Source organism: Amblyraja radiata, chromosome 5 (assembly GCF_010909765.2).
Source record: "Amblyraja radiata isolate CabotCenter1 chromosome 5, sAmbRad1.1.pri, whole genome shotgun sequence".
In the NCBI taxonomy this organism is placed as follows: domain Eukaryota; kingdom Metazoa; phylum Chordata; class Chondrichthyes; order Rajiformes; family Rajidae; genus Amblyraja; species Amblyraja radiata.
Window position 1 is genome coordinate 56537148 of NC_045960.1, and position 288358 is coordinate 56825505.

The 288358-nt window shown below is 43.5% G+C and overlaps 2 protein-coding genes and 1 non-coding gene across 3 annotated transcripts; 2 read left to right on the plus strand and 1 right to left on the minus strand.

Moving 5' to 3' along the window:
- The first annotated feature begins 8775 nt into the window (after window positions 1-8775).
- On the plus strand, window positions 8776-139187 carry LOC116973325 (venom phosphodiesterase 2-like). The gene is made up of 24 exons (XM_033021283.1): window positions 8776-9118; window positions 27633-27702; window positions 56396-56518; window positions 57839-57899; window positions 67664-67761; window positions 76012-76091; window positions 80041-80160; window positions 85375-85484; window positions 90347-90412; window positions 94553-94625; window positions 95939-96047; window positions 100911-101042; window positions 101704-101735; window positions 102890-103017; window positions 104430-104493; window positions 104619-104706; window positions 115834-116012; window positions 116114-116165; window positions 118145-118299; window positions 121949-122081; window positions 126184-126258; window positions 127943-128075; window positions 136717-136873; window positions 137960-139187. Exons 1-24 carry the CDS (start codon window positions 8981-8983, stop codon window positions 138128-138130), a joined length of 2547 nt encoding a protein of 848 aa, XP_032877174.1. The 5' UTR covers window positions 8776-8980; the 3' UTR covers window positions 138131-139187.
- A 17486-nt stretch (window positions 139188-156673) lies between these two features.
- Window positions 156674-159721, minus strand: ccn2 (cellular communication network factor 2). Its single transcript, XM_033021284.1, has 5 exons — window positions 159521-159721; window positions 158952-159168; window positions 158138-158389; window positions 157571-157782; window positions 156674-157446 (listed from the first exon to the last, which is right to left on the minus strand). The coding sequence occupies exons 1-5, from the start codon at window positions 159581-159583 to the stop codon at window positions 157150-157152; spliced, it is 1041 nt and encodes a 346-aa protein (XP_032877175.1). The 5' UTR covers window positions 159584-159721; the 3' UTR covers window positions 156674-157149.
- An 80855-nt stretch (window positions 159722-240576) lies between these two features.
- LOC116973842 lies at window positions 240577-240768 on the plus strand. Its single transcript, XR_004412150.1, has one exon. It is a non-coding gene; the product is annotated as a U2 spliceosomal RNA (small nuclear RNA).
- Window positions 240769-288358: the final 47590 nt, after the last annotated feature.

Genomic DNA, 288358 nt, shown 5'->3' on the forward strand with positions numbered 1-288358 from the left:
TGCTTAGTAATTATAACTCCGCCTAATGCATGCTTTATAGTGTAAGAACTCATCTGCTGTCTTCAGTAGCTGCAGTAGAGTGAACGTATGATTTACTGCCTAGATGATGATGAACTGAACAATAAAGATGCTTGTGCTTCAACCTGTGTGAAACTAAGGTATTTACACTATCTTTAAAGGGCCTTGCAACAATTTGATCAGGCAAATCACTCAAACCTGCCGCTTCTTGCACATAACATATATGGGCAGCAGGACTACAAAGCCATCACCTCAAAGTCACACCCCTATGTTTGTGCATATGTTGTCTTTTGTTCACTGATATTCCATGAATTGCCCACTCAATGTTATTGTAGAAGTACATTTGCCCTACTATTCGCAACAGCCAAGAAAAGGCAACATAAACTATTTCTACAAAGGGATTAAAGACAGGCAATTTTACTTCGGAGTCACATGAGTGACTACGTGAAGAACCCGTCCAGCACGCATGCGCGCCATGAGCGTTCACGCAGTGCAACAGCAACTAACGGGAGTACGGGCGCTCCCGCTACAAGCTTGAAGGAATGGACCGTTAGGTAAGTACTTACCCACAGGTTCAAACTCACAACTTTGCTCCTCTTTGTGCACCAGGGGAAACTGGAGCAAAGCAGCACAGAGGGAAACGGCCCCTGTTCAACTCCAGGGAAGGAGCGTTTCCCCAAAATTGCATTTACTCAAAGTGCCTACCATTATTGGGGGTACATTGAGCAGGGCATTTAAAAACCCAAATATCTTAAATTGCATTTGATACCCCTGACGTCGGCTATCATTTTTGCATGCTCATTCCAGAGGGGCAGGGTAGTATGGCAAAACACCTGACCTTACTGTTCAACACAGTATGCGACCGCAACCTCTGGAAGGAAGTCATAAAACCTGCCCTCAACCTAAAAAATTCACAGGACTGTGAGAACGCCGACCTCACAACCACAGATCCTGCTATCTGGTAAATTTACCAAACAAGTCTAAAAATTGGACGAAGTATCCAAGATATTCGGCATCATGAGGGCAGGGCCTGGAATGAGCAAATCACACAAAACCAGACAGCAGTACCTCCACGCGTCCACCAGTAGGCGTCTACTTAATGGTACTGGTGAAAGCTCGGGGCCCGCATGCCAGTGCCCGTAAGCCTTTTCAGGCCAGGGCCCAGAGCGGGCCCCATGGAAAATGCGCCACCTCCCAACAACACCATCCCGACAGATAAAGAACCAGAAACCGAAGAAATGAACACACCACTAAACAACAGTGAAGGCAGATGAGTATGGTTCCTACCATCACATAAAAGGTGAAGGGTTTGTACTAAAGGGGGGAGGGGGGGGAGGGGGGGTGGAAATCACACCTGGGTTTGGAAGCATGAAGAACTATCACACTTGGTAGTTATATACCAAAAGTATTCAAGGATAAAAATTGAATTAAGAAACTTGCCACCAGTTCAGCATGCACCCCAAAGGGGTTTACCCTCCCACTAAAAAAAGAACATGAGAGACTAACTAACAGGAGAAGATATACAAAGGGGTCATAAAGAAGTCTAATATGAACCTTTGGTACCAAAAAACCCAAAGATGGTGAATGTCGCACCATCATTGACTTAACCACTTGAATATTTTCACCAGGTATACACACTTTAATGGAAACTTGTAACTGCTAACCGTGGATTTCCTAGGATACTTTGTGGTAGACATCGACTTAAAAGATGCATACTATTCAGTACCCATTCATAAAAGATCTTCGGAGATACCACAATTTACCTGGATGGAGGTAAATATGGCAGTATAAATTATTGACAATGGCTAAATACGAGCCAAAACTGTTTTCCAAGATATTCAAACCAGCCCTGACACTATTAAGGAACATATCATCATGGCATGTCTCTATGATATTAACGACAGACAAAACCATGGAAATAGCTACATCAGCAGCATTAGCTACTAAAACTTATTTAGCCTGGGCTCTGTCATACAATCCAGATAAATCTACGTTGACACCATCCACAACTATGGACTATCTGGTATTCAATTAACTCTATCCACTTGTCTATAACATTGCCAAAAGGAGAGTCAGCGTATGGCACAACCTGCAACAAATTAATGGTAACAATCAACCAACCATTCAACAAAGTGGCAAGAGTAATTGGGAATTAGTAGCAGCATTACCAGCTACTTAACTTGAACCTTTCCATTAGAGCTAAGGTGCTAGTGTTTAAACAAAATAACCCATACCCAGAACAGGTGGTAAATGGACTAATCTGGAGTCGTCATCACTACAGACACTGGGCATAAAATCTAGTTGGAAATATTGAGTGCGTTCTAGGGGTAAAAGCATTTTGTTCAATAGTGCACCATTTTGCATGTTTGTTTATAAATTAACAACATCACAGTGGTGGCATATACCAAACCACATGGGCGGAATAAAATCGATATCATGTGACAATTTATTTAACAATTGGTAACCGTATGTCGTCAAACATGTTTGACCATCAGCAACTTACCTACCAGGTGAGCTAAATACTGTAAACAGACATATTAAACCAAAGTATTTGCTGAAATTACAAAGCAATATGGAACACCAGATATCGATTTCCTTGTATTCCAATTGAATCACCACGTACCGATATATGTCGCATGAAACCAGACCTTGAGGCAGCGGCAATGGATACATTCCCGCTGAACTGGGGGGGGGGGGAATCTAATCTATGTTCTCCCCTTTTCTACCTCATCAGTCAGGTACTACGGCCTCATCAGTCGGGTACTACGCAAAATACAGATGGACTCTGCTTCAGGTATTTTGATAGTACCCGACTAACCTGGTTCCCAGTGGTCCTCGACATGGTCATTAAAACCCCAATGACTTTTCCCAGTAGCCCAGACTTATTAATTCACCCAGTATCAGGCATAAGCCACCCATGCCACGATAAATTAAACTACTGGGTTGCAGATTTGAAAAGACCACTGCTGGGCCTGGGTTGCAGAATTGGAAAGACCACTGCTGGGCCTGGATTTGTCAGACAGCACTATCGACATGATGACAGCATCCCATCGCATATCCACAAGGGAACTATACTTGGCGAACATCAAGAAGTGGGAAGATACTGTTCAAATACAGGAACTACATATTCAACTACAACAAAACCTGTACTGGAGTTCCTGGCAGGTCTTCACCACAATGAAGGACTCAGCTACAGCGCCATTAATACAGCCAGAAGTGCTCTGTCAGCCTACTTAACTCAGGCTCCAGGACAACAGGCCATAGGGTACCACCCACTAGTGATCAAACTCGGGAGAGGCATATTCAACTCTAATCCCCCAGACCTAGGTACACCCAAATCTGGGATGTCAGTGTGGTCCTGACGTACCTTAGGGGATGGTCACCAGCCAGGTCCCTCACCCTGGAACAGCCTACCCTGAAGACGGCCATGCTGATGGCCTTGTCTCAGCACAAAGAGTTCAGTTCCTCCATCTACTACGATTGGACAATATGGTTATAACACCAGACCGTGTCACATTTACCATTCAGGGGCTGGTCAAACCAGCAGACCAGGAACATCAGGTCCAGTCATGGAATTCCAGGCATAACCACCTGAACCATGGTTATGTGTCATGACCCACTTATTGAATTACATTGACACAATAAGAAATCCCCGAGGGAGAGAAAAAGCCTTATGGGTCAGCCACAAGAAACCTCATGGTCAGGTGATGAGCCAAACTATCTCAAGTGGCTCAAGCAGATACTGGGAGTTGATGGAGTAAATACTAACGTGTATAAATCTTACTCCAGCAGGGCAGCATCCACATCGGTGGCTAAGAGGATGGACGTGCCTATGGACCACATCCTGGCTACATCGGGGTGGTCTAGGGAGTATATGTTCCAAACTTTTTATAACAAGCCGCTGGCAGAACCTGTATCGTTTGCAGAAAAAGTATTAGAATCTGCAAATATATAATTTAAACACGGGGGAGCATTTTGGTCTTGTTATTGTTAATAACACCATTATTGTTTTACAAACAGATTAATGGTTGATTACGATAACATACTTCCTCCCTCGAATGACTTTGGCAGCGAGTGAAGTATGAACTGTTACACGGTTTGAAATCACAGAGCTTTAAAATCTTCACGTAGTCACTCACGTGACTCCGAAGTAAAATAGTAAGATTAAACGAGAACTTACCAGTTCAAAGTTTGATCTGTATTTTATGAGGAGTTACGATGAGGGATTACGTGCCCTCCGCTCCCACCCTCAATTGTAGAGATCATCTGGTATTTAAGTTCTCCTTTTCTTTACTATGTTTATTTCAATTATTGTGTCTTCTGTGATTCCACACCGCTGTTTTGAAGTATGTCGCGCATGCGTGCTGGACGGGTTCTTCACGTAATTCTTCATCGTAACTCCTCATAAAATACAGATCAAACTTCGAACTGCTAAGTTCTCGTTTAATCTTACTATTAATGCTGGCCTTGCAAGTGATACCCACATCCACGAATTTAACAAAAAAGATAGGATTACAGTGGATTGCTCATGAAATGCAAATTCAATTGTAAAAAGCAGCCTCTCATATAATCTTTCTTGGGTAGAAACACACCTCTCTTGCATGCCTTTCTAAGTACTCCAAGAATATTAATATAATGTCTCCTTAGGAATGAACATTAACATCAGAAAACAAGAGAAAGCTTACAGCCACATTACAATTGCAATGTGGAGCATTGCCAACATGTTGAATTCATCTCAAAATTCCACAATAGAACAAGACTTCATTCTATTTGAACTACACAATAAAGAAAGCAAATCAGATTTGTAATAAAGGGCTCTGTTTGTACTGAGAAATGGTGAGATATTCATGTCTTAATGCTTGGAAGAAGATGCATGTGGTTGATTCTAGCACATCAGGAGCGCAGGCAGTTCCCAGGTTATGTAAGGATACCCTTCCTGAGAACTTCCGAATTCTCCTCAAGTTAAAAACCACTCAGAGTTGGAAATTTATAGCCATTTCTTCTTCACAACTGGATAAAAAATCCCTACTATGACTGTATTGTGGAAGTACACTCATGGTATTTCATGATGGCATTGGTATCCAACTGGAAACCTTACTCGTCTTTCCTACTACAGATGCTGCTGACCTGCTGAGTGTTTCCAGGATTTAGCTTTTAGTTCAAATTTGCAACATCTGCAGTTTTTAAAAATATTTATAAACTATGGCCTTGTCAAGTGACCCATACACTGAGAATGAACTGAAAATAAAGACATACGCTGAGACAGAAGTATATCTCAATGGATAATTGGAGGAGACTTTAATTGTGTTCTGGATCAATATCTGGATAAATCCTCACAAGAAAGGAGATATAATACAAAATCAAAATCTAGCGAACTCCTAAACACGTATATAAAAAATACAAATATAACCGACGTATGGAGGATTGCGAATCCATCCGGAAGAGAATATTCCTTCTATTCAGCCGTGCACAAACGTATACACGTATTGATTACTTTCTGGTGGACACTAAACTGATACCTTTTACAACAAATCCCAAATATCATAATAATATTATTTCCGATCATTCTCCTCTAACTTTCTCCCTAAAACTAGAAGGAATGTACAATTAAAAAAACATTCTGGAGATTTAATCCTCAAATATTAACTGACCCAGCTTGCTGTAAATATCTGAAGCAACAGATGGAATTGTTTTATGAGACAAATGAAACACCAGGTATTTCGGCTTAGTTATTATGGGAATCTTTTAAGGCCTTTATTAGAGGTTCTATTATCTCATATCAAGCATATCAAAATAAAAAGAATAGGACGGAACCACTGGAATTAGAAGAACAGATCAGACAGCTGGATTCAGAAAATGCTATAGATCCTTCTATGGATAAACATAATAATATAGCAGTATTAAAATTCAAGTTAAATCAAATTCTCTCTGCAAGAGTTATCAGGCTATTTCAAATTACTAAACAGAAAAACTTTGAATTCGGCGACAAACCGCATAAACCTCCGGCACGCCAGTTGAGAAAAATGGAAAAAGATCATACTATTCAAAAAATTAGATCAGAAAAAGGTGAGTTGTTTACACTCCCTAAAGATATCAACGAAAGATTTTTGCAGTTCTATCAAAATTTATACACATATAAAACTTCATTAGAAACAATAGAAATTAAAAACTTCCTCGACAATTGCAATTTTCCGTCACTTAACGCGGCGGAACGTGAAGAAGTAGGAGCGCAGATCACAATAAAAGAAATTGAAGAGACTATTAAATCACTGAATAATGGTAAAACGCCAGGCCCAGACGGGTTTAGTAATGAATTTTATTTTAAAAATGATGATTTAATCTCCCCGCATTTACAAGCCCTTTATATACACGCATTTAAAGAACATAAGCTACCACAAACTTTAGCCGAATCAACAATTACACTGATACCGAAAAAAAATAAAGATCTCGAAGAGCCGGGATCATATAGAGCAATAGCTCTGCTAAATACAGATCAGAAACTATTAGCTAAAACCCTGGCAAGAAGACTAAGCAAATACGTTAGTAAATTAATACATTCTGATCAACACATTCAACAACTTGAGACGCCTATTTAATATAATGCACTCACATAGAACGATAAAAGAAGACATCAATTATTTCATTAGATTTTGTCTGTAAAGATGTGGATTACAAACATGTCCGAGACACTACATTTGGAAAATATTAGGCTTGTCTTGGCAGAAAACCCAGATCAATTTTTCAAGACATGGACACCCTTTACCGAATTCTAACACAAATTTGGATTTAAATCTGATTCTGGGTTGGGTGAGGTGGGGGGGGGGGGGGGGGGGTGGGGGGGGGGGGGGGACACGAGGGGCAGGTATATCTTTTTTTCTCTTTTTCTTTTGCCTCTCATATCTTTATTCACTCTTTAGCCACACTATTTTGGTAGTCTAGGGGTCCTATCTTTTCACTTTTCACTTTTTCCCTCTCTTGTTCTTTCTCTCTTCTTTTCCCTCATTTCCAGGTTAAAAGGTTAAAATTGAAGCTGTACAATAACTGTATAATTTTACATGCCGAATGTTTTATTCTTGTACAATTGCTTCTAATAAAAAAATAACTAATGGTAGATAAATAAATAAAATATCTCCATCTCCATGTATATCTCCATGGATATAAATCAGTTCAACAACAATCTAGTTTATGACAACTCAATCAAGTTAAGTTGTCCAGTTTATTGTTGTATTTATGTTATTGTCAAGCATCACAGGAACAGACTGGGACATCACAGAAAATATAAATGACACATAAATTGTACAAGAGTGAAAAGAAAAAATATTGTATATGAAACAAAACATTAGTCCTAACACGATTAGAACACAAGTCCATGGTGTTAGACGAAGTGGTCTGCAGTGTGTTGTTACTGAGATAGGATTAGGGCTGTGCAGGTTGGTTCAATAACCTGATGTTTGCAGGAAATGGGCTTCATTCACACACCACCATTCAGGAATAGCTTATTCCCCTCTGTTATTAGACTTCTAATCAGTTCTGGTCCTCGATTCCCCTACTCTGAGCAAAATATACCTCTGTAAAATCTCCCCTCATCCTCCTGCGCTCCATGGAATAGAGACCCAGCCTACTCAACCTCGCTCTATAGCTCACACCGTCTAGTCCTGGCAACATCCTCTGAATCATTTCTGAACCCTTTCAAGCTAGACAATATCTTTCCTATAACATGGTGCCCAGAACTGAACACAATATTCCAAATGCGGTCTCACCAACGTCTTATACAACTGCAACATGACCTCCTAACTTCTACAGTCAATACTCTGACTGATGAAGGCCAAAGTGCCAAAAGCATTTTTGACCATCCTATCTATCTGCGACTTGACCTTCACCAGGCCAATCGATCCAGATCCTGCTGGAATCTTTCACAACCATCTTCACTATCTGCAAAACCACTAACTTTTGTAACTTCAGCAAACTCGCTAATCTTGCCCTGTATGTTCTCATCCAAATCATTGTTCCCTGATGTAATTAATCTTCACTACTCACAATCTGCTCTCCAGATCAATTTCTCCACAGTCCTTATAACAGTAGGAGATTGCAACGCAACCTTGACTGAATACTCCTTCAGGCGGGGATACAAGTTGATTATCGGTAGCCCTCCTACAGCATAGCAATGTTTGCCAGAGGCCAAATATGGATTGGGCATAATTTAGCTCCCTCTCGCCCAAATTTCAGTATTCATCTATGAAGTTTACTATCTCCTGACAGAAGAGAAATCCTACCAGTTGAGCCACATGTGAGTTTCTTTTTGGCTATTTAAAAAAAAAATTGGTTGTTGGTGATGATAAAGGGAGCCATGTGAATGCATATTGTTATTGTACAGTATTAATTGGTTGTTTCCTGTGAACTTGAATTATCAGGAAGAGCAGGACAGAATTAACGGAAAGAAGGAAGGCATTAGGAACATTAAACCCATCTCTGGATATGAAAACATTACTGCAACTAGTTCATATTATATTTTCACTGTTGAAAATCTTAAATTTAAGGCTCCGTTTAGTGGAAAACACCATGCAATGATCAAATGTTAACAACCAAATGGAAAGGGTGACCCTCGTGCATATTTGCTCGCTTTCCCTATCATTTAAACTGTTTTTTTGTCGGGTTAAAAGTCCGTAAATCACATGGAATAAACATGCAGCGAACTGTCGCAAACAACAGTTTACTTGCAACAGTTGCAGTGAGACGTCCTTGATCCTTGTGTACATTGTGGGTGAGCTCACCTGCACTCAGAGCCGCGCTGCCCTGGGTCTGGGAGCGCCTCCTCCCCTCTCCTCTTCCCGCCCCGCATGGCTTGGGATTTGCTTGGCCACCCCAGGAGGGGTGGACCGTCGCAACGCCTTCCCCCCTTCACCCTCTCGTCTGCTGAGATTGTTTTGTTCGCTGTGCAACAGACGACTAAATTGGATACGGCATGGATCTGGGGCGAGATAAACAAGGCTGCGAAGCGCACTACTCCAACGAGGAGCAGCGGGCGTCCATGCTACCCGGCGCCGGGGAGCCGCCAGCGAGGAGCCGCTGGCAGAGCCGCCGATGCCGGCTGCTCACTGGGGTGAGTGCTGTGGAAAAACTCTACACAAACTCACTTCATACAACTCGCCGTTTCAGTTTCCCGCAGCTCAGTGTCAAGTTGTTACAATTAACCACCCTGTTACTGCAGATTACCGGTCAATTTCTGACCGATTTACTTTTTGCTTACTTTTTACTCAAAGTTTGGAGTGTTAATGCGAATATTGTGCAAGTTACACAAAATATTTGCTTTTGTATCTGGAGTCTTATATTCATTTAAAAGGTGGCACAATTATAGGTGTAAATTACGCGCTATATCACCGCACACAGCTGACAGTTCTATGCCCACTACAAATTTTCTGACACATTGTAGTCGAACTTCCACCACTGGGTTAGAATTTCTACCTCAGAAACTTGAGGAACTCGAAGAAGTGGGGAAAAATACTGGAATTGCTAGAAATCTGAAACCAAATAGAAAATAGTGGAAACACTCAGCAAGTTGGACAGCATCTGTGGAGAGAAAGAGAGATATGTCTTGTGTAGGAAGGAACCACAGGTGCTGGTTTAAAGATAGACACAAAATGCTGGAGTAACTCAGCAGCACAGGCAGCATCTCCAGAGAGAATGAGTGGGCGATGTTTCGGGTCGAGAACCTTCAGATTTCTGAAGACAGGTTATCGACCAGAAACGTATCCCGTTCCTTATCTCCAGAGATGCTGCCTGTCCTGCTGAGTTACTCCAGCATTGTGTGTCTATTTTCAGAGAGATATCTTAATGTATAAAGTCTAATTCCAGTCTAGTTAGTACATTCTGACCAAAGATCCTGGACATGAAACGTGAACATTGAATGTTTTCAGCATATTAAGGGGGTAAATTAAATGGATTAAAGGCCGATAAATCCCCAGGGCCAGATAGGCTGCATCCCAGAGTACTTAAGGAAGTAGCTCCAGAAATAGTGGATGCATTAGTAATAATCTTTCAAAACTCTTTAGATTCTGGAGTAGTTCCTGAGGATTGGCGGGTAGCAAACGTAACCCCACTTTTTAAGAAGGGAGGGAGAGAGAAAACGGGGAATTACAGACCAGTTAGTCTAACATCGGTAGTGGGGAAACTGCTAGAGTCAGTTATTAAAGATGGGATAGCAGCACATTTGGAAAGTGGTGAAATCATTGGACAAAGTCAGCATGGATTTACAAAAGGTAAATCATGTCTGACGAATCTTATAGAATTTTTCGAGGATGTAACTAGTAGCGTGGATAGGGGAGAACCAGTGGATGTGGTGTATCTGGACTTCCAGAAGGCTTTCGACAAGGTCCCACATAAGAGATTAGTTTACAAACTTAAAGCACACGGCATTGGGGGTTCAGTATTGATGTGGATAGAGAACTGGCTGGCAAACAGGAAGCAAAGAGTAGGAGTAAACGGGTCCTTTTCACAATGGCAGGCAGTGACTAGTGGGGTACCGCAAGGCTCAGTGCTGGGACCCCAGCTATTTACAATATATATTAATGATCTGGATGAGGGAATTGAAGGCAATATCTCCAAGTTTGCGGATGACACTAAGCTGGGGGGCAGTGTTAGCTGTGAGGAGGATGCTAGGAGACTGCAAGGTGACTTGGATAGGCTGGGTGAGTGGGCAAATGTTTGGCAGATGCAGTATAATGTGGATAAATGTGAGGTTATCCATTTTGGTGGCAAAAACATGAAAGCAGACTATTATCTAAATGGTGGCCGACTAGGAAAAGGGGAGATGCAGCGAGACCTGGGTGTCATGGTACACCAGTCATTGAAAGTGGGCATGCAGGTGCAGCAGGCAGTGAAGAAAGCGAATGGTATGTTAGCTTTCATAGCAAAAGGATTTGAGTATAGGAGCAGGGAGGTTCTACTGCAGTTGTACAGGGTCTTGGTGAGACCACACCTGGAGTATTGCGTACAGTTTTGGTCTCCAAATCTGAGGAAGGACATTATTGCCATAGAGGGAGTGCAGAGAAGGTTCACCAGACTGATTCCTGGGATGTCAGGACTGTCTTATGAAGAAAGACTGGATAGACTTGGTTTATACTCTCTAGAATTTAGGAGATTGAGAGGGGATCTTATAGAAACTTACAAAATTCTTAAGGGGTTGGACAGGCTAGATGCAGGAAGATTGCTCCCGATGTTGGGGAAGTCCAGGTCAAGGGGTCACAGCTTAAGGATAAGGGGGAAATCCTTTAAAACCGAGATGAGAAGAACTTTTTTCACACAGAGAGTGGTGAATCTCTGGAACTCCCTGCCACAGAGGGTAGTCGAGGCCAGTTCATTGGCTATATTTAAGAGGGAGTTAGATGTGGCCCTTGTGGCTAAGGGGATCAGAGGGTATGGAGAGAAGGCAGGTACGGGATACTGAGTTGGATGATCAGCCATGATCATATTGAATGGCGGTGCAGGCTCGAAGGGCCGAATGGCCTACTCCTGCACCTAATTTCTATGTTTCTATGTTTCTATGTTTCTGATCGCCGATGAGCAATTGTTGTAGGACAGAGATCGGGTGCCCTGCGCTTGCACGAACCACCATAGCCCCCGAGCTGTGCTCAGGATTGCAACCTTTTGCTGTTTTCAAGTTCACTTTCGCTTGTTGCATCCCGTCTTATTCTGTGCCAATATTCCACTGTGGATAGAATTAACAAAGTGTGGTGCCGTGAACGGTGAATTAATTCCCACACTAAATGCTCCCTAATAACTTAACAGAACTGTTTTTTAAGAACCTGAGAAAATAAATGCAATGTGTAGCAATGTTACAACATTTTGAGATTTTAAAAATCAAGTCTGTAATTTATCCCATCAGATAAAGCATAAAAAGAAGTTTAATTTGACACCTAATTCATTTTCATATCTTCAGTATTAAACAAGTTATGGCCATTTTCATACTCGGAAATTAGCATCTTGTTCCCTATTGCTTTTCCTTGACTGAACACAAAAGCTGTGATCGAGGACAGTCAAAAGCCTATAAATTTATTAAAAATTAAGAGAACTGAAATAAATTTTCAGTTATTATAGATTGAAGCATTCTGAAACAAATATGAAACAATCTTACTTAGATGACTTGAAATTAAAGCATATAATTAGTTAGTTACCTAATTGTAGCTAATTACAAATTTCAATTACTAGATCTAAACATCTATCAATTTCTTAAGAATAGATTAACATTTTTAAATAGCCTAAGTGTCCAAATAACATTCACACACAAATTCACAATAAAACATGTTTTTTAAATCTCATTGTCATGGATTTATAGGCCAAATGGAAGGAATTTAATGTTTGAGACCTGCAAATTAATGGCCATTTAAATCATCTTACGAGTGGGTTTTTCTGGAACGCGACCATTTGGAATGTTGCGGTTGCGGGTGATTTAGTCCCCATATCGGCATGAAAAATACTGCCCATTCGTATGAGGACTAAATCACCGTTTCGCAACAAAATGTGAACTAAAGGCATCTTAAGAAACACTTTTATACATAAAAATAAACAACTTTCTTTTACCTGTCACCTACATGAAATCCGTCCCCATTGTCGGCGTTGACGGCTTTAGAAGCTGATTTTAAAATGACTCCAGTGCTGAAATTGTCGGGCGATTAAAAAAAAAAAAAAGACACAGAACGGCCGTTGAAACAATTCATGCCACAACAAATCAATAGCAGATGTGATCTTTTTGGCTCCCCACTCTGCAATGGAGCTGTTGTATAACTGCAATATGTACATCAGGCTTCTTCTTGCAAATGAACCATAAACCAAAGGAATAGTTAGATCTCAAGCCGGGTGTTGAGCAGCCAGGTTGTTGTCTCTGCGTCAATGTCTGCCGGGCCCTGAGCTCCATTTGGTGGGTGGTAGAGCAGGCACCCAGAGAGGACATGGTTGGATGTCTGATGTTCTGACAGGCTGTTGATCATTGACTACAGCTCAGCATTCAACACCATCATCCCTTCCAAGCTCATCGTCAAACTCGGGGACGAACAGAGACCCAGTTCCCTATGTAACTGGATCTTTGACTTCCTCGTGAACTTAATTAGTATGGATTTGCAACAACACTTCCTTGCTGACTGTAGGTCCCACTACGATCGCTGGAGCCATATGGAGTTGTGCGGAGCTGGTCCCGACATTGCGCAGGGCTCGAAAAACTGACCATGTACAAAAATTCCGCGCGGCAATGGCCTGACGGCCCGCAGACGCCTTACGCACCTCCTCGACGGGCGTGCGCAGCATCTCGACGCCGTACGCAGTATCTTGACGCAGTATGTCACACGCGAACTTCCGCGGGGTTTGCTCGAACTTCACGTCACTCACACGACCTCCGCGTGGCCCCCGCTTCCGATTTGGTCGCGCTCGCCCCATGCAGGCGCATGCTGGTGGGACTGGCCCTTTACTGGCTGCACTATGGACTGGTTTGGCATGCAACCCCTCAAGAATGAAGGATGCTGCAGAAAGTGGTAGACATTGGCTGGTTGATCATGAAAACTGACTGCCTGCCATTAAAGGGATCCGCAGGAAATGCTGCTTCAAGAAGGCAGCTAATATTGTCAGCTCTACACCACTCTGACCATGCTATTTTCTAGCTGATGCTGTCAACCAGAGGTGCCTGTGAACCGTTACCTCCAGGTTCAAGAACAGCTTGAATGGAGGTGCAGCAGTAGAGTTGCTGCAGCGCCGGAGACCCAGGTTCGATCCCGACTACAGGTGCTGTCTGTACGGAGTTTGTATGTTTTCCCAGTGACCGCGTGGGTTTTCTCCCAGATCTTCGGTTTCCACCCACACCACAAAGACGTACAGGTTTGTAGGTTAATTAACTTGGTAGAAGAGTAAATTGTCCCTAGTGTGTGTAGGGTATCGTTAGTGTGTGGGCCGAAGGGCCTGTTTCCACGCAGTATCTCTAAACTAAACTAAACTAAACTAAACTGCTTCTTTCCATCAATCATCAGATTCTTGAACAACAACAATTTTACCTCTGCAGCAAACTATAATGGACTTCTCACTACTCTGGTTGCTCTGTCCATTTTTTTTTTAAACTAGCATGGTCTGGTTTGCTGAGAATAACCAATAATGTATTATTGCTGTGCCTAGAAAGCTACAGCAGGTAAGAATTTCATTGTTCCAGTTCATATTTGACACATATATAAATTAAACACTCTTCATCTACTTATCTGTGGTTGTGGATTATTGGCCATGAAAATCAAACCTGCATTTTGTTTATCTAACATTTAGTAAATAATTATATTTCTTTCACTATTTGTAAGAGAAACATTTGCTCCAAACTGTCACTGTCTGAATGCTGGGTGTTCTGTGCAGCTCTGGACTGAAGCTATAATGATCAAAAGAATGAAAGTTAGCTAAGCATGCCAGCCACATTTTGACTCAATGCCTTGTTTGTCTGGGAAATAAAGTGATTCACTCATTGGGGAGCAGCTGTTGGAAGTCACTAACTGCACAAGGATTATATGCAGTTGAGTGGTGATAAGACTGTAGTTTAACGCATTTGTAGTGAGAGCTGCTCTTTGGGGTCATACATCTCATGTAAATGTTTACGCTGCTTGGTTTCTGCTTCATACCCATTCTTTATGTGCACGTGCTATGGCCTACCTCAACCAATCTACACGGAAGCCTGCTCTCAGGTGGTTTGTGGGAGGCTAGTTATATTAATTGTATAGACATTGTTTTCTCCAGAGATGCTCCGTGCCCCACTGAGTTACTCCAGCACTTTGTGTTTATCATTGGTATAGACCAGAATCTACAGTTCCTTTTTATAACATATTGTTCAGGCAGTGTTGTGTGATAGGTGACTAGATCTGAGAGAGCCTAAGATAAGTGAATTTTACAGAGGGTGATGAGGGGGAAGTGTAACCAGGCAATGGCAGGGTGGTGATAATATCCTAGTTAATAATGGAATATTTTATGTATTTTATTAAGTAAAGATTAATTTGGGTTTTGGGTTCTGAGTAAATGAAAGCTTTGAAATTGGGTTCTGTAGAAGGGCTGGGAAATTGGAGGCCAGCATTCAAACTGCATCCAAGCTGCTTCCTGTTGTGCCCAAGCAAAAGATGTTGACAATGGTGAGAGGGGAGGTACTTGCTGAGAAGGTTCTGGATTCTGTAAACACAAGCCTTGGGAGAGCATGAGCTTCCTGAGAAATTGGTATTCTCTACTAGCAGAAACTTCTGTGGGCAACTGATAAGGATCCTTACATTGTTTAAGAAGGTACTGCAGATGATAGACCTTTGACTAACTTCTTGTTATTTGGGGTTTCGTAACTAAAGTTTGTGATCGATATAACCATAGCATGAGAAGTATTGTATTAATGACAAGCATGCTTTGAATGGGTAGAGCTGTGATTGATATGTTAGACGTCATTGCTGCCATTCTGTATGAACATGTGACTATGTTTCCAAAACAGTATAAAAAGATGCTGTATGTCTTCATTCATTAGAGCGATGGCCTGGGAGGAGTTAAGTATCTGCTGTATGCTTGACTTTGTATCTCCTAGCACTCTCTAGCTAATCAATCAATCAATCAATCAACCTTTATTGTCATCTTGCAAGCAACAGTTGTACAGTGCAAAATGAGAAGACGTTTCCCAGGGAATACCGGAGCATCGCACATGAAATTTAAAACATTTCACACATAATAACAATAAAAACAATCCAGTCCCTGATGAAACAGTATAAATAGTTAAAAGCAGGTAAAACAACAACGTTAAAATACAGTAAAACCAATCATAAAAAATGTCCGGGGCAGCTGATTTGAGTGGCCAGTGCCAGTTATTAAAGTGGCCAGTGCCAGTTATTAAAGTGTCCGTGCCAAGACGCAGAATCAGGTGACTGTGAGTACAGAGTGACTGTTTAGCAGCCTCACAGCCTGTGGCAGGAAGCTGTTTAGCAGTCTTGTAGTCCGGGCTTTGATGCTGCGATATCTCTTGCCTGATGGCAGGAGATCCAGGTGTATGTGGAGGGGGTGCAGTTTGTCCTTAGCAATTCTCTGAGCTTTTTTCAGACAGCGGCTCTGGAACAGTTCTTGTACCGAGGGTAGGGAGACGCCAATGATCCTCTCTGCTCCCCTCACTACCCTCTGCAGAGCCTTCCTGTCCGAGCAGTTGCAGGTGGAGTACCACGTATTTATGCAGTACGTGAGTACAGACTCCACCGCACCCCTGTAGAAAGTCCTGAGGATGTTGGTGGGGAGTGAGGCCTGTTTTAGTTTCCTCAGGAAGTGCAGTCGCTGATGGGCCCGTTTGACGGTCCCAGTGGTGTTCCTGGACCAGGTGAGGCTGTCTGTAATTTGCACACCGAGGAACTTTATGCTCTCCACTCTCTCCACCGTGGTGCCATTGACGTTGAGGGGTGTATGCTTTGGCTGTGCCCTCCTCAAGTCGACAACCATCTCCTTTGTTTTGTCGACATTTAATTCTAGATTATTTTTGCCGCAACAGTCCACTAGTTGTTTTACTTCCTCCCTGTACATTGATTCGTCATCTCCGCTGATGAGTCGCACCACTGTTGTGTCATCCGCAAATTTTATGATCTTATTGTCCCTGAATCTGGCAGCACAGTCACGTGTGAGCAATGTGAACAACAGCGGGCTGAGCACACAGCCTTGAGGGGAGCCGGTGCTCAGCGTGATCGAGCCTGAAGTGTTCTTGCCAACACGGACTGACTGAGGTCTCTCTGTCAGAAAGTCCAAGATCCAGTGACACAGGGTGGTGTTGAGGCCCAGCAGGGTTAGTTTCTCCACAAGTCTCTGTGGGATGATGGTGTTAAACGCTGAGCTGAATTCAATGTACAGGATTCTGGCGTATGTGTTTTTGTTTTCCAGATGCGTGAGTACTGTGTGCAGCGTGGTAGAGATGGCATCCTCTGTAGAACGGTTGGGACGATAGGCAAACTGGAGGGGGTCTAACGATGAGGGGAGGCTGGCAGTAATGTGGGGTTTCACCAGGCGTTCAAAACACTGCATTATTATTGGGGTCAGGGCGACAGGGCGGTAGTCATTTAGGCAGGCAACAACTGGTTTCTTCGCTATGGGGATTATTGTGGAAGTTTTGAGGCATGTGGGGACAATGGCTTGACCATTAAATGATCATTAAAGCTTGTAATGGTTTTACCCAACATATTGTAAGTTGTCTGTTTTAAGAAAATGAACCTTAACAGTAGAACACTTTGGGTAGAAATGAAAGCCAGCCCATGAAAGGAAATGGGAAGTTGTTTTAACTACCACTCGGATTGGGTGGGGTGGCATTCATTTTCAACACTGGCTTCAACTATTTTTGGGTCAAGAGTAAACAAAGCAATTTTCTGGCTTTTGTTTTTTATTTAGTTTATGTGAATTTTCTTTGCTGTGATTTGCGTTCTATTTGGTTTCATTTATGTTTTAAGGATCGGTTGCATCAAAAACATTCATTCTTTTGGGTTCGTAAATGTGCTATCACTGATCTTTTTGAATGATCAAGAGACTTCAAATTTGAACTTCTTAAAAGTAATGTATTTGAAGTTTCTGCAGTCTGCAACTGTTTCTGCAGAATGTTATGCCTTTTTGTACCAATGATGAACATCAATGGGAATGGAGGTCATTTGGGTTTAATTGGATATGAACAATAAAATACATATGGCATAATTTTTAGATTGAATTTAGTTGCTTTGTTACACCTAAGGTACTGGAAGAGAGAAGGTGGGAGACAGTGAGAAAGGGAGGGAAGCTTGGAATGCCAACGTCCCCGGGTGTTGTACCTCTTGTGAACAGGTTCACCCACTTAGAAGCTGTCGGGACAGAAGACGTTTTTGCACTGAGCGGTGGACTGGCTTGCGATGCGAATAGGGCTGTTGAGCCAAAACCAAAAAGGCCAAAGTCAGGCAACGCCATTGTAGTGGGAGACTCCATTGTGAGAGGTACGGACAGGGGATTCTGCGGCAACAGACGGGATTCGAGGAAGGTGTGCTGCCTTCCTGGTGCCAGGATCCAGGATGTCACGGACAGAGTGCAGAAAATCCTCATGGGCGAAGGTGAACAGCCGGAAGTGGTAGTGCATGTCGGCACAAACGATGTCGGAAAGAAGGGGATGATTATTCTGCAGCGTGACTTTAGAGAGCTCGGAAAAATGCTGAAAAGCAGGACCACCAGGGTTGTTATCTCCGGTTTGCTTCCAGTTCCTCGTGCTGGCGAGAGCAGGAACAGAGAGATACGGGACCTGAACGTGTGGCTGAGGAACTGGTGCACGGGGCAGGGATTTAGATTCTTAGATCACTGGGATCTGTTTTGGGGTAAGGGGGAACTGTACAAAAGGGACGGATTGCATCTTAACAGGTGGGGGACCAGCATTCTGGCAGGCAGGTTTGCCACTGCTACACGGGTGGTTTTAAACTGAATAAGGGGGGTGGGGTGTCGAGAGATATGGGAAAAAGCAGGGACGGGGTACTGATTTTAGATGATCAGCAATGATCATATTGAATGGTGGTGCTGGCTCGAAGGGCCGAATGGTCTACTCCTGCACCTATTTGTCTATATTTTTTTAAATACCCACTGATGGTCTCCACAGCCTTCTGTGGCAAAGAATTCCATAGTATCACCACCCTCTGACTAAAGACATTTCTTCTCATCTCCTTCCTAAAGGGAAATCCTTTAATTCTGAGTCTAATGGGCCTGTCCCACTTAGGCGATTTTTCAGGTGGCTGTCAAGTTGCTCACACACACACCCTTCACCAGCCTGTAATGCTGGCGAGGGACAGGGCAAGCGGGGGAAGCGCTGTCTGAGTGAAATTCACACAAGCCAATGTGACACAGACACAGACCGCGATGAACAGGAAGGTTGGCGCTGTAATGATGACAGTGAAAGCACAGTGTATGGTAAGGGGCACGCAAGTCCTTTAAAAGAGGGGTGGGGGGGGGGGTGGGGAGAGAGGGGGAGAAGGAGTGGAGACAACTTTTAAGAAGCCAGAGATACACGGCTGTGAAGCTCGGCGGACATTAACATTACCGGTCGGTTATCCTTGGTTCTGAAAACTATTGCTTACGTTTTTTTTTCCCCCAATGAGCCAATGAAATTCACCGGTCAGCACTGGCTACAATAACCTACAATAACCTACAACCTCCTGGCGACCCACCTACTACACACGAATTCTAGCTACTCTCCATGGCGGCTTCATTCTGGTAGACGCTAATTTTTCAACATGTTGAAAAATTCGGGACGACCATAATGAGGTCGCGACTAGTTCCCAGAATGCAGGAGCTCCTCACCACCATGAAGGCGACCACCCGCGAACATGTGGCGACCGCATAGTCTCCTGCAGTCGACTAAAAAGTCGCCTAAGTGGGACAGGCCCATTAGTCCTAGACTCGCCCATTAATGGAAACATCCTTTTCCACATCCACTCTATCCAAGCCTTTCACTATTCTGTATGTTTCAATGAATTCCCCTAATTCTTCTAAACTCTAGTGATTACACGCCCAGTGCAGACAAACGCTCATTATACCTACTCCTTCCTGGGATCATTCTTGTAAACCTCATCTGGACCCTCTCCAGAGCTAGCACATCCTTCCTCAGATATGGTGCCCAACATTGCTCAAAATATTCCTAATGTGGCCTTACCAGCGCCTTGTAGAGCCTCAACATTACATCTCTGTTTTGTATTCAAGCCTTCTTGAAATAAATGCTAGGATTGAGTTTGCTTTCTTTACTATGGATTTGACTTGCAGTTTAACTTTTTGGGAATCCTGCACCAGCACTCCCAAGTCCCTTTGCACCTTCAATACCTGGATTCTCACCCCATTTAGAAAATAGTCTACACCTTTATTCCTACTACCAAAATGCATGACTCCACATTTTGCAACACTATATTCCATCTGCCACTTCTCTGCCCACTCTCCCAACCTGTCCAAGTCCCTCTGCAGAGTCCCTGCTTTCTCTACTCTACCTGCCCCTCCACATATTTTCGTATCATCCACAAACTTTGCCACAAAGCCTTTCCCCTCGTCCAAATCATTAACATACAACGTGAAGAGTAGCGGCCCCAGCACCGACCCTTGCAGAACTCCACTTGTGTCTATTGTCACCTACAGCCAACAAGAAAACGCCCCCTTTATTGCCACTCTTTGTCTTCTGCCATCCAGCCAACCTGCTGTCCATGCTAGCATCTGCCCTTTGATACTGTGATCCTCCTAAGCAGCCTAACGTGTGGCATCTTATCAAAGGCTTTCTGAAAATCTAAGTAAACGATATCTACTGACTCACCTTTGTCTGTCCTGTCTTTGTCCTGTCCTTTGTCTGTGAGGAGACGTACCATTCTGTAATTCAAATCTGCTAGCTAAAAGCACTTTGCAGTCTTCAGGTTTGAGTTCCTTGATGTGTTCGGAATCTATGTCCCTCTTAACTTTCCTATCCATGTACCCATCCAAATTTTTTTTATATATTGAAATTATACCTGCCACTACCACTTTTTCTGGTAGCTTGTTCCATATTCCTACCACCCACTGTGTGGGGAAAACTTACATCTCATTTCCCTTTTAAATGTTTTTCTCTCATATCTTGAACCCGTGTCCTCTAGTATTAGACTCTACCCTGGGGAAAAGGTGTATGATCATCTGTCTTACCTGTGCCACCTATGATTTTATGAACATCATCAAGGCCACCCCAAGCAACCTTCGCTCTGGGGGAAATAGTCACAGCTTATCCAGCCTGAGTTCTGAGTTTAGTTTATTGTCACATGTACCGAGGTACAAACTCTTCTGACATCTCAAGCTCTCCATTCCTGGCAATATTCTTGTGAAACGTTTCTGCTCCCTCTCTAGCTTAATCAAATCTTTATAATATGACAATCGGAAATGTACACAATGTTTCAGGTGTGGTCCCACCAACATGTACAACTGTAACAAACCATGATGCAGCTTGTGAGACACAAGAGACTGCAGATACTGAAGCAACTCAGTGGGCCAGGCAGCATCTGTAGAAGCAGAGGGATAATCGACAAGAATGCTTTTGACATTAGGGAGGGATACAGTAGTCTATGTGTGCGTTAATGGTTGGGTGTATTGGTAACAAGTAGAGTGATGAAGATGAGCTCAAGTAGCTTATTGGACGATGCCCACTAGGTTGTCCTTCAACATGAGAGCTGTATATGTCATGCTGCCTCACAGCTCCAAGAACGTGAGCTTTATTGTGACCTCTGCTGTTGCCTGTGTGGAGTCTGCACAGTTTCCCTGTGCTCACACATTGATTTCTTTCGGCTGCTCTGGCTTTCCCCAATATCAGTGTAGAATTAGAGTCGAACAGCACTGAAATAGCCTATTTCCCACCACTCTGGTCTTGTTTGGCCCATATCACTCTGAATCTTTCCTATCCATGTATGTTCAAAAGTATTTTAAATGTTATTATACCTGTCTCAACTTCTTCCTCTTGTTCCATATACAGATTGCATATTCCGACTCGTACTTGAAAGCTTTAATTGAATTTGCCTCCACTGCTATCCCTATCATGTACAAACATTTTTTTGTATGGTGGGGGGGGGGTTAAAACAACTTTTCATATTGCCTTTAGTTACTTTGTCACTCGCTTTCATTTTGTGTCTCGAGATCCTAGACTCTTCTGCCAGAGGGAACAGTTTCTCAGTGTATATCCTTCATGGTTTTAAATATCTCTCTCGTATCACCTTACAATTTATTCTGTTCCAAGGACAACAACCCCAGTTTAGCCATATATACATCAGTTGTGGTAGAACCAACATTTATGAAGGTTCTTCATGTCATCCTTGCTCTTGAACTCTTTGCCCTAATTGATACATTCCGTACACCCAAATACCTTTAACTTGCTGAACTATGCTGACTATGTGAACTCCCCTTGACTCAACTGTTCAAGGAGCCATCTAATTCATTCTGCCTCTTCTCCTCCTAAATGTAACATTCTATGCTTCATATTCTATATTCTATATCTCCATTATATTCCAGCAACCTGCTTGTATCTCGTTGGTCCTTTGCTAACCTCATAGCTCCTTACACCTCCAAGTTTTAATTACATGTAAATTTTGAAAATTTGCCCTCCTCTAAGTTTTGGCCTTGTGATCACCTTCAAATTGCTCCTCTGCTGGTGACTCTGTCCTCAATTCCCAATTCTCTTGGGACGTTATGTTACAGTTGTACAATACATAGGTGAGGCTGCTCTTGGAGTATTTTGTTCAGTTTTGGTCACCCTGTTGTAGGAAAGATGCCATTAAGTGAAAAGACTGCAGCAAGTATTTACGAGGATGTTGTCAAGACTCAAGGGTCTCAGCTCCAGGGAGAGATTAGACAGGCTACGACTTTATTCCTTGGAGCGCAGGAGGCTGAGGGCGATCTTGGGGTTGGCTAAAATAGTGAGTGAATGTACAGAGTCTTTTTCCCAGGATAGGAGATGAGAGCTAGAGTACATAATTTTAAGGTGAGAGGGGGATGATATAATCAGAACTTGAGAGGGGGATGATATAATCAGAACCTGAGGGGCAACCTTTTCACACAGAGTGGGTATAAAGTATGAGCTGCCAGGAAGTGGTTCAGGCAAGAACAATAACACATTTAAAAGTAATTTGGGCATTATATGTGGATGGGAAGGGTTAGGGGAGATATGGCAAAGCATGGGCATTTGAGATAATCTTAAATGGGGCATCTTGGTTGGCATTGACAGGATGGGCTGAAAGGTCTGCTTGAAGCAGCTGCTTCTGTACTCTATGACTCGGACTCTATGACCCTCAACTATAATTTTCTTTCTCTAAATCATACTGCCCTTCATCGTTCCAAGATTTTCATTAAATTCTGCCTTTCTTGACATTTTATAATCCTTCATCCTAATCTCTCCTTTTCTCATTAGGCTATGAAATGCTCTTTATGTCCTGTGCATTTTGCCATTTTAAGAGCAATATACAAGTATGAGCATGTTGTCCTATTGCCATCAGTTGACCTTAAATCCCTGACATTAGCTTCTGAGTACACACAGTAACAGGGAGTAGATTAGTTCAAGCTTGTTTGAGAGAGGTAAATAATTTATTGTTCTATACTTATACAGTGTATATTATGCCAGCATTTTGTGTCTATCTTTGGTTTAAACCAGCATCTGCAGGTCCTTTCTACACATTACTCCTTTTTATTGCACACTAGACCAAGTGAGGACCCGTTGGGCCCCGTCCGCAATGTAATATTCCACCACTCACCCATAGCCTGCAACTGCGGGGGCGCGGCTGACGGGTTCCGTGTAAAATATAACATAAATCTGAACAAAACTTGTTTAATTTACATCGCAGGTCAATGGCGAGTAAGGTGGGCCAAAAATTGTAGCGCTGTCGTTTTGACGGAATTTTGGGAACACTCATACATGCAAACAAACAAACAAACAAACAAACAAACAAGCTGAGAGTTTTAATAAGATAGATAGATAGATAGATAGATAGATAGATATTTATTTATTTGTCTGTTTATATATATATATTTATTTATTTTTACTGATGGGGTAGTTCTCTCACAGAGTTTAGACACATTTATGATACATCTAGGATTTAGAAGCCATAAAACAGATATTTTGCAATTGTATTAAAATTCAACCAGTTGTTCAGAAGTTTAATACATTTTTTTCTTCAGAATAGGCAAATGATAAATTGAAGAGTGAAATCTTTTTCAGTACGATTCTGTATTCTGGGCAGCCACATTTGCAACGCGGGTTCTCTCTGAATTTGGAAAGTGGCTAATTTAAAACAGCCGGTCAGTTTTGTGATTTTATGCAGAAAAGTGCAAGAATTTTGTACTCTGAAATATGGTTGGAATTGCTGATAGATTAAAGCACAATCTGTTCCAGATGTAATCCTCCTCGAAACAGGTCATCAAAAACAAAAGCTCTAAGTGTGCTAAATCAGACTCTGGTGGTAACGATTAAACTTTATGCAGATTGAAGAAGGAAATCTATAGCTCAGTCAGAATAGTCATAAATATCACTTTATTCAACTGTCCAAGGTGACTTGTATAGGGTGGAAAATATTGAGAGTAATGACTCGATGGTGATTATGTCACATGAGGTGTATCATGCCATGAACAAGCTGTCCAACAACAAAGCAAGTGACTTGGATCATATCTCTGCTGAACATCTTAAGTATGCGAGTATGAGGATAGCTCCTCTCCTAGCTATTTGTTTTACTGGCTTTATGATTCATGGCTTGTTATCAGACTCAATGTTGTCTGTCCTGTTAGTGCCGGTCTTTAAGGACAAAGCTGGTAAAGTAGGCAGCCTAAATAATTACAGGCCCATAGCTTTAGCCAGCATATTGTCAAAAGTCTTAGAAAGAGTTTTGCTGGATAGAATAAATGAGTTTGTTAACTCCACAGATAACCAGTTTGGCTTTAAAGCTAAACATGGCACTGACTTATGCATATATGCCCTAAAGGAGATTGTAAACAAATATAGAGGCATAAACTCTTCAATCCTTATGTGCTTTATTGATGCTTCCAAAGCCTTTGATCGGGTTAATCACAGAAAGCTGTTTGGTAAAATGAGTCAAAGAGGGGTGCCTGAATACATTGTTAGAATTCTGGCCTACTGGTATGCCCACCAGACTATGCAAATAAAATGGGGCAATAGGGTCTCAGCCCCATTTGGGGTTAGCAATGGTGTTAGACAAGGGGAATTTTGTCCCCAGTCCTTTTTAATCTATATATTGATGATCTGTCTAAACAATTGAAAGCCTGTAACACTGGGTGCGTGATTGGTAATATTTTAGTGAACCATATTATGTATGCAGATGATCTTGTGGTCTTTAGTCCATCTAGCGCTGGTCTCCAGCAGCTCCTTACTATATGTTCCGTGTATGGTGTGGAACATGACATTAAATATAATGCTAGTAAGAGTGCTGTTATGGTCTGTAGAACCAAAGAGGATAAATGCCTAAAATATCCTGTTTTTAAATTGTCTGACAACAATCTTAGTGTCTGTAATGAGATAAAATATCTAGGGCATATTATTACAGAACAAATGACAGATGATGAGGATATTTATAGGCAACGACGCATGCTGTATGTACAGGCAAATATCCTCTTGCGTAAATTTGGTGCGTGTGCAGATGTGGTGAAGATGACGCTATTTAGAGCATACTGTACACCCCTCTACACTGCGCACCTGTGGTCGAACTATTTAAAGACAAGTATGCAGAGACTAAAGGTGGCATATAACGATGCCATGAGAACACTGCTAAGGCAACCTAGATGGTGTAGTGCCAGTAATATGTTTGTGGCTGCAGGAGTCAGTACTTTAGAAGCTATCCGAAGACACCACATGTATAAATTCATTTGCAGGATAAATGACTCTAAAAATGTGCTTATTGTGGCCTTGACAAACATAAGGGTTAGCACTACACGCTACGAATCCCAGTTGTGGAGACACTGGTATCGTTGTCTCATTGTAGGACATTGATCATCTTTTAATCTGGATTTTTAACTTAAGTATTGTAGGTTTTTGTTAAATATAAATTATGATATTTTTATGTGATATACTATGATTTTATATATATTTATGATATTTGATATGCAATGCATTTTTAATGTAATGTTGCCCCTTGTCTGGACCTTGAGTCCGTAATAAAGTTTATTATTATTATAAATGTAGTTGTTATTTTCACTACTCTTTCATTGTGAGCTTTGAGTTCATATTTTACATTTTTCTTCCGTCTTTTGAGTCCATGCAAATTCTGAAAGCATTCACATTTTTCTACATACTTCCCTGTGACCTATTGACTCGTAATAATCTTTCTACAAAACAATGATTCTACTACTGCCCATCTACAGTAGGGATTTTTGACTGTGGCCATTTCACCTAAGAACCATCACAATTGCTGGTAAATGGAAGGAAACCAACGCATCTGGGGAAATCCATTCAGTTGCAGGGAGAATGTGAAAACTTCAGACAGCACTGGAAGTCGGAACCTTGGCTCAAATGCTTCTGCTGAGTGGCAATTGGGAGTTCTTCCAGCACTGACGTGCCAGCCCCTTAATGCTCTGTTTTCTTTTGTGTCAACTCGAAACCTAGTAATGGACAGTGGTCAGTTTATCCATGTCTGGAAGGCTGATGAGCTGAGCCAATTAACTCTGATGGTTCTGCTCCCTGGTGTATGTTCTGGTGAAATGGTCTGAGCTGTTAATGTTAGAACTATTAATGCGGTTGCATTAAGACAAGGATTATGGACCAGAGGTCCTGATCATGGTTTAGCCAAGGCATTTAAATTCAAGTAAACATATCTCAAATCATATGCTAGATTATCATGGTCATTGGGAAACTAATGGATTGTTTAAAAACAATGCACATCTGGTTCACTGGTGTCCTTTAGGGACTAAATTATATTTAAAAAGTCGCACTGAAGCAGAATAGATGAGATTATCAAAGTACAAGCTCTTAATTAAAAGCATCTAACCCCCATTCACAGTGGGTTCTCTCAACATTGAGTCAATTACTGAGATTAGCTGTGCTGAGCCAGGGATCTAGACGAACTTCTTATCTGGCACCTTGGCGTTATAGCAGCCACTTCAAGTGTGGACCTATCCAATTAAAGACATCAAGAAATTGCAGAGAATTCTGGGCACAGCCCAGTCCATCACACAAAGCAACCTAGCCTCTCCCCATTTTCTCTATCTGCATTTCATGCTGCCTTGGGAAAGCAGCCAATATAATCAAGAACCACTCATATTTCAGCCATTCCTTCTTTTCCCCTATCCTGTCAAGCAGAAGATCCAAAAGCTTTAAAGTAGATGCCACTAGATTCAAGAATAGCTTCTTCCCCCTGCGATCAAACCCTAGTATGGACCTCTCAGTAGCTAAAGATTATTCTCAATCTCTCACTATACCTCAGCACAATCCTTGCACATTTTTTATCTGCACCTCCTCCATAGCTGTGACACTACATTCTGTGCTTTACATAGACAATAGGTGCAGGAGTAGGCCATTCGGCCCTTCGAGCCAGCACCGTCATTCAATGTGATCATGGCTGATCATCCACAATCAGTACCCTGTTCCTGCCTTCTCCCCATATCCCCTGACTCCACTATCTTTAAGAGCTCTATCTAACTCTCTTTTGAAAGCATCAAGAGAATCGGCCTCCACCACCTTCTGAGGCAGAGAATTCCACAGATTAACAACTATCTGGGGGAAAAGGATTTTCCTCTTTTCTGTTCTAAATGGCTTACCCCTTATTCTATCCCTTTGTTTCCTTTCTGTTTTTGTAGTACCTGGATGGTTTAATTGTTACTAATGTGTGGTATGATCTATCTGGATAGCATGTAAACCAATTGTTTTTCACTGTATTTCATGACACTCAACATTAATAAATCAATGCAAACAAAGAGTGGAGAAAACTTTACTGTGTGGTCAAGTTATCCAACCTAATGGGTTTACATCCCATTGAAAAGGTGAAAATTACCCCCAATTGTACAATTATCTTGTGATACGTCCAGCTAACAATTGATGTTTTATGCCAAAATACAAAGTGTTGGGACTGCATAAATGGATCTGTGTAAACCTATGGTATCTATTTCACCATTCTGCATAGGTGCTGCTGGCTTTGCTGTTCATATTACTCCTTGGACTGGTCCTTGGACTTGGCCTCCGATCAAATGCAGGTATTTAATGCAACCTTCTCCTCCATCAAATGTACAGATTGTTACTTAGCTTTATTGTGATATCCTTGAATATTTTTGATCATTTAACATCATAAGACATAAGAGCAGAATTAGGTCATTCGGCCCATCGAGTCTGCTCCGCCATTCGGGCATGGCCGAACAATTTTTCGCTCTCAATCCCATTCTCCTGCCTTTTCCCTGTAACTTTTGACATCCCTGCTAATCAAAAACCTATCAAACTGCTTTAAAAATACTCAATGACGGCCTCCACAGCTATATGTGACAATTATTCCACATTATTCAGTAGATTTCAACAAGATTCCTCCCTCATCCTTCTAAACTCAACTTGTATGGTTTTGATTATTGTTAATGAACATGGAGATCAATATATTGAGGTGTGGTCAATTGTATCCCACTGGTTTGGCTGCTTATTTTGGAAAGTTATAAACCGAAGATAGACACAAAATGCTGGAATAACTCAGCGGGACAGGTAGCATCTCTGGCGATAAGGAATGGGTGATGATTTGTGTCAAGACCCTTCTTCAGCCAGATGTCATAGGAGAGGGAGATGCATAGATAATAGGACAAAGGGAATGGAGATCAAGGTAAATGGAGAATAGATATTTGTTGGCTGGGAAATAGTTTTTTTTTAAATCTCCGTTCAAAGCGAACAGAGATAACATGTAGTTGGAGATAGTAAGACTGGTCGGAGAACTGGGAAGGGGGAGGGATGGAGAGAGATGGAAAGCAAGGGTTACTTGTAGTTAGAGAGGTCAATGTTCATTGACTTGGGGTGTAAGCTGCTCAAGCACAATATGAGGTTCTGTTGTGCTGGGCCTCACTCTGACAATGGAGGAGGCCCAGGACAGAAAGGTCTGTGTGGGAGGGGGAGTTAAAGTGTTTAGCAATTGCAAGATCGGGTAGGTTTAGGCGGACTGAGCGGTTCAGCGGTTTTAAAAGTTATAGAAGTGATTTCAGGACCGGAATCGTATGCCAGTTGTGTGTCTATTCTCATTTCTACTAGAAGGCTCAGCAGTCCTTTGGGATTTTCAAATCTCTTTGCCAAAGAACTACTGCCCCTTTTCTTTATCTTCTTGCCACACAGTTGTCCTGCTTTGCTGTCCAAAGTCTGATGATGGTTGGACTGCCAGGATGTGGCAACAAAATCTAGTAATTGGTAATTCAATAGTGCAAAGGGCATCTGTGCTGGAATCTTAGTTGTTTACAAATTACAAGAATAGCTTAAACAAATGGACCAAGCGCAATATGTCTGGTTTAGTGTTAAAACGGGGTCAAAAAGTAAACAGTGAGGGCACAAAATATCTGTAAAGTAAAGAGGGAAAGACGGATTAAATGAGCAGGCAAACGTATAGCAGTTGAAGTTTAAGATGAGGAAGTACGAGCCTATCCATTTTGGAGTGGAGTTTGAATAACAGAGTATAGTGTGAATGGTGAGAGACTGATTTATGTTGTTCTGGGAGTTCTATGTGCTCTTGTTCAAGAAACATGTTTGTCAGTGTGCGGGTGAGCAAACCAATAGGAAACCAAGTAGGATGTTGGCCTTGATAGCCTCTCTCTGCATCCTGAAGCTACTCATAGAGCCATACAGCTTGTAAACCGTCCCTCTGGCCCAACCTGCCTACACCGACCAACATGTCCCTTTGACACTAGTCCCACCTGCCTGCGCTTGGCCCATATCCCTCCAAATTTGCCCTATCCATGGACCTATCTAATTATTTCTTAAACTTTGCAACAGTCCCTGCCTCAACTACTTCCTCGGGCAGCTCGCTCCACACATCCACCACCCTTTGTGTGAAAAGGTTACCCTTCTGATTCCCATTAAATCTTTCCCCCTCACCTTAATCCAATGTCCTCTGATCCTCAATTTCCCCTACTCTGGGCAAGAGACTCTGTGCGTCTACCCGATCTATTCTTCTCATGATTTTATACACCTGTATAAGATCACTCCTTATCCTTCTGTGCTCCAAGGAATAGAGTTCCAGCCTGCTCAACCTCTCCCTATACTACTGTCGCCACAAATTAGTAGTGTCCTTGATGCCATCCATCTTGTCCACTGTTTTCCTTTTCATTGATTACTGCTGAATAAATACAAATATTAAAAGTACCTGCAAAATCCTGAAGAAAGCTGAACAACTGCGATGCCGATAACATTTTGACCCATGTAGCATAGAAACATAGAAAATAGGTGCAGGAGTAGGCCATTCGGCCCTTCGTGCCTGCACCGCCATTCAATATGATCATGGCTGATCATCCAACTCGGTATCCTGTACCTGCCTTCTCTCCATACCCCCAGATCCTTTTAGACACAAGGGCCACATCTAACTCCCTCTTAAATATAGTCAATGAACTGGCCTCAACTACCTTCTGTGGCAGAGAATTCCAGGGATTCACCATGTGAAAAATGTTTTCCTCATCTCGGTCCTAAAAGATTTCCCCCTTATCCTTAAACTGTTTTATTTGTTTTTCACCAACTTCTTCACATTTTACACATCTCAGCTTGCTTGGAAATCAAAAGTAACCATTGAGAAATGACCAAATATTTATCTTGTAACATTGTAAAGCTAACTTGTATCAGAAGTGTATCCTTTTGCCATAATCTATTGAGAAGTTGGCTTTGATCAGATACGTCACTGAATTTGTTTGTAAATACGTTTGTGCTACTTGTATATGTCTTTAAAAAAAAATTTTTTTTTTCAATCTTATTGTTTTTAAATTGTCTCTGGGCGGTAGGGAGCCATGGAAAGCTGTGCAATTACTAATTGATTCCTGTTACATAGGTGGTTGTGGTAACTCTCTTTAAACTATTAAAGTCTGAAAGTGAATTGTTTTGGGTGGGTAATTTCAGACTTCTAAATTATCCTTTTTTCGACAATGCTAAACTGTTAATGATCATTGTAGTTTATGGGAGCATGTGTGTACATTGTTTTAAATTTTGTCAAATGTTGTTAAACTCAAGTTGTCCTGAGGTTTTGAAAGGTAATATAAAAATGCTGTTTTTTTAAAATGGTTCCATTCCATGGTTTGCAGAAAAGAACACCAGTTGAGGCATATTATTGTGACTATTGCAAAACAAATATTTATCCTCACATGTGGGAGTCAGGTTTGGCACTCTGGTCTTCTTCCTGCTTCCGGAGTTTCACAACTCTGTATTCTGGATCTGTTCCATACATTTGAACATCCATTCTAGGCTGACGTCGCATTGATGATAATTCAGTGCAAGGCTGCTGTTGTTTGGATGAGATGCTAAAATGAAACTGCATGTAAATCTCCTTTGTTGGATCTTCCACACGTGCCGTTCAACCTTTTTTTCCAAAAGGTTTGATGGAAAGTACAGGGAATCTAAAAAAAAGATTTAAAATGCTGGAATTCCTTGGCAGTTCAGGCCACAACTGTAGGTAGAGAAACAGAGCTTTCAGATAGAAAACTCTTTGCCAAAACTGGGAAAGAGACAAAAGCTTGTTTTGAGTTGCAGGGAAGAATGAGCTGGCAATCTCTAATAGGATAGGCTATTAACCAGTTCATCCAGTCAATGAATCAATGGGTGCAGTTAGAATGGAAAGAGTCACAAGAGCATGGACCAAATAATGTAGGAGTGATCTTCATGTTTTGCATGTTGCATGCTCAGCAGATTGGGTTGGGCACAAGGAAAAAAGAGTGAAAAGAAAAAATAACAAATAAACTGAGCCAACATTGCAGATGGATGATATTAACAGATATATCAGGTTACCTGAAGTTGTAGACTCAATGTTGAAGTTGACAAGTCTGCCATGTTCCCAGACGGTACACCAGGTACTGTTCCTCAAGCTTGTGTTGAATCTCATTATAATGAGCCCTTTGAATATAGCTTGTTGCTGGTCTGCGCTGGGTATTTCAATGGGAAATTCAGTTCCACTCTCCTCTCAGCGTTGAGCCACTTGAGTCTTTCCACCACCATAATCAGCCATTAGGTTGAAAATCAATGCACTCTTTTTGGGGAAAGCAGAACTTTGGATTGATTGAAAGATACAGCATGGAAGCAGGCCCTTCAGCCCACCAAGTTCATGCTGACCATGAATCACATCTCACCACTGATACTTTCACCAACAACAAGCTGTGGTGTTGTTTCTCAAACTTTCATGATTCAATAAATCTGCTGCTTAACATTTTTTTTGCTAAAAGTATGGCTGCAACCTCTAGCCCATCCACATACCTTTTAATCCCTCATTCATGTAACTTTCCAATCAACATCTATTGTACCCTCTGTTTAGCTTTCATTTCCACTTCATGGAGTCTTCTCTACATCTCATCGCAATATTACATCTGGGGAAGAGCTTATCTTCTGCATGGTTAACAATGCTCCTGGCTTGGTCCCTGTTTAAAAAGTGTTCTATCCTGCCCTGCACGTCTCTTGCTTGGACTGACTTTTTGTGATCTTGCAGATCAAAATGTCCTCGTGCTTTGCTGCTGTGGTATTCAGGCCACGTGAAGTGGCTCATTGGTGGCTGGAACACCTGAGATGGCAGATCCTGAGACCCTATCCATGCAACCCCTTTTGAATAACATGATTGAATCACCCTCTGCTCCTCTCCGGCTTTTTGAGGGAACCTTTGACATGAGATCTGCCTAACTAAGAATGGCAACTTTACTAACAGTAAATTAGTTGTATTTTTAATAACTTTGTACTAACTTTTTGGTCGTCATTATTTTTAACCAGCTCTTTATTCAAGATTTTTTATTTCAACAACTACCTAAAATACAGTTGAAATTCATAAACTAAGATTTGAACTGACTGGTTGATGAATCCAACTGTGTAAACAACACATATTGCTTGACGTGGAGACCAAGAATTGGCCAGCCCTGAGAGAAGGTCTTTGTCTTTACGATGTATTTTACCTTTTTTTTACCTGAATGATAGGGAGTACTCGGATGTTTTGAAATAAAACTTCGGTTTCCTCATTAAAAAAATAGTGTATTTTGAATTTTTTTTAAATCCCATAGCTGAAGATCTTGACGATTGCATGTTTTGCTGTAGTGCCATGCCCATGGGTTTTACTTGTTCATTTCTTGCACAATAGTGCAGAACCATCCTACAGGGTCCCATGAAATGCTAAAAGTAAGCTTGTGGTTATAGGCATAATTAAAGAAAGCATCAGAACCATGGCCACAGCTTCCATATATGGGAAGTCGAGCTGAAAGAAGAATTAATTTTGGTTGATCTTGCTTTTTTTTTTGCCAGATCCTGATTTGTGGTAAATGTGAGCCACTGGGAAGAGTTTTGGAAGTAATTCATCTGTCTGTCCTTTAATGAAATCAAAAGGGAATGGAGGGAGAAAGTAAGTTTTATTTTTAGAAAAGTTTCCCTATAATTTAGGGCTGTGAACCTTTTAAACAAAATTCTCTCTTTAAATTATAGCTTTTTGTACAGTAAACTCAATTTAGTCTTCAACTTGGCTTGTTGATCACTGCACTTGTGATTGGGATGTTATGTGATACCGTGGAAGCAGGATAGTGTCTCTTATTGCTGCTGCTCAGAGTGGGAACCTTAAAATATAAACTGTTGAGCAGGCTGTGGCAATGCAATGCCATGTACCATCAGTAAGCAATGCGAAACCTGCATTGAATATTAATTTGGAATAAAATGATTTGGTCTTATGCTAGGCTTTGTGTTACTGTTAAATATAGTAGCCGTAATATATGATGTTGTCACGGCAGAATTTTTTGTGCTTGTGTATGTAATATACTGCACTATTGGAAATTGTTGGCTTTTTGTTTGTAGAGGGTCAGGTTATTTGTTCAGTGGCTCCAATTTCCTGGCCTATGGAATTTCCACTCCAGACTACATTGTTTTTTTTGCTTCCAATTTAGTTCAAATCCTTAACCAAACATATTAAATCACCTATTCTAACATCTGAGCCAGTGTCAAATGTTTCAACTGACTATATTCAAAATGCTACATAAATGCAAGTTATTGTTTAAAAACATTCATTGTGTTATAACATTGTAATACAATAAAAAATTATGGCCTGGAATCCAATTAAATTTAGAAGCATTATATGGACATTCTTCAATTGAGTAAAAGGCAGACATTCTGAAGCATTTAACCACATCCTTGAGGAATGCCACAGAGAATCTTCAACAAAATGGTTGGTTTCAATTTGTGCATAAAAATAAATCCGTGGTTTAATGATAAATTAGGGTTGGAACCATGCTCTCTCTTATTTGAGCATAAACACTGTTTCAAACCAGATTGTGTGGAAACGTAGCTTCCTGTTTTGTGGTATGATGAGCTTTTAGGAAACTTTTAAAAACACATCGATGTTGATGTTGAATGTTTTATTTATTTATAGTAGCTGCTAATTCATTTTCAGAGGGCAGAGTTTCTTGGCGTGGTGAGTGTTTACCTGAGGGGTGTCAGAAGTGAAAAATGTCCCTGGCCAAGGTTTCCGCAGGAGGCTTAAAGTAATAGCACACCAGTAATTTAAATGATCAAATGAATTCCATTCCACAATGATTCCATTCAGAGTCTGTACTTTAATACGTCAAATAATGATGGATTAATAAATACATAGTTACTACCCCATTATTACCATACTAACATCCCCATATATGGCTTTAAATGGGAAAACAAACTGACTCTGCATGGAATCATTATGGAATAGAATTCATCCGATCGTTCAAATTACTGGTGTGTTATTTAAGAGCAATCCAACTAATCCTTTTTCCTTGCACTTTCCCCGTATATTTCCAGATAATTTCATGTTTATAAGTGATAGGAGCAGATTTAGACCATTCAGCCCATCAAGTCTTCTCCACCATTCAATCATGGCTGATCTACCTCTCCCCCTCATCCCCATTTTCTTGCCCTCTCTCTGTAACCCCTGACTAATCAAGAATCTAACTTCCTTAAAAATATAATTGACTTGGCCTCCACACCCTTCTGTGGCAATGGATTCCACACTCGGATTAAATAAATTCCTCCTCATCTCCTTCCTAAAGGAAAGTCATTTATTCTGAGGCTATAATTGGTTCTACACTCTCCCACTCGTGGAAACATCCACTCTATCCAAGCCTTTCACAATTCGGTAAGTTTCAATGTCTCCCCTCGTCCTTTTGAACTCCAGCAAGTAGAGGCCCAGTGCTGTCAAACATTTATCATATGTTAACCCACTCATTCCTAGGATTATTCTTGTAAACCTCCTCTGGACCATAATGCTATTTATAACGTTTAAGAAGGAACTGCAAATGCTGGAAAGTCGCAGGTAGACAAAAATGCTGGCGAAACTCAGCGAGTGAGGCAGCATCTATCCATAAATGCTGCCTCACCCGCTGAGTTTCTCCAGCATTTTTGTCTACCTATGCTATTTATAATGCTATTTATAAAACCCAAGGCCCCATACTACAAATTGGGTTAATTTATTGTCATAAGCACCAGGGTGCAATGAAATTTCTTGTTTGTATGAAGCTCCTGGAGTAAACGGTGTACATGCTAATGATAGATACAATAATAAATACAATGGTATAATGCAAAACAGTGCAAATATTGTAGTGCAATATGAAGTGATGCATAAACAACAAAGTGCATGAAATGAATAACTGAGTGAAGTAGAGTTAAGATTTTACTTCGGAGTCACGTGAGTGACTACGTGAAGAAGCCCGCCAGGCGCATGCGTGTCATTGCGCTACACGCATTGCAACTCGTCATTGTCGGGAGGAAGGACGTTCCTCCTGAACGGCAGGTTTCGAACCTGCAACAGAAGGTAAGGGAACATCGTTCTATACTTACCTTTTTTCTACAGAAGGCTGTTGAAAGCTGGCGGGGGAGGAGTCTGCAAGCAGCAGGCAGCCAGCAACGGCCGGTGGCACGACAATCTCCCTTAGCGGGAGTCCGTGCGAATTCAGCTCCGGTAGAGAATGCCGACAAGGGAGCCTCCGGAGCCGTCAGTCCGACAAACTCGGACAACAGCCCCAAGGACCGACGCTACAGGGGTCTGTGGGCTGCGGAAATCACAGCGGGAGGAAGGACGTTCCTCCCGAACGGCAGGTTGAGAACCAGCAACAACAGGTAAGAGATTTCCTTACCTTTTTCTTGATTGCAGGAAGGCTCCCGAGCTGCCGCTGAACAGCAGCAGGCAGCCAGCAACGGACGTCGGCACCACTATCCCCCATAACGGGAGCGAGTGCCAAACTTCACCCCAAACGGGTGGAGGAAATCGGAGCCAACAACCCACAACAAGCTCCTGCCGTGGCTAAGCCAGGTGGAGTAAGCGCAACAGGGGACTACAGCTGCGGCTGGAGTCGGCTCCCGTAATGGGAATAGCTGTGCCCGACTTTCGCTCCCGACTCGCTCCCGCACCGGGCCGGGCGGGAGAGGGAGCAAACCTAATGTTTCCCCGCGCTAGGTCTGTACTGGAGGGGAAGCTGGACAAAGGAGTGTCCACAGTGCTGCTAGTGAAGCTGGCTGGGGAAGACAGCGGAGTCACAGGCAGCCGGCAGCAGCAGCCTAAGGCACGTTTATCTCCCGTTATAAGGAGAGCAGTGCCGACTTTTGGTCCCGCGCGGGCCAGAACACCACGGCCGGGCGGGAGACCATTCATTTGACAGTCATTAACGGCAGCAGACGGGTTAGAATGACGCTCACCCGTAGCAATGGACCTGCAGGTAAGAGCTGCGTTTTTTTTTTTTGCATTTCTATGCTGATTGCAGGTGCAGAAAAAACGGGCTGCGACAAAGCTGGTGGCTAGATGGAATCAGCTGTGCCAGATGTCCTCCACACCGGCCATATCCACTCCACGGAAGGACAGTAAGGACAAAGCTGGAGAAGGAGGACCGTGGAGCAGCGGGCAGCCAGCAGCAGCCAGCGGCACTTGGATCACCCGTAGTGGGATCAGCTGTGCCCGATGTCGCCTCCACACCGGCCAGATCCACGCGGCCGGGCGGAAAGGCTAGACACAAAACAAACAAGGTCGTGGACTCAGAGGAGTCCGACTTTGAATCACCGCCGGCGGCCAGCGCCCGAGAGCGCTGGAGCGGGAAGAAGCGGTGTATGGAGCTTTGCTCCAACGTGACAGACTCCGGGACATGGAGTCGGGTCACTGTGGGCCCTATGATAACCCACAGCAGTACCTCTTTAAGGGCTTCACAGTGCTTCTACCTCATCAGAGGGAAGCACTGCGGGTCAGTTCTGGGCTGACCTGGAAGAGGGGTCCGCAGAAGAAAGTGTGCAAGGGGTGCAGGAACAAGAGAACCTACTGGAACCTAGCACCCCCACGCACCCACCAGCAAAACTGGTGAAAGCTCGAAGGACCGGTACTCAAAAACATGAGTCTTTTAGGCCATGGCCCAGACCGGCCTTCTCGGAAGATGCGGGACCTCCAACGCAAACCAAACCGTAAATCCAGACCCCAACGCTACAACAGCGAAGAACCTACAAAAAGGTAAACCTGCCACTGGTAACTATGGAGGTAGGTGGGTCTGGTTCCCTACAAACAGTGGGCATGGAGATTGGGTGGAGATAACACGCTCTTCTGAAAGCATGGAGCATGATAACAATCGATATCGACATCTTAAGCAGTATCCAGGGATATACAACAGAGTTTATACACAAGTACAGCCCTCCAGTTCAACATATACTGAACCGAATGTTCGTGCTTTCTGATAAAAGAAATCAAAAGCGCAAGCTGACTGAAGCGGCTTTACATAAAAGGTGTAATTGAGAAAACTCAACACGAACCATTAAAATTTGTGTCCAATATATAAACAAAAAGATGATGGTCATCGCATCATCATAGATCTAACAAAATAGATACCTTTGTTACTGCTTAACAATTAATTCCCAAAGGTTACTTCAATGGCCAGCATCATTTTAAAAGATGCTTACTATTCAGTGCCTATACGAGGTGACCACAGATGTTACTTAAATTCAACTAGATGGGACAACTCTAGCAGTATAAAGCACTGCCAAATGGGTTATCATCAGCCCAGGCTGTTCACAAAAGATTTTGAAACCAGCCCAAGCGTTTCTACAGAAACGTATACACATGGTCATGGCATATTTAGATGACATACTCATTATGTGCAAAAACTTTGGAATTGGCCAAACAAACTGTAACAGCCACAAAAAAAGTTATTTGGGGAACTGGGATTCATTTCATCCAGTTAAATCTAAACTAACGTCTTCCACTACTATGGACTACCTGGGGTTTCACCATTGACTCAGTTCACATGTCCATGACTCTGCCTAAGGGAAAGGCTACAGATTTAATAGAGGCTTATAAAAAACCTCACTGACATCAGCAAACCATCCATCAGATTGGTAGCCAAAGTAATTGGCATAATGATGGCTGCCTTTCCAGCCACACAATTTGGACCTCTACATTACCAAAACATACAGAGAGCAAAAAACAAGCACTCTAAATTATGCAGGTCACTTTGACAGATCTGTGAAACTACCAATCAGGCTAAAATGGAACTAAAATGGTGGATAGATAACTCTAGCCTTGTTCCTATCCAAGCATTGTCAGTAACCTTTTCCATGGTACTACAAACTGATGCCAGTACAATTGGTGCGGAGCCACCAATACCAATACCACCGTGGTAGCATACATTAGCCACAGGGTGGAAACAAATCAACATCATGTGACAATCTGGCCATACAAATTGGCAATGGTGTCTCCAGAAAGATATTTGGATATCAACCACTTATCTACCAGGAAGACTAAATTCAGTGGCAGACACCAGGTCCCAGTTATCAAGTTATGTTACACAGGAACCAGACCCTGTGGCAGCGGTGACAGATGCATTTTCGCTGCATTGGAGGGGAGGGGAAATTGTTTATTTACGCATTCCCTCCTTTCCTGCCTCATCAGTCGGGTATTAAGGAAATACAACAGACTCTGCATCTGGAATTGGTAGTACCCGATTGGCCTACACAACCATGGTTCCCAGTGGTATCAAACATGGAATCAGAGACATGAACATCCCATCTGTTCTGGAATATCTGGCAGGCCTCCACTACGATGAGGGGCTCAGTTACAGTGCCATCAACTGCGCCAGAAGTGCCCTATCGAATTACCTATGGCAGGGGACAGACCATTACACTGTTGGGACTGACCCACTGGTACAAAGCCTATGAGGAGTACCAGATACTCCCATATATGGGATGTGAGTATAATCCTGAAGATGCTCAGGAGTGGTCTCCAGCAACAGTTCTTTCCTTACACAGACTGACATTAAAACGGTCATGCTAATGGTATTGGTCACGGCACAGAGGATACAGTCACTGCAAAACAAGACTGGACAACATGACTTTCTCAACGGAAAATATTACGTTTCATATTTATGAGATAGTAAGCAGAACAGAAAAATGGATCAGCAGGCCTCTATATACAATTAGGTCATACCCAACAGATGGCCGTCTGTGTATAATAAAACATCTGTCGTTACACATGGAGAAAACGAATATCCTAAGAGGCAATGAAAAGGCACATTTTTTATCAGCCACTAGCAACCACACCAAGAGTGACGGTCCAGGCCATCTCAAGATGGCTGAAACAGTTGCTAAACACAGGCTGGGGTGGATACTAAAATTTTAAAAATCTCTTTCCATCAGGGCTGCAGCTACATCGGCAGCGATACAGTTGGATGTACCAATGGACCAAATCCTCAAGGCAGCAGGATGGTCTGGAGGGGAAAAACATTCCAATTATTTGTAATAAACCAGTAATGAAACCTGGAACATTTGCAGAAACAATTTAAGTTCTATAAATTAATTTAAACCCATATAAAGGGGTTATAAACTTGTGTTAAAAATTTTATGATTTCAATGTCGAATTCATGTCCAAATTATGTTAACACAATCCTCCCAACAGTCAAGGCAGACGTGATGCATGGACTCGTTCCACGGCATGAAATCACAGAGCTTTAAAATCTTCACGTAGTCACTCACGTGACTCCGAAGTAAAATAGTAAGATTAAACGAGAACTTACCAGTTTGAAGTTTGATCTGTATTTTATGAGGAGTTACGATGAGGGATTACGTGCCCTCCGCTCCCACCCAGATCATATACTTAACTGGTACCTCTTCTCTAATCTTACTATATTTAGTCATTACAGTTATCTGTGATTCCACACCGCTGCTTTGAAGAATGACACGCATGCGCCTGGCGGGCTTCTTCACGTAATCCCTCATCGTAACTCCTCATAAAATACAGATCAAACTTCAAACTGGTAAGTTCTCGTTTAATCTTACTAGTAAAGTTCATGGCAGCATTTCCAGGAAGGGGGGTGTAAAAGAGCTGATTTGTTGAAGAATCTGATAGCAGTAGGGAAGAAGTTGTTCTTAAGTTTAAACATCTGGGCTATCAATCCCTGTATCTTCTCCCAGATGTTAGATGAGAGAATGGGCAGAGCAGCAGCATCCTTGGCAATACTTCCATTGATCCGACTGACAACAGAAGTATCATCAGTGAACTTAAAGATCAAGATGGCACTCCACTTTGTCACACGGTCATGACGGGACAGTGAGTGGAACAGGGGACTGAGCGCGCAACCTGGAGGATTTTTTTAAATCATTTTTCAAAACAGCCCTCATTTTTAACAAAGAGTACGCATATAGCCCCAGATATTTCTGTTAGAATTGTGCTCTCCAGTTATAATGCCTCTTCTCATTCTTCCTACAATGTAACATTTCATGTCTCTCAGCAGCAGGTTTTCTGTACTATCTATCCTTCTATTTCGTCAGCCTGTCACTATCTCCCACAAGTCTACTACTAACCCACTCATAGTTCATGTATACCCTCGGGTTTTGTGTTATTAACAAGCCTGCAAATTGCGCTCTGTAATCCAAGTTGCGAATATATATTAAGAAAAGCAATGGGACCTAGAGGCACCTATTGGGGGACATCACTGTACAATGCTCTCCGTAATGTTTGGGACAAAGACCCATCATTTATTTAATTGCCTCTGTACTCCACAATTTGAGATTTGTAATAGAAAAAAATCACATGTGGTTAAAGTGCACATTGTCAGATTTTATTAAAGGCCATTTTTATAGATTTTGGTTTCACCATGTTGAAATTACAGAAGTGTTTATATATAATCCCTCCATTTCAGGGCACCATAATGTTTGGACGCATGGCTTCACAGGTGTTTGTAATTGCTCAGGTGTGTTTAATTGCCTCCTTAATGCAGGTATACGAGAGCTCCAATCTTTCCATCACCTTTGTAAACTTTATTGCTGTTTATCAACATGAGGACCAAAGTTGTGCCAATGAAAGACAAAGAGGCCATTATGAGATTGAGAAACAAGAATAAAACTGTTAGAGACATCAGCCAAACCTTAGGCTTACCAAAATGAACTGTTTGGAACATCATTAAGAAGAAAGAGAGCACTGGTGAGCCTACTAATCACAAAGGGACTGGCAGGCCAAGGAAGACCTCCACAGCTGATGACAGAAGAATTATCTCTATAATAAAGAAAAATCCCCAAACACCTGTCCGACAGATCACTCTTCAGGAGTCGGGTGTAGATTTGTCAATGACCACTGTCTGCAGAAGACTTCATGAAGGCTGACTTATTTTCATTAATAATAAAACTGCTGATGGTAGTAGCATAATGAATCCTGAAGTGTATAGACACATCCGATGTGTTCAAGTTCAAACAAATGCCTCAAAACTCATTGGCCGGTGGTTCAGTCTACAGCAAGACAATGATCCCAAACACACTGAAGCAACATAGGAGTTTTTCAAAGCTTAAAAAAAGGTCAAATCTTGAGTGGCAATCACCCGATCTGAACCCAATTGAGCATGGCTTTTATATGCAGAAGAGAAAACTGAAGGGGACTAGTCACCAAAACAAGCATAAACGAAAGATGGCTGCAACACAGGCCTGGCAGATCATCACCAGAGAAGACACCCAGCAACTGGTGAAGTCCATGAATCGCAGACTTCAAGCAGCCATTGCATGCAAAGGATATGCAACAAAATACTAAACATGACCACTTTCATTTACATGACATTGATGTGTCCCAAAAAATTATGGTGCCCTGAAATGGGGGGGACTATGTATAAACACTGCTGTAATTTCTACATGGTGAAACCAAAATGTATAAAAATGGCCTTTAGTGAAATCTGACATTGTGCTCTTTACCACGTGTGATTTTTTTTCTATTAACAAATCTCAAATTGTGGAGTACAGAGGCAAATAAATAAATTATGAGTCTTTGTCCCTAACATTATGGAGGCACTGTTTATCTCACTCCTGTCCACCATCTACTCGGTCTCCATTTTTTCTTGTTATGTGGCCAATTTGTTTTTTGATGTTGCTATACATTGGCCACATGGTGGGTGTATGGAACAAGCTGCCGGAGAAGGTAGCTGAGGCAGGTACTATCGCAAAGAAACATTCAGACAGGTACATGGATAGCATAGGATTAGAGGGATATGGGCCAAATGCAGGCAGGTAAGACTCGTGTAGATAGGACATTGGTTGGTGTGGACAGGTTGGGCTGATGGGCCTGTTTTCACACTCACTCTGACTACAGCCCTGCATCAATGATCTTTTGCTTCAATCATTTATTCTGTTAAAAGCTGTGCAGAAATTGCTTTTAACAATCCACGATAGCTTTCTCTGATTAAGCAATGTTTATCCAGCCATTGCAAATTCTGTAGGTACACAAAATTGCTGGGGAAACTCAGCGGGTGCAGCAGCATCTATGGAGCGAAGGAAATAGGCGACGTTTCGGGCCGAAACCCTTCTTCAGACTGAGGCAAACCTCATTGGCCGGTGGTTCATTCTACAGCAAGACAATGATCCCAAACACACTGCTAAAGCAACAAAGGAGTTTTTCAAAGCTTAAAAAAAGGTAAAATCTTGAGTGGCAATCACCCGATCTGAACCCAATTGAGCATGGCTTTTATATGCAGAAGAGAAAACTGAAGGGGACTTAGTATGCCTCCATTGCAAATTCTGTTACTGATTTGTTTCTGGAATTTTTCACACCAAAGTTAAACTAACTACTTACTGGGTTTAATCACAACATCATCTTTTGAAGGAGGTTGCAGCATGTGTAATTATCCAGTTCTTCGGCCACCTCGAGTGCATTCCATATTGTTGGTGGTTTTATTTGAGGAAACATAGAAACATAGAAAATAGGTGCAAGAGTAGGCCATTCGGCCCTTCGACCCTGCACCGCCATTCAATATGATCATGGCTGATCATCCAACTCAGTATCGTGTACCTGCCTTCTCTCCATACCCCCTGATACTTTTAGCCACAAGGGCCACATCTAACTCCCTCTTAATATAGCCAATGAACTGGCCTCAACTACCTTCTGTGGCAGAGAGTTCCAGAGATTTATTCCAGGAAGGAATGTGATGTTTTATATCACGCGTCAGAGGTTGAGGGGAGATCTGATAGCAGATCCAGTTATGAGTGACAGAGGCCTACACCACATGGTCTGACTCTGCTGGGTCCTACTGCTCCCCCGTCCTACAGGAAACCTCAGTAGTGATGAGTCTTCCCCTTTCTCCTCTTTTAACCAGGTTACCTCGACCACAGCCCACCCATACAACAGGCCTCAAGCCCCCCCTCATCTCTGAACACCCAGCATCCCCCCCATCTGACCTCATCTTGGCCTCTGTCCACTCAACGGCCCTCCTCTGACCCCAACCCCGACCTTGTCATGTCTTCATCTCCCCGACCTCCCCCTTTCCTGTATGGAACGGTCTATTCTCGGCAGAGGCCTCACCTTCATTCCCCTCCACCCCCACCTCACCGAGTTCTGGGTTCGCCACGACGTAGAGCTTTCCTTCCGTCGCCTCTGCGTCTTTTTCTATGGGAAGGAGTCAGCACCATCCAATGATGACCCCTTCTCCTGTCTCCACCAGTCCCCCTCCTCTTGGACTTCCTAGAACGGCCTTCTACCCTCTAGACTTCTTTATTTTTAACTGCCAGGGTGACATCAGCCATCTCAACTTCTCCACTCCCCTTACCTGCTCTAACCACACCCCCTCTACTCACTCTGCAGCAACCCTGACATTATAATCAAACCCGCCGACAAGGGAGGTGCTGTGGTAGCCTTGTGCACTGAGGCCAGGCGGCAAGTTTGGCGCGCTACCAGGCTGAGGCCAGGCCACAACTGTCAGACACCTCCTCCTACTTATCCTTGGACCATGAACCAACAGGCGAGCACCGAGCCCTAATCTCACACACCATTTCTGATTTCATCACTTCTAGCTGTCTGCCTTCCACAGCCTCCAACCTTTTGTGTTTCGCAACCCCGGACAGCCCAGTTTTACCTTCTCCGCAAAATCCATAAACACTACCCTGGCAGACTCATTGCCTGCTCCTGTCATATGGAAATTATTTCTATGTACCTCGACTCCATCCTATCCCCTCAGGTCTAATCTCTCCTGACCTATGTCCAAGATATGCTCTTTATTTCTTTAATGACTTTCGCTTTCCGAGCCTCCACTCCCTCATCTTTACTATGGACGGTCAGTCACTCTACACCTCCATCAGGAAGGCCTTAAAGCTCTCCGTTTCTTTCTCGAGCGCGGAATTATCCAATTTCCCTCTACTAACACTACTCCACCTAGCGGAGCTGGTCCTCGCACTCAACAACTTCTCCTTTGACTTCTCCCACTTCTTCCAAGTCCAAGGCGTAGCTATGGGCATCCACATGGGCCCCAGCTATGCCTGCCTCTTTGTAGGGTACGAGGAACAATCCCTGTTCCAGGCGTACACTGGCCCTATTCCCGAAATCTATATTTGTTGCATTGATGACTGCATCGGTGCTACCTCCTGCATCCATGCAGAACGCATGGACTACATCAACTTCACCACCAATTTTCACTCTGCACTCAAATTTACTTGGACCATCTTTGACACCTCCCTCCCCTTTTTTGACCTCACAGTCTCCATCCCAGGAAATAGACTATTGATGTCTATTACAAACCCACGGACTCCCACAACTATCTCAACTACACTTCTTCCCATCCTGCTTCCTAACCCTTGCTCCCAATTCCTCCGTCTACGCCACATCTGCACCCAAGATGAGGTGTTCCATACTAGGACATCCGGGATGTCCTCATCCTTTGGGGAATGAGAGTTCCCTTCTCCCATCATTGATGAGGCACTCACTCGTGTTTCCTCGGTCTCCAACCTTGCTCCCCCTGCCCCTAGTCGCAAGGGAGACAGTTCCCCTAGTCCTTACCTTCCACCCCATCAGCCGTCACATACAACACATAATCCTCTGAAATTTCCGCCACCTCCCATGGGATCCCACCACGAGCCAAAATTTCCCATCTCCGCCCCTTTCCTCCTTCCCCAGAGGCTGTTCCTTCCGTGACTCCCTGGTTAACTCATCCTTTCCCACCCAAACCACCTCCTCCCCGGGAACCTTCCCTGGCAACCGCAGAAGATGCAACACCTGTCCTTATATCTCCTTCCTCGACTGTCCAGGGACCCCGATAGTCCATTTCAGGTTAAGCAGAGGTTCACTTGCACCTCCTCCAACCTTATCTACTGTATCCGTTGTTCAAGATGTGGACTCTGATACATCAGCGAGACCAAACGCAGACTGTGCGATCAGTTCGCAGAACATCTTTGCTCAGCCCGCCAGAACCAACCTGATCTCCCGGTTGCTGGACACTTTAATTCCTCTTCCCATTCCTACACAAACCCTTTCTGTCCTCGGTCTCCTCCATTGTCAGAGTCAGGCCCAACGCAAATTGGAGGAACAGCATCTCATATTTCGCTTGGGCTGCTTGTAGCCCAGTGGTATGAAAATTGATTTATCTCACATCAGGTAGCCCTGGCATTCCCTCTCTCTCTATCCCTCCCCCACCCAAGTCACACCAGCTTCTCTTTTTCACCCTACAAACAGCTAACAATGGGCCATTTCCTTTATCATAGTTACTTTTTTGCATATCTTTTATTCATTGTTCTTTATCTCTCCACATCATCGTCTATATCTCTAGTTTCCCTTATCCGTAACCAGTCTGAAGAAGGGTCTCGACCTGAAACTTCACCCATTCCTTCTCTCCAGAGATGCTGCCTGTTCCACCGAGTTACCCCAGCTTTTTGTGTCTATCTATGACTTAGATGTGGTAGACAGGCAGAACCGCTTTTCTAAGGTTGACATGTCAAAAGACTAGATGGCATGGGTGTAAGATCAGAGGGAATGTTTAAAGGAGATGTGTGGAGCTATTTTTTGTATTTACACAGAGAGTGGTAGGTACCAAGAATGGTCTGCCAGGGGTGGTGGTGGAAGCAGATACAATGGTAGAATTTAAGAGGCTTTTAGATGGGCACAAGGTTATACAGTGAATGGAAATATGTAGATCACATGCAGGTAGAGAGGATTAGATTAATGTAGAATGATGACTGGCACAGACACAGGACAATGGGCCCGTTCCTGTATGTTCAAATTAGTACATGGAATAGCAGGTTGCATTATGAAGAAGGTTGGAGATAATGGACGTGTGCTCAGTGGAGTTTAAAAGAGCGAGCCTGGATTTGATTGAAGCATGTAAAATCCTGAGTTTGGATGTGGAGATTATTTTGCTTCATGGGAGAATCCAGAACAAGGAATCATCTTTTGGAAGTAAGTTGTTGTCCATTTGCGGCAGAGATATGTGATTTTTTTTCATTTCTCTCGGATGGTTTTTGTATAAATTTGAAACTATCCTCCTTAAAGGACAGAGTAAACAGAGTATTTGAATATGTTTAAGGTAAAAGTACATCCATTCTGGATAAATGAGGGTGAAGGGTTTCCAAGGGTTTATAGGATTTTGGATTTGAAGGTAGAATCTGATCAGCCACTGCAGAACAGGTTTGATGAGCTGAGTGGCCTTTACCTATCCCAGAGAGGCATCTTCATGTGTAACTGTTGCTATCCTCCTCCCACCCCGTTCAATTGAGCCATCTATGATGCTAAAGCCATGGCTCTGCTACACTCCCCATGGTGAACCTTTTTCCCCAACAGTACTCAGAAATGCTGTTATCAGGCAACTGAACCATCCCATCAACAACTAGAGAGCAGTCATGAGCTACTTTGTACCTCATTGGAAACCTTCGGACTATCTTTGATTGGACTAAATAATCATTCACGTTATTCCCTTTATCATGTATCTGTACACTGGACGGCTCGATTGTAATCATGTATTGTCTTTCTGTTGACTGGTTAGCACGCAACAAAAGCTTTTCACTGTACCTCGGTGCACGTGACAATAAACTAAACTAAAATGAGTATGTTAAGAAACGCGTCATCTATTATTTTTGGTGTCTGGCATTCACCCGTTCCCTCAGTGTGTACACACTCTTGAGATGTATGATGTATTAACATCTCTAGTAAAGTGCTCTCCACAACACTCGTGATGAGCTTGATGAGTCTTCCAGATGGAGACGTTTCCTTCACCTTGGTTGTCCTGGAATGGGGAAATGTCCTGGCATTCCCATGTGGTAGAGAATGTGCATTTTACAAGTTACATTGCACTGCCCTAGCTTGATTTTAATGGATAAAAGGGGTTCTTAAAAGATCATAATTATTATATTGGAGATACAAGAGACAGCTGATGCTAGAATCTTGAGCAAAACACAAAGCATGGGAAGAACTCGGTGTGTCAGGCAGCATCTGACGGACAGGCAGCAAGGCGTGACGCACCATTCCTTCCAAAGATGCTGCCGGACCCACTGAGTCTCCAGCATTTTTTTTTTTTGCTCATCATTATTACATTACTGCTTTAAAACATTATGCAGGTGATTAACAATATTCTAATGGAACTTGCGAAGTGCTGTGGCTGATAAAGACAAGTACTGAGATGTTGGATGACTGTGATTTCTGCGGTTTGTTTGATAACATGGGAAGATCTTTGAGAATTGGTTGAATTTTCCTTTCTGAGATTAAATATTTGAATTGAAAGCATTGTGTCATCATGATAGAACAAATAAAATTGTGCTATTAAAAATCAGCGCATTCTAAATTGAATGGAAACTTTGAAATTGTGTGTCTGCTTATAAAATTAGAAATATTTTCTGCCCCAAACAAAGGGAAAAGCAGCTCTTTTCCAACCAATGGGCAAAGTTCTTCCAAAAGCAAAATATCTACCAGCAGTGAGGGAGGTTGATGCAGATTAGAACTCTATGAACAATATGTTCTTGTGTGTAATGCAAAGGATCCAAGATACTTCACTGTTGTGATTATCAAGCACAGCTAAAACAGACTTTCCTAAGAATGCACTGAGTCATGCTAGCAGACCAGATATCTGATAGAATGTGTAGATTTTAAGGAATATCTACAAAGAGGGGCAGCAGGAGGAATTGGAGTTGAAAGGAGACACTTGTGGAGGAGCAAAGAAAATCCAGATTTGAAGTGCAGTTATCATGGAGAATTGATGTGTGGAGATGGTAAAGATATTCTGTTCAAAACATGAATTCATACATCATGCTTTGATGTGCCCAGAATAAGTGTCTGGAACTAACATTGGGTTCTTTTAATGCGAAAATATGAGTTGTTTGATGTAAGGTTTCTTCTGCCAGACCTTGTTTAGTTCCATGATACATTCTTCCACTAACCCCTTATACTTTGATTCCTTAATACTAACATTCATGTCTGTTTTCAATGTATCAGTGACTAAGCCTCTGCATCAATCTCGGATAAATAATTCTAAAGAGTCACTACCCCCTTGATGAAGGCGATGCAAATTACAGAGGCAATCACTTCCCTCTTCCCTACCAGGCCTTTAAAACCTTGGCAAGACTCGCCGAACTAGTGGAAGATAATCTATTTCTCTGGCTGCATTCGACTGTGCGTCTTGGATACAAAGATAGTAATTGACAAACTGCTTTGGCAGAGTCGACCCCTCTCCCACGAATTGTGCTGTGCGAAAAGTGATCCAAATTGTGAAATAGGTGCATTTTAAACTATGTTCTACATTTATTTGACTTATTTTAGTTAAAACCTGGACGTGTGAGTCTCGCTGTGGTGAGAAGCGACTCAGAGAAAGCCACTGTTCATGCTCTGATGACTGCATCCAGAAGAAGGATTGTTGCACTGACTACAATTGGATTTGTAAAGGTAATAATAGATATAAAAGGCAAAATTCACCTGTGTGAAATGCTGATGCTTGAATTAAAACACAGAAACATAGAAAATAGGTGCAGGAGTAGGCCATTAGGCCCTTCGAGCCAGCACCGCCATTCAATATGATCATGGCTGATCATCCAATATCAGTTCATGAAGTCTCACCTGCCTGCATTTGGCCCATATCCCTCTAATCCTATGCTATCCATGAAGGCTGACTTATTTTCATTAATAATAAAACTGCTGATGGTAGTAGCATAATGAATCCTGAAGTGTATAGACACATCCGATGTGTTCAAGTTCAAACAAATGCCTCAAAACTCATTGGCCGGTGGTTCATTCTACAGCAAGACAATGATCCCAAACACACTGCTAAAGCAACAAAGGAGTTTTTCAAAGCTTAAAAAAAGGTCAAATCTTGAGTGGCAATCACCCGATCTGAACCCAATTGAGCATGGCTTTTATATGCAGAAGAGAAAACTGAAGGGGACTAGTCACCAAAACAAGCATAAACTAAAGATGGCTGCAACACAGGCCTGGCAGATCATCACCAGAGAAGACACCCAGCAACTGGTGAAGTCCATGAATCGCAGACTTCAAGCAGTCATTGCATGCAAAGGATATGCAACAAAATACTAAACATGACCACTTTCATTTACATGACATTGATGTGTCCCAAACATTATGGTGCCCTGAAATGGGGGGGACTATGTATAAACACTGCTGTAATTTCTACATGGTGAAACCAAAATGTATAAAAATGGCCTTTAGTGAAATCTGACATTGTGCTCTTTACCACGTGTGATTTTTTTTCTATTAACAAATCTCAAATTGTGGAGTACAGAGGCAAATAAATAAATTATGAGTCTTTGTCCCTAACATTATGGAGGCACTGTTTATCTCACTCCTGTCCACCATCTACTCGGTCTCCATTTTTTCTTGTTATGTGGCCAATTTGTTTTTTGATGTTGCTATACATTGGCCACATGGTGGGTGTATGGAACAAGCTGCCAGAGAAGGTAGCTGAGGCAGGTACTATCGCAAAGAAACATTCAGACAGGTACATGGATAGCATAGGATTAGAGGGATATGGGCCAAATGCAGGCAGGTGAGACTCGTGTAGATAGGACATTGGTTGGTGTGGACAGGTTGGGCTGATGGGCCTGTTTTCACACTATCACTCTGACTACAGCCCTGCATCAGTGATCTTTTGCTTCAATCATTTATTCTGTTAAAAGCTGTGCAGAAATTGCTTTTAACAATCCACGATAGCTTTCTCTGATCAAGCAATGTTTATCCAGCCATTGCAAATTCTGTAGGTACACAAAATTGCTGGGGAAACTCAGCGGGTGCAGCAGCATCTATGGAGCGAAGGAAATAGGCGACGTTTCGGGCCGAAACCCTTCTTCAGACTGAGGCAAACCTCATTGGCCGGTGGTTCATTCTACAGCAAGACAATGATCCCAAACACACTGCTAAAGCAACAAAGGAGTTTTTCAAAGCTTAAAAAAAGGTCAAATCTTGAGTGGCAATCACCCGATCTGAACCCAATTGAGCATGGCTTTTATATGCAGAAGAGAAAACTGAAGGGGACTTAGTATGCTTCCATTGCAAATTCTGTTACTGATTTGTTTCTGGAATTTTCCACACCAAAGTTAAACTAACTACTTACTGGGTTTAATCACAACATCATCTTTTGAAGGAGGTTGCAGCATGTGTAATTATCCAGTTCTTCGGCCACCTCGAGTGCATTCCATATTGTTGGTGGTTTTATTTGAGGAAACATAGAAACATAGAAAATAGGTGCAAGAGTAGGCCATTCGGCCCTTCGAGCCTGCACCGCCATTCAATATGATCATGGCTGATCATCCAACTCAGTATCGTGTACCTGCCTTCTCTCCATACCCCCTGATACTTTTAGCCACAAGGGCCACATCTAACCCTCTTAATATAGCCAATGAACTGGCCTCAACTACCTTCTGTGGCAGAGAGTTCCAGAGATTCATTCCAGGAAGGAATGTGATGTTTTATATCACGCGTCAGAGGTTGAGGGGAGATCTGATAGCAGATCCAGTTATGAGTGACAGAGGCCTACACCACATGGTCTGACTCTGCTGGGTCCTACTGCTCCCCTGTCCTACAGGAAACCTCAGTAGTGATGAGTCTTCCCCTTTCTCCTCTTTTAACCAGGTTACCTCGACCACAGCCCACCCATACAACAGGCCTCAAGCCCCCCCTCATCTCTGAACACCCAGCATCCCCCCCCATCTGACCTCATCTTGGCCTCTGTCCACTCAACGGCCCTCCTCTGACCCCAACCCCGACCATGTCATGTCTTCATCTCCCCGACCTCCCCCTTTCCTGTATGGAACGGTCTATTCTCGGCAGAGGCCTCACCTTCATTCCCCTCCACCCCCACCTCACCGAGTTCTGGGTTCGCCACGACGTAGAGCTTTCCTTCCGTCGCCTCTGCGTCTCTTTCTATGGGAAGGAGTCATCACCACCCAATGATGACCCCTTCTCCTGTCTCCACCAGTCCCCCTCCTCTTGGACTTCCTAGAACGGCCTTCTACCCTCTAGACTTCTTTATTTTTAACTGCCAGGGTGACATCAGCCATCTCAACTTCTCCACTCCCCTTACCTGCTCTAACCACACCCCCTCTACTCACTCTGCAGCAACCCTGACATTATAATCAAACCCGCCGACAAGGGAGGTGCTGTGGTAGCCTTGTGCACTGAGGCCAGGCGGCAAGTTTGGCGCGCTACCAGGCTGAGGCCAGGCCACAACTGTCAGACACCTCCTCCTACTTATCCTTGGACCATGAACCAACAGGCGAGCACTGAGCCCTAATCTCACACACCATTTCTGATTTCATCACTTCTAGCTGTCTTCCTTCCGCAGCCTCCAACCTTTTTGTTTCGCAACCCCGGACAGCCCAGTTTTACCTTCTCCGCAAAATCCATAAACACTACCCTGGCAGACTCATTGCTTGCTCCTGTCATATGGAAATTATTTCTATGTACCTCGACTCCATCCTATCCCCTCAGGTCTAATCTCTCCTGACCTATGTCCAAGATATGCTCTTTATTTCTTTAATGACTTTCGCTTTCCGAGCCTCCACTCCCTCATCTTTACTATGGACGGTCAGTCACTCTACACCTCCATCAGGAAGGCCTTAAAGCTCTCCGTTTCTTCCTCGAGCGCGGAATCATCCAATTTCCCTCTACTAACACTACTCCACCTAGCGGAGCTGGTCCTCGCACTCAACAACTTCTCCTTTGACTTCTCCAACTTCTTCCAAGTCCAAGGCGTAGCTATGGGCGTCCACATGGGCCCCAGCTATGCCTGCCTCTTTGTAGGGTACGATGAACAATCCCTGTTCCAGGCGTACACTGGCCCTATCCCCGAACTCGATAGTTGTTGCATTGATGACTGCATCGGTGCTATCTCCTGCATCCATGCAGAACGCATGGACTACATCAACTTCACCACCAATTTTCACTCTGCACTCAAATTTACTTGGACCATCTTTGACACCTCCCTCCCCTTTTTTGACCTCACAGTCTCCATCCCAGGAAATAGACTATTGATGTCTATTACAAACACACGGACTCCCACAACTATCTCAACTACACTTCTTCCCACCCTGCTTCCTAACCCTTACTCCCAATTCCTCCGTCTACGCCACATCTGCGCCCAAGATGAGGTGTTCCATACTAGGACATCCGGGATGTCCTCATCCTTTGGGGAATGAGAGTTCCCTTCTCCCATCATTGATGAGGCACTCACTCGTGTTTCCTCGGTGCTTCTACCTTGCTCCCCCTGCCCCTAGTCGCAAGGGAGACAGTTCCCCTAGTCCTTACCTTCCACCCCATCAGCCGTCACATACAACACATAATCCTCTGAAATTTCCGCCACCTCCCATGGGATCCCACCACGAGCCAAAATTTCCCATCTCCGCCCCTTTCCTCCTTCCCCAGAGGCTGTTCCTTCCGCGACTCCCTGGTTAACTCATCCTTTCCCACCCAAACCACCTCCTCCCCGGGAACCTTCCCTGGCAACCGCAGAAGATGCAACACCTGTCCTTATATCTCCTTCCTCGACTCTGTCCAGGGACCCCGATAGTCCATTTCAGGTTAAGCAGAGGTTCACTTGCACCTCCTCCAACCTCATCTACTGTATCCGTTGTTCAAGATGTGGACTCTGATACATCAGCGAGACCAAACGCAGACTGTGCGATCAGTTCGCAGAACATCTTTGCTCAGCCCGCCAGAACCAACCTGATCTCCCGGTTGCTGGACACTTTAATTCTCCTTCCCATTCCTACACAAACCCTTTCTGTCCTCGGTCTCCTCCATTGTCAGAGTCAGGCCCAACGCAAATTGGAGGAACAGCATCTCATATTTCGCTTGGGCTGCTTGTAGCCCAGTGGTATGAAAATTGATTTATCTCACTTCAGGTAGCCCTGGCATTCCCTCTCTCTCTATCCCTCCCCCACCCAAGTCACACCAGCTTCTCTTTTTCACCCTACAAACAGCTAACAATGGGCCATTTCCTTTATCATAGTTACTTTTTTGCATATCTTTTATTCATTGTTCTTTATCTCTCCACATCATCGTCTATATCTCTAGTTTCCCTTATCCGTAACCAGTCTGAAGAAGGGTCTCGACCTGAAACTTCACCCATTCCTTCTCTCCAGAGATGCTGCCTGTTCCACTGAGTTACTCCAGCTTTTTGTGTCTATCTATGACTTAGATGTGGTAGACAGGCAGAACCGCTTTTCTAAGGTTGACATGTCAAAAGACTAGATGGCATGGGTGTAAGATCAGAGGGAATGTTTAAAGGAGATGTGTGGAGCTATTTTTTGTATTTACACAGAGAGTGGTAGGTACCAAGAATGGTCTGCCAGGGGTGGTGGTGGAAGCAGATACAATGGTAGAATTTAAGAGGCTTTTAGATGGGCACAAGGTTATACAGTGAATGGAAAGATATAGATCACATGCAGGTAGAGAGGATTAGATTAATGTAGAATGATGACTGGCACAGACACAGGACAATGGGCCCGTTCCTGTATGTTCAGATTAGTACATGGAATAGCAGGTTGCATTATGAAGAAGGTTGGAGATAATGGACGTGTGCTCAGTGGAGTTTAGAAGAGCGAGCCTGGATTTGATTGAAGCATGTAAAATCCTGAGTTTGGATGTGGAGATTATTTTGCTTCATGGGAGAATCCAGAACAAGGAATCATCTTTTGGAAGTAAGTTGTTGTCCATTTGCGGCAGAGATATGTGATTTTTTTTCATTTCTCTCGGATGGTTTTTGTATAAATTTGAAACTATCCTCCTTAAAGGACAGAGTAAACAGAGTATTTGAATATGTTTAAGGTAAAAGTACATCCATTCTGGATAAATGAGGGTGAAGGGTTTCCAAGGGTTTATAGGATTTTGGATTTGAAGGTAGAATCTGATCAGCCACTGCAGAACAGGTTTGATGAGCTGAGTGGCCTTTACCTATCCCAGAGAGGCATCTTCATGTGTAACTGTTGCTATCCTCCTCCCACCCCGTTCAATTGAGCCATCTATGATGCTAAAGCCATGGCTCTGCTGCACTCCCCATGGTGAACCTTTTTCCCCAACAGTACTCAGAAATGCTGTTATCAGGCAACTGAACCATCCCATCAACAACTAGAGAGCAGTCATGAGCTACTTTGTACCTCATTGGAAACCTTCGGACTATCTTTGATTGGACTAAATAATAATTCACGTTATTCCCTTTATCATGTATCTGTACACTGGACGGCTCGATTGTAATCATGTATTGTCTTTCTGTTGACTGGTTAGCACGCAACAAAAGCTTTTCACTGTACCTCGGTGCACGTGACAATAAACTAAACTAAAATGAGTATGTTAAGAAACGCGTCATCTATTATTTTATGGTGTCTGGCATTCACCCGTTCCCTCAGTGTGTACACTCTCTTGAGATGTATGTTGTATTAACATCTCTTGTAAAGTGCTCTCCACAACACTCGTGATGAGCTTGATGAGTCTTCCAGATGGAGACGTTTCCTTCACCTTGGTTGTCCTGGAATGGGGAAATGTCCTGGCATTCCCATGTGGTAGTGAATGTGCATTTTACAGGTTACATTGCACTGCCCTAGCTTGATTTTAATGGATAAAGGGGGTTCTTAAAAGATCATAATTGTTATATTGGAGATACAAGAGACAGCTGATGCTAGAATCTTGAGCAAAACACAAAGCAGGGGAAGAACTCGGTGTGTCAGGCAGCATCTGACGGACAGGCAGCAAAGCGTGACGCACCATTCCTTCCAAAGACGCTGCCGGACCCACTGAGTCTCTCCAGCATTTTTTTTTTTTGCTCATCATTATTACATTACTGCTTTAAAACATTATGCAGGTGATTAACAATATTCTAATGGAACTTGCGAAGTGCTGTGGCTGATAAAGACAAGTACTGAGATGTTGGATGACTGTGATTTCTGCGGTTTGTTTGATAACATGGGAAGATCTTTGAGAATTGGTTGAATTTTCCTTTCTGAGATTAAATATTTGAATTGAAAGCATTGTGTCATCATGATAGAACAAATAAAATTGTGCTATTAAAAATCAGCGCATTCTAAATTGAATGGAAACTTTGAAATTGTGTGTCTGCTTATAAAATTAGAAATATTTTCTGCCCCAAACAAAGGGAAAAGCAGCTCTTTTCCAACCAATGGGCAAAGTTCTTCCAAAAGCAAAATATCTACCAGCAGTGAGGGAGGTTGATGCAGATTAGAACTCTATGAACAATATGTTCTTGTGTGTAATGCAAAGGATCCAAGATACTTCACTGTTGTGATTATCAAGCACAGCTAAAACAGATTTTCCTAAGAATGCACTGAGTCATGCTAGCAGACCAGATATCTGATAGAATGTGTAGATTTTAAGGAATATCTACAAAGAGGGGCAGCAGGAGGAATTGGAGTTGAAAGGAGACACTTGTGGAGGAGCAAAGAAAATCCAGATTTGAAGTGCAGTTATCATGGAGAATTGATGTGTGGAGATGGTAAAGATATTCTGTTCAAAACATGAATTCATACATCATGCTTTGATGTGCCCAGAATAAGTGTCTGGAACTAACATTGGGTTCTTTTAATGCGAAAATATAAGTTGTTTGATGTAAGGTTTCTTCTGCCAGACCTTGTTTAGTTCCATGATACATTCTTCCACTAACCGCTTATACTTTGATTCCTTAATACTAACATTCATGTCTGTTTTCAATGTATCAGTGACTAAGCCTCTGCATCAATCTCGGATAAATAATTCTAAAGAGTCACTACCCCCTTGGTGAAGGGGATGCAAATTACAGAGGCAATCACTTCCCTCTTCCCTACCAGGCCTTTAAAACCTTGGCAAGACTCGCCGAACTAGTGGAAGATAATCTATTTCTCTGGCTGCATTCGACTGTGCGTCTTGGATACAAAGATAGTAATTGACAAACTGCTTTGGCAGAGTCGACCCCTCTCCCACGAATTGTGCTGTGCGAAAAGTGATCCAAATTGTGAAATAGGTGCATTTTAAACTATGTTCTACATTTATTTGACTTATTTTAGTTGAAACCTGGAAGTGTGAGTCTCGCTGTGGTGAGAAGCGACTCGGAGAAAGCCACTGTTCGTGCTCTGATGACTGCATCCAGAAGAAGGATTGTTGCACTGACTACAATTGGATTTGTAAAGGTAATAATAGATATAAAAGGCAAAACCCACCTGTGTGAAATGCTGATGCTTGAATTAAAACACAGAAACATAGAAAATAGGTGCAGGAGTAGGCCATTAGGCCCTTCGAGCCAGCACCGCCATTCAATATGATCATGGCTGATCATCCAATATCAGTACCCCATTCCTGCTTTTACCCTATATCCCTTGATTCCTTTAGCCCTTAAATTGCACTAAAATTGCAGTAAACTCTGGTATTAACATTTCCACCTTTGGCTTAATCTTTGTGATTCTAATTAGTTGTGTGTAATTGTTTGACTGTGTTAAACATTTTGAATTTATTTTCCATTGCATTCTCAATATTTTGTTAAGACTTTATAATTTATCTGCTTGACCCTTAGGTAAATATTATAATCACAAAACATCGATAAGTTGCTTCAATTATTTCTTAAATTCAGCACAAAAAAAATGTTTTGATCCACTGGAACTATAAGACAGTGTCCTTACTGTTCAGGAATAACAAGAAAGGGAATGAAGTGGCAATCATGAATTGGGAGGGGTAGAAGTCAGTTATAGACAGAACAGAATGGATGGAGATAAGATACTGCAGGTGCTGCAATATCGAGGAGCAAAAACAAATTGCTGGAGAAGGTCAGCGGGTCAGGCAGCATCTGTGGAGGAAAAAGGATGATCAATGTCACGAACCCTGCATCAGAACTTGAGAATAGAATCATTACAAGGGCAATGGATGGCATCTGATGGTAATGGTATAATTGGAATATATAAGATTGAAACATAGAATAAAATGGATATTCTTGCTATTCTGTAACTGAATAAGAAAATTGTTTGTGTCTTGTATGAGTGCTTGGAAGCAATGATAGAAATACTCACATTGACTTTCAGGAATGGTAGAAAGGTGAAGTTAACAACTCGGTTAGTGACAATTCCTTAGATCTGTTCTGAAAGGTCATTGATCTGAAACGTTAACACGTTGTCTCTCGCCACTGATGCTGAACAGACCGGCTGATCTTTTTCAACAGAAGATAGACACAAAAAGCTGGATTAACTCAACGGGACCGGCAGCATCTCCGGAGAGAAGTTTTGTTTTGTTGGATGATGTTTCGGGTCAAGAGTTGTTTCCTTTTTTTTAAAACACTGGAAATATTTTGTAGTGGGTTAAATCAATATTTTAAAAAGGTCAATGAGTTTTAGTAAAGAAACAGAATAATTGGTTATTTGATGAAGTAGATTTATGCTTTAAACATAGTTATTAAATTAGGAAGGAATTTGTGCCATAATTCATCAAAAATATTTTTTAAATAACTTCTTACTTTTCCATAGGTGAAAAAAGCTGGCTTCAGGAAGATTGTGAAGATATTGCGACACCCCAATGTCCAGCAGGGTAGGACTTCGCTTGTTCTTCAAGATTAAACCTGGATAGGCCTGGATAGAGTGGATGGGGAGAGGATGTTTCCACTAGTGGGGGAGTCTAGGACCAGAGGTCATAGCCTCAGAATTACAGGATGCTACTTTAAGAAGGAGGTGAGGGGAAATTTCTGTAGTCTGAGGGTGGTGACTCTGTGGAATTCATTGCCACATAGGGTTCTGGAGGCCTAGTCAATAGATATTTTTGTACGGCAGAGATAGATAGATTCTTGATTAGCAGGGGTGTCAGGAGAATGGGGTTAGGAAGGTGAGATAGATCAGTCACGATTGAATGGCGGAGTAGACTTGATGGGCCGAATGGCCTAATTCTGGTCCTATCACTATGGTCTTATAAACAGTTAGGGCAATTCATGGGAGTTCATAGAAGCCCATTTATTACTGAGATTTGAGTCTGATTTTACACCAGAGAAAAGTTTGTCCTCGTGAACTACAAACATCATAACTGATCTCATGCAGAAATCTCTGGTAGACACTGATTTGCAAAATTCAGCTATGCAAAATCCCTGGAAATAGGCATAAGAAACATTAACTAGTATCCTAACAAAGCCCACACAAGGCCAAGAGTCAAGAGTGTTTTATTGTTATGTGCCCCAAACAGAACATTGAAACGAACAACAATATAGAAGCCACATTTAATGCCCACCTCAGGTTATTATTGTAAAGTTGTTAATGATTGTTGCTCGAACAGGAAAATTTAATATTAATCCAAACAAATAGCCAAGGCCATATCATTCAACAACACTATATATTGACTTCAAAGATGTGTTTGGACATGAGCCAGTCAGAATTGTTGATTTGCTTATCTGACTGGCATGAGTGAACTTATTTTTTCATATGTTTCAGAGTTTACCTGGCCACTTTTCTCATTAGTGCAAGTTTATAAATGCGAGATTTGCTGAATTACTATTTTCCAAATTGTGCTGATGAGGCTTGTACTTGTTATTTTTAATTTGTCTACTCCCTTAATCACTGTACTGGCATATTCTGAATTGATGTGTAGAGCAAGATTGTTAATTACCTGACTCCCATCTTAACCACTCAGAAACGAGTGAATTATTGTGGCGTGAAAATATTTGGCGATCTCAAAAACGTTTAATTATTATCTGGTCCTTGGTGGCTATTCTGTTGAGCAACACTTTAAAGATCCTGGCTAGATCTTTGGATCTAGACTGAGGCAATACTAAAATCTGTGGATTCTGTTGTGTAACCTTGGCTGGAATATTATAGACCATGTAGCAAGAAATAAGATTCAAATTGATCCAGGCCTCAGGTCTACACAGCTGGAGACGGCTGGGGTTAGGGGCTTTGTCGGGTGGCACAGTGTCGCTGCTGATAGATCTACTGCTTCACAGTGCCAGATACCTGGGTTCGATCCTGACCTTGGGTGCTGTCTGTATGGAGTTTGCACATTCTCTCTGTGATTCCGTGGGTTTCTTTCACATGCTCTGCTTTCCTCCCATATCCCAAAGACATGCGGGTTTGTAGGTTAATTGGCCTCGGTAAATTGCCCTCAATAGGTGGGCCGTGGATGAGAAAGTGGGGATAATACAGAGGTGGTATGAATGGATGATTGATGATCGGAATGGGCCCATTGGGCCAAAGGGCCTGTTTCCATTCTGTATCTTTCAATCAATCAAAAACTTGTATTCAACATTTTTTGTTTAAGAGGTTCTCTCCCAGTTCTCACATCTTTCCTTAATGCTTCTCAAAGTTTAAAATGTAAAATGTAAGAAGTGATAGTAGGAAAGATCATACTGTGAGTGCCTTCTAATTCTCAGACCTTACCACCATCAAGTTAAGCATGTGATGCAATGTTCACTTGCCTGGATTAGAGCAGTTCCAACAATACCTCAGAAATGAAATCCCATCCAGGATGTAGGAGCCCAATCTACTGACACCACATCCACTACCTTAAATGCTCATTGTTTCCATGGCTTTGATGTGTACTTTTAATAAAATGCAAAGAAGTCAAACAACAGCACATCTCAAACCCTCAATCTTGCCACCATGAGAAACAATGCAAACAGCGCCACCTGCAGGTTTTCCTACTAGTTGTACATCTTATATGTTGATGGCCTATAAACATCAATGGGGCAAAATCCTGGCATTCCCACATAAAAGCAGTAACAGGGTATCTTCATCAATGCAGCTCAACAAGACCATTGACTTCTGTCTTCTTGAGAAATTAGCAGCAGGCATGAACTATAGCCCTTCGAATGATGCCTATCCTCCATATGAGAAGAAAGCATATCACTCGCACAGGGCGGCATGGTGGCGCACTGTTATAGTTGCTGCCCTACAGCACCAGAGACCCAGGTTCAATCCTGACTATGGGTTCTTGTCTGTGCAGAGTTTGTACGCTCTCCCCGTGACCTGCGTAGGTGTTCTCCGTCATCTCCAGTTTCCTCCCACACTCCACAGATGTACAGGTTTGTAGGTTAATTGGCTTGGTACAATTGTAAATTGTCCCTAGTGTGCGTAGGATAGTGTTGGTGTGCGGGGATCACTGGTAGTCGCGGAAGGGCCTGTTTCCGCGCTGTAGAACTAAACTAAAAACTAAAAACACACCAGCTAATACTCCCCACTTGATTATTCCCAGTTAATTTTCAATCAGTTCTTCCCAATCCAACCTAACTTATCAGTAGGTAGACAAAAATGCTGGAGAAACTCAGCAGATGAGGCAGCATCTATGGAGCGAAGGAAATAGGCAACGTTTCGGGTTGAGACCCTTCTTCAGTCTGATGTGAGGGTGGGGAGGGGGGGGGGGCGGAAAGAAGAAAGGAAGAGGCGGAGACAGTATGTTTAGGGAGAGCTGAGAAGGGGAGGAGAAAGCAAGGACTACCTGAAATTGGAGAAGTCAATGTTTATACCGCTAGTGTGTAAACTGCCCAAGCGAAATATGAGGTGCTGCTCCTCCAATTTACGGTGGGCCTCACTCTGGCCATGGAGGAGGCCCAGGAAAGAAAGGTCGGATTCGGAATGTGAGTTGAAGTGCTGAGCCACCGGGAGATCAGGTTGGCTATTGCGAACCGAGCGGAGCTGTTGGGTGAAGCGATCGCCAAGCCTACACTTGGTCTCACAGATGTAAAGTAACTGACATCTAGAGCAGCGGATGCAATAGGTGAGGTTGGAGGAGGTGCAGGTGAACCTTTGCTGCACCTGGAAAGACTACTTGGGTCCTTGAATGGAGTCAAGGGGGGAGGTAAATGGCCAAGTGTAGCATTTCCTGCATTTGCAAGGGAAAGTGCCAGGAGAGGGGGTGGTTTGGGTGGGAAGGGACGAATTGACCAGGGAATTACGGAGGGAGCGGTCTCTGTGGAAAGCAGACGGGGAGGAGATGGGAAGATGTGGCCAGTGGTGGGATCCCGTTGGAGGTAGCAAAAATGGTGGATGATTATTTGTTGTATGTGACGGCTGGTAGGGTGGAACATGAGGACTAGGGGGACTCTGCCCTTGTTACGAGTGGGGAGGATGGGGAGTGAGAGCAGTGTTACGGGGTATAGAAGAGACCCTGGTGAGAGCCTCATCTATAGTAGAAGAGGGGAACCCCCGTTCCCTGAAGAATGAGGACATCTCCGATGCCCTGGTGTGGAACACCTCATCCTGGGTGCAGATGCGGTGTTGACGGAGGAATTGGCAGTAGGGGATAGAGTCCTTACAGGAAGCAGGATGGGAAGAAGTGTACTCCAGATAGCCATGGGAGTCAGTTGGTTTATAGTGGATGTCGGTCAGTAGTCTATCACCTGCGATGGAGATAGTGAGGCCTAGAAATGGTAGGGAAATGTCGGAAATGGTCCAGGTGTATTTGAGTGCAGGATGGAAGTTAGTGGTGAAATGGATGAAGTCAGTGAGTTGTGTGTGGGTGCAGGAGGTAGCACCAATGCAGTCGTCGATGTAGCGGAGGTAGAGTTCGGGGATGGGGCCCTGGTACGCCTCGAACAAAGATTGTTCGACGTACCCTACAAAGAGGCAGGCATAGCTAGGGCCCAGGCGTGTGCCTATAGCTACTCCTTGTATTTGGAGGAAATGGGAGGAGTCAAACGAAAAGTTATTAAGGGTAAGGACCAGCTCCGCTAGGCAGGGGAGATTATCAGTAGTCGGGGATTGGTTGGTTTTGCGGTCGAGGAAGAAATGGAGGGCTTTGAGACCCTCCTGGTGGGGGATGGAGGTGTGGCGTGACTGGACATCCATGGTGAAGATGAGGGAATGGGGGCCTAGAGAACGGAAGTTCTGGAGTCGACAATGAGCGTGCGAGGTGTCTTGAACGTAGGTAGGGAGGGATTTAACCAGGGGGAATAGGATGGAGTCAAGGTATGTGGAAATAAGTTCGGTAGGACACGAACAGGTAGAAACAATGTGTCTGCCAGGACAGTCAGGTTTGTGGATTTTGGGGAGAAGGTAAAATCGGGCCGTGCGGGGCTGGGGAACGATGAGGTTGGAGGCTTGGGAAGGCAGGGAGCCAGAGGTGATGAAGTCAGTGATGGTGCTAGAGATAGTGGCTGTACCAATTGGTACATGTGACAATAAATGTCTCATGTCTCTTGTCTCTTGTCTTGTCTTGTCTGTGGGGTCATGGTCCAAGGATAAGTAGGAGGAGGTGTCTGAGAGTTGCCGCGTGGCCTCAGCTTTGTAGAGATCAGCGCGCCAGACTACCACGGCACCTCTCTTGTCGGCAGGTTTGAACACCCAGTCTGGGTTGTTGCGGAGTGAGTCGATGGCTGTGCATTCAGCGGGGGAGAGGTTAGAGTGAGACAGGGGAGTGGAGAAGTTGAGGCGGTTGATGTCCCGCCGGCAGTTTACAATAAAAAGGTCTAAAGCCGGAAGATGGCCATGAGGGGGAGTCCAAGAGGAGGGGGTCCGAAGGCAGAAAGTGTCCTCACTAGGAGGTGAGGATTCCTTCCCATGGAAAACGCTTGGATGTGGAGGCGACGGAAGAAGAGCTCCACATTGTGGCAGATACGTAACTCATTGAGGTGGGGACGGAGGGGAGCAAAGGTGAGGCCTCTGCTGAGGACAGACTGTTCGGTAAGAGAAAGGGGGAGGTCGGGGGGGGGATGGTGAACACACAGCAAGGATGGGGGTTGGGGCTGGAGGAAGGCAGGTAAGTGGACTGAGGCCATGGCGATGTCTGGTGGGGGGGTGGTGGGTGGTCTGGGAGGAGGGGGGTATGAGGACTATAGTGTGCATGGGGAAGAGCTGGGGTCACATGGTTTGAGGTGGAAGGTGAAGCCCCAGTGGAACTGAGGTTTCCTGTTTTAGGGGGACTAGCACTAGGATCCAGCACGGTCAGATCCCGTGATGTCAGAGTCTGCAGAGTGAAGTATAGCAGTATGTTGTTCCAGAAAAAAAATTTCTGGGAGCTTTTGAATGCATTTAAAAAAAACCCCAATAATAATACTACCCCATTTTCGTCCTTGTTAAACCCTCAGTACTCTCAGTATATGGGGTGAACGTTATCCAGAGTCTGATGAAAGAAAAACAATCTTGCTAGGCCAGATGTTAATGGCCTGGTGATGAGCCAGGTCCCGATGTGGTGGGCCAGTAACACTCTTAGTTTTGTTAGTCACATTTAACATAATCATAATCATACTTTATTAGCCAAGTATGTTTTGCAACATACAAGGAATTTGATTTTCCATACAGTCATACTAATAAAAAGCAACAGAATGCACAAAATACATTTTAACATAAACATCCAACACAGTTACAGAAAATTGGAGAGCTAAGACACAGCAGAGTGGCCCAGCGGTAGAGCTGCTGCTTCACTGCACTAGGGAGCTGGATTTGATCCTGACTATGGGTGGTGTCTGTGCGGAGTTTGTACTGTGTGGGCTTTCTCCGGGTGCGCCAGTTTCGTCCCACATCCCAAGAACATGCAAGTTTATAGGTTAATTGACCTCTGTAAATTTCCCCTAGTGTGCAGGGAGCCTCTGTGGGATGACATATAACTAGTGTACTAATGTTGCGGCGTAGACTCAGTGGGCTTAAAGGCCTGAATTCCCAATGTATTTCTAAACTAAACTAAACAGTGGAATGATTTGAAATGAAGCTGAAAAGTAGTCATGCTGAGTGCCAATGTAGCTCAAGGAACAAAGTATATTTAAGTGATCCCGAGAGACTGCTTAAGAATGCTTTTGTGTGAAGCTGGTGTGACACTGCAAGGCAGTCTGATTATTATGCCCATTTGGGAAATCTAGAAACAATTTTCAAACAGGAGAGAAAAATAAAACACTCGTAGCTTAAAAATCAATTTTATTTTTCATGCGATGTGGAAGAGTACATTGAAATAAAATCATCTAGGAACATGGTTAATGAAATTCAATTTCAAATTTAGATTTGTTATTGTCTTATACATCAGGGTGCAATGAAGTTCCTAGTTCACATGAAGGTCTCTAGAGTAAACAAAATCTATACAATAATGCATCAATAAATACACAATACATGTATGTAAAAGAGCAGAAGGGTGCAAAGAAGTATTACAATTTGAAGTTTAGATTAATTTAAAGATACAAGCCCTTCGGCCCACCGAGAAAGCACCGACCAGCAATCCCGGCACTATCCTACACACACTAGGGACAATTTTTACATTTACTCCAAGCCCATTACCAAAAAACCTGTACATCTTTGGAGTGTGGGAGGAAACCGAAGTTTTGGAGAAATCCTATGCAGGTCACAGGGAGAACGTACAAACTTCATACAGACAAGCACCTGTAGTCAGTATTGAACCTAGGTCTCTGGCGCTGTGATGGCCCTGTCTCACGGTGCGAGTCCACCCACGAGTGATCCCGAGTGAAAAAAAAAATCACACTCGTAGTTGTCTTCGAGATTCCAAGTTTATGTTCACGAGTTTAAACGAGTTCCCACGTGTATATCTAAGTTTGCTGTTTACTTCTCATTTCTGCGATGTACCAAGTTCCACTCCCGAGTTGCCAAGTTCCTCTCCTGAGTTACTCTTGAGCCAACCGTGAATGAAGGTCTGTTTTAAGTATCAAATAGAGGAGCTGGACAGCATGTCATTCAGTAAGTATATTCTGATTCAGTAATGAAAGTTATTCAATTTCAGAACTTAAAAAAACTAGGCAGGATCTCGGCCCCACACTCGCTGCCATTGTGCAGCAAGGAGACGGTTGCGACGAAGCAACAGTGTTAAAGAAGACAGCTCTATCCTGCGGCTTTGAGTTAATGATAGAATTCAGCGCGGCCGCATCTATTGATATGACCTACAAAGGGAAAATGCGCACCGTCCAGTGCCAGAGCAGTTATACTTATGATTTGTTTGAAACATGCATCACGTAGTTAAAAGACCAACGGGCGGAGGTTTGCTATATTCTAATTGAATTTACTGCCAGGTCTACACACTGCGGGGAGACGGGAGATGAAATCTTTGAATGTGGACAGATGTCTCTGCGCCTACTCGTTCTAAGCGGAATATATTTTTAGTTTTTATTCCTTGTTTTTGTTTATTCGCGCACATTTTTCGTGTGTGAGGTGTGAGAAGTCCATGCCGGGTGCTGGCCGGCCGCAGGCGCTGTTCTTTCATATCAGTTGCACATCAGATTGTTGGGAGACGGAGCTCAGGGTTCGCCTCCTGAGCTGCTTTGGTGCCCAGGTGTGAGTTGAGGTTGAGGGAGGTTGGGGTGGGAGGAGGATGCGCAGGCGTTATTAATCTGTCTGGGGTGACAAGGCTCTTGGGTTAGGCTGGGATCATTCTCTGCTCTCATCTCTCTCTCTCTCTCTCTCTCTGTGCATTAGCAGGGGGAAGAGTGGTCTACCTCGCTGGGCACAAGACCTCTGCCGCCTGCCCCTTGCAGCCATCAGCTTGTTTGTTCCTTTGGTGCTCCTCATCTGCCCTGCTCCCAGCCCAGCCCTGCCCCAGCTCTCTGCCCCATTCTCTTGGAAATGTCGCTTCTGCCGCTGTAATGAGGAGGGGTCCGGCTGGCTGGCTTGGTGGGTGGGTGGGTGGGTGGGCAGGGAGGGGGAGTGGGTACAAACCACCGAATCCATTCTCAAAAGTCGGGCAGTTGATATCCGTGGCAGTTGATTGTCGCTCCCTTCACTTTCCCAGGGGGTCGGGACGGGACTGGAGTTGGGAGGGTAAGGTGGGGTGGGGGCGGGGAGTGGGAGGAGGTGAGTGAGGGGGGGGGGGTTTGGGGTGACTTAGTACGGGGGACAAATGTAGGAGAGGTGTACTGACTGTGTGGGCAGACACTTTGGTAGTGACTGCCCATGGGGTTTACTGTCGAGGACTTCATAATGCAGAGAGCATTATAAATAGTTGCCGCAAAATAAGATTTAGTGTGGATCTGGTATATCTGGGTATTGAAGGCACTTCTGGGGTGCAGTGTGCAATAGTCACCAAAATACACTGCATCTTTAGAAAGAAAAAATACAAAACATGTCAATCGCAGTGGATAGCCCTTAGTCATGGTGCTGTACAACACGGAAACAGGTCCTTCGGCCCAGCTTGGCCGTGCCGTCCAAGTTGGCGTCTTGGGGTAGTCCTATTTGCCTGCATGTGGCCCATAGCCCTCTAAACCCTTCCCATCCATTTATTTGTCGTTAATAACCTCAAGCCACTGTATATAATGCTCTCTGCATTATGAAGTCCTGAACAGTAAACCCCATGGGCAATCACTACCAAAGTGTCTGCCCACACAGTCAGTACACCTCTCGTACACTTGTCTCCCGTACTATGTCACCCCCCCCCCCCCCCCCCCCCTCCCCCCCAACCTTTCCCTCCCAACTCCAGCCTCGTCCCGACCTCCTGGGAAACTGAAAGGGAGCGACAATCAACATCCCGTCACCCATTCCTTCTCTCCAGAGATGCTGCCTGTCCCGGTGAGTTAAAGAGTGCCCACGGTAGACTCACGAGTCACTAAGGTAAACTCACGGGCTACTACGTTCTTACAACGAGTTTAAAAGTTTAAAATTTTTACTTCAAGAGTAAATTTGACTCGTGAAAATCTTTCAACATGTTGAAAGATTTTCACGAGTTAACAAGTTTCCCGAGTACCTGCCGTTAGCCTTATGAGTCGCTAAGTTACGTCCACGAGTTCCGACGTTCCCGCTACGTTAATTCTACGTGATTACCACGAATTTGATTTGTTTTAAACTCGGGATCACTCGTGGGTGGACCCTCACCGTGAGACAGGGGTTTGAGGCAGTATCTCTACCGCTAAGCTCAAGTTAAACAAAAAAACTAAAATATTAAGCAGAATAACCAAAATGATGAGTAAGTGGCAAGGGAAGGGGGATGTAATAGAGGTAATTTGTTCAGGAGTCTGATAGCCATGGGAAAGGAGCTATTTATTTTTAAGTGTAGAGTTCTGGGCTTTCAGGCTCTCTTTTCGGTGACAGTCGAAGAGAGAAACGGAAATGCTCAGAGTGGCAGGCATCCTTGATGATAGTGCTTGTCTTCTTAATGCAACACAAGGTGAAAATGGACTGGATAAAATGAAGTGACAGGCCTGTGGTGGACTGGATGGTTCATTGTAAAATCCTTGAGGTCAGGTTCACGTCTCTGCCCTGTTTCCACCAATCTTTCCACCACCACGCACAACAAGCGACAAGACAGACACCATTGTGCAGATGCCGAGAAGTGTGTTCAGCTCTGGCTGAACAACTAATCTTGTGTGTGGACTCAATAAGAAGAGATTATAAAATCCTGCAACAATGTTAAGTTCAGTATACATCCTAAATGTTGATTTGTTTTAAAAATAGGTATACTCGGCCTCCTCTCATCCTGTTTTCGCTGGATGGATTTCGAGCTGATTATTTTCAGAAGTGGAATAGTCGCTTACCTGTTTTGAGTAAACTGCGTGAGTATCTATCCAAAAGCTCTTCTGTTGCATTCCCTTCTGTCTTCTGTAAGTGCCTGTAAATTGTAAGTGCGTTTTAGGGCCATTGAGTGATACAGTGTGGAAACAGGCCCGTCGGCCCAACTTGCCCAACATGTCCCAGCTACACTGGTCCCACCTGCCTGCGTTTGGCCCATATCCTTCCAAACCTGTCCTATCCGTGTACCTGGTTGACATAAAATGCTCGAGTAACTCAGCAGGACAGGAAGCATGTTTGGAGAGAAGGAATGGGCGATGTTCCGGGTCGAGACCCTTCTTCAGACATTTTTGCCCTATCGATGTACCCGTCTAACTGTTTCTTAAATGATAGGATAATCCCAGCCTCAACTACCTCCTACGCTTGTTCCATACACCTACCACCTTTTGTGTGAAAAAGTTACCTCTCGGATTCCTATTAAATCTTTTCCCCTTCACCTTGAACCTACGTATGTCCTCTAGTCCTCGATTGCCCTACTCTGGGCAAGAGACTGTACCCGATCTATTCCTCTCATGATTTTGTACTCCTCTGAAGGATATCCCCTCATCCTCCTACGCTCCATGGAATAGACCCAGCCTACTCAACCTCTCCCTGTAGCTCACACACCCTCTCGACCTGGCAACACCAGGATGGTGCACACATTTTTTCCTTCCCAGATTTATTTTGTACCGTTGCTGGAAATCTCATGTATTGTGCAAAATGTCTATCATGCCGTAATCAGATATACTATTCATTATTCCTTGACAAATGCATATTGATCATGCCTTGGTCAGTAGTACGTTCCTTGCAATCTTCTGCATCTTAAATTAGTTACAATCCTGCTGTTTTTTGTGCAATGGACCAGAGTGTCATTGGGAATGGAATAAATTTGGATTTCTAAAAGATTTTTTACAAATTCATTTTCACTTCACAGATTACAATGGCTCAGTTTAATTCCAGTAGTTAGATTGAAAGCCAACTACGACCAAGAAAATGGGCATCTGTACCAAAACAAATTAGCTTACAGCCCCAGAACATGTATTCATTTTAAAATATGAACATCAAAGACCATATTGTGCAAAGAGAGATTTGGTTGCAGAAGGGCCTCTTTGATCTGAATTGTTGACCGTTTATCTTTTCATGGAACTGTTTGACGTGCAGCCTGTTTTCAGCACTTTCTGGTTTCATTGGAAGACATCATTAGCTTGGAAAAAAAGCGTTTTTATAAATATGAGCTCTTCCCTCCAGATAACCAATATTAAAAAAATATTGGGAATATTTTGCATTTCTGGTTTGTGTTTTGCTCTGATTTGAACTTCCCTGCACCTTCTGTGGCTATGGGCCTCAAACTCTTGCATTTTACCTGCACGTTGTGCATTATCCACACTGTAATAGTTAATAACTCTTCCCACGGAGAGCCAAGGTTTGAAGGAAAATGTCCAATTCCAGTAACAAGTTAATAAATGTAGGCTAAATCTTTGGACACTGATGAAGGAGCTGTCCTTTGAATGATCTGAACTGTTTGGAATTTTGGGATGTAAACTCTGTATGAAAGGCATTTTATCTTTAATCCTGAGATATATTTCAGTGGAGTAAATGTTTATTTTTTCTAAATTGTTGCATTAGTTGTGTTGAATGCATGATTCACATTTTTCAACATTGTTTGTTAAATTGTGGGTGTTTTAAACATTTTAAATTTTGCTGTCCCTGGAGTATACTTTTCATTTATACATTCATTCAATAAAGATATTTTACAATTTTAAATTAGAATGGGTTCCAATTGTTTTTTAATATTCCTTCCTTGCTGGCAGCAACACTATAGTCTGCCCCAGATGCCCATGAGAAGGTTGTGGTATTCCACTCCCTGTGCACATATGGAGACCCAAACTTGCTTACAAGTCTTCAGTCGGAAACGTTAACTCTGATTCTTTTTCAGCAAATGTTGTGGAGTAGAAATTAGGTGCAGGAGTAGGCCATTCGGCCCTTCGAGCCTGCACCGCCATTCAATATGATCATGGCTGATCATCCAACTCAGTATCCTGTACCTGCCTTCTCTCCATACCCCCTGATCCCTTTAGCCAAAGGGCCACATGTAACTCCCTCTTAAATATAGCCAATGAACTGGCCTCAACTACCTACTGTGGCAGAGAATTCCACAGATTCACCACTCTCTGTGTGAAAAATGTTTTTCTCATCTCGGTCCTAAAAGATTTCCCCTTTATCCTTAAACTGTGACCCCTTGTTCTGGACTTCCCCAACATCGGGAACAATCTTCCTGCATCTAGCCTGTCCAACCCCTTAAGAATTTTGTAAGTTTCTATAAGATCCCTCCTTAATCTTCCAAATTCTAGCGTGTACACGTCGAGTCTATCCAGTCTTTCTTCAAATGAAAGTCCTGACATCCCAGTAATCAGTCTGGTGAAACTTCTCTGCACTCCCTCTATGGCAAGAATGTATTTTCTCAGATTAGGAGACCAAAACTGTATGCAATACTCCAGATGTGGTCTCACCAAGACCCTGTACAACTGCAGTAGAACGTCCCTGCTCCTATACTCAAATCCTTTTGCTATGAATGCTAACATACCATTCGCTTTCTTCACTGCCTGCTGCACCTGCATGCCTACTTTCAATGACTGGTGTACCATGACACCCAGGTCTCGTTGCATCTCCCCTTTTCCTAATCGGCCACCATTCAGATAAAAGTCTACTTTCCTGTTTTTGCCACCAAAGTGGATAACCCCACATTTTACTTCGGAGTCACGTAAGTGACTACGTGAAGAACCCGCCAGGGCGCATGCGTGTCATATCGCTACACGCATTGCGAAACGACAGGCGGGGTGGAACGACGTTCCCCCGCAGCGGCAAGTTTAAAAGCCGGGACCGACAGGTATGTAGTTACTCTGCGGTCTTTATTTTTCCCATACTGTTTCACAGGTGGGGAAACGATGGACAAATCCAAAAAAGCAACCAGAGCTGCGACAAAGCTGGCGTGGGAGGACCGCGGAGTTGCGGGCTGCCAGCAGCGGCCGGCGGCACAGGAATCACCCGTAATGGGATCAGCTGTGCCCGACTTAGCCCCCGCACCGGCCAGATCAACACCGCGGCCGGGCGGGAAGGCAAAAGGAAAATCAAACAGAGCCATTGACTCTGATGAGTCCGACTTTGAGGAGCCGCGAGCGGCCAGCGGCCGTGTGCGCTGGAGCCGGATGGAGTGGCTCATGGAGCAAATGCTCCAACGTGACAGACTCCGGGAGATGGAGTCTAGTCACCGTGGGTCATATATAACACCCACAGCAGCACCTTACGTAGGGCTGCACAGTGCATCTCCCTCGTCAGAGGGGAGTACTGGGGGTCAATTCTGGGCTGACCCCAAAGAGGGGTTTGCTGAACAAACTACAAGTGTGCAGGGGGTGCAGGAAGGCAAAAATCTACTGGACATGGTGTCCAACTACTTACAACCGGATCAGACTGGACGGAACCTAGAACAGAAACTAGCTGCCAGCATTGATGTCCTGTCATTCAAGCAACTACAGGAACAGGCTGTGATGGACACCACTGTCAAATATCTGGCACCAGGAAATTGCGTATCCCTGAATGTTCCAGTCGTGAATAATTGCATCTGGAAACACGTTGGAGCAGCAGTTAGAAGCATGGATGTCAAGCTCCAGAGAATACTAAAACTACTAACAGCAGGGATCACAGCATTCGCTCGCACAGTGGATGGGAAGGAAATGTCGCAAGAGCAACAGGATGCACTGGCACTATTCTGCAATACGCAGTATGAAATCAATAGTGTCAGAAAGAATGCCATCCGACCTGCCCTAAATCCAAAATTTGCAGGCTTGTGCAAACCTGGAGACACAAAGCCACCAATATTATTATTTGGTGGAAACCTGTCCAAGCAGGTTAAGGAGCTCGATGAGGAGGCAAAAACCCTGGGGCTCATAAAGGCGACAACAGCAAGGACCTCCCACAGCCACAGACAGCACCCTTACGCACCCACCAGCAGAACAGGAGAAGCTGGTGAAAGCTCAAAGGCCGGGCGTACGGGACAGCGGTCTTTTTTAGGCCATGGCCCAGACCGGCCTTCGTGGAAAATGCGCAAACCCCAAACCCAAACCCGGACACCGGCGCCTCAACCTCCACGAAGACCACACAGTAACCTTCCACTGGTAACCATGGAGGTAGGTGGGTCTGGTCCCTTACAAATTATAGGAAGTGTGGATAATACACATATCGGTGGGAGATTACACTTCTTTTGGGAGGCATGGAGTGCATTGACAACAGACACTTATATCCTAAACAGTATCCAGGGATATACCATTGAATTTGTGCACAAAAATAGCCCCCCAGTTCAGCATGTACCGAAACGAACGTTCGTATTTTCACGAAAAGAAAAATTAGAAGCACATGCTGAACTGGTGAGACTTCACGCAAAGGGGGTAATTGAAAAAACCCAACACGATTCTCTGGAATTTGTCTCTAATATCTTTACCAAAAACAAAAAAAGACGGTGGTTGTCGCATCATCATAGATTTGACTAACTTGAATACATATGTGCAATATATTCATTTCAAAATGGAAACCTTTGTTACTGCCAAACAATTGATTTCCGAGGGCTACTTCATGGCTAGCATCGACTTAAAAGATGCTTACTATTCAGTGCCTATACGGACTGACCGCAGACGTTATTTAAAATTCAACTGGATGGGGCAGTCTGACAGTATAGAGCTCTACCAAATGGGTTAACATCAGCCCCCAGGCTGTTTACAAAAATGTTGAAACCAGCCTTAGCGTTTCTTCGGAAACAAAAACATATGATCATGTCCTATTGTGGGCAAAACTTTGGAATTAGCCAAACTAGCTGTATCAGCCACCAAACAATTGTTTGATAAAATGGGGTTTATCATCCATCCAGTTAAATCTAAACTAACGCCTTCCACCATAATGGATTATTTGGGGTTCACTATTGACTCAGTTCACATGTCGGTGACTTTACCAAAGGACAAGGCTACAGTCTTAACTGAGGCCTGCAACAACCTCATTGACATCAGTGAACCATCTATCAGATTGGTAGCAAGGGTGATTGGCAAAATAGTGGCTGCTTTTCCAGCCACACAATTTGGACCTTTGTATTATCAAAATTTACAAAGGGCAAAAATACAAGCACTCAAAATTAATGCTGGTCATTTCGACAGACCAATGAACCTACCAATCAAAGCAATTATGGAATTAAAATGGTGGAGGGATAACATTCGGCATTGTTCCAGCCCTATTATTATCAGCAACCCCTCAGTGGTGCTACAAACTGATGCCAGTGTGCTTGGTTGGGGTGCAACCGATACCATCTCCAGTTGTGGAGGTAGATGGAATGCACAGGAGGCATCATTACTACATACACTTGGCATAAACTACCTGGAAATGTTGGGTGCGTTCTATGGCCTAAAGTCATACTGTTTTGGAATATATCACCAGCATGTTAGACTACAGATTGACAATACCACCGTGGTGGCATATATTAACCATATGGGTGGAATCAAATCGACATCATGTGACAATCTGGCTAATACAATTTGGCAATGGTGTATCCAGAGAAATATTTGGATATCAGCTACTTACCTACCAGGTAACCTAAATTCAGTGGCAGACACCAGGTCATGCAAATTCAATGAAAACATCGAATGGATGTTGGATATAAAAGTATTTGCTGAAATTGTAGCACGGTATGGAACACCAGATATCGATCTATTTGCATCTAGACTCAATCACCAGTTACCAAACTATGTTTGTTGGGAACCAGACCCTGGGGCATCAGCGATAGATGCTTTTTCGCTGCATTGGGGGAAATTGTTTTTCTATGCATTCCCTCCTTTCTGCCTCATCAGTCGGGTATTACGCAAAATACAACAAGACTCGGTGTCTGGTATTTTGGTAGTGCCTGATTGGCCTACACAACCATGGTTCCCTGTGATACTCAACATGGTCTTAGAACCATGTATCACCATCCTGAAACGACCAGATTTGTTGGTTCATCCCGTAACTGGGGATAGCCATCCATGTCATAAAACGACAAAATTATTGATTTGTAGAGTCTAAAGAAACCTCTACTGGAACTGGGACTGACGGACCGAACATTGAACATTATCTCAGCGGCTCACAGGCAGTCCACCAAAAAACAATATCTGGTATACATCAGGAAATGGGAGATATATTGTCACAGAAACAACATCACTTACAGCTCGATGAACATAACGTCGGTTCTGGAATTCCTGGCAGGCCTCCATTATGATGAGGGGCTCAGTTACAGTGCCATTAACTGCGCCAGAAGTGCCCTTTCAGCATATCTATGGCGAGGATCAGAGCGCCATTCTGTTGGGACTCACCCCCTGGTAACCAAACTTATGAGGGGAATTTTTAATATCAATCCCCCAAGAACCAGGTACTCTCAAATATGGGATGTGAGTATTGTCCTAACGTTGCTAAGGAACTGGTCTCCAGCAACAGCTCTATCCCTGCAAAAGCTGACGCATAAAACAGTCATGCTGATGGCTTTGGTCACAGCCCAAAGGGTACTGTCTTTACATAAGTTAAGGCTGGACAATATGACTTGTTCAACAAAAAATATAACTTTTCATATTCACGAATTAGTCAAACAGAACAGACCGGGATCATCAGGCCTCAAAATAGAATTTAGGGCCTACCCTATAGATGATCGTCTCTGTAAATAAGACATTTATTGTTATATATGAAAAACACCAAAAACATCAGAGGCAATGAGATGGCACTACTAATCAGCCACAAGCAACCCCACAAGAAAGTGTCGGTTCAAACTATTTCCAGATGGCTGAAACAGGTTTTAACAACAGCTGGGGTGGATACTAACATATTCAAATCTCATTCCACCAGGGCTGCAGCTACGTCGGCAGCTATGGAGTTGGACGTACCGATGGACCAAATCCTGGAGACAGCAGGATGGTCAAGGGAAAAAATGTTCCAACAATTCTACCATAAACCAGTGGTTAAACCTGGAACTTTTGCAGAATCAATTTTAAGTTCTGTAATATGACCCCATAAAATAGGGGCTATAATTTGTTGTTAATAAATTTATCATGGATTTTCAATATCAGATTCATGTTTAAACATGTTAACACAATTCCTCCCTTAGTCAATTAAGGCAGATGTGATGCATGGACTCGTTTCCACGGCATGAAATCACAGAGCTTTGAAATCTTCACGTAGTCACTCACGTGACTCCGAAGTAAAGTAGTAAGATTAAACGAGAACTTACCAGTTCGAAGTTTGATCATTATTTTATGAGGAGTAACGTTGAGGGATTACGTGCCCTCCGCTCCCACCCTTGATCATAAAGTTCAACTGGTATCCTCTTCTCTAATCTTACTATGTTCAGTCATTTACTGTTATCTGTGATTTCACACCGTTGCTTTGAAGAATGACATGCATGCGCCCTGGCGGGTTCTTCACGTAATCCCTCAACGTTACTCCTCATAAAATAATGATCAAACTTCGAACTGGTAAGTTCTCGTTTAATCTTACTATTTATCCACATTAAACTGCATCTGCCATGCATTTGCCCACTCACCCAGCCTATCCAAGTCACCTTGCAGCCTCCTAGCATCCTCCTCACAGTTAACGATGCCCCCCAGCTTCGTGTCATCTGCAAACTTGGAGATGTTGCATTCAATTCCCTCGTCCAAATCATTAATATATATTGTAAATAGCTGGGGTCCCAGCACTGAGCCTTGCGGTACCCCACTAGTCACTGCCTGCCATTGTGAAAAGGACCCGTTTACTCCTACTCTTTGCTTCCTGTCTGCCAGCCAGTTCTCTATCCACATCAATAGAGAAGTGGCATATCGAATGTGATTCAAAATCAAACAGCAGCAGTTCTAACCCTGCACTTTGTGCTCCCTCACTGGCACCCAGACTCCCATTGACCTCGCTTCACCAAGCCCCTCTGCAAGCCTCAAAACATGATGCTTGATTTCAACTATCGAGTACACTATGCATTTGTTCAGTAACTAGTAACTCCTGATAAATATTGTCATTCTAGGTATCTATCATGCATCTATCCAGTAGATGCTCTAAAGAAATACATTTGTACCTCTTCCATAGACATTAAACAATGATTGGTGTCAAACTTCTTAAGTATAGGATCTAGCTGATAATTTGTGCACTTGCATTACAGCAAAGCAACATAAACATATTCTTAATCTCTTTATTGTGTCTCTTGGCAGGAACTTGTGGTGTGCAAACTCCATACATGATACCAGTGTTTCCAACCAAAACCTTTCCAAACCACTATTCAATTATCACAGTGAGTAGACTGTGTTGCTTTTGATATGCGTGTGTTCCTTAATGGTTTTGAGCCAAGCTAAAGAAAATCATTTGGTGGTTAAGAAAATCATTTTGGCTTGTTATGAAGTCTCTACCGCAAGGCTTTCCATGTAGGTAGACAAAAGTGCTGGAGAAACTCAGCGGTTGCGGCAGCATCTATGGAGCGAAGGAAATAGGCAACGTTTCAGGCCAAAACCCTTCTTCAGTCTGGAGATGTCCTAGTTTGGTTTTCTGATCATCATTGAATGGCAGAGTTGGAGGGAGCTCATGCAAGGTTTTAGCAGTTTCATCTGATGTCCTGGCAATCTGGCCTATTAGCCGCCTACATCTTTTGGAATATTTCTCTTCATTTTCAGGCTTCTTTCAAATTGTCAGAGCATTTTTAAATGAACTTGTATGTGAAGCCTTTTGGAACATTTGTCAAGATAATATAGAATTGGTAGGTCTTCATATCTGTCTTTTTTTGTGTCCCTTTATTGGGTTTTGATATTTAATTGAAATTATGCTTAATGGATCTAATTTATTTGAGCAGCATTTGTCGCACAATACTGTTCAGAAACTAATAATTTCCGATAAATATTGTAATCCTAGGCATCATAAAAATAATTATGAAATGGAAGGAAGCCATTTGATCCTCTGCCAATTGAAGAAGAGCAATTTTCCCTAACCCCATCTTTCTGCATTAGATCAGTACGTCCACGTTCTTAAACCCACATTCAAGCGCTTTAAAAATGCGATTAATGTGTCTATCACCATTTCTGGCTGTGAGGAGAGGTTGGAGAATCTAGATATGTCATAGAGTCATAAAGTCATATGGCACGGAAATGGGCCTATTGGGCCAAATTGTTCACACCAACAAAGATGACCCATCTATACTAGTCCCATCTGCCTATGTTTGGCCCATAAGCCGCCCCTCGGATTCCAATTAAATCTTTACACTCTCACATGAAACCGATATCGTTGAGTCTTTTATTCCCTACTCTGGGTAAATGCCTATGCATTCATCCTATACCCCTAATTATTTTATACACCTCTATAAGATCACTCCCCAGCTTTCTGCTCCCCAAGGAATAAAGTCTTAGCCTGCCCAACCTGCTCCTATTGCTCAGGTTCACAAGTCCTGGCCACATCCTTGTAAATCGTCTCTGCACTCTTTCCAGCTTAACTTCCTTCATACAGCAGGGTGACCAACACTAAACACAATACAAACAGCACTGGGCCCAGCACCGACCTCTGATACACACCGTTAGTCACTAGAGTTATGAATGCTTCACAAGAACCTCACTTACACATAGGAACATATTGATGGGCTAAGACTTTACAAAACTGAAGCGAAAACCAGAGATCACCAAAATTAAACCCTTCAGGCAGGAGGATATTTCTGAGAGGTGACTTGATTGAAACGTGTACGTTCTGGAGGAGTTTTTCAGGGTGAATATGGAGACAATGTTACATATTGGGGGAGAATCCAGAACTTGGGGTTTAACTCGATTGAAGAAGACATTTGGGCAATATTTTGTTATGTAGAAGGTCCCAATCCAAATTGTCTCCTATCCACATTCTCCAGGGATGCTGCCTGACCCACTAAGTTACTCCAGCAATCTATGTCTTTGTTTTGTAAACCGTCATCTGCAGTTCTTGGTTTCTTCAATATTTTTTTTCTCAGAGGATTTGTAATTATTTTCCAGAATGAGTGCGAGAAGCAGCATTGTTGAATGTTTTTTTTTATGGCCAACGTAGATAGATTCTGGATATTGAACAGGATGTCTTAACTACAGGGAAGGTGGGAATGCAGAATTCAAATTATGATCAAATCAAATTACAATCAAATATTGAATGGTGCGGTAGGCTTGAGTGCTGTAGAATCTCAGTAATACCAGCTTTTCAGTCTTAGAAGTACCCCTGAACTGTTATCCCTTCAATGCTATAACATTGCCAGTTGAACTAATTTGTTACTCCAATTTATTTTAACCTGTTGTTATAACCAGCTTGTTATGTCAAACGTGTTTCTGAAACTAGCGAGAAATGCACAGCATGAATCAGCTGTGCTTATAACCTCCTCCAAATATTCAGTCCACCAACACGGTGGCGCAGCGGTAGAGTTGCTGCCTTACAGCGTCTGAGACCCAGGTTCGATCCTGACTATGGGTACTTCTGTATGGAGTTTGTACGTTCTCCCTGTGCCCTATGTGGGTTTTCTCCGGGTGCTCCAGTTTCTTCCCACACTCCAAAGACGTACAGGTTTGTCAGCTAATTGCCTCAGTTAAATTGTCCCTAATGTGTGTAAGATAGTATGTATGACACTGTGCTATCCGATCTATGTCCCTCATAGTTCTATAAACCTCTATTAGATCACTCTTCAGCATCCTATGTTCCTTTAAAAATAAACCCAGTCTAAGCAATTTCTCCTTGAATTAAATGCCTTCAGACAAAATCCTGATGAATTACCACATACAGAAGAGAATATCATGTGACTATCCTACAATGTATTTATCAAATTCCCTTTTCAAAGTAACTACTGAATCTAGAACATTTTTCATATTGAACAATGTATTCCTAATCTTAACCAGTCATGCAAAAATAAATCTTCATGTAGTCTCAAGTTCGAGCAAGTTCTATTGCTAGTCACCTTGTATGTTCCTTCTGATTATCAATACATGCAGCGCTAACTTAATCTTTATTCACTTCATCAGTTATTTCTGATTTCAAACTGTTGTGGGAAATTGGTCCCATAAAAACTAGCCTTTTTTAAAAATATTTTTTTATTTATTAGAAGCAAATGTACAAAAATATAACCAACGGCATATGACATAATACAGTTATTGTACAGCTTCAATTTTAACTTTTAGCTATAGTTAGAAGAAAAGAAAGGAGAAAAAGCAAGAGGAAAAAAAAATGAAATGTGCAAAAATAGAACCCCTAGACTACCAGTGGTGTAGTCAAAGAGTGAGTGAATAGAAGAAAGAAGAGAGGAATAGAAAAAATAAGAAAAATAAAAAAACAAAAAGAGAAAGAAAGAAAAAAGTGGTGATATACCTGCCTCGCATCCCTCCCCACCCATCACCCAACCCGTAATTAGATTTAACTCCAATGTTGTGTTGTACCATACTATCCTTATAATCAATCAATGAATGGTGTCCATGTCTTCGAAAAATGATCTGTTTTTTCTGCTAAGACAAGTCTAATATTTTCAAGATGTAGCGTCTCAGGCATATTTGTAATCCACATTTTAAGAGTAGGGACAGGTGTATGTTTCCAAAATTTGAGTATTCGTTTTTTCGCCGTTATCAGGCCATAATTAAGGAAACGTCTTTGAAATAATGATAGCTCAGAGCAGGCTTCTGACGTACCTTGAATAATCAATTCCATGTCGGGGTCCAGTTTTGTTTTTGGTGTTTTTGAAAAAATTTCAAAAATTCCTCTCCAAAAATTATGTGACTTTATACAAGAGGCCAAGGTTGCTTCCTGAAGGAGACATTTATCACAAATAGGAGATACATTTGGAAAGATCTTAGTCTAAAACTAGACTATTAGGTGAGAGACAAGGCTTTTATTAAATGACAGAGCTCTGGGAGAAGTGCTATACCCTCTAACAGGGCAGTCACTGTCGCCTCCCAGATTGCCTTTCAAGCTTGACCTTTATACAGGTTAGTCATATGACCATGTCAGCTTGTTAGGCAGGAGTGATAACAGATGTTGGAACTTGTATTCGGACACTACGGTTGTACATAGATATAGAATCAGTCGCACGTCACTTTCCTGCTCAAGCCATGACATTTTAAAGTCTCTATACAGAGTCCATTTTGTACCAGGCATCCATCTTGGGTTATCTGTTTTCGGATCCTACCTATTCAAAACCATTCTATCAAAACCATGTTTTCACACAATGAAACATCAAAGTAGCCTTGTGCCACTCTCTCTCATTTCAGGGGCTCTACCCAGAATCTCATGGTCTGATTGACAATAGCATGTATGATGTGGGCATGAATGCTTTTTTCAATATTCGAGGAAAGGAAAAGTACAATCCTCTGTGGTACAAAGGTCAACCTGTGAGTATTGAAAATTATATTTGTACACTTTAATTGCAACATTTTAATTGCAATTTATATCACAATTGTTTTTGCTTGATAATATTCTAGCAAACAACATTATAAAGCGCTGAAATACATTTGAACCACAAATAAAACAAGACTGCAACTTGTTTTTAAAGTTATTTATGTATGTCTGTTGGAAAAAAAGATAATAATTTGTATTCATTTTCAGCTTAACAACTTAACTTGGGCACAGGTTTCCTACATAGGACAATTACAGGCTTTGAAATCAGTGAAAGGAAGCTGCATTCCCGAGCATTTGAAGTAAAACCAAACATGCTGTTGAAATTAGTGCCGGGGCTATATGGGCTAACATTCCTAGTGCATTATGTGGTCAGAATGCATGTGTTGCTAAAGAAGGGTCCAGATCAAAAACGTCATCTATCCATATTCTCCAGGGTTGTTGCCTGACCTGCTGAGTTACTCAGGCATTCTGTCTCTTTTCTTGGTAAACCAGTATCTGCAGTTCTTTGTTTCTGCATATGTTTTTATCGGTTACAGATATTACTAGACCTGCTCTTGTAAGCATTTCTTATTTTTGTTGTGGAAACCTGTAAAAATGTCCTTTTTAGTAATGGCTTGTACTCGCTAGAATTTAGAAGATTGAGGGGGGATCTTATAGAAACTTACAAAATTCTTAAGGGGTTGGACAGCTAGATGCAGGAAGATTGTTCCCGATGTTGGGGAAGTCCAGGACAAGGGGTCACAGTTTAAGGATTTAAGGGGAAATCCTTTAGGACCGAGATGAGAAAAACATTTTTCACACAGAGAGTGGTGAATCTCTGGAACTCTCTGCCACAGAAGGTGGTTGAGGTCAGTTCATGGCTATATTTAAGAGGGAGTTAGATGTGGCCCTTGTGACTAAAGGGATCAGGGGGTATGGAGAGAAGGCAGGTACAGGATACTGAGTTGGATGATCAGCCATGATCATATTGAATGGCGATGCAGGCTCGAAGGGCCGAATGGCCTACTCCTGCACCTATTTTCTATGTTTCTATGAATCATGCGTGGAGGTAAGCTGTTATGAACCCTTTGTGTTTGCGCTGTGTTATTGTTTAAAACAAGGGCTATTCAGTCTAGGTAGGTACATTCTTTATTGTCATTTGTACTGATGCACAGTGAAAAGCTTTGTTCTGCATGCTATCCTATCAGGTCAGATAATGCTATACTTAAATACAATCAAATCAAATACAAGTATAATAGGTAGAGCAAAGTTTCAGAATATAGTTCTCAACATTGTAGCACAACAGTTCCGGAGACAAAGTCCAATGTCTGCAATGAGGGAGAGATGAATTGGACAGTACCCTTGCTTATGTATGTAACATTGTGAAGCCTGATAAGCCAGAAGTCCTAGATTGTGGAAACAGGCCCCTTGGCCTAACTTGCCCACACCGACCAATGTGTTCCATCTACACTAGTCCCACCTGCTTGCATTTGGCCCTTAACCCTCTAACCCTATCCTACCCATGTACCTGTCTACATTTTTCTTAAACATTGCGTTAGTACCTGCCTCAGCTATCTCCTCCTGCAGCTTGTTTCATACACCCAACACCCTTGTGTCAAACAGTTACACTTCAAGTTACTATTAAATCTTTCCCCCACACTTTAAACCTATGTCCTCTGGTTCTCGATTCCACTACACTGGGCGAGAGACTCTGTGCGTTTACCCGATCTATTCCTCATAATTTTGAACACTACATGGTGAAGGCATTGGAATAGAAGCTCAGAATGCTGGTGAAATATCTCTGGATACCAGTGTTCCGGAATCTGAGAAGTGCTTCCGACTTCTCAGTTGATGGTCAATCTGTTCTGTACCATATCATCAGGACTACCAAGGTGTAGTCTTGAATGGCAATGACACTCCTGGTGTCCTCCTTAAGGATGATATCAATGAGGAGCCCAACACTGCCACCCTGCCTCTAGTCTTGCTGTTGCCTGCTGTTGATCCAGACTCTTACCACGTATAGACACAAAACTCAGGTGTAACTGAGCGGGACAGGCAGCATTTCTGGAGAGAAGGAATGGCTGACGTTTCAGGTCGAGACCCTTCTTCAGACTGAGAGTCAGGGGAGAGGGAGTCTAGAGATATGTCGATGATAAGGAAATGTAGAATGTTTCATTGTAAGCTGAGGGGAAGGTGACAAGGAGGCATACAAACAGTAAAATTAATCAGAAGGACAGTGAAACTAGTTGGAAAACTTGGATGGGGAGGGATGAAGAGAGAGAGAAAGCAAGGGATACTTGAATTGAGAGAAATCAATATCATACCGCTGGGGTGTCAGCTACCCAAGCGAAATATGAGGTGTTGGGTTATGTTGGACCTCACTCTGACAATGGAGGAGGCCCAGGACAGAACGGTCAGTGTGGGAATGTGAGGAGGAGTTAAAGTGTTTAGCAACCGAGAGATCACATAGGTCTAGGCGGACAGAGCGGAGGTGGTCAGCGAAATGATCGCTGAGCCTGCACTTGGCCTCACGAATATATAAGAGTTCATATCTGAAACAACGGATACAGTAGATGAGGTTGGAGGAGGTGCAAGTGAATCTCTGCCTCCCTGGAAGAACTGCCAGGGTCTTTGGACGGGGTCGAGGGAGAAGGTATAGAGACAGGTTTTGCATCTCCAAGGGGAAAGTGCCTGGGTGGGAAGGGATGACCAGGGAGTTGCGGAGGGAATGGTCCATGTGGAAAGCGGAAAGGATGGAGATGGGGGATGATGGAAGAAGGGAACTCCCATTCCTAAAGAATGGGGACATCTCAGTGATACATTATGAAGCTGGGACTTTCAAGCCAGGGTTGTTTGAGATTGCCCTCCAGTGCCACCAGCAGTTTCCTGCATTGATAGTCGGTATCCTCTCACTGGGAAAGAAATGAAAGCACCAGCATAGGACAAGCACATGAATGGCATGGATTTATGCAGTGGGCCTTTGTCCAACCCGAAAAGTTACCTTTCTGTGATCTCTAGAGAAGCTGCCTGATCCGCTGAGTTACTCCAGCACTTTGAGTCATTTTTTTCAGGTGTTCATAAGCTAGACCTACAACCCGTAACTAAATTAATAATTACTTTTAATGGAATAGTCAACTCTAGCCACTTAATCTCAGATTGGACAAAGTTAAAACCCACTACAGGCTGGAGTGCCTTGTTGAAGAATGGCAACAACTGCGCCAAATTATCATCTATCTAAAGTGCTTGCTGCTAGCACTCATTAGACGTGCGTGCACCCTGATGGAATCCAATTTAACATTGCAAATATCTTCAGAAAACTGCAGAAACTGAATCCAAACATTCCTAATTAATTGCCTACTTTTTTTGGAAAAAGGCTATTAATGTTATTATTAATGCATTTTTATTGAAATTTACATTATCCCCCCCCCCCCCCCCCTTGGCATTAGTTTAATGCAGACTACAGTGGTTTCTGGTAGAATGTATGAAGGTAAAGGCGGTCAGGTCATAAAATGGAAGACCATTTCCAGATCTTTTTCTATTTTTAGTTTTTGCTTCCATAGCCTTCAGGCCACTCCAGCTGAGTGATGACAAACACAACCCGACTTTCTTAGAGTTTCTGGAAGAAGTCGTTATCTCTCTGTAAGAATTCCTGTTTTGCTTTAGTGAAATGCGTCTAGATTTGAGTGAGTGAGATATTAGACAATAATGTCTCAAATCTGTGGCTCATGTTTTCTGAATAAAATTATACTAAACCTTTTGTTGATGCTTTTAAATAATTCTCCTGGTTTTGTAAACATCTGTGGCACATAATGGTTTTCACCAGAGTGCACTTGATTATTGACAACATTAAAACTAAAAGGAGAAGTTTAGCTCCAGAGTTTTTTTATTGAGATACTTCCTACTCCACCATTCAAAATGGATATGGATCATGTGCAGGCAGATGAGATTTGTTTACTTGGCACCATATTCAGCACATACATTGTTGTCTGAAGGGGATGTTCCTGTGCTGTACTTTATGTTCTGGGTTATTCTATAAGAACATATTTGACCTTTTATCTCGGTGCCAATTTCTGACACTAACTTCATATCCCTGTCTTCTTCCCTTAAAATCCAACAGGTTATCAACCTCTCTTTTAAATGTACTTGGTGACTTAGATTCAACAGCTTTTTTGGGTAAAGAATTCCATACCCTTTTTGCAAGAAAACCCTGACTTTCTGAATGGAGAACCCTTTATTTTGAGACTGAGATCCCTAATTGTAGATACCCAGAGATATGATTTGTTCCTGCATTTGCCTATCCAACTCCTGAGGAAAGGTTCTACACTTCTAAGAGATCAGCTCACACTCTAATCTCCAGAGAATCTCACACCAAACTGAATTCTACTATACCAGGTATAGACCGGGTTTGTAGATTAATTGGTTTCAGTAAGAATTGTAAATTGTCCCTAGTGTGTAAGATGGTGCTACTGTACGGGGATCGCAAGTCGGTGCAGACTCGGTGGGCTGAAGGGCCTGTTTCCGCGCTATATCTCTAAATGAAACAAACAATCTTGCAAACTTCGGGAGCACTCCTTCTGTGGCAAGTTTATCCTTTCGTATGTAGAGTTCACAGACCTAATACATGGTCATTATTCCCAGTGAAGTCTCCCCAGGGATTGTAAGGCTGTGTAGGGGCCCCGATCCCAGGGATTGTAAGGCTGTGTAAATTGGCTACAGTTAGCACAGCTGAGATACCCTCAAGGAGAAATTCACTGTTGGTCAACCAGAACTGACCAAATAGGAGACTACTGATTTGTCGTAGTGTTTAGTCTCCACAAATACAACTTTGTTGATTCACGTGTCCATTTGCACCAACAGCCAAAGTAAAAAAATATTTTTCCTATCTCAGGAAAGATGAAAAATTGGACATGATTTTCCTGCTCTCTATAACTCAGCCACTCATTGGTTAACCTTTGTGATCTGCTGGAAATGCTATTGTAGGTTGCTTTTCACCTTGGGGTGGATTAGCTTGCCTCCATTAAGCATTTCTTTCTATGCGCGCTATTATTCAAACAATCCTGATTCTAATCCTAATGCAGGTCCCTTTACTCACACCGTATGGCTGTTATAGCCCACGTGCCTGGGTAAATTCTCTGACAAGGCTCACTGAATGGACAGCACCAGAAATGCTGAGTGAATTGTGCCAGTGTGTGCAGGTTTCATTAAGTAATCATTTACTCTACCTATAGTTGTGGCTGACAGCGCAGTATCAAGGTCTGAAGTCGGGGACCTTCTTCTGGGTTGGATCTGAATCCAAGATAAATGGATCGTACCCAAACATGTATCGACTATTTAACAGGTATGTAGAGAAAAGACATGTGAATATACCCATCTTTAAGAAAAAATGAATGGTATTTCAAGAGTGTTTTATTGTCATAATAGACCAAGGGGGACCCATGGGGTCCCGCCCCTTCAACGTGGGGGGGGGGGGGGGGGGGGTGAGAGGAGTGGGAGATGGGGGAGATGGTGGAGGAGGGGGGAGGGGGGAGGGGGGAGAGGAGAGGGGAAGTGGGGAGAGAGTGGGGAGAGTGGAGGTAGAGGGGGAAGAGAGAGGGGATGGGGAGAGGGGGGGGTGTGGAGAGAGAGCAGGGGGAGAGAGGGGGGAAGGGGGAGAGAGGAGGGGGAGAGAAGGGGGTGGTGGGGGGGGGGGAGCGAGAGTAGAGGGGAGAGAGGAGGTGCGGAGGAATGTAGTGGGAAGAGAGGGACACAGAGAGGGGCACAGAGGGGGACACTGTGCACAGAGAGGGAGGGGGAGTGAGGGGGGGTGAGAGGGAGCAAGAGGGGGCAGAAACGGAGAGGGAGGGGGGAGAGTTTGAGGGTTGGGGTGGGCGCGTCGTCAGAGGTGAGGGCTGGTTCTCTAATGCAATAATCACTCGCTCCCTCACACCTGGCAGCGCGAGCAAGAAGACAGCGTGGTTCGATGTGACTTGCAGCGGGAGGGAGTGGGCGGGGGAGGGGCGTGACTTCACTCGCTGCACAGGCCACGAGGAGAAAGTTCTTCAAAAGCAATCCGGTGACCTCCGGTGACCTCGGGAATTGCAGAACTTGCTCGTTCTTTCTGCACCTTTTGAAGAATGGGGGGGGGGGGGGGAGGGTGGTGACGTAACTCATGGAAAACAGTGCCCTGCGCATTGACAACAGCTGCTTTAATCCAGAGCCGGGGGGGGGGGGGGGGGGGGGGGGGTAGGTAGGGTAGGCAGGGCCAGGGACACGTGCGAACGGACGTAGGCCCGAAAGAGGGGCAGCCTCTAGCATGACCATTGACCGCCCGCTACCTGGACCCATGAATGGCCATCTTGGCTAGGCCCAGGAGCAAACCGACAGGGTGGTCCCCAACCCCCCCCCCCCCCCCCCACGAACGGCTCTCCCCACTCCCTGCCTTATGTCCAAGCACTAGAATCGTGGGACTAAAATGCAACCAGAACTTGAGGAACAACCACTTCAGATATTGATGCATGTGCAGTAACCTCTCCCACTCCATATACGCGTGGAACATGGTCTCTTCCTCACCGCAGAAAATACAGGCGGCCGACGAGCCCATGAACTGACTCAAATGTTTATTACATGCCACCGCTCTATGCAACACTCTCCAACCCAGGTCCCCAATGTAAAGGGGGACAACTCCCTTGTTGAGGGACCCCCACTGGGGACCGCCCCCGCCTTCGGGTGGTAACACAGACCGCCATGGTGTGTCAGGATGGAAGACGAAGGCAAGGAGGTTCAGAATGTGCAGGAGCATTCTATACAGTATGCGTCTCTTTACATCACGAAACGGCACACTGGGCATCTCGGAAACGCGGCTCAAGTTGTGTGGAGCTGGCGCCCGAGAAATATCCCAGAGCCTAGGCCCGATGAGCAAATCCGACAGAGCGGGGGTAAGCTCAGTCAGAACCACTCTCGGCGCACGCCTCGCCTCGAAACCCGCCATGACAGGGTGAGGACCGGCCACTCCCGCAGCCACAACATCCCCCTCCCCTCGTGGAGCAACACGCTGGCTGAAAACAACCCAATTCCTCACTCTTAGCACAACACGATAGAAACTAGGCAAACCCCTTAAGGCGGGTCGACTGATGCCCACCACCAGGAGCTGCGAGACCCCCCCTTAGGCAATGACCCCGATGGAAAAAATACGTGGCCAGAGCATGCCATCTGGGGGGGTTCTCTATATACATATACCTCCGCAGAGTCCTGAGATGGAGAGCCGCCACCTGGGTACGCATGCATACCAAGGACTGGCAGCCCTCCTTTAACAAGAGACTCGGGACTGCTGCGGAAACCCATTGCTTCCCCAAAAGAAATCCACCAGCTTCTTCTGTAAAGCAGTTACAAAAATAGAAGGCGGGACAAGAGTAGCCAGCCGGTACCATAACATGGAGGCCACCAGCTGGTTTATGACCAGCACCCTCCCCTGAAAGGAAAGAACTCCAAGCAGGCCTGACCAGCGCCCCAGCCGGGCAACCACTTTCGTCTCCAACTCCTGCCAGTTTGCCGGGCAAGCATCCTCAGTGGGACTCGGGTACACCCCCAGATAGAGTAGGTGCGTGGTGCTCCACGCAAACATTGCCATCTCCTCCGGCAGGGAGTCTACCTGCCACTGACCCACTAAAACTCCAGAACACTTACTCCAGTTAATCCTGGTAGATGATGCAGCCGAGAAAATCTTCTGGCAGTCACGCATCCTCCGCAGGTCACGAGTGTCAGTGAGCATAAGGAGCACATCATCGACATACGCCGAAAGAACCACCTCCATCCCCGGACCTGGAAGGGCCAGGCCTGTCAACCTCTTCTGAAGTAGACACAGGAATGGCGCCACACAGACCGAGTACATCTGATCCGACATGCGGCACCCCTGACGAACCCCCCTCCCAAAATGAATGGGAGACATCAACACACCATTAACCTTCACAAGACACTCCACTGCAGTTTACAAAAGCCGGACCCAGGCCACAAAATGCGGTCCAAATACTGACCAATACCCTGGGCTGGATGAATCAAGTCCCTAACCAGGTGGATGTTATCCTGAATGGACCGGCCAGGGACTGTATTGGACTGGTCAGGGTGAATCAGTTGAGACAGCATGGAGCCCAGGCGATTTGCCATCGCCCGTGCAAAAACTTTGTACTCAGTACATAGGAGAGAGACCGGCCGCCAGTTCTTCAACATGCGGAGTTTGCCCTTCTTGGGCAGCAAGATGACAACTGCCCTACGCCACGAGAGAGGCATCTCCCCCAGAACCTTCAAGTAATCACCCCCCAGGATATCCCAGAAGGCTCTTACAAATTCTACCGTCAACCCATCCAGCCCGGGGGACTTACCGCTCTTGAGCTGGTGCAGGGCACAAGTTAACTCCTCCAAAGATAAGGGGTCATCAAGAAGATGGGACACCTCCCTATCTACAGTCGGTAGACCCTCCCACAGGACCCGCTGAGCCTCCCCGCTGAATCTGCGGAGAACAGGGACCCATAAAAGGACCAGACAAAAGCATGACACTCTCCAGATCTGTGACAGAAGAGCCATCATCCACGGGCAGCTCTACGAGCTGCTTGCGGGTCCCTGCCCTTTCTCCAGAGAGGGCGGGGAGTCCACAAACAGAAAGGTGAAGCTCGGTCCAGATTGTGCAACATCTGGACCCGTGACCTCACGTAAGTGCCCCGAGACCGCTCAAGCAGCAGCTTCCTCAAGGCCTCCTTCTCCTCCTGAAACTCTCCCCATTCACAGGAGTCCTCACCAAACCGACCCAGGCGAGACTCTGCGTCCAGTAGCTCCCTCTCAAACCTCTCAACCGCTTAGTCCATCCTTCCGATCGACCCCCACGTGTATTCCTTACAAAATAGACGGATGTGAGCTTTCCCCACATCCCACCACTGCCTAAGGGAAGAGAAGCACCTCTGCCTCTCTCTCCACTTCACCCAAAACCGACTGAATGACTCCCGGAAACACCGATCCTCCAGCAGCCGGTTATTAAAGTGCCAGTACGCGGACCCAACCCGTGCGCGCGCTGGATAAAGTCCACACGCACCAGAAAGTGGTCCAAGCACGGCACCAGCCGCATTGAGGCCGCTGAAACACGGGAGACAAACGCACAGGAGATGTACATGGGATCGATGTGGGAACCACCCCTCTCAGACCTCTGCGAAAAAGCATTGGAATCAGGGTGGAGGTTCCGCCATGCATCAACCAGCTCAGAGGAATCAATCAAACCTCTCAGCTTCGTTGCTACAGCAGGGGCACACTGAGTACCAGAACGGCCTTGCACCTCAAGTGTGCAATTAAAATCCCCCCCAAGGAAGACACACTCTCCACTATCAATAGTGCTCTACTGTACACCTGAGGAAGTTCAAGAGAGTATTTGTTGACACACCAAATCTCCTCAATCATCTATCTATCTATCCATCTATTGATCTATCTATCTATCTATGACACAATGTATTATTAGTTGGGGAGATGGGTGAAAGTGGAGATGAAAGAGAAGGATGAGAAAAAGGTGGATGGATGTACATCCAATCATCCAGAGATGGCAGCTAAATACAAGTTAAAGTGGTTTGTGTTAAACAGTTACAGAAATGGCAGGAGGACTCCAAAATAGTTTGGAGAGCAAATGGATCTGGTCTGTAACTACATGTTTGAGTCACACATGGAAACAGGCTCTTCGGCCTAATTTGAATGAAAGTTTCAAGATACTGAAATCATTGTTCTCTTCTTCTTCTTCTTCTTCTTCTTCTTCTTCTTCTTCTTCTTCTTCTTGCGTACGGCGTGCACAGCCTAAAGTTGTAGGACAACTTGTTCTATTTGATCCTACTTGATTTTGCACGCCAGGTTGATTGCATTCGTCGAAACAGGGCGGACCACGTGAAGGTTGCAATCTTCCACCCCAAATCATTGTTCAGATCTGAGCATTGCAGTTTGACAAGGAGAAGCTTCCCATTGAATGGGAAATGATAGCCAATGCAGAAATATATTTTACAAAAAAGTTTGAAATCTACGAATAGTAGACTTCCACCTGGTGATAAGATGACAATCTCGCAGGTGAAGTTGAAAATTATCTCTCGTGCATTGGGGAATTTTATAGAAATATGGAGCATTGCATTAAGTGGGAGCACTATAAAATTAAACATAGCTTCAATGTGATTTTTCAAATGTGTCTTTTTATTTATTTTTAAGCTCCATTCCATTTGAAGAAAGAGTCTTCACAATTCTTAAATGGCTGGATTTGCCAGAGAAAGACAGGTAATCATCTTTTTAAATTAATGAATTAACTAATGCACTTTCATTCATATTAAGTGATCCAAACTTTGAAAGGGTTCAATCCCACTGAATTGCATGCAGTAGCATTGTCAAAAGTTTTCTGAAAAGTCTTGAAAAATGGCACACGTTTCTCTATAGTCTCTCACAAACCTGTTTGGATTCCAGAGAATGATTAGGAAAATGTGCACACAGTGGCAATCCCATTGTATTTCCCAATACTGAAATGATTCAATATTTTGTTATCACTTTGGCATTCTGTCCCCCCCTCCCACCATCCTTGAAAACTTTGGGCCAAGATGAGATAAAGTTCCACAGACCACCCTTGCAAGAAGAAAGAAACAAATTGAGTGTATGTGAATGTGCAAGATGTTGGCAGATTTTCTTAACTGAATACAGGTCTCTTCAGTCATGTTCTCACTCATGACCACATTTGCACAAAGGCATCCTTGCATTAGGATATGGGAGTGAGAAGCAAGGTTATCCTCTTCCACTTCTCCAGTTGTTCTCCACTTACATCCTTAACTGACCAGCACACAAAGCACCGATACAACTTGACAATCTACAACCTACTTGCACCCCGGTTCAAAAACACACGACGCAGTGCTTGTCATCAGCGGTCACTCGAAACGAGTATAACTGACCACTCCTCTCTATAGTGTAGTCTACTTGTGGGTCTGCAGATGTCTGTAGAGGCCGATCAGCGATCCACACACCTTGGTGCAACGTGGGCAGTGGAGGCTGGCGGTGGTTGGTAGCCGTCCAGCCCCCTTCTCTCTCTCCTTACGTTGCTGTCGCTTTGTCTCTGCGACACGGCATAGTTCCGTTTCATGACGTGCAGCTCCTTCCTGCACGGATTTCCTCCAGGAGCGCCTGTCTAGTGTAATTTGCTCCCAGTTGCTCGATGTGATCTGGAATTTCTTCAAACTGGTCTTGATGTTGTACATGTTTTATAAAGGCTAGAATATAATAGTAAAACATTGAATTGAAGAAGGTTCCTGACCCAAAACTGCCTATCCATTCCCTCCACAGATGCTGCCTGACCCACTCATTGTCTGCAATTCCTTGTCTCCACCTAGAATATACCTACTTTTGCCTTTAAATTTTGAATGTGGAATTAATGAGCCATTAATCCTGATATTGTTGATGTGCTGAGCCATATTTAATGAGGGCATACATCTGTTATTATTCCGTAGAGATTAATAAATATAGTATCCTTCTTTTGACTAAGCTGCTTTGAGGTAGGAATATAGTGTGTAGTTCCTATATCTAAGTAATATTTGTAGTTTTATTTGGATGTAGGCCATATCCTGAACTGTGAACTGAAATAATATTTAAAAAAAGAAAGGCAAGGAATTGGCAAGGAAAAGGCAACTGTATTCCTACCCTCCTTCTGAATGACGACCTTTTTGTTCAATGATAAAATGTCCTTGAATTAGCAGTACTTATTTTTCAAATCTTTGTGCTTCTCAATGATTATTCATTGTGAAAGTTAGGTTCTTCACAAAGCAGCTCACTGGTCAATATCTTCTTCGAAATCTATATTACTAAAAGTCTGATCTTGACCACTTCTTGTTTTTCTGTTTCATGATTTTAGAAAAAACACTGCCACTTACGGCTGAGATTTTTGGCCATCTTACTCAGAGTCCCCCTCTGCTGCGCAGGACAAGAGGAATTTCCCCATTGATTAAAGATAAAAGAGTTATTAATGTTTTTAAAATGTTGAGATTCTCTCTGCTGGCCCTGCTGGTGGGAGGGGGGAGGGACTATAAAACCCAGAAGTGTTGTGCCTCAGTCAGTCTCTGCAAGATGGGGGAAGTGAGAGGGTCACGTCTCTCAGTCTGAGCTGTGAATAACACTGAACACATGTCTACTAAACTGTGAATGTGGTTTTACTGACCTTGAGTGCCCTTAATGTGGTTTGAAAATGAAAATGTGGTTGGTTTGAAGTAAAAGCACTGCAAATGGTTGGTGGGGGTTTGGGTTGAACCAAAAGCACCGCAAATAGTTGGTGGGGGTGTGGGTTGAAGCAAAAGAGCTGCAAATGGTTGGAAGTCTAAACTTGACAACTTACGGCTGTGATTTTTGGCCATGTTACTCAGTCCCCTTCTGCTTATCAGGTGCAGAGGATTCTTCCCATCAATGAAAAATAAAAGTGTTATTAGTGTATAAAAATGTTAAGAATCACTCTCCTGTCAATCATGCCATGAAGGCCACACCTTTTCCGGTAGGAGGGAGGAGGGATTATAAAACCCAGAAGTGTGGGTGTGGCTCAGTGTCTGCATGATGGGGGAGGGAGAGGTCATGACTCTGTCTGAGCTGTGAATCAACTGAACACACTGAATGTCTACTGAACTGTGAGTGTGGTGTTTTGTGTGGTTTTATGGTGGTTTCACCCTGCTTGAAATGATATGAAACTGCATTTGAATGTGGTGGCCTTGCATCCTGCATGAAATGGTATGAAACTGCATTTGAATTTGGTGGCCTTGCACCATGCTTGAAGTGGTATGAAACTGCACTTGAATTTGGTGGACTTGCACCCTGCTTGAAGTGGTATGAAGCTGCACTTGAATTTGGTGGTCTTGCACACTGCTTGAAGTGGTATGAAACTGCATTTGAATTCGGTGGCTTTGCACCCTGCTTGAAGTGGTATGAAACTGCACTTGAATTTGGTGGCCTTGCACCCTGCTTGAAATGGAATTTCAAGGAATAGCCGTGAGTCAACTGCCAGCCCACCAGCCGTAAGTGAGCTGCCAGCACATCAGACTTGAGGGACTGAGCTGCCACCCCAAGAATCCATTTGGCCCACAATGTCCATACTAGCCTTTTGGAGACCAGTCCCTTCAGCCCACAACACACATACCAGCGCTCCAGAAAGCCCCCCCCCCCCCCCTCCACTGACCACCAATATTGGAATTGGTGGAGAGGTTGATTATTGCGTTGGGGGACCAGCCCTCCCTTGTAAACATGGGACTCAACAGGTCCTACTTTGTCTAGTAAGAGCTAAATCTAACATTTCTTTTGAAGAGATCTCATGCAAGCATGCTTTTTAAATGTCGCCTAATCCTTCTCTCAATAGATGCTGAGTTTCTCCAGAATCTGCAGTTCTTCAAACTTTTTAATTTACTGTTCAGTTTCTTGTTTCCCATAAGATATGGGATGAATGGCAGCCTTTTGTGCACATGTTAACCCTTCAGCCAGATTGCTTCAGAATCGTTTATTTAATCCATTTTATGTGACTTTAGCAAAGGTGAACATCAATGTTTATTCCTGAAATAGAACTGCGCTGACGTAAAATATATTCAGAATTAATTGGATAGTTTCTGCTTCAGTAACTACCTATAGAAAATATTGCTTGTAAAGTATTCCTTCTAACTTCCCATCTTCATTCTGGTCATGGTGAATTAGTGTCTCTGGCTCTTCAAGGTTTCAAGGTCAGTTTATTGTCACGTACCAATTAAGGTACAGTGAAATTCAGATTACCATCTGATAGGCTGGACAGGCTCTTGGTCCAACCAATGGCGACAGTCACATACGGGTTATTTTCACAAAACTCTGCAACTCTCCATTTGATCAATGTGCTCCATTGCTGGGGTAAATCTTTCATTTCATTGAAGTTTTATTGCATTCATTCTATAAAATCCCACTTGTAATGTGCGGCACGTATACACTAGTACACTGCTAATACTATGCATAGTCAATGCTTTGTTTAAATTGATCATCTCCACATATTTAACATGACACTAATAAAAAAACAATTCATGCTGACTTTGTCTCCATCTACCTTTAAAAAGATTTGCCAATCTGCTCCCAGGTCAAAGCTGTCTGTGAAATTGTACCTTATCTACTGTGTCAACCATTAAGATCATTTTTCATCTACTAAATTATTATGCAAACTAATAATCTCAATTGATTCTTTGATGGCATGTCCCCTTTCAGAGGCTGCCAATTTTAATTTTGTTCCTGTCTATCAATAAAGCTAATTGCCAGTAGTTGTTAACGGTATCCTCATTGACTCCAGAATTTGTGATTACTCATAGTTTTCAATATCAGCGTTTTTCACCATTACTCAACAATAAAGAATTGGCCCATTATTGTCCTTTGAAAATGGATTTGTTGTTTCAGACCTGATTTCTACGCCCTCTATTTGGAAGAACCAGATTCTACAGGGCATAAACGTGGACCTAATAACGAGAATGTAAGTGACCTTTCATTCTCTGTTTCTGGTAGATGGAAATTAATATACATATTGTATTTCAATTCTATTCATGAATCCTGGCTCTTCTTACTGGGCACTTTGTCCAGCATCCACAGCAGATTCAATATTAGTTTTTTTTTAGTTTCAGACATTCACACACACAGCACATCGAGCACGCAATTTGCACTTAGGTTAGAGATACAGCACGGAAACAGGCCCTTCTGCCCACCGAGTCCGTGCAGACCAGCGATTCCTGCATATTAACACTATCCTACACACACTAGGGACAATATTTTTTACATTTACCAAGCCAATTTACCTACAAACCTGTACGTCTTTGGAGTGTGGGAGGAAACTGAAGATCTCGGAGAAAACCCACGTGGTCACAGGGAGAACATACAAACTCCGTACAGACAGCGCCCATCGTCGGGATCGAATCCGGGTCTCTGGAGCTGCAAGCGCTGTGAGGTAGCAAATCTACCGCTGCGCCACGTGGCCGCCCTTTTTACTGCAATCCATTATCGGGGATCCACACTATCTGGGTAAGTCCCTCTTCTTGCTGTTACCATTGGGCAGGAGGTTCAGAAGCTTGAAGTCCCACACCACCAGGTTCAGGAACAGCTGCTTTCATACAACTATCAGCTTCTTGAACTGGTCTGCATAAACCTAATTCTGCCTTGTCATACTACGGACCGCATCTTGAACAAAACATGAACTTTATCTGAATTCAGTATTTTTGCAATAATGTAGGTTTTTTGGTATGGTCTTTTTCATTTCAATGTCTTGTAGAATTTGTGGTTCATATGTAATAAGTTGCGTGTTGTCCGAGTCTGTGGAAATGATGCAGTTACAATCAGGTTTTTCATTATACCTGTACCTCACTGTACATCTTCATGACCTTAAACTCGACTTGATTTGCTGAGAAGTGAAATCATACAGATGTCGGAAGTTGTCTAAAAGAGCTCAGGAACTACGACTTTTAATTTTCTACAACTTCAAATTAGTTCTCTTCAAGTCAAAATAATGTGGCCCTCTCAAGATGTTTTTTAAATGTTTGTGTATAACATTGGGCTCACACTCTGTAGAATAGGCCCCTGTTACTGAAGTTATTGTGGCCACTGTTTCCCAAGGTATATTAGCCTTCCTCATCCCAGGTGCCCAGGTAATGTGGTGCCAGGTATTTTTTGTGTGCCTGGCTGAGATGAGATTTTCTTTGATATGCAGCAGAGATGGGGTAAGTATACTTGTGATAGTATGCAGAGTTTGAACTTGTTATTTATTGCGTTCTTTACTCCTCTGCTCTTAATATCTAGCTAGGAAATGCGCTGGAGAGAGTGGACGCAATGGTGGCGATGTTGGTGGATGGGCTTAAACAAAGAAACCTGCATCAATGTGTCAACCTTATTGTGATATCAGACCACGGTAGGATTTTGTGGTTGGAAACGCACAATTTGAAAAAAATGACCAATAGTCTTTTACACTGCGTCCCCCAATGTCCATGTTCCTATTTCTAACTCGTCAAAATTCGGTTTTGTTATCTCTGTTCCTATATTTCACTAATAATGCTTCTTGGCAGAGTCTTACCTGGAGCTAAATCTTTCATTTTGTGGTTTCCACTGTCAGTAGGAGCAGGGCTGGAGACAGAGATTAAAATGATATATTCTTGCAATCTCCCTCGTCCACTGTGATAATTCCCTTCCATCACCACCATCTTCCTCAGACCAGCAGACATCTGGCAGGTCGTGAACCAGAAGCAATAGCAGTAATCTGGAACCTGCAACCATAAAAAGCTGTTGTGGTCGTATTGATTGGAAATTTCAAACATGTTTGTTGGATTTCTGTATCTGGGGCTAAATGATTCAAATTGACTAGGATTTAATTTTTGATCCTAGATCCAGCTTTGAAGGGCTAACAGACAACCTTCAGTTCCTAAAATTATTGCAAGGTCCCTACAGGAATGTAGAGACCTCATGGAATGGAATGAGCTAGAAAAGCAGCTCAAAAGATCTGGTGTACAGTGTCCTCCATAATGTTTGGGACAAAGACCCATCATTTATTTATTTGCCTCTGTACTCCACAAATTCACACATGGTTATAGGGCACGTTGTCAGATTTTAATAAAGGCCATTTTTATACATTTTGGTTTCACTATGTAGAAATTACAGCAGTGTTTATACATAGTCCTCCCATTTCAGGGCACCATAATGTTTGGGACACAGCAATGTCATGTAAATGAAAGTAGTCATGTTTAGTATTTTGTTGCATATCCTTTGCATGCAATGACTGCTTGAAGTCTGATTCATAGACATCACCAGTTGCTGGGTGTCTTCCCTGGTGATGCTCTGCCAGGCCTGTATTGCAGCCGTCTTTAGCATATGCTTGTTTTGGGGGCTAGGCCCCTTCAGTTTTCTCTTCAGCAGATAAAAGGCATGCTCAATTGGTCAATTGGATTCAGATCGGGTGATTGACTTGGCCACTCAAGAATTGGCTTTGTTAGTTTTGCAAAACTCCTTTATTGATGTTTGGGATCATTGTCTTGCTGTAGAATGAACTGCTGGCCAATGAGTTTTAAGGCATTTGTTTGAACAGGCTAAGAACCACTGGTGTAAACACAGCTGTAATTTCTACATGGTGAAACCAAAATGTATAAAAATACCCTTTAATAAAATCTGGCAATGTGCACTTTAACCACATGTGATTTTTTTTCCTATTACAAATCTCAAATTGTGGAGTACAGAGGCAAATAAATAAATGATGGGTCTTTGTCCCAAACAGTATAGAGGGCACTGTATGTAATAGCTCCTGTTGCAAGTTGACACTAAATTAATTTCAGGTTTCTACCCCTGCTTTTCATCTGATTTCTAACTTACAACGTGGGAAGCTCTGCTAGATGCCAAAGATGTGTTTTTGGTGGTGTAGGTGTCTCAAGATCACTGTAGCTTCACAGTACCAGAGATCCGGATTCAATCCTGGCTATGGGTGCTGTCTGTGTGGAGTTTGTATTCTCCCTGTGACCGTGTGGCTTTTCTCCGGTTGCTCCAGTTTTCTCCCACATTCCAAAGACGTGCAGATTTGTAGGCCAATTGGTTTCTGTAAATTTCCCTTTGTGCGTTGGTTGCAGAGTTGTAAAGGTGATCGTTGGTCGGCGTGGGCTGAAGAGGTTGTTTCCATTCGCTATCTCTAAACTAACCTAAAGTGCCTGGCCCCTTTATTCCTCTACATTCTATTGGGGGGCACAAAGTAAGTGTAAGCTGATCGTCTGGTTCTGATAATTAAGAGGAATAAAGACACAAAATAATTGAAGATAGGGTCAAAGATTTTTCTGTCCACGTGCTAGTGTTTTGGGAGCTACTGAAGGTGACTGAGCAAAGGGATGGATATATGGGATGAGACGTGTAAGTTTTCTGAGATGGAATCGGAAAGACTTGAAGACAGGTTCTTGACTTTAAAGAGAGTGCTCCATTCCTACAAGACTATTTCAAGTTTTGAAAGCCATATTACAGTTTTCGGGGACACATTCTAGACTCATGGTATAAGAGTGAGAAGGCCAGTTGTCCACAATATAGTGAATTACCTGGACAGCTACTGTGTATTCAGAACAAGATGACCCAGATGTGGAATATAAAGTGCAGCTGAGGTTGTATATTTAAGATCCACACAAAAATCAAGCAAAAACGTGATTTATTTGATTGTGATGTCTCTTGCAACAAGATATCCTGCAATAGTCTGTGCCCAGGTTTTTCTACATTGAATTTGACATTGTGAGGAAAGGTGACTTTTTTCCTGGTTGAAATGAATTGCCTTTCCTGAAAGTTATTACTTTATTAGTTACTAGACCAAGTGCAGACCCGTTGGGTCTGTTCCCCCACGTGCGGTTGTGGGGGGGATGAGGGGGAGGCGGCATGCAGCGTCACACACACTAACTACTCCCCCCCCCCCCCGCACTCACGCTAATTACCCCCTTGATATTATATTAATATTATTAATTTGCTCCTTTTACCCCATAACCACCCTATCTACTGACGCATAGCCCCCAACTTGCAGTCACATCTAGAGAGGGGGGGGGGTGTGGGCGGGGGTAGAGAGTGAGGGCAGAGAGAGAAGGGGCAGAGACAGAGAGAGAGACAGAAACACAGAGAGAGGGGCAAGAGGGATAGGGGGTGGAGAGGAGGATAAGAGGGAGGGTGGTGAAGGGGAAAGGTGGGGGAGGAGGGGAGGAGAGAGAGAGGGTGAGAGTGAGGGGGAGAGAGAGGGGGTGCTGAGAGGGGGGTGAGGTGGGGAGCAGGGAGGGGGGGAGTGTGGAGGGAAGAGGGTAGGGGATGTGGAGGGGAGGGGGTTTAGGGGAGGGAGGGTGGGGGAGGGGAGAGAGGGGAGAGAGAGAGGGGGGGGGGGAAAGGGGGAGAGAGGGAAAAGAGGGGGAGGGGGAGGGGGAGAGAGGGAAAAGAGGGGGAGGGGGAGGGGGAGAGGTGGGGAACAGGGAGGGGGAGGGAGGGAAGGGGGTAGGGGTGTGTGGAGGAGAGGGGGTTTAGGGGAGGAATGGTGGGGGGGGGGAGAAAAAGAGGGGAGAGAGAGGGGGGGAGGGGGGAGAGGAGAGGGGGGGGGAGGAGAGGAGAGGGGGGAGAGGGGGGAGAGGAGGGGTGAGGTGGGGAGAGGAGAGGAGAGGGGAGGGAGAGGAGAGGGGGGGGAGAGGAGAGGGGGGGAGAGGAGATGGGGGGGGAGAGGAGAGGGGAGGGAGAGGAGAGGGGGGGGAGAGGAGAGGGGGGGGAGAGGAGAGGGGAGGGAGAGGAGAGGGGGGGGAGAGGAGAGGGGGGGAGAGGAGAGGGGGGGGAGAGGAGAGGGGGGGGAGGAGAGGAAATTGGACATTGGACTCCCCCTGCCCCCTCTGGAAGACATTTACCACTCCAGATGCCGCAGCAGGACCTGTAATATCGTGAAAGACATTACACATCCTTGTCACCACCTTTTCACACTGCTGCCCTCAGGAAAAAGGTACAGGTCGCTAAAGTCGCGCACTGCCAGACTCAAGAACACCTTTTACCCATCAGCAATCTTGGAACTGAACTCTGTCTCGGGAGCGGGTTATGGGGAAGGAGGGGGGGGGAGGGTGTTAATTTATGTAAATGTGAATCCATGGGTGGGTTTGGGGAGGGAGGGAGTGTAAAAAGTATGAGTATGTGAATGTTTGAAGTTCTTTTAAATGGAGAGACACAGTAATCTCATTGTATGTGGCACATGCAATGACAATAAAGCATTCTGATTCTGATAAAAGGGGGGGGGAAGAACCTAAAAAAACATTTAGAGCCAAAAAAGACACATTCTGCAAGCATTGTAGAACCAAAAGAGACACTTTTTGCAAACATTTTAGAACCAATAAACACTTTTTGCAAACATTTTAGAACCAATACACATTCTGCAAGCGTTTTAGAACCACTAAGGACACTTACATTTGAGTAGACTTGTGTTCAGTGTTATTCACAGCTCAGAGAAACGTGACCCTCTGCCTTCCTCCAGCTTGCAGACACTGATTGAGGCACACCACTTCCTGGTTTTATAGTCCCTCCCCCCTGCCGCCAGCAGGGGCAGCAGAGAGAATGGGGAATTTTGTAAAATCATTAATATCTCTGTCATTTTTCATCGACGGGAAAAATCCTCGGCACACATATGGCGGAGGGGGGCTCTGAGCAAGGTGGCCAAAAATGACGGCCGTAGGTGGCGGCGTTCTCTCGGAAATCGCAGCACAGATGGCCAAAGCCGGTCAAGAACAGACTTTTAGTAATATAGATTACCTGTCATTTCAATTTGTGTCCTCTAATCTGTTGGCTCCCTCTTTAATGCAACGATTTAGATTTATTTATCAGACCGGGTGTTATTAAATGCATTACTCACAGTTAAATAATTGGCACCATCATTTTTTCCCACTACTTCGCCCACTACTTCTATTGCTCATCACTGTCCTTGCCAGTATTCTAAAGAATGGCTCAATCCTGAGCGCTCTGAGTGGAGAGAATTGAGGAACACCGTGGTATCAAGTTAATACTTATTATCTGGTTTAAATACATTGGAGAAATACTATATTGTACATCATAATGCAGTTGCTGAAAATGAGAGGTAAAACATTTGGTCAATCAAATGGCATCTGGAGCCAGTGCAATGCTATTGAAATGTCATCAACCCACAGTGTTTATATTCCCAAACACTGCCTTAGTTTTCCATCTTTTTCTGCTCATGTTTTTTATCCATGTTTTTTATATTCACTGTGGTTTGCTGATTTAATATCTTTTTTAGGAATGGAGGAAATAGACTGTTCAAAGATTGCATATCTGAAAGATTACTTGGACACGACCGAGAACATTTATATAAGGACTGGCTCAGCTCCTCGGATAAGGAGTAAAATCGTTCCTGATGATTATTTCACATGTAGGTAAACAAAAACAAAAATGTAGATCTGTAGGGATTAATATGAATAATTTTTTGCTATGTGAAGCAGCATGAGTTGCCCAGCAGTTTTAGGGGGGAAAGAAATTAAAATGTAAAATTGCTATCCATAAAAATAATTAATACAGCAATGATGCAATGGTAGGTTTCAGATGGCAATGTCAACTCCTGCACAGTCTGTTTTTTTATTTTTTTTTTTAAAAGGTGTGAGGTGAACAGACGTCCGAGAATTTTAAGTCCACTTAATATAATGAACTGCAGATACTGGAATTTAACATAAACACAAAGTGTTGCCGTAACTCAGCGAGTCAGGCAGCATTTCTGGAGAACATGGATAGGTGGTGACTTTTGTATCAGCGAGCTTAATACAGACCTGAAATGTCACCTGTTCACGTCCTTCAGAGATGCTGCCTGACCCACTGAGTTACTCCAGGACTTTGTGTTCTACTTAGTATCTTGCCTGATAATGGTGAGATTCGGAGGCTCCTTTGTATCTGAACCAATTTTTGAACATTGGTCTCAGACTATAGCCAATCCTTTTGGAAGGGAAGCTGTGAGAATCATGAGCGGGGGAATGGGTTTCTTATGGGAAAAGTTGATCCTTTTTACATGACTATCTTTACTTTTGTATTTTTAATTTCAGTTGATTCAGAAGGAATTGTGGAAAAGCTTGCTGTAAGTGGATTCCTCATTGTACTAACATGCATGATGGATTTTGAAAAAACCACATAAAAATTCTAAGACAGGTTCTGAATGCCTAACTTATCGACATGCCTAAATACAAATGAGTTCCAATAATATTAAATTTAAAAGTATGATATACAACATACATTTGTTCCTTCGAATAAGGGAACTAGTTTTAGACAATAGGTGCAGGAGTAGGCCATTTGGCCCTTCGAGCCAGCACCGCCATTCAATGTGATTATGGCTGATCATCCACAATCGGTACCCCGATCCTGCCTTCTCTCCATATCCCTTAACACCGCTATCCATAAGAGCTCTATCTAACTCTCTCTTGAAAGCATCCAGAGAACCAGCCTCCACCGCCCTCTGAGGCAGAGAATTCCACAGACTCACAACTCTCTGTGTGAAAATTGTTTTCCTCATCTCCGTTCTAAATGGCTTACCACTTATTCTTAAACTATGGCCCCTGGTTCTGGACTCCCCCAACATCGGGAACATGTTTCCTGCCTCTAGCGTGTCCAAACCCTTAATAATCTTATATGTTTCCATAAGATCCCCTCTCATCCTAAATTCCGGAGTATACAAGCCCAGCCGCTCCAATCTATCAATATACGACAGTCCCGCCATCCCGGGAATTAAACTTGTGATCCTACTCTGCACTCCCTCAATAGCAAGAATGTCCTTCCTCAAGTTTGGAGACCAAAACTGCACACGCTACTCCAGGTGTGATCTCACTAGGGCCCTGTACAACTGCTGATGGACCTCTTTGCTCCGATACGCAACTCCTCTTGTTATGAAGGCCAACATGCCATTCCCTTTCTTCACTGCCTGCTGTATCTGCATGCTTATGCTGTACCTGCATGCTTTCCACTATTTCTCTCGCTTTCCACTATTAGTAATTGCTCTTTCTTTGTCAGCCTAATATATTTTGATGCCATTTATTACAATCCTGTGGGGGTATAGTTACCGTACAGTGATTTTTGTGCAAAAATGATTTTTGGAGGTCTTTAAGAAGAGAACCTGTTTGTTACCTGTTACAGTTAAAGTCAAATCAAAAGCAGCTGCTTGAAATGTGAAAGAAAACATTGTTACAGCCTGTATAACAATTTTGGAAAGAAGATAATATGCAATCTTTGTCCCGTTAGTGTAGATCTTCAGATCAGCACTTCATACCCTACCTGAAGCATCACTTGCCAAAGCGTTTGCACTATGCCAGCAGCAGAAGAATTGAAGACCTTAACTTGTATATGGACCCACAATGGCAGGCTGGTCTGTAAGTTCAACTAAAATTAAAAGTAGCTGTTGGAAATGTGAAAGAAAAACAAAAAATTGCTCGACAGTCTAGTGGCATATGTTGAGAGTCAATGAGCCAATCAAATGGCATTGAACCATCGCTGAGAGATGGAGGGAAAATTCCCCCCACAAACACCTACAGAGTGCTTTTAGCATTTTTAACCTTAATAAGTTTAGTTTTGTTGTTAACTTAATTTACACGTGGATAATTATTTACAGAGGTGTTATATTTGGAAGGTTCAGAAGTAAGCAGGTTGTAATGCCATAAGTATTGGTGCAGCCAACCTCTGATCCCTGCATGGCAACAATACTTTTACAGATCTGCTTACATTAACTAATAATCACACAATCACAATCACAATAATAAATTATTAGCCAAGTATGTTTTGCAACATACGAGGAATTTCATTTGCCAAGTCAGTCATACAAATAAAAAGTAACGGAACACACAATATACATTTTAGCATAAACATCCACCAGTGACTCCTCCACATTCCTCACTGTGATAGAAGGTGAAAAAAAGTTCAGATCCCTTCACTTCTTTGCTCTCCAGCGGCCGGGTGCCTCGAGCCCTCCGTGAATGGGATGATCTTGACTCCCGTAGCCGGCAGCGTTTGGGCCATGCGCATCGGGGCGATCAGTTCCTGCGTTGGGGGAATGTTAGTTCCCCCGCACCGCTGATCGAACCCCGCGTTGGGACTGGTCGAGCCTCTGCGTCGTTGGAGCTCCCGACTAGCCTCTCCTGAGACTGCGAGCTCGTGATGGTAAATTGGAGTGATCCCAGGCAAGGGATCGACTCCGATGTTAAGTCCCTGCCTCGCGGTGGAGCTCAAAGTCAGTCCGAGGAGGCCTCCAGCTCCATCGATGGTAGGCCGCAGAGCAACCGGAGATGCGATCTGGGAAAAAATCGCATCTCCGGCAATCTTTCATACCGTAACTCGGTCAAATCCTCTTCACAAATATTCAATAGTTTGGTATATTTTTCTTTCTGGTTCATTTAGTCTAAGTACCCATTTAGGAAATTTACTGGTGACTTTATTATGGCTGTTTGGAGGCAAACTCTATTACTGTCCTTCCTTTATCAGTAACCTAAGCGGTAACTAAATGGAGTTTCACCTTTTTAAACATGCACTGCATTAGCAAGAGCGGTACATCCCATGCAACTCATGGGTTTTTTTTTCAATGGGAAAGCGATAAAGATAAGCACATAGTCCGTCATTTGAATGCATCCTTCCCAAGTCACCGCATCTTCATGTCATTGAGGGTTTTTTTTTTCTACTCACGTTTGTGCTTTTTAGTTTTTGTCAATGCATTGCACAAAATAAATGTATATTCTGGTCACACGGCATTCTGCATTGCTAATATGTCACTCATTGTGCCACCTTTTCTTAGGAAACCATTTAAGTATTGCACGGGTGGATTTCATGGTTCTGATAATCAGTACAAGAACATGCAGGTGAGGTGCAGGAGGATTTGTCTTATTCCGTTACGAGGGCGATCAATGTCCATGTGTTGCTTTACACTGACCCCATTTCCAGAAGAACTAACTGTAGCTCTGTCTCCTTTCTTTGACAATGGCAGACCATCTTTGTCGGCCATGGACCTGGATTTAAAGCCAGGACTGAAGTTCAACCCTTTTCAAGTGTTGAAGTCTACAATCTGTTGTGTGGTAAGAACATGGTTATTATTGCTCAGACATGAAAAACTTTGAGATGAAGATTGGTATCAAATGTATTAATGACATTCCCAATTCTAGACTCCATATTTATGAACGTGTTGAAATGGAAGTCAATGCATTAGATATGTTTTTTTTAAAAGGAGCATAATAAAGTAATGCTAAGTAGAACATAGAACAGAACAGCACAGGACCAGACCCTTCGGCCCTCAATGTCTGTGCCGAACATGTTGCCAAGTTAAACAAATACAATCTGCCTGCATGTGAGCCATCCCCTTCCATTCCATGCATATTTATGTGCCTAACTAAAGACCTCATAAATCCTATTATCGTATCTGTTTCACAATTTCCCATGGCACTGTGTTCCAGGCATCCACTTTAAACTTCACACCTCACACATTAAAACTATGCCCTCTGGTCTTTAACAATTCCACCATGGGTAAAAGGGTCTGAGCTGTCTACCCTATCTATGCCTCATAATTTTATATACTCCTATCAGGTAAATTCTCGGCCTCCACCATTCCAGAGAAAACAAACCAAGTTTGTCCAACCTATTTGTATTTTACTTCGGAGTCACGTGAGTGACTACGTGAAGAACCCCGCTAGGACGCATGCGTGTCATATCGCTACACGCATTGCAACGAGTCACAGCAGGGGGAAGGACATTCCCCTTTAGCGGCAGAATTTAAAAGCCGGGAACAGCAGGTAAGGAGACTCTGCATTTTTCCCACTTACCTTGCAGGTGGAAAGATGGACAGATCCACGAGAAGGAAGGTTGCGAAAAAGCTGGCGGGGGAGAACCGCGGAGTTGCGGGCAGCCAGCAGCAACAGCAGCAGCCGACGGCACGCCAATCTCCCGAAATGGGAACAGCTGTGCCCGACTTCGCTCCCGCTCCGGCCAAATCTACACCTCGGCCGGGCGGGAAAGCGAAGCAAAAAACGGACCGAATGCCAGACTCCGATGAGTCTGACTTTGAGCAGCCGCGAGCGGCCAGTGCCCGTGAGCACCAGGGCCGGTTGGAGCGGCTGCAGGATGACGAGCAGCCGCGAGCGGCCAGTGCCCGTGAGCATTGGAGCCGGTTGGGGCGGCTGCAGGATCAGGAACAGCCGCGAGCGGCCAGTGCCCGTGAGCATTGGGGCCGATTGGAGCGGCTGGGGGAACAGGAGCAGCCGCGAGCGGCCAGTGCCCGTGAGCATTGGAGCCGGTTGGAGCGGCTGCAGGATCAGGAGCAGCCGCGAGTGGCCTATGCCCGAGAGCATAAGAGCCAGTTGGAGCGGCTGCTGGAGGAAATACTCCAAAGTGGCAGGCTCCGGGAGATGGAGGCTAGCCACAGTGGGCAATTAATAAGCCCCACAGCAGTACCCCTTGTGGGGCTGCACAGTGTTTCTCCCTCATCAGAGGAGAGCACGGAGAGTCAATTCTGGGCTGACCCTGAAGAGGGCAGTGAACAACATACCCCTAGTATGCCTGGGGTGAAAGAAAACATGTTGGACATGGTGTCCCAGTTTATCCAACCAGACCAAACTGGCCAAGACCTGGAGCCGAAAATAGCGGCAAGCATTGACTATATGTCATTTAACCAACTACAGGCACAGGCACTATCAGACACCATGGCACGACATTTACCTTCAGGGAACTGCAAGTCGCTAAATGTTCCCAGTGTAAACCAGTGCATCTGGAAACATGTGGGGGCATCAATTAGAACCAGGGACTTAAAAATTCAGAAAGTCCTAAAAGTCCTAACGGCAGGAATTACAGCTTTTGCCCGCACATTGAAGGAGCAAAACATGACCCAAGACCACCAAGATGCACTGGCTTTACTCTGCAACTCACAATATGAGTTGAACAACATCAGGAAAAGTGCTATCCAACCAGCTTTAGACCCCAAATTTGCCGGCCTCTGTAAACCTGGAACCTCCAAACCGCCAATACTACTATTTGGAGGGGATTTACCAAAACAAGTCAAAGAACTTGATGAAGAGGCAAAAACACTGGGGCTCATAAAAGCAGCAACCAAAAGCTACTACGGCCAAAAATATCACCCCTACGGACCCCCCAGTCGGCCAACACAAACCCCCACAAGCGCAAAAACCAGGAACACCCAACATCGGTCTTTTTTAGGCCATGGCCCAGACCGACCATCCTGGAAAATGCGCAAGCCTTCAACACAAACCCAACAACAGACCCAGACAACGGCGCCTCAACGTCCACGGAGGATGCCGAAGAAATAACACACCTACCACTGGTAACCATGGAGGTAGGTGGGTCTGGTTCCTTAAGAATTAAAGGGAGCATGAAAGTTGGTGGGAGATTACGATATTATTTGGATGCATGGAATAAGATAACTACCGACACTTTCATTCTAAGCAGTATCCAGGGTTATACCATAGAATTTATACAAAAACATAACCCTCCAGTACAGCATGTACCGAACCGAATGTTCGTGCTCACAGGCATAGAAAAATCTAAAGCACATGCTGGACTACAGCGGTTATATAAAAAAGGAGTAATTGAACACACCCAACACGAATCACAGGAATTCGTGTCCAATATCTTTATAAAAAACAAGAAAGATGGTAGTTGCCGCATCATCATCGATTTGACTACTTTAAATACCTTTGTACAATATATTCATTTCAAGATGGAAACCTTTGTTACTGCTAAGCAATTGATTTCCGAAGGCTACTACATGGCAAGCATCGATTTAAAAGATGCTTACTATACAGTACCCATAAGAGGTGACCACAGATGTTATTTAAAATTCAACTGGATGGGTCAGCACTGGCAATACAGGGCACTACCTAATGGTCTAACATCAGCCCCCATGTTATTCACAAAAATTTTGAAACCAGCCCTAACGTTACTGCGAAAACAAAAACACATTGTAATGGCATATCTAGATGACATATTTATTGTTGGCAAAACTTTGGAATTGGCTAAACAAGCAGTAACAGCCACAAAACAATTGTTTGAAGAACTGGGATTTATCATCCATCCAGTTAAGTCTAAATTAATGCCTTCAACAAAAATGGATTATCTGGGGTTCACCATTAACTCAGTTCTCATGTCAGTGACTTTGCCGAAAGAAAAGGTTACAGCCTTAAAAGAGGGTTGCAGCGAAATCATTGACATCACCAAACCATCCATTAGACTGGTAGCTAGAATAATTGGGAAAATAGTGGCTGCATTTCCAGCCACACAATTCGGACCTTTACACTATCGAAATTTACAGAGAGCAAAAATAAGAGCACTCAAAATTAATGGTGGCCATTTTGACAGACCAATGAAGCTACCTACAGAGGCCATAATGGAACTAAAATGGTGGGAACACAACATCAAGTATTGTTCCAATCCAATAATTATCAGCAACCCGTCTATGGTACTACAAACTGATGCCAGTGCACTTGGTTGGGGAGCTACCAATTCCATCTCCAGCTGTGGATGGAGATGGAATGCACAGGAGGCATCATTATTAAAAACACTGGGCATAAACTACCTGGAAATGTTAAGTGCATTCCATGGCCTTAAGTCATATTGTCCTGGGTTAAATCACCAGCATGTTAGACTACAAATTGACAACACCACCGTGGTAGCATATATCAACCATATGGGTGGAAATAAATCGACATCATGTGACAATCTGGCCAACACAATTTGGCAATGGTGTATCCAGAGAAATATTTGGATATCAGCTGCCTACTTACCAGGTAAACTAAATTTAGTGGCAGACACCAGGTCACGCAAATTCAATGAAAACACTGAATGGATGTTGGATAAAAATGTATTTGCTGAAATTACAGCACGGTATGGAACACCAGATATCGATCTTTTCGCATCCAGGCTCAATCACCAGTTATCAAATTATGTTTCATGGGAACCAGACCCTGGGGCAGCAGCAACAGATGCATTTTTGCTGCATTGGGGGAAATTGTTTATTTATGCATTCCCTCCTTTCTGCCTCATCAGTCGGGTATTAAGGAAAATACAACAAGACTCTGCGTCTGGTATTTTGATAGTACCCGATTGGCCTACTCAACCATGGTTCCCGGTGAAACTAGACATGGTATTAGAACCATGCATCACCATCCATCATAGACCAAATTTACTGGTCCGGTAACACAGGAAAGTCACCCCAGTCATAATCATACAAACCTATTAATTTGTAGAGTTTGAAAGCGCCACTACAACACCTGGGACTGACGGACCGAACAATGGATATGATTGCATCGGCCCACAGACAGTCCACCAAAAAACAGTACTTGGTACACATCAAGAAATGGGGGAAGTACTGTCACGACAATAACCTCAACCACAGATCAAACAACATTCCGTCTGTTCTGGAATTTCTGGCTAGCCTCCACTACGATGAGGGGCTCAGCTATAGTGCCATCAACTGCGCCAGAAGTGCTCTGTCAAACTACCTGTGGCAAGGAACAGAGCGGCATTCTGTAGGGACACACCCCCTGGTAACCAAACTCATGAGGGGCATTTTCAATACTAATCCCCCAAGAACCAGGTACACCCAAATTTGGGATGTGAGCATTGTATTGACCATGTTGAGAAACTGGTCTCCACCTACAGCTCTGTCCCTACAGAAACTAACAATGAAAACGGTCATGCTGATGGCTTTGGTCACGGCACAAAGGGTCCAAAAGGCTACAAAAACTAAGGCTGGCCAACTTGACTATTTCATCTGGGAATTTGACTTTTCATATCCATGAATTAATTAAACAGAACAGACAGGGATCAGCAGGGCAAAAATAGAGTTCAGGGCCTACCCGACGGATGATCGTCTCTGTATAGTAACTCACTTACTATTATATATGGAACATACAAGAATCATCAGAGGCAAAGAAATGGCACTGTTAATCAGCCACAAACAGCCACACAAAAAAAGTGACAGTCCAGACCATCTCAAGATGGCTAAAACAGGTCCTAATAAAGGCGGGAGTAGATACTAACATTTTTAAATCTCACTCCACCAGGGCTGCAGCTACATCAGCAGCAATGCAGTTGGATGTTCCAATGGACCAAATCCTCAAGACTGCAGGATGGTCAACGGAAAGAACGTTCCAACGATTTTATAATAAACCAGTCATTGAACCTGGAACATTTGCAGAAACACTTTTAAGTTCTGTAATATGATTTTACCCCATAAATAGGGGCTATGATTTGGTGTTAATAACATTTTCGTTGTTTCAATATCGTATTGATATCTAATGATGTTAACACTATTCTCCCCATAATCAAGGCAGATGTGATGCATGGACTCGTTTCCACGGCATGAAATCACAGAGCTTTAAAATCTTCACGTAGTCACTCACGTGACTCCGAAGTAAAATAGTAAGATTAAACGAGAACTTACCAGTTTGAAGTTTGATCTTTATTTTATGAGGAGTAACGTTGAGGGAATACGTGCCCTCCGCTCCCATCCTTGATCATATACTCAACTGGTATCTCTTCTCTAATCTTACTATGTTTAGTCATTACAGTTATCTGTGATTTCACACCGCTGCTTTGAAGAATCACACGCATGCATCCTAGCGGGGTTCTTCACGCATTCCCTCAACGTTACTCCTCATAAAATAAAGATCAAACTTCAAACTGGTAAGTTCTCATTTAATCTTACTATTGTGCATTACTGTGGTTCCTTTCTTCATAGTTCCTTTGCCTGTGCTCATCTTGCTGCTCTGCAATACTGTCGGGGCTGAAATGTGGCTGTTGAATGCTGCTGACGTCCAGTGGAAGAGAACTCCAATGGTGTTGACTGCCAAACTGAAGCAGTTCTCAGCCTGAAATGCCAGCTTCCGCAGCACTCCCCCGGTATTTATGGCAGCGGCCTGCACTGGGTATTGATCAGGCAGAGGGAGGAAGAGAACAGTGTATTTGTGCTGTGTTGGGGGAGCCACTGATTCCCAGGGAAGGCATCTCCTGATGCTAAGTCAGTAGAGAGTGCATTGCCTGACTGTAGCACATCTACCTGTGGCACAGCTGGTAGAGCTGCTGCCTCACCACACCAGAGACTTGGGTTTGATGTTGACCTTGGTTGCTCTCTTGCACGTTCTCCCTGTGTCCTCATGCATTTCCTCCGGATGCTCTGGTTTCCTCCCTCGTCCCAAAGACGTGTGGGCTTGTAGGTTAATTGGTCTCTGTAAATTGTTCCCCAGCATGAAGGAAGTAGATGAGAAAGTGGGATAACATAAAACTAGTGTGAACAGGTGATCAATGGTCGGTGTGGGCTAAAGGGCCTGTTTCCATGCTGTCTTTCAATTAATCAAGGATTTGATGGTTGAAGGCTGGTATCCAGAGCCAGAATGTCTGACTTGGCACCAAGATGCTCAGACCTTCGATGGGAGTTGCTCACACCATATCATGGCTGGGTCCTGAGAAACCTGGTCACCGGTTCCAAAGCTGAAAGAATCTGGCTGCTAATATTCTTTGATTAGCCATATTTTGTATTCCCCTGAGCCCTTTGACAGTGCGCCCTGTCTTCAGTCCACCAAGTGTTTTATCATCCTGACAAGCAGCTTTTGGTACTCTAATATAAGCTCTACAAGAACGCACAGTGGCTCAGTGGAGGAGCTACTGCCTCACAGCATCAGAGACCTGGGTGTGATCCTGACTATGGGTGCTGTCCAGAGTTTGTACATTCTCCCTTGTTTTTTCCGGGTGCTCCAGTTTCCTCTCACACTCCAAAGACGTACTGGTTTGTAGGATAATTGGCTTTGTTAAAATTGTAAATTCCCCAAGCGTGTAGGATTGTGTTAGTTTACAGGGTGATCACTGGTTGGTGTGGGCTGAAGGGGCATGTTTCCACGCTGTAACTCTGAAGTCTAAAGCATCTTGAGACCTAAGATGGCGTCTGCCAGCGGTGACTTTTTGCTAACAGCCAAACAGAAGAAGAAGATTACTTACAGCAACGAGCAACTTACCTGGATAGGAAAAATGGCAGAAATCGGCGCCGTAACGGACAAGCTGCTAGTGCACCTGAAAGCACTAGCGATTTCGCGATTTCCCGCAACTGCGGGAGCCTCCGACTGCAAGCGTTCCCTGGACCGCTGGAGAGAACCCGACCGGACTGCGAATCAAAGAGACTGTACCTGGAATCACCTCCGGAGCCGACGAGCAGGATTTCCCAGGAGCAACGGAGCTGGAGCTGCCGTCTGGAAGGAAATCCCCAATCGGAATGGAACTGGAGCTGCCGTCTGTGAGGGAATCCCCGGTCCAGCGCAGGTTCGCAGTAACAGCAGGTACAGTAAGCACAGTACCTGGAAACAAAGGTGAAGCCTCCATTGTGTCCGGAAACGTGGCCGACGGGCAGGACCTCAGGTCTGACTGAAGTACAGGAGACTTCGGCCCCCTCTCCCTACTATCCTACTGGCCAACGTACAGTGCCTTGAAAATAAAGTGGAGGACTTAAGGGCAAGGCTGCTTTATCAAAGGGAGCTGAGGGAATGCTCTGTGTTCTGTTTCACAGAGACATGGCTCACCCCCAGCTCCCCAGACACAGCGGTCCAGCCTGAAGGGTTCTCCATCCACTGTATGGACCATACACTGGCATCTGGGAAAGGGAGAGGAGGGGGCGTCTGCCTCGTGGTCAACTCTGCGTGATGCTCAGACGTGGCAGTCCTGTCCAACTCCTGCTCTCCACATCTCGAACATCTGGCGGTGAAGTGCCGACCCTTCTACCTACCGAGGGAATTCACCTCCATCATCCTGATTACGGTCTACATCCCACCCCAGGCAGACGTCCGTCTGGCACTGGAGGACCTGCACGCCGTGGTCCACAAACACCAGACGTCTTACCCCGAGGCGTTTACCGCCATAGCTGGGGACTTCAATAAAGCAAACCGTACGAAATCGTTCCCTAACTTCCACCAACATGTCTCCTGCTGCACCAGAGGACCAAACACCCTCGACCATTGCTACAAGAATGCCTATCGCTCCATTCCTCGCCCTCACTTTGGTAAATCCGACCATAGGTGCTGCTTCTTCCTGCCTACAGGGAGCAATTAAAGAGCGCACCCCCAGAGGTGAGGACTGTACAGAGCTGGTCGGGGCGGGGGGACAGAGGAACAACTCCAGGACTGTTTGGAGTCTGTAGACTGGGCAATGTTCAGGGACTTGGCAACAGGCCTGAACGAATACGCCACAGTCGTCACAGACTTCATAAAGAAATGTGTGGAGGACTGCATCCCGCCAAAAACCTTCCGAGTGTTTCCCAATCAGAAGCCTTGGATGAACTTTGAGATCCACACTCTCCTGAAAACCAGACACCGGGCATTCATGTCTGATGATAGAGTGGTCTACAAGAAGTCAAGATACGACCTTGGTAAGGCCATCAAAAAAGCCAAAAGGGACCTGCTCCAAGCTGGAGGATGAGACAGATGTTCGGCAGCTGTGGCGGGGCTTGAATGCAATAACTTCCTACAAGGCGAAATCAGGAGGCAGCTCGAATGTCAGCGAAGCATCACTCCCTGATGAGCTCAATGCGTTTTACGCACGCTTTGATAGGGAGAACACTGATGTGCCTTCTCGAGCCCCCATTCGCTGTGATGGTATTTCAGTCACAGTCACAGAGGCCTGCGTCAGAAAATCCTTCAGAGGGTTGAACCCTCGAAAAGCGCCTGGACCTGATGGTATACCGGGTCGTGTTCTAAAAACCTGTGCGGACCAACTGGCTGGAGTTTTTACGGACATTTTTAACCTCTCACTTCTGAGGTTCGAGGTTCCCACCTGCTTTAAAAGGGCATCAATAATACCGGTGCCCAAGAAGAGCAAGGTCAACGAATATCGACCAGTGGCACTAACGTCGGTGGTGGTGAAGTGCTTTGAGAGGTTGATCATTGTGCAAATCAACTCCTACCTCGAGAAAAACCTGGACCCACTGCAGTTCGCTTACCGCCACAACAGAGCAATGGTGGATGCAATCTCACTGGCCCTCCACTCCGCTCTGGACCACTTGGACAACAAAAACTCATATGTCAGGCTGTTATTCATTGATTAGTCAGAGTCAGAGTATAGAAGTGAGATCGACCGACTGACCAAATGGTGCCAGCACAATAACCTGGCCCTCAACACCAGCAAAACCAAGGAACTGATTGTGGACTTTGGAAGGGGTAGGATGGGGACCCACAGTCCCATTTATATCAACGGGTAGATGGTGGAAAGTGTTAAGAGCTTCAAATTCCTGGGCGTGCACATCTCTGAAGATCTCTCCTGGTCCGAGAACACTGATGCTATTAAAAAGAAAGCACATCAGCGCCTCTACTTCCTGAGAAGATTACAGAGAGTCGGATTTGTCAAGGAGGACTCTCTCTAACTTCTACAGGTGCACAGTCGAGAGCATGCTGACCGGTTGCATCGTGGCTTAGTTTGGCAACTTGAGTGCCCAGGAGCGAAAAAGACTACAAAAAGTAGTAAACACTGCCCAGTCCATCATCGGCTCTGACCTCCCTACCATCGAGGGGATCTATCGCAGTCGCTGCCTCAAAAAGGCTGCCAGCATCATCAAGGACCCACACCATCCTGGCCACACACTCATCTCCCCACTACCTTCAGGTAGACGGTACAGGAGCCTGAAGACTGCAACGTCCAGGTTCAGAAACAGCTTCTTCCCTACAGCCATCAGGCTATTGAACTCAACTCAAACAAAACTGTTTATTTGCACTTTATCTGTTTTATTTATTCATGTGTGTATATATTTATACAATGGTATATGGACACACTGATCTGTTCTTTATTCATGCCTTCTATATTCTGTTGTGCTGAAGCAAAGCAAGAATTTCATTGTCCTATCTGGGACACATGATAATAAACTCTCTTGAATCTTGAATCTAGTTCTCTATTATACAATATGTGGGACTTTGGCCTTTGAGAAATATATAGCAGCGTTATCCATGCCTCTACCCTGGCCCCAGTCATAGTTATACTGCATGGAAACATCCTCTTGCCCCTAATTTGTCCATGCCGGTCAAGATGTCCCATCTAAGCTAGTCTCATTTGATGGGTTTGGTCTATATCTCTCTTGACCAAACCGTTCCATGTCCCTGTCCAAGTGTCTTTTAAATGCTGTTGTACCTGCCTCAACTACCGTGTCTGGCAGCTTGTTCCAAATAGCTACCACCCTCTAACAGAGAAAGTTGTCCTCAGGTTCCTATTAATTTTCCCCCTCTCACATTTTCAATGCTACTTTGTCACATGTACAGTGATATTCTTTGTTTTCCATCCAATTCAGTAAAATGATACTATACATAGGCACATTCATAAATAAGTACAAAAGTGAAACAATTGTAGGGTAATAGTAGTAAACTTCACCCAGGCACTACAGAGTTGCCACATTTCTGGCACGGTCTTGTGTCCTTCAAGTTTCAAGTTCTTAAAGCTATAGTGTCGTGTCTTGGTGGCTGTATTAGGTTGGTGCTAGAGTCGTCCTCTGTGGCTCCATGCCACTGCAATACACGTCCTATCCGCATGCTCAGCTCTGTGGATCTCCAGGCTGCTGCAAGGCCTCCAACGGCTCAATCCAGGTTCACATCGACCCACAAATGCACAATCCTCTCACCTCCCGCAGCCAACCTCTGAACCCCCAGATCGCGTGTAGGGTTCCAGGATAGTAGCTTGCAGCTCACCCATCAGCATGGTACCTCTCCTCTCTCCACCACCATTGCCATCTTCATCTCTTGGCTCTGGCCTTTAATGTGGTACCCATAAATATTGCTGGTTTACAACAAAAGACATAAAGTGCTGGAATAACTCAGGAGGTCAGGCAGCATTTCTGGAGAACACGGATAGGCGACAATTTGGTGGAAGTTGGAAGAAAGGCGGTGGTGGGACAAAGTCTGGCAAGCGATATGTGGATACAAATGGGGGTGGGGTGGCTTGATTGGCTGAGATGAAAAAGCAAAGTATAAGGATCGACAAGGCACAAAATGTGAAGCCAGAGGAAGGAATGTAGGTGGAAGGGGATGGGGATTTTGTCCCACCCTCATCTCACCTTCCTTTCAGTTGGATTGTTATTAGAGCCTATTTTGTTCATTAATTCCCTATTAGGGAAGAAAATCTATCATCCTTATTGATGTTTGCAGACTCATTCTTAGGAAATGCATTCTTCCCAACAGATTTGTTGAAAATCACTCCTGCACCCAACAATGGCACCTATGGAAGTTTGAATCATCTTTTAAGGAACCCTGTGTATACACCAACCCACTTAAAAGAAGCATCTTCAGCATCTTCATGCCTTTCATCCGATTTAACACCAACCATTAATCCGCAAATGAAATGTACATGCAGTTCCCTGGTAATTGCTTTTTTTTTTAGTATTGCAAATACTCTTCCAAATATGGCAAGTGATTTATAGACCAACTTTTATTGACATCATTCAAAATATTATCATTTTAGGCATCAATGCCAAAAAATCCATGTGAGAAACTACATCTTTCCTTGGATGAAGGTAGGAAACTATAAACAAAATGTAACTGTTGCCAAATCATGCTTGGGTAAACTGAAGAATTCATTTTTTACTTTACTGCCCATATAGTATCTGGTGAAACTGATACAGCCTTTCATAGAACTCAGTTGGTTATTATTTACTAGATCATTGTGAATTATGCTCAGGCATGTGTTTTAAGAGCTCATCTAGTCTCCTGCTCTATCCTGAATGCATCAGCCTCTAAATTAGTGGGGCCAAAGCACTTTTCATCTGGCCCTTCAACTTTACACCAGCCATGGTTGGTACATTGATCCCACTCCCATTTATTTGATTGGAGATGTGGACCTGGTTGGCAAAGGCAAGTGCAAATAATTGGTTTAATTTAATGTACATGTCTGTGGGTGAGATGTCAGGTACCATTGACTATTGCTTAATGACCATGTAAGGTGAGTACACCTGTGGGCATTGCAGGGCACAGGGCAACTCCCATCTGCCCATTAACGTTCATGCCCTGTTATCATGTACTGTTAAATTCTCAATATTCTTATTAAATAGAAGCTTCTTGTCTAAACTTGTTATGCTGTAATTATGTTCTCCCTGTTGGAAGTTTGTGGGAGTATGATAATAATTTACACAAGCCCATTGCAATATAAATATGAACATATGGCAACGTATGACTTATTTATACATCCTAGTATAAATCGTCCATACCTCTAAGTCCAGAAGCAACAGATATCTTTGATTTTCATAAAGAGTTCAACTAAATAGTTTAAAGTAGAACCACAGCTCACCGTTTCATCCTAAAATTTACAAACCTTGTGCGGCACAGTGGCATAGCAGTAGACCTGCTGCCGTGTAGCGCCAGAGATCTGTGTTCAATCCTGACTATGGGTGCTGTCTGTGTGGAGTTTGCATGTTCTCCATTGTGACCACATAGGTTTTTCCGGGTTCTCCAGTTTCCTCCCACACTCCAAAGAAGTACAGATTTGTAGGTTAAGTGACTTCAATAAAATTGTAAATTGTCCCTAGTGTGTAGGATAGTGTTAGTGTACAGGGTGATCGCTGGTTGGCATGAACTTGGCCAAAAGGGCTTGTTTCCACACTATATCTCTCAAGTCATATAGATCTGCTCTTTGATAACACACTATTACAACAATGAGTAATTGAGTAGTGGGTTTAAAGACAGAAGCTACTCATCACATTCCAAACTCCACAATCCCCGTCTACACTGAATACTTACTTTGGTAACTCCAACTTGTCCCACACTAGCACTGAAGGAATTATACATGTTTACACACCAGAATTACCTTTCGGATATTTGGCCTAAATATGAACAGGTTTAGTAAATGCACCTCATTAAAAGTCCAAAAGGATCACTTTCTCACTAATAGCTACTGGCATGATATCGTAAAGTTTATTAGCTTCCATTGCTCCCAATTTATCTTGTGCAGCAGGTATTTTATAGAGATAGGTATTGTGAGTACTTTTACAGAACATGGAACTGTGATGGAATGTGTGTTTATATAATGTATTAGTACATTATATAGTGTTTCACAGAAGTATATTGTCAAGCACGAATTGGCACCAAGGCTTTAAAATAGGCAAAGACAGATTTTAAAGGAAGATGAGTTTAAAGGTGGAATTCCAGAGCATTTTAAAGCATTAAATGGGAGTAGTCACTAAACCTAAAGACAAAGATTCAATATTCTGGAACAAAAGGAATTTTGACTGAAGGTATTGATAGAAGCATCTTGTAAAGTTTAATGTGTTGCTTTAAGATACTTGGAACCCTTCAGAGAGGTAGTTTATTACAAATTTATTCCGTTTGAATTGGAATGAACAACTGGGGTGAAACTCCACGCAAAAACATGTTGCATCCATTCCAATGGAGTTTTGTTGATCTGGATGGTGTGGTAGGAATTAGAAATGTTTAGTGTGCATAGCTTGTAATTACCTTGTATTCGTATATATGTCGCTGACCTTTACATTGTATTTTGCAGTTGATGTTGCAGATTCTCAGCATTTGCCCTATGGAAGACCAAGGGTTGTGCAGGAGAACTTTAAATGGTGTCTCCTGCATCAACATTCGTATGTAAGTGGATACAGCCATAACAGTTTAATGCCGCTGTGGAGTGCATACACTGTCCTTAAAACAGTAAGTTTCCTCTCCGTATCACTTGTGATGAGTGTTTACATTTATTGAATGCATCATATGTTCATTGTTACTACCACCTAAACAATTCTCCAAGTAATACATTTATCTCTAGTTCCCCCACTAATTCATTTAAAGATCCATGAATCTAATTGAAACACATTTCTCCCCATCCACTTCCACCTGTTTTACTTCCTGTCTTCACAATTTTCACCTCTTCTATCATTATCTCACACTTTGTCTTTTCATCAGACCTTTATCCAATCATCTGCCAATCCTGACCCACACCTGTATCTACCTATCCCTTGCCTGACATATTCCTGGCCCCACCTCTCCTCAGCTTCTCCCCCCTCCCTACCACAACAATGTGAAGAAGGGTCCCGACCGTAAACGTAACCTTTCCATATTCTCCCGAAATGCGGCCTGACCTGCTGAGTTACACTAGAATTTTTTTTTTTGTAAACCAGCATATGCAGTTCCTTTTATCCCTCTCCATTTTACTATGCAAGTTTAGCAGGTCATTGTTCAGAAGTTATATTTATACTTTACCAATGAAAAAAATATTTTTTGAAAAGAACAGAATAGGAAAAGTTCCAATTTTCACATTCTGAAAGTGATCTGTGGTTTTAATCCAAAAAGGAGGAACTTGCAACTCAGAGGCCATTCTGTTACCAGAGAATCATATTTTCTCATCTTCAGAAATAGCTAAATACACTTTACTAATGAAAACTTATGCTTAAAAGTTATAACAATTAATAGGAATACCATGCAGCAAATATCACTTGATTGTAGAATTATTAACATTTAAGAAAAGTAACATACAAAGTCTTCATATTATTAATTCTAAACAAGGATGAGCACTTGTTAAAAGACATAAGGGTCTCGACAATTTTTGTTGTATGAAAATGTGAGTGAGGAGAAGTAGAATACTCAGCCCACCCAAGTCTACTCTGCCATTTAATAAGATCACTGCTACGAACTCTAACATTTAATCTGCATTGCCATCCATGCGAGGAAACTTCATCCATTATCAAGTATCTGTCAGACAAATCCAAGTGGGATTTCTTCAACCCGAATCACCAGGGCAAACCATGTAGTGTGGAGTTGTGTGGCACCTCACAATTGTACAGTTGTGTGGATAGAGGTTTGGATGGATATGGCTCAAACGTGGGCAAATGGGACTAGCTTAAATTGGACATCTTGGTTGGCATGGATAAATTAGGCCAAAGGGCCTATTTCCATGTTGTACAACTCTGACTATAACTCTAATTACTGTGGCTTGTTATCTGTCCACATCTGTTTAGGGAGAACGACCAGTCCCATCCATTTGCTTGCACCAATAGTTTTCTATATATAAGCATACATGACAAACAGCCACATCAAGCCCTCTGGAGGCCAATACAATGTAGTAAAAGGACCATTACCTGTATAAATCTAAAGCTTACATTGAAAACTGAAAAACTGGAGCAAATGTAAGCAGCTCAATATTATCCATGTTCCAATGCTGGCAGCTCAACAACGAATACATAAAATGCAAAAAATTCCTATGATAAGGCCTTTATTTTTCTGTAATGTCATTATCAGTACCAGAACATTTATGCTGCAAGCGGTCATATTTATTTTCATCATTTTGAATCTGTCCTTTATTTCTGCACAAGCTTTTAGTTCACTAAATGTTGCATGTGCTGTAGATGATGGATGTGGCTTTAGATTTTCAAAGACTTTGGTCAGCTGCTATTGATTTAAACCATCTTTGTTCTGTATTGTCCATTGGAAACTTCCATTGGCCTAAAAGTAAAAAGGTTTAAGCAAGATATTTTGTATAACTAATTAAGGAAACATTCGGCAGTGTATTTTTCAGAGAAAGTCAGAAGTAAGTAACATCCGTTAGCCTGGGAAGCAAAAATTAAGGCGATTGACAAAATAACCAGCGCTGACCTGAAGTATGGCTTTTTGAAAGGGTGCAGAAAAGATTTGAGAATGATACCAGAACTTGAGTGCCTGAGCTATAGAGAGACGTTGAGGAAGGTAGGACTTTATTCCTTTTGTGCAGGAGGCCGAGGGATGCACTTAGAGGTATAGAAAATCTTGATGGTGAATACACAGAGTCTTTTACCCAGGGTAGGGGAATCAAGAACCAAAGGACATGGGGTTTAAGTTGAGATATGCAAGATTTAGGAGGAAACTGAAGGGAAACTTTTTAAACAGAGAGGGTGATGATTATATGGAACATGAGGCAATTACATTTGTCTAAAAAATTCCAGCATTTCATCCATTTAACTGGTGGAACTATGAGATTCCCGAGAACTGGCTGAAGTCTAGTTTTTGGCTCTTGCCATGTTCTGAAGCCCTTCACATCTTTGCTGTGCCAGCAAGCTCCACATGGCTGCTGGGGAAATTGCCTATTCAACCCTGGGCAGATTTCACCTGGCACCAGGGCAAGCGGCTCAATGAAATGAAAGGGAGGAAACAAATGTTTACAAAATGCACTTCTTAAATTAGGTGTGTGTGCGTGCGTGTGTGTGTGTGTGTGTGTGTGTGTGTGTGTGTGTGTGTGTGTGTTTGTGTGTGTGTGTGTGTGTGTGTGATTAACATAAAAACATAGGCTAGTCTTTGATTGGCAACAATGCTATCCAATTTAAGTAGAACCAGCAGCTGTCAAGATTGAAGATGAGTCTCTTTGGAATCTTGGTCGATCCTGCAATATGCTGAAGTGTTCTAATAACCTTTGTTCTGTCGTCCAACGTTAGACTTTATCCCCGGAGGCCCGCTACAAAACACAATTGTACTCCTATGGCAGTTCACCAGTAAGCTTGGGCTGTTGCCAGTCAGTGAAAGATTCCTCTCGCCCTCCCCAATATATGAAGTACAAAGTTTGCAAATGCTTATAAAGTTTGGGAACACCTATAAAGTTAGACAGCATCAGTGGAAGGAGATAAAATAGATGATGTTGGATAAAACAGTGGATGTTATTTTTGCAGTTGGGGGGGGGGGGGGGGGGGGGAGTTATCCAAGTGTTTACAGATTCATCTTGCAAATAGATTAACTAGAACAGGTGGAGAGACAAATACGAGCAACCAAGGGACAGGTTAAAGTCATAAATGCCAGTCAAGAGCTTTTGATGAAATCAGAAATGAAAAGTAGTATGCTGGTATATCCCAATCATTATTTTGCTTCCTGCACAGAATGAAATACAAATTAAAATCTCAATTTCTGCTTTGGTTGCGAGTTTATTTGATTAACTGTTGCTGAATGCTACAAGTTTTCAATAGATCTTAGACTCACTGAAGTAGGAACTTTGCCCTGGAGCATCTATTAAATCATCAGCGGGTTGGTTTGTTAGGTCAGTGGCAAGAGTTATCCCTTTTCTTTGTCCAGAAGATTTGGTTTATTACTTTAATGGCAGGATTCAGCCACGGGAATATTTAAAGATGTTAGAAACAAGAAGTTGGATGCAGGATGGACTGGAACAACCTTGAGCAACCTCATTAGTATAAAATACATTTGTTGGAGTTTTGTTTCTACTCATGGGTGAAATCTGAGAAAGAGTAAGTGCGCATCCCTGTCAGATCTGTTTGTCCATTGACATCGAATATAGATCATGTTTGTCATTGTTCAAGAACCTTTATTGCAATATTTATTTTTCCAACAGGAAAGTCTAATTTCTCCTCTGCCAAACATTCCAAACTGTACGTTTGATGATGTTCGACTTCCTTTGACTATGAATCATAGCTCATACAACGGCAGAGATAACAACAACACATATGGGTTCCTTTACCCGCCCAGTAAGTACAGCATTGACTTCTATCCAGATTATGTTAGTTTCTTTAGGAAGGAATTATGGATGCTAGTTTAAGCCGAAGGGAGACAGTTTCTCTTCACTAGGATCTACTTTGATGATGAGATTCATTGCAACTGTAAACAGCAACAGAAATTATTTCATATCTCAATTAAGATCATTTTTAAACATCAATTAGTATTACTTTATTGCCAAAGTGTAGATGGCTTGTTGTTGGCATGTATTAAATCATCACATTTTCCCATTTTAGATAATCCTTCCATCCTGTCTGTCTCTTCTCTCCCCACCCCTCCCCCACCCCTTCTTGATTCCATCCACCTAGGACCCACATTTTACCCACCAGATTTTCCTCCCCAATCTGATTCCATCTGCCTACGCCTCCATTGGTTATCCAGATCACCATAGTTACCCGTGTTCCTGCTTATCACCTTCCCGTCTCCACCATCACCCTCCTCTCATGGAGCTCCATCTGTCTTATTAGCCTGCGGCCCATCACACAACTGCACCCCTCCACCTTCCCCTCCCCGTTCAACTGCCTGTCATTCTTCACCCATCTCCTTCGGCCCTGTGTCTCAATACTCCCCCCCCCCCCCCTTCCCCTCCACGTACTGGATATCGTCTTTCTCCAACTCAGTCCTGATGCAGTGTTTTAATCAAAAATATTGACAATTCCTTTCCCCCACTCTTTAACAGATGCTGCTTGACCTGCTGAGTTAATCCAGCAGATTTTAACCCAGATTCTAGCATCTTGTCCCTATCTTAAAACAAGATCATAATTTAAGACATGAATGGTAGCATTCCAGCTGTAGATGAAAATGTTCTGCAACACAAAAATGTACTATATATATGATGCATGCGATCCATGGTGACTTGGTCATTTGGATTCAGAACTGGTTTACTCAAACGATAGGATGAAAGGGTGGATGTGGCACTGACGGACGAGAAGCCGAAGCAAAGAAGTGAAAGCCAAATAACCGAATGGAAACGAAGCCGAAACGCTAAATAACCAAAAGCGTATGAAGCCGAAAGGCCAACTAACCGAAAGGATGGGACGCCTGAAAGCCAATGGAACCGAAAGGCTGCGTCACCTAAAAGCAAACTTTCCGAATGGCCGCTCTGCCGAAATGCCACCTACCCGAAAGGTGGTGTCGCCTACAAGCCAACGAACCGAATGCCGCTCAACAGAAAAGTCATATAACGGACATGACGTTGCCGGGCGGCGAGACTTGTCAGCAATTAGAAACATAGAAAATAGGTGCAGGGGTAGGCCATTCGGCCCTTCGAGCCTGCACCGCCATTCAATATGATCATGGCTGATCATCCAACTCAGTATCCTTTACCTGCCGTCTCTCCATATCCCCTGATCCCTTAAGCCACAAGGGCCACATCTAACTCCCTCTTAAATATAGCCAATGAACTGGCCACAACTACCTTCTGTGGCAGAGAGTTCCAGAGATTCACCACTCTCTGTGTGAAAAATATTTTTCTCATCTTGGTCCTAAAGGATTTCCCCTTTATCCTTAAACTGTGACCCCTTGTCCTGGACTTCCTCAACATCGGGAACAATCTTCCTGCATCTAGCCTGTCCAACCCCTTAAGAATTTTGTAAGTTTCTATAAGATCCCCCCTCAATCTTCTAAATTCTAGCGAGTATAAGCCGCTATAGGATATATATATACAAGAGATTGGTCCAGACCCCCACGTCATTTTCCCACACAAGCCATGGGTGACGGCAATCTGAACGCAAGTACCAGGTTGTAAGCGGCCGAAGGTGCGCATCCCTCGGGACAGCACCCACTCTCCCATGGCCACCCTCCGCCTCGTCTCCCCCGTGCGCCCGGACTGTGACGGGCTGTGGGTCGGGTGGAGCAGAGGTGTGAGACAATGTTCATCCCTCCACAGTGATGTGATGGTCACGGGGGTCCGGACCAATCGCTGGCAAGTCTCGCCCCCCAGCAACGTCATGTCTGTTATTGGACTTTTCTGTTAGGTGGCATTTGGTTCGTTAGCTTGTAGGCGACACCGCCTTTCGGGTAGGTGGCGTTTCGGCTTCGTACACTTTCGGTTATTTGGCGTTTCGGCCTAATTTCCATTCAGTTATTTGGCTTCCACTTCTTTGCTTCGGCTTCTCGTCCGTCGGCACCACGTCCGGGTACCGTTATTTCTGGCTGAAGATATATGATGAATGGATTTCCACAGGGATTTGTACTGGGACTACTATTGTTTATTACTTGGACGTAAATTAAATTAGATGGGATGGTTACAAGTTTGCAGAAGGAGTTGCGAAAACAGAAGAATGCTGTCAAGGTTTACAGCTGGACATAGAATCTGAGCGAGTGACGTTGCACTTTGTGAGGTCAAATGCAAGGGGAAGTAAATGGTTAATGGCAAGACCCTTAACAAAAATGGTGCATAGCAAAGATCCTATAGCGGAGCAAGATGGACCACGCCTGCTAAATGCAATGGGCTGACGTGTAGTACGCAATGGAACGGAACGTCGGCCTTTTTTTCCATCCATTTCCATGACCCGACCCGATTCGCAGTGTAATCAACGTTACTAGGGAACAGTTTGGGTTAATAAATTGAAATTCTGAAAATGAGGAGAAGATTTTTACCAAATAACTTTTATTTTTACGAGGATGTTTCCGTAACCGGCTTCCGTCTCCACACTATTATCCTATGGGATCTTTGGTGTGGAGACGGAAGCTGGTTATGGAAATGGGGCCTTAAATTACCCATGAATCTGCCCATGACCATACTACGTCTTTTTCGTCTAGTGGACCATCTTGCTCACTATAGGATCTTTGGTGTATAGAGGGATCTTGGGGTCACAGGCTATAACCTTCCTGAAAGTGACAACATAAATAGGTAGTGGTAAAGAGGGCATACGATTTGCTTACCTTCATTCAGATAGGGCATTGGGTATACGAGTCAGGAACTGATGCGGCAGCTTTGTAAGACTTTGGTTAGGCTGAATTTAGAGTATTGTTAGTAGATCTAGTCGCCACATAACAAGGAGGATAGAAACATAGAAACATAGAAAATAGGTGCAGGAGTAGGCCATTCGGCCCTTCGAGCCTGCACCGCCATTCAATAAGATCGTGGCTGATCATCCAACTCAGTATCCTGTACCTGCTTTCTCTCCACACCCCCAGATCCCTTTAGCCACAAGGGCCACATCTAACTCCCTCTTAAATATAGCCAATGAACTGGCCTCAACTACATTCTGTGGCAGAGAATTCCAGAGATTCACCACTCTCTGTGTAAAACATGTTTTTCTCATCTCAGTCCTAAAAGATTTCCCCTTTATCCTTAAACTGTGACTCCTTGTTCTGGACTTCCCCAACATCGGGAACAATCTTCCTGCATCTAGCCTGTCCAACCCCTTAAGAATTTTGTAAGTTTGATCATAAGGTCATGTGATAGGAGCAGAATTAGGCCATTCAGCCCATCAAGTCTACTCTGCCATTCAATCATGGCTGATCTATCTCTCCCTCCTATCCCCATTCTCCTGCCTTCTCCCCATAGCCTCTGACACCTGTACTAATCAAGAATCTATCTATCTCTGCCTTAAAAATATCCACTGATGGCTACACAGACTTCTGTGGTAAAGAATCCTACCGATTCACAACCCTCTGACTAAAGACATTCCTCCTCATCTCCTTCCTAAAAGAACGTCCTTTAATTTTGAGGCTGTGGCCTCTAGTCCTAGATTCTCCCACTGGTGGAAACATCCTCTCCACATCCACTCTATCCAATGGAGGCTTTGGAGAAGGTGTAGAATATGTGCAGGGAAAGGGTGCAACAGAGAATGCTGCCTGGATTAGAAGGTATTAGCTAGAAGGAGAGGCTGGACAAATGTGGACTGTCGGAGGCAGAGGGGAGACCTGACAAATATATATTTAAAAGGGCACAATTTTACATGTAGTTAATGCAGGATTTTTGGGTCAAAATGAAAACTTTACACCTTGATGCAATTTACAATAGTTAAGTCTTATTTTGTTTTACAAGTACAACTAGATAAGTGTGCTTATGTGTATTATTCATTATTCATTAAAAAAAAAAAATCTATCCCATTCTTAATCTAGATCTGCTGACCGATAATAATCAGTTTGAAGGTTTATTTACCAGCAACCTTATACCCATGTACAAAGCCTTCCAAAGTAAGTATAGCAATTTCCTATTACAGTGTACCTATTGTAACAAAAACTTGCTTGCAATTATGATTGTTATTATATTCTTGCAGCTTAATTTTAAGTTGAATGTGCTTTTGGCATAGGCTAAATCATTGCAAACTATTCTCCATTCATGATTAAATTAATTATAATATTAACATGATTTATAGTGAGCGCCATAGACCAAAGAGATTATTGAACTGGGCATTTTAAATTCCACCTTTCTGCTGCGCCAGTACCTCATGCATTGAGAAAATCCAATTTGGAGCACATGTCACAGCATGATTTGTTCATTATTTGTGATTAATTGGAGAATTAAAGAATGAATGAGCACAAATAAAACCATTTACCCTGTGTTCGTTCCAGCTCTTTTGTAGGGAAACACAATTAACTGTAATTAGTTCTTGCATCCAAGACTTGTGCTCAGGTATTTATACAAATTTCCTTTAGTAGATTTCTGTTGAAGCTAGTTCCTTCACCCTTTAAACTGGCATATGCCAAATCATAATGGAGAAACGTACAGGTACTGAGAGAGCTGGTTAAAATAAGGTAGGAGATACATTTGGACGGTATAGGCATCGACCAGATGGGCAGAATGTTCTCTGCAAGATACAAGAACAAGGAGGATCGTATTCCTGCAAAAGGCAAAATCCTTTCTTGACCTTTTCACATTGGGGAAGATTTTAGGCAATCAGGACCAAATCTGATGGAGCAAGTCAGCCCTTCATGCTGGGGAAACATTCTATTTTATGGATCAGTTCTGTCCATCATCACAGTAGCGAAATGATGGCATCTTGACTTGGGATCGGCCGGAAGGTAGACCCTGGAGGTGATAGCAAGACACATTACCCTTCACGCTGTCTCCTGGGCCTAAATAAAAGATCTAGGGTTTTATTTTGTTTTCTGTTCCATGACAATGTTTAAATTTTGAGGAAACATGAACCATTGAGTTGGTCAAACTGATAAATTACTTAACACATGGATCTTTAAACAGGCAGGCACACAGACAGGAGGCAGCTACTGAAATGGCACCGAGGTAGACATTCTCAAGCTGCTACCTTACTGCTATCATTAATATCCGGTTCACTGGAATCCAGCTGCATAGAATCCATATAAATTGTTTGTGAAATGCACATGATCAAAGAGTGTACCACCCTTTTAGGCTAGAGAAATAATTGGCAGTGTATGGGAAATAAATTTTATGTAGTACATGTAGTAAAATTGTACATAAATTGTACATAAATTTTATGTAGTAAATGTAGTAAAATTATAGTCTCAATATCGATAATATATAAATTTAAGTGTGATGTTGCAAACATGTTTAGTTTAGATATTCAGCACAGAAACAGGACCTTCGGCCTACCTAGTCCTCACCAACCAGTTCCCCCCCCCCCCCCCCCCCCCCGTTATTTTTGGTTGTGGAGTTTCATATCAACAATAAATGGATTAGCAAAACGGTACAGTTTGAGGTACAGGCAAGGCAACCACTGGTGGCAATTCAATGTGTTTGGATCAAGCTAATAAAAATGTAGTCAAGTTGTTGCACATAATAATTGCAAAGTAAACACATTGGGTCAGGAAGAGTTTGAGTCGGGTTGAATTGTGTTATTAAGTTGAATTATTAGTGTAGCAGAAAGAAAAAAAGTGAATTTATTGTTTTGCTATTTGACAGAGATATGGAATTACTTCCACGATGTTCTGCTAGTGAAGTATGCTCAACAAAGAAATGGCATCAATGTGATCAGCGGACCAGTGTTCGATTTTGATTTCAATGGAAGGTTCGATACTCCTGATGTTATTGCAAAGTAAGTGGTTAATTTCACTGATGCCCATGTTTCATAAATCTCCCTGCCTTAAAATGACAAGCGTTTACTGATTGGGCTTGATTATAATTCAGATCAATGCTTAAAGAATTCGTAGAACACAAAATGCTGGTCCATGCCGACCAAGTAGCCCCATCTAAGCTAGTCCCATTTGGCCCATCTATATTCAATATAGATTACTAAAACTCTCATCTTCTTTGGATGTCTGCATGTGAGCGTGCGTGCGAGTGAGATCCTGAAATTACGCCAAAGCGGTACACAATAGCGCTAAAATTTGTGCACCACCTTACTTACAATTGTCTTGTGTGTTTTCAACAAGTTTCATTCAGAATTATGTTTTATTTTACATTATTAACATTTTTAGCTTTACAAAATCCCACTTTCAGCCCAATAACTTTGTGCTGTGCCAGTTGCTAGCAGTTCCAGCTATGACGTCACGATTGATCTCATTTGCGACAATGTTGCAATCATAGAACACTTAAGGGCCTGTCCCACGAGCATGCGCCTCCATGCGGCAAGCGCGACCTAACGTGGTCGCTTGAGCCGTACGGCCTCGCGGGGCCGGTCTCACTTCGATCGCCTGAGCCATATGGAGTTGTGCGGAGCTGGTCCCGACATTGCGCGGGGCTCTGAAAAACTGACCGTGTTCAAAAATTCCGAGCAGCAACGGCCTGCCGGCCCGCAGCCACCTCGGCAGCGTGTGCACCGCCTTGACGCCGTGCACACTGCCTTGACGGGTGTGCGCAGCATCTTGATGCCGTACGTCACGCGCGAACTTCCCACGGGCTTCGCTCGAACTTCACGTCACTCACTCGACCTCCACGCGGCCCCCACTTCCGATTTGGTCACGCTCGCCGCATGCAGGCGCATGCTGGTGGGACACGCCCTGTACGGGGATCACTCGACCTCCGCGCGGCCCCCGCTTCCGGTTTGGTCGCACTTGCCGCATGGAGGTCGCACGCTCGTGGGACAGGAAATTTAGTCCTGGCAGAGTGAGGCTGAAGAGGAGGGGGAGGGAGTGCTGGAGGAGGCAGGCTAAGTGGAATTGGAATTTTTTTAAAGTCCTGTCTGCAAGTGCTTGAATCTTTTCAAAGTTTAAAAATAGGGATGAATAGACTGTGGGACCCGTTGGGTCCCATGTTCACACGGGAGGGCTGGTCCCCCGACACAATATTCCACCTCTCCACCAATTCCAATATTGGTGGCCAGTGTGGGGGCCTTCTGGAGTGCTGGTATGGGTTCTTGGGGTGGCAGCTCAGTCCCTCAAGCCTGATCTGCTGGCAGCTCACTCACGGCTGGTGGGTTGGCAGTTGACTCATGACTATTCCTTGAAATTCCATTTCAAGCAGGGTGCAAGTCCACCAAATTCAAATCCATGTTCCTACCATTTCAAGCAGGGTGCAAGTCCACCAAATTCAAATCCATGTTCCTACCATTTCAAGCAGGATTCAAGGCCACCAAATTCAAGTGCAGTTTCTTACCACTATGAGCAAGGTGCAAGGCCACCGAATTCAAGTGCAGTTTCATACCACTTCAAGCAGGGTCCAAGGCCACCAAATTCAAATGCAGCTTCATACCATTTCATGCAGGGTGAAACCACCATAAAACCACACAAAACACCAAACTCACAGTTCAGTAGACATCCAGTGTGTTCAGTTGATTCATAGCTCAGGCAGAGTCATGACCTCTCCCTCCCCCATCATGCAGAGACTGAGCCACACCCACACCTCCGGGTTTTATAACCCCTCCCCCTCCCACCAGAAAAGGTGTGGCTTTCAGGGCGTGATTGACAGGAGAGAGATTCTCAACATTTTTAAAACACTAACACCACTTTTATTTTTCATTGATGGGAAGAATTCTCTGCACCTGCTCAGCGGAGGGGGGATTGAGTAAGATGGCTAAAAATCACAGCCGTAAGTATAGCGTTTTATCTAAAATCAATATACAGTGCAAACAGGAAGTGCATTTGCAGTAGTGCCTTTTAACTTCAAGCCAAAGCACCCAAGCTGCCGTTTGCAGTAAGTAGTGCCTTTCAACCACATGCCAAAGCACCCAAGCCACCATTTGCAGTAAGTAGTGCCTTTCAACTTCAAGCCAAAGCACCCAAGCCACCATTTGCAGTAAGTAATGCCTTTCAACTTCAAGCCAAAGCACCCAAACAACCATTTGCAGGCAGTGCCTTTTTACTTCAAACAAACCATATTTTCATTTTCAAATCACATTAAGGGGACTCACAGTTGTGTAGACATTTGTTCAGTGTTATTCAGAGCTCAGAGAGACGTGACCCTTGGCTTCATCCATCTTGCAGAGACTGAGTGAGGCACACCACTTCCTGGTTATATAGTCCCTCCCCCTCCCTCCAGCAGGGGCAGCAGAGAGAAGGGTGATTTTTTTAAACTTCAAGCCAAAGCTCCCAAGCCACCATTTGCAGTAAGTAGTGCCTTTCAACTTCAAGCCAAAGCACCCAAGCCATCATTTGCAGTAAGAAGTGCCTTTCAACTTCAAGCCAAATCACCCAAGCCATCATTTGCAGTAAGTAGTGTCTTTCAACTTCAAGCAAAGCACCCAAGCCACCATTTGCAGTAAGTATTGCCTTTCAACCTCAAGCCAAAGCACCCAAGCCACCATTTGCAGTAAGTAATGCCTTTCAACTTCAAGTAAAGCACCCAAGCCACCATTTGCAGTAAGTAGTGACTTTCAACTTCAAGCCAAAGCACCCAAGCCACCATTTGCAGTAAGTAGTGCCTTTCAACTTCAAGCCAAAGCACCCAAGCCACCATTTGCAGTAAGTAGTGCCTTTCAATTTCAAGCAAAGCACCCAAGCCACCATTTGCAGTAAGTAGTGCCTTTCAACTTCAAGCCAAAGCTCACGACACCATTTGCGGTAAGTAGTGACTTTCAACTTCAAGCCAAAGCACCCAAGCCACCATTTACAGTAAGTAGTGCCTTTCAACTTCAAGCCAAAGCACCCAAGCCACCATTTTCAGTAAGTAGTGCCTTTCAATTTCAAGCAAAGCACCCAAGCCACCATTTGCAGTAAGTAATGCCTTTCAACCTCAAGCCAAAGCACCCAAGCCACCATTTGCAGTAAGTAGTGCCTTTCAACTTGAAGCCAAAGCACCCAAGCCACCATTTGCAGTAAGTAGTGCCTTTCAACTTCAAGCCAAAGCACCCAAGCCACCATTTGCAGTAAGTAGTGCCTTTCAATTTCAAGCAAAGCACCCAAGCCACCATTTGCAGTAAGTAATGCCTTTCAACCTCAAGCCAAAGCACCCAAGCCACCATTTGCAGTAAGTAGTGCCTTTCAACTTGAAGCCAAAGCACCCAAGCCACCATTTGCAGTAAGTAGTGCCTTTCAACTTCAAGCCAAAGCACCCAAGCCACCATTTTCAGTAAGTAGTGCCTTTCAATTTCAAGCAAAGCACCCAAGCCACCATTTGCAGTAAGTAATGCCTTTCAACCTCAAGCCAAAGCACCCAAGCCACCATTTGCAGTAAGTAGTGCCTTTCAACTTCAAGCCAAAGCACCCAAAACAACCATTTGCTGGCAGTGCCTTTTTACTTCAAACAAACCATATTTTAATTTTCAAACCACATTAAGGGTACTCACAGTTGTGTAGACATTTGTTCAGTGTTATTCAGAGCTCAGAGAGACGTGACCCTTGGCTTCATCCATCTTGCAGAGAGTGAGTGAGGCACACCACTTCCTGGTTTTATAGTCCCTCCCCCTCCCACCAGCAGGGGCAGCAGAGAGAATGGTGATTTAAAAAAAAACATAAATATCTCTCCGATTTGACATAGATGGGAAAAATCCTCCGCACCTGTAAGGCGGAGGGGGGCTCTGGGCGAGGTGGCCAAAAATGACGGCCGTAGGTGGCGGCATCTGTCGGAAATCGCAGCACAATAGGCCAAAAGCCAAAAGTCAAGATCAGAGATTTAGTAATATAGAGATGAGTGGTGGAATATTGCGTTGGAGGAGCGGGTTGCGTTGGGGGAACGAGTGAGTGGTGGAATATTACGTTGGGAGAATGGGTTGCGCTGGGGGACCAGACCTCCCATGTGATATGGACCTAATGCAAGTCTAGTATCCCTCTAAACGTTTTCTGTCCCAGTAAATGCTGTTATAGTATCTATCTCCTCTGGCAGCCGATTCCATATACCCACCACCCTCAGCAAAAGTTGCTCTCTGGATTATATTAAATCTTACTCTTCTCACCTTAAACATATTTCCTCTTGTTTTTGATACACATACCCTGGGTAAAAGACTCGGTATATTCACTCTTATCTATATCCCTCATGTTTAAATTTGTTTTCAATCCAAGGGTGGTGGAGACAAAGTCATTTGGTGGCAAATTCTCTCTTTTCTCAATGCACTGCTATCTGATTTTGGTCTGTCTGAAATCCAACCTAGCCAGGCTCACCTGCTAACTCATTTCCCTACACTTGCGTCACTCTCAAATCCAACTTTGCATCCTCTCCAATCCCATTGACTTTCACGCACTACAGGTGCACAACCTTTTATCCGAAGATCCAAATAACGAAAACCTCCGAATAGCGGCCATTTTTTCGGTCCTTGAAGAAAGGTCCTTGAAAACGTTCACCGAGGGCGGCCCGCAGAGGTGACAGCGGAACCTCCGGTCGGTCCTCGAAGAAAGGGGAACTAAATCCCCATTCATAAAAGAGAAGGTGAGGGTATATTGCGCCGGAGGGTTAATAATTGACAATATGCTGCTGCCTGCCCGCCGAGTTAAAAAGTTCCCACGGTAGACTCACGATACACAGTGTTTCGTGAGTCTTGCGTGGGAACTTTTTAACTCAGCGGGGCAGGCAGCAGCAGATTGTCGCTCCCTTCAGTTTCACCCCACCTACACCCCTCTGCTTCCCGGCCATGTGTGTGACCCCTTCCCTCCCCTCTCCAGCTCCCCGCCCATTGCACCGGCGCGGGGGCTTTGCACTGTCACCGGAGACGTCAGGACCAACGGGACACCGACCCCCAGGCCCACTGCAAGCACGGAGATCCCAGAGACCCACAGCCAGCAGCAGCCCAGCCCCGTTCCAACTCCAGAGGAAAACTGCAAATTGGCCGGAGACGTCAGGACCAACGGGACACCGACCCCCAGGCCCACTGCAAGAACGGAGATCCCAGAGACCCACAGCCAGCAGCAGCCCAGCCCCGTTCCAACTCCAGAGGAAAATTGCAAACTGGCCGGAGACGTCAGGACCACCAGAAGCCGTTCCCCGAGCTGCGCCCCCTCATCGGGACACCGACCCCCAGGCCCACCGCAAGCACGGAGATCCCAGAGACCCACAGCCAACAGCAGCCCAGCCCAGCCCCGCTCCAACTACAGAGGAACCTGGGTTGCGGATGACGGGGCGCAGCTCGGGGCGTCGTAGGGGCCCATCTGGGAGCGGGTTCCTGTTGGTCCTGACGTCTCCGGCCACCTGCCATCCTCTGGGAACTGTACCGCCCTTGCAGGAGAGTGGGGTTGTTTGCTGTTGCAGAGGGAGGGGGCAAGGGCGGTACAGTTCCCAGTCTCAGCTCCAGTCCAGGGGGGTGGCCGGAGACGTCAGGACCAACGGGACACCGACCCCCAGGCCCACTGCAAGCACGGAGATCCCAGAGACCCACAGCCAGCAGCAACTCCAGCCCAGCCCCGCTCCAACTCCAGAGGAACACGTAGGGGCAGAAGCTGATGGTGTGCAAGGTACGTCTTGTTCTTGGGGTGGCGGATGAGGGGGCGCAGCTCGGGCTGTGGGCAAACTGCCACTTGTTGCCGTAGCGGCCCATTAGGGAGCGGATTCCTCTGGAGTTGGAGGGGGAGGGGGGGTATTGTGCTGTTTGATCGCCCCCTGCTATCCCAGGGACAGGGAGACACAGCGGCTTTTTAGACTGGTGGGCAATCACTTCCAAAGTTCTGCCCACACAGTCAGTACACCTCTCCTACACTGCATTTCATACAAACATTTATTCTGCAAGAAAAAACTACATTGAAGACTCAAACTCGCGACCGAGTTTACTGCCGGGATCAAGGCGCAAACTCGCGACCTTGCGGATATGAGCCGAGCACTCTACCACTGAGCCAGCCATTAAAATCTACGCTAAAAAAATTCCATTCCGAAGACCGACAAATTCTGAATTACGAAAAGTGTCTGGTCCCAAGGCTTTCGGATAAAAGGTTGTGCACCTGTAATAACATCCAATGGTTCATTTTTAAAGTTACTGATACTTTTCCTTTTATACATTGCACCTCTGCTTTTTCTTATTTCGAAACAAAAACTACCTCCAACCACTGGTCAATTTCCACACGTGCATTTCTTTAGCACTGCAACAATACTCCAGCATATTGTTTGTTTCTACAATCCTTTAGTCTTGCAGACATCCATCATACAAACCAACCTTCCATCCATCTACAACTCACGCTGCCTCGACAAGGCCACTGGCATAATCAAGGACAAGTCTCACCTTGGTCACTTCTTCTTCTCCCCTCTCTCATCAGGCAAGAGATACAGAAGTTTGAAAATGTATACCTCCAGATTCAGGGACAGTTTATTTCCAGCTGTTATCAGGCAACAGAATGGTCCTCTCATCAGCTAAAGTACAGTCCTGACCTCCCATCCACCTCATTAGAGACATTTGAATTACCTGTACTCAACCTTATTGGACGGTATCTTTTTGTTTTTTTGTTTATTTAGTTATGTAAAAGTGTGTTTTTTTGTGTTTTTTTTGTGTTGTTATGTGGGGGAAGAGGGTACGGTGCGGGGGATACCGTCCTTCAGCCGCTTCCTGGTGAAGACGCGACTATTATTCGAGTCGCGTCCTCGCCCCCCCCCCCCCCCCCAGCGGCCTACCTACTGGATTGGCGCGGCCTTTCCTGCCGGGATCGACCAGAGCTCCAGCAGCGGCGGGACAGTGCTGATAGATCGCGGGGCTGGCGATGCCTTACCGGGGATGGCCGTCTGGAGTCCGGAGTGCTGGACCTGCGGCACCGACATCCTGGAGCTGCAGTTTGCGGGCTCCCAACGCGGGCGGCGCTGATCAACAACGCGGGGTCCTGCGACTCCGCCCGGCTCGGCCTGCGGACTCGGGAGCTGCGGACTCGGGAGCTGCGGGAGGCGGCTGATCAGGAGGTCCGGGCCGCTGAGGAGGAGGATGTTCACCGTCGGGGTTCAGCGTTGGCGTTCCACCAGCCCGGCGTGAGGGCCTGAACATCGGGCCACCCGGGGCGGCGACTGCGGGTGCTAGGAAGGCCTCGACCACGAGTGAACATCTGGGAAGAACGGAGGGGAGGCTGGCTGGACTATGGTGCCTTCCTCACCTTGGTGCCACTGTGTTATGTTGTGTCGTGGACTTTCAGTGTTTGTGCTTTTTTTTAAATTCTACTTTATTTTTAATATGTTTTATTATTTATTATTATTTATTTATTTTTATTTTTATGATACTGCCTGTAAGGGAAATTCATTTCGTTGTCTCTAACTGAGACAATGACAATAAATTTGAATACAATACAATACAATACAATCTTGCACTGAATGTTGTACCCTTTGTCTGTACACTGTGGACAGCTTGATTGTAATCATGTGTAGTCTTTTGTTTGACTGGGTAACATGGAAATGTTTTTCACTGTGCCTTGGAACACGTGGCAATAAACTAAACTAATCCTTGTAAATCTCCAATACATGCACTCTGGGGTGCTAAATCCAATTCGACAAACATTCCATTGTAGTGCTTCTGTAATTTGTAGAGGTATGATTTGGGTTGTGCAGGTGATTCAAGACCCTGACCGGTGTTGAAACATGGGTGTTCTTGATCCTGGTGGTGTGCAACCAAATGCCCTCTTTCATTTGGTAGGATCCCAAATCTATATTCTACCTCCAGCATTCTAAAAGTCATCTTATTGTTTGATGAAGATGGCAAGAATCATTACAACAATTCTGAAAGATTTATATCCATCAATAATATTAGTGAGTGAATTAGTGAGCTGCTTGATGGTAGCAGCAAGAAGAGTGGATGGCCTGAATGGCAAGGATCCTTGATATATGCCATCTCCTGGAAGCAGCACTACATGTGGAGGTACTGGATCGTGAAGAGAGCTGTGTCCTATAATGAACTGGGCCAAGTTCAGCACTCTGCTGCCTTGTGCATTCCTGTGCATTGGATTGGCTGCACCAGGCCACGATGCAACCAGTCAGGATACTTTCCACAGTGCATCTGTAAAAGTCTGTTGGTGTATTCGGTGACATGCCAAATTGCTTTGAACTTCTAAGAAAATAGAAAATAGAAATGCTGGCATGCCAACTTTGAGATTACATCTATATACTGGGCCAGGACAGGTCAACAGAGATGCTAAGCCCTAGTGTGCTGTTCTTGAAATGGCTCAAGTGGGAAACCAATTTGTGTACAAAATTCTTCCGTTTTTTTTTAGAAAATACACTGGTGGATACTGAAGTGCAAGCCAACAAAAGCAGTATTATTAGACCACATTTCAGGTATCTTATAGATACAGAATGCGGCAACATGAACTTTGCAAATTTGTACTGTGTTTGAAGAAATGGGATAAGTGGTCAGTTACTGAGTATATAATCAATAATGGCCAATGAAAATATTTTTTACCTTTATATTGAAGGAATGCCAAGGACGGGTACAACCCACCACCAACTCATTTCTTCGTAGTTCTTACTAGCTGCAAGAACAAAATGCAAAGCCCTCTGCAGTGCAAGGACTCACTGGATGTATTGGCTTTCATTCTGCCTCATAGACCTGACAACAGTGAAAGTTGCGCAGTAAGTAAACCTGGAAGCAATAGGAGATGGGAATCACACATAGAAATTAATTGACTGACGTGTACCATTATTTTTTTAAATGTAAACTTTTAATGGACAAAGAAGGGAGTTTGTGCTTGGAGTCAGAATGTAGGCAAGGTACTGGGAACATTGTGTCTTCATTTACAAAGAAGGACGGAGAACAGCATGATCAGTGTGGAGAATATTAATGCAAAGGCAGTTTAAGATTAAAAAGTAGGTAGTGTTGAGGTTTTTGAAGAGCAAAAGATAGCTAAATCCCAGGGTCTGATGGGATCTATACCAGGTTATTATGAGAAGCAAGAGAGGAGATTGCAGGGGCCTTGACATAGATCTTTGCAACTTCTTGTCAGAGGCAATATCCTAAAGGGTCCTGAAGAAGGGTCCCGACATGAAACATCACCTATCCATTTTCTCCAGGGATGCTGCCGGACCCGCTGAGTTATAACCAGGATTAGGTGGTATTAGGTGATCAATTGTTGGCAAAATTGGATTGTTTTCTCTGGAATGCCTGAGATTGAGGATAGACACAATAGAAGTATGTAAAATTATGAATCATAGAGCAGATAGATTCAGAATCTTTTTCCCAGAGTACAAATGTCAAGACCAGCAGGCATAGCTTTAAGATGCGAGGGACAACGTTTAAAGATGTGCAAGTTAAATGTTTGATTTACGCTGAGGGTAGAGGGGGCCTAGAATGGGTTACCAGGTGTGTCGTGGAGGCATATACGATAGTGGCATTTGAGGCTTCTAGATGGGCACATGGATATGGAGGGATATGGTTCACATACAGGCAGATGAGATTAGTTTACCTTGGCATTATGTTTGGCATAGACACTGTGGTCTGAAGGTCCTGTTCCTGTGCTGTTCACTTCTATGTTTTATGTTCTAACGTAGAATGTAACAAGCTAGTTTTATCTTTTCAGTTTGCTGTGATTAAATGTTTAAATGTCATGAGGTTTTATTTTTAAATGTCATGAGGTTTTATTTTCTGTTAACATATTCCTACTACATTTCAAGATAAATATGTGCATGCTGCATAGATTAATGAATGGTGTTCTTTGGCAGGATGGCAAAGAGGAATCCCAGTGGGTAGAGGAGCGAATCTGGGCTCACAGAGCTCGAGTACGGGATGTGGAGTTGATCACTGGACTTGATCTTTATCAAGAAAGCAAGCAGCCAGTCACAGAGATCTTGCAGCTCAAAACATTTCTACCAACAATTGAAGATCAAATTTGAGTGCCTTGTCAATGGTAATAGTATTTTTAACAATTTTTTTATGCATAAGTGAATTTAAGTGCACTTTAGGGAGGCTTTGTAAACAGGTTCTGGTAGAACCCAAGGTGTTAGAGTACAGAAAAGGTAATGGAAGTGTGATACAATGGAACAAGTCACCTCTTTTGTTACATATTCAATTGAAGTATTTTTTTAATTTCCAGATTTTTTAATGGATTTGTTATTGCCTGTCAAGTTTTTTTTTTAAGCATAATTTTACAAGGAGACAAATTCCAGTGGAAATATTAGATTGAGATTTACCATGCATGTCCAGAATAATGTGCTGACATTTAGGTTCAAGATTCATTTTAATTAAACCTGTACTCATATTTGGAAGATTGATATGACCAGACAAAATTGAATGTACTGCTTCTGAAACCAGATCTATGAAAGGTATAATTTCAACATTTGCACTATAAAAATAACATTATAACATCGTTGCAGTTGCATTTCAATTTGATATTAAAAAAATATAGCTTTCATGTTATATCTTCCCCCATACAGATTAGTATATAGTCACCCCTTAATGTTATACAATCAAGATGATTAATTTGTCCATGTTGCCCTCACCTTCTGGAGAATTTTTAACAGGTGTGGTCTCTGTGCCAGAAGTAGTATATACATTTGAGAGGCTTTAACGTTCACCAAATAGATTTGTGGGATGGTGGATTCATTGTTTGAGGAGAGATTATGCAATCTTTGTGATTAGAAGGATAAGAGATGATCACATTGAAACAAAACCTCTCATGAGGCCTAACCAAATAGGTAGGGTGTTAATGTTTTCCCTGCCAGAGATGAATAGAACCAGGAGTTAGCCATTCAGCAGTAAAATGAGAATAAATTATTTAATCCAAAAGGCTTGGTCGCTGATTACATGCAAGGCAGAGTTCAATAGCAGTTAAATCATGTGGATTGATGTAGGAAAGAGGTGCTGCAGTTAAAGATTAGCCATGATCATATTGAATGGAGAATTTACAATGGGCCAAATGGCCTTCTCCTGAGAGGTGTTCTGGATACATTTAAAAAATGTTCTCAAAGTAACCGTCTCCTACACTTATCACCATAACCAGACCAAATTACATGTAAATATTCATTGTTAAAGAGTTATATAGCATGGCAGCTGGTCCTTTGGCCCACCTTGCCTATTCTGACCAAGTTAGCATCTTGGCTGGTCGCATTTGTCCAGTTGGCCCATACCCATCTAATCCTTCCTATCCATAGATTGGTCCAAATGTCTTAAGTCGTAATTGCATCCACTTCTAAAGCTTCCTCTGGCACCAATTTGGGAGTCATCCACAATCTACATTAACAATTCGGATGACAAACAACACCTTCACTACCCTTTTCCAGTCGGCTTAGCATTCATCCCTACAGCACTCTCGTGGTCACACATCTCCAATGAGAAACAACCCTTCACAACTATCGAAGGTAGACACAAAATGCTGGAGTAGCTCAGCAGGACAGGCAGCATCTCTGGAGAGAAGGAATGGGTGACGTTTCGGGTTGAGACCCTTCTTCAGACTCTATATGATCTGAAGAAGGGTCTAGACCCAAAACATCACCCATTCCTTCTCTCCAGGGATGCTGCCTGTCCTGCTGAGTTACTCCAGCATTTTGTGTCTACTTTTGATTTAAACCATCATCTGCAGTTCTTTCCTTCACAACTCTCGTTTGACTCCTGTCTCCCAGCCAATTTTGAATCCAGCCAATTGGCTAGCTTGTCTTGGATCGCATGTAATCTAAACCTCCAGACTACTCTACCATGTGGGACCCTGTCAGAGGCCTCGCTAGAGTCCATATAGACAAGGTCCACTGCCCTGCCAGCATGAATCTTCTTGAAGAACTCTTGGGACATATGTGAAAATATTTCCCATGCACAAAGCCATGCTGACAATCTCTAATCCGTCCATTCTGGTAGATCCTGTCGTTAAGAATCCCCTCCAACAATAATTTTCCACCACTGATGTCAGGCTCACCAGCTTGTGGTTTAGTTTACATTCAGAAATACAGTACGGAAACAGGCCCGTCGGCTATCGATAGTTTGTTCTCAGTTAACATATAAGATTGTTAAGGACTTGGAAACATGTTCCCGATGTTGGGGGAGTCCAGAACCAGGGGCCACAGTTTAAGAATAAGGAGTAAGCCATTTAGAACGGAGATGAGGAAACACTTTTTCTCACAGAGAGTGGTGAGTCTCTGGAATTCTCTGCCTCAGAGGGCGGTGGAGGCAGGTTCTCTGGATGCTTTCAAGAGAGAGCTAGATAGGGCTCTTAAAGATAGCGGAGTCAGGGGATATGGGGAGAAGGCAGGAATGGGGTACTGATTGTGGATGATCAGCCATGATCACATTGAATGGCTCGATGGGCCAAATGGCCTACTCTTGCACCTATTATCTATTGTCTATTATCCCACTCTCTTGTCTAGTCCCAATACATTAGGGGTGCTTTTAGAGGCCAAACCTGCACATCTTTGTGATGTGGGAAGAAACAGAGTGATCACAGAGGGAACATGCAAAATCCACACCAAGAGCTCCCAAAGTCAGAATCAACCCCCTGTCTCTGGCACTGAGAGGCTTGATTCCCTCGCTTGTCCTTGCTGACCTTAATAACAGCAAAATAACTACCACCCTTCCGTTTTACAAAACTTCACTTGTGGCAAAAGATGATGCAAATTTCTCTGCAAGTCTGCAATTTCTTCCCTAACTTCCCACAAAGTCTGAGGCTGCATTTGATCAGGCTCTGGGGACTTTATCCATCTTAATGCGCTTCAAAACCACCAATGCCTCCTATTTGGCAATGCATACAAGATCCAGTCGTCACCCCTCAAACACTAATACATTTTAACATTGTCTTTATTTTGGAAAAAGTGAGTAAATAAGTTGTTAAAAACTAAAATTTATCTAATAACTTTAATGGTCCTTTAATTTGAAGAATGTTATTGCATTGTATTAAACAAACAGGCAGCTAAGATTAATTGTTTTGAGCTAATCCAATGAAATCTTTAATGTTTTAGTATTGTAGTGGAGATCTAGTTTTTGAAACAGATTGGACAAATCTTTGGCAAACTCAGTAAAAATTACCACATTTTAAGATCAGCTGCACCTTTCTGGTTTCTGCTGCACCTCCAGCATTGTGGAAATCATGATTATTATTTTCTTGATCCATATATTTAAGTGACAAAATTCATGAATGTTTTAATTGATTTACTCATTCCAAACAATACTGAAATTGTATGGTTATATATTTGTATTAAAATGACATGATTAACCGTGAAATCTGAGTGCCTAATTTTTTGTCATGTTCATTTTCTTATACGGGTACAATTATAATTCTGACAATAAATATTCCATCTGTATTATTATGTTCCAAGTGGTTCCAAGAGGGGGCGTGGACCTGTACAGGTATGGCTGCCCAGCCTGCAGCTGTTCGTCTTTTCATCTCTTTTTTAAATTTTTAGTTAGTTAAAGTGTTTTTGTTATGGAGTTCTAGTCTTTTTTATGTGGGGGGTGGGGGGGGGGGGGAAGGGGGAAACTACCTTTCAGGGTCCCTACCTGGTCGGAGAGGCAGCTTTTCTCCGGGCTGCACTGTCGACCCGTCCTCGCGGCCTACCAGCGGGCCTGGAGCGGCGTTTCCTGAGGGGACCGCCCAGAACCTTGGCTTCGGCGGCGGCACAGCGCTGGAGCGCTATTGAGGAGCGGGCGATGCCTTGCCCGGGTCACCGCGCTGGAGCTCCGGTGAGCTGAAGACCGCCGAGTAAAAACATCGCGGAGCTGTGGGTCTGCGGAACGACCAGCCACGGGCGGCGACGCTGAACTTTTCATCGGGAGCCTGGGATCTCGCGACGAGATCGGCAGTAGTGGAGCTCCATCCGGCGTGGCCTTGTTGGCTTCGGAAAACCGCGGTCTCAAGTAAGGAGGCGGCCGTTCCAGGTGTCCCAAGCCGCTGAGAGGATTCTCCCGACGCCGGAGCACCATCACCCAGTGAGAACGGCCTGGAACATCGGGCCTCCGTAGCGGCGACTGCGGAGGCCTCAATAGGCCTGACTATGGGTGGACATGGGGATGGGACTGGACTTAGTGCCATCCATTGTGGGGGGATGTTTTTTATGTTAAAGTTCTTTATTATTGTCATGTTTGTATTCTTTTTTATGTGCTGCATTGGCAACAAGCATTTCACTACATCTAGGTGTATGTGACTAATAAAATAACCTTTGAACCTTTGCCACTTTTACTGCCTGTTTATTCTGACATTATTTTAAATAACACAGTCTACATCCTAAATTGTCATTGCTATGAAGGCAGTGGGATACAACATGTGAGTTAAATAGGGCAAACCTAGCCAAATGGTTACATTACAGGTCAAAACAAAAATGTAAGATTCTTCCTTGAATTAACCTAGTTGAGCTATGTAATGAAACAGAACAGTCGTTCTATATTCATTAATGCATAAACATTTAATTTAAATGAGTTTAAACCTATTTTCAGATGTACAGAGTTTTCTTCCCAAAAGTGAGAATTTTAAAATGACTAAAGGTGGCCGAAAAATACGTTTTCAGACGCAAGGAACTGCAAAAACAAGACAAGCCTGGAGTAACTCAACAGGTCAAGCAGCATCTCTGGTGAAAATGGATAGGTGACATTTTGGTCAAGACAGTGGTGCTGCTGTAGAGTTGCTGCCTCACAGTGCCAGAGCCCCGGGTTCGATCTTGACCTCTGGTGCTGTGTGGGTGGAGTTTGCACATTCTCCCCGTGACTATGTGGGTTTTCTCCAGGTGATCTGGTTAACAGCCACATTCCAAAGACATGCAGGTTTGTAGGTTAATTGGCTTCTGTAAATTGCCCCTAGCATGAAGGATGCAAAAGTGAGATAACATGGAAGTAGTGTGCCTGTTTCCACACACTATCTCTAAACCCTTCTTCAGACTGATTGTGGTAGGGCAGAAAGTAATTTTGAAAGGCTGCACAATTTCATTCTCACCTTAAACTGTTTTTGTTTTAGATCCTCTGACCTTGGGTAAAATGCTGACCTTGTATCCAATTTAAGAGTCAAGAGGGTTTAGAGAGTTTCATTGTCATATGTCCTAGAAACATAGAAACATAGAAACATAGAAATTAGGTGCAGGAGTAGGCCATTCGGCCCTTCGAGCCTGCACTGCCATTCAATATGATCATGGCTGATCATCCAACTCAGTATCCCGTCCTGAAAGGGAACAGTGAGATTCTTACTTGCAACAGCAGCACCAGAGGTTTTTAAACACAGTATTCAATAGACAAGATAACAAACAAAAAATGTAATAAATAAAACCAATATGAAGCCAAGATTATCCCTTTATATTTAACACTCCAGTGGGAACAAGCCAATTCATTCCCTACAGCCCATGGTTTTAAGAGGCCCAGTAATAACAACTTAGGATAGCTTCAAGTTATTCTGATAGCACCTCTCAAACCTGTAATAAATTTGCAGACGGTACATATTGTGTCAGTGACATTTTGCTGACAATTGAGAATAACTGATAGTAATTGACTGGACTAAATGGACCTTGAGTTTTATTAGTCTTAGAGTGATACAGTGTGAAACGGGCCCTTTGGCCCAACTTGCCTAAACATGTTCCAGCTACACTAGTCCCACCTACCTGCATTTGGTCCATATCCCTCCTAACGTGTCCTATCCATGTACCTGTCTTAACTGTTTCTTAACTGGCAGCTTGTTCCATAAACCCACCACCTTTGCGTGAAAAATATTATTGACAGGACATATCTAAACATTGATTATTCAACTGAAATGTTGAACACAGTTGCTGCCTACAACAGTGCATCACCAGCATTTTTTATTCCCAAGAATTGATGTTTGTTGTCCAAGACATTGAATGATAGATATGATTCAAGGACAAGGAAGTGAGAGCAGGAATAGGCTATTTGGCCCTACTGCACCACTCAATATAAAGGTTACTTAAGTTCCTCTTCCAGCATTCTCTGCATCACCACCAGGTGGAGACATTTCTCCTGATCTCAGTTCAATGTGGCCAGGACGGAATTGAGACTGGCCCAGTTTCTAGATTCTTCAGTCATCATACTCCCTACATCCAGTCAGTTTAGTTATGTTTGATTTTTTTTTTTCTAAACTATAGTGAACTCTACTGCCCGCCACCTAGACACACTTGTTCCTACTTATTCCCCCGTTTATCAACCAATTCTCAAACCATACCAGTATATTGCCCCCAATGCCATTTGTTCTAATTAGGCACATTAATGTCCGACATGCAAGTTTATCAAAACCCTTCTGATAATCCAAATATACCAAATCCACAAGCATGCCCTTATTCCTTTCTGTCAGTTAAATCTTCCAAAAGGAAAGTCCTGCAGATTTTTTTAACTCAACTTTGCTTCCACATCCATGCATATGTCATATTTTGTTCTTATGAATTAATTAATTAATCAGCTAATTAATTGATTAATTAATTAATTGATACGTTTATTGGCCAAGTATGTACACATACAAGAAATTTGCCTTGATGCTCTATTCACTAGAACAACACGACATACAGTAAACATTAAGAATAAAACATGATAGTTTAAACATGTGAATGAAATAAAATACCAGAGCAAAAAGAGGCTACAGACTTTTGGTTATTGAGTAGAGCTACTGCTCGTGGAAAAAAGCTGTTTTTATGTCTGGCTGTGGCGGCTTTGACAGTCCGGAGTCGCCTTCCAGAGGGAAGTGGGGGGAGGGAGGGGGGGGGGGGAAGGAAGATTACAGCCAACGACCTTCTCAGCTGATCGGACCAGACCATGATGGAGAAGGTGAGGACAGACTCTACAATGGCAGTATAGAATTGGACCATCATTGCCTGTAGCAGATTGCTTGTCTAGCTTGTGAATCAACTCTCGCAATTTGGACAACCAGATATCCATGAGGAGGACTTGGTAAGGTTGACTGGTCTGGGAGCAACTGACTCAATTTCAGTGGTCGATCCCATTTTGTTCTGTTCCGTACATTATAGCAGTGGATGCAATACAAATAAATGTCTTGCCAGGTCATTTTGGGAGTATATTTAAGAGTCAACTACTAATTCTGGAAAGTTTCATGATATCCTTAACTGATACCAGTGCTACCCCACTCAGATATCCAGATTTTGCAAATTTAAACCGATCCCTGGATTTCGAGTTCATGCCTCTGGATTTATGGTCCAGTAATTTACCCAGTGTGCCGATATTCCCAAGGACAGTAATAATATTTAATTCCTTTGTCAATTAGCCTAAAAAAAAAATTGGTTGTATATATCTAGGTATTTTCAGATAGACACAAAATGCTGGAGTAACTCAGCGGGACAGGCAGCGTCTCTGGAGAGAAGGAATGGGTGACGTTTCGGTTCGAGACCCTTCTTCAGACTAGGTATTTGCATTCATTTAACATGGAAGATAGAACAGGACAGCACAGGAATAGGCTCTTTGTCCCACAATGTCCATGCCAAATATGAATCCAGGTTAAACTAATCTCCTATGCCTGCATATGTGATCCATATCCCTCCATTCGTGCCTATCCAAAACCCTCTTAAATGCCACTATCATATCGTCCGCCACCATCATACCTAGCAGTATCTATACGGAGTTTATAAATTCTCTCTGTGACCGTGTGTGTTTGCTCCGGGTGCTCTGGTTTCCTCCCACATTCCAAAGATACATGGGGGCTTGTAGGTTAATTGACCTGTAAATAATTCCTAGTGTGTAGGATGGAATTGGTGTATGGGTGATCGTGGCCACGCTGACTCGGTGGGCCAAAGGGTCCGTTTCTACGCTGTAACTCTAAACAAAACTAAAAAGGAACTCAACAACATAGCTTTTTCACTACTTTTTAAAAAAGGCATCACATAAATGCTAGGCCCTTCAGAGGAAAAATTGTCAAACAGAAAGCATACAGCAGCTACAAATGGAGAAATAAGAATAGGTAATCAGATGTTTGGTTAGATCTAGGTTTCAAGCAGCACCTTAAAAGGGAAGTGGAAATGAACAGTGAAGAAAACCAAAGTCTGTGACCCCAAAAAATATTTGAAACAATCAGTCATTTAAAAGGAAGGAAATAACGACAGAGCAAGGAAATAACAAGGATACAAAATAACTTAAGAAGAGGATTTCAAAGCACGAGGCAGGGATAAACTTAAATATTCTCTACTCCGGAGAGGAGGGTGGAAAGAAGGCCACAGTCAAAATATCAATGAGGAAGGCAAGAAGAAATATTACATTTTGCAGAGATAAAAAGCTAAATTCTATAAACACATTAGTAAGGAACCTTGAAGGGGGGGGGTTATAGACAGGATAATTCCAGGGGAAACTAAAAAGGACAAGGCAGAAAAAGCAAGTCATTGCTTCACATCGATATTCACTAGAGAGATAGATAAAAATCATCTTGTTTGATGGTAGGAGTGAAAGGCCTGTAAATACAATATATATGGAAATATTTAGGCAAATTAAATCAGAGGGTATATCACTGGTCTGGATGAATCATATACAGGCACTTTCAAAGAATGAGGAAGCACGCATTACTCCACACATTTGATAAGGAAAAGATGTAGTAACCAAAGACTGGCAGGTAAGTAATGTAATACTAATATTGGAGCTTCGAATCTGTTAATTTTACATTGGTGGTGCAAAATAAAATGGGATCCGTATGCAAGAATACCTGAATAACATCTCTAAAATTAAAAGTATAATGATGAATGAATAGTCAGAGTCATACACCATGGAAACAAGCCCTTTGGTCCAATTCATTTAAGCCAACAAAGGCATTTTCCCGAGACAGTCACATTTGCCTACATTGGGCCAATATCCCTTCAAAACCTTTCCTATCCACATATCAGTTCCTGTGCTGTACTTTTCCACATTCTACATCTTTCCAAAGCACATCTTCATTCTATGCTCTCTACTTCCAGATAACCTGCCCCGGGAAAAAGACCGACAATCTTTCTTGATTTTAAATACATTATACATATACTTTAGAAATATTTAATGTGGTTCAGCCATATCTGATTAATTATTCATTGTAGAGGATGCAGGCTACATAACCGGCTACATAGCTGGAAAATTGGGATTTGGAAAGGAGGACGAAGCTCAGAAAACTTTGCAGTTACCAGGGCAGCAGGTGGAGATGTAGGCTGATAATTTCCCAGATCCTGATGGATTTCAACCAATGGCCTCTTTTTTTTTTTTTTAAAAGGGGCCACTCATGATGGTTGATGTGTTAATTTCAATTTTCCAAATTTCAGACAAGCTTCCATTAAATTGAAAAATAGCATCTTACAGTAGTTAATTAACCTGCCAACCTGCACATTGATTGTGATGTAGGGAGAAACCCAGAGAGCACACACATGGCCTTGATTCACAAGTGGCTAGAACACAGTTTTAATGTTGCTAGTTACTTGCTAACAGAACATTATTGTTTAGTACTGTGAAACATAGGGAGGTTATGTTTCAGTTAGAAAGGACATTGGTGAGACCACACATAGATTGTGTACAGTATTGACTCAGTCTGAAGAAGGGACCCGACCCAAAACATCACCTATCCATGTTCTCCAGAGATGCTGCCTGACGCAGTGTGTTACTTCAGCACTTTGTGTCTTTTGTAAACCAACATCTACTGTTCCTCATTTCTGCAAGTAATGGGCCTGTCCCACTCAGGCGATTATTTGGACGACTACAGGCGTCTGCCGCAAAATTTTCAACGTGTTGAAAGATTTTTGGCGACAGTGGTGACAATTTTTGCTGTCGTAGGTTGTCGTAAGTGCTGTCGTAGGTTGTCGCCAGGTGTCGTAGATGAATTTCATTAAAACTAGTCCCTGGCATTCGCCACAAGAGTGCCTGAGTGGGACGGGCCCATTAGAATTCCATTGTTCCAGTCCCAGATCATATGACCATCAAACACCCTTCACAGTGAAACTAAGGTGATAAGAAAGTACAAGAAGAGGTTTCTTTCAAACTCATGAGTTTTTCAGGCAATAGTGGAACAGGGGAATCATTATGCATCAAGTGGATGGTGAGCCAGTTCTGAATTACAGAGTCCCTGGGGACAGTAGGAAGCCACCAGATTTACAGCGATTGTTTGTCAAATACATTTTAAAATGACTTGTAATGCATTACAAGCAATATTTTTTTTAAATAGCCATTACCATCTATGAAAGTCACATGATACATAGCAATGGAAGCAAGAGTAGAAATAATATTGTGATGACCAACATGGAAATTATCCAGGTCAGATATTTTCTCTGTGACAGTATCCCTCAAAGATTCTCAGCACATCCAATATCTTGACAAAACGACAATGTGTCCATTGAACACCAATAACAAACCCTCAACTGATTTAAAAATAAAAGTTGAAAAGTTCAAGCACAGTTTAGGATCTTGCCAACAATGACTGACTCTTGCTTCTTAAAACAATTGCTTTGCTTCATTTTCCACTTAGAGCATGCTCTCTCCTTTCAATTTAAAATGCTGAATGGAAAAATCTATGATTGTCACGAGTGAAGTATTGGAATGATTACTATCTCTAGAAATTGTTACCAAAGAGGAAGAGGAAGATTCAATAAAAATTAGAGGGGTAACTTTTCACACTGAGGGTGGTGGGTATATTAGGTATGTTGCAAAGCCTACCTGAAGCGTCGCTGAATATCTGCCGCTGAGGTTGTGCGCGATTTTGGCGCCGTTTAGAGGGGGCGGGTTTAAAACGCGATTTTCTCTAAGCTGTTCCAATCGAAAATGTTCAGCCTAGTTAATTATTAACGAAAAATCGCTGATAGACCCCGTCGCAAAAGCTATTATTAGGTTTAAAGGCCTTGAATAATAGTTATAGTAGTTTAAAAATCAATCTTTAAACCCGCGACCGTCAGCAACCGCAGGGTCTCATAAAGAAAATAGCAGAAGGTAGGTTGTATATTTTTACATTCAAAAGGGCTTCTAAAGATCCTTTTATACAAAATTTAATATTGCGAGTAGCTCAATTTGGGCCCATTATATCGCGCAGTATTTTTCTCGGCATTTGAGGCACAAATCTACCGCAATGTGAACGTTCTAAACCAGCGCGTTCCACAGGGACCCACTGGAAAGCTGATTTAAATGGGCATTTATTTACAGCAATTGAACACTAAATTCCTTCCATTTGGCCTATAAATTAATGTAAATGAGATTTAAAAATCATGTTTTATTGTGAATTATTTGTGAATATTATTTGGACATTTAGGCTATTTAAAAATGTTAATTATTTATTAAGAAATGGATAGGTGTTTAGATCTAGTCATTGAAGTCTGAAATTAGCTACAATTAGGTAACTAACTAATTATATGCTTTAATTTCAGGTCATCCAAGTAAGATTATTTTATATTTGTTTCAGAATGCTTCAATCTATGATAACTGAAAATTTCATTCAGTTCTCTTAATTTTTAAGAAAGTTATGGGCTTTTGACTGTTCACGATCACAGCTTTTTTGTTATGTCCATAGAAAGTCAATAGGGAACAAGATGCTCATTTCCCAGTATGAAAATGGCCATAACTTTTTAAATACTTGAGATATGAAAGTGAATTAGGTGTCAAATTAAACTTATTTTTATGCTTTATCTGATGGGATAAGTTACAGACTTGATTTTTAAAATCTCAAAATTTTGTAACATTGCTAGGTATATGGGACAAGCCAGAGGAGGAGGTTGAGGCAGGTACTATCATAACAGTTAAGAGACATTGGACAGGTACATGGATAGGACAGGTTGAGAGGGATATGGGCCAAGATGGGGCATGGTTGTCAGCATGAGCAAGTTGTGCCGAAGGGCCAGTTTGCACGCTGCATGAATCTATGAACTCAGGCAACATGCAATGGATGGGTGACACTACGTGTCAGGATCCTTCTTTGGAATGATAGTAAAGCGGATGAGTGGGGAGGGGGGGGGAGGGGAAGGAGGGGGAGAACTCTGGGAGAGGTGCACGATCTTCGGTTTCCTCCCACACTCGAAAGACGTACAGGTTTGTAGGTTAATTGGCTTGGCATAAAAATGTAAATTTGATCCTAGTTAATGTGCAGGAATCTCTGGTCGTTGTGGGCTCGGTGGGCCGAAGGGCCTGTTTCTGCGTTGTATCTCTAAACTAAATCTGGTACAATTTACAGCCTATACAACCCAGGATGTAATATTTACCTGTTGGTTTAGGTTAGATATCCCAGGCTGTAGTTGTGATATTGTGAGGTAATATCTATATATTTTTAAACTCTATTTCCATTGCCATCCAGGGAATAAAGTGTTCTTCAGCCAGCAGTACTGCTGGCTGAAGAATTGGTTTAAATATTGTAATGCATTAGTCCACTTAGTTCCCTTGATTTGCTTCCATCAACACCCAACATTAGGAATGAACAATAAATACCTGCTTGGTCATCAAGGATTAAACTACTAACAAATTTGATATCCCTCTTGGAAGGGAGGATCTGCCTTAGTTTAATAAGGTGTTGTGGAATCTTTTATTTACTAATAAAAACTAAAAAAAAGGCACAATAACAATTTTTATTTCATCAGAAAACATTTTTAAAGACAATAGTGAAGCTTCTCAACTTGGACAACCACTACAATATTTGCATTTAACCATGTGTGTCTTAGGGCAGCACAATGGTGCAACGGTAGAGTTGCTGTCTTAAAATGCTTTCAGCACCAGAAACCTGGGTTCGATCCCAACTACGGGTGCTGTCTGTACATTCTCCCCATGACCGCGTGGATTTTCTCTGAGATTTTGTTTCCTCCCACACTCCAAAGACGTACAGGTTTGTAGGTTACTTGGCTTAGTATAAGTGTAAATTGTCCCTAGTGTGTGTAGGATTGTGTTAATGTGCAGGGATCGCTGGTTGGTGCAGACTCGATGGGCTGAAGGGCCTATTTACACAATGTATCTCAAAACTATACTTGATATACTTTTTTTTTTGTTGCAAAAAAGCTGAATCTCCAGTAGCAGATATGGGGAGCAAGTCCTTTCAACAACATGTGAACTGGGAGGGGAAACCTCAACACAACTGGTGTTGAGGTTTTAGTTTCAACACATTTCACAATAAGCATCCAATATATGGGAAAGTGAAGTGCATGTGGAAACACTTCTGTCAACAGGGATTCCATCACTCATCTTCTGCTTCAAAGTGTAAATTAATGCCCCTGTCCCACTTAGGAAACCTGAACGGAAACCTCTGGAGACTTTGCGCCCCACCCAAGGTTTCCGTGCGGTTCCCAGAGGTTTTTGTCAGTCTCCCTACCTGCATCCACTACCTGCAACCTCCGGGAACCACCTGCAACCTCCGGGAACCGCACGGAAACCTTGGGTGGGGCGCAAAGTCTCCAGAGGTTTCCGTTCAGGTTTCCTAAGTGGAACAGGGGCATTACTCTCTTTGGTCATTACCATCAACTGCCCTGGTGTGATGATATTTTCCTTTGTAGCTTAGTTAATCGTCCTTTCACCTAAAGGAAATATGACAACCCGCTAATCATCTTACCCCATCCTCTGATAGGTAAGGCCTCAAGCAGTTGAATAAATGCATGCTGAGGCAAGATTACACCAATACCTTACAGCTGATGGGAGATGAGGCTGCTTATTCATCACTGATTGAGTTAGTGACAACATAAGTATCTGTTTATCAGATTAGAACACCCTGTCTGTTTATCCTTTTGATTCATTTAATTATCTTCTTTCCACTAAGTGGGAGGAACTATGAATTGATTATGTGTAGCAAGGAACTGCAAATGTTGGTTTATACTGACACAAAATGATTAATGACAATTCATGAATCAAATTTACTGTAAAATGTACTATATTAGTGGAGTGACTCAGGGAGAATTTGCACAGAGGTTCAGGAGCCTTGTTGAGGAATTAGGGCTGTGTTATGTGAGTGGATGGAAGCCTATCCCTTGATAGTTGTATATTTGAATGTCTGCCAGGAATTCACTAATATCGGAAAGAATAAATTATTCTGTCAAGCTTTAGATGCCATATTTCAAAGTAGTAAAATATAAAGAAAGGAGTTGTATGTATTAGCTTTTTCCTGACCTGCAGTTCTAAACCTGGCAAGCAGTGAAAGTAAAATTGTTTCATGAATTGCAATTAATCATCAATTAATCCAAAGGTTTGATAAGAATAACAGCCCGACTTTGTGATCTTAGAATGAAAATTCTGTAAAATGTCCTGAAGTTCCAGCAACAGAATTTTCACACTGAAACATGAGCTGCATTATTAAGCATTTTAAATAATATCTAGCTCATTACTGAGATTTAATAAGTGATTTTATGAAATCCCCCCTCCTCCAAATTATTTAATAACATGACAATAACTCCAATCCCGTACTTGTACAGGAGAAGATCAAGTCAAAACATTTTAATATGGTGTGTCGATTACACTGCATAATATACTAGAATAAAAGCATCATATTTTGTAACATGTTCCTAATGTATGCAATCAATCAATCAATCAATATTTATTACATGTCATTTGAACCTCAGTGAGGCTCAAACGAAACTCCGTTTCCACAGCCATACAAACAAATACAATATCCTACAGACATACACACAATTCAATTTACAAAAACATCCATCACAGTGAACCCACTGCGATGGAAGGCAAAGTCTTTTCTCTCCCGTTTTCCATTTCTCTCCCGATGTCCAAGCCCCAGGCGGGCGATGATAAGTCCCACGGCCATTTTAGGCCGCGCGGGGCGATGTATGGCCCCTCTCCCGGTCTAAATGTCACAAAGTTGGAGCCCCCGGCGGGTGCTGGAATGTCCCACGGCCATGAAGCCGCGCCGGGCGATGTACGGCCCCGCTCCGGGTCATTCCAACCCCGCGACTCGGGCTAGAGAAGTCGCGTTGCGGGAGCTCCGGAAAGTGGTCTCTCCATCCGGACCCGCGAGCTCCCGATGTCCCGACAGTCCACCGGACCTGCGGCTGCAGCTGGAGCCTCCGAGCTATGTGGTAGGGCCGCAGCAGCGAGTCACCACCGCTCCCCACGCTGCGATGCCGACCAGCCCCACGATGGTAAGTCCGCAGGTCCGCAGGCTCCGTGACTGGAGCCCCCGGATCGTTCAGGCTGGAGGCTGCTCCACGGTGCTAGGCCCCAATGACAACGGAGACCCGACAGGAAAAAGGTCGGGTCTCACGTACAGGGAAGAGATTTTAAAAAGTTTCCCCCCCCCCCCCCCAGCCCCCCACATATACACAGTTAAAAAACTATTAAAAAACACAAACAACTACATTTAACTAGACAAAAAATTAAAACAAATGTTAAGAGAAGGAATATTTGAAATTAATGAATGAAAGATCCATACAACATTGTGCTATGTAATTCCTAAATTAGAATAAAATGTATATTGACCATCTGATCCACTGCAGTATATCGTTGGGCTCTTATTGACTTCTACTTTGCCTCTTCACAGTTGGAAAGGATTTTAAACCCTGTAAAGGTGGCATAACTTTATCAAGGCTAAATACCTGTCTCTTCTACGTAATGCACTTATAGTTCAAGGATATATTATGTAGTAACTGTCCTCATGTTTATAGTATCTGAGGTGAACATGATCAACAGTTTCCATTACATCTGCAGATTGGTAATGAAAGGCTTAGATAGAATGGGCGTGGTGAGAATGTTACCAGTAATGGGAGAGTCTAGGACCAGAGGTTATAGCCTCAGAATAATAGGACGTACAGTACTTTCAAAACAGAGATGAGGAGGAATTTCTTTAACCAGAGGGTGGTAAGTCTGTGGAATTCATTGCCAGACAGCTGTGGAGGCCAAGACATTGAGTGCTTTACTGAAGTGGTTGATAGGCTCTTGGTTAGGAAGGATGTCAAAGATTATGGGGAGAAGGCAGGAGGATGGGGTTGAGAGGGAATAATAGATCAGCCATAATTGAATATTATAAATATCCTAAATCAATTTATAGTTCTACCTTGAAGCAAATTTGATGTAGACGGGCTGTATACTAATTGATTCTTCCAAATAATATGTACATTTAGATTGGCAAGTGCAATTAGAGGAAAACAAGTCACAAATTATCTTGGCAGCAATTTCTTTCATATTGTAAAGTTGCTATTGTTACATCCTGAATTATTTACCCCTGTTTGCATAACTAATTCCAAGCTCTATTGCATTTTAGAATTGAATTTATAGTGCTTGCAAAACAGTCTCCATTTCAGCTTGAAAGTCAGGGTCTGATTTGACTTCAACTGCTATGCAGTGGTTGCATGTTTTCCTTATGACCAAGTGTATTCTTCGAGTGCTCCTGTTTCCTCACAAAACCCCAAACCCATACTAGTTGTAGGTTAATTAACAATTGCAAATTGCATTTCTATGCAGGTAGATGGAAAAATTACCGGGGGATGGGGAGGTTACTGGGTAGAAACATAGACAATAGGTGCAGGAGGAGGCCATTCAGCCCTTCGAGCCAGCACCTTCATTGTGATCATGGCTGATCATCCCCAATAAATAACCCGTGCCTGCCTTTCCCCATATCCCTTGATTCCACTAGCCCCTAGAGCTCTATCTAACTCTCTCTTAAATCCATCCAGTGATTTGGCCTGCATTGCCCTCTGTGGCAGGGAATTCCACAAATTCACAACTCTCTGGGTGAAAATGTTTTTTCTCACCTCAGTCTTAAATGGCCCCCCCTTTATTCTAAGACTGTGGCCCCTGGTTCTGGACCCGCCCAACATTGGGACCATTTTTCCTGTGGTATGTGGGAGAGATCAGGTTACAGGAAATTAACTGAAGGAATGATGAGAATGCACTGACAGTTGGCATAAGAAACCCTCCTCCTATTGTGAGGAAATGGGAGTATTAAAATGAGTATCATATGATATCTAAAGTCCATCATGCATGCTTTGTCAAATGGTAAAGCAATCTAACAATAATATCATTTATATTGCATTTTGAACATCTTAGGACACTTTATTGGAGAGTCATCAAACAAAGTTTGAAATAGGCATGCCAAAGAAATGATCAAAGAGGAAGGTTCAAGACGCACCTTGTTGAAAGAGGTTTAGGGAAGATCGCATGAACTTTGTGCTTTGGCATCTGTGTTGCTAATGGGGGAATGGTACCGTTTGGATTTGTTCAAGGCCCGAATGGGAGGAATGCAGGTATTGTGGAGAGTTGTACGACTGAAGGAGATAACAGATACCACGGATTAATTTGAAAATAGGAATGAAAGCTTAAAATAAAGGGCCATTGCTCAGGCAGGAACTTAAATGGTGCACAACATTGACAAGTGAATGCATGGAGTCATATAGCATGGGAAACTGGCCCTTTGGCCTAACATCCCCATGCTGACCCAGATGCCCCATCAACGCTAATCCCATCTGCCTGCTTTTGTCCCATATCTTTCTAAACCTTTCCTATCCATGTAATTGTCCATTATATTTTAAATGTTGCTATAGTACTTGCCACAACTACTTCATTTGGCTGCTCATTCCATATACCCCCACCCTCTTGTGTGAAAACACTGTCCCTCAGGTTCCTATTAAATGTTTTCCCTCTCATCTTAAACCTAAGTATTCTTGTTTTTGATTCTACTAATCTGGATAACTACTGTGCATTCACCCTATCTATTCATCTCATGATCTTATACACCTCGATAAGATCACCACTCAGCCTCCTGCACTCCAAGGAATGTAGACCTAGCCTGCCCAATCTCTCCCTCTAACTCAGCCCAAGTCTTGGCAACATCCTTGTAAATCTTCTCTGCACTCTTTCCAGCATAACAAGATCCTTCCTATATCGGGGTGACCAAAATTGAACACTTCAATGCAGCCTCTCCAATATCTTGCACAACTGTAACATAACACCCCGACTTCTATACTCAGTAATGCACACTGACTTATGAAGGCCAAATGCACCTAGTCTTCTTGACCACCCTATCCACTTGTGATGACAGTTTCAAGGAACTATGCACCTGCTCTCCTAGATCCCTCTGCTCTACAACATTCTACAAGGGCCTGCCATTTACTTTGTAGGACCTACCTGGGTTGATTTCCCCAAATGTGACACCTCGCACTCATCTGCCTTAACTATTCCTCAGCCCACTTGATCAAGATCCTGCTGCAAGTTTTGATACCCATCTTCGCTATCTATACCACATACTTTAGTGTCATCTGCAAAATTATTAACCAAGTATCTTAGAGCATGTTTGACAACAGAGCAATAAAGTCAGAGATAGTCTTGTGCTTACAGGGGCTAAGAGTAGGGTGCTAAAATAATCATATCTATAGGTTCTACCATCCTCAGATGCAGTGTTGGATGATATTATGTAAATGGAAACAGGTCACCTTAATTATATAATGTGGTGCAAAACTGAACTCGCTATCAGATATGACACTCCTAGTTTGCAGGCAATCTAAATCACTCTGTTGATGTGGCAGAGGGTTAGCATTAGTATCCAGGAAATTAAATTTGCAGTTATTGTTGTGTGTTAATGTTCCATCTGTGTAGATTTGTTAATTATGAAAGGACTAATTAAGTTTGTATCAAAAATATATTTTATTCTGAACTAGAAAAGTGCAGACATTGAAATTTTGGTTACATTTCTCAAATGTTACAACAACTGTTCAAAAACAAAAATAATCAAACAGTCATTTTGTCAAATCTATAACTACAGTAATCAAAGATAATTCAAAATAAATCTTGATTTAAAATCTGTTGATCATGGAAGGGTTTCCACTTCATCTTTATGGCCTCTCAATATCCATTTTGCAAGGCCAACAAACAACACAAGGCACATTTAAATTAACTTAGACAACTGTACACATATATACATTATTTACAATATTACAGCAACAGTGTACAAGCAATGCAGTTTCAAAATCTAGGCTGAGTGCTGTGACATGTTTTTATTCTCTCATCACCATGTCAGTGTTTTCCTCTTTTTTATGCAGTGAGCTTTGCAGCCGAGAGGGTAAATCTTTCCAGTTACGTGGCATTGGATCAATTGCATAGTTTAGGCCATATCGCCCATCATTTTCCTGTAATACAAGGACTGGAAGATGTCATTGTCCATGGGGCAGTTATAGTGGCAGGCGCAGGTCTTGATGAACATCATCTTCTTCTTCATGAGCTCTCCATTAGGACATTTGAACTCGACGGGTAGGGTAGCGGTTCTGTGCGGGGTGCAGCATCGGCCATCGGTGCAGACGCCACAGAATTTGGTTCTGTAGGACTTCACGCTGGTACAGCCAGAGAATTCAAACTTGGTGGGTCTGTAAACCTTTGGAGTGCGTATACATCTTTTACCTCTCTGTGGGAGGAATGACAAAAGATGAAGTCCAATTACAAAAGAGTAAACTTGGAACAAATGCCAAGATAACTCAAAACAAAATCACAGTTTTTAATCTGCTGATGGAGCAAGGTTTTGTTTTTACCTTTATGGTCTCTTTTATGTTCATTTCACAAGGCCGGACAATGCAAAGTCTGGACTGTTTCTCCAGTCTGCACTCTCTGTTGTCATTGGTTACCCGGGTTGAGATGCCCATCCCACAGGTTTTAGAGCAGGCACTCCACTCAGTGGTCTGCATGAGGCAGTTGGCACGGAACATGGACGGGTCAGGCCCATAGGTCTCCTCTTCCCTGTAAGCTGGAGTAATAAAGATGAAAAATAAGTCAACTCTCCTCCATATTGCACATCAGAAGCAGTGACTGTTGAACTAAATCAACAATTGTTCACCTGTTTCCTTCAAATTGTCCAAGTTAGTTAAATATATTTTAATGATTGAAAAATATCAACTCATTAAAAATGTTATACTATAATGACTTAAGAATCTATGATTTAGCTCAGTTAATCCTGTTGTGGAATTTTTAATCTTCTTGTACTTGATCTCATTGTTACAAACATTGGCCTGATTTAATTATTTTATCCAAATCAATTTTCTATAATAATGATAATAGGTGTCTCTTTGGAGTTGATGCTTAATAATTGACAAACATCTTACCTGCCAGCACAGGCCCAAATACAGCGTCGTGAGTGGGTTGTTCACAGATCCAATCCTCACAGCATTTGCCAGGTACTTTGACCTTCTTGGGTAGTGGACAATCTGGGCTGGCCAGACGGATGCTGGGGCTGCAGACAGGGATGCAGCCCAGAGAACCATCCATGCAGGTGCAACTGTACTTGCAGCCGTTCTGAAAAGTCTCACCGCTCTTGTACACAACGCCATCCATCATGCAAGGAGCTCCATCCTTAGCTGCAAGAGACCACAAATGATATCTCCATAAGCTATTTAGTTTGACCAACAAAACATTGCAACTGATAAACATGCTGGTGGGGTGAAAGTGCTGCAATTTCACTACGCTTCTTGATTAATAGGGGCATCAAAGTTCATGGGGAGAAGGCAGGAGAATAGGGTTGAGGTAAAAAAATAGATCAGTCATGATTGAATGGTGCAGTAGACTCAATGGGCTGATTGGCCTAATTCTGCTCCCATGTTCATTGGTTTGGGCACAATATGTAAATTAATTTTCTAGATCATAGAAAAGAGCAGTAGGAAAGACGCATCCAACTCCTACAGCTGCAAGAGTATGTGCATATTAAAGCTCACTTCGATGATATTTAAATCTGCAAAATATAAAATGCTCTTCACCACTTTTGCTGAATGCGCGGCATTTCCCTCCCTCTTTATTTCAGCTACACGGGGTTCGGTTTAAATGCCCTCCCTCGGTTGCCCCTGGAACACAGTGTAACATAGTGCGTGTAGATGGTAGGTGGGGGGGAGGTGGGGGGGGGTGGGGGCTGCCGCCGACTCTTACCTGCACAAACACCGACTGTGGCGTAGGTGGCGTATCCGAAGTCGCAGAATAGGTCCTTGTGGTGATCGCAGGGCTGTCGCCGGGAGCACACCTCGCCCACTTGCTTGGCGCAGACCCTACAACATCCGCAGCCGTCCGTGATCAGGGAGACTCCGGGAGTGCAGACAGGTGTCAGCACCGGGCAGTCGCAGGGAGCTTGGCATTCATCGGCAGAGGCCTGTAAAGCACAGATCACACCAGTTAGAAACAAACATTGCATCCTGCAGATGGATGACACAGACCGAGCAACCTGGATTGCAACTTCTACTAAATAACGTTAAAATCATGAGTAAATCAACGTGGATATTTCCATTGCAGATCTTTTAAATCTGCAAGAAAAATACGAAATGGTGGAAATACTCAGCACATCAGACAGTTTCTCCATAGTTGTTCCTTTCTCATTAGATGCTGTTTGATCTGCTGGGTATGTATTCCCCCTCTTGTTTGCACGCACGGCGAGGCGAGTTTTCGCTTCGCAGCCTGCGTCTGATGGATATTTCCTCGGCCTCTGTAAGCGCAGAGTAACTCACCAAATAAGCCAGTGTCATCAGTAGGAATGGTGCAAAGTTAACGTTCTTCAGTACAGCAAACATTTTGTTTCGCACTGGAGTTTTCTCTTCTTCCACTTGCAAGCTGTTGCAAACGGGGTCAGTCTTCAGAGCCTTGTTCTTGCTGTTGTCTCTGTCTCTGTCTCGATCAGTTTGTGTGTGCTGTACGGCTGAAGCGACGGCTTTTTATCCTGTTTCGGCAGGGCTGACGTAAGCAGGCGGCCGCCCAGGCCAAGCAGACTTGCCTTTGGATCAACACCAACATTCCTGGGCAGCTTCGCAGTTCCTGCCTCACACCGGATTGTATCTGACCTCTTGACACGCCGCATACCTCCAGGCCCGGCGCATTTCAAAATAAGAGCGACACGGGCTTGGGTCTGGGGACTTGCCTCTGTTCAAATGCCCACACTCGCTGTTTCAATGTGAAACACCTTGCACTTGAAACATGGTGTGTTCAGCACGTTGGCGAGAGGGTGGAACATGAAATGCTTACCAATTCAAACGTCCAACTATCTATTTCATTTCACGCCAAGGAATGCATTTATTAAATTAAATTTAAAGCATTCGTTGAATATAAAGTGTTGGAGCAGCGAACATTGGCAGAGGAGTGGCAAGGGGGTTGTTATGTCTACTGAAGTTTCCAAGATCGCACAAGAACGTGTTGGAATGTCGTGCTTTTTTTGATTATTTTTATTTCCCACTGCCCGATCAGATATTAGACAAGTTTCAGACAGCCAAGATTGCAGGAAAGCGGCTAGACGATGTGTGTGTATACATCAGGACGTGCACCTTCCCCCCCTCTGGGTCGTGATCCTAGACGTGGATTGCGAGTTTCAGATCTGGCAGCTGCACTCGGAAATTAAGAGGAAAATGAACGAGTGACGGCTCGCAACCACATCAACAAGTCGAGGGAATGTTAACATCAGTCAGTCTGAGAACAGGCTGCCTGTCGATTTGTGGCGGCCTCTGCTCCAGCTCTGCCCTCGACAAGGGGGTTTAATAATAATATCAGAGTAAATAGCTCAGACCTAACCTTCAAACGCAACTTCATTTTGGAAAGGCAGAAAAGGGTATCTGGACAGGTAGTTGAATGATTCAATGATATTTCATTGTCACACGTAAAATAAAATGCTTTGTTTTTGCATACAATCCAGTAAAATAATGTAGAATACCTCACCCAGGCAGTACACGTCTGTGGCCACCTTTTGGTGGCTGCTGAATGAGCAAGACATGGGGAGAGGCACAACGATTTGCTGATGCTGGAATCTTGAGCAAAAAAACAAAGTGCTGGAGTAACCCAACAGGTCAGGCAGCATCTCTGGAGAACCATGTAGGCGATAGTTCGGTTCGGGACCCTTCACCAGGCTGATTATAGTGGGGGGAGAACGAGGTGCGAATGGGTGTAAGAGGGAGTGGGGTGAAAGGAGTACAGGATATGGAAATAATGTGGGCAATTGGGATTAGTAGAGATATTTATACTAGTTGGTTGGCATAGATGTAGCAATGTTACAACATTTTGAGATTTAAAAAATCAAGTCTGCAATTTATCTGATCAGATAAAGCATAAAAAGAAGTTTAATTTAACACCTAATTCACTTTCATATCTTCAGTATTAAAAAAGTTATGGCTATTTTCATACTCGGAAATTAGCATCTTGTTCCCTATTGCTTTTCCATTGACTTAACACAAAAGCTGTGATCGAGGACAGTCAAAAGCCCATAACTTTCTTAAAAATTAAGAGAACTGAATGAAATTTTCAGTTATTATAGATTGAAGCATTCTGAAACAAATATAAAACATCTTACTTGGATGACCTGAAATTAAAGCATATAATTAGTTAATTACCTAATTGTAGCTAATTACAAATTTGACCGTTGTGATGGAAAGAGTAATAAACACCCAGACTGCCTTGAAAATTCAAAAATGTCATATTCTCAAGATCAGAACTTTAATATTATTGTATTATATGCTGTAAGTCCGTAACAGATAGGTAAATAAATTACAATTTCTAGCAATAGACCAAGTCTTTATGGAGAAGATCAGTTGCTAGCTGGTACATTGACATATCATAATCAGTAGCATCATCATACTCCCCAGATTGTAATCAATAAGCAACTCTGTACACCTTGTTTTTCCTCAACTTTTCAATTTTGGCATTGTAACTACAAGTTTTTGCTCTTCAAACCAGGCATGACATGCCTTTCTGCCCACTACTTTCCCATTAAAAATGTCCTGTAGATTCCATTTCTTAAGAAAAGGATAATTATTTTAAATAGCCTAAGTATCCAAATAACAAGCTAATCCCATTCACACAAGAATTCACATTATAACATGATTTTTAAATCTCACTGTCATGAATTCTTATGCCAGATGGAAGGAATTTAATTCCCATAAATTAATCCAGAAACATCCTCTCAAAATATAATCAAAATGATTATTTTTTGCACAATACATGTGACTCAAACTGTTGTGAATATTTAGTTTAAAAATAATGATCATGGAGAGAGAATAACACAAAATATAGACAATTTGGACGGCTTATGACATGATTGTCTAAAAAAAGGGCATTTAAATCATCTTGCTTCTGGAACGCGATCGATTGGAACGTTGCGATTGCGGTGAATTTGAACTCCATATCGGCAGGAAAAACACTGCCGGTTCGTATGGGGCCCAAATCACATTTTCGCGACGTAAAATTAAATTAAAGCCATCCCAAGAAGCAAGATTATATGTAAAATACACGATTTACACTTTGTTTCGTCCCGTTCTTGCGATCCGTCACGTTGTAGGCGTTGTGGGCGTTCGGTCGACTTTATTTTAATCCAAATATTAAATTGTCCAGTGATTTAAAAATATATATATAGCGTGAACGGGAGTCGGATCGATTTTTCTTCAGCAGCTAGCAGCCCGAGGAAGTCCGCCTCAGACAGGCAGTACAAAACGGCATTTTAAACCCGCCCCCGTCAAAGGTGCGAAAGTCGCCCACATGGCCAGTGGCAGAACTGCAGATAAGAAGGTAAGTTTTTTTAACATCGCTAATAGATGTAGTTGGGCCAAAGAACCTATTTCTGTGCCAAAGAACTCTATGACTCTAAAGGACACCCCAAAATCTCTTTTGGGCCCATGTACGGGTTGTTTCAGGTGACCTGGTGATATATGATCTAAATATCTTATACTAGGTGTGCAGTAGCAAAAATGTAATCACTTCACTACATTATCACAGAAGTGAGTGTGGCACAGAAGCCATATTCCTTCAGAATAGACAGGGCTAAATAAAGAGTTTGGTTCAAGTGATGTTTTTGTTTAAGTAAGAAGCTTTCTGGGGCAAAAGATTGAGGAAGGAATTTCCGTGCCACAATTGCTTGAGACATACCAGGCTGAAGAGATAGGGTTTGGACAAGGAAAAGCAGAGTGTTGGAAACCTGAAAGGGATCACAGAGAAAATGGAGAGTGAAGCTGGTCATGTTAGTGAACAAAATGAGAATGTTATCTATAGGAGAATGGAGTCAATGTGGTTAACAAACAAAATATAGTAGATGGACCAAGGTTTGATAGATTGTATTCAGCAAGATATTGAATAAACTGAATCTCACAGAAGCAGATGAAGAAATCATCTAGGAATGTTCATCCAGCCAATAACAAAAGCCCTCTTGAAGGTTTTAGTTGAGGGATTGTCAGGGCCAAAGACAGAGGTGTTACCAATGTGGAAATAGGTGGTCTTTGAGGGGAATTGGGTTTCAAAGTGATGTCCACTGATATTGACATAAATATATTTAAAATATAAAAAAGATGACACTTGATCCTATGCTTAATGAATAGTATTTCATGCAAAACATATAACCAAATATAAATAATTAAGGGAAGTTAAACAGGAGGATGATCACTATGCAAATGCACAGTCAGGACCATTTGATACATGATATATTGGGCGAGGGACTGGATGAGTGGGCAAGGTGCCAAATATGAAATTACTTCAATTATTTGATGTGTTTTCAGAATATGATTCAAGTAACAAGGAAAGGGTGATTTTTGGTGGTTGACAAATTTCCAAAGTACATTCAGTACTCGAACGAAAGGGTTAACATGCATCTTGTCCATTCAATGATATTTCACAGTGGATAAACGTGACATTATATTACAACTTGTTCACAGCCTGTGCAAAGAAGGGCAGGGAATTCTTGCAGCAACCAGGCTAAAGTCCATCGTTCAACCATGAGAAATATCTTAGCAATTATCGAATTTCCTGTTTGCAGGATCTTGCTGAGTTAGAGTGGCTGTCTTGTTTGCCTCTACTGACTACACTACTGAAATACTAATTGGCTCTGAAACATTTTAAGTTTTCTAAGGCCATGAAGGGTAAATGAAAAACAAGATAAAACACTGGGATGAGATAAAAGGCAAATTAATTTAAGATAGCCACACATCTCATTTTTAACTGAAGAAGGGTCTCCACCCGAAATGTCACCCATTCCTTCTCTCCAGAGATGCTGCCTGTCCTGCAGAGTTACTCCAGCATTTTGTGTCTATCTTCATTTTACACCGTCTTGTATTAATAACTTTGTTTAAAAAAAAGAAATCAATTTAATTTTGAAGACACCAAGTACAATACGAGTTTCATGTTAAAGACATGTTTGAATTTGAAAATACTGTAAATCCAATTTATGGATGGATTGACTGGAGTCTTGGCCAGATTAAGATTAAATTTGTGCTAATTGGTTACATAGCAGACACGATTGAATGTGTTTATTCCACTTATGCACATGCAATATAATGTAGTTGGCAGTTGGGTGGAATGTGTGGCCTTAAGGTGATTAATGTGCTGCCATAAACTGGAAGTGCTGGTTGCCATTGGTATCGTTTGATGTACCCTTTGTAGAACAGACCTCCTGGTTTTTAGAGGTGGTGCCAATCTTCTGTACATGGGTTTCTGCCTCTGACCAAAAACACACCTGAATAAATTTTTAAAAGTAGAGTGCAGCTGATTCTGTTTAGGTGTCTGACTATCAGAAGGCAGAATGGTTAAGCAGCAAGGAAAGGTCCCTGGATATTACTGGGGGATGCGGGCTTTTGTCTTGGATTTGGATATGCACACTAAATGAGCTCCAAATTGAAAATGGAGAAACACGTGAGCATATCTAGCAATATCTCAATTTTACCAAAGCATTGACTATATTATTGATCATTTATGCATTAAAGTTATAAATTTATTGCAGACTGTACAATTTGAGCACAAATGTACTCCAGGAAGTGCAAATTTCAGGTGAGAATGAGAGGTGATCTTATATTCCAAATAAGATTAGTTCTGCGCCAAGTACAGTGCGAGTGTCATGTTAAGAAGAAACCTCACTAATGTTTGAACAAACGTACCTTACTTCTGAAATGGTTGTCGCAACCAGCTAAATGAGATTACTAAATGATTTGTGAAGGGACTACAGCTAGAGGTACACAGCATTATTTAAATTTTTTTTAAAAAGTAATCATTTCTGGCCGTTTTTGCTGATAATTGGCTGGTAACATTTGTACCAAATAATTGATGGGCAAATATAATTCCCACCATAGAACGAGATAATTATGACGTAATCTAGCCTTAAACATAATGCCGTTTAGAATGGCAAAAGCTACAATAGTGAAGGAACAGCATGGGCTGAGAATCTGGTTATCTAGTCCCTAAGCCCTTTTTACCACTTTGGAAAAGCATTGGAAAAGTGTGACCTAACTTTATTTACCTGCCCTTGCACCATTATCTTTATTTAGCAAAACTCTATCAAGTTCATATTTAAAATTAACAGTAATTAGCAATTATTACCATTTATAAAGACAGTTCCTAACTTCACCCTTTGTGCAGGGAATTATTTCTTGTTTTAATTTGCTAATGACCTGTTTCTAAATTTTAGGTCATGTCTCTTAGTCCTATACTGTGATGGCCACCTAAACAGAAATAAGCTATCTCTTAACAGTTCACCTTGATATGCTGATTAATATTACACTTTCAGGGAGTACAATCATGTTTTGTGCAATCCCTCCATGTTATTTAAGCCCTGGACCCCAGTGTCATTCTGATAAATCCACACAATACTCCTTCCATGGATGATATCTCCTTTCTTAATGTATGTGCCCAGAAATGCTAATAGCATACTAGGTGTAGTCTAGCCAAGGCTTTGTACAGCCGCAGCATAACATCCACACCTTCCCAGTCCTCTGGATATAAGTATAATATGTAAACATCACCTGACAGTTTTTCAAATTACGTATCATTCTGAAAATGACATAATCTTAGTTTCTTCATCATTATTGCACAATGTTCCTTAAATTTCCCGCCCCTCAAATAGTGAGAGTTTTATTATGAGAGACAAGGAAGTTATACAAAAATATAATCTGTACTACATTACTGGGGTAGATCTTCAGAAAAACAGTTCGAGAGACAACTCTAGTGAAAAAATGAGAAATTCTATCCTCATCAATGATCCGTAACTTGGACAAAATTGAATGGTTAGATGGGTGAAATGACCATCTCCTGTTTCACATTGCCAAAGGCCCATTCAGCAGGGCATAACTGACACTCCTTGATCATAGAAACCTGCACCTTCAACTAACACATAATTATGTCTCATGATTTGTCTGCAGAGATGTTCCCAGGCTATTTGATATTTACCTACAAATACAGTCCATGAAATGTTCAGTACTCTGGACTGGGACTCAATTCCGGTTATTGCCAGCAGAGGGCAATCTGCTCAGAATACACATACGCAAATACTACATGGATGAAAAAAATATTTAGTTTTATGCAGATGTATGATTTTCTTAGGGGAAATATATTGAGCTGCTCAGAGCAAGTCAGAAAATGTGACAGCTTGTGTTTCTAAGATCACCGGGCCTTGCAAATTAAAGTATTCGAATCACAGAATCATATAGCATGGAAACAGGCCCTTCCGCCCAACTTGTCTATGTCAACCACCCTGATCCATATCCCTCTAAACCTTTCATGTCCTTTTACCTATCCAAATGTCATCTAAATATTGTTATGATATCTTGTACTTGATTCTCCAATCTTGGGAAAAAGACTGTGTGCTCCTCCCTATCTATTCTCCAAAAGATGCTCACTGGCTCTCCATAGGGGTCCTGACCTGAAACATCACCTATCCATTTCTCCAGGGATGCTGCCTAACCCGCTGAGTTATTCCCGCATTTTATGTCTTTCCTTGGTGAACCAGCATCTACAGTTCCTTGTTTCTACAGCATAATTCTAGCTTTGTAAGATTAACTCCACAAGTGCTACATTTTAACCAGATGTAATACATAATCTTCAAACCTAATTGGTTATTTTTCTTTGTGATCACCAAAGTAATCACAGGGTGCGCATTATCTTTTGTTGCAGTTCTAACTAAAATACCTTTCCGTAGTTAAACATTTCTTTGTTGCAATACTTAGTGACCTTGTATGGCACATTATTCTCACTGCCAAGTCTTCAGATAAATAAATGCGCCCAGACTCTATTGTCCTGCTAACAGTGGCATTGCTGTGTTGTGCAGACAGAGGCCTCAACCCCATCTCTTGAAAATTGTTACTTTAATGACACCCATCCAGACCCCTACCCACACATACAAAACAGAAGACATGTGTTTTAAGATCTCTCACACAAATCCGCCCTGGGTTTAACTTTTAAATGTGCAATTTATTGCTTTGTTCATTCACCTAATAGATCAATCACGTGCAGCAGCATGTGATGGATCAATTTTAGGTCAAAGTTGAAGCATGCTTCATTAAATGGAAGAAAGATTTAACTGTTTTCTTGAAGAAAACTGTTTTCACATTTGCTCTAACTAATCTGCTTAATTATTGATTGCAATTGATTAATGGAAATGGTTTTGTTCAATCTTCCCACATTTTTCTAACATTCCAGGGTGGTAATATTAAAGACTAGGGGTCATAGTTTGAATGTGGAGGAGTGAAGCTTACAGGAGATGTGCGGGCCAAGTTTATTACACGAATGGTGGTGGTGCCTGGAGTGTGCTGCCAGGGGTGGTGGTGGCGGCATATACAGTAGTAGCGTTTAAGAAGCTTTTAGGATAGACACACTGATGTGCAGAAAATAGAGGTACTGTATATGGATTATGTGCAAGCAGATAACATTTGTTTATCTTAGCATTATGTTCGGCACTGGCATAGTGGGTCGAAGGACCCAGTGCTGTACTGTTTTATATTCTATACTGTTATCTTTTCAGTCAGAGGATTATTGAGGTTTTTGAATTAATTGAACCTATAACCTGTATTCCAGATATTTATTAAGAGAATGCAAACCTTTTTCCACTATTCTATACTATCTTTAGCACAACCTCCATTCTTCAACCACCAATGTTTTTGCGATTTTTCTGCAGAATATTCCCAAATATTTGCTTATTTTTATTATTTCCTCATTACAAATTCCCCGACCCAAGAAAATAATCTTCATATACTGTTAAAAAGTACGTTGGTGATTGCAGTATTTATTTTTATTATCAGCTCATTGACAATGTTCTGGGATAGTCCTGGAGAGATAGAGAGATACAGCACAGGAACAAGACCTCCAGCCCACCGACAACATTTGCATTAATCCTGCACTAATACCAAGGGTCTCGACTCGAAACGCTACCCATTCCTTCTCTCCAGAGATGCTGAGTTACACCAGCATTTTTTGTCTACCTTTGATTTAAACCAGCATCTGCAGTTCTTTCCTCCACGTGAACTAGTTTATTATTGTCATGCGTGCCGAGATTCAGTGAAAAGTTTTTGTTTGCTTGCTATCCAGTCAAAAGAAAACTATACATGAATAAAATCAAGTTGTCCACACTGCACAGATAAAGGATAAAGGGTACAACATTTAGTGCAAAGATATACCATTAAAGTCCAGTAAAGTCTCATTAAAGAAAGTTCACAGATCTCATAGATGGGAGGTCAAGACCACTGTCCAGCTTATCGGTTGCCTGATAATATCTGGGAAGAAACTGTTCCTGAATCTGGAGGTATAGGTTTTCAAACTTCTATATCTCCTGCCTGATGGGAGAGTGGAGAAGAGGAATTGACAGCGATGAAACTGGTCATTCATTATGTTGGTGGCCTTGCTGAGGCAGTGTGAAGTGTAGATAGAGTCGATGGAAGGGAGGCTGGATTGTGTGATGGTCTGGGCTATGTCCACAACTTTGCAATTTCTTGCAGTCTTGGATGAAGCTGTCCCCAAACCAGGCTGCATGCATCCCGATAAACTGCTTTTTATGGCACGTCTATAGAGGTTGATGAGGCTTCTTGGAGACATGCTGAACATCCTAGGCATTCTAAGGAAGTAGAGGCGTTAGTGTGCTTTCTTCGCCATAGCTTCAAAGTGGCTGGTACAGGACACATTGCTAGTAATATTTATTCCTAGGAACTTGAAGCTTTTGACCATTTCTTCTTTGGCACCATCAAATACTTTGGGGGTGTGTGTATTGCATTGTGCACAAAATATTCAGAAATATGGAATATGGAAGAATTTCTGGTACTGTCATTTTCTTAAAATTATATTTGACAGGTGAAAGTAAGCTGTTCCTTGTCAGTATAGTGTAATAGTAAGGAAGCGAGGTGGCACAGTGGCTCAGCTCGCAGAGCCGCTGCCTCACAGTGCAAGAGATCTGGGCTCGAAACTGACCTCAGGTGCTGCCCGTGTGGAGTTTGCATGTTTTTTTTTAAATTGAATTGAATTGAATCCTTTATTTGTCATCCTTGTGAGCGCGGGGTTTCCTCTGGATGCTCGGGTTTCCTCCCACATCCCAAAGACATATGTGTTTGTAGATTGATTGGCCTTGCAAAAAATGCCCTTAGTGTGCTGGAAGTGGATGAGAAAGTGGGATACCATAGAAATAGTGTGAATGGGTGATCGATAGTCGGCGTGGACTAAGCACGTTGAAGGGCCTGTTTCCATGCTGTATCACTTAAACTAAAAGAAATGGCTCAGTACAATGCTACCTGTATGCATTTTGGGCTGCTTTCACCCCGAGCTATAATATTACAGAAGATCCAACATTCTGAAGTAGCCGCTCCTGAATGATATTTTGTAGTGTTCTTTTGTGCAGCTCCATGAAGATAAAGGAATACTTTGGCCAGACGCACTGTCATGACTTGATACGTTGCCAGAGGTTGAATTAGTCTCAGATTATAATTACATTCCCTGGCTTCAACTGAGCTCACAGTAACACCACTCCTTGGCATGAAAAATCTATTTCACAAACAGCATGAAAATCATTAGTAGGACAGGACATTTAAACAATGTAATTTGAGGAGTTAACTTTCTTAAGTAAATATCAATATACGTTATTAATATGTCATTGCACTGTGATCCTTGGAACTAAGAATTTCCTGCTGAAAAAATCACTTCAATAATTTGATTCTGGATATCAGGAATTTAAGTAGCAAGGAAAAATTAAGGAAATTTAATGTATTTCTTTTTTGAAAAGGCTTTGATGTGATCTAAGTAGCTTTCAAAGATATGAATTGAATTGAATTGAAAAATATTAGTCCAGGAAAAATCTGTTCACAGTGGAGAACATTTCAACTATCAGAAAGCAGAAGCCAAAAATAACAACTTATGGGTAAGATTCAACCTTAAAGGGTAATGGAGATGTTGACAATGTGCCAAGGAAATTAATTGAATTGAATTGAATTTCCTTTATTGTCACTCAGACCTTTCAGTCTGAACGAAATTTCGTGCCTGCAGTCATACATACAATAATACAATAATAGACAACAGAACAGACAGTAAACACAAATTAACATCCACCACAGTGAGTCCACCAAGCACCTCCTCACTGTGATGGAGGCAAAAATCTTAGGGCTGCAGTCTCTTCCCTCCTCTTCTCCCTCTGCGCTGAGGCGATACCCCACCGGGCGATGGTAAATCAGTCCCGCGGCTCACCGAGCTCCGCGAACGGGCCGGTTCAAACACCGCGGCCCGGGGTGGTCGAAGCTGCCGTCCTCCAGTCCAGCGGACGCAGCTGTTGACGACGTCGTCCACTGGCCCGCGGCCGAACCCCGGACTCAGGCCGCCGCCGCCAGAACGCCGTCTCAGCCACCGGAGCACTGTTCCAGCCCCGAGCCGGGTCGCCCTCACGTGAGCGTCTCAGCCCCACACCAGGTCACCCTCACGGGAGCGCCGTTCCACCCTCGAGCTGGGCCGCCCCGACGGGAGCGCCGTTACCCTCGGGCTGGGCCGCCCCCACGGGAGCGCCGTTACCCTCGGTTTGAAGGTTTAATACATTTTTGGATAAATGGAGGGATGCACAAGAAGACAAAGAGGTTTGATTTTTATTTAATGAATATGAATACTCTTGACAGTTTGATTAACAATATCAGTTGATCTTTGATAATGTTAGCTGCCTTTTTGGGGTAGTGTTCTCATTGCATGACTATATAGGCCACCAGCATACTAAACATATATGGCACTATCTCTTCATAGGCACTCCTGGGTGCCTCTGTGATATTAACCAAGTGGTACTGTGGCTGTGCATGCAATAAGTTCTGGAAGCTCCTTCCAGAGAAGACTGCATAGCCATCTCGAGATGTTGTGAGATCGCAGCAAATGGTGCAATGATTGCAAGTTTTCTCCGGGCCCATAGAACAATTAAAACCATCTATGTCACATTACATGCATGCACTGGAGATTGAAATGCTGCTCCTGATAGTTATCCAGCAATGCAACTTATGACACTGGGCACGAGAGGCAAACAAGATGAAGCATGGCAGTGACGATGAGAATGGCTTTATTAGTTCCTGAAAGTCAGTCTACAGCCACTTGGCAGAACTGGCACAGGTACTCTGAAAATAAATCACACCATATGTTAATGGCTCACAAATAGAGAGGTCATTGAATGAGATAAGAGTCAAGATATTAAAATATGGTTATAGATATTCCAGAATAATGTACTTTTACAATAGAATATGGGTCAGTCCAACCTTTTGAAGCTAGCGCACCAGAAACTTCAGATGCCGAAATCTTGAATAAAACACTAAGTGCTGGAGGAACCCAACTTGTCAGGCAGCATCTGTAGCAGGAATGGATAGGTAACATTCGGTTCAGGAACTTTTGCAACTATTTAAAAAGACGCATCAAATCTTTGAATTCATGAATGTGCATTCATTTTCTGCTTTCACTTTTGGCTGTTCATAGAATCAGGGCAGATCATTTGCTGCCCCAGGAGTGCTGGGTGTTTGCTGTGGAGATCACCATTGGTTCCAGTGGAGTCCCAGGTATGGTCCATCACCTGGAGCCTGGCTGCCACACATTAGACAACGACAAACTGTACCAACAGTCAGATTCACTCACACCGTGGCAGTAGGCCACAACCCCCCCATTTGTTGTCAAAGACAGCACTGGCATATTACCTTGCCATTTACCTTGTCATTTGCAGACATTCAGGACACGTTAAAATTGAATACAATTTAAAAAATAAACAAAACTTAAAACATTTTGGTGCCCACAAATTCACATACAACGCCAAACAGACTTGAAAATTATACTTCTGCCAACATTTTAATTAACAGTTGAATCAAATAAAAGTTCAACTCACCTTTCCCCACAATTACCAATTTCTCCTGATAATTTGACGGGGTCCGTGTACTTGTGCCAGGTTGGTTGGCACAGGGCCACCAGCAGATTTAGCAGCCCGTGAACTAGAAGATAAATAGAATATGATGTTGTGCCATGTTGAGCCTATCCCAATTGGAAACAATCACAATCAAGCCTTACCCTTACTAATCCCATATTTCAGATCTTGGCACATAGCCTCTATGCCATGGCATTTCCAATGCTCATCTAAATACTTAACGGAATGTTATGAGCATACCTGCTTTCAATACTCACTCACATCGTTAGTTCCAGATCTTAAACTCATTCCATGTCTAATAATTCTTCTTCTTATCCCCTGTAAATCTCCTAACCCTTACCTTAAGCCTCACAGACACCTCTTCTTTGGGGGAAGTTTCTCATGACCACCCTATCTATGCCCTTTATAATTTTGTACACCTCATCTGGTCCCCCCAGAGCTTCCTCTGCTTCAAGGAAAACAAACCCAGCCGATCCAGTCTCCCCTCATAACTGAAACATTTCATCCCAGGCACCATCTTGGTCTTCTTCTTTCGTGTCCATCTTTCATGTTTCAAATGTTGACATCGCTGTCATCGTCCGTCCTGAAAATCGAGGCTGGAGTAACTCAGCGGGACAGGCAGCATCTCTGGAGAGAAGGAATGGGTGACTTTTCGGGTCGAGACCCACTTCAGACTGGTTTCTGAAGGGTCTGAACCCGAAACGCCACCCATTCCTTCTCCAGAGATGCTGTCTGTCCTGCTGAGTTACTCCAGCATTTTGTGTCTAACATCTTGGTGAATCGCTCCAAATCTGCTCCAGTGCAAATCATATCTTTCCTATAGTGCGGCAATGAGAACTGCTTAAAGCATTCCTTCAGTTGCCTAGCTAATGTTTTATACAGTTGCACCATAACCTCCCCACTCTTATATTTTATGCCCCACCTAATGAGTGCAAATATCCACGTGTTTTCTTAACATATCCAGCTTATTAATGTAAATAATATCCGGCGAGGATCCCACACTGATTTTTGTGGCACACCATTGGTGACAGATTTCCATTCACAAAACTTCCCTCAACCTCTTTGCCTCCAATTGTGGATCCAACTTATCAAATTGTCTTTGGTGTCATGGGCTCTTATCTCCCATGTGGGACCTTATCACTCTTGAAGACTTCATCAACTGCACTACCTCACATGTTGATTACCTCTTACTTGCCTTTAGAATGTATGAGGACTTTCCTGACAGTGCAGAGGTGTCTCAGAGGCTGGCCCATTGCTGAGCAGAAGGCCACACATTAGAAATGACGATCTTCTGGTTAATCTGTCAGCAGATCCAGGAAGATCTTAGAGGAAACATTCCCCAACGTGGCACCCTCTTAAAAGCAAATATACCTGTTTGAGTGGTTTATAAATATCATGAAAAGATTTTAAAAAAAACTTTCCTTAAACACAAGGACATATCTTGGATACTAAAAATACAAGGGCACATCTGTTTTCAATATACAATGGTGATCATAAGACCTTCAGAATCAGGCAAAGTAATCTGAATAGCCCCAGTCAGTTAGGCTAAAATTCCATTCCACTGAGAAGGGATTATTCATTATGTTCTCATGAAGTTTCGCAAACAGAAGGACATAAGTAACAAAATCTATAAATCTCATGACTTCACTGGTGGCAGGTTACAATTCTTTAGTACCTGTTGCACAACCACATGGAAGCAAAAACGGTGAGGAGATTGTTTCCTACACTGGCAAATGACTGGTTTAATTAAATGTGCTGCTAAAACAAATAAAGGTTCTTCACAGTGAAGTCTGAAACCTTCAGAGTCTTAAGAAGGGACCCGACCCGAAACATTACCTATCCATATTATCCAGAGATGCTGCCTGATCAGCTGAGTTACTCCAGCACTTTGAGTCTTTTGTTTTGTAAACCAGCATCTGCAGTTAGACACAGAGAAACATAGACGATAGTTGCAGGAGTAGGCCATTCGGCTCTTTGAGCCAGCACCGCCATTCAAAGTGATCATGGCTGATCATCCACAACAAGGCAGTTTCTGCCTTCTCCCCATATCCATTGATTCCGCTAGCCCTAAGAGCTCTATCTCTTTTGAATGCATCCAGTGAATCGGCCTCCACTGCCTTCTGAGGCAGAGAATTCCACAAATTCACAACTTTCTGTGTGAAAAGATTTTTCCTCATCTCAGTTCTAAATGGCCCATTCCTTATTCTTAAACTGTGGCCCCTGGTTCTGGACTCCCCCAACATCGGGACCATGTTTCTTGCTTCTAGCGTGTCCAATCCTTTAATAATTTAATATGTTTCTATAAGATATCCTCTCATCCTTCTAAAAGCCCAGTCGCTCCATTCTCTCAACTTATGACAGTCCCACCATCCCGGGAATTAACCTTGTGAACCTACGTTGCACTCCCTCAATAGCAAGAATGTCCTTCCTCAAATTAGGAGACCAAAACTGCACACTATGATCTCACCAGGGCCCTGTACAACTGCAGAAGGACCTCTTTGTTTCGATAGTCAACTCCTCTCGTTATGAAGGCCAACATGCCATTAGCTTTCTTCACCGCCTGTTGTACCGGTATGCTTACTTTCAGTGACTGATGTACTAGGACACCCAGGTCTCATTGTACTTCCCCTCTTCCTAACCTGACATCATTCAGATAATAATCTGCCTTCCCTTTCTTGCCTCCAGTAGATAACCTCACATTTATCCACATTATACGGCATCTGCCATGCATCTGCCCACTCACCCAACCTGTCCAAGTCACTCAGCATCCTCATAGCATCCTCTTCACAGTTCACACTGCCACCCCACTTTGTATCATCTGCAAATTTGCTAATGTTACTTTTAATTCCTTCATCTAAATCATTAACGTTTATTGTAAATAGCTGCGGTCCCAGCACCGAGCCTTGCGGCACCCCACTAGTCACTGCCTGCCATTCTGAAAGGGACCCGTTAATGGCCACTCTTTGTTTCCTGTCTGCAAACCAATTTTCTATCCATGTCAATACCCTACCCCCAATACCATGTGCTCTAATTTTGGCCACTAATCTCCTGTTTGGGACCTTATCAAAGGCTTTTTGAAAGTCCAGGTGCACTACATCCACTGGCTCTCCCTTGTCCATTTTATTTGTTACTTCCTCAAAAAATTTGTCAAGTATGATTTCCTCTTCATAAATCCATGCTGACTCAGACCGATCCTGTTATCTTTGATAATCGATTCCAGCATCTTCCTCATCACCGATGTCAGGCTCACTCTATAATTCCCTGCTTTCTCTCTCCATCCTTTCTTGAAAAGTGGGATAACATTAACACCCCACCAATCCATGGGAACTGATCCAAAATCTATAGAACATTGGAAAATTATCATCAATGCGTCCACGATTTCTAAAGCCACCTCCTTTCTTCCCAGTACCCTGGGATGCAGACCATCAGGCCCTGGGGATTTATCAGCCTTCAGTCCCATCAGTCTACCCAGCACCATTTCCTGCCTAATGTGAATTTCCTTCAGTTCCTCCGTCACCCTAGCACCTCTGTCCCCTAGTACATCTGGGAGATTGTTTGTATCTTCCTGAGAGAAGACAGATCCAAAGTACCTGTTCAACTCATCTGCCATTTCGTGCTGGCTCGAAGGGCCGAATGGCCTTCCTCTGCACCTATTGTCTATTGTCTAAGACAGAACCAAAGTACCTGTTCAACTTGTCTGCCATTTCTTTGTTCCCCATAATAAATTCACCTGTTTCTGTCTTAAAGGGACCCACATTTTTCTTAACTAATTGTTTCTTCTTCACACACCTAAAGAAGCTTTTACTATCCTCCTTTATATTCTTAGCTAGCTTACCTTCATACTTCATCTTTTCTCCCTGTATTGCCCTTTTAGTTATCTTCTGTTGATCTTTAAAAGTTTCCCAATCCTCTGGCTTCCCGTTCATCTTGGTTATGTTATACGTCTTCTCTTTTATTTTTATATTGTCCTTGACTTCACTCGTCAGCCACGGTCGCCTCTTACTCCCTGTAGAATCTTTCTTCCTCTTTGGAATGAAATGATCCTGCATCTTCTGGATTATTCCCAGAAACACCTGCCATTGCTGTTCCACCATCATCCCTGCCAGGGTCCCTTTCCAGTCAACTTTGGCCAGCCCCTTCCTCTTGCCAACATAGTCCCATTTGTTCAACTGTAATACTGGCACTTCCGGTTTTACCTTCTCCCTCTCAAATTGCAGATTAAAACTTATCATATTATGGTCACTAGCTCCTAATGGCTCCTTTACCTTGAGTTCCCTTATCAAATCCGGTTCATTACACAACACTAAACCCGGAATTGCCTTCTCCCTGGTAGACTCCAATACAAGCTGCTCTAAGAATACATCTCAGAGGCACTCCACAAACTCCCTTTCTTGGGGTCCAGTACCAACCTGATTTTCCCAGTCTACCTGCATGTTGAAATCTCCCATAACCACCGTAGCATTACCTTTGTTACATGCTAATTTGAACTCCTGATGCAACTTGCACCCTATATCCAGGCTACTGTTTGGGGGCCTGTAGATAACTCATTAGGGTCTTTTTACCCTTACAATTTCTCAGTTCTATCCACAATAACTCTACATCTTCTGATTTTATGTCACCCCTTGCAAGGGACAGAATTTCATTCCTTACCAACAGAGCCACCCCATCCCCACCTGTATGTCTTTTCGATAGGACGTATACCCCAGAATATTCAGTTCCCAGCTCTGATCCTCTTGCAGCCATGTCTCTGTAATTCCCATAACATCATACTTACCAATTTCTAACTGAGCCTCAAGCTCATCCACTTTATTTCTTATACTCCGCGCATTCATATACAACACTTTTAATTCGGTATTCACCTCCCCTCTCACACCCGTTCCTATTTCACCTGACCTCTCTCTTATCCTTTCTTGAACTTTCCGTCCCATTAATTTGAGTGTCTTTCGTAACTTTTCCTGTACTCTCTTCCCCGTTAACTCCATCCTTATACTCCCAATTTATCAACCCCTCCCCCCCCGCTATTTAGTTTAAACCCACCCGTGTAGCACTAACAAACCTGCCTGCCAGAATGTTGGTCCCCCTCCAGTTAAGGTGTAACCTGTCCCTTTTGTACAGGTCACCCCTACCACAGAAGAGATCCCAGTGGTTTATAAATCTAAATCCCTGCTCCCTGCACCAGCCCCTCAGCCACACATTCAGACCCCCTATCTCCCTGTTCCTGCCCTCACCAGCACGAGGTACTGGAAGCAATCCAGAGATAACCACCCTAGAAGTCCTGCTTTTCAGCCTTCCTCCTAACTCTCTAAACTCACGTTGCAGAGCCTCCTTCCTCTTCTTCCCGACTTAGTTTGTGCCTACGTGCACAACCACTTCCGGCTGCCCACTCTCCCTCTTCTACAATAAGTTATACAAACTTCGTTTAACAAATTTATCAACTCAGAGAAATTGTGAAAAAGTACAGCAATTAACTTTGCAGCACAATACGTGTGTGAGAATAACAACGTTGGACATCGTACGGTAGTTGCATTTTTAAACAACATTATAAGAACAATGCACAATATGCGTGCTTGATTTATTTTGCTTGCTCACAAGCAATGGTGATTGTTTTACATTAGCTGATTATCAAACCTGGTCACAGAAACCTTAAACATGAATCATAAATGTACCTGCTCTCCTTCACTTCTGGCCTGTTGTGCATGACCAGTTGCAATTGTTTGACTCTTGGCTGCTGTGCCTCATATGCTGTGTCCTAAGCTCTGGAATTCCCCATTTTTAACTCCACTACGTTGCTGCTTCTCTCACATCCTTTGAAATGCTTCCACCTTTATGTGATAACTTCACTTGATAATGATCCTCCACAGTGTTTTGTGACATTATATAATGTTAATCGAACTATATCAATACTAGTTGTTTTGAAATAATATCCAATATATTTTATTTATGCATATAATCGGATTCATAACTCCCAATATTCACCAGATATTCGGATAGAATGATGAAATGATGCAGTAACAGGCGAGCACTTTACACCCCATCAGATCTGCATCAGTTCTTCCAGGGAGCAACACAAACTAATCCTACTGCTATATGCACCACTCTATTTCAAACATAATTAAATAGGAGTATACATGTATCAGGACATTTATTAGACATTTGGACAGGTACATTGATAGAAAAGGTTTAAAGGGATATGGACCAAATGCGGGCAGGTGGAACTAGTGTAGATGGAGGATCTTGGTCAGCATGGGCAAGTTGGGCGAAAGGGCCTGTTTCCATGCTGTATAACTCAAGAGTATGAGCCAAGAGTCAAAAGTGTTTAATTGTCAAATTAACATTGGAAATCTGACTCATTCACTTGCTATGGCAATGCTTTCTGGGATCTACTAAATCTCTATCTGAATAAATTCCTCCTAAATCTGTGTGAGGGTTTTGAAGTAATGCCCATTTCCAAGAAGATCATTTATTACTTATGAAAGCCTTTCCACAGTCATAGAGATTTTAACTAAATTCCATCATAACCTAAAACGACCCAAATGACCATAGTTATAACATTTTGAGCATTCTGTTATAATGGGGCATAAGTAAGATTTACTCCCTACTAAATCTGACTGTGCTGACACTCATTGAAAGAATGTACTTTCAGTGAGTGTCAGCGCCAAATAGACTAGTTACTTTATTGACCGGTATATGATTTAATGCTACAATACCTGTCTACTGATAATGGGCAAATAATATCAAGTTTAGGCAGCATACTTTGATTTGTAGAAAGAAGTAGAAGGATGGTCCCGACTCAAAATGTCACCTATCCATGTTGACCACAAATGTTACCTGACCCGCAGAATTACTTCAACACGTTGTGTCCTTTTATACCTTGGTTAGCTCTGTTGAGTAGGTCCATTGGATTGGACTGACAATGTTAGGTTCCATTTTCTGACTATGGTCTCAACCACTGGCCAGCTTATATTTAATGAGCACTAAGTCTGCTTGTTGGTCACTATTCTGTGGTCAATCCATAGACTTATACCATTCATAACTTCATGTTCATGTGTTCTTGGAGAAGAATTAGGCCATTCGGCCCATTCAATTCTACTCTGCCATTCAATCATGGCTGATCTATCGTACCCTCTCAACCCCATTCTCCTGCCTTCTTCCCAAAACCCATGACACCCTTACTACTCAAGAATCTGTCAATCTGCACCTTAAAAATATCCACTGACTTAGCCTCCACAGCTGTCTGTGGCAATGAATTCACCAGATTCACCACCCTCTGATTAAAGAAATTCCTCCTCATCTCCTTTCTCAAGGAATGTTCTTTTATTTTGAGGCTTTGGCCTCTGGTCCTTGATTCTGGCACTAGTTAAAACATCCTTTCCACATTCACTTCATTCAGGCCTTTCACAATTAATGCAGACCCTCATGACTTCGTCAACCCATTGTCTTCTGTTATAAGTTTTAGACTTTAGAGATACAACATGGAAACAGGCCCTTTGGTCCACCGAATCTGCATTTACCAGCAATCACCCTGTACACTAGTACTATCCTACACACAAAGGGCAAATTACAATTTTAACAAAGCCAATTAATTTACATACCTGTACATCTTTGGATTGTGGGAGGAAACCAGAGCACCCGGAGAAAACCCACACGGTCACAGGGCGAATGTACAAACTCCATACAGCCAGCAGCTGTAGTCAGGATCGAACTTGGGTCTCTGGTGGTGTATGGCAGCAACTCTACTGCTGTGACACTGTGCTTCCCAAAGTGAAGTGTTAATATGTTTTAGTGTTAATATGTTTCCACAAACACAGATAAACTTGTTTACTCAGGCTTTTAGAGGCACAGTGGCACAACTAGTAGAGCGGCTTCCTCACCAGAGACCTGAGTTTGATATTGACATTGAGTGCTGTCTGCATAAAGTTCACACATTGTTCCTGCGACTTGCACCTCTTCAAACCTTATCTACTGTATTCATTGCTCCAGATGTGGCCTCCTTTACATCAACCAAGCATAGATTAAGTGACCATTCCACTGAACACACATTCCGTCTGCCAGGGCCTGCATAATCTCACGGCTGCTAACCATTTGTAACCGGTTGCACATCCTTTCCCATTCCCTAACCAACCTCTGTCCTTGGCCTCCACCATTGTTAGATTGAGGCCACATGTAAACTGGAGGAACAGGACCTCATATTGCACTTGGGTAGCTTACAACCAACTATGAACATTGAATTCTCCAATTTCAGGCAATACCCCCATCCTCTCTGTCTTTCCTGCAAACATAACCTCTTTCCCCACCCCCATGCACACCTATTTCTCCCATTACCTTCCACTCCCTCCATCTCCCCATTCCTTTCCCCCATTCATACACTCATCTCCCATCGCCGAGATCCTCATTTCCATTTTATCTGCTTATCACTTGCCATGCTCTATCCTGCCCCTATCCCTCATTTCTGGCTTTCTTTCCCCACTCCATCAGTTTGAAGAAGTATCTCGACCTGAAACATCATCAGTCCATTTCCCTCCACAGATGCTCCACTGAGTTCCTCTGGCACTATATGTTTTGCTTAAGATTCCAGCACCTGTCGTTCCTGTGTCTCCCTGTGATTTCATGGGTTTCCTTCAGGTACTCTGGTTTCCTGCCAAAATTCCAAAGATGTACGGATCGGCAGGTTCGTTCGCTCATGTGTCAGACGACGTATAGCTCGCTGTTGGCTTCCGTCGTTGTCCAACATGTTGACAGAATTGGTCGCCCGACGCGTCACAGAGTGCATCGTTTCGTCGTTTCCGGGCATCGCCACGAGGAGGATTCTGTCATGATCCCCATTGGCAGGTTAATTGGCCAAAGTAAATTACCTCTCATGTGTAGGTGAGAGGTAGAATCTGGTGACAGTGGATGTGAATGTGGTGAGATTAATATTGAATTAATGTGGAATTAGTATCAACGGGCGATGGATGGTTAATGTGGAGTATGTGAGGCAGTCTTCCTGTGCTGTGTTTCACATGAATGGACATTGGAAAGTGATGACATTCATATCGCTCTTGCTCAATATTGTTAGCCAGATTACATTAATTTCTGACGTAACAGATGAATACCACTGGATGCTGTATCTTCTTGGCAAAATTGTTCTACATAGTTTTCTATGCACACACAAGGTGAGGCATGTATGAGCACTGGGAACGTCCTGTAATTACCTAAATAACAATACCTACAACAAAGTTAAGTTGTGCGTGAACATTCTCTGCATAGCATTTGGTATGCAGCAGGTGTACCTGCAGTAGCTGGCAATTTATGTTTCCTCAAAACATTCTATTGTATGCATTCTACCTATGACTTTAATGTTCTTTTCATAGTCAGTGAAAATATTGCAGATAGTAGTCTAACAGTGCTCTTACTAATGTTTTGTGCAGATTTACAATTAAGTCTTCACCATCACCGTTCTATTCCCTATTTATAAACTCCAATATTTTATTGGCTTTATTATGACCTTACCAACCTGCACACATACTTAGGGGAATAACGTATTTCAAACTTTTATTCTCAGACTTTCTATTGAAGGATTTTCATTGTATGTGTACCTCACTGTATCTAACAATAAACTAGACTTGACTTGGATGTTCATTTTCCATTCCTTGTTTCTTTTCATCCCAATGTGCATTTATATTATCTTATAAGTTGATAAGATGACAACTTATTTGCAATGAATATTCTTGTCCCTTCATTTTACCAACTTTCATCTTGAAGACTTTTACTGGCCTTGTCATTCACCAAACCTACTGTTGTATCTCAAGCAAATTTTGTGATTGTGTTTCTTACACCAACGTCCCAATCTTCCAATGATTCCATTTGACCAGAAGACATCGGAGCAGAATTAGGGCATTCAGCCCATCGCGTCTACTCTGCCATTCAATCAATCCCATTCTCCTGCCTTCTCCCCGTGGCTTTTGATGCCAATCTGAATCATGTAAATCCCAACCATCAAACAAAATTTGGATCCATGTATTGACATGTCTGTTTCCAGCTTTCATATCGGTTTACTCAAATTGTTTTTTTCTGTGTTCATCGGCCAACTTGTACAAAAAAAACCTTTATTTTAAATATATTTAACCATTTCAAAAAATATGAAGAATGACTTTCTCAGATGTTCGTCATAAAAATAATGGCCAATATTCAATTTAATATTGTTTATTATTTCTATCAATTTTAACATTTTATGGATGTTTGATTAAAAGAGCCAGATAACTTTAACAAATAACTTATTTCAAACTACAAACTGTTTAACTTCAATACTAGGTTGAAAGTTTGGGATGCTCTGATTTTACTGGATGTATTTGTTTGTCATTTTGTATTTGAAGGAACCCATGGAAATGTGAGTAATCGGATTACTCTTTGTCATTTTGCCAGACCTTCACTAATTTGGAGTGATGAAAAGATCCTTTTTAAAGTTCTGGTAAGTTATTCAGAGTAACAAACTGTTCTGGAATGTTGTAAACACATTCCCGGATCTTAGATAAAAACCAATATTAATTCGATTCACATCAAAGAAAGTTGTCTAGGTATCAGGATTTGTTTTTTTTCTGTTACAAGTTTAGATTGATATTAACAATTAAGTCTGTTGGGCGCTATAATTACTGATATTGTAGATTCCTGTTTAAGGAATCTAACCAAACTCATGACACAATCCTACATGGGCATTACTATTTGCATTTTGAAGCTCTGTGCTTGAGAGGTTTGGTGTATTAACTAGAATGGAGAGAAATGACAGAAAAAAAAATATTACCAAGCAGTATAGCATGATTCAACATTTTTTTTTATTTTGGCAAATCACTCCATAGACTAAACCCAGCGGTGGTGGCCTGAGTCCGGGGTTCGGCCGCGGGCCAGCGGCTGCATCAGCAGGACTGGTGGGCGGCAGCTTCGACCACCCCGGGGCGCGGTGATTGAGCCGCGGGACAGTTTTTTTAACATCGCCCGGTGGGGGATCGCCTCAGCGCAGAGGGAGAAGAGGAGGGAAGAGACTGCAGACCTAAAGACTTTTGCCTCCATCACAGTGAGGAGATGCTGGGTGGACTCACTGTGGTGGATGTTAATATGTGTTTATTGTTGTTTTTTATTGTATTATATTGTATGTATGACTGCTGCAATTTCGTTCAGACTTCGGTCTGAATGACAATAAAGGCTATCTAATCTAATCTAAATTAAAATTGTTACTTATTATGGGATTAAAATGCTTGCTTTTATAATCATAAAAATAAAAATATTGCAATGCACCTACTGTGGCTGATCTTTATCTTATACATGGCAGCTTCAACCTGCAGCAAAACACTCTTGTATTTGTTGGCCTCCCTCTCTCGATTTGTTTATAAAGAAGAAAATATAAATATACACAGAATCTCCACATGCCTTTTTTAAATCTTAAACACATCCTGAAGAATAAGGAAGGTACTGTTAAAATAAGAGTATCAATATTTGCGCTGTACTAAAAATAGCATACTAGCGATCAATGGTGAATCACAGATGTGCATGTGGCTTTTCTGGTTTTAAGCCACGAATATAAAAAAAAGGTTAATCAAAAACAGCAAAAAAGTTTAGGTTTTGTTATTCCATCTTGCGGGATGAAGGCATCACGGGGTAGGTGAACATTTATTGCCTATCCTTACTTGCCCTTGAGAGCTGGTGGTGAGCAGCCTTCTTGGTGTCTCTCATGCTGCTATTATCTTGGGAGGTCCAAGGTTTACGCTGAATATCAAGGAGGGATCGGCAATACAGTTCCATGGCAATGTAAAGTGAAATTTGGAGAGGAACATGCTGTCCTTGTTTTTCTTGATGGAGGTCATGAATGAGGGGATGCTGTTTGAACAACACATTTTGTGGATGATACAAGCGGTACCTACTGTTTGACTGTGGTAAATGGAATGAATGTTGAGCAGATGATGAATGGATAATCAATGAAGTGAGCTGCTTTTTCTCTCATGATAATGAGTTTAGAGAAACAGCGTGGAAACAGGCCCTTCGGAACACCGGGTCGGAGCCGACCAGCGATCCCCGCACATTAACACTATCCTACACCCACTAAGGCCAATTTACACATACACCAAACAAATTAACCTAAAAACCTGTACGTCTTGGAGTGTGGGAGGAAACCGAAGACCATTCCAAAGAGGAAGAAAGATTCCAAGGGGAGTAAGGGGCGACCGTGGCTGACAAGGGATGTCAGGGACAGTATAAAAATATAAGAGAAGAAGTACAACCTAGCAAAAATGAACGGGAAGCAAGAGGATTAGGTAATGTTTAAAGAGCAACAGAAGATAAGAAAAAAGGCAATACGGGGAGAAAAGATGAGGTACGAAGGTAAGCTAGCCAAGAATAAAAAGGAGGATAGTAAAAGCTTCTTTAGGTATGTGAAGAGGAAAAAATTAGTTAAGACCAAAGTTGGACCCTTGAGGACTGAAAAAGGTGAATTTATTATGGGGAACAATGGGGAACAAGGAAATGGCAGATGAGTTGAACAGGTACTTTGGATCCGTCTTCACTAAGGAGGACACAAACAATCTTATTGATATAGTAGTGGCCAGAAGATCTGGGGTGATGGAGGAACTGAAGGAAATCCACACTAGGCAGCAAATGGTGTTGGGTAGACTGATGGGACTGAAGGCTGATAAATCCCCAGAGCCTGATGGTCTGCATCCCAGGGTACTTAAGGAAGTGGCTCTAGAAATCGTGGATGCATTGGTGATAATTTTCCAATGTTCTATAGATTCAGGATCAGTTCCTGTGGATTGGAGGGTAGCTAATGTTATCCCACTTTTTAAGAAAGGCGGGAGAGAGAAAACAGGGAATTATAGACCAGTTAGACTGACATCGGTGGTGGGGAAGATGCTGGAGTCAATTGTAAAAGATGAAATAGCGGCACATTTGGATAGCAGTAGCAGGATCGGTCCGAGCCAGCATGGATTTACGAAGGCGAAATCATGCTTGACTAATCTTCTGGAACTTTTTGAGGATGCAACTAGGAAAATGGACAAGGGAGAGCCAGTGGATGTAGTGTACCTGGACTTTCAAAAAGCATTTGATAAGGTCCCACATAGGAGATTAGTGGGAAAAATTAGGGCACATGGTATTGGGGGTAGAGCACTGACATGGATAGAAAATTGGTTGTCGGACAGGAAACAAAGAGTAGGGATTAACGGGTCCCTTTCAGAATGGCCGGCAGTGACTTGTAAGACTCGGTGCTGGGACCGCAGCTGTTTACAATATACATCAATGATTTAGATGAAGGGATTCAAAGTAACATTAGCAAATTTGCAGATGACACAAAGCTGGGTGGCAGTGTGAACTGTGAGGAGGATGCTATGAGAATGCAGGGTGACTTGGACAGGTTGGGTGAGTGGGCAGATGCATGGCAGATGTAGTTTAATGTGGATAAATGTGAGGTTATCCACTTTGGTAGCAAAAACAGGAAGGCAGATTACTATCTAAGTGGTGTCAAGTTGGGAAAAGGGGAAGAACAATGGGATCTGGGGGTCCTTGTTCATCATTCAATGAAAGTAAGCATGCAGGTACAGCAGGCAGTGAAGAAAGCGAATGCATGTTGGCCTTGTAACAAAAGGAGTTGAGTATAGGAGCACAGAGGTCTTTCTGCAGTTGTGTAGGGTCCTAGTGAGACCACACCTGGAATATTGTGTGCAGTTTTGGTCCCCTAATTTGAGGAAGGACATTCTTGCAATAGAGGGAGTGCAGTGTAGGTTTACAAGGTTAATTCCCGGGATGGCGGAACTGTCATATGCTGAGAGAATGGAGTGGCTGGGCTTGTATACTCTGGAGTTTAGAAGGATGAGAGGATATCTTATTGAAACATATAAGATTATTAAGGGTTTGGACACGCTAGAGGCAGGAAACATGTTCCCGATGTTGGGGGACTCCAGAACAAGGGGCCACAGTTTAAGAATAAGGGGTAAGCCATTTAGAACGGAGATGAAGAAACACTTTTTCTCACAGAGAGTTGTGAGTCTGTGGAATTCTCTGCCTCAGAGGGCGGTGGAGGCCGGTTCTCTGGATACTTTCAAGAGAGAGCTAGATAGGGCTCTTAAAGATAGCGGAGTCAGGGGATATGGGGAGAAGGCAGGAACGGGGTACTGATTGGGGATGATCAGCCATAATCACATTGATGGCCTACTCCTGCACCTATTGTCTATTGTCTATTGTCTATCTCGGAGAAAACCCACGCAGGTCACGGGGAGAACGTACAAACTCCGTACAGATAGCACCCATAGTCGGGATCGAACCCGGGTCTCCAGCGCTGCTTTAGCTGTAAGGCCGCAACTCTACTGCTGCGCCACTGTGACCGCTATGTTGCTATGACATTCAGTAGGAAGATATAGAATTATTTTCCTGACTTTTATCTCATGCATGGAACAAAGGACCGTGGTGTGGGAAGGGAAATCACTCATCATAGGATAATACTCAAACTCTGACACAGTTCTGTAGCCATGGTCTTTATGTGGATGATCCAGGATTTCTGGTCAAAGGAGATTTCCAGTATGTTGATGAATGTCGACAGTGATTGTAATGCTATCAAACATCAAGGATATGTTGAAGATAGTCAAAAAATGCTGCGGTAACACCACGGGTCATGCAATATCTCCGGATAGGTGACATGTTGGGTTGAGAACCTTCTTCAGGCTGTTCTCAGTTTTGACCCAAAACGTCACCTATTCCTTTTCTCCAGAGATGCTGCCTGACCCACAAAGTTACTGCAACATTTTGTGTCTATCTTCGATGTAAACCAGCATCTGCAATTCCTTCCTACACATCAAGGGTAGGTTGTTAGATTCTCTAATGTTGGAGATGGTGATTGTGACATGAATGTTATTTACCATTTCTCAAGCAACACCTGAATGTTGTTTGGCTCTTGCTACATACAACATAGGCTGCTTCATTTGCAGAGGATTTGCAAATGCAATTGAAGAATTGCAAATGAACAGATACCTTCTTAAAACATAAAATAAAACAATTTCCAGAGGCTGCTCGGGTATACAGTGGGAACAATGAAGGATAGGACAGACAGAGGGAGAGAAAGAGAAAACTGGCAGCTAAAAACATCCACAAATATTTTGTAGGCAATGGATGGGAAAGGGCTGTGAGAGAAGAGAAGGGTTGATCAGAGACAAAAAAAAAAGAGATCTACGCATTGTGGCAGAGGACATGAATAATAATACCTCACAACACTCTTCACTGCAGAAGAAAATGCTGCTGTTGCCTCAGTAAATGAAGATGAAATTGGCATAGACACAAAATGCTGGAGTAACTCAACAGGACCGGGTGACGTTTCAGGTTGAGACCCTTCTTCAGACTGACTGTGACTCCAGCATTTTTGTGTCTATCTTCGGTCTACACCAGCATCTGCACTTCCGTTCTACACTTGAAGTTGGCCTTCCGGATTGATTAAAATTGATGAAAAGGTGTAGAAAGGCTTGCTACACTTAGAGCAAATAATTCCCCTGGTCCAGATGGCAACATCCTTGGTTGCTGAGAAAAATAAGGGAGGAAATTACAGAGGCCCTAGACACAATCTTTTAAACATCTATAGGTTCAGCAGAGATGCCTTAAGACTGGAAAAATGTAAGAATAAACAGACCAGTCAGTTTAAGCTTGGGAGTCAGACTGTTCCAATGGATTGGTTAGAAAAAAGTCAGTATAAACTTGTTCAAGGCACATCATGTCTACCTAAGCTGATAGATTGCTTTAAGGAAGTAACAGAGATGATGGTGATGTGATATATGTGGACTTCCAAAATGAATTTAACAAGGTGCCATGCTAAGACAATGCTATATTCTTGTCGTCAAGATTAAAGGCTATGGAATTAAATAGCTGTAGTAGCATGGATAAAAAATTGTCTCAGTAACGGAAAACAGAGAGCAGTGTTGAAGGATTATTTAACAGTGAAGTTCCCCAGGGATCTGCATTAGCCACACAGCTTTTCTGAATATACATTAATGACTCAGACTTGGGTGTACAGGGCATTTCTAAATGTGCTGATGACACAATACTTGGTGGCATGATGAACAGAAAGAAGGATAGTGACGATTTTAAGGAGATACATATAGGCTGGTGCAAAAGGAAGAATGGTGAAGTGTGAAATATAATATATTGTTATATTCAGGTAGGGAGAATGAAAAGCTGAAAGGAATGAAAGTTAAAAGGGTGATGTCTGGAGTAGATTTAAATAATTAATCGATAGTGGCAGGGCAGTTTGAGAAAATGTTTAAAAAAGCATACAGGATCCTAAGCTTTATAACCAGGTGCATGGAGTACAAGAGCAAGGAAATCATGATGAATCTTTAAAAGACACCGGTTCAATCATAAATGGATTACTGACTAATTCTGGATGCATTCTTCTGGAAAGTTGTATGGGATTTAGAGGGAGCACAGATAAAGTACTTCATTCACAAATGTATATTGAAGTTGGTTCTCCTTGGATTAGAGAAAGTTGTGAGAGGATTTGACAGAGGTATTTAAAACCATTAAGAGTATATTCAGAATAGATAAAGAGAAACTGATACCATTGGTTGAGTGGTGAAGACCAGAGGCCGATGTCATAAATTCATAGGTTCATGTGATAGGAGCAGAATTAGGCCAGTCAACCCATTAAGCCTACTCCGTCATTCAATTATAGCTGATCACTTTCCCTTTCAACCCCATTCTCCTTCCTTCTCCCCATAACCCTTGACACCCGCACTAATCAGGTTTTGTCATAAGGAAATATGAGAAGACAGGAATAACTGCATTGCCAATAACAATATGGATTCAACTCACCCAATGAGCTCCTTCCATGCAATAACCATACTGTGATACTTCAGAAAAAATGAAGTCATCTTGATTATTAATTAAACAAAATATTGATGACAGATCATAATTGACTTGAAAAATCCAGTCCCATATATTCAGCCTAATATGTGCACTGATCTTAGCCTCAAGACCAAATAAAGCAGCTACTTTTAATTACTATGATATCATTAATAACCAACAGCTTTGGATTGTTTTGAGCAGATCTATGTTGAAAGGATTCAATTGCATTCCTTTGTTTGTTATTGTAACGCACAAGTTACTGAGCTAAAATTCCACACAGATGTCTCACGTTGAAGCATATTAGATATTTAGTGGCTGATGTCACCAGAAATCATTTTGTAGAGTTATGCAACAAAAATTAAGGGTGCGGTTGTGGGGCAAGCAGAATGGTTAGTGTAAAAGTGAATCAAATTTCCCCTTATTGTCATGATCCTATAGAATGCAGGTTATTTCTCTTGTTTAGCTCAAAAGAATCTGTTGTTAAATGACCAAATACTTCTGCCATGATAAGGGTCCCAGAAAGCTCTCTAGCCTGCATTACTATTCAGTGAGATCAAGTCTGATTACTGGCCTACCTTCCATAACCGGCTTTCTCCAGACACTTCTCCTTCCATTGCATACACAGGATCTCTGTTTGCTTCCAATGCATGGTCTCACGTTCCTTAATAACATGGCAGCCTGGATCCAATGACTTTAGCCATTCACCTAAAGGAAACAGGTATCTAACTAATGCAGTGAGATATAAAAAGAACCTGTGTTTAAATCTGTTCTTAAAATACATTCTAATGAGCATATGATTTCCAAATTCACCAAAAATGGCTGTTTTCCTCTTCCTTTCAAAACTTAACATATGTTTACGCAGATTCCAGCTTTCATTCTGATATAGCTTCTGTTTTATACATGGCTAATGATGGACATATAGCACTGATGCCTCAAACTTCTTTTATCAAAACAGTGGATGTTCTTCTGAGACTGGATTATGTTCGGATTTTGACCCTATATAAACAATCAAATAAAGAACGGTACTTTGGGATCGTGCTGCAGTACCTAATTAATTGTAACCCATTTTGAAGAGGATGCTGACCAGAGATATGCTTTGGCATGCGCCACATGCAGCAGAGTTATGTTTTCCGCTGTTTGTTTCCAAACTTTCCGAAGAATGCAGGCTCAGCATAAAATCTCCACTTAACGGCACATTTTAGTTCTGAGCTCAGCTCATTCTTTGTGTAAACTGTGGTTTTGATTACCCTACAGGTTTCACAAAGGTATTGCAAATGCAAAATTGTTAAAAAATCTAACTCTTATGACAATAAAATGCATGGCAATATATTGAAGGTTGCTGAGCTGATTATCAGCTGCGATTTGTTGGAAACATTTAGGAAAGGTGTTCGCATTTATTCATGTCGAGTGTGCGTGATAGACGTCTGAAAATTCGGATAGATGATAATTGTGTGACAGGAATGTAGTTTGAAAGCAAAAATGTATTTTACCATAATTGCTGTACATTCCTCACAAATATCAAATAATGTTTTCAATGATAAGTCACAGTGTATTATTATGGATATAATTATACACCAAATCTTGGCAGTACCATTTTTACCAAGGAAGCATTTATTCTAGGTGGTCAAATTATTCTAAAAAATATGGTGTCAGCATGTGATGCCATTTTGCAAGCAGCAGAATACGTTAACGTTAAATATAGTCATTTAAAACTTCTTAAGTGAAAAGAATCAGCAGAAAATAGTGCTGCAACAGAAAGGTTGTTCGCCCATTTAAATAGATTAGGGCTATTGCGAGATCTCGACGGCTTCAGAGTTCCCTTTGACAGGGGTATCCTCAATGGTAGGGCCATCCCTGACCCTGCACGTTACAGATACAGGGGATACCGTGCCTGGAAGCAGCCTTGCAGAACATGGACATTTGTGCCTGGAATGTGGTCATCAGGGATATTGAAGCATTGGGGTCTAGTAACTCCTCTCCTTTGCACCCTATGTATAGTGCCGAGAAAACAAGATTGAGGACCGAAGGGCACGATTGCTTTACCAAACATTCATGACGGAATGCTGTTTCCTCTATTTCACAGAGACTTGGGTTGTCCCAATCTCTCCAGACTCATCCCTCCAGCATCCCCCTCGTGGTAAACTCTTTGTGATGCTCAGATGTAATGGTGTTGTCCAATTCCTGGCCCCTACACCTGGAATATTAAACATTGAGTGCTATTCCTTCTACACCCCAATGGGAATTATTGTGACTGCCATCATTATGACTGCGGTCCACATCCCAACACAGGCAGGCAATAGGCTACCACTGGAGGACTTGTGGTCAACAAACACCAGGCGGCATACCCCAACACCTTTCCCAACATGGCCAGAGGCTTCAACAAGAATAGTTTGAAAAAGTCACTTTCTAACTACCACCAGCATGTGTCCTGCAGCAAAGTAGCCATGAAGGTAATGGCACAACAACCTCTACTTGTATTATTTGTGCATTATTTGCCGACTTGTTGAGAGTAAATGTAAAGTTACTGAACCTGGTCAAAGAGAGGCTATCACTAAAGATTCAGAGACATGAGTTCAAACTCCACCAAACCAGCAGAGAAAATGCAGTTCATTAATTAACTGCAATAATATGAGGTAAAAACCTGATATCTACAGGTGTGTGCATGAGGAGAGACAAGGAAGAGCAGACATTCCAGACCTTGTCCTTCTTCAAAGTGGACTCTGTTTTTGATCCCTGGCATTCACAAACTAAGCATTTTTTGGGGTAATCATGTAATTGGCAGCACACAATCCATGATGAGGCATTTCATTGTCCAAAACAGGCAAGCATTTTTCTCCTCAAGTTTATTTTTGTGATCACGCTCTCATAGAGCCATAGAATCATGCAGCACTTAAACAGGGTCTTCAGCCGATTGAGTCCATGCAAGCCATCACACTAATCCTTCATTATCCCACTTTTTATTCCAGCAACATTCTCTTCAGTTCTTCCAGATTCTACCACGCACCGATACACTAGGTGCAACTTGCAATGGCCAATTAATCTATCAAATTTTCTCTATAACTGGAGATGCAAGGAACTGCAGACATTGGTTTTCAAAAAAAAGACACAAAGTGCTGGCGCAACACAGTGAGCAAGGTGGGATTCCAGGACATGGGCAGACAACGTGTCAGGTTGGGACCCTTCCCCAGACTGTCTGGAGAAGGTTCCTGACCTGAGCTGTCACCTGTCCATGTTCTGCAAGGATGCTACCTGGGCCATTGAGTTACTCTAGCTCTTTGGGTTTATTTTGCTACAACTAATGGGTTAATTACCATCTGATATGCATTCTTGCTGATTGGGATATTGTGGAATTGTCTAATTAGGCTATGACCATTTTCTGAAATAAATAATACATTCCTGTATTATCTCTTTTATCTGTCAATACATTCTATGATTGTTATTGTAAATTTTCGACCTCTTTTATTGCGAAAGTGCATCTGTAGCCATTTTAATCAAACTTTATTGTTATACAGAAATCTCACCTACTTGTAACCCTTCCATAAGTTCATAAGTTCTAGAAGCAGAATTAGACTATTTGGCACATCAAGTCTACTCCGCTATTCAATCATGGCTGATCTATCTTTCCCCCTCAACCCCATTCTCCTGCCTTCTTCCCATAACCCGTGAAACCCGTACTATGTTTCCCATGTTTGAAACCCATGTTTCAAAAGCCAAACTGAATTATTTTTTGGTTACACTTTTTGAGCAAAACTATAATCACAGATATGAGATGGAGACACAAGGGGCTGCAGATGCTGGCACCTGTAGCAAATTGCTGGAAGTCCTGAGGCAAAGTCATAACTTGAAATGTTGACCATCCTTTTGCCTTCAGCAGCTTGCTTTTTTTAATCACAGATACAACACCATTTTTAAACAGTCTAGCTTCGCAATATTCAGTTATTAATCTAACTTAAATAATTGATTAAGGGTAATGTTTTAATTTGTTTTAATTTATTAAAATATATTAATTTTCATTAAAAGTATTATTTTGAAGTGTTTTTAAAGAGCCCACCTTGCTTGAGGCAAATTACTGGCTATTAAGTCAGTGATAAGTTATTTTCCAAACTCAGCAGGATGCTAATAAAACATTGACTTGAAAGGGCAGATTTGTTCAATGAATTTAATTCACAGAAGAGCCTATAAAATAATTTTATTAACTTGAAAGATCAAAATGATTATTTTTCTAGTTAATTACTGGAAGCAAGCTCGAGTGTGATGTGGAAGGAGCTTGTACTTTGACCCGAAACATTACCTATCCTTTTGTTCCAAAATGTCGCCACAAATTGGACACGGCCTTTGTCCATGATCAGCAGAAGGAGGAGGAGGAAGGAAGGATGCAATGATTTAGTCAGAGGGTGGTGAATTTGTGGAATTCATTGCCACAGAAGGCTGTGGCAGCCAAGTCAATGGGTATTTTTAAGGCAGAGATAGATAGAGTATTGATTAGTATGGGTGTCAGGGATTTTGGGGAGAAGGCAGGAGAATGGGGTTAAGAGGGAGAGATACTGTAGATCAGCCATGATTGAATGGCGGAGTAGACTTGATGGGCTGAATGGCCTAATTCTGCTCCTATCATTTATGAATTTGTGAATGATGTGAGGCCCTCTCTGGTCAAGTTTAATTTCCCTTTTGTTCCAGTCAGAAGCCAGAGGAAATTCAGCAGGCTCAGGTAATGAGGAAGTTCCAACATGTCACATTCAGGCTCATGCTGACAAGAGAGACTTGTGCCCCGGGAATTAATATATTGTTGACATTCCACAGCTGCTAAGGGTATGTGTGCTCAGCTGCTTGTTAAACCCCTACTGATGTCCATTGAAGAATGTTCAAAATTAAACACTCAATACCGTATGTGTGCAGTTTGCTCAAGAGCTCCACGTAGGTTCCTCTGAAACATTTGTTTAAAATATTATTACAATACAGAGAGAAGTCAGTCACATGACACAATCTGCAAAAGGTTGACAGGCATACAAGGGAAATAATTATCAACAATCAATATGAAATATTCTACTGCAGCTTCACCACAACAGAAATCCAATATTGTAATAACAGTAGAAACAAAGATGCAGGTTTATACCAAAGATAGACACAAAATGCTGGAATAACTCAATGGGACAGGTAGTATCTCTGGAAAAAAATAGTGCCATTTTTCGGGTCGGAACCCTTATTCCAGCCTCCAGTCAGTGTGACCCGAAACGTCACCAATCCTTTTTCTCCAGAGATGCTGCCGCTGAGGTACTCCAGCACTTTGTGTTTATCTCCAATATTGTCATTCTAGTTTGCCATTGAACAAAATGTGATCTGCCTCATAACTACCATAGTACATGAATTAGAGCCTGGACATTCTGCTACCAGGGACCCAGACATTTTCATCCACAATCCCTATCCCCATATCATTCCTGCCATCTATAAGGTAAGTCAGGACTATAGTGAAATATTCTCCAGTTCATGGATGATACAACTCAATACTGGTAGAACGATTGCGTTCATCCAAGTAGAGGCATTCACTTCATTGGCACCTTTACACCTCCCTGAGTATTGCATCCTTCCATCACTGGTATACATATAGATATATAGCATCCATATGGTCTATAAGATTGTAAAAATGCTTATCTACCACCTTAAAATAAGCATTATTTTAGCCATGATCACATTGAATGACGGTGCTGGCTTGAAGGGCAAAATGGCCTACTCCTGCATCTATTGTCTATTGTCTATTGTCTATTATATAAAACAACTTCATCGCTGGTATATATAACATAGGATATAAGCATGTAGAAAATGGTGGTGGATGCTCCATGTTAACACTTCATTGACAGCACCTGCAACCTCTATTAATCACGAGACCCAAATCTTTACCCATGAACTTCCCTCCAAGTCATAAATCATGCTAACGTTGCGCCCACACAAATTTTCAGCAAACTATTTTTGGCCATGTATGGAATTTTTTTAAAGACTTTTTCCACAGAATTTCTTAACTAAAATATGTTGTCTGTAAGTGGCCCAGTTTTCTTTCTTAATTTGGCAGACAAGACAACACAAATGAGATCATAGTTTGTGCGGTTGGCAGGACCAGTAATTTAACTGCCCAGAAGATAGCTCACAACTAAGAAGATTAAAAATAACGTTTCAGATGTTTCAAATTACACTAAGTAGGAATGCATGATGCTGCTGACAGAAATCTGTGCTAAATGCTTCATTTTTGTTGAAATAGGAAGTCATTCATGCAGACACAATTAATCACGCAATTCATTGTTAACATTACTGTACTTTCTGTGGTTCATGGAGTAAATGCAGCTGGAAAAAAAAACATGTGTATGTTATGCAAAAAAGTATGAATGACTTCCAAGTCTAAATGTACTTGTAAAAGAGGAAATTTAAAACACTTGAAGAGCTCAAAGGCAAAAAAATGCAAATGCAGTGGACTACTCCCATACTAGGAAAATTATGCCGTCCCTCCACATACATTCCTGCAGCCCAGTTTTAACAGCCAAGGTTTTTTTCTGCTAAATTGTTCCCAAATGGCACAATGGTAGAGTTGCTGCCTTACAGCGCCAGAGACCTGGGTTCAATCCTGATTACGGTTGCTGTCTGTACGGAATTTGTACGTTCCCCCCGCGATCTGCGTGGATTTTCTCCAGCATCTCCAGTTTCATTCCCACGCTGCAAAGACCTTGTCAGAGCATCGATAGACCATCGGTAGACAATAGAGCAGAATTCCAGAAGTGAGATTAAAGTGACTGTCCTTGACATTGAGACAACATTTGACTGAGTGTGGCCCCAATGAGTTCTGATCGAATAAAGTCAATAGACATCAAGGAGAAAACTGCAATATTTGGAATCTTACCTCAAACAAATGAAGATGATTAAGCTTGTTTGGAATGCAGTCATCATGGCTATCATTGCAAAAGTTCCTCAGGGAGGTGTCCTAGGGCCAAACATTTCCATTTGCTTCATCAATCATCTTCTTTCCATCATAAGGTCAGGAATGGGAATGCTCATTGACAATTGTATAAATCTCTATTCTATTTATAACAGACAGAGCCAAGCAAATGAAGCAATCCTTGCTTTCATGCACCATAACCTTGTGAACATTCTGGCATGGGAACATAGATGGTAAGAAACATTTCCCCAACAAAAGTGCCACCAAGAGACAATCTCACCCTACATTTCATATAAACTGTGCCTGAGTATTTCACCATCTCCGTGTAGCACCATGGATCAACTTAACTGGACCAGCCTAAGACCCACTGAGGCAACAAGGGCAGATAAAAGCTGGAGATCCAAGAGTGAGTGACTCAATTCATCACACCACAAAGCTTTATATTGTCTATAAGGTACGAGTTGTTGTGTGATGAAGTATTTGCCCCTCGCCTGATAAATGGAGCTCCAATGATACTCTGGAAGTTCAGTCCAATGAAAGATAAAGCAACCCACTTGACTGATAAGTCATCCTTTCCTGCAGTCCTGGAGCACTGTGGCTGAATGTGTATTACATACAAATACACTGTGCTTACTTAGCTAAGCTACTCCCAAACCTCTAACCCACCACTAAAAGGGAAAAGGGAAACAAATCCATAGAAATACCAGTATCTACAGGTTTCTCTCCAAGCTGCACACACCAACCTGATTTGGAAAGATATCAACAGTCCTTCATTGTCATTGCATCTATGTCCTCAAATTCTCAACCCAACAGAACTGTGGAAGCAGCTCACCGGAGAGTCTGTCGTAGTTCAAGAAAGTACCTCACCATGACCTTCCCAGGGCAATTAGAATAGTTAATACATGCTGGCCTGATAAACATCTCCTTCTTCAGGCGTGGTTTCTGAGCCATATTGGTATTTTGGTAAGATGAACGCAAAAAGCTGGAGTAACTCAGCGGGACAGGCAGCATCTCTGGAGAAAAGGAATTGAACAGTTTTATTGAACTACATGCAGAGCTTCTAACCATATTTTCTTATTCATCCTTATTTCTCTTATTGAGCCTACCTCAGGTGAACCATCAGTAAACCCATGAAGCATGTTTCATCAGCATCAGACTCCACCATTTTGAATGAATGAATGAATAAATGAATACTTTATGAATGAATACTTTATTGTTACATGTGACAAGTCACAGTGAAATTCTTTGCTTGCATACCCACGATATGCAAATAGTCAACACATAAAGGGTGCTGACAAAGTTACAAAGTTCCCACGTGGCCTGATCTCAACAATGACCACCAACCTCGATGACCACCACACCGACCATCCTCGTCGAGCACCGGCAGCTCCACTCCTGACGACTCTGCGGCTCTGACGCAGTATCCGGCCGCAGGCTCCGTCGACCTAGGCCCCGGCCGCGGGCTCCGTCCTAGCCTTCTATCATTCACTCTATCAAACTGTTTAAGGAAAGCACTGTTGCTCCCATCCCCCCATGCACCACCTTAATCACTAATTTTCCTAGTGATCTAAATTGCACCTGATTCATCAACGTTTAAAATTCTAGGCTATATGTTCAGATTTCTGTTGTTTCTATTCCAGCGACATCCTTCAGCCAACCAGTCCATTGAGGGAGATGCAATTCTCAAGGTCTGGGCTTTCAACCATCCACTAGTGACCTTTGCCACGTGATGTAGGGGTGTCCCTTCAACTGTCCAGCTTTTAGGTTCTGGAATTATGAAAACATACAAAACACTTCCCTAAAAATATCTCTGTTGACCAAGTTCTCATCAAACTTCTTCTTTGGGTCTATTTCATTCTTTGTTTGATTATGTTGATATTAATGTGGTGCTTTATAAAACCAAGGTGTTGTCAATAGGTGTATTAATCCCCCACAAAGAATTAGACAGTTGTTGGTTCAGGTGTGAACGTAATACCAAAATTTATTATTTTTATTTGAGCTATGAAAACAGTGGCAGATTTTACGAAAGTCGGATGCCTATTAATGTAATATAGCAGTGTTATTTGAATCCAACAATGGAAATATCCTAAAAGTTCCTACTTGTCAGCAGAATTATATTTGGCAGAATAATGGTGGAAACCATTTACAGGATGTAAGCAGAATTACTGCCGTTTTCTATGCTGTATAAATCAATGATTCTACGATATTATGCTGTTGTTCTAGAGATTTACAGGAAATTCCTGATGCAAGGTAATGAGTAAATATTCCATTTGCAACTATTTAAAAAAATATATTTCACTGTAATAATTTAAGAATCCACCAGAAACAGAGCAGTGTAGAACTCTGCACTCAATGGCATTTGCCACAGTGTTTGCAATGGTTAAAGGAAGTAAATTACCATCGTCTTTTTAAAGGACAGTTTGGGTTAGGTGTTAAATGCAGATCTGGCCAGCAATTCAGAGGGGTGGCCTTCAGAGGGGTGATCCCTCGAAAAGCGCCTGGACCTGATGGTATACCTGGTCGTGTTCTAAAAACCTGTGAGGACCAAATGGCTGGAGTTTTCACGGACATTTTCAACCTCTCACTTCTGAGGTCTGAGGTTTCCACCTGCTTTAAAAGGGCATCAATTATACCAGTGCCCAAGAAGAGTAAGGTGATGTGCCCCAATGACTATCGACCAGTGGCACTAACGCCTGTGGTGATGAAGTGCTTTGAGAGGTTGATCATGGCGCAAATCAACTCCTACCTCGACAAAAACCTGGACCCACTGCAGTTCGCATACCGTCACAACAGATCAACGGTGGATGCGATCTCGCTGGCCCTCCACTCTGCTTTGGACCACTTGGACAACAAAAACTCATATGTCAGGCTGTTATTCATTAATTACAGCTCGGCATTTAATACAATCATCCCCTCCAAGCTGGTTACCAAACTCGCAGTACTGGGTATCTGCGCATCCCTCTGCAATTGAATCCTCGACTTCCTCATTCACTGACCACAGTCCGTTCGTATTGGTGGAAATGTGTCAGACTCGATAACAATCAGCACGTGAGCACCTCAAGGCTGCGTGCTCAGCCCCCTGCTGTACTCACTCTATACTCATGACTGCATAGCTGGTCATAGCGCGAACTCCATCATCAAGTTCGCTGACGACACCACTGTTGTGGGACGTATCACTGATGGGGATGAGTCAGAGTATAGAAGAGAGATCGAGCAACTGTCCATATGGTGCCAGCACAATAACCTGGCCCTCAACACCAGCAAAACCAAGGAACTGATTGTGGACTTTGGAAGGAGTAGGAGGGGGACCCACAGTCCCGTTTATATCAACGGGTCGATGGTTGAAAGGGTCAAGAGCTTCAAATTCCTGGGCGTGCACATCTCTGAAGATCTTTCCTGGTCCGAGAACACTGATGCAATTATTAAGAAAGCACATCAGTACCTCTACTTCCTGAGAAGATTACGGAGAGTTGGTTTGTCAAGGAGGACTCTCTCTAACATCTACAGGTGCACAGCATGCTGACCGGTTGCATCGTTGCTTGATTCGGCAACTTGAGCGCCCTGGAGAGGAAAAGACTACAAAAAGTAGTAAACACTGGCCAGTCCATCATCGGCTCTGACCTTCCTTCCATCGAGGGGATCTATCGCCGTCGCTGCCTCAAAAAGGCTGGCAGTATCATCAAAGACCCACACCATCCTGGCCACACACTCATCTCCCTGCTACCTTCAGGTAGAAGGTACAAGAGCCTGAAGACTGCAACAACCAGGTTCAGGAATAGCTACTTCCCCACAGCCATCAGGCTATTAAATTTGGCTCGGACAAAACTCTGAATATTAATAGCCCATTATCTGTTATTTGCACTTTATCAGTTTATTTATTCATGTGTGTATATATTTATATAATGGCATCTGGACACACTGATCTGTTCTGTAGTCATACCTACTATGTTCTGTTGTGCTGAAGCAAAGCACGAATTTCATTGTCCTATCAGGGACACATGACAATAAACTCTCTTGAATCTTGAATCTTGAATCTTGAATGCTGAGATGCCTTAGAGAACAAATAAAAGCAAAATAATAATATGAAATTGTGCCATTGCCTGAAAATACGATTTTCACTGAAAGGCAATTCTGAGGTATTATTCAAAGGTAATATCCAACACTATAGTTAATTTGTCTGAAGAAGGGTTTCGGCCCGAAACGTTGCCTATTTCCTTCGCTCCATAGATGCTGCTGCACCCGCTGAGTTTCTCCAGCTTTTTTGTGTACCTTCGATTTTCCAGCATCTGCAGTTCCTTCTTAAACACTATAGTTAATTAGGTCCACCAACCAGTTGTTTTGCACGCCTTGGAAACTACCCGTCAGGTCATACAGCCATTTTAATGCCATTGCAAAGCAATTTCCAGTTCACAACAAGACTATTATTTTATAATTGAGCAACCATGCTTGCACTGACTTCAGAGGAGAATGGAACATAGAACATAGAACAACACAGTACAGGCACTTCGGCCTGCAGTGTCCAAACCAAACAAGATGCCAAGGTACACTAATTTCTGCTGTCAGCATGTGATTTATATCCCTCCATACCCTATACATCCACTTTAGGAAATTAAACCAATGTTGGGCCTTCACTGTGAACGGCAGTGCCCTGGTTATCATTGTAGAACTCTGTCTACCATTTATCCACCCAATATGTGTAAATGATCTATATCCCACAGTCTTTCTCACAGTCTACAACTCCACCAATTTTGGTGCTGATAGTGTAGGAAAAGTAGAGAGAGGGAAGCAGGCCCCATTAACAAGTAGTTTACAGAGCAAGGGAACATATTTAAAATTTGGAACATAAAGAAAAACATTTCTAAAAACATGCAGAGAGTAGTGTGACTAATAGTTGGCATTTAGTCTGGGGACTGAAGGGCCATCTGTTGCATCAAATGAGTTGCACGGAAGAAAAGACAGTAGGAGGCCTTTTCTGGACATGTTGCAATAGTTTTGTAATTCCAATGAAGTGTCTGAGTTGGCTCACCAAGGTTTAGGTAATGAGGCACGCCTCATAATGGACAACTTACTGGCTTGGACTGATAAACAACAAGCAATTTTCCAGCCACATACATATGAAACAATGATAATTTCCAAAATCTGTTGCCTTTCCCTGTCTGCCTAACTGTCTGCCTAAGGTCATGCCTAACTTCTGCCAACACATCACGTGTGCCACCAGGGGGGAAAGAACATTGGACCACTGCTATACGCCGTTATACTCTGGGTGGGTGGCGCGACCCACGTCGCAGCGGCCTCTGCAGTCTGTTTGTCTTTTTTTTATTTTTTTGTCCCGTTGAGGGTATAGTTTGTGGTGGGTTTTTTAATGTGTATGTGTGGGGGGCGGGGGGTGGGCGGGGGAAACTTTTAAATCTCTCCCCTGCACGGGGACCCGACCTTTTCCCTGTCGGGTCTCCGTTGTCGTTGGGGCCGAGCACCGTGGAGCGGCCTCCAACCGGAACGACCTGGGGGCTCAAATCACGGAGCCGGCGGAGCTGCGGACCTACCATCGTGGAGCTGGCCGGTTCGGAGCGTGGAGAGATGTGGTGGCTCGCGGCTGCGACCCGACTCCGGTGGATGGTGACACCGGGAGCTCGCGGGTCCCCGGTGTGAGACCGCTTTGCGGGGCACCGGCAACGGCGACTTCTCCCGCCCAAATTGCGGGGTTGAAAGTGACCTGGAGCGGGGCCTTACATCGCCCGGCGCGGCTTTAAGTGGCCGCGGGACTTGCTAGCGCCCGCCGGGGGCTTTGACTTTGTCATCGGGAGAAGAATGGAGAGCAGGGGAGAGACAAGACTTTGCCTTCCATCACAGTGAGGAGGAGATTCACTGTGATGGATGTTTGTGTAAATTGTGTTGGTGCGTGTCTTGGTTCTTTTTTTGTATGACTGCAGAAACCAAATTTCGTTCGAACCTCATGTGAGGTTCAAATGACAAATAAATGGTATTGTGTTCAGGAAAGACTACAAAGCCGTTTCACTCCCTCCTTTTGGAAAATCTGACCACGCTGCCATTTTCCTGCTGCCGGAGTATAAACAGAGGATAGTTCGGGAAGCGGCAGTGACAAGGGACGTAAAGCGGTGGTACGATCAGTAAGAGGCCATGCTGCAGGAGGCATTGAACGATGTCGACTGGAATATGTTCCAAGCAAGTTCCAGGGACGCCTGTGAGTTCGCGGAAGCGGTCACAGACTTCATTGCAACAATAACCGACAACATCGTCCCTACGGTAAGGGTTAGCATCTTTCCTGATCAAAAACCCTGGGTGGGCAGGTCCATTCGTGTTGCCTTGAATGCTTGCACCGCTGCCAACAACTCGGGCCTGGCATCCAGAAACATGGACGTCTACAAGGTAGAGTCCTACCGACTGCGAAGGGCGGTGAAGGACGCAAAAAGGAGGTACAGGGACAGGATGGAGTCACAGATGGAGCAGCAGGACACCAGACGCCCTTGGCAGGGGCTACGGACTATAACTAACAACCGGAGCAACCCCCCCACCTCCCCCCCCTCTACAGGAAGTGCCGGCACCTCCCTAGCTGATGACCTGAACTCTTTCTACGCACGTTTCGTGACAGGCAACATCACCCCTAGCTTGCCGGTTAACAACACCGCCAGTGCGCTGGCTAGCGAGGCTGGAGGGAGGTCCTCCGCTGGGGATGGGCACACATTCTCGTTATCCGAGCACAACGAGAGGAAAGCCGTAGGCCCAGATGGCATGTCTGGGCGAGTACTTAAGTCTTGTGCTGCTCAGCTAGCTCCAGTGCTCACTACAATATTTAACCTCTCCCTGACCAAGTCCGTGGTCCCTGCCTGCTTCAAAAGATCCATCATTGTACCTGTACCAAAGAATGCCTCTGCAGCTTGTTTGAATGACTACCGACCGGTGGCCCTCACCTCGGTAGTCATGAAACGCTTCGAGAGGCTGGTCAAGAACCACATCTGCACCTTCCTGCCTCGCAACATGGACCCGCTGCGGTTCACATACCGTCCGAACAGAGCCACGGATGATGCGGTCTCCCAGGTTCTGCACACCGCTCTCTCTCACCTTGACAACCAGATGGGGGGCTATGTGAGGATGCTGTTTATTGACCACAGTTCAGCCTTCACACGATAGTCCCCACCAGACTTGCTGAGAAGCTGCTGGAACTGGGACTTAACACTCCCCTGTGTACCTGGGTCCTGGACCTTCTCACCGCCAGGCCCCAGAAATACATCGAAGACCCTCACCCTGAACACAGGATCCCCCCAGGGTTGCGTCCTCAGCCCCCTACTGTATCCCTGTACACACATGACTGTGTGGCCAGGTTCAGCTCCAACTCTATAATTAAGTTTGCTGACGACACTGTGGGCCTGATCTCCGATAACAATGAGAAAGCCTACCGGGAAGAGGTGGCTGATCTGGCACTCTGGTGTCAGGACAACAGCATCCTCTTGAATGTCAAAAAAACTAAGGAGCTGATCGTGGACTTTAGGAAGGCACAACATCCGAGGACGTATACGCCACTGGAGATAAATGGGGCTACTGTGGACAGGGTGAGCTGCGTTAAATACCTGGGAGTCCACATCACAGAGGATCTGACATGGACATCACACGCTGCCGCACTGGTGAGTAAGGCAAGGCAGCGCCTTTACCACCTCAGGCAGCTGAGGAAATTCAGAGTCTCTCTGAGGATCCTTCAGTGCTTCTACTCTGGGGCTGTAGAAAGCATCTTGTCCGGCAACATCACAATCTGGTTTGGGAACTGCTCTACCCAGGACAAGAAGGCTTTGCAGAGAGTAGTGCGTTCGGCTGAACGCACTATGGGAACTACACTCACCCCCCCCTGCAGGAACGATGCATCAGAAGGTGCAGATCCAGAGCCAACAACATTATGGGGGACCACTACCATCCCAGCAACGGTCGGTTCCAGCTGCTACGGTCAGGCAAACGCCTCCGCTGTCATGCTGTGAAAACTGAGAAGATGAGACGGAGTTTCTTCCCACAGGCCATTAGGACTGTAAACTCTTATCTCACCAGGGACTAATTTACTGTACCAATTTACTGTTGTGTTGTGTCTTCTTAAAAATAGCTATTTTTTCCCTAATATGTAAATACTGATTCTGTTCTATTCTGTTCTGTAGTTTTTTTGCACAATCCGCAGGCATTGCCACTTTCATTTCACTGCACATCTTGTATTTGTATGTGATAAATAAACCTGACTTGACTTTTCCTGCAACAAATGTCTTTGGTATCATAATATCACAAGGAATATTTTAAAAGTGTGAATGAAGACAAAGTTTGAACTATTTGTGTATCTTGATGAAAAGTGGTTGAAATGTTAACTGTGTTTCCCTTTCCAGAGAAGATGCATGACCAGCTAAGTATTTCCAGCATTTACTGCCTTTATTTCAGATTTCCAGAATCTACACCACTCTGTCTTGGGGCCACTTCTTCCTGTACTATCTGACTTAATCCTTCCCCTCTTGACCGTTATTAAAATAAATACTTTTTCTTTCACACATCAGGGGTTTCATGCAATCTTGAAAGCAAGTAGACCATGAAAATCTATAACATTCATTCCGTTCCACTAGGACACAGTATCAGTGTTCCATGCAAGGAGACATCTATTGAGTCTTTAAATGTATTTCTGTACATTTGGAATTGAGGTTCTATTTCTACTGAATAAAAGTGAAAATTAAAATCCATCCTCCAGGTGGATCTTGGTCAATTGAATGCCATTGTTTTGGCCGTGGGGAATCTTAAAGGTATGCACTTGAGCAGATGCTCTGTGTGCGTATACTGCATACACAATGGCATTTCCAGGAGTCCGAACCTCTAAGCTAAACTAGTGCATCATACTGAAGGACAGGAACAGCTTAAAAAACCCCAAGAAAACTGACATGGGTCAATTTGTCCTTCCGGGTAATTCAGTGGATGTTTTGGAGGCAGAGCCTCGAGATGCCTGCTCCAAGTGGCCAGGATCTCAGAAACATACAAGAAGGCAGGGAATTACAGTTTCCCAGTGGACCATGAGCTTTGGTCCAGGGTTGAGGTCTTGATCTTCAAGTACCTTTTACTTGTGCTGGTGCAGTGAAACCAGTGGTGAATTTCATCGTTGATCTCTGCTTTTACCAAGAGCCGGTGCCCGAGATATGGGGAATGAACCGTGTTTTCCAGTGTCACGTTATGAAGCTTTAATGTTGGATGGCAGTATAGTGCAATGGGGACAGGGCCGGTAGAGCTCTGTCTTCCGGATGCGTTGGCACTGGTTTATTATTGAGAAAGTGCAGATTAAAAAAGTGCAAGGGCTACAATGAGGTAGATTGGGAGATCAGGATTATACCAGACTTATGACGTTGAGTGTAAAGCAGAACCTCTGTATGCGTTGTTGGATAAGTCAACAAGTATTTGGCGCTTGGTCTCTTAGCATGCAAAATGCATGTACTGTCCACATTTTGATGTCTGAGATGTGGGACCTTGCCTCTGGAGTGTGGTAGCTGTTGATTGAACAATCTCCCATAAATTCTGAAAATGAGCTCCATACTGAGGGTGGCTTGATGGAAATTAGGTTCCGCTCCCTCATCAAAGGTACTACACTGTGGTAGCTGTAGATTGAACAGTCTCCCATTAGTGGCAAGAAAAAACAAGGATAGTGTCAGCACAATGACATATGCTTGTTTCTCACTGGTCTTCACTGATATAAGTTCAGCTGTAGAACCTTTGGTTCAATGCTATTGTTGATCAAGTATTAGATCATGACTATTTTTAGTGGGTAGATGAATTTGGATTTGGTGTTTCCATAGTCTCTCCTGCTTGATGGAGTCAAAGGTTTGACTTTGATAAGGTTGAAGAAAATGATGTTTAGTGGTTGTTGCCACTCTGCATTTTTAAGAGTTGGCATATGGTGAAGATCATACCCACTCAACCTCTAGGACCAAGAGTCTAGGTGATTGAAATGTATTTAGGGAAGAGTTCTGCAAACACCCAGAGATGGTGGTTGAGGAGGATTCTGGCAATGAGTTTCCCAGAGGAGACATCCTCTGTAACACCCAGGTTGAACTTTGTCTCCTTTCTTGAAGGTAGTCAACATTCCAGCATCTCTACCATCCCCTGGTGTACGCTCCTCTTTCCAGATGTAACAATGAGATTGTGAATTTATGAGTGAAGTTCTTCACCACTGAGTTTTAGGATATCAGTGGTGATACCATTTGCTTCCAAGGCTTTGCTCTTTATTTTTGTCAGGATATAGTCTGAAGAAAAGTCTCGACCCAAAACATCACCCATTCCTTCTATCCAGAGATGCTGCCCGTCCTGCTGAGTTACTCTAGCATTTTGTGTCTATCTGTTTTTTATCTTCTGTTTTTTTTCATCAGGCAGGAAATATGGTAAGGCTGGCCTGAATAGATGGCAGTGAAACTGAGTCATGGGCACTCTCATTACGGATTGAGGTCATGATAAGGAGGATTTCCAAGTGCGCCTTCCAGCTGTTGATAAATGATTGTCTGCTCCCGATAGGTTCACCCCATTGTGTAGGAAGGAACTGCAGATGCTGGTTTAAACCGAAGATAGACACACAAAGCTGGAGTAACTCAGCGGGACAGGCAGCATCTCTGGAGACAAGGAATCGGTGACGTTTCGGGTCTGAAGAAGGGTCTCCGGCTTTTTGTGTCTATTTCAAGATCACCCCACTCTTGGTTCTCAGTGGATACTTAATTTGTTATTTGGGCTGCATGTAATCTAGAGAGGATTGAAGAACCCACGTGAGCTCTGGTTGCCAGCAAGTGGCTAATGCTCCTGTGTTCTCTCCACTGTCTGTCCTTTAGGTAATGGGTTCTCTGCTGGACCTTTGACTTCAGGAGCTTGTGGAACTGCTTTTTCCCCTTGAGGAATTGTGTAACTTCCAGTCAAGAAAATTACAGTATTTAACATGTTCACATAATTTCATAATTTTAATACAGAAATGCTACGATAAATCTCATAAGGGCAACTCCAAGCATGAATATGTAATCGATATATTGTAGACATTCTTCCCATGTGATGTGAGAAAACACACACACTAAGGTCTAATCATAAACAAAACCCTAAAAATTCACAGAACGTTCTTCAGACCAAATGCAGTACAAAGAACAAAACTGTGGTGAAAACAGTTTGTACAAGTCATAGTATGCCAGCTGAATAAACAGTAAGGTAGACTGTTTTTCTGCAATGCTTTGGAACTAAGTCTGATGAAAAAAGGTAATGGAACATGCCAAAAATATCACTTAAAAGGATTTTCTCAAATGCAATGAAAGGGTAAATTTAATACTGGAATGTAGAAACGTAAATTCAGAAAGACCTTATATCTTTTGGACTGGCGATCAATTAAATTCAAATTGAAATGCACTATGATTAAATAATTTGATAAATCTGTTAAAATTTATGAATCCTTTTATGCCATCAAAATCAGAATTTCAAAGACATACTAACTGTTATTTCAGTTGCTACCAAAGCTGGTCTCTTTGTAGGGCAGGTTTTACCAATTTCTAAAGAAAATGTTAAAATAATAAGCTTTTGTGAAGGGTGTCAGCCTAAATATTAAATGAATTTCCTCATTCACATGCTGCTCTTCACCATTCTCACCTCCTTCAATACCTCATTGTCTAATTCAATAATGCTCCTACATATCAAATTGTAGCCAAAGCATCTTTATTCAGCTCTTTCCACTCTTTCCAAGGATGTCAATTTTTGAGACTCGCCAAAAATTAATTGAATGAATGAATGAATACTTTATTGTCACATGTGACAAGTCACAGTGAAATCCTTTGCTTGCATAACCTAGGTATGCAAATAGTCTCCCATAAAGGGTGCTTACAAAGTTAAAGACCCCTTGCACCCCAAAGTGAAATACCCCATCTAAGACAAGTAAGGCTTATCTGTGTACACTCGTCGGATTGGATCAAGTTATATACCAAAAGGATTCTTTGTACTTGGTTTTCCACAATACAGCAGGAAGGAAACAAAAAAATCAATTTAAGAATAAATACCATTTCTTTAGTGGCTTATAGCATATATCAGAAATGTTCCCTTATGTTCTTTGGAAATTTGGAGGGTAATCTGAATTTATTTTCAAGTGTAGAGTCACTGACTAAATATTCTTGAGCATCTTATTTCATTAGAACTGAGGCACAGTGCGTTCTAAATTTTAATTAAAACCCTTTCAATAATAGCATCTTGTTTGAATAGAAAACATATTTGTCTTTGCAAACTGAGTGAAGGCTTATTGCGGGGAGATTTCATATAAATTGTTAAGCTGCTTTGCTTTTTATACACAAAGCATACAGAACAACAGCAATGATTTAACTCACCTATTTCTACAATTTATCTTATCTAAATAATAGACATGTTCTTTTTCTTTGCCACTGTATTTCAAAAGGTCATCTTGCCTGACTTGAATTCAATTTTCCAACAGCTGTCCTACCTCCGATTCTATACTCAGCCCTACAATGCCTGTCCAGAAATCCTAGTGGCATCAGCCCGTTAGACCAATGACTCCTGTTTGAGGGCCAGGACATGCAGAAATGATTCACTCCACACCATCCACCTCAAGATCAGACCCATTACATATATGGCCCTTTGTAAAGTATCTATAAAGGCCGAACCATTGATATCCCTGCCGCCAAAACTAACCCTCTGCTGGCCTACAATCATTTCCTCCATTGATTCCCTCGTTTCCTGGATACAACTTTGCCATAGTCCTTCTGCCCAACAGCATTTTACTTGCTCCTGACTGAGTACATATGATTCCCAACATGTAAATAGTTTCATAGAAACTTGCCATTGAATTTGGTAGGATCTTTAGGTAGTCCATTCATCTGGATTACCTGGCAGCAATATTGACCTGTTGCAAATCCCCACATTTCCCCCCACATTTCCCCGAGGTATTGGTGACCATTTAACCTCGAACATTTTATAAAACCAATCTCACATCCATTGATCTCCCAGACTTCAGGATAGGGTTTACTCTCCTTCAACAGCAGGCGGAGAGTGTTATGGCTGGCAGCCAGACCACAGCTATGAGCCATCGGATGGATTCTTCAGCTTGAGAAGGCAAAGTTCTGCCAAGTGTAGACATTAAAAGCCCAGTACATGAAAGTTGGGCAGAACGTGAGCAAGGCAAGGCAGGCACAGCGTGCTTTGTGTGAACAGTGCATGTTCACTGCCAGAGCAGATTTTGCCAAGAAATTTAGTCCCAAATATTTATACACTAGTGATATATTAAAAAAAAGTATCCATCCAGATTCTTAATCTTATCTGCACCATATTGCCAACATTAAAATGGTGTTAGCAATTTCCCTAATACCATTTGCAACAGGTTATATAATGTTGAAAAATTCATCAAACCAGTTTCAAAACAGTACTAGTATGCAGCGCCATGTAGTCCTATTGTTCTTTAGGAATAGTGAGTATTCAGTGTCGAATTCCCTCTTTCAGTGGCATCTTTTCTCAAGGTTTTGGCATGAGATGACAGCCCTTGAAGGGTTACACCACAATACAACCAGCTCTCTTTCAAGTAATGGGCAGAGTGGCAAGGAGTGGGAGCATACTATAGTGAGGAAGGTGGTGGGACAGACCACTCAAAGGAGCGGGTTGTTGGGGGGGAGGTGGGGGGGGGGATGGCAATGCAGACAAATCTGTGCAAGCTATTGAAGACATTTGACAAAGAGCACTCATGGCAAGGATTTGACTGTGGGAGGTATCTGAGAGGAAGCAGTGAAAGTAACTTAATGTTTTTGCCAGTGTGGTAGATCACCTAATTGCCAATGTAACACATTTGTAGTGATTGCATTGGCCACTCCCTTATGAGCCCACTGTACTGGCTAACCACCTTTGTTGTATAAGGAGGAGTGCCCTCAATGGATACATGCCCTTTGACAGTTCCGCACTGTCAATGTGTCCTCTGGGTGCAAATGCAAAGCTGGATGTCCCTCTCACTAATGGAAATAATCAATATCAATGATCAATATGCAGTGAGCTAAAGGGTTTCCTATGTGGCATATATCAGCAGCTCACACTTGGTGAGGTTCTTGAGCCAAGGTTTTTGGGCCCGCAGGTGACCCCGTCCTTGGTTTTGAGACCTGTCCAGCCATGTGCGTTTGCTTTGTTCTTTGCCTTATACCATTCTTAAAGGCTGGTTTATTGCACTGACACAAAAAGCTGGAGAAACTCAGGGGGACAGGCAGCACGTTTCGGGTCGAGATGAAGTCTCGACCCAAAACATCATCCATTCCTTCCTTCCAGAGATGCTGCCTGTCCAGCTGAGTTACTCCAGCTCTTTGTGTCTATCTTCGGTTTAAACCAGCATCTGCAGTTCCTTCCTACAGATTATTACACAGACAATTTTCCATGCCTTCTCTCATCTTCCAGATCTGAGGAGAGGTCATTTCTGAAATGTTTTCTTTCACCAGGTGCTGCTACGTGACCTGCCGAGCATTTCCAGGATTTTCTGGTTTTAATTTCAGATTACCAGCATGTGCAGCTTTCTGCTTTGCTTTCTTGGGTTTCTTTTATCTTTGAAAGTAAAACAACATGTTCAATATGTGTTGCACTAAATGGGTCCTGGAGGTTAATATTAACAACAGATGGGGTGATCACTGAGCAAGATAAAAACAAATGTTTGCTTGTTCTTTAGAAGCATAATGATCTGAAGGAGTAATATGCAAAGGCAAATTTAAAAATAATTAAAATGCTAAAATGCTAAAGAATATTAGAAATACATTTGATAGACATGCTATGTGGTTCCAGCACCTTATAAATATGCAGAATTGATCTCACCATTTCCTGTCATATTCCTGGTATTACCTCCAATCTCAGCCTCAAACCTAGGAATGCCTATGCTTCCTGGCTTGACCCAAGAAGCACACCCACTCCTGGCCTCCGTTCGGAATGTCTCTGCTCCCAGTCACAGCCACAGCAAAGCTTTGAATGCTGGATAGCACCCAAGGAAAATGTGCTCACAGCTTCAGCCTCAGAAACACCTAAGCTCCTGGTCTCAGTCTAGGAATGCTTTTATTCCCGGCCCCAACCCACAAGGCAACATGAGAATGAATTCCCCCTGATACTTCAGGTGGTAAAGTGCCTCTGGGATGGGCAATACCCCTTCATCTTTAGTTTTGGTGAAGGAGTTGAAATATATGCCAAGATCATTCCCACTGAGGATAGATAGCTACAGCCTTGAGTGACAACTGAGATGCATGTTAACACTCATTTCATTAGCTTACGTGCCACTTTGGTGGTGAGAGCTTTAATTAATGAACAGAAAACAGCCAAAGGGTAGACACGGTTTTAAAATGGTTTTAAAGCAATGTAAAGCTTTCACTGTTCAAATGGTGCTGGACGTCTGGAGAGGCCCTTTGGAACACATTTGCTGATTTTCCACAATGTTTATTTAAGACCACCAACACTCCAGCAGCATTTATTCCAGACATTCTCTGAGGATTTCAACTAAGGAAAGTGAGATGTGTGCTGTGCTAATGGAGATCTTTGCAAAGTCAGCATGAGACGGGCGTGTTGGTTTTCTGGCATTTTGCTCGATGTTGTCCTTGGTTTTGCAGGAAAAGTGGTGCTTGAAGTGAGCCAGAGCAGTAACTGCAGTTGTTGCAGAAGGACAGGAGCATTGGACTCCTACATCTCCCTCACCTCAATCTCCACCTCCACCACTCACCTATCCCTGAAACATCCTGAAACATTCCACTGTTTGTCGTTCAGTGCACTCCAGTGGAGGTTAATCACAGGAAGCCACATATACTGCTCCATAAATCTTGGTTCCAATCTGTACTTTGAGGGAAATCCTTTCTTCTTTTACACCCTCTGGTCAGATTCCAATGATAGTATTGATAAATTAGTCCTAATTTCAAAATGATAACTCAGCATCATTTTCCACGTTCCATTAAAATAACGTGCTACTTCTTCTCAGGCTTACCATACGATACGATACAATACGATAGAACTTTGTTTATCCCAGGAGAGAAATTGATCTCATTTAAATAGCTAGCTAGTCACAGGTAGCAAGCAATGGGGAAACTTGGCCTCAACTTTCACTCTGAACAGCACTTTTTCCTATGTCAGTTTCTGTCTTCCCAAATAATTCTTCTACCTTGTGCTCATTGCCTGAATGTACTATGCATTATCTGTGACCATAGAAATCTTCTCATGGAACATAAACAGCAAATAGACTATTTCTCTTTTTACTTTTTCACATATGCACAGCAGTAACTTGCAAACGTACGTTGAAGAAGTTCATTGGAACACAACTGTCCAGTCTATACACATGATTGTCAATGCCAGGCATCCATTTGAGGGGCATTTTAAAATCAGAAGGGGGCAGGTCATCTCAGCATATCAATTGATCCCTCTGCATGCTTGTTGCAGCTTTTAGGCGAGACTTTGATTGTTGACCAGATCAGTCATCTGACAGAGGAGCAAAGCTATCCAAATAATGATAATGGGTTTTGGTAGCTGTAGAACCCTGAATGTAATGTTCAGGTGAAGAACATGGTCAGTTAGAAAACTCTTTCAAAGATTTGCTTTTGCAGCATAAACCGAGATTTCATTGTTCCATTCTATGGTTTAATGTGCGGCCAGCCTTTTAAAAGTATGGAGACAGTGAAGTCCAGAAGCTGAATCTCACTAGAGACAGTGAGACAGATTCAAGCCAATGTTACTATCCACTTTTCTTTGGTCCGAAACAGACTTAACCGGTGAGAGGTTGACAGGCAGACGACACAAATCATGCAGATGAATGAAAAACAAATTCAAGTCTCACTAAGAATATTTGATTTGAATTCCCTCAGAGATTCTTCCAAACACCCACCATAACTTTGGCTGAAGGCTGACAAACTGGCTGGGTTTGTTATGGCGACAGATTTAGGAAGACCCAGTGAAAATATCCTTCACTAATGGGACATTTTTGAAAATGAAAGCTCTTAAAATTCAATTTTGCAGATGAGATCCATCCAGTTGTTGCAGGCTTAAGAAACAAACAGTAATTGCCAGAAGTTTTGAAACTATTGCATTTATAGTCTAATTTCCCCAGCTATTCTCCATTTCTCATTTCCCCAGTTGTCAGCGTACTGGCTGAAATTTGCTGCAAAATAATTGTCAACACCCTGCGCGACAGGGATTCTGCTGAGGCACTTTCGTGACTACCCATGACCCTAAGTTTGGACACTTCAGTCATTTTCCCTTCCCAACTTCCAAAGAGCAGGTCAAGCTTTGCACTCTCCCTTGTAGGGCTCTCGACATATCGCATGAGGAAACTTTCCTTAACACTTGGGACAAATTCTTAATTTTACTCATTGAAGACAAAGAGTTGGGGTGAAAGAATGTTATTCCATTTGGACATTTATGACCAGTGGGATCTTTGATCGGACCTCTGTTATTGTGACTAAATAACTTGGCTGTAAATGGAGATAAGTTGGTTAGTAAATTTGATAACGACACAGAAGTTGGTGGCGTCTCGGCCAGAGGAAGGTTGTCAAAGTATAAAGGGAGATATGATCAGTTATAGAAATAGGCTGAGGAGTGCCAGAGTTTAATTCAAGCAAATGTGAAATATTGCACTTTGGGAGACTGACTATAAGGGAATAGTATAGATTTAAAGGCATGGCCCTTAACAGCATTGACGTACAGAGGGACCTGGGGTCCAAATGCATAGCTCCCTTAAATGGCATGACAACTCAACTAGATAGAGTAGTAAATATGGCACATGGTATGCTTGTCTTCATAGGTTGGGCCAATGAAATTAAAAATTAGGAAGACAAAGTCTATGACTTTGGTTACGCCACGTTTGGTGTGTTGTGTGAAGTTCTGGTTGCACCCTTATGATGTGGAGGCTTTGGAGAGGGTGAAGAAAAGGCTTATGTCAAAACTGGCTGGAATAGACAGTATTATTTACCAGGACAGGTTTGACAAACTTTTGTTATCTTCACTAGACCATTGGAGGCTGAGGAGAGGCATACTAGATGTATATAAAATTATGAGAGGCATGGATAGGGTAAACAGTACAAACTTGTTTTTTCAGCATGAAAATGTCAAAGATAAGATACCAGAGTTTTAAGGTGAGAAGATCAAAGTTTAAAAGAGATGTGCCAGGCACATTTTTACACAGAGTGGTGAATGCCAGGAACACACTGCCAGGTATAGAGGCATTTCAGAGATTTTTGGATAGGGTAATGGATATGCTGTGAATGGAGGGATATGGATCAGATGTAGGAGAGGATTAGTTTAATTTGGCATCATGTTTGATATGGATATAGTGAGCCAAACTGCCTGTTCCTGTGCTGTATTGTTCTATGATCTTTGTTCATGGTATCAAATTTTTTAAAATGCGTTTTAAATATTGAAAGACAATTTTCAAACAAAATTAAAATATTTCACTGATTAATTGAAATATTAATTTATACCAGACCACGGTTTTAAAACAAGTGGTTTTTAAAGACATAAGATTTTTAGCAGAACAAGGTATCACATTACCAACAGATAGGAATAAATGGAACTTGTTTCATAGCATTAACCAGAAGTCGGGAGCTTTTACTGCACTATAGCCATGAATCAGCACACTGGGGGAGGTTATCAAAATACTGGTGGAGCCTGATCACAATATGGTTTCAATAGATAATTGGATGTTTCCACTGACATACTTGGTTTATTGGCGTGTGACTGATGGATAAGACTTTCCAGTATTAAGATCATATTGCCTTGTTTAAAATAACATATGTGGAGAAGTTAAAATTAGATCAGAGCCAAATAATTCAGACGATACCCTTTGCGAATGACTTTGCACCGAGGAAGTATCAATGGTTACAAAGACGACGCAGCTGTCAAGCCTTTTATCACATTTTTGCATTTATTTTCTGGTTTCAATTCTGTTATGTTCTTTCTAAAAAAAAATTATCCAGAAATCTGGCCTCAATGGCTCTTGTTTTCTTAATATTCATTCATACCAATGAAATATTGCGACCGTATATAAGTATGAGAGAAATTATTTAGAACAAATACATCAACCATATTTTCATATACAAAATTAATTATCAACAAGTTTTCTTGACAATTTACCACATATTTATGTAAACTGCTCTGTCTTCCAGCAGCTAATATAGTTGTGACTAAATATGTTGTTGGACGATGAGGAAGTTTGTTGGTAGAAATTAAATTAGTTGTTGGAAGATAGGGCAGTTTACAATCAAATGTGTCAAGTTTATGAACTAATTTAGTAAACCACCTATCAAGAGGATGTGGTACAGATGATCTACATTAGAAAATATGTCCTTTTCCCTGAACAAGGATGGATTCATATTACTCATGATATCATAATTCATGACATTTTTTCATTACATTTACTTACTTTACTCTGAATTTATCTCAATGGACATATGTGTAAATGGATTAAGGTATTGTACTGAATACAATATAGAAGTTAGCCATATATGTGTTGTGCTGAGAATATAATCAGATGCATGTGGTACAGTACATGCACCGAGCTCTACTTTCCCAATTTACAACTATTTGAATTTTCAAAATTGTGCACTTTGCATTCTCCTTTCCTCACAGCTTTTACTTAAGACTATGGAATCACCGTGATTGTTTCACACATTTACGGAGGTTAAAGGTAAGCTGTGATCCTGCTGAATGACAGAGAAGTGAAGGGGCAAATGATCCGCTCCAGCTGATCTTTAACCTTACCAGCACTGTCCTGTACTATCAATCTCCATCTTGAATATACTGAGGGACTGAACCTCCACAGCTCTCAAAGCTACAAAATCCCAAACTTTCATTACCTCTGGGTGGAGACATTTCTTCTTATCTCAGTCCTTAATGAATGAATAACAAATTAATTCACGGGAATTTTCACTGGGAAATTAAATGGAATCTAGTGCACTTAAGGACGTAGCCAGGAGCTCAGGTTAAATTATCTTTCAAATGACTGGGTTTCCAACCATTCAGCATTCCTGCAGCAGTGGCCTGATTTTTTCATTATAGAGTTCATTAACCTAGTATAGATGTCAAAAGCATGTTCTCCCACACTAGAATAAAGAGAGTTAGGAATAGAATCTGGCTGACAAATTTAAAGATGTCCAAAGTTAAAGAATTTAAATGTAGTAAAAGTACAGCATCTGAGTGTTGGAGTAACTCAATGGGTCAGGCAGCACCTCTGGTGGTATGGATAGGCGATTCAGGTCGGAAACCTTCTTCAGACAAATTATAGTAGTGGGAAGAAAGCTGGAAGAGAGATTGGGGAGGAGGTGTCAGACAAAGTCAGGCAAGTGATAGATGGATACAGGTGAAAGGGGTTGATTAAAAAATGGGTAGACATAGACCAGAGATGAGAAGGAGACAAAGGGCTGCAAAATAAAGAGATAAGAAATGTGAATTGTGAGGACAGGAGAAGGGATGTAGGTGGAAGGGCAGTGGGGGAAGGGGAAAACGGGACAGGACTGAGAGAGAAATGGGTGTGCATCCAGGTGGGGCACAAGGAAAAGAGGAGAGAGACAGAAAGACAGTGGGAGTTGTTGGATTGGTTATCTATAGCTGTGGTCCTTTGATGGATGTGAAGGAAGAGGTGTAGGGACAAGAGTTACATCTCCTGCAATTGGTGGGAAAGTACTTGCAGAGGAGGTGGTTTTGGTGGGAAGGGATGCGTGAACCAAGGAGTTGCATTGGGAGAGATATCTGTGGAATGCAGAAAGGGGTGGGTATGGGAATATGTGACTGGTGGTGGGATCACGTTGAAGGTGATGGAAATATTGGAGAATGATGTGTTGGATGTAAATGCTCGTGCTTGAAAGATAAGGACCAGGGAACGCCATCCTTGTCCGTCTGGGGCGGGGGTGGGGCAAAAGCAGACATCCCATGCCCACTCTTCCGTCCCTAGTGCCCTGCCCAGATCCAAAATGTCACCTATCCATGTTCTCCAGCGGTGCTGCTTCACCTGATGAGTTATTCCAGTACGTTGTGTCCTTGGCCTGTGGGCCTGACTTTCACCAGCTCTCCAATATCTCGCCTGCTTCCCATTCTTCAAATGAATTTTAAGTCACTGCAATGTTTGAAAATTTATATTTTTAAATTATAAATTATAATTTTAAAATTTAGAATATGGTGTTAATTATCCATTGGCATGCATATGGAAGAACTGTCAAATCTATGAAAAAATTATGAAAACTGATGTTCTGCTATTTTTTCAAAATTTCTGCAATTAATAACTTGAAAGAAGTAAAAGATGAGTCTTAATTGAAATTTGAGGCACTTTTCCTTGTTTGCATATTAAATCACACCTACTTTTAATCTTACTGAAATTCATGGCATTAAGATTCCTACATTAAAACAATGACTATATTGTATGTAATTATTTGGTTTAAAACGCTACAGGTTGCGAACGTCACTATATGAAGTTTGTTCTTTTTAATGATAAAATCCCATTGCTATTGCAATAATTGCCCTCAGAGCACATGTTCTATGGTTATTTTGCTTTAGGCCTCTCTGACTCCCATTTATGGATTTTTTTGCTGGAGACTGAATCATTGGAAAAAGTCACTAAAAGTAAGTTGCTTGTTCATGTCATTGAAGAATATGGAGAATGTTATTTTGCTATGATTCGCAGATTGGCAGAGATATAATATGAAATGTTACCATTAACAATGCTTTTCAAAAATAATATCTCTGAAAGGAACATTTTTTACATTTTATATCATTGCTGTGTTCATTTTCATTAATTGCTAAGTTCTTATAAATTAGATATGGACCTAATTGTCCCTGTAGCCTGGCACCCATTGGCATCTGGTTGGCATTTAGATGCCCTTTCCCAGTTAACTTTAAAAGGGTGTATTGGGCACTTAGTGATGTTTAGACATGGCACGGTGGCACAGTGGTAGAGTTGCTGCCTTACAGCGCTTGCAATGACGGAGACCCAGGTTCGATCCCGACTACAGGTGCTGTCTGTACGGAGTTTGTACGTTCTCCCCGTGACCGCATGGGTTTTCTCCGAGATCTTCGGTTTCCTCCCACACTCCAAAGACGTACAGGTTTGGAGGTTAATTGGTTTGGTATAAATGTAAATTGTCCCTAGTGTGTGTAGGATAACATTAATGCGTAGGGATTGCTGGTCAGTGCGGACTTGGTGGGCCGAAGGGCCTGTTTCCGCGCTGTATCTCTAAACTAAACTAAACTAAACTTGTGTTGGTTTATACCAAATCTCTAACTGAATCATACACCTTTTAAATTTCTCTGAAATTCACTTACGTCTGGGAGCATTATGGTCAATATATTGGACTACTATCTGGTGAAATGGACTATTAATTTGGAGAATTAAATGTTATTTTTACGATAGCAGCTGGAACAAAATAAATAGTATTAGTCACTGAAAACATGAAACTATCAGTTTCTTGTAAAAAAAAAAGACATCTGATTCACTGATATCCTCCAGAGAGCAGCTTTGTCATCCTTATCCTGTCAGGACTGCATATAGTATTCAGTATAATCATGGCTAATTAGTTACCTCACCACGCTTCCCCACAAACCCATATCTGTTCATTCAGGATCAACACTGTAGTTAACTTTTAACTGCATTTTGTTTTGACCCAGGGAATAATTATGTGTAGGAAGGAACTGCAGATACTGGTTTAAACTGAAAATAGATACCTAAAGCTGGAGTAATTCAGTGGATCAGATAGCATCTCTGAAGAAAAGGAATAGGTCAAGACCCTTCTTCAGACTCAGGGGAAATGGAAATTAGAGATATAGACAATATAGACAATAGAGAGATATAGACCAAATGATTGAAAGATATGTAAAAAAGTAACGATGATGAAGGAGACAGGCCATTGTTAGCTGTGGGCTGGGTGAAAACGAGTTACAGACAATGAGACTCAACAAGACGACTTTGAAGCTAGTACAACGACTTGGTTGGGGGAGAGACGGAGAGAGAGGGTTGCAAGGGGTAATCAATATTCATACCGCTGTGTTGTAAGCTGCCCAAGTGAAATATGAGGTGCTGTTCTTCCAATTTGCGTTTGGCCTCACTCTGACAATGGAGGGGGTCCAGAACAGAAAAGTCAGCATGGGAATAGGAAAGGGAATTAAAGTGTTTGGCACTCGGCAGATCAGGTAGGCCCAGGTGGACTGAGTGAAGGTGTTAAGTGGAACGATGTTTGGTCTCGCCGATCTACTGTATCTTTTGTTCAAGGTGAGGACTCTTATACATTGGCGAGACCAAACGTAGACCCTTTCTCTCTGTCCCTCTCTCACCCAGGTTGTTGTACTAGTTTCAATGTTGTCTTGTTGAGTCATTTTCTGTAACTCGTTTTCACCTGGATCACAGCTAATAATGGCCAGCCTCCTTTATCGTTGTTACCTTTTTGCATATCTTTCATTCATTCATACAGAGGAGATTTACTAGAATGTTGCCTGGGTTTCAACAACTAAGTTACAGAGATAGGTTGAATAAGTTAGGTCTTTATTCTCTGGAGCGCAGAAGGTTAAGGGGGGACTTGATAGAGGTCTTTAAAATGATGAGAGGGATAGACAGAGTTGATGTGATCAAGCTTTTCCCTTTGAGAATAGGGAAGATTCAAACAAGAGGACATGACTTCAGAATTAAGGGACAGAAGTTTAGGGGTAACATGAGGGGGAACTTCTTTACTCAGAGAGTGGTAGCGGTGTGGAATGAGCTTCCAGTGGAAGTGGTGGCGGCAGGTTCGTTGGTATCATTTAAAAATAAATTGGATAGGCATATGGATGAGAAGGGAATGGAGGGTTATGGTATGAGTGCAGGCAGGTGGGACTAAGGGAAAAAAGTTGTTCGGCACGGACTTGTAGGGCCGAGATGGCCTGTTTCCGTGCTGTAATTGTTATATGGTTATATGGTTATTTGTCTGTATCTCTCTATATCACCGTCTATATCTCTTTGAAGTGATGAATTACAAATATTTGAAATGATTAGAAAAACATTAATCAAAAAGAAGAAACCACTATGGATTAATTAAAAAAATAAACCAAAATAATTAAAAAAAGCACAGCTCTCTTGTCTCCTCATTCGCAGACCTAGAATCCCCATTGAAATGAATACGCTCTCCAATCCTATGCCAGATCTGACTGATAATATTGGCCAAATAAGTATGTCACAAAATGGAGGATCTCTGTATTTGCAAAGCCTGCTTGTCATCTTTCTGTGAAAAGCTGCAGAGCCAATGGTCCCATGGCTCCAGGGTGTCTGGACCCTGGGAGGAAGTCAAGCACAGGGTGATGTCCAGATGCCCCCTCTATTGTTAATATGTATGAGGGATTTGCAGAAAGAGCTGAGCTGGGTTGCAAATGCATGATCAGGATGGGGTTATAGAATGGGGTGTTGTAAAGTTTTGTTAATTATGTTGCAGTGTCTGCACTGTTATCTTGTGATTGGTCAAAGTATGGAGCCTTGCTCAAATTGTTTATAGAGTGCAAAGAGTAGGAGTAAACGGGTCCTTTTCAGAATGGCAGGCAGTGACTAGTGGGGTACTGCAAGGCTCAGTGCTGGGACACCAGCTATTTACAATATATATTAATGATCTGGATGAGGGAATTGAATGCAACATCTCCAAGTTTGCGGATGACACAACGCTGGGGGGCAGCGTTAGCTGTGAGGAGGATGCTCGGAGGCTGCAAGTTGACTAGGATAGGTTGGGTGAGTGCATGGCAGATGCAGTATAATGTGGATAAATGTGAGGTTATCCACTTTGGTGGCAAAAACAGGAAAGTAGACTATTATCTGAATGGTGGCCGATTAGGAAAAGGGGAGATGCAACGAGACCTGGGTGTCATGGTACACCAGTCATTGAAAGTAGGCATGCAGGTGCAGCAGGCAGTGAAGAAAGCAAATGGTATGTTAGCATTCATAGCTAAAGGATTTGAGTATAGGAGCAGGGAGGTTCTACTGCAGTTGTACAGGGTCTTGGTAAGACCACACCTGGAGTATTGCGTACAGTTTTGGTCTCCTAATCTGAGGAAAGACATTCTTGCCACAGAGGGAGTACAGAGAAGGTTCACCAGACTGATTCCTGGGATGGCAAGACTTTCATATGAAGAAAGACTGGATAGACTCGGCTTGTATACGCTAGAATTTAGAAGATTGAGGGGGGATCTTATAGAAACTTACAAAATTCTTAAGGGGTTGGACAGGCTAGATGATTGATATAATTTAATTGATATAATTAATATAATTGATATGCAGGAAGATTATTCCCGATGTTGGGGAAGTCCAGAACAAGGTGTCACAGTTTAATGATAAGAGGGAAGTCTTTTAGGACCGAGATGAGAAAATCATTTTTTACACAGAGAGTGGTGAATCTGTGGAATTCTCTGCCACAGAAGGTAGTTGAGGCCAGTTCATTGGCTATATTTATGAAGGAGTTAGATGTGGCCCTTGTGGCTAAAGGGATCAGGGGGTATGGAGAGAACACAGGTACAGGATACTGAGTTGGATGATCAGCCATGATCATATTGAATGGCGGTGCAGGCTCGAAGGGCCGAATGGCCTACTCCTGCACCTATTTTCTATGTTTCTATATTATCTGGGGAAATGTTTCTTTACTTTGGTAAACTGTCTTCCAACTAGAACCTTCTGTGGAAACAGTGTAATGGGGTATTTTGTGATTGGGTGAGGGAACTGTCAATAAATGTATATATTATTTTTATTTGTGATTGGCTTGTAGGGGTTGGCCCCCCCCCCATGTATTTCCGCGTCACGGGTCCGAGACAGTATAAAAGAGGGGTCACCACATGGATCGGAGTCGATCTTCTGGAAGTGCACTTGGACTGTGTTGACTGTCTGGAGGTATCTAGTCGCACGAGGCTGAAGGGCTTGGACGAGTAGAGACAAGGATCGGACCCGCGGTGTTGGTTATGTATCGTATAAGAAGTTTGTTTGTGAGTGAGAATAAAGAGATTAGTTGATCCAGTGCTTGACTCACTGTTTTACTGAACTAGACTAATGGGGTAAGCTTTAGGAGAATAATTACATGACTAGGGTTGAATTGAAGAGGCTGACTCCCAATCTTAATGCTGGGGAATCATTAGGCATTGCTGATGGACTAAATTCTCAACAACTGAAAGCCAATGCCTGACCTACATCCGCTAGGCCGCTAAGATTTGTTCCCTTCTATTCAAGTCCTCTGGAGCGAGAAGGCTCACAATTCTGCCCTAGTTGCAATGAAAGATGAAATCTTTTAGTTGCTTAGGGATTTTCACATTCATTCTGTGCCAAACCATAAACTAGTTACTGCACACGGTGGATCTGTAGGATTCGTTGAGTACAGCAGAACACCCAAGAAGCAGATTAATGTTGCATAATTGGAGATCCTAGAAACGATTACATTTGACTTTATGTTGCAAGTTGTTTCACATTCCAAAAAGCTTTTACATTATTGAAGTTACATATTTATATTTCTGGTTTGAGTCTCAATATATGTTTGTCAATGGTAAACGGTGTAAAAGCGTGTGCGGACGTGGCGTCGAAGGACGAGAAGCCGAAGCAAAGAAGTGGAAGCCAAATAACCGGACGGAAACGAAGCCGAAACGCCAAATAACCAAAAGCGTACGAAGCTGAAACACCAACTAACCGAATGGGTGGGACACCTAAATGCAAACTAACCGAAAGGGCGGGACGCCTAAAAGCCAACTAGCCGAAAGGCTGCGTCGCCTGCAGTCCGTCTGTTTTTTTTCTTTCTTTTTGTTTCTTGTCATGTTTTAGTTAATTTTGTTTTATTAAGTTGTGTATGTGTGTGGGTGGGGTGGGAGAAACATGCTTTGGTCTTCCTTCCGGGGATGCAACTTTGTTTTTTTGTCGTATTCCCCGTCTCCGTCTGCGCCGAGGCCTAATGGCGGAGCTTGCGGCATCGGTGCCGTAGCGGCGGAAGCAGCAGCGGAGACCCGACTCGGCCCCGAAGCTGTGGCGGCGGCGGCAGCAGCAGCGGAGACCCGACTCGGCCCCGAAGTTGCGGCAGCGGCAGCAGCAGCGGTAGCGCAGACCCGACTCCGAAGCTGTGGTGGCGGCGGCAGCAGCAGCAGCGGAGACCCGACTCGGCCCCGGAACCATGGCGGCGGCGGCAGCAGCAGCGGAGACCCGACTCGGCCCCAAAGCTGTGGCGGCGGCAGCAGCAGCGGAGACCCGACTCGGCCCCGGAACCGTGGCGGCGGCAGTGGAGACCCGACTTTCGGAGTTGTGGCGGCGGCAGCGACCACCCGCGGAGTTTGAACCGTCGCCTCGGCGCAGAGGGAGAACAAAGGGAAGAGACAGAGACTTTAAGATTTTGCCTTCCACCACAGTGAGGAGGTGTTTGGTGAACTCACTGTGGTGGATGTTAAATTTGTGTTGATTGTGTGTTTTTGTCATTTTTTTATTATATGTATGACTGCAGGGAAACAACATTTCGTTCAGACCTTAAGGTCTGAATGACAATAAACAAATCTAATCTAATCTAATCTAATCTAAAAGCAAACTCACAGAATGACCGCTCTGCTGAAACGGCAACTAACCGAAAGGCCTCGTCGCCTACAAGCCAACTAACCGAATGGTGCTCAACCGAAAAGTCAAATAGCGGACATGATGTCGATGGGGGGCGGGACTTGTCCGTGATTGGTCCAGACCCCCTTGTCCAGACCCCTGGAACTGACAGGGGTCCATGTGAAACGACAGCACCTACCAACAATGAAGGCACTATGAAACCAGCTGCCGCAAGCCCTTCCCACAGAACGGGGTTTTAACTCGGCGTTAAACATCAAAAAAGAGTTACATTGATACAAAAACAAAAATGTTACATGTATAAATAGTTCTTACATTCGGGACCTGGTTAATTAAGTGGTGGGATTATTTCCCTGTCCTAACTATGCCTTTGCTTTAGCCGGTGGTCACATCCATTCCATCCCTCCCTCATAAATGAATAGATGCAAGCGGCATGTAAAACATCTCTTCCATGCGCGCAATACATGAAGCCGATGAAATGAGACAACTGTCACACTAAAGATAGACATAAAATGTTGGAGTATCTCAGTGGGACAAGCAGCATCTCTAGAGAGAAGGAATGGGTGGCGTTTCGGGTCGAGACCCTTCAGACTCAATCTTCAGGTCTGAAGAATGGTCTCGACCCGAAATGTCTGCCTGTTCCGCTAAGTTACTTCAGCTTTTTGTGTCAATCTTCGGTTAAAGCAGTTTACAGATTATCTGGTGTTTTGTGCATACGCAGGCAACCAGACGATAATAAATAAAATGTGCTTCTTGTTGTGGGGGGGGGGGTGGCTGCCAACTGTATGTCCCGGTGGCTGGGGTGGGGGGTGAATCACCCGGTGTGGGTGTCGGGGTAATTCACCCCGTGTGTGGGTCAGGGTCCGGGGGTCGGGGGGGGGGAATCACCCTGATGTGGGGTTTGGGTCCGATGGTGGCGCATCGCAGTCAGTGACTCTGAGAGGGACCAGCTTGTCCCACACCTCTGCTCCATCCAGTGCTGCCAACACGCAACCCGTCACAGTGCGGCCACATGGGGGAGATGAACCGGTGGGCGGCCGTGGCCGTGGGAGAGTGGGGGCTGTCCCAAGGGATGTGCCCCTTCGGCCGCTTACAACTTGGTGCTCGGGTTCAGAGTGCCCAGTCACCTATGGCTTGCGTGGGAAAATGACCCCCACCATCCCGTCTCCACCGGCCAGTGATGTGATGGACGCGGAGGTCTGGACCAATTGCTGACAACTCCCGCCCCCCCCCCCCCCGGCTTTGTCATGTCCGTTATTTGACTTTTCGGTTGAGCGCCATTCGGTTAGTTGGCTTGTAGGCTACGCAGCCTCTCGGTTAGTTGGCTTTTAGGTGTCCCGCCATTTCGGTTAGTTTGCATTTAGGCATCCCACCCTTTCGGTTAGTTGGCGTTTCGGCTTTTTTTTCCGTTTGGTTATTTGGCTTCCACTTCTTTGCTTCGGCTTCTCGCCCTTCGACGCCACGTCTGGGTACCGTGTAAAAGTGAAATTATAACACGTAAACACAACATGCTAGTGTCATGTTTCAGATGTATTATAATTTAACCTTGTAAATACAAATATGGTGGTTAGTCTACCACTTAAAGACAAAACAGGAGAATAATGTGATACTATTATTACCAGTCAAATTTAGAGAGAAAAATTAACCAAGGATCAAATCCTTACTTTTGGCTGTCAATTGATCATTCTTCGACATATCTGTGCTGATAGCACCAATCTCTCCCGATCTGTATACCACATGTTTTATTTGCCCAGGAAATCAAAAAGCAGGCTTATTGCCAGATCCTAATAATGGTTTATACCATGTGTAGGAAGGAACTGCAGATGCTGGTTTAAACCAAAGTTAGACACAAAATGCTGGAGGAACTCAGGCAGCATCTCTGGAGAGAAGGAATGGGTGACGTTTCGGACTGAGACGGCTTTGGGTCTGAAGAAGCGTCTCGACCTGAAACATCACACATTCCTTCACTCCAGAGATACTGCCTATCCCGCTGAGTTACTTCAGCATTTTGTGTCTTTCTAATGGTCTATACCATGTATTTCTCTGCATGAAAAAGCATCTATCTTCTGTTTATAGCATGGATGTGATTTAAAGAAATGGTCATGTTCCATATGATGGCATTCCATCTTCCATAATGCATTATTTTAAACATTGTATGAGAATGTAAAAAGTCAATTTATATATATAGAAAATGAATTTTACTTCGGAGTAACGTGATTGACTACGTGAAGAACCCGCTCAGTGCGCAGGCGCGGCATTACGCCAGCAGTGCAACAGCGGCTGCAACGGGAGTTAGGCTCTCCCGCTACAGAATAAAACGGACCGTCAGGTGAGTACCCTGAGGTCGGGTTTCTTTTACAGGTGAGCCATTTTCTGCTTGTGTTTTTTACAGGCAGAGAAAAAGGCTCTGGAACAAAACTGTCCCCCGTTCAAGGAGGAACGTTTCCCGTTGGGGAGGGGGGCAGCAACAGGCGGCAGGAGCGACCCGGTGTTCCTCTAATTCCCCGACACCGTGCCGAGCCCAGCCCGCTAGTACCTGAGCAGCGGGCTGGATGCATAGCCACCCGAAGAGGCATCCGGCAGGTGTTCCCGATTTCGGACGGGACGTCTCTCCACCCGCACGGGGGGAGAGAGAGCCGCCTGAGCCGCTGGAGCGGCTCACGGAGCAGGTGCCTGCGAGACGCGCTGCTTGAGGGGCGCTCTCGCTACTACAAGGCACAAAAGCTCCAGAAGAAGGCGGTAGGAACAATCACCGGGCGCTCCGCTATCCCCATCACCGCGCCGAGCCCAGTCCCGCTAGTGCCTGAACTACGGGCTGGATGTCCAGCCATCCGAACAGGCATCCGGCCGGTGGTGTCCGATTCGTCGGACGGGGACATGTCTCCACATAAATGGAGGAGAGACAGCCGCCTGAGCTGCATCCAACAGCTATTGGAGCAGCTCCAGCGAGATGCGCAGCAAGAGCGCTCTCGCGGAGGGAGGTCAGGCACCCCCTCCACAGTGTTTCATGCACTGCCCTCTGCTCCCTCATTACTGGAGGCTAGCATTGGTGACCAGGGCTGGGCTGGTCTGGAACAGGGGCAGGCGGATGAATTCGGGAGTATGCCAGGGGTGCAGGAACAGGAAGAGCTGTTGGGTGTGATGGACCGCTTTGTAGCAACCCCACGGGCTGGAGCACCGCTGGAACCAAGAATGGCGGCCAGCATCAACCATCTATCCAATAAACCATTACTGGAAAAGGTGCTCGCTGAGGTGCTGAAACAACACACAGCACCAGAAAACTGTGAGGCCCTCAAAGTAAAAAGTGTCAACAGCCAAATCTGGGGGCATGTGGGGTCACACATCCGGTCCCCAAGAACTCAAGCTACAGTGGATCCTAAAGCTCCTGACGTCGGCCATCACAGCCTTTGCTCGTTCCGTGGAGTCCACGGAGAGGGATACCTGCCAGCAGGATGTGCTGGCATTAATGTGTACCACACAATTTGAGATCAACAATCTCCGGAGGGAAACATAAGACCTGCCCTCAATCCCAAATTTGCTGGCTTGTGTAAAGCCCCAGCTGCGGAGACGGACGCGCTGCTATTTGGGAAAGATTTCAATGAAAAACTGAAGGAGATGCAGGAAGCATCAAAAACCTTCGGCCTAATGAGGGCAGGCCCCGGGACGAGCAAACCAAGACCTCCGATACCCAAGCGGCAGCACCCCACGGCATCCACCAGTCGACGTCCGCAATATGGGACTGGTGAACGCTTGGGGTCCGCCCATTATCCCCAAAGATCTTTTTAGATCAGGGCCCGCAGCGGACCCTCTGGAAAATGCGCCTCCCCCCAACATCGCCAGCACGTCAGAACAAAATCTTCAGGAAAATGAAGAAACAGAATCGCCAATAACCATGGAGGTAGGTGGGTCTGGTCCCTACCAGCATATAGAGAATAAGGGTGCTTTATTAACAGGGGGAGATTGTAGATGTTCCTTTAACATAGTGACCTCACCACTACTAACCACTCCCTATATCACAAGTATAAATGTAACCTCCCCACCCCTTGATCTCTCTCTAGCTCGTGTGACGGACCACGTACAGCTAGTGCAGTATTGTTTGTGAGTTAATAATAATAAAAGCAGTAAAGACAACTGTGCGTTATTGAAGCTCTTTACATGGTGTCACAATCGTGACTCTGCGCCTCCTGTTCTCCTGTTTTCCTGTTTTTTTATTTGACCCAGTAACCTACCCTTCTCTATCTCTCGTGCCATGGCTACCTCGTGCCGCAAACCCGATCCTCTTGTCTTCGACTCGGACATTGCCCACCGTTGGGATGTCTTTAGACGCGACTTTCAGCACTACGTGACGATTGCCCATCCCGCAGCCACCGCCGAGATGCGGGCGTCTCTCCTCCTCAACATAGCCGGCCCCGCTGCCCTGGAACGATCCGAGTCGTTTGTCTATGCTGCAGGTGAAGATGCGCGAGACCCGGTATGTCTAATGGCTAAGTTCACCGCGATGTGCGACATCCCCACTAACTGTATTCTAGAGCGGTTCAAACTGTTCAATCGGCGTCAGATCATTGACGAGTCCGTTGATAACTACATCGCCGCGTTGCGACACATGGCCAGACGTTGTCGCCTGGACGCTCTCACACCAGACCAAGTGACCAGGTATATTCTTGTATATGGCCTTTTAGACTATAAGCTTAGGGCTGAACTTCTGCGGAAGCCCGACCTGTCCTTAAACGAGGCTCTACACGCCGCCCGCATGGCTGAGGCTGTTGCCTCGGCTTCGTCGCCTGCCGGTCATGACATTAACTTTGCCAGTGCTGCTGCCCGCCGGCGGTACACTGGCCCGCCACGGCAACAGGTCTCCCCTGCACCCGGCGTCAGCAGCCCACGGCGTTGCCCCAACTGCAACTTTTCCTCCCATCAGTTTAATGTGTGCCCAGCTTTGGGAAAGACATGTAACTTTTGCAGGAAATTAAACCATTTCTCTGCAGCTTGCCGCTCCAAAGGCAAGCCAGTACCCGCTCCACGGAGAATGTTAAACAACATTGCACAGGCTGATAGCGAGTTTGATTCCCAGCACCAGCCTTTGTCTGATACCAGTTCCTCCCAGGGGGAGGCAGGCATCTTTTCGCTCTTAGATGCACATGCCCTGATAGCAGACCCTTCGGTCAGAGTTACTGTTAATGGTTCGACCTTCACTGCGAAACTAGACACGGGGGCAGTTACAAATGTAATGTCAACAAGCCTTTTCAAAAAGATTAGAACCGATGAGAAAGTTACTGTTGACAACTCCCACCTACATGCCTACGGGGGAGGGGTTCTCGTTCCCGTGGGAAAGGCAACCCTGCACTGCAAGATCCTGCAGGCCTCTCGGCCCCTCACTTTCTATCTGCTAGACTCTGACAACGTTACCTTGCTGGGTGCCCAGGCGTGTCAAGACCTCGGCCTGGTCTCCTTCCACCGTGACATCCACCAGGTGCGGACCCTCATGGACCCCCTGCGGGAATACCCCGACCGTTTCGACGACAAGCTGGGCAAGCTGCCCAGCTGCTACAAGAATGTCGTCAACCCCGATGTCGAACCTGTGATCCGCCCGCCACACCGCGTCTCCTTCGCCATGAAGGACAAGGTGGAATCAACGCTGCGCGACATAGTCACCTGGGGCATCCTCAAAGAGGTGAGCGATCCCACCCGGTGGGTCTCCACCATGGTCGTTGCCGCGAAAAAGGACAAAAGTGAAATTCGCATTTGTATCAACCCTAAGGACCTGAACCTGGCGATCAAACGCCTGCACTACCCTATGCGGACTGTAGAGGACGTCGCTGCACAGGTCGGTCCAGCCACTGTCTTTTCTGTCCTCGACGCCAAGAGCTCGTTCTGGCAGATACCGCTGGACGAGCGATCCTCCTACCTGACCACCTTCAGCACGCCTTTTGGACGTTTCCGTTTCCTCCGCATGCCATTCGGGATCAACTCTGCCAGCGAGGTGTTCCAGCGGACCATGGAGCAGCTGTTTGCCGGTCTGCCGTGTGCCATAATCGTGGACGACATCCTGGTCTACGGGAAGGACGTAGCCGAGCATGACCTCCACCTCCGCCTGGTCCTCGACCGGGCTCGTGATATAAACCTCAAGCTCAACCCCAAGAAGTGCCGTTTCCGCGTCCCGGAGGTCACGTACGTGGGGCACGTTTTCACTGCCTCGGGTCTGAAGCCAGACCCGCAGAAAACGGCTGCCGTCTCCAGTATGTCTTCGCCCACCGACGTGCCAAGCCTGCAGCGTTTCCTAGGCATGGTTAATTACCTGGGGAAGTTCATCCCCGACCTCAGCGAAATGAGCGCGCCTTTGAGGGAACTGACCAAGAAGGACGTCGCCTGGGTTTGGTTCCCGCACCATCAGTCGGCTTTCGAAGCCCTGAAGTCCCAGTTGGTCCGAGCACCTACTCTCAAATTATTCGACCTGAAGCGCCCCATCGTCCTCACTTGCGATGCCTCGAAGTTCGGCCTCGGTGCCGCCTGCCTGCAGCTCTACGACAAGCTGCAGCTACCCGTCTCCTACGCTTCCCGCACCATGACCTCTGCTGAGCAGCGTTATGCTCAGATCGAGAAGGAGCTCCTTGCCGTGGTGTTTGCCTGCTCGAAGTTCAAGGATTACATCCTAGGCAACAACTTCGTTATCGAGACTGACCACCAGCCGCTGGTCACCATCCTGAACAAGCCGATACACGCTGCCTCATCCCGCCTGCAGCGTATGATGCTGCAGCTTCAACGCTTCACCTTTCAAATTGTGTACCGTAAAGGCAAGGACATGTTTGTGGCCGATACGCTGTCCCGTGCACCCCTGCTATCCACTGCCCAACACCCATACGAGTCGTCCGACCTGATGGTGCTTAACCTTAACATTGTGCCTTCTCAGCAGATGCAATCCCTGGTCAAGCACACTGCCCTGGATCCTGCCCTGCAGCAGCTTGCCGACGTCATCAGGCAGGGCTAGCCAGACCGTCGTTCATCTCTACCTGCCGGTGCCGATCCCTACTTCCTGGTCCGCGATGAGCTCGTCCTGCACGACGGCGTGGTGGTGAAGGGACACAAGGTGGTCGTGCCCGCTGCGCTGCACGCTCACTATTTCGAAACCGCCCACCGCGATCATCCTGGGGCCGAAGCCACTCTGTCACACGCCCAGAGTCAATTCTACTGGCCCGGCATGGCCGAATACATCCGGGACAGGGTCTCCGCCTGCGCGACCTGCAATAGCCTCGCTCCCCGTCCGCAACGCCAGCCACTTCTGCAACAGCCTGCCCCTGAACTTCCATGGATGGCTCTCGCCACTGACATTTTCGAGTGGCGTGGCAAGCACTTTCTGGTCCTTGTTGATTCTTATTCCAGCTGGTTCGAAGTTGATCAGCTGCACTCCCTCTCCTCTTCGGCCGTCATTGGCAAGCTGCGCCGCCACTTCGCAACCTTCGGCTCCCCGGCGACCCTCCAATCTGACAACGGCAGCCAGTTCACCAGTGCCGAGTTCCGGGGATTCGCTGCCAGCTGGAACTTTCGTCATTTCACCAGCAGTCCAGAGTACCCGCAGAGTAACGGCCTGGCGGAGCGCGCTGTCCGCAGTGCCAAGGACTTGCTGGAACATTGTAGATTGTCCGAATCCGACTTTTACTTAGCCCTTCTTAATATCCGTAACATCTTCCGCGACGCTGCACTAGGCTCGCCAGCCAAACGGCTGATGTCTCGCACTACGAGACCTCCACTCCCTGTGACCCAGCGGTCCCTCGTGCCCTCTCCCCTCCAGCCTGCTGCTGTCCAGAAGCGCATTGCTCACAAGCACGAAGTGCAGAAGCGCTCCCACGACCAGTCATGCCGCCCCCTTCCGCGTCTGTTCCCCGGCCAAGTCGTCCGGATGCAGTCCCCCTCAGGTCCCTCTAAGCTTGCCACCGTTGTCGGTGATGCTGGATCGCCGCGCTCCTACCTGGTCAACCACGACGGCACCATTTACAGGCGGACCCGCCAACATCTTCGGCCCGTCAACGAGCCTCCTCCGCCTCCTGCCGTCCCTTTCTCCCCTCCCCTGAACGAAACTCTGCCTGCCGCCCCGCGAATGCCTCGGTCCCTGCCTTCCCAGCTCTCTCAGCCTTTCTCGCCGCCTGCTTCCCCTAGCTCGCCTGCTGTCCACCCGATTCCACCTCTATGTCCCCGCCTCTGCCTCCGCCGGCTCTTTCTCCTCCGGGTTCCCCGGCTCCTTCCACCGCTCCGGCTGCTGCTCTTCCTGCAGAGGGAGGAGATGGCGAGCTGCGGACCCGGTCCGGCCGACTGGTTAAGCCGCCTGTCCGTTATGGTGATATTTGCTTAGCTGTATGCTCCTCTGCTTGTTTAACTGTTTGCCTACCTGCTCGTAGCGCATGAGACGTGGTCGCTATGTCACTACTGTATTGTTTGTTTCCAAGGGAAAGGATGTAGATGTCCCTTTAACATAGTGACCTCACCACTACTAACCACTCCCTATATCACAAGTATAAATGTAACCTCCCCACCCCTTGATCTCTCTCTAGCTCGTGTGACGGACCACGTACAGCTAGTGCAGTATTGTTTGTGAGTTAATAATAATAAAAGCAGTAAAGACAACTGCGTTATTGAAGCTCTTTACAGAGATTACACTTGTTTAAAGAAGCATGGGGTATGGTCACGAGTGACAAGTATATACTCAACAGCATTAGTGGATATAAAATACAATTCATGTCAGAAAAAACGCCGCCAGTTCAACAATGGCCCCAAAGGGTATTTCTCCCTCTGTCAAAGAGAAACGTGAGGGACAAGCTGAACTGGTGAGACTTATCACAAAGGGGGTCATCGAAAAGACCAAACATGAACCTTTGGAATTTGTATCGAATATATTCACTAAAACCAAAAAAGATGGTGGCTGTCGCATCATCATTGACTTAACATCACTAAACAAATTTGTTAAGTATATACATTTCAAAATGGAGACATATGTTACTGCCAAACAACTGAATTCCAAAGGACACTTCATGGCAAGCATTTATCTTAAAGATGCTTACTATCTAGTACCCATATACAAGGATCATCGCAGATACCTAAAATTTATCTGGATGGTACAAAGCATTGCCCTATGGGCTAACTTCAGCCCCAAGATTATTCACCAAAATATTGAACCCAGCCATGGCAATACTAAGAAAACAAAAACATATTGTCATGGCATATCTGGATGATATTCTGATAGTAGGGAAAATGATGGAATTGGCTGTGGCAGCAGTATCAGCTACAAAACAGCTCCTCGAAACTCTGGGGTTCGTCCTACATCCAGATAAATCTAAGTTGAAGCCATCCACTATCATGGACTACCTGGGCTTGACAATTAACTCAGTCCAGATGACTGTTACCTTGCCAAAGGCAAAAATGGTTGAATTAGCACAATCATGCAACAATTTAATGGTCAACGAGCGACCAACTATTCGACAAGTAGCAAGAGTAATTGGGGAAATGGTAGCAGCATTTCCGGCTACACAATTCGGACCTTTGCACTATCAAAAAATTTACAGAGAGCAAAGGTACAGGCAATAAAACGACATACAGGTCACTATGATCGTGTCATGAACTTTCCCACTGAAGCAATATCAGAGCTACAGTGGTGGACAGAAAACGTTTGGCATAGTTTCAGCCCTATCTTTATCACTAACCCTACTTTAGTTACTCAAACAGATGCCAGTGCTCAAGGCTGGGGAGCGACTAACTCCATATCCAGCACAGGTGGTAGATGGACTAACCTAGAGTCATCATTACTACTTACACTGGGCATTAACTATCTAGAGATGTTGGGCGCCTTTTATGGTTTAAAAGCATATGTATCTAATATGCAGCACTTGCATGTTCGGTTACAAATTGATAAATAGTACGGTGATGGCTTATATTAACCATATGGGTGGCATAAAATCATTATCATGCGACAAATTGGTCAACATGATTTGGCAATGGTGTGTCGAAAGACATATTTGGCTATCAGCTACTTACCTACCAGGTAAGCTAAACACCCATGCCATGAGAAAATTAAACGCCTGGGTTGCAAGTTTGAACAGACCTTACCTGGAACTGGGATTGTCCAAACAAACCATCACCACCATGTCGGCATCCCTTCGAACATCCACCAAGAGGCAGTACTTAACCAACTTCAAAAAAGGGAGAAGTACAGCAGGAAACATGGACAACATACGCAACAGCTACAGCCACCAACATACTGGAGTTCCTGGCCTATCTACACCACGATGTAGGGATCAGCTACAGTGCCATCAACACAGCGCAGAGTGCTCTTTCTGCTTATCTCAAACCAGCGCCAGGACAACAGGCGATGGGATCCCATCCACTGGTGGTAAAACTGTATCAAGCCCTAAGCCCAGGTATACCCATATTTGGGATATCAGTGTGGTCCTGACATATCTCAGGGAATGGCCACCAGCCAGATCCCCCGGCCTCGAGCAAGCTACACTAAAGACGCTCATGTTGATGGCACTTGTATCCGCTCAGAGGGTCCAGTCACTACACTTATTGCGACTGGACAACATGATCACAGCTCCAGACCAGATCTGTCGTTATCCAGCGACTGATCAAACAGAGCAGACCAGGAACACCTAATCCAGTCGTGGCTTACCCACCAGAACCACGGTTATGAGCCATGACCCACCTACTATCCTACATAGACACAACCAAAATATTCGAGGGAGATGAAAAGCCTCGTGGGTCAGCCACAAAAACCTTATGGTCGGGTGACGAGCCAAACCATTGCGAGATGGCTCAAGCAGGTGCTAGAAACTGCTGGGATAAACACTAACATGTACAAATTTTATTCCACCAGGACAGCATCCATGTTGATGGCTAAAGAATGGACATGCCTATAGACCACATCCTGGCTACAGCAGGATGGTGGGGGGGGAAAAGACCGTTCAGAAATTTTATAATAAGCCGTTGGCAAAACCTGGTTTATTTGCAGTAAAGATTTACGAACTGCAAATATTTAATTTAAGCCCAGGGGAGCAACTTAATTCTTTGTTGTTATTGTTTAAAAAATACCATTGTGTTTTTCTACAAATAGACTCATTGGTTGATTACGATAACACTTCCTCCCTCAAGAACTTCGGCAGTGAGTGAAATGAAACTGTTACACGGTTTGAAATCACAGAGCTTTGAAATCTTCACGTAGTCACTCACGTGACTCCGAAGTAAAATAGTAAGATTAAACGAGAACTTACCAGTTTGAGGTTTGATCTGTATTTTATGAGGAGTTACGATGAGGGATTACGCGCCCTCCGCTCCCACCCTCATTATATGGATCAAACTAATAAATTGATGTCTCCTTATCTTTACTATGTTTACTTCAAATAACCGTGTCTATCTTTGATTCCACACCGCTGCTTGGAAGTATGCCGCGCCTGCGCACTGAGCGGGTTCTTCACGTAATCCCTCATCGTAACTCCTCATAAAATACAGATCAAACTTCAAACTGGTAAGTTCTCGTTTAATCTTACTATTATAAATGATACTGAGCATCCCGGCAACATCTATGCATTATCACCATTGATAAAAATATATAATTTTTCCAACCTTTGACAAATACTTAAAACAGCAAATCTTCATAGATTGACACATCACATAACACTTTTATTTTAGAAAAAAAGTATTTAAGTAAAAATAAATGAATTTGTAATATGAGTTCAATTTTACGATAATATTGTGAATTAGAAAACTAGGGACCCTGACTAATTCACCTCTTCAGCCCTCTGCCAAGCAGACATAGGGAAATGGAATGGAGACCTTACAGTAACTAGAGAGGAAGGAAGTGTAATTGAGATAGTTCAGGATGTCAGTGGGCATATAATGGCCATATACCACTTCTCACCATCAATGGATCAAAACTACCCTTCTAAATGAAGCAGCAATTCACTTGGACTTGCTCCAAGCCTGGTGCTCATGATGCCTCTATATTGGAGGAACAAACACACATTGGTGACTTCTTTGACAACACCTCCACTCAATCTGCAAAGGTGACCCTGTGATTCATGTATCCTGTTGGGTTTAAGTCGCTGTTCCGTTTCCACTCTGACCCCTCTGCACTTTAGCTTCTGACATTACTTCAATGATGCCTAATGTAACCTTCAAGAACAGAACCTCGTCTTCTATCCCCATGACTTTGGGACTTTCTCATGAATTTCAGATAACCACTCCTTTTCTTTTGCCCTCTCTCTTGGAATGTACCTTTACCTCTCAATTTGTTTCTTTTTATTCTCTTCCATCTCTAACGAACATTTTGTTTTAAAGTGATTGCAACCTTGATGACTTTAGTCTGCACCCATTGCCTCTGTTCTTTCCAACCATTCCCCTCAGCAGTATTTACAGATACAGATACAGCACGGAAACAGGCCCTTTGGCCCACTGAGTCCCCACTGACCAGTGATCACCCAGTGATCACCCTGTACACTTGCACTATTCTACATTCTGGGGACAATTATTTTCACAAAATAATCATTGTGCAGGCATTAACCTACAAGCCAATTAACCTACAAACATGCACATCTTTGGAATATGGGAGGAAACCAGAGCACTCGGAGAAAACTCATGTGGCCAAAGGGAGAATGTACAAACTCCATACAGACAGCACCCGTGTTTAGGATCGAACCTCGGGTCTCTGATGCTGTGAGGCAGAAAATCTACTGCTGCACCACTGTGCCGCCCAAAATAAAATGGGCATGTTTTCAAACATTTTCTGGATCTGACGTAGTATCCTTCAGTATGAGCGATCAGCCATGTTTTGGGGACTTATGAACTTTGTGTAAATTATGTCAAATATTGTGATCCATGTTGGCTGGTGTTGCTGAGCATACCTCCTTGTCAGGATTCCTTAAGGGCCTGTCCCACGAGCTTGCGACTGCATGCGGCAAGCGCGAACTAACGTGGTCGCTTGAGCCGTACGGCCTCGCGGGGCCGGTCCCACTTCGATCGCCGGAGCCGTATGGAGTTGTGCGGAGCTGGTCCCGACATTGCACGGGGCTCCGAAAAACTGACACTATCCAAAAATTCCGCGCGGCAACGGCCTGCCAACCTGCAGCAGCATTGAGGCCTCGATGGGCATGCGCAGCGTCTCGACGCTGTATATAGAGTCTTGACGGCGTACGCCTAGCGCGAACTTCCCACGGACTTCGCTCAAACTTCACGTCAACTCGTACGGGATCACTCGACCTCCGCGCGGCCCCCGCTTGCGGTTTGGTCGCGATCGCCGCATGCAGTCACATGCTGGTGGGACAGGCCCTGTACAGGGATCACTCGACCTCCGCGCGGCCCCCGCTTCCGGTTTGGTCGTGCTCGCCGCATGCAGTCGCATGCTCGTGGGACAGGCCCTTTACTCATAGTAAAACCAAGAACAAACTCTGAAAGTGTACTGTTTACAAATCAAGTATTCAAATAAGTTTAGTGATCTAGTTTCAACAAAAGTCAATCCTATAAGGTACAAAAACATGAATCAATTTGTGTAGGTCACACTGGAAAATATATATTGAGTGCCTTCTGTGAAGGAACAAGGAAATCACTGACAAATCTCTCTGGAATACAGTGTCAATCTGTGTATATGCGTATTCCAGAAGCCACTGTCAGAATTCCACCATTATAATGGTGAGCACAGAAAGCACTTTTTTATTTCTCAGTGCAAATTCCTGGCCAATATATATGTGAGATCTTCCGTTTAAAAGTTCTCACAGCAACCACTACTGCCATAACGACTATCAGACATGCCTGCACAATGATATCATCTGTTCTTCAGAGTGGTATGTTTTTAAAGGATCGGGAAGAATGGAATTTTCTAATCACTGCTCATTGTTGTCAGTGTGAGTCACGAGCAGTCTATCCAAGTTTAAGGTAACTACAAAGGCATGCTAACCATAAACAGTCCTTACAGAGATTTCCTTCCTTACAGAGGATACAAGTGAATGAGAATGTAACTGAGATTATCATTACACATTTTGACATCTGAGTCTGCACTGTATGAACTCTGGGTTCAATGAACATACAAGGGATTATGTCTGGTGAATTTGGCCACTGACAATGGTTTATTCTGGATGTGGATTCCTCATCACTGCCAGAGATTGTCTGCTTTCCATCAGTGCTGTCTGGTTCATTTTGCTGTAAAAATGTAAGCCATAAAAATAGTAACAGTTTGGAACAGCTTGACAGTAAAAGTTTTACTTTATCTTGCCCCAATGGAAAGATATATCTATAGACCATTGACAAATATAGACTCACGTCATTTAATCCATCCCTGCAGACCCATAAACACATACATAAGGAAATAATTAAAAGAGGAAAGTATAAAAAGCCAGTATGGTCTATCTGAAAGTCAGTGAATCAGGGGGCACAACTATGGTTAAAAAATAATTGGTAAAACGGATTATTTTTAACATTTCCTTTAGTAATTTGCTAATGAACAACTAACTGAATTTAATAATTGAAGGTCAAACTGCTTATGTTTTGCAAACAGGCTCTTAACATCGATGAAGGAAATTCATGCGTTGTACATTCATTGATCAAAAGTTCCATTCCACTCTCACGTCATCGGCTTTCAGAAATGATAAGACAAACTATATCACAGATTCCTTGATTTTGCCAGATTTCATTGAAACATATGAATCTCACAATTACGTCCTACAATTGGTGCTTGCTTGCGCTTTCAAAAGGAGACACTTTGCCGATCTAAACTATCCTTGAGTACTGTGTATCCTCCAGGAACAAAACCACAACAAACCCTGGCCTGGAAAGTCCCTTATGCAATGTCCCATCCCCAGTTTTGCTCAATAAAATCATTAATATATTTAGAATGGCATAGTGAAGCTGATGCCTCACGGTTCCTACTACAGAGTTCAATCCTGATCTGCAATGTTGTCCAGTGTGGCTGCAGTTTCTTCCCATATCCCAAAGGCACACAGATTTTAATTCGGAGTCACGTGAGTGACTACGTGAAGAACCCGCTCAGTGCGCAGGCGCGGCATTTACGCCAGCAGTGCAACAGTGGCAGCGGGAGTTAGGCGCTCCCGCTACAGAATGAAACGGACCGTCAGGTGAGTACCCTGAGGTCGGGTTTCCATTTACAGGTGAGCCCTTATTCTGCTTGTGTTTTACAGACAGAGAAAAAGGCTCTGGAACAAAACTGTCCCCTGTTCGAAGAGGAACGGTTTCCGTCGGGGAGGGGGGCAGCAACAGGCGGTAGGAGCGTTTACCCGGTGTTCCGTAATTCCCCTGACACCGTGCCGAGCCCAGCCCGCTAGCACCTGAGCAGCGGGCTGGGTGCATAGCCACCCGAAGAGGCATCCGGCAGGTGTTCCCGATTTCGGACGGGACGTCTCTCCACCCGCACGGGGGGGAGAGAGCCGCCTGAGCCACTGGAGTGGCTCTCGGAGCAGGTGCCTGCGAGACGCGCTGCTTGAGGGGCGCTCTCGCTTCTACAAGGCACAAAAGCTCTAGAAGAAGGCGGTAGGAACAATTACCGGGCGCTCCGCTATCCCCATCACCGTGCCGAGCCCAGTCCCGCTAGTGCCTGAACTGCGGGCTGGATGTCTAGACATCCGAACAGGCATCCGGCCGGTGGCGTCCGATTCATCGGACGGGGACATGTCTCCACCCTAAATGGAGGAGAGACAGCCGCCTGAGCCGCTGGAGCGGCTCCTGGAGCAGGAGCTCCTGCGAGACACGCTACGTGAGGGGCAGTCTCGCTGGAGGGTTCAGGCATACCCTCCACAGTGCCTAGGCACTGCCCATCGCTTCCTCCTTAGTGTGGTTAGCTTTGGGGTGACCAGTGGCTGGGCTGGTCATGAAGAGGGGTCACTGGCTGAACAATATCGGGAGTATGCTTGAGGTACAGGATCAGGAAGAGCTGCTGGGTGTGGCCGCTATGTGGCTCCACCACTAGCGAGATGGCTTTTCAGTCTCAACTGATGGCCAGCTTACTACCTGTCTTTTCCAAAAAACCTCTCCAAGACAGGTAGCCATGAGGCGTTGGTTTTATCACGCCTCCCCTAAATTGCATTTACTCAAAGTGCCCGCCATTATTGGGGGATACATTGAGCAGCGCATTTAACCTAAATATTTTAAAAATGCATTTGGTACCCTGACGTCGGCTATCATGTCCACCTGCTCATTCCAGAAGGGCAGGATAGTATGGCAAAACACCTGACCCTACTGTTCAACGGTATACCTCATAACTTCTCAAATGAACTCACAAACCTGCCCTCAATCTATGAAATTAACAGGACGATGAGAACGCCGACCTCACAAGCACAGATCCTGCTACCTGGCACTTACCAAACCAGTCCTAAAAAACTGGACGAAGTGTTCAAACTATTCGGCACAAGAGGGCAGAGTCTGGAATGAGCACCACACTAAACCAGACAGCAGTACCTCTACGTATCCACCAGGTGCGTCTACCTCATGGTACTGGTGAAAGCTCGGGGCCTGCATGCCAAACCCGTAGCATTTTAGGCCACGGCCCAGAGCAGGCCCCAGGGAAAATGTGCCACCCCCCAACAAACATCGTCCCTACAAGAACAAGGAACCAGAAACCGAAGAAAACAACAATGAAGACAGATAAGTATGGTTCCTACCATCACATAAAGGTTAACGGTTGTACTAACAAGGGGTGGGTGAATCACGCCTGGTTAGGAAGCTATCAGTCTTGGTAGTTATATACCAAAAAATAAATACAAGGGGAATAGAATTAATATCTTGCCACCAATTCAGCAAGCACCCCAAGGGGTCTACCCTCCCACGATGGTAAATGTCGCACCATCGTTGATAAACCACTTGAGTATTTCACCAGGTATACCCATTCATGGGATTTGTAACTACTACCATGGATCCAAGGATACTTTATGGTAGACATCGACCTTGAAGATGCACACTATTCAGTACCTTCTCATATAAATTTCGGATATACCGCAATTACCTGGATGGAGTAACCATGATGAGCGTTGCGGCATTTAAGTCAAAGTTATCCAGAATCAACTAGCCCTGACACTTAGAAACATTCCGTCATGACATGTCTATATATTAACGACAAACTATCCTTAGATACAGCTTTAGCTGCATCGCTTCTCGGCCTTTTGGCTAAGATCAAGTGTAGTATCTGTTCTTATCAGTTTAATAATCTGATACGTCCCTTATCTAGGGACCATATATTAAATTGAAATTTGGAACAGGGAGATGGAATAGGGGCTTGCTCCGTCCACTCCACGCATCGACCCAGTATTGCAGTGCCTCTGGGAACGGTGCACAAAATATATATCCAGATATTTACGTTGACCATCCACAACTTTGTTATCTGGTATTCATTAAGACTATCAGTCATGGTGCATTAACCACCAATCAACTACGTGGTAAAGTAATTGGGATATAGCAGCATTACCAGCTACTGAACTTTGTACCTTTCCTATGAGCTGAGATACTAGTGTTCAAATCTATCTCCATACCTGTAATATGGGGGCAAATGGATTAATCTGTAGTGCTATCATGGAATTTATCGGGAGGAAGGATTATGTTTGTACACTTCCACCTGTTTTGAGTAACATCTTATGTGTCCTGATGTGTTACTGAGCTTGTAATACTTAATGCCAATATGAATTGACTTATACATGTTATATATTAACTTACTTAATTCTAGTGAAGCATTTGCTCAGTAATCCACCAAATTTGCATGTTCGTTTATAAGATAACAACATCACAGTGGTGGCATATACCAAACCACTTGGGCGGAGAACATCGATATTAGGGGACAATTTATTAACAATTGGAAACCGTATGTCGTCAAACATATTTGACCATCAGTAACTCACCTATCAGGTGAGCTAAATACTGTAAACATACATTTAAACCAAAAATATTTGCTGAAATTACTAAGCAATATGGACACCAGATATCGATTCCTTATATCCAATTAATTCACCACATACTAACTTACGTCACATGAAACCAATCTCAAGGCAGCGGCAATGGAGACATTCCCGCGTATTGAGGGGTGGGGGGAACCTAATCTCTATGTTTTCCTTTCCTTCTACCTCTTCAATAGGTACTACGGCTTCATCAGTCGGGTACTACGCAAATTACAGTGGACCAAGTCCACAAGCATGGTTCCCAGTGATCCTCGACATGCTCATTAAAATAATTGCAGAATTGGGAAGACCATTGCTGTGCTTGGATCAGCAGCACTATCGACCTGATGACAGCATTCCGTCGCATATCCTAGGGAACATACCTGAGGAGCATCAAGAAATGGTACACTGTTTTCCAAAACAGGAATTACACATTCAACTATAACAAAAACTGTACTGGAGCTCCTGGCAGGTCTTCACCACAATGAAGGACATGTTCTGTCAGCCTACTCAACTTGGGTACCGCTCACTGGTGATCAGATACAGGAGAGGTATATCAATCCATTCCCCAGAAATAGGTACACCCAAATTGGGATGTCAGTGAAATCCTGACATACCTTAGGGGATGATCACCAGCCAGGTCACTCACCCTGGAACAGCCTACCCTGAAGATGGACATGCTGGTGGCCTTACATCAACACAAAGAGCCAGCTCTCCCATTTACTGCGATGGGACAACATGATTATAACACCAGATAGTGTCACATGCCCATTCAAGGGTTGGCCAAACAGAACAGACCAGGAACATCAGGTCCAGTCATGAAATTCCGGGCATACCCACCTGAACCACGTTTTATGTGTCATGACCCACTTAGAGATCGACACAATAAGGAATACCGAGGGAGAGAAAAAAGCCTTATGGGTCAGCCACAGGAAACCTCATGGTCGGGTGACGAGCTAAACTATCTCTAGTGGCTCAAGCAGGTACTGGGAGTTGTTGGAGTAAATACTAACGTGTATAAAATTTTATTCCACCAGGACAGCTTCCACGTCAGTAACTAAGAGGATGGACGAGCCTATGGACCACATCCTGGCTACTGTAGGGTGGTCTAGGGAGTATACGTTCCAAACTTTTATAACAAACCACTGACAGAACCTGTATCGTTTGCAGAAAAAGAATCTGCAAAAAATATATAATTTAAGCCCGGGGGAGCAATTGGTCTTGTTGTTGTTAATAACACCATTATTGTTTTTACAAACAGATTCATGGTTGATTACGATAACATACTTCCTCCCTCGAATAACTTCGGCAGCGAGTGAAGTATGAACTGTTACACGGTTTGAAATCACAGAGCTTTGAAGTCTTCACGTAGTCACTCACGTGACTACGAATTAAAATAGTAAGATTAAACGAGAATTTACCAGTTTGAAGTTTGATCTGTATTTTATGAGGAGTTACGATGAGGGATTACGTACCCTCCGCTCCCACCCTCATTATATGGATCAAACTAATAAATTGATGTCTCCTTATCTTTACTATGTTTACTTCAAATAACTGTGTCTATCTGTGATTCCACACCGCTGCTTGGAAGTATGCCGCGCCTGCGCACTGAGCGGGTTCTTCACGTAATCCCTCATCGTAACTCCTCATAAAATACAGATCAAACTTCAAACTGGTAAGTTCTCGTTTAATCTTACTATTTTACTTCGGAGTCACGTGAGTGACTACGTGAAGAACCCGCTCAGTGCGCAGGCGCGGCATTACGCCAGCAGTGCAACAGCGGCAGCAGCGGGAGTTAGGCGCTCCCGCTACAGAATGAAACGGACCGTCAGGTGAGTACCCTGAGGTCGGGTTTCCATTACAGGGGAGCCTTTTTCTGCTTGTGTTTTACAGGCAGAGAAAAAGGCTCTGGAACAAAACTGTCCCCCGTTCGAAGAGGAACGGTTTCCGTCGGGGAGGGGGGCAGCAACAGGCGGTAGGAGCGTTTACCCGGTGTTCCGTAATTCCCTGACACCGTGCCGAGCCCAGCCCGCTAGCACCTGAGCAGCGGGCTGGGTGCAAAGCCACCCGAAGAGGCATCCGGCAGGTGTTCCCGATTTCGGACGGGACGTCTCTCCACCCGCACGGGGGGAGAGAGAGCCGCCTGAGCCACTGGAGCGGCTCTCGGAGCAGGTGCCTGCGAGACGCGCTGCTTGAGGGGCGCTTTCGCTACTACAAGGCACAAAAGCTCTAGAAGAAGGCGGTAGGAACAATTACCGGGCGCACCGCTATCCCCATCACCGCGCCGAGCCCAGTCCCGTTAGTGCCTGAACTGCGGGCTGGATGTCTAGCCATCCGAACAGGCATCCGGCCGGTGGCGTCCGATCCGTCGGACGGGGACATGTCTCCACCTAAATGGAGGAGAGACAGCCGCCTGAGCTGCATTCAGCAGCTCCTGGAGCAGATGCTCCACCGGCACACGCAGCAAGAGCGCTCCCGGGGAGGAAGGACAGGTACTTCCTCCACAGTGTCTTGTGCACTGCCCTCTGCTCCCTCATTACTGGAGGCTAGCATTGGTGACCAGGGCTGGGCTGGTCTGGAACAGGGGCAGGCGGACGAATTCGGGAGTATGCCAGGGGTGCAGGAACAGGAAGAGCTGTTGGGTGTGGTGGACCGCTTTGTAGCAACCCCACGGGCTGGAGCACCGCTGGAACCAAGAATGGCGGCCAGCATCAACCATCTATCCAATAAACCATTACTGGAAAAGGTGCTCGCTGAGGTGCTGGAACAACACACAGCACCAGAAAACTGTGAGGCCCTCAAAGTAAAAAGTGTCAACAGCCAAATCTGGGGGCATGTGGGGTCACACATCCGGTCCCCAAGAACTCAAGCTACAGCGGATCCTAAGGCTCCTGACGTCGGCCATCACAGCCTTTGCTCGTTCCGTGGAGACCACGGAGATGGATACCTGCCAGCAGGATGTGCTGGCATTAATGTGTACCACACAATTTGAGATCAACAATCTCCGGAGGGAAAACATAAGACCTGCCCTTAATCCCAAATTTGCTGGCTTGTGTAAAGCCCCAGCTGCGGAGACGGACGCGCTGCTATTTGGGAAAGATCTCAATAAAAAACTGAAGGAGATGGAGGAAGCATCAAAAACCTTCGGCCTAATGAGGGCAGGCCCCGGGACGAGCAAACCAAGACCTCCGATACCCAAGCGGCAGCACCCCACGGCATCCACCAGTCGACGTCCGCAATATGGGACTGGCGAACGCTTGGGGTCCGCACATTATCCCCAAAGATCTTTGTAGATCAGGGCCCGCAGCAGACCCTCTGGAAAATGCGCCTCCCCCCAACATCGCCAGCACTGTCAGAACAAAATCTTCAGGAAAATGAAGAAACAGAATCGCCAATAACCATGGAGGTAGGTGGGTCTGGTTCCCTACCAGCATATAGAGAATAAGGGTGCTTTATTAACAGGGGGGAGATTACACTTGTTTAAAGAAGCATGGGGTATGGTCACGAGTGACAAGTATATACTCAACAGCATTACAGGATATAAAATACAATTCATGTCAGAAAAAACGCCACCAGTTCAACAATGGCCCCAAAGGGTATTTTCTCCCTCCGTCAAAGAGAAACGAGAGGGACAAGCTGAACCTGGTGAGACTTATCACAAAGGGGGTAATCGAAAAGACCAAACATGAACCCTTTGGAATTTGTATCGAATATATTCACTAAAACCAAAAAAGATGGTGTCTGTCGCATCATCATTGACTTAACATCATTAAACAAATTTGTTAAGTATATACATTTCAAAATGGAGACATATGTTACTGCCAAACAACTGATTTCCAAAGGACACTTCATGGCAAGCATTGATCTTAAAGATGCTTACTATCTAGTACCCATATACAAGGATCATCGCAGATACCTAAAATTTATCTGGATGGTACAAAGCATTGCCCTATGGGCTAACTTCAGCCCCAAGATTATTCACCAAAATATTGAACCCAGCCATGGCAATACTAAGAAAACAAAAACATATTGTCATGGCATATCTGGATGATATTCTGATAGTAGGGAAAACGATGGAATTGGCTGTGGCAGCAGTATCAGCTACAAAACAGCTCCTCGAAACTCTGGGGTTCGTCCTACATCCAGATAAATCTAAGTTGAAGCCATCCACTATCATGGACTACCTGGGCTTCACAATTAACTCAGTCCATATGACTGTTACCTTGCCAAAGGCAAAAATGGTTGAATTAGCACAATCATGCAACAATTTAATGGTCAACGAGCGACCAACTATTCGACAAGTAGCAAGAGTAATTGGGGAAATGGTAGCAGCATTTCCGGCTACACAATTCGGACCTTTGCACTATCAAAAATTTACAGAGAGCAAAGGTACAGGCAATAAAACGACATACAGGTCACTATGATCGTGTCATGAACTTACCCACTGAAGCAATATCAGAGCTACAGTGGTGGGCAGAAAACGTTTGGCATAGTTTCAGCCCTATCTTCATCACTAACCCTACTTTAGTTATTCAAACAGATGCCAGTGCTCAAGGCTGGGGAGCGACTAACTCCATATCCAGCACAGGTGGTAGATGGACTAACCTAGAGTCATCATTACTACTTACACTGGGCATTAAGAGATGTTGGGCGCCTTTTATGGTTTAAAAGCATATGTATCTAATATGCAACACTTGCATGTTCGGTTACAAATTGATAAATACTACGGTGATGGCTTATATTAACCATATGGGTGGCATAAAATCATTATCATGCGACAAATTGGTCAACATGATTTGGCAATGGTGTGTCGAAAGACATATTTGGCTATCAGCTACTTACCTACCAGGTAAGCTAAACACCCATGCCATGAGAAAATTAAACGCCTGGGTTGCAAGTTTGAACAGACCTTACCTGGAACTGGGATTGTCCAAACAAACCATCACCACCATGTCGGCATCCCTTCGAACATCCACCAAGAGGCAGTACTTAACCAACTTCAAAAAAGGGAGAAGTACAGCAGGAAACAGGGACAACATACGCAACAGCTACAGCCACCAACATACTGGAGTTCCTGGATCTACACCACGATGTAGGGATCAGCTACAGTGCCATCAACACAGCGCAGAGTGCTCTTTCTGCTTATTTCAAACCAGCGCCAGGACAACAGGCGATGGGATCCCATCCACTGGTGGTAAAACTGATGAAGGGCATTTACAATATCAAGCCCTAAGCCCAGGTATACCCATATTTGGGATATCAGTGAGGTCCTGACATATCTCAGGGAATGGCCACCTGCCAGATCCCTCGGCCTCGAGCAAGCTACGCTAAAGACGCTCATGTTGATGGCACTTGTATCCGCTCAGAGGGTCCAGTCACTACACCTATTGCGACTGGACAACATGATCACAGCTCCAGACCAGACCTGTCGTTATCCAGCGACTGATCAAACAGAGCAGACCAGGAACACCTAATCCAGCCGTGGTTTACCCATCAGAACCATGGTTATGTGCCATGACCCACCTACTATCCTACATAGACACAACCAAAATATTCGAAGGAGATGAAAAGCCTTGTGGGTCAGTCATAAAAACCGTATGGTCGGGTGACGAGCCAAACCATTGCGAGATGGCTCAAGCAGGTGCTAGAAACTGCTGGGATAAACACTAACATGTACAAATTTTATTCCACCAGGGCAGCATCCATGTCGACGGCTAAAGAATGGACATGCCTATAGACCACATCCTGGCTACAGCAGGATGGGGGGGGGGGGGGGGGAGAAAGACCGTTCAGAAATTTTATAATAAGCCGTTGGCAAAACCTGGTTTATTTGCAGTAAAGATTTACGAACTGCAAATATTTAATTTAAGCCCAGGGGAGCAATTTAATTCTTTGTTGTTATTGTTTAAAAAATACCATTGTGTTTTTCTACAAATAGACTCATTGGTTGATTACGATAACACTTCCTCCCTCAAGAACTTCGGCAGTGAGTGAAATGAAACTGTTACACGGTTTGAAATCACAGAGCTTTGAAGTCTTCACGTAGTCACTCACGTGACTCCGAAGTAAAATAGTAAGATTAAACGAGAACTTACCAGTTTGAAGTTTGATCTGTATTTTATGAGGAGTTACGATGAGGGATTACGTGCCCTCCGCTCCCACCCTCATTATATGGATCAAACTAATAAATTGATGTCTCCTTATCTTTACTATGTTTACTTCAAATAACTGTGTCTATCTGTGATTCCACACCACTGCTTGGAAGTATGCCGCGCCTGCGCACTGAGCGGGTTCTTCATGTAATCCCTCATCGTAACTCCTCATAAAATACAGATCAAACTTCAAACTGGTAAGTTCTCGTTTAATCTTACTATTATTATTGGTATTGTTTTATTATTGCCTGTGTGCAGAAGTATTGTGAAATGCTTTGTTTGCATTTTATCCAAACATATTAATCAGATCAGATTAAACACTAGTACAATCAAGCCACATGCAAGTATTGCAAGTAGTGCAAAGAGAAACATACAATCATGTAGAATACAGTTTACAGCATTGTAGCACTGCAGGTCCAGAAAAAACAGTCTCATGGATGATCAGGACTACTCTTAGTTTATGGGAGGACTGTTTAGTAAGGCGAGTACAGAGGGGAAGAAGCTGTTTTTCTGGTTGTACGTACTTTCAATCTTTTGTATTGTCTGCCTGCTTGGAGAGGGAAGAAAATGCAAAAAGCTTGAAAGCAAGTAACAAAAGCATTTCACTGTACCTTGGTACACGTGACAATAAACTAAACTCTGAACAACCAGTCTCTGTAAAATTGGCCTGTGATTGACAGGTTAAGTAGCCTCTGTAAAATTGTTCTGAGTGTATAGGTTAATCTGGTGGGAATTAATGGCAACGTGGGAAGAGTCAAATGAGATTGGTGTAGGGATAGTGCAGAGAGTGGGCTGCATGGTGGCGCAGCGGTAGAGCTACTGCCTTACAGCGCCAGAGACGCGGGTTCGATCCTAACTACGGGTTCTTGTCTGTACCAAGTTTGTATGTTCTCCCCGTGACCTGCGTTTTTTTTTCTCCAAGATCTTTGGTTTCCTCCCACACTCCAAAGACGTACAGGTTTGTAGGCTAATTGGCTTGGTATAAATGTAAAATTATCCCCAGTGTGTGTAGGGTAGTGTTAATGTGCGGGGATTGCTGGTCGGTGCGGACAAGGTGGGCCAAAGGGCCTGTTTCTGCGCTGTATCTCTAAACTAAACTTGATGCCAGCGTGGACTGGGGTGGGCTGTAGAGCCTCTTTCTGTGCTGCATGAGTATATTCATGATTCGGGATGACGCATTATTAGATCTGGAAAACTGAATCTAATTTTAATTGGATCGCATTGCAAAATGGCATTATTGGGCAATATCCTTTCATTTTCAGCAAAATTGTTTTGAGACTGTTTAAAAAATGGCCAAGGGCATTGTTTAAATTAAAATTGTTCTGTTTCACAGCATCTATTTCAAGTGGTATCACTAATGCATCAGAAATGCATTGAACTGGGATGGCCCACAGTAACTTGAAGAGTAGCAGGAACTCCAAAAAAGGCAACACTAAGAAGTTTGAAAAAACAATTGATCTCAAAGATGGTATACAGTATCTACATCCAAATACACTGGTTTGCAAAACAGCAAGGGAACAAATCTCATCCTGGTGTAACTGAAGGGACGACATAGCACATACCACACATTGAGCAAAGTTGCCTTTGCACCCGACTTGGTTGTGCTTTTCCCATTTACTCTGTGAGACCCTACGTGTTCAATCATCTGCGTTTGATGTATTGACTTACTGTTGTGGGGCGTACCAAATTACAGGGAAAAACTGTTTTGCGTGCTATCCATGAACCTATACCATGCATCAGTATAATGGAGCCATACACAAGAATAAAAGGTAGTGCAAAGAGAAAAATAGCCATAGTGCAGAATATAGGCAGGCAGTGACTAATGGGGTACCGCAAGGCTCAGTGCTGGGACCCCAGCTATTTACAATATATATTAATGATTTAGACGAGGGAATTGAATGCAACATCTCCAAGTTTGCGGATGACACAAAGCTGGGGGGCAGTGTTAGCTATGAGGAGGATGCTAGGAGGCTGCAAGGTGACTTGGATAGGCTGGGTGAGTGGGCAGATACAGTATAATGTGGATAAATGTGAGGTTATCCACTTTGGTGGCAAAAACAGGAAAGTAGACTATTATCTGAATGGTGGCCGATTAGGAAAAAGGGGAGATGCAACGAGACCTGGGTGTCATGGTACACCAGTCATTGAAAGTAGGCATGCAGGTGCAGCAGGCAGTGAAGAAAGCGAATGGTATGTTAGCATTCATAGCAAAAGGATTTGAGTATAGGAGCAGGGAGGTTCTACTGCAGTTGTACAGGGCCTTGGTGAGACCACACCTGGAGTATTGTGTACAGTTTTGGTCTCCTAATCTGAAGAAAGACATTCTTGCCATAGAGGGAGTACAGAGAAGGTTCACCAGACTGTTTCCTGGGATGACAGGACTTTCATATGAAGAAAGACTTGATAGACTCGACTTGTACTCGCTAGAATTTAGAAGATTGAGGGGGGATCTTATAGAAACTTACAAAATTCTTATGGGGTTGGACGGGCTAGATGCAGGAAGATTATTCCCGATGTTGGGGAAGTCCAGAATAAGGGGTCACAGTTTAAGGATAAGGGGGAAGTCTTTTAGGAGCGAGATGAGAAAAACATTTTTCACACAGAGAGTGGTGAATCTCTGGAATTCTCTGCCACAGAAGGTAGTTGAGGCCAGTTCATTGGCTATACTTAAGAGGGAGTTAGATGTGGCCCTTGTAGCTAAAGAGATCAGGGGGTATGGAGAGAAGGCAGGTACAGGATACTGAGTTGGATGCTCAGCCATGATCATATTGAATGGCGGTGCAGGCTCGAAGGGTTGAATGGCCTACTCCTGCACCTATTTTCTATAGTGCTAGCACAGTGCTACAGGTACAGAGTCAGTGCAGATTAAAAAGAAGCAAGAGTCACAGTGAGGTAGGTTAGGAGATCGGGACTACAACTTAGTTTATGAGAGATCCATTCAGTAGTCTGACTATAGCGGGGAAGAAGCTGTGTTTGTATCTGGTTAGATGTGATTTCAAGCTTTTGTATCTTCTGGGAGAGGGGAGAAAAGAGAATGACAGGCATTTAAGTGGCCCTTGATTATGTTGACTGCTTTTCCAAGGCCAAGTGAAGTGTAGATGGGGACGATGGGAGGGGGAGGCTAGTTTGAGTGATGCACTCTTAGCAATTTGTTGCAGTCTCAGGCAGACCTGTAGCTAATTGTGATGCATCCTGGTAGAATACTTGCTACAGTGCATCCACTGATTGTGGACTATGGGTCAGGAAGTTAAGGATCCAGTTGCAGAGGGAAGTGCTGATTCCTCAGATCAGGAGTTTTGAGATTAATTTGGCTGAGATTATAGCATTGAATGCAGAGCTAGGAAGTAAATAGGTGTCATGCATAGGAGTCCTTGTTATCCAGATGTTTCTGGTTAGTAAAGAGCCAAGGAGAGGCAATCTGCTGTGTTGAACCTGTTGCGATGGTTGGCAAATTGCAATGGTTCAAAGCTATCTGTGAGGCTGGAGCTAATGTGCTTCATTACCAGTCTCTCAAAGCACTTCATGATGGTGGATATCAGTGCCTCTGGATGATGGTCATTAAGACATGCTATCTTGCTTTTCTTTGGCACCCGGTTGATAGTGGTCCTCTTAAAGCAGGTGGGAACCTCATATTGGAAAAGCCAGAGCTTAAAGATGTCCGTGTAAGTTTATTTTTTAGTTTAGTTGAGAAATACAGCGCAGAAACAGGCCCTTCGGTCCACCGAGTCCCCGCCAACCAACAATCCCCACACACTAGCACTATCCTACACACTAGGGACAATTTACAATTTTACCAAGCCAGTTAGCCTACAAACCTGTACGTCTTTGGAGTTTGGGAGTAAACCGGATCATCCGGAGAAACCCCACTCAGCTCATGGGTTCACACTTGGCATAGGTGATTTGACATTCACGACAGTGATCATGGGTACAAATGCACTCAAGGCTGTCGGATCAGTGGCGTTGTTGGCACTGACCTTCTGTTCAAAATTAGCAAAGTGAATTCATCATGGAAGGATGCGTTGTTGCCAGCAATACTGTCCAACTTCACTGTGTATCTTGTCATAGCATGCAAAACACATGAAACCTGCAACTACTGCTGTGGCTGTCAAAAACCTTTCTATATATTTTAAACATTTTTGATCAGAAATATTTAAATACTCTATAAATGCCTTTAAACAAATAAAACTAAATACGGTTACTCGTACACTTTGAAATGTTACAAATTAAAGCATAAGACTAAAATGAAGAAAATGCTTGTGTCATTCAATCAAGGTTGGCGTTGCCATTTACCTGTGTGGAATTTCACTACATGAATCAGCCAAGGATAGAAGGAGTTTAAGGGACTGGATGCACTGGCATCTGACTTCCGTCTTGTCCCTTTGCAAAACTATCACTATGCAAAGCATAGGCCCAGAGGTTAGGAATGAGTTGACCTGCACGTTGAAGTTCATAAGGTCATAAGTTATAGGAGTAGAATTAGGCCATTCATCCCATCATGTCTACTCCGCCATTCAATCATGGCTATTCTCTGCCTCCTAATCACATATTAATTCCTTCTCCCCATAACCCTCAACACCCATTCTAACCAAGAAGTCTGCAAGACGTTCTTGATAAAAGAGCTGGCTTGAAAACTGAACATTCTGGTGTTTTTTAGTTTAGTTTAGTTTAGAGATACAGTGCGGAAGCAGCCTCTTCAGTCCATCAGGTCCACGCCGACCAGCGATCCCCGCACATTAACACTATCCGACACCCACTAGGGACAATATTTTTTTACATTTACCAAGCCAATTAACCTAAAAACCTGGACGTGTGAGGAAACAGAAAACCTGTACATGTGTGTGAAAACCCACACCGGTCACGGGGAGAACGTACCAACTCCGTACAGACAGCACCCGTAGTCGGGATCAAACCTGGGTCTCCGGCGCTGCATTCGCTGTAAGGCAGCAACTCTATCCCTGCGCCACCGTGACCGCCCACCGTGCTTTGTTATAGTTTGCTGCTCCCTTCATATCTTCACCGCACAAAACTAAAACGATGTTATCCCATTATTAGGTGGGAAGTCTATCGTGTCTCCTCATATAGAATGCCACTCCTGTTACAACCAAAGAAAATGCCATTCACTTTCGTCCCTAAAACAAATGAATGTCTTTTGCCATCATGTGCTTATAGATGCAATGCGATCTAATTTCTACCCCATGTGAATTTATAAAAGTAAGCATCACAGCAGGCATCTGATTTATAGATATGCAAACTATTTAAATATTTATTTCAATAGAAGGTTTGAATTAAACCAAAATAGGGTTTATGAAACCTGGCATCCACACTAGAGACTCATTGATGTGCTTTCTTGAATGCTACATTAAACAGAAATGTACTCATTTACACTCCAGCTGGCAACGTTCCAGTGGCTATGGATTGGGAAACAGATTTTGAGTAACAGGTATGTCCAGTAATTCATTGGACAGAGAACTGTTATTCTGGAAGGAAATACAATGTTTTAAAACTTAAAAGTAATGTATATTTTTTATACCCCAGTACAGAAGTTTAAAAATAAAAGTTTTTAAAGTAAACTGTTGACAAAATGTTGGCCCAGAAATTGCAGCACAAATAATGCTAAGTTTATAATGTATGCCACTACTAATGATTAAGAGGTATTCCATGGGTTGCAAATCATTGCAAATTGATGGAAACTTTGTGAAGGCCCACCATTAGTTTTGTCAACCCTCTCGTGAATATCAAGAGGTTTCTGTACATGCCTGGGTAAATCAAACTAAATTCACTGCAGAAATCTTGGGCCTGAAGACACTACAAATGAGATCTTTTATTTTACAAAGACTTTCCAGTTTGAAAGCAATTTTCTGATTTTGCAAAATAAAGCACAGTAGGTTGTAAGTTCATTTGGAGGAGAAAAAAAAAAGTCTCTCTTACAGAGGCAAAAAGCAATAAGGATGCATCTAAATCATAGAACTGAAAGGAAACAAAGAGCACAGATTGTGAAGTGCTTTCCTGGGTATGAGATGAGTTTAGTTTATTGTCATATTTATCGAGGTACAGTGAAAAGATTTTGTTGTGTGCTAACCAGTCACTGGAAAGAAAAGACATGATTACAATCGAGCCATCCACAGTGTACAGATACATGATAAAGGGAATAGCGTTTAGTACAAGATAAAGTCCAGTAAAGTCCGATCAAAGATAATCTGAGATAGCCAGTCTGCCTGCATGTTTGAGAAGGCACAGACTAGTAGATGGCAAGCAAAGAAATGATATGTGGACAGGAAGAACATAAACATATAGGTATTGCATATGTGCATTGATAAAATTGAACGATAAAAAAAACAGAATCCCAGATAGGATGTTATTTTAATCATGTACAGTTTTCATGTTCCTTTGGCATATCATTTGATGGTTTCAATAAAAAATAATTTACTTCAGTTGTCAGAAGTTTATGCTATCATTTTCAGAACCTGAGTAAATAATTGAAACACTTCATTTTCACTTGCTACAAGAGTTGATTAAAGGTTTCATCATTCAGTAAGATCTCAATGCCCTTTTTACCTCATTGCATTGTTATCAATCCATATTGCCAACAAACTGTGACACACGGATTGCCGGCACTGACTGCCTGATACCAACTTGTGATAACCAAACCATTATCCTATTACATGAATCAGGCCAATTTGATGAGCTGCTGAGTGGATCACACATGGAATAACTGCAAATCATAGGATTAAATGAAGACAGCTCGGGATGTGAGAGAGGGAGTTGTTATAAATCATGTCGCTCCAAAGAACAGTGGGGAACGAAAACGATGAAAGGTGGGAAAGTATTCTGGCACCTTTCTTATTCCTTCACTCCATGCAAATGTATGCAAAAGCCATGTGTAGGATGTGGGCTGACTTTGAAGATTATTGGTTCATCTTCACAAAGCCTAATGCTGATCAGTACTAGGTGGTGAATAAACAGTCAGGAAGGCTAGAAGATACAAAGTCCTGGAGTACTCAGCAAGTAAGCCAGCCCTTCTGGAGAACATTAGAGTGACACAGTGGCTCAGTGATAGAGTTGCTGCCTTACAGCCTGAGGCTGCCTGCGTCTCCTCTTCAGAGGCTGAGACAATGACGGAGCCACTGGGACAAACTCGAGACTGCCAGCGCCTCCTCTTCAAGTCCAAGACTGAGCTGCCAGGACAAGGGGAAATTGCCGTGCCTCCTCCTTTGAGACCATGACTCAGTTACTGAGATAAGCCCAAGAGAGCCAGCGCCTCTATCAAGGCCAAGGCTGAGCCACCGGGACAAGCCCAAGTTCACCAGTGCCTCCTCTTCGAGGTCAAGACTGAGTTGCTGGAACAATGCTGAGATCACCAGCATTGCCTCACATGCACACTGGTGATAAAGGACTACATCCCCACTCAGACCCGGGGACCTTCTTAACAGTCCAGTTTCTTCACAGCTGTTATCAGGCAACTGAACCACCCTATCACCAACTAGAGAGTGATCCTGTGATACCATCTACCTCATTGAAACCCTTGGACTATCTTCAGTCAGACATTACTGGACATTTCCTTGCACTCAATGTTATTCCCGATATCCTGTATCTGTATACTGTGGAAGGCTTGATCGCAATTGTGTATAGTCTCTCCGCTGATTGGACAACGAGCAGCAAAAAAAATTCTCACTGTACCTTGGTACACGTGGTAATTACATAAACTAACTGACTCCTTCCATTCACCATAAATAAACCATATCACATGAGTTCAGCGAGTGTCAGTGTGGTCATTGTTGACCCACGTCATCCCTGATCCCACAAGCCTTTTACGAAGCCTCCTCGTCTATATCCAATAATGTAGGGACCAGATCTGCACTCAATACTCCAAATGCAGCCGAACCAAAGTACTATAGAGCTGTATTATGACTTCCTGACATCTGCAATGCCCTGACTCATCGAGGCAAGCATACCACATGTCTCTTTAGCACTCTATCCACTTGTTATAGGCTTGGGTCCCAAGATCCCACTGTACATCAATGCTCTTAAGGGTCATGCCATTAATTGTATATTTTCCCCATAAATATGACCTCCCAAAGTGCATCATCTCATACTTGTTCGGATTAAACTCCATCTGCCGGTTCTCCGCCCATTTCTGAAGCGTATCTATATCACGCTGTATACTTTGACAGATTTTGCCTTCCTCATAGTCTATGACCCCAGCATTCTTGGCATCATCTGCAAATTTACTAATGAACCCATCTCCTCAGCACAACTCTTAAAAATAGTGGAGTCAGGGGATATGGGGAGAAGGCAGGAACGGGGTATTAGATTAGATTAGATATAATTTATTTATTGCCACACAGCCAGGCTGGTGGAAATTTGGGTTGTCTGCAGCGATACAATAATAAAGAACACACAACCACAATAAAACTGTAACACAAACATCCACCACAGCATTCATTACTGTGGTGGAAGGCACAAAATTTGGCCAGTCCTCCTCCATTTCCCCCCCCCCGTGGTCAGGACCAGAGTCCAGAGTCAGTCCAGGATCGGCTCTTCCTCACCGGAGACCACGGCTTTAAGTTGTTGTAGGCCGCAGACCGGCGGTCAAGATTTAAGTCCCTGCCGCAGCCAGAAGCACCATAGACTGCAGGGCCGGCGGTCGAAGCTCCCCTCCAGGGGTGATGGTAAGTCCATGCCGGACCCGCGGTAGAAGTCGGCCGCGGGCCGGCAGTGATGGCTTCTTCTTCCCCCGGGTCCCCAACGTGAGATCCCGGGCTGTAGACGCCGCATCAGCTGGAGCTCTTCAGGCTGCGACTTCAGGCTGCCGGCTGCCCCGGGTCAGCGAAACGGAGCGCTCCTCTCCAGCGAGGGCTCACCCGCTCCACGCCGAGAGTCCACGCTGCGCCCGCCGCTGAAGCCCCGGGCGCGTCTCCGGGAAAGGCCGCGTCGATCCTTGATGTTAGGCCACGGGGGAGGCGACCTGGAAAAACTCGCCTCTCCGTGGAGGAGGCGACCGAAGCGGTTCCCCCTTACCCCCCCACACCACCCCCCACACAAAGAAACATTAAATACAGACTTTAGAACATACTAAAAAAAAATTAAAAAGTTGAAAAACTGACGAGCTGCATGACATGGCTGCTGCCAGAGCAGCGCCCCCCTCAGATCGGGGATTGGGGATGATCAGCCATGATCACATTAAATGGCGGTGCTGGCTCGAAGGGCCAAATGGCCTACTCCTGCACCTATTGTTTATTGTATATTGTCTATTAACTCTTGAATTTTGAGAATAGATGATGGCAATCTTACATTTCCCATACCTTTATCGATTTTATGACACAATATTTTTGAAGTAGAAACTGTCTCACCATTGTTTGCTATTGCTTTACCGAAACTTGTAATTTGCTGCAGCAGTGTAAACATTTGCAAAGCAAACATAACTACAAACCACAAAACCTCCCGTCGCTCTGAAATCTGTGGGCTTTTTAATCTTTGGAGGCAAACAGAATAAACAAAGTTTGCTATGCAACTAATGTACAAAATGCTTTTAAGTGCACTTTGCGGTAATGAAAAATCTTTTCTTTTTAGAAGTATTTACTTGTAAGCCACTTCCAAAATTATGTACATTGGACTACAAAGTTTATACAGAAATTTTATTGTTATATCCTTGTGTAAGGAGGAGATAACAACACAGAAAAGCTGATCAAAATTGCCTGAGGCGTGTAACAAAATAGTTATACTTGTAGAGCATGCTACAATGTCATTTTTCATCTCAGCATGGGTGATTTCTGGACTGCAATTTACTTTGAAAACTGGGACACATGTCTCAACGTCTTCTGAAAATAAATGTGGATATAAATAATGATCAGCAGGAGGGGAAATATGGCCATTCCTACCAGTAAAACTGAAAGCACATGAGCACAATTCCCATAAGTTACTGTTTCCATTTACATACCCATGATATGGATCATTTGATCTTTACCACCTTGAAGTAAGTAAATCTTTTTAATCTCATTTTACTACTTGGCAACCTTGCAGTGTTTCTGCACCAGCTATGTTCCTGTTAGAAAGCTTATACTTTGCAAATTCCTTTCTTTTTTCCAAAAATATCCTTTATTTGGAATCTTTTTGTACTGATTTAGGATTTTCTGTTTACTTTGCAAAAAATCTTGGATTCAGGTATGAAATCCTGCAGTGCTGAGTAGGAAGCCATCCCACTAGAACATTCCTCAGATTTTAAAAGGTACGCCCTTTTAAGAAGTTTATTTTTCCTATTCCATATTTCGCTGCTTAAAAGAATATAAATAATCCCACAGCACTATGAAGACAATATGATGTGAACAAAGTAGAAGAATTAATGGAGACAATGCAGATGAAAATATCATCATTGTAACTTATGCCCCTGTCCCACTTAGGAAACCTGAACGGAAACCTCTGGAGACTTTGCGCCCCACCCAAGGTTTCCGTGCGGTTCCCGAAGGTTGCAGGTGGTTGCCGGAAGTTGCAGGTAGTGGAAGCAGGTAGGGAGACTGACAAAAACCTCCGGGAACCTCCGGGAATCGCACGGAAACCTTGCTAGAAAGGTTGCTAGAAAACTTTGACATAGTCTCTTGAGTAAGACAAAGTTCACATAATCTGCTGAATAATTTATCTCCTGACCTAGAATCATAGAGTGATACAGAGTGGAAACAGGCCCATTGGCCCAACTTACACACAATGGCCACCATGTCACAGCTACTAGTCCCCCTGCCAGCATTTGGTCCATATCCATCCAAACCGGTCCTATCCATGTACCTGTCTAATTGCTTCTTAAGTGTTGGTTTCTCAAAAGCAACTCAATATCTAGAAGTGGTGGCTTGGACATTTCTTCACACAGCTCCCAACGAGAATGATGCTGTGCAGTTGACAATCATCTTAATATGGAGTATGATACATTTTGTACCCATTTCTAGGTGACTTAGCTTCCTTTGGGAATTTCATTTCCTGAGTATTCAATGTTCATTTGACCAACAACCTTTCTTTCAGCACTAAACTTCCCCAAATGGTATTGCAACATGGAAAATGTGTCTGCAAATGAGATTTTGAACACTAGTCTAAAAAATTATAGACTTTACTTAGTCACCGAACTATCATGTTTTATTCCTCCACTTTTACCTGAAACTGTGCTATTTAAAGGGTCACTGCTCAGCCTGCATTACTTTCCCTCACTGAGATATGTGACCTCCTGCAGCCTTGAATACATCTGCAGGTATCCAGACAGTTTTGCCTGCAGAGGTCAGGATCCCAGTTTCTCCCAATTTCATAGCCTGAAAATCATCCATCCATCCTTTCATCCTGGATACAAGTGTGACTGAAATCTAGTTTTGTAGAGTTGAGTTTAGTTTATTGTGACAAGTAGCGGGATACAGTGAAAAGCTTTAGTTGCCTGCTAACCAGTAGAGGAAGCATGATCTCAAATGACCAATGTTCCTGGACTTGATTCCATAAGTTGACCTCCAAAAATGACACGAGGACCACTGTCAACACTTAACATTGTGAATTTCTATGAATTTAAGCACAAGGATTTGGCACGGTAGTGGGTACAATTAATAGCTGGTCTTAGAAAATGCTTTAAATATATTAAAAAATATTAAAATGAAACAATCATTTCAAGCTCAAACATTTTTTGGTGGATGTAATTAATTTAGTCGACAATTGATAAATTAAAGAGATAGGAAGTTTCATATTATTGAGGTGAAATGAGGCAACCAGGAGGTTTGGAAAGAGGCACAAAGAAAATATTTTTACTCTTTTACAGTCTAACAATTGAAATTATGCCTACATGATGAAAACATTTTATTCTACATTTTCCTGTTCCTTGATAACCTTAACCTGATGTGAAAAAGAATAAAAATGCAAATTTTTAAATTGTAATCCTCTATAATTTGAGGAGATACCAGACCTTAATGCATTAGTAATATCCTGCATTACTCTTACTATAGGGACAAGTGGGTGGTCCACCATGGTTTGTCCAAGCAACATTAGCATGCATTGTATGCTAATTGTTTGAGAAGTTATTCTTTTTTATCTGCTATTTTAATTATAATATTGAATAAGTTCACTGTGCAGACAGGAAGTACGCAAAGATTTGAAGTAATATAATGTATTAGTGACAGATCATTTCTAATGTTAGTTGTGATACTAATGATTTCCTAAGGTACACACAAAAAAACTGAAATGAGCAACGTTTTGGGCCGAAATTATTTCCCAAGATGGACAGTGATTTTAGTTGTAGACTGCAAGAGATGGATTTCCCTCTTTTGTTATGGTAAATCATTACTTTTATTTCTTATTCAAGCATTCAGTTTCATCTATACCACATTGATGAATATACTTATATATTACTTGGATAATATTTGCGCAATCTTTTTAAAATCCTGATAAAATCAGCTCATTGAAGTATTTTTCCATTATGATTGCTTCCGTTAGCAGTCAGAGTATTGGTTTTAAGGTAGTTCAATGGTTGATTTCCATTTTAAAAATATGTATGATCTTTTATAGAATAAGGATGAATGTGAAAATAGAATATAAATAGGCATTCCATGCACTGTTTTAGTGTTCAGGGTTTGAAAGTGTGAAAGCAAATTTGGCTTTGGCTGATTTCATGGCAGCAGTCGGTGATGGTAACTTACACCACCTCACCCCAGCTGCAATGATCACGCTGTGACAAGCAACCAAGTGTTGTTCACCTCGCAGGGGATGTGGCGGGCAGAAGTTGATCTACCATTCATTACTTTGGGATGTCCGGGAAGTGTTTGTGCAGGTATTGCACAAGCTTCTCAGCAGATGGGATTACCGCAGAAGTCAAATATTTCAGCCACACGCTGTTGTCCAATAAGCCTGACCTGTTTATGACATTGTTCCACTCTTGAGTTTCCGTGCTGACATTTTGGAGGTAGGTTTAACCCAGTGTTTAGAATAGACAATGAGTGAAAGGCCTTGGCAGATGTCAAAGCAGCTGCATAAATACACAGTACTGTTTGAAATCTATCCTCCTTCACAGCTGTTGACATTTTACATGGCATTAAATTTATCCCTTTTTCATTTGTTCTTTTTTTTACAAATGTACCTAAGTAATTTACGTTTAGACAAAATTTAGATGAGCCACAAATATCAATTGATATATCCTTTCTCATATAAATATTATTGCTTATAAAGATTCATGTTATATGCACAATTTAATGAATACATTTCCTAACACCCTGCAATGAAATTCATTTTACAACCAGCCCAACTTCACTGGTTAAACATGTTCCCAATGAGGAAGCAACCAAAATATTCCCCTTGTTTCATTATGAATACTACTGAAATGTTTGGGAAAAGAATAAATGCATTAACTATTTGTAATCAAACAAAACTTAGCATTGAGGCAGGGGCACAGGATTTCTTATTAGGCATTCACATGGTGACAATGCACAGTGTTACATCTGTGTCCTGATTTCTGTGCTCTGATTCCCAGCTTTACATGCGATTGTCCCCAGAAAGTTTCCAACCTTTATCCGCTAGGCTCATTTTAACAATTGGTTCTCTCACCAAAGTGCTTCTAAGAGGCGTAATTAAAAAATGAAAGGTGAAATGGCCAAACATTTAATGACTGAGAAAGGAATTTGCCTGATAGGGACATCAAGCAAATTATACTTACATCATATTAATGACACTAAATGCCATCTACTCAAACTGGGATCAAATCTAATCACGTATTATTATGCGAAGATGGGTCTGGAATAGTCAAATGTAAAATAAATTACAATCACTAATGAACCCCCACAGCTTGTAATTGGTCTCAGCCTAGGTTGGGCCACATGCATTTTCACGTCTAATGTCACTCACCTCGGGGAATTCTAAGGGCACATGGATAATTTAGAGATTTAATTAAAGAGAGAGGACATTAAAGAGAAATTTAGAGAGGACGTTAAAAAGAGAAGGCGCCTCATGGCTAGACGCATAACCTTGTGTGAGAGTGATTGTGGTGGACAATAGTGAGAACTGGGTAAAGGCCCACATCTGTCCAGACTCTTAAATAAATCAATATGGAGAAGTTCCAGGAAAAAGTTTTGGTTGTTGCAAGCATAGGCAATCAGATAAAAGTGGAACAATAAAGAGGACATGTATTGAAGTAATGGTTCTCAATTAAACAGCAGTCTCTGCTACAATAGTCATACCATACAGTAATGTTTCTTGAGCTTCCCTCAAACTAATCTGTATCCCATTTAAAAAGAAAATGAACTTGTACAATTAAGCTATTCAAAAATTTGAAGTCCTACAACTGGTTAACTATTCACATAAGCGTGCAGTTATAAATGCAGCCAATGGTGAATTCACTCTGGCCTCTTGTTCACTGATTTCAGTATTCAGTATTCAGTATTTCTTTAATATCATTTTCACTGAGTACTCGCATACACAGAGGAAACGAAAAAACGTTGCTCGATCAGTTTCCATTCAGTGTAGTTAATAAAAAAGGATAAATATATAGAGCTTTAAAAACAAATTAAAATTACCATGTCTGAAAACAGAAAGTAGGCCTAAAATTTACAATAGAATAAAAACAGACATTCCGACCGACAGTGGCTTTACAGTGGCTTTACTTTGACAGGTGCCTAACTGTCAAAGTAAATTCTTTGACAGTTAATTTCTTTGCTGCAATCAGTATTTCATATCCCTGAATTCTCCTTTCCAGATCCTGGATATTCCATTGGATTTCTTCCCCACAAAGGCATCATAAACATTTTTTTTCCACAACCTGTTCTATCTATAAATAAATTGTCTTCATAACTTGGACATTGTATTAATTACTCTGTGCTGGCAACTTCTTAATGTCACAGATACAGTGTATGTACTAAACTTTTCATATTAGACATTGGATTCTATGTTAAGTTTTAACAATATCCGTTTAAATTAAATTTATACATTATATTAGGTGCATTCCTCAATATTATGAACTCAATTACAACTGCCTCCACTTTAATTGCTGCTTAAAGGTTGCTTTCTTTATGCCTCTGTTCTCATACCATGTTGCACTCTAAACCCCCAATTTAGCTCACAATAGATGATGGAGCTTCATTGTTTCTTGCTCCTACTTTACTGACATGATCAACATTGGGGTTTCTGGATCATCATCAAAGCATCCATCTTTAAAATTCCTGCTTTCAGTTTGTTTTGTAACATATTGACCAAACTCTATTGAGCTGACATTAATGTTCACCCCTGTCCATTCATATTTGAGAAGATCTTTGGAGATTTGGATCCGCCTCCATGTTGCAAATCCTTTTCTGAAAGATTCTCACTCTGTGCTCATGGAATCATGGAATCATAGAATGATATGGCGCAGAAATGGATCTCAGCCATAACAACCGTGATACCTAGCTACACAAATAATTAGTCCTGTATCCCTTGATTCTTTTCTCATCCAAGCAGCTCCTACCCACTCGCTCTTTCCATGGGACCTTCCCATCCCTCACCACAAGGCAAACCCATTTCTCCCACTATCTCCCATCCTTCCAGTCACTCTGCTCCTTTCCCCTCTTTCATACACTGATCTCCCATCCCAGAGTGCCTGGTTTACCTTTTATTGTCCTTCATTCCCCTCTACCCCTATCCCCTTCCACCTAGAAACCTCTGACTGGCTTTAGATTGCAGTTCTCTTCTTTCTTTGTCTGGCACATTTTGCCTCCTTTTTACATTTTACTTTTACTATTGTATTTACCCATCTGCTAATCAACCCCCCACTCCACCTGTATCCACCTATCATTTGCCAGGCTACGTCATGCCCCCACCTCTCTTTTCCAGCTTTCCTCTCCCCACTGCAATCAGTATGAAGAAGGGTCTCAAACTAAAACATCACTTGTCCATTTCCCCCACAGATGTTAACTGACCTGCTGAGTTCATCCAGCACTTTGCGTTAAACCATGAGGAATTGTACTTCAAGAAAAAGAGGCGGCGCATGAAAAAGAGTTTCTGCTGGTGAAGGATGCATAAAGCTGACAGATAATCCTACAGATGCCACTACAAGTACGGACATACTGTATGCTCAAATTCCTGCAGAAGCAGCCCTACCCTGTCTCTCTCCATAAAATAAGGTGCAGACCAGAGTTAGTCTTCCAGAGTCAGAAAACCAGTCAGTCTTTCAGTAGTTTTTTTATCTGAATTGTGACTGCCGAATTAATGGAAGCATAAAGTGAAAAGAGAGTGTATTAAATTAACGGGCCATAATAGGCGTTAAAAAGTGAAGGCTTTATGAAAGACAAATGATGATTGGGATGAAAAATACCAATGAGTTCTAGTTCTAGCATAAATTCGCAGTGGTGGGAACACATTTTTGTACTTTCTTTTCATAATGATCATTAGCACATGATTAAGTAAATTCTGTGCTAAATGTACCCTTTATTATTTAGCTCAGAATTTACTTCATCATATGCTCATGATCATTATAAAAAAACATAAAACTGCGTTGCCACCACTGGGAATTTATGCAAGAACTCATTTATTACAAGTGCAATTCACGCACGTTATTTTAGCAAATCGCCTAAAATCGGTAATCGGTAAAATGATGCAGCACTTTGTTCTTGGCAAACCAAACACTTCTTGGATGAAAGTGACAGGATAGAAATTAATAGATGCAAAACATAAATTATGTCATTAAAAAACTGCAATTGCTATAAATCTGAAACAAATGAAGTGTTGGAAAAACCCAGTATGTAGAAACAAGGAACTGCAGACACTGGTTTATAAAAAAAAAGAAACAAAGTGCTGAAGTAACTGAAAGGGCCAGGCAGCATCTCTGGGGAATATAGATAGGTGAGGTTTTGGGTCGGGACTTCTTCTGACTGATTGTGGGATGGGGGTGGGGGGGGGGGGGTGATAGAAAGCTGTATGAGAGGGGTAGGACAAAGCCTGGCAAGTAATAGGTTAATACATGTAAGGGATGGGGGGTTGAAAGGTAGATGGTTGGACAAGGACCAGAGACATAAAGACAGGTGTGAACTAAAAGGAGTGAAGTGTTGCGAATGTGAAGCTAGAGGAAGGAATGTAGGTGGAAGGGGAGGGGTTGGGGACAAATAGGTGCGAGTCCAGGAGAGACATGGGGGTGGGGGGGGGGGGGGGGGGGGGGGGGGGCGGATTAGAATGTGGGGGTAGGGGAAGAAATGGGGGTGGGGAAAGTGGGGGAAGAAGGGGGAGGGATTTGAAGTTACCGAAAAAAACTCAGCAGGTTAGGCAGCATCTGTGGAAAGAGAAACGTTTAGTGTTTATGGTCTGTGATCTTTGACAGAACTGAGAAAGAGAGTGTAAATTAGTATTCAGTAGGAGAAAAGTGATGGTGGGATGTGTAGAACTAGGGGAATGTTTGTGATACAATAAATCAAAATAGTTTAGCAGCAGATTAAGCTTCTGTAACTGCACAATGGGCTATTAACAATAGGGTGCTGTCATTCTACAATGAGTAGAACAAGAAATACTTCGCTAACATGATTAAAAAAGAAAAGAAAATGGTAAATGCTGGAAAAATGAAGCTGTGACGCATGAATCCATGGACAGAGAAACAGGTAATATTTCAGATGAAGAACCCTTCTTTGGAGAGTAAAATGAGCCACCTTGGGTAGCAGCAAAATATGGGTGAAACTCTTTGTTGGAGTGAAGCCATGTGGCAGCAACCGGTGCTCAGTCCACAAGAATGACCCTGAGGCAATGGGATAAAGTTAATATACTATGACTGGTTATATTTTGCTGATATGGTTCTGGTAGACTGGAACATGTCCAACAGGCTAGACTATATGCAGAGTGGAAAAGTTAATGGGGTGAAAGGCAGATATGTTCTTATTTATTCAAAAATAAATAAAATGTTATTTAGATAATTCAACGCTGCAATATTTCAAGATCGATGATAAGGTGTTGTTCTTTGGACTTGTGTTGGGTCTTGTTCCAGTGGTGCAGGAAGCCACTGAGAGAAAGAGGTCAGAGTGGGAGTGGAATGTGGGGGCGCTGCAAGCCGGCGCCCTGTCAGCAGCGTGTCCGTTTTCTTCAACCTTTTACATTTTTTTAGTATGTTCGAAAGTATGGTTTATATGTTTCTTTGTGTGTCTTGTGTGGGGGGTGGTGTGGGGGGGTGAGGGGGAAACCGTTTCGGTCGCCTCCTCCATGGCCTAACAACGAGGATCGGCGCGGCTTTTCTCGGATACACGCCCGGGGCTTCAGCGGCAGGCGCAGCGTGGACTCTTGGTGTGGAGCGGGCGAGCCCTCGCTGGGGCTCGCCGGAGGGGAGCGCTCCATTTCGCTGGCCCGCAGCAGCCGGCAGCCTGAAGCCGCGGTCTGCAGAGTTCCAGCTGGCGCGGCATCCGCAGCCTGGGATCTCACGTTGGGCACCCGGGAGAAGAAGAAGCTTCCACCACCGGCCCACGGCCAACTTCTACCGCGAACCCGGCGTGGACTTACCATCACCCCTGGAGGGGAGCTTCGACCACCGCCCCTGCGGTCTGTGGTGCTTCTGGCTGCGGCGGGGACTTTAAATCTTTGACCGCCCCGCCGGCCTGTGAGTTGAATGGTGAGTTAAAATAGTAGGGAACTGAACGTTCAGGGTATAACTCAAACCACTGGAGAAATTCAACGGTCGCATCTGTGGAGGAAAATGGTCAATTTAATTTTGGTCAGTACCCTTCTTCAGACTTCTTCATCAGTGTCCTATGCGGATAGTAGTAGGCAGAGGTGGAAGTGCAGTCAAGGGAGTTTGCAAAGGGAGCCATCCAATGCTGAAAGGGTAGGGTATGGGAATATAGGCATCAGGAGCTGCAGACAAAATGTGTTGGAAAGAACTGCAGATGCTGGTTTAAACCAAAGATGGAGTAACTCAGCGGGACAGGCAGCCTCTCTGGAGAGAAGGAATGGGTGACGTTGAGTCGAGACCCTTCTTCAGACTGATGCTGGTTTACAGAAAGAGACACAAAATGCTAGAGTAACTCAGCGGGTCAGGCAGCATCTCTGGAAAACATGGACATGTGTAGTAGTGGAATCATATTGGAGTTGGCAGAATTTGTGAAGGATGATTCATTGGATGCAGACTGATGATGATGTCTCCATTTCCCATTATGAGATGATGCTCCTGTGCGCCGTCAGGTGATAACTCTTCAAGAGGCTTCTTGTGTGTGGTGATATACGTATTTTGCAAATCTTTTATTAGCTATTTAGTCTGTAGACAATAGACAATAGACAATAAGTACAGGAGAGGCCATTCGGCCCTTCGAGCCAGCACCGCCATTCAATGTGATCATGGCTGATCATCGCCAATCAATACCCTGTTCCTGCCTTCTCCCCATATTCGCTGACTCCGCTATCTTTAAGACCCCTATCTTGCTCTCTCTTGAAAGTATCCAGAGAACCAGCCACCACCGCCCTCTGAGGCAGAGAATTCCACAGACTCACAACTCTCTGTGTGAAAAAGTGTTTCCTCATCTCCGTTCTAAATGGCTTAAGGGCCTGTCCCACTTGGACGACATTTTCGGCGACAGCCTGAAAAGAGGTTGTCGCGGCGTGGTTGGGGCGTGACGCGGGGTGACACATGTAGTGACACACGGTGTCTCCCTGCAGCCCCTGGATTTTGGAATGTACAAAATCTTCAGGTGACATCTAGGTGTCTTATCATGTTGTGCGCCCTGTCACACCCTGACGCAAGCTGTCCTGCGGGTGACGCCCGGTGACGCTGACGTTAAATAAACAATTTATTTCTTAAAAAAGTTATTGGTCCTTAGATTTATTGTAGATAAGTTCATTTCCACTGTGATTATTATACTTCGGTGTGACCTTCTTGTGTTGTGAAAGCGGGTGATGCGAAGTGTTGTAGCTTGACATGACGGTGATGCGGAGTGTCGTACAACTTGACGGTTTTTAGGGCGACTACGGGTGTCGGCCGCTGACGTTCGCAGTCGCTGAAAAAAATGCAAAGTGGGACAGGCCCTTTACCCCTTATTCTTAAACAGTGGCCCCTGGTTCTGGACTCCCCCAAACATCGGGAACATGTTTATTGCCTCTAGCGTGTCCAAAGCTAGTTACCAATTTGTCAGCTTCCTCTTATGCAAACATAATAGTTAAAGTTTTCTAAATTACATTTCTATTTTTTTTTTAAATAGCATTACTACCAACTGTAGAGTTGATTCTTGTGCTGAATATTCTAATATCTGTAAAATAATGCCCAATGTTGCATTTAATTTTTCAAAGTGAAATTAAAGCTAACATTTTCTCTTCTGTGGTGCCTGCTACAAGTACAGTGTTGTCGATCATACTTTCTGCTTGAATAAAAATGCTATTTCTTTGTTCAAAAACATCAGTTTTTAAAAACCATACAAGAGACAATTGTAAGATACTAGACCAAGTGCAGACTCTCCCATCGCAAGATTCCACCACTCACCCGCTCCCCCAATGCAAGCCGTTCCCCCAACGCAATATTGGCTGTTGCGGCTCATTTCTCCTCATCCCCAGCACTCCCTCCTCCTCTTCACCCTCCCTCTTCAATCCCTAGAGAGGGAGGGGGGGGGGAGGTAGAGACAGAGGGGTGGGTAGAGAGGGAGGGGGGATAGAGATGGAGGGGGGGAGAGAGGAAAGGGGGGCAGAGAGGGAGGGGAAGGGGTGTAGAGAGGGAGAGAGGGGGGTAGAGAGGGAGGGGGAGGGGTAGATTGGGAGGGGAGGGGAGCAGAGGGGGAGGGGAGTAGAGGGGGAGGGTAGAGGGAGGGGGAGGAGGGTAGAGAGAGAGAGGGGCAGAGAGGAAGGGGGGTAGAGGGAGTGGGAGGGGGTAGAGTGGGGGTAGGGTAGACAGGGAGAGAGGGAGGGAGAGGGAGGGGGGTAGAGAGGGTGGGAGTGAGGGTAGAGAGGTGGCATCTTCCTCCTCCGCACCCTCCCCCCCCACCTCCCTCTACCACCCTACTCCCCATCCCATCTCCCTCCTCCTCATTTCCCTTATCTTCCTCCCATTCCCTGCCTCAGGACCTACCCAGGCCATAGAGCAGCGGCAGGGCCTGGTTCTCATACGCGGCTCGGGCATGGCTGTACACTGCAGCCGTCAGCTTTGCCGCCGCCTGGGCTCCAGTCCAGGCCCTGACCATCTCCGGGCTCGTCCCTGACCCCGGACTCAGGCTCGTCCTTGGTTCCAGCGGTGGCTTCTTTTTCGGCCCCGATCACGGCCCCATCCCAAGCCTCGGGCTCGGCCCTCACTCCAGCTCCAGCACCACCCTTCCCACAGTGCTGGAGTGCCCCTTCCTCCCGGAGTGTCCCGTCCTGCCTTGCGAGTGCATTGTGACGTCATTCGGGGGTTTTCTTTGGAAATGGGTGAGTTTTCAGGCTGTTTATAAAGCTTTAAGCGATTAAAAATTTTGGAAATATAGGTGGGAATGTGACGGGAAGATGTTTATCGCCTTGACGGGGAAAATGTGAGTAGGATGTGTGAAAATTGGAAGGCTGTGGCCTAGAAATTTGAAGAAAATAGGAAAATAGGAAAATTAACCTGATTGACACACACACAGCCACAAACAAGACAAAGAATTTTCGTATTATAGAGTTGTAATACTTACAAATTCACAATGTAACTCATGTGGCAGAAGCTGCAGATGTGAATCTGCCTCACTACTGAAGCCATAAATCACATAAAGTTTATGTTTACGTTTATTATTGAGCACTGAGGTCCAGTGAAAAGTTTTGTTTTGCATGTTATCCAATCAAACCAGATAATATACATAGATACGAGTGAGTTGAACCCAACTACAATGTAGTGCAAAAGATAAGATACAGGATGCAGAATATAGCATTGGGGTGTAACAGTTCCTTTGTCTGCAATCGGGTAGAGGTAATTCAGACTGTAGCCTAGCTTATGGAAGGACCATTCAGAACCCTGATAACACCGGGGAAGAAGCTGTTCCTGAGTCTGGCAGTATGTGCTTTCAAGTTTCTGCATCTTCTGATTGAGACTTAAGGACTGACTAGGGTTGGACAAGTCTGTTGCCTGTTTTTCCATGGCAGTGTGAAGTGTAGATACAGTCAGTGATATGGGGTTAAAGATTAGTCACTTGTACTAAACGTGGAATTGTGTCCATGAGCTGTGGTTCATTGGCTCATTTAACAAGTTCAGTTCCATTGGAAGACAATGAGGTTAAATGTTGGAACATCAACAGCTATCAAGCTGAGCACAAAATATTTAGATTGACACAGGTGCTGTATTAACATAGAAACATAGAAATTAGGTGCAGGAGTAGGCCATTCGGCCCTTCGAGCCTGCACCGCCATTCAATATGATCATGGCTGATCATCCAACTCAGTATCCCGTACCTGCCTTCTCTCCATACCCTCTGATCCCCTTAGCCACAAGGGCCACATCTAACTCCCTCTTAAATATAGCCAATGAACTGGCCTCGACTACCCTCTGTGGCAGAGAATTCCAGAGATTAACCACTCTCTGTGTGAAAAAAGTTCTTCTCATCTCGGTTTTAAAGGATTTCCCCCTTATCCTTAAGCTGTGACCCCTTGTCCTGGACTTCCCCAACATCGGGAGCAATCTTCCTGCATCTAGCCTGTCCAACCCCTTAAGAATTTTGTATGTTTCTATAAGATCCCCTCTCAATCTCCTAAATTCTAGAGAGTATAAACCAAGTCTATCCAGTCTTTCTTCATAAGACAGTCCTGACATCCCAGGAATCAGTCTGGTGAACCTTCTCTGCACTCCCTCTATGGCAATAATGTCCTTCCTCAGATTTGGAGACCAAAACTGTACGCAATACTCCAGGTGTGGTCTCACCAAGACCCTGTACAACTGCAGTAGAACCTCCCTGCTCCTATACTCAAATCCTTTTGCTATGAAAGCTAACATACCATTCGCTTTCTTCACTGCCTGCTGCACCTGCATGCCCACTTTCAATGACTGGTGTACCATGACACCCAGGTCTCGCTGCATCTCCCCTTTTCCTAGTCGGCCACCATTTAGATAATAGTCTGCTTTCCTGTTTTTGCCACCAAAATGGATAACCTCACATTTATCCACATTATACTGCATCAGCCAAACTTTTGCCCACTCACCCAGCCTATCCAAGTCACCTTGCAGTCTCCTAGCATCCTCTTCACAGCTAACCCTGCCCCCAAGCTTAGTGTCATCCGCAAACTTGGAGATATTGCCTTCAATTCCCTCATCCAGATCATTAATATCATTAGTATTGAGAGAATCTTTTATAGTCAAAGGTATAGTTAATGGATGGTACAATATATTTCATTTGTGAAAGTGCATTTTATTTCAAACAACATCATTTTAACAGAGGAAATCACAAAAAAACAGCAGGTGCTGGAGGTTCTGAGATAACAATCATAAAGTACTGTAAATACTTAACAGGTTATGCCGCATTATGAGGAGAGAGAAATATTATTACTACTATTACCTGCCTTTGTTCCAGATTATCATATTAAATCATCCCTTAAAAATCCCGCCAATTTCAATGAGACATTGACAATGAAGGCATTTCACCACTGCCATTGGGAAGAAGGTACAGGAGCCTGAAACCTGTAACGTCTAGGTTCAGGAACACCTTCTTCCCTTCAGCCATCAGGCTATTAAACACGACAACCTCAAATAAGCTCTGAACTACAATAGACTATTATTATTATTATTATTATTACACTATTATTGTTTGTTTTTTGAGTATGTGCGTATGTGTATGTATATATATGTGTGTATGTGTACTTGTGAGTATGTGTATATATACACACTGAACATTTTTTTCCTCGCTCGTTTATCATATTGTTTACAGTGTACTATATTTACATATTCTGTTATGCTGCAGCAAGTAAAGGGCCTGTCCCACTTGGTGAATTTTTCGGCGAATGCCGGCATCATTGATTGACGTATCAGGTCACCAAAACATTTGTGGCGTGACGTGGCGTGACGTGGTGTGATGACGTATTGACGTGCGGTGTTTCCTCAGGTGTCCCAACTTTTTTTTTGTCGTCTCTGGATTTTGAAATGTTCAAAATCTTTCGGCGACCCTAATACATCAGTCAATGACACCGGCAGTCGCCGAAAAACTCGGCAAGTGGGACAGGCCCTTAAGGATTTCATTGTTCTATCTGGGACATCTGACAATAAAACACTCTTGACTCTTGACAAGTCTTCCCCTCCCCTTTCAGCATTTGGTAACAATCCCTCCCTGTGCAACGCCATGATCTGCCCTTTCCAATTCTGCTTATGGAAGTTTCACATGCAACCTCACAAAGTACAAAACCTATGCTTTCACCTCTTCTCTTCCTACCATCCAGAGATCAAACCAATCTTTCCTGGCGATACATTTTTACACTTCATCCGCATTTCATTGGATTTCATTGTATCAGTCTGAAGAAGGATCTCGACCTGAAACGTTACCCATTCCTTCTCTCCAAAGATGCTGCCTGTCCCGCTGAGTTACTCCAGCATTTTGTGTCTATCTTCAATTTAAACTAGCATCTGCAGTTCCTTCCTACACTCATTGTATTTGGTGTTCAGAAGGTGGTCTCTTCATTTGAGAAATCAACTACCAATTGGGTGATTGGTGACTGTAAAACTGACCACCTGCCAGTTTAATTTTGCATCCAATTCTCATTTCGACCCTACCTGTTAATAGCCTCCTGCACTGTTAAAACAAGGCCCAACATAAGTTTGAGGAATAACACCTCATATTCTTACGGATACTTTGAAGCCTCCCAGACTCATTATTGTATTCAACAACTTTGGGTAAATCACTACGTCTGTCTATATCAGAACTGTTGTAAGTCATCCTTTTGATATTTTTTACACAAATCGCAACTTGAAATGTTCACTCTGTCTCCCTCTCATCAGAAACTGTCTGATCTGCTGAGTGTTTTATTTTCAATGTGCTTTCTTCAGAAGTGCTGCTGAAGTATCTGATGAATGATCTAGTGCTCCGATGACGGGTAATTAATTTAAAACATGAAATTTCTCTCACCACACCCGCTCCCTGACTGGCTAAGCATTTTGCGTTCTTGCTGTTCTTATTTTATTACTGAAGGAGATGTTTTGTTCATTAATATAATACATTTGCAGGTGTTTGCTGTGCACATATTAGTCACTGTGTTTTTTACATAACTGTGGCAATCCTTCCAAGGTATTTAATTGGTTATAATGTAAGTTGGACATCCCAAGCTTGTAGCAGTTGCTCAATGGCTGTAGGCTTTATTTTTACAGGTGCAGGCACACCCTCCTGGCTTTGATGGAAAAGAACTACCTCTGCAATCTGAGCATTGAAGTAATTTCAGATTTGTGGTTTTTGCTACAAAAAGTTTTGAAGCTGAAACCTCGCGTAAAGATCATAAAGCAAACGGCAGTCAAATCCAACTCAATCCTTACCCATTACTCCCATGTTTTTGCAGTAAGCAAAACCACCTGTAACAATAGAATATCTGGTGTCCACTTTTATTACTAGGTAATAAAATAAAATTCCACCTAGCAAATTATTAACTCTCAGTTAACCACAATTCGTTCCATTATTAAGTTTAGAGATACAGTGTAGAAACAGGTCCTTTGACACGCCAAGTCCATGCTGCTCATTGATCTTCTGCTCACACTGGTTCTATGTTATCCACATGCCCATCCAATCCCTACACACTTTTAGGTAATTTACAGAGGCCAATTAACCTACAAACCCAATTGCCATTGGGATGTGGAAGGAAACCGAAGCACCCAGAGGAAACCCACATGGTCACAGGAAGAATGTACAAACTCCACACAGGCAGCACCCGATATCAGGATGAAACCCACATCACTGGCGCTTTGTGGCAGCAACTCTCCCAGCTGTGCCACTGTGACGCAGGTGGAGCTGTTAACCAGAAATATTAGACAATAGACAATAGACAATAGTATGAAGGGAAGCTGGCCAGGAATATTAAGAAGGATAGTAAAAGCTTCTTTAGATATGTTAAGGGAAAAAGAGTAGCAAAGTAAAATGTGGGTCCCTTGAAGGCAGACATGGGTGAAATTATTATGGGCAACAAGGAAATGGCAGAGGAGTTAAACAGGTACTTCGGATCTGTCTTTACTAAGGAAGACACAAACAATCTCCCAGAAGTACTGGAGGACAGAGGATCTAAGGGGGTCGAGGAACTGAAAGATATTTTCATTAGGCGAGAAATAGTATTGGGTAGGCTAATGGGACTGAAGGATGATAAATCCCCGGGGCCTGATGGTCTGTATCCCAGGGTCCTCAGGGAGATGGCTCTAGAAATAGTGGACGCATTGGTGATCATTTTCCAATGTTCAATAGATTCAGGACCAGTTCCTGTGGATTGGAGGATGCAGCTAATGTTATCCCACTTTTCAAGAAAGGAGCGAGAGAGAAAACGGGGAATTACAGACCAGTTAGCCTGACTTCGGTGGTGGGAAAGATGCTGAAGTCAATTATTAAAGAGGTAATAATGCGGCATTTGGATAGCAGTAAAAGGATTAGTCTAAGTCAGCATGGGTTTATGAAAGGAAAATCATGCTTGACTAATCTTCTGGAATTTTTTGAGGATGTGACAAATAAAATGGATGAAGGGTAGCCAGTGGATGTAGTGTATCTAAACTTTCAGAAAGCCTTTGATAAGGTCCCACACGGCAGAATGGTGACTAAAATTAGAGCACATGGTATTGGTGGTAGGGTGTTGACGTGGATAGAAAATTGGTTGGCAGACAGGAAGCAAAGAGTAGGAGTGAACGGGTCCTTTTAGTGGCGAGTGGAGTGCCGCAAGGCTCGGTGTTGGGGCCGCAACTGTTTACCATATATATTAATGATTTGGTAGAGGGAATTAGGAGCAACACTAGCAAGTTTGCTAGTGACACAAAGCTAGGTGGCAGTGTGAACTGTGAAGAGGATGTTCGGAGGTTGCAGGGTGACCTGGACAGGTTGAGTGAGTGGGTAGACCCAGGAGATTCGGAGGCTTACCGCAGGTCTGGTAGACAGTAACACCGGGAGCCCGCGGGTCCCTGCTGGGAGACCGCTTTTCGGGGCTTCCGCAACGGCGACTTCTCCCGCCCGAGTTGCGGGGTTGAGGATGACCTGGAACGGGGCCTTACATCACCCGGCGCGGCTTTAAATGGCCGCGGGACTTGTTAGCGCACGCCGGGGGCTCCAACATCAAGACGCGGAGCGCGGCCTTGCATCACCCGGCGCGGCTTTATAATTGTCGCGGGACTTATTTACCATCGCCCGCCGGGGGCTTTGACTCTGACATCGGGAGGAGAACGAGGAGTGCAGGGAGAGATAAGACTTTGCCTTCCATCACAGTGAGGAGGAGATTCACTGTGATGGATGTTCGTGTAAATTGTGTTGTGTCTTGGTTCTTCTTGTTTGTATGACTGCAGAAACCAAATTTCGTTTGAACCTCTGGGTTCAAATGACAACAAATAAATTGTATTGTATTGTATTGTATTGTATGCGTGGCAGATGCAGTATAAAATGTGAGGTTATCCACTTTGGTGGCAAAAACAAGGGGGCAGATTATTATCTCAATGGGGTTAGGTTAGGTAAGGGGGAGGTACAGCGAGACCTGGGTGTCCTTGTACAATGGTCACTGAAAGTTGGCGTGCAGGTACAGCAGGCAGTGAAGAAAGCTAATGGAATGTTGGCCTTCATAACAAGAGGATTTCAGTATAGGAGTAAAGAGGTTCTTCTCCAGTTGTATAGGGCTCTGGTGAGACCGCATCTGGAGTATTGTGTACAGTTTTGGTCTCCTAATTTGAGGAAGGACATCCTTGTGATTGAGGCAGTGCAGCATAGGTTCACGTGAATGATCCCTGGGATGGCGGGACTGTCATATGAGGAAAGATTGAAAAGGCTAGGCTTGTATTCACTGGAGTTTAGAAGGATGAGGGGTTCTTATAGAAACATATAAAATTATAAAAGGACAAGCTAGATGCAGGAAAAATGTTCCCAATGTTGGGCGAGTCCAGAACCAGGGGCCACAGTCTTACAATAAAGGGGAGGTCATTTAAGACTGAGGTGAGAAAACCCGTTTTCACCCAGAGAGATGTGAATTTGTGGAATTCCCTGTCACAGAGGGCAGTGGAGGCCAAATCACTGGATGGATTTAAGAAAGGGTTAGATAGAGCTCTAGGGGCTAGTGGAATCAAGGGATATGGGGAGAAGGCAGGCATGGGTTATCAAATGGGAACAATCAGCCATGATCACAATGAATGGTGGTGCTGGCTCGAAGGGCCGAATGGCCTCCTCCTGCACCTATTTTCTATGTTTCTATATTGGGCATTCATATAAGGTGAGAGGGAGGAAGCCTGGAGGGCATCTGAGAGATTATTTTTTCACACAAAGTAGTTGGCATGATTTGTCAGAGGAGATGGTGAGGTAGAAACAGGTACAAGATTTAAGAGGCAGGTAGGTGAACAAACAGGACATAGAGGGATATGGAAATAATGTAGGCAAGTGGGATTAGTATAGATAGCATGATGGTCTGCATAAATGTGATGTACTAATGGACTAAAGGCTCCGTTTCTATGCTCCATAACTCCATGCATTTATGTCCATAATCTGTAAACCTATCTTATAGTTGTGTATAAAAACATGAGAGGAATTGATAGGGTGAATGTGGAGTCTTTTAACCATTGTTGGTGAAACAAGAACCAGAGAACATAGGTTTAAGGTGGGAGGGGAATGATTTAATAGGAAACTGAGGAGCAACTTTATTACTCAGAGGATGGCGAGTAATTGGAACAAGCTGCCAGAGGAGGTAGTAACAACATTTATAACAACATTTATAACAACATTTAAAGGCACGTAGACAGGTTTAAAAGGATATGGACCAAACGGAAGGCGAATGAGACAAGCTTGGATTGGGCATCTTGGTTGGCAATGGACGAATTGAATCGAATGGTTGTTTCTGTGCTGCTTGACTGTCATGCTTCTGCAGGCCTTTTTACACTCCTTTAAAGCTGGTCTTGCCAAAAAAAAAATCAGTTTCTTGTTTGTTTCTATTTATTACTCCCAATGCTTCTTGCACATTTTTCTTGTTTCACTGCAACCTTCCTGTGCCCCCCCCCCCCCCCCCCCCCCCCCCCCCCATGGCTCCAGTCAACCTGCTCATGAGGACAGACATTGATTCCAGCTTTGTCAACAATTGTCAACTCTTGTCTCTAACCTCACTTGCAAGTGGTTGCGGGAATGCCTTGGAGATCACTGTAATAATAATAATAATAAATTTTATTTAATGGGCGCCTTTCAGACATCTCAAGGACACCTTACATAGTAATCGGAATAGCATATACTCGGAATATAACAAGTAATAAAGACATCACAGAGACACAAATTAAAAACAGAATTCAATCCAAAAACAGAAAATCAAAAACACAGTGTGAAGAGAGAGCAGCGGCAGCCAAAGCGCGCCAGCGTCCACTCTCTCTTCACGGCAGCCATCTTGGACACAGACCTAGAGGACTACAATTAGACAAAAAAATCATCCCCCCACAATGGATACCACTGTGGGGGAAGGCACAATGTCCAGTCCCCACCCCATGTTCACCCCAAAGTCAGGCCTATTGAGGCCACCGCAATTGCCTCTCTCTCTAGCTCAGCTTCAAAACTTCTTTCCCAATTCTTTAAAGTCCATCAATGAGACCTCATGCTATTTTCTGTCTCTGTCAATATCTTTCACTTTTCTTTCTTAATTTCCAGATGTTTTTTTGCAGTTGTAACGGTGACACGAGGAATTTTTCTCTGCAATCCATAATGTGTCTTCCTTCATCCTGAATTCCTTGTGTCTTACAGACTAGAAATGACAATCTATCTATCTATCTATCTATCTATCTATCTATCTATCTATCTATCTATCTATCTATCTATCTATCTATCTATCTATCTATCTATCTATCTATCTATCTATCTGTCTATCTGTCTATCTGTCTATTTGTCTATCTGTCACTAAAACACTCATCTTGTTATCTTCTGGTTTGTGTTGTTTTTAAAAGGCACGTGATAGCGTTATGATTTTTCGCCACCGTACTCACCATTGTCCTGTGCCGCAAATGCACCAGGTTTGGTTCCAATGGGTGGTATATTTTAAACGTTATTAAGGTTTAAAAATCTTTAAAACCGCGCATGCGCAGATTGGTCTACTCTCCTGTCAGTCACGGCCAGGATGGCGACGTCCCTTCCTGCACCATCGCGGCACTGATTGGCCTCCTCCGCTATCAGTCACCGGCCGCGGACGGCCTCCGTGCCGCCACGGAACACCTTCCTGCCAGTGTTGCCCGCCTGCCTGCCAGCGCCCACCTTCCTGCCGGCTGGCGTGGTCCACCTCCTCGCCTGCCTGCGGGCGCCCACCTTCCTGCGGCGCCCACCTTCCTGCTGGCTGGTGCGACCCGCCTTCCTGTCGGCGCGGCCCGCCTTCCTGCTGGTGCGGCCCGCCTGCCTGCCTGCTGCGTGGCCTTCCTGCCGGGGATCCCGAGGCCTGGGCGCTGAGCCTGCTTGCCTGCCGACATGGTCCACCTGCCTGCCTGCCGGCTCAGCCCGCCTGCCTGCCTGCCGGCACGCTGTTTCTGCTGGGGATCCCGAGGCCTGGGCGCTGAGCTTGGCTCTGAGGGCGCCGACTGCTGATGCTCCTCCAGGGCACACAAGAAGAGAGAGGAGCGGAAACCTCGAGATCCTGGGGAGGTAAATCCTGGGGAGGTGAGGGAGCATGGGGGGGTTGAGGGAGAGGAGGGGGTAGGGAGGGGAGAGGAGTTATGGAGGGAGGGAGTGACTGAGGGTAGAGGAAATGAGAGGCGAGGGAGGGATTGGGGGAGGTTAGGAGGAGAGGGGAAAGAAGAGAGATGAGGTGAGGAGGGAGAGTGGGGGGGAGGGGGAATAGAGGGAGAGGAGGGGGAATGGGGGAGGTAGGGAGTGGGGAATCGAGGGAGAGGAGGGCAGTGGGGGAGGTGAGGAGGGATAGTGGGAGGGATAGGGGAGGTGAGGAGTGGGGGAGGTGGGGGATAGAAGGATAGGAGGGGGGTAGGGAGTGGAGAGTGGTTATGGAGGGAGGGAGTGACTAAGGGTAGGGGAAGGAGAGGGAGGGTGAGGTGAGGGAGGAATTGGGAGGGGGGGAGGAGGAGGGTGGAATGAAGATGGAAGGTGAAGAGGAGGGGAATGGCGTGCTGGGGGATGAGGGGGAATTTGCAACAGTTCAAACATCCTTTTTTATTACAAAACAAAAGTGCAACACACAAAACGTCACCTGTAATCCTCAGCAGAAAGTGTGTGGGGTCAACATGGCAGATCATTTTCTCTTGATCGCTAGGAGGAGTGATTGAAGTTGTTGTGGAAAATATATTTAGAAGTCGAAGCATTTTGTCTTCAGCACACATGTGAAAATTAGACAGCCTGTGCTTTCTGTCAGGATGTGGTCAGCAAGGTAAATTGCCAAGTTCATGGTTTACTGTGTGGATTGTTAATAGGCCTTTAACCCCTTTTATGTTTCACAGGAAAAGGGTCAGTGTTATCATCAAAACATGTTTTCTTTCGCTATTTCCCTAAATAATCTTAAGTGTCAACATTTCCAGACCACAAGTCATACCTTCTGCATTGGACTCAAATTCTTCATCTGAAATAGACAGATGCCTTGTTTCAATGTTTATTTAACTTCCTGAAAACAAAATTTAATGAAAATACCATTGGACACATGCAAGCATATAATGAATGTTATCAAAAAATCCACTTCAAAGAGTTCCTATTCCTTATCACAATGTACATTCAACCTGTTTCAAATCAAAATCTGTATATTTTGCTTCCACATCTGGCACTGTAGCCATTTTATATGACTGGGTTAACTGTTTTATTAATGAAAATCTTGTTTCATTTGAAGAAAGGAATACTGTACAAGTGAGTAATGAGCTGGAGACAACAGTGGAAGAGATATGATGGTGAAGATTTTACTTATCTTTTCTCTGTTGATATTCTATCCGCTGCTTCAGATTTATTGGCTACGCATTTCAAGTTTATTACATGATAATATGTAAAGAATTCTACTCTGAGATAAGACACTTTTGCAAATTAGTTCATACTATTTTTTTTAAGGCTAGAGTCATTCGGTTGAGTTAGGCATTCATAATCTGTGCTACATTCCTGTCAGATTTAAATTGTTAATCCTATCATTAAATGTTGTGGTTGTGCATTAGCAGTTAGAAAAAAAACAGGTTGGCCCGCCAAATAGAGTATTTAACACTTTTCAGGAACATTTTAAGCAATATTTCCTGCAAGTTTAATAATTTCTTTATGGTGAATCTGTGATTTTTTTGCCAAAAGGGTGGTGGAGGCCAAGTCAATTGATATTTTCAAGGCAGAGATAGATAGATTCATGATTAAAATGGGTGTCAGGGGTTATGGGGAGAAGGCAGGAGAATGTGGTTGGGAGGGGGAGATAGATCAACCATGATTGAATGGCGGAGCAGACTAGATGGGCCAAATGGCCTAATTCTGCTCCTATCACTTATGACCTTATTACCATTTAATCTGTTGTTTCCAACTCAAATCTCAGAATATTTTAATATAAACTGTATGCCTTATTCTCATTTGGTTAAGGGAAGACATGGAGAATATTATGGTTGGCTCACGTGATTCCTGATACATTGCCCATTAATATATGGTTTAATTGTCCATGCTGTGATAAAATTGTCCTAAATATTTTGTGTATTAGACCATGGTTTGTCTCCTAGTGAGTTTGGCGAGTCAATGTTGCTGCATTTGGCATTCAGCCCAGTAAACATGCATGGAGAAGAGATAACATTGCATTCACAACAAATAATTTCCTATTTTCCCGCCCTTCATTTATTTAATACAAATTTGCTGCTTTGATTATTTACTTCTTTGACAGCTCTCAGCACGTACATCATAATGTGGTACCTTGTGCATAGAACAATATTAGAACTGATTCTTGTTGGTCTTGGATGTTTCTTGGGAAATGATGACCAAAATCAAGTAAATGTTGCAAGTAAATGTTCCTCATTTTTTTAGATCAATCATTGGGATATAAGCAGTAGTCAAAATAAACTATGATTTAAACTATAGTATTTCTTACATTAATAATTATAAATAATTGTATGTTTGTGTTATACACTTCAATAAGCCAAATATCTAGTCCAAAATATTGCATTGGCAACCTTTTTCAAAGTATATTGCATGTAAGAAGTAATGGAAAACAGGGCAAATGTCTAAATAAGAACATAGGACTTGAAACAGGAGAAAGCCATTTAGAACCCCTGTGCCAGCTCTGCCATTCATTAAGATCGTGGCTGGTCTTTTAATGCAGGACAATATCCCTGCACCAACCCCATATCCATTGCAGGCCCGTACGAAGCTTTCCAAAAAGTGGGGTGGCATGACAGGATTACAAAAAATGTAATGTGAAATAGTGTGCGCGCTGCGCACATCATGAGCGCGGAGCGTGAATTCCCTCGATGCCAGGGTCCAGGGCCCTTAAGCGGGCCCTGGAAGCTCTGGGGTTTTAGATGCTCTTTGATGCATTCTGAGCCTTATTTTCGAGCATTTTTGCACCAAATTTATGACCAATATTTCAGAAATTAACAGGAATCTGAGAGGTAGCTTTTTCACACAAAGGGTGGTGGGTGTATGGAATGAGCTGCCAGAGGAGGTAGTTAAGGCTGGGACTATCCTAATGTTTAAGAGACATTTGGACACGTACATGGATAGGACAGATTTAGATGGATATGGGCCAAACGCGTGTGAGTGGGACTAGTTTAGATAGGACATGTTGGTCGGTGTGGGCAAGTTGGGCTGAAGGGCCTGTTTCCACACTGCATCATTCTATGACTAAAAAGTTAAGAAGAAAATGAATGTAGATAAGTAGAGCAGATTTGAAAGAGGAGTGAAATGTAAAGGCAGAGAGAGGTTTATGGGTGGAAAGGAACATAGGAAAGGAGGGGGGAGAGTGGGCTTGGGCAGATGGGTGAAGGGAAAATAGACACAAAGTGCTGGAGTAACTCAGTGGGTCAGGCAGCATCTGCGGAGAATATGAATAGGCGACGTTTCACAGAGTGCTGGAGTAACTCAGCGGGTCAGGCAGCATCTCTGGAGAACATGGATAGATGACATGTCACAGAGTGCTGGAGTAACTCAGTGAGTCAGGCAGCATCTCTGGAGATTATATTTCGGGTCAAGACCGTTCTTCAGTAATATTCATGATGTGGCATGCATAGACATTCCTGAATGTTACCCAAACCATCGTGAGCTACTTTGTTACGGCGCTTGCCCTCTCCTGTATTGTCTCTGCTGCCTTGGGTGATGCAGGACAGGACACGAGCTTTGGGACATGGTGTGAAGCTGTTGCAGTCTGTCCCAGCCTGGTAAAAACCTGGATGGAGTGGATGTGGAGAGGATGTTTCCACTAGTGGGAGAGTCTAGGACCAGTGGCCACAGCCTCGGAATTAAAAGACATTCCTTTAGGAAGGAGATGAGCAGGAATTTCTTAAGTCAGAGGGTGGTGAACTGTGGAATTCATTGCCACAGACAGCTGTGGAGGTCAAGTCAATGGACATTTTTCAGGAGGAGATTGATAGATTCTTGATTGATACGGGTGTCAGAGGTAATGGGGAGAAGGCAGGAGAATGTGTTTGAGAGGGAAAGATAGATAGAGCCATAGTGTGATACAGTGTGGAAACAGGCCCTTCGGCCCAGCATGTCCCATCTGCACTAGTCCCACCTGCCCACGTTTGATCCATATCCCTCTGAACCTGTCCTATCCATGTACCTGTCTAACTGTTTCTTAAATGTTGCGATAGTCCCCGCCTCAACCACCTCCTCTGGCAGCTTGTTCCATACACCTACCACCCTTTGTGTGAAAAACATGCCCCTCAGATTCCTATTAAATCTTTTGCCGTTCACCTTAAACTTATTTCCTCTGCTCCTCGATTCACCTACTCTGGGCAAAAGACTCAACCATATCTATTCAAATCATGATTTTATACACCTCTATTAGATCACCCCTCATCCTCCTGTGCTCCATGAAATAGAGTCCCAGCCTACTCACCCTCTCCCTATAGCTCTGGCCCTCTAGTGCTGGCAACATCCTCGTAAATCTTCACTGTACCCTTTCCCGTTTAATGACATATTTCCCATAACATGGTGCCCAGAACTGAATACAATACTCTGAATGCGGCCTCACCACTTTCTTATGCAACTGCAACATGACCTCCCAACCTCCATACTCAGCCTGACCCGCTGAGTTACTCCAGCACTCTGTGAAACGTCACAGAACAGGGCAAGATTAGCAAGTTTGCTGATGATACAGATGTGAGTGGTTTTGCATATAGTGAAGATGGTTGTGAAAGATTGCAGCAGGATCTGGATCAATTGGTCAGGTGGGCAGAGGAATGGTTGATGGTTGCATGGTTCCTTGAAGGTCGGGTCGTAGGTATATCAGGTGGTCAAAACGTATTGTGGCACTTTGGCCTTCATCAGTCAGAGTATTTAGTATAGAAGTTGTGAGGTCATGTTGCAGTTGTATAAGACGTTGGTGAGACCACATTTAGAATATTGTGTCCAGTTCTGGGCACCATGTTATAGGAAAGATGTCAAATTGAAAAGAGTTCAGAGATCCCCATCCTGGATCAGTCCAATCAGGGCTGTGTCGTCCGCAAACATGAGAAGCTTGACAGAGGTGTCTGTGGAGGTGCAGTCATTGGCGTGGCGAGAGTAGAGGAGAGGGGAGAGATCTTGCGGTGCTCCTATGCTGAGCGTTTGCGGGTCCGAGATATGCTTTCCTGTCTCACATGCTGCTTCATGTCTGTCAGGAAGCTGGTGATCCACTGACAGAATGGGGTTCAGGCACAGTCAACTCAGAAAGTTTGGAGCGTAGTAGCTCTGGCACAGTGGTGTTGAATGCAGAGCTAAAATCAACAAACAAAATCCTCGCATAGGTTTCCTGGCGGTCTAGGTGCTGGAGGAAGAAATGTAGGCCCAGATTGATCCAGATCCTGCTGCAATCTTTCACAACCATCTTCACTATATGCAAAACCACTCACATCTATTGGCCCAATATTCAAAATGCAGAGGGTCCAGCAGAGGGATTGTGATATTTTTCAGCTTGGCCAGCACAAGCCTTTCAACGGTCTCCATGACTACAGTGCGACAAGCATGTAGTCATTAAGACCAGTAATCCTTACCTTTTGTGGTACAGGGACAATAGTGGAGATTTTGAAGCAGGCAGGGAACAGTGCATCTTTGCAGGGACTGGTTAAAAATGAGTAATTGGGTGTGAAGTGTTGATGGGGGTGGGAAAGGGTCCACTCTTTTCATTATTGGAGTCTTGCCTTAAGTAGGTGTGAGATGGTGAATGGGAAGGAGAGGGTGCAGGGTCCATTCTTTGCAGACTGGGGTCTGGCTGTGTTTGTTGGGGAGGGGGTACCAGGGTTACGTTTCTGATTTTCAAACCTGCAGTAAAACTCATTCAGGTAGTTTGTCAGCTGACGATTGTCCAAAGAGCGGGGGGCTTTCCTCTTATAGCTGGTGATTTCTTGCATGCCCTTCTAAACTGAAGAAGAGTCACTAGCTGAGAACTTGCTCCTCAACTTCTCAGAGTACCTTTCCTTGGCAGCTCCGATTCCTCTTCTCAGCTCTTTATCAATTAGGCTATCTTTTAAATCTTTAACGATTAGGCTATCGGCTTGACGCATATTTGCCCCCACCCCCATCTCGAAATGGAAATGTTACATCTGTATATAATTATCCCATTAAAATGTATATTTATGTCACAAACTATCGAATTCATATTTTTCAGTATCATTATCAAGGAAAAGAAGCAGTTCCAATTGTTTGATATTATTTGATATTGGTTAAAATTATTCATATGAAGGAGAAAATATAATAGTTCTAAAACCTACCTTAATTTTGCAATCTCACTAAAGATAATCCCCCTTTCCCTCTTCCCTCCCCTATCTCTCTCTCCCCTCCCTTCCCCTCTCTCGCTGCCCCTCCCACATCCCCCCTCTTTCTGGCAGGGGGGGGTGAAGATGAAGGTGGCGTGGGCCCAGCGGGGGTGGCGTGGGCCCAGTGGGGGTCAGCGGGGGTGGCGTGGGCCCAGTGGGGGTCAGCGGGGGTGGCGTGGGCCCAGTGGGGGTCAGCGGGGGTGGTGTGGGCGCAGCGGGGGTGGCTTGGGCGCAGCGGGGGTGGCTTGGGCGCAGCGGGGGTGGCTTGGGACCAGCGGGGATGGCGTGGGCCCAGCGGGGGTGGCGTGGGCCCAGCGAGGGTGGCATGGGCCCAGCTGGGGTGGCGTGGGCCCAGCAGGGGTCAGCGGGGGTGGCGTGGGCCCAGCGGGGGTGGCGTGGGGGTAAGATGGCTTAGCCCCGGTGGTGGGGGGAGGCGAGGGGAGCGGGCCCCGCCGCAGCGGCGTCTGGTGTTGGGGTTACAGCCGCTGGGTTCAGATTCAGCCACTCCCGCCCGGCGACGGGAGGACAGTCTCCTGGTTGCCAGGCAAGCCGTTGGTGAGGCTCCGACACCGTGGATGGAGACGCTAGACTAGGCGGGCAGACAACCCCTTATCCCGTGGGCCGGATTCTTTTCCGATTTTTTTATTCCTTTTTTTTTCCAGATTTTTTTTTTTTTTTTCTGGATTTTTTCTTACTCTGGGGGGAAAAAGGGGGGTGCGGTCCCACCCAATGCACCCCCCCTTCGGACGGCCATGCATTGAATCCCTTAATAACTAAAATTCATTCCTTTCTCATTTTGATTGAGGCTACGTACCATTTCGTTGACTCAGCACCCTCTGCGTGAAGACATTTCTCCTAATCTCAGAATGGCTAACACCTTACTTTGAGACCATAATCTCTGGTTATAGCACCCCAGCTAGAGAAGTTATTAACTCATTTTCTACATCAGAACAATGTCTGCATTTCATAATGTACTTAATTGACTGTGATTTCTTATGGATATCCATTGATTATAAAAGGCTTTTGAAGGTTTTGCTCCTCATGAAGGAGTGGCCGAGATGTGCACAGTCGACATGTCAATCCAGGGATTCACATCATGAGTATCATGTAGTTATACTGTTAACAAAATGAATAGAGGCTTTAGGAAAATTGAAAATATATATGTGAAAATGTTTCTATCCATGGGTTAAGAGAAAGCTATGTTTTCCAAGTCCTAATTTGAGTGGAACACTTCTCAAAAAGTAGACTCAGCCATCAATAACATTCATGGTACTGTTTCCATGAAGATTCCTGACTGCACGAACTTCTTCTCCATCTGGCCCTTGCTACTGGGGTTAAGATGCACAGCACTGAGGTTGGCTATCAGCTTTTATTACAAATGGAACAGTTCGCCGACGACACCACTGTTGTGGGGCGTATCACTGATGGGGACGAGTCAGATTATAGAAGTGAAATCGACCGATTGACCAAATGGTGCCAGCACAATAACCTGGCTCTCTACACCAGCAAAACCAAGGAACTGATTGTGGACTTTGGAAGGGGTAGGATGGGGACCCACAGTCCCGTTTATATCAACGGGTCAATGGTGGAAAGGGTCAAGAATTTCAAGTTCCTGGGCGTGCATATTTCCGAAGATCTCTCCTGGTCCCAGAACACTGATGCAATCATAAAGAAAGCACATCAGCGCCTCTACTTCCTGCGAAGATTACGGAGAGTCGGTATGTCAAGGAGGACTCTCTCGAACTTCTACAGGTGCACAGTAGAGATCACGCTGACCGGTTGCATCGTGGCTTGGTTCGGCAACCTGATCGTCCAGGAGCAGAAAAGACTGCACAAAGTTGTAAACATTGCCCAGTCCATCATCGGTTCTGACCTCCCTACCATCGAGGGGATCTATCGCAGGCGCTGCCTCAAAAAGGCTGCCAGCATCATCAAGGACCCACACCATCCTGGCCATACACTCATCTCTCTGGTGCCATCAGGTAGAAGGAGCCTGAATTCTGCAACATCCAGGTTCAGGAACAGCTGCTTCCCCACAGCCTTCAGACTATTAAACACAACTTCAAACAAACTAGGAACTATAACAGCCTATTGCACTTTATCTGTGTATTTATGTGTATATATATATATATATGTATGGACACATTGATCTCTATTTATGCCTAAAATATTCTGTCGTGCTGCAGCAAGCACGAATTTCATTGTCCTATCTGGGACACATGACAATAAACTCTCTTGATTTGACGACTTGAAATCATCTGGCAACTTTGCTTTGATCCATCTCCCACAGATACATTCCAACTAAACCATGCCAGAGGCAGTGAAACAGCTGTGGTGCTATCGTCAATTGCTTCAGATGCAGTTTCGCATCTTCCCATTAAGTTTCTTTCTACTGCAGCCATTCTTAATGTGTTTCCCAACCTGGCCCTTACCTCTCTGCGTCAGGGGCCAAAGCTTGTACATTTAAAAAGCAAAAATAAATATTCACCTCCAAATGCACTCTCTTCATATTTGGATGTCATGGGCATCTTGCTCCACTTAGTTGTTCTACTGCACAAGGGAAAAGTTATATATATAATTTATTATTATAAAGGCAAAGCAATGTAAACAAGCGATGCAGCGTGTAAACTCTCTTGTGTTTGGTACACCGCTCAAGCTCCAAACTCTAATGGCAACATAGTCCTTACATGTAGAACCATTAACGCCACCTGTGGTACTTATTAATGTTGTGAGAAGGCAGCTCTTTTATTAGCAAAGTGTTCAAACAAGCTTGGCAAATAGTTGTGCATTTGCAGACACTAACTTTTGAAAGATTCATGACTTTCATTCAACTTTCCCAGCTCTCAGCAAATCATGTGTCTCTGCCGAAACTCATTTCACACATCAAAATGGTAATCGTCTCCAGTGTACATTTATTCAACCACTTCACAATTCCTCCCTCTGCATTAGAGAATAGTCACCTGCTTCTGTTCATCTTCCACCTTATTCCTCCAAAGTTTTGAGGTGGCCTCCTTGACAAAGCATATCCTCCAGCCATGTAGTGAGGGTATGTCTCTAGTTGTCCCTCAAGCTTAGTCATTTTCCGCTCACTTGGCAATGAACAATTCTCTTATAATAAGGTCAATATATACCGTTCCACGCCCTCCTCTGCCAAATACAAACTCAGAAACTCAGCCACACTCAGGCACCAATACTGCCACAATTTATATTTGTCAATTATAGCCTCCAGTCAGCGTCTGTTAAATAAGTCCGTAAATAACCAACTCATTGAAAAAGTCATAATAATTTAGAACTTCTCACCATTCCAGTTCAGTCCTAACAACCATCCATCATTTGTCTTTTCACAGTGTTGAGACAGAAGGAATGTGGGCCAGTTCAGGACGATCAGGGGAGTGTACTGTGCCTCATATCTGGTTCACAACATTTGCCTTCCTCAGTCATAAATACTGGAAAAGTTCTGAACAGAGGGCTTCACTGATCCACAAATTCTCATCCTGTCAGCCTTTTCCTTTCACCTTTTGCAGTTTAGATATGCAAAACTGCAATTTAACCGGGGGAACATATTCAAATAAGCTAATAAATAGCTGGACAATGCAATAAATAAGATATCATTCACATATAAAAGTATTAAGATTCAAACTCCATCGTTGAGATTGGAGAGAGAAAAGCATTTGGAGATGTTTATGCCACTTGTCTGTAGATATGATTCATTCTAGATCTCCAGAAAAGTTGGATGGCAGCAGCAAAAATGAGAGGACGGGGCACTGTATGTACAGTAAAACATGTTATTTGCACAATATGATCTCCAGATTTCATCCCACAATCAAGATGGAGTGCTGTTGCACCATCCCAGTTTCTGTGCCACCACTGATATGCCTGCGAATATCTGATTGTTTTCTGAGGTTTGTCAGCAATAGTTGA

Excerpts from the sequence above, each read along its gene's own strand:
- LOC116973325 (XM_033021283.1), top strand. The coding sequence starts at position 8,981 with ATGGATCTGGGGCGAGATAAACAAGGCTGCGAAGCGCACTACTCCAAC. Across the intron at positions 116,166-118,144 it reads ACATCTTTCCTTGGATGAAG|TTGATGTTGCAGATTCTCAG; the intron begins GTAGGAAACTAT and ends TGTATTTTGCAG. Across the intron at positions 126,259-127,942 it reads CATGTACAAAGCCTTCCAAA|AGATATGGAATTACTTCCAC; the intron begins GTAAGTATAGCA and ends GCTATTTGACAG.
- ccn2 (XM_033021284.1), bottom strand. The coding sequence starts at position 159,583 with ATGTTTGCTGTACTGAAGAACGTTAACTTTGCACCATTCCTACTGATG. Across the intron at positions 159,169-159,520 it reads TGATGACACTGGCTTATTTG|GCCTCTGCCGATGAATGCCA; the intron begins GTGAGTTACTCT and ends TGTGCTTTACAG. Across the intron at positions 157,783-158,137 it reads ATTTGGGCCTGTGCTGGCAG|CTTACAGGGAAGAGGAGACC; the intron begins GTAAGATGTTTG and ends TTATTACTCCAG.